Source organism: Bombina bombina, chromosome 1, assembly GCF_027579735.1.
Source record: "Bombina bombina isolate aBomBom1 chromosome 1, aBomBom1.pri, whole genome shotgun sequence".
NCBI classification, from domain to species: Eukaryota; Metazoa; Chordata; class Amphibia; order Anura; family Bombinatoridae; genus Bombina; species Bombina bombina.
In genome coordinates this window covers 1,106,596,475-1,106,884,832 of record NC_069499.1, presented here as the reverse complement: position 1 = coordinate 1,106,884,832, position 288,358 = coordinate 1,106,596,475, and positions in this window count along the sequence as shown.

Here is a 288,358-nt window from a genome sequence, read left to right as displayed (position 1 = left end):
TTATCCTTTTTCAGGACTCTCTGAATCTTCTGACACTTCTCTGCCACCTCCTAATGTGACGGAAGGCGAAGCATGACTGGGGTAATGAGGAAGTGGGTGGGATATTTAAGACTTTGGCTGGGGTGTCTTTGCCTCCTCCTGGTGGCCAGGTGTTGTATTTCTTAACAGTAAGGAATGAAGCCGTGGACTCTCCCTATCTTACGGCTAGATTACGAGTCTTGCGTTAGCCTTAAAAAGCAGCGTTGAGGGGTCCCAACGCTGCTTTTTAACGCCCGCTGGTATTATGAGTCTGGCAGGAGAGGGTCTACCGCTCACTTTTTTTCCGCTATTTTAGCTTACCGCAAATCCCCTTACGTCAATTGCGTATCCTATCTTTTTAATGGGATTTGCCTAACGCCTGTATTACAATCGTCTGAAAAAGTGAGCGGTAGACCCTCTCCTGACAAGACTCCTTCCGCTTATAAAAGTCAGTAGTTAAGAGTTTTATGGGCTAACACCGTAACATAAAACTCTTAACTAAAGTGCTAAAAAGTACACTAACAGCCATAAACTACCTATTAACCCCTAAACCGAGCCCCCCGCCACATCGCAAACACTTAACTAAAATGTTTAACGTGGAGCATCCTCTTCATCCGACGGCCGACGACTGAATGACTGGTCCTTTAAGTGACGTCATCCAAGATGGCGTCCCTTCAATTACGATTGGCTGATAGAATCCTATCAGCCAATCGGAATTAAGGTAGGAAAAATCCTATTGGCTGATGCAATCAGCCAATAGAATTGAGCTTGCATTCTATTGGCTGTTCCAATCAGCCAATAGAATGCGAGGTCAATCCTATTGGCTGATTGCATCAACCAATAGGATTTTTCCTACCTTCATTCCGATTGGCTGATAGGATTCTATCAGCCAATCGGAATTGAAGGGACGCCATATTGGATGACGTCACTTAAAGGACCAGTCATTCAGTCGTCGGCCGTCGAATGAAGAGGATGCTCCGGGTCGGATGTCTTGAAGATGGACCCGCTCCTCCCAAGAAGAATGAAGATAGAAGATGCCGCCTGGATGAAGACTTCGGCCTGTCTGGAGGTCCTCTTCTGGCCGGATAGGATGAAGACTTCGGACCCTCTGGAGGACCACTTGTGCCCGGCTGGGTGAAGACGTCTCAAGGTAGGGTGATCTTCAAGGGGGTAGTGTTAGTTTTTTTTAAGGGGGGATTGGGTGGGTTTTAGAGTAGGGTTGGGTGTGTGGGGGGTGGGTTTTAATGTTGGGGGGGTATTGTATTTTTTTTTACAGGTGAAAGAGCTGATTACTTTGGGACAATGCCCCGCAAAAGGTCCTTTTAAGGACTATTTGTAATTTAGTATAGGGTAGGGAATTTTATTATTTTGGGGGGCTTTTTTATTTTATTAGGGGGATTAGATTAGGTGTAATTAGTTTAAAATTCTTGTAATTTTAGTGTGTTTTTTCCGTAATTTTGTTTATTTAATTTAATTGTAATTAATTGTAGGTAGTTTAGGTAATTAGTTTAATTATAGTGTAGTGTTAGGTGTAATTGTAACTTAGGTTAGGGTTTATTTTACAGGTACTTTTGTACTTATTTTAGCTAGATAGTTATTAAATAGTTAATAACTATTTAATAACTATTCTACCTAGTTAAAATAAATACAAAGTTGCCTGTAAAATACATATAAATCCTAAGCTAGCTACAATGTAACTATTAGTTATATTGTAGCTAGCTTAGGGTTTATTTTATAGTTAAGTATTTAGTTTTAAATAGGAATAATTTATTTAATTGTAGTAAATTTATTTAGTTTATTTTAAATTATATTTAAGTTAGGGGGTGTTAGGGTTAGACTTAGGTTTAGGGGTTAATAACTTTATTATAGTGGCGGCGACGTTGGCGGCAGCAGATTAGGAGTTAATAAATTTAATATAGTTGCAGCGATGTTGGGGGGGGGCAGATTAGGGGTTAATAACTATAATGTAGGTGTTGGTGATGTTGGGGGCAGTAGATTAGGGGTTCATAAGTATATTGTAGGTTGCGGTGGTGTCCGGAGCGGCAGATTAGGGGTTAATAATATAATGTAGGTGTCAGCGATAGCGGGAGTGGCAGGTTAGGGGTTAATAAGTGTAAGATTAGGGGTGTTTAGACTCGGGGTTCATGTTAGGGTGTTAGGTGTAGACATAAAATTAATTTCCCCATAGGAAACAATGGGGCTGCGTTAGGAGCTTAACGCTGCTTTTTTGCACAAGCACGTTTTGCCAGCTTACCGCTACCATAAGCAGCGCTGGTATTACAGTGAGATGTGGAGCTAAATTTTGCTCAACGCTCACTTTTCTGAGGCTAACACCGGCTTCAAGAAAACTAAGAAAAAAAAGCTTGTTAGCCCTGCACAGCCATACTGACAAAAACTCGTAATCTAGGCGTTAGGAAGGAAAAGATGGGCAAGTGCTTCAGACTTGACTCAGGGGTTACCAATGGATATTGGAGTTTCTGTGACAGCTCAGACAGTGTGAAGTACATTGCATAATGTCAACAGGGCGAAGAAAAAGATCCTTGCTTGCTCTTTGGCAAAACTGCATATTAAACTTTGATAAACAGCATGAAAATAAGCTTGATAAATTTTGGGAGCACATTTTTTGGTCAGATGAGACCAATATACATTTGTTAGGCTCACATAGAGTCCAGCATATTATTATTACATTGAATGCATAGTCTCAATAGTGAAGCACTGGGGTGGAGTGTGATTATATGGGGCTGCATGAGTGCAAAAGATGTTGGGGAGATGACATTTATAGATGGTACCATGTATGCCTGTGTATATATCAAAATACTGGCTGACAAGATGTCTCCAGAAGCTTGGCAGAAGAGGATTATTCAAGCTTTAAAACGATCCAAAGCACTCTGCCAAAATCACATACGTTATCCCTATGTACCCCTAATCTGCTGCCCCTAACACCGCCGACCCCTATAATATATATTTATTAACCCCTAATCTGCCCCACACAACGTCGCCGCCAGCTACCTACAATAATTAACCCCTAATCTGCCGACCGGAGCTCACCGCTAGCATAATAAATGTATTAACCCCTAATCCGCCTCACTCCCGCCTCAATAACCCTATAATAAATAGTATTAACCCCTAATCTGCCCTCCCTAACATCGCCGACAGCTAACTTCAAGTATTAACCCCTAATCTGCCGATCGGAGCTCACCGCTACTCTAATAAATTGTTTAACCCCTTAAGCTAATTCTAACCCTAACATTAACACCCCCCTAAGTTAAATATAATTTTTATCTAACTAAATAAATTAAGTCTTATTAAATAAATTATTCCTATTTAAATCTAAATACTTACCTGTAAAATAAATCCTAATATAGCTACAATATAAATTATAATTATATCTTAGCTATTTTAGGATTAATATTTATTTTACAGGCAACTTTGTAATTATTTTAACCAGGTACAATAGCTATTAAATAGTTAATAACTATTTAATAGCTACCTAGTTAAAATAATTACAAAATTACCTGTAAAATAAATCCTAACCTAAGTTACAATTAAACCTAACACTACACTATCAATAAATAAATTAAATAAACTACCTACAATTATCTACAATTAAACCTAACACTACACTATCAATAAATAAATTAAATACAATTCCTACAAATAAATACAATTAAATAAACTAACTAAAGTACAAAAAATAAAAAAGAACTAAGTTACAAAAAATAAAAGAATATTTACAAACATTAGAAAAAAATTACAATTTTAAATTAATTACACCTACTCTAAGCCCCCTAATAAAATAACAAAGACCCCCCCCCCCAAAAAAAAATGCCCTACCCTATTCTAAATTACAAAAGTTCAAAGCTCTTTTACCTTACCAGCCCTTAAAAGGGCCCTTTGCGGGGCATGCCCCAAAGAATTCAGCTCTTTTGCCTGTAAAAAAAACATACAATACCCCCCCCCCAACATTACAACCCACCACCCACATACCCCTAATCTAACCCAAACCCCCCTTAAATAAACATAACACTAAGCCCCTGAAGATCTTCCTACCTTGTCTTCACCATGCCAGGTATCACCGATCGTTCCAGGCTCCGAAATCTTCATCCAAGCCCAAGCGGGGGCTAGACATCCATCATCCGGCTGAAGTCTTCTATCAAGCGACGGCTGAAGAAGTCCAGAAGAGGCTCCAAAGTCTTCATCCTATCCGGGAAGAAGAGTAGATCCGGACCGGCAACCATCTTCTTCCAAGCGGCATCTTCTATCTTCATCCGATGACGACCGGCTCCATCTTGAAGACCTCCACCGTGGACCCATCTTCTTCTTCCGACGACTTCCCGACGAATGACGGTTCCTTTAAGGGACGTCATCCAAGATGGTGTCCCTCGAATTCCAATTGGCTGATAGGATTCTATCAGCCAATCGGAATTAAGGTAGGAAACAGATCGGAACAGCCAATAGAATGCGAGCTCAATCTGATTGGCTGATTGAATCAGCCAATCGGATTGAACTTGATTCTGATTGGCTGATTCCATCAGCCAATCAGAATTTTCCTACCTTAATTCCGATTGGCTGATAGAATCCTATCAGCCAATCGGAATTCGAGGGACGCCATCTTGGATGACGTCCCTTAAAGGAACCGTCATTCATCGGGAAGTCGTCGGAAGAAGAAGATGGGTCCGCTGAAAGTTGCCTGTTCAGCTCAAACAGCCCCATTGTTTTCTATGGGGATATCGTGCACGAGCACGTTTTTGAAGCTGGCCGCGTCCGTAAGTACCGCTGGTATCTAGAGTTGCAGTGGCGTTAAATTATGCTCTACGCTCCCTTTTTGGAGCCTAACGCACTGAAAACCCAGCTATTCTGTGAACTCTAAATACCAGCGGTATTTAAAAGGTGCGGGAGAAAAAAAGCACGCGTAGCTAACGCACCCCTTTGGCCGCCAAACTCTAAATCTAGCCGTTAGTCTCCTGTAGGTAGAATTTTAGAGCACGCAAAACATCCAAGTTGTGCAACAGACGTTCTTTATGAGAAGAAGGATTGGGACAGAGAGAAGGAACAACAGTTTCCTGATTAATATTTCTATCCGAAACCACTTTAGGAAGAAACCCCAATTTATTACGAAGAACCGTCTTATCCGCATGAAAGATAAAGTAAGGCAAATCACACTGCAAAGCCGAGAGTTCCGAAACTCTATGAGCAGAAGAGATAGCAATAAGAAACAAAACCTTCCAAGATAGCAAATTAATAGCTATAGAATGCATTGGCTCAAACAGAGCCTGCTGCAAAACTTTAACAACAAGATTAAGGCTCCAAGGAGGAGCAACAGGTTTAAACACAGGCAAAAAGATTAAACTTCTGGCACAAAATAGAAATGCAGAAATCTGACCTTTCAGAGAACTGACTGACAACCCTTTCTCCAGAACTTCCTGGAGAAAAGACAAAATTCTAGGAATCCTAACCTTACTCCAAGAGTAGCCCTTAGATTTACACCAATAAAGGTATTTACGCCATACCTTATGGGAATTTTTTCGAGTAACAGGCTTGCGAGCCTGGATCATGGTCTCAATGGCTCACTCAGAAAATCCACGGTTAGCTAGAACTAAGCATTTAATCTCCAAGCAGTCAGCTTCAGAGAAACCAGATTTGGATGGAGGAATGGAGCCTGAGTTAGAAGGAACCTCCAAGGCGGCTGAGATGACATCTTTACTAGGTATGCATACCAGATCCTGCGAGGCCATGCAGGAGCTATTAGAATTACTGATGCTCTCTCTTGTTTGATACGAGCAAGTGGAAGGAGTGCAAATGGAAGAAACAGGAATGCTAGACCGAAATCCCAAGGAACCGCCAGAGCATCTATCAGAGCGGCCTGAGGATCTCTTGACCTTGAACTCTACCTTGGAAGCTTGGCGTTCTGCCGAGACGACATCAGATACAACTCCAGCACCCCCCATTTGAGGGTTAACCTAGAGAACACCTCCGAATGGAGAGCAAACTCCCTGTGATGAAATGTCTGTCTGCTCAGGAAATCCGCTTCCCAGTTGTCCACTCCAGGAAGTGACCATCAGATCAATTACCTCCATACATTGAGCCACTGTTGGCCGAACAGTAGACTGAAGAGAGAGGCAAGAGGAGAGAATTTTGGATTTTTTGACCTCCGTCAGAAAAATGTTCATAGATATGGAATCTTTTATGGTCCCTAAGAAAATCACCCTTGTAGCTGGTACAAGGGAAATCTTGTCCAGATTCACTTTCCAACCGTGGGAACATAGAAAAGACAACAAGATCTCTGTATGAGAGTTTTCTTATTGAAAAGATGGCGCCTGAACGAATATATCGTCCAGGTATGGCGCCACTGCAATTCCCTGAGACCGGATCACTGCCAATAGAGCCCCTAGAACCTTTGAGAAAATTCTGTGAGCTGTGGCAAGTCCAAACGGAAGAGCCACAAACGGAAAGATCTCAGATATTTGTGATGATCCCTGTGGATGGGAACATGAAGATACACGTCCTTCAGGTCTATGGTCGTCATGAACTGACCCTCTTGGACCAAAGAACAATGGGACAAATGGTTTCCATTTTGAAGGACGGTACCCTGAGAAACTTGTTGAGGCACTCTAGGTCTAAAATGGGTCGAAAAGTTCCCTCTTTTTTGAGAACCACAAACAAATTGTAATAGAATCCTAGACCCTGTTCCCTTACTGGAACTATCACTCCCAGGGAGGAAAGGTCCTGAACGCAGTTCAAGAATACCTCTCTTTTTACCTGGTCTGCAGATAATCTTGAGAGGTGGAATCTGCCCCTGGGAGGGAAAGTTTTGAATTCTATTTTGTAACCCTGAGATACTATGTCCACAGCCCAAGGATCTGGAAAATCTCGTCTCCATGTTTGACAAAGCAGGGAAAGTCTGCCCCCTACTTGATCCGATCCCGGACCGGGAGCCGACCCTTCATGCTGACATTGGGGCCTATATATTAATGTGCGAGTGGACATGATTGATATTGCGGATCATGTCCGTCGCACATCGATAAATGCCGACAGCATACGCTGTCTGCATTTATCATTGCACCAGCAGTTCTTGTGAACTGCTGGTGCAACGCCCCCTGCAGATTTGCTGCCAGCAGGGGGTGTCAATCAACCTGATTCAATCAACCTGATCGTAATGGATTGGGTTGATTTTCGGCAATGTCTGTCCACCGCATCAGAGCAGGCGGACAGGTTATGGAGCAACGGTCTTTAGAAGGGTTTCAAGCTCCATACGGAGCTTGATAAATATGCCCCTTAGACTCAGCTGAGGGTTTATTGATTGCTTCCCCTTATTCCAAGACTGATTGGGCTTCCAAGAAGACTTGGACTGCTCCTGCTTGGAAGAGGAAGACTTTTGACCTTTGAAGTTACGAAAGGAACGAAAATTACTTTGACGTCGTTTGAGTCTGTTCTTCTTGTCTTGCGGTAGAAAAGACCCTTTTCCACCCGTAATATCAGAAATTATTTCTGCCAGACCAGGTCCGAACAAGGTCTTCCCCTTGTAAGGAAGAGCCAGAAGATTGGACTTAGAGGTAACATCAGCTGACCAAGGCCTAGATTTGGAGTTTGGCGGTAGCCGTGAAAACCAGCGTTAGAGGCTCCTAACGCTGGTTTTAGGCTACCTCCGGTATTTGGAGTGACTCAAAAAAGGGTCTAACGCTCACTTTTCAGCCGCGACTTTTCCATACCGCAGATCCCCTTACGTCAATTGCGTATCCTATCTTTTCAATGGGATTTTTCTAACTCCGGTATTTAGAGTCGTGGCTGAAGTGAGCGTTAGAAATCTAACGACAAAACTCCAGCCGCAGAAAAAAGCCAGTAGTTAAGAGCTTTCTGGGCTAACGCCGGTTCATAAAGCTCTTAACTACTGTACTCTAAAGTACACTAATACCCATAAACTACCTATGTACCCCTAAACCGAGGTCCCCCCACATCGCCGCCACTCGATTAAAATTTTTTAACCCCTAATCTGCAGACCGCCACCTACGTTATACTTATGTACCCCTAATCTGCTGCCCCTAACACCGCCGACCCCTATATTATATTTTTTAACCCCTAACCTGCCCCCACAACGTCGCAGCCAGCTACCTACAATAATTAACCCCTAATCTGCTGACCGCAAAGAGCCGCCACCTACATTATAGCTATGTACCCCTAATCTGCTGCCCCTAACACCGCCGACCCCTATTTTATATTTATTAACCCCTAATCTGCCCCCCTCAACGTCGCCTCCACCTGCCTACACTTATTAACCCCTAATCTGCCGAGCGGACCTGAGCGCTACTATAATAAAGTTATTAACCCCTAATCCACCTCACTAACCCTATAATAAATAGTATTAACCCCTCCCTAACATCGCCGACACCTAACTTCAATTATTAACCCCTAATCTGCCGACTGGAGCTCACCGCTATTCTAATAAATGTATTAACCCCTAAAGCTAAGTCTAACCATAACACTAATACCCCCCTAAGTTAAATATAATTTTAATCTAACGAAATTAATTAACTCTTATTAAATAAATTATTCCTATTTAAAGATAAATACTTACCTGTAAAATAAACCCTAATATAGCTACAATATAAATTATAATTATATTATAGCTATTTTAGGATTTATATTTATTTTACAGGTAACTTTGTAATTATTTTAACCAGGTACAATAGCTATTAAATAGTTAAGAACTATTTAATAGCTAAAATAGTTAAAATAATTACAAATATACCTGTAAAATAAATCCTAACCTAAGTTACAATTAAACCTAACACTACACTATCAATAAATAAATTAAATACAATTCCTACAAATAAATACAATTAAATAAACTAACTAAAGTACAAAAAATAAAAAAGAACTAAGTTACAAAAAATAAAAAAATATTTACAAACATAAGGAAAATCTTACAACAATTTTAAACTAATTACACCTACTCTAAGCCCCCTAATAAAATAACAAAGCCCCCCAAAATAAAAAATGCCCTACCCTATTCTAAATTTCTTGCGGGGCATGCCCCAAGAAGTTCAGCTCTTTTGCCTGTAAAAAAAAACATACAATACCCCCCCCAACATTACAACCCACCACCCACATACCCCTAATCTAACCCAAACCCCCCTTAAATAAACCTAACACTAAGCCCCTGAAGATCATCCTACCTTGTCTTCACCATACCAGGTTCACCGATCCGTCCTGGCTCCAAAATCTTCATCCAACCCAAGCGGGGGCTGGCGATCCATCATCCGGTGGCTGAAGAGGTCCAGAAGAGGCTCCAAAGTCTTCATCCTATCCGGGAAGAAGAGTAGATCCGGACCGGCAACCATCATCTTCCAAGCGGCATCTTCTATCTTCATCCGATGAGGACCGGCTCCATCCTGAAGACCTCCACCGCGGACCCATCTTCATCCGGCGACGTCCAACTGAAGAATGACGGTTCCTTTAAGGGACGTCATCCAAGATGGCGTCCCTCGAATTCTGATTGGCTGATAGGATTCTATCAGCCAATCGGAATTAAGGTAGGAATATTCTGATTGGCTGATGGAATCAGCCAATCAGAATCAAGATCAATCCGATTGGCTGATCGGAACAGCCAATAGAATGCAAGCTCAATCTGATTGGCTGATTGGATCAGCCAATCGGATTGAACTTGATTCTGATTGGCTGATTCCATCAGCCAATCAGAATATTCCTACCTTAATTCCGATTGGCTGATAGAATCCTATCAGCCAATCGGAATTCGAGGGACGCCATCTTGGATGACGTCCCTTAAAGGAACCGTCATTCTTCAGTTGGACGTCGCCGGATGAAGATGGGTCCGCGGTGGAGGTCTTCAGGATGGAGCCGGTCCTCATCGGATGAAGATAGAAGATGCCGCTTGGAAGATGATGGTTGCCGGTCCGGATCTACTCTTCTTCCCGGATATGATGAAGACTTTGGAGCCTCTTCTGGACCTCTTCAGCCGCCGGATGATGGATCGCCAGCCCCCGCTTGGGTTGGATGAAGATTTTGGAGCCAGGACGGATCGGTGAACCTGGTATGGTGAAGACAAGGTAGGATGATCTTCAGGGGCTTAGTGTTAGGTTTATTTAAGGGGGGTTTGGGTTAGATTAGGGGTATGTGGGTGGTGGGTTGTAATGTTGGGGGGGGTATTGTATGTTTTTTTTTTACAGGCAAAAGAGCTGAACTTCTTGGGGCATGCCCCGCAAAGGGCCCTGTTCAGGGCTGGTAAGGTAAAAGAGCTTTGAACTTTAGTAATTTAGAATAGGGTAGGGCATTTTTTATTTTGGGGGGCTTTGTTATTTTATTAGGGGGCTTAGAGTAGGTGTAATTAGTTTAAAATTGTTGTAAGATTTTCCTTATGTTTGTAAATATTTTTTTATTTTTTTTAACTTAGTTCTTTTTTATTTTTTGTACTTTAGTTAGTTTATTTCATTGTAGTTATTTGTAGATATTGTATTTAATTAATGTATTGATAGTGTAGTGTTAGGTTTAATTGTAGGTAATTGTAGATATTTTATTTAATTAATTTAATGATAGTGTAGTGTTAGGTTTAATTGTAACTTAGGTTAGGATTTATTTTACAGGTAATTTTGTTATTATTTTAACTAGGTAACTATTAAATAGTTATTAACTATTTAATAGCTATTGTACCTGGTTAAAATAATTACAAAGTTACCTGTAAAATAAATATTAATCCTAAAATAGCTATAATATAATTATAATTTATAGTGTAGCTATATTAGGATTTATTTTACAGGTAAGTATTTAGCTTTAAATAGGAATAATTTATTTAATAAGAGATAATTAATTTCGTTAGATGTAAATTATATTTAATTTAGGGGGGTGTTAGTGTTAGGGTTAGACTTAGCTTTAGGGGTTAATACATTTATTAGAATAGCGGTGAGCTCCAGTCAGCAGATTAGGGGTTAATAATTGAAGTTAGGTGTCGGCGATGTTAGGGAGGGCAGATTAGGGGTTAATACTATTTATTATAGGGTTAGTGAGGCGGATTAGGGGTTAATAACTTTATTATAGTAGCGCTCAGGTCCGGTCGGCAGATTAGGGGTTAATAAGTGTAGGCAGGTGGAGGCGACGTTGTGGGGGGCAGATTAGGGGTTAATAAATATAATATAGGTGTCGGCGGTGTTAGGGGCAGCAGATTAGGGGTACATAGGGATAATGTAAGTAGCGGCGGTTTACGGAGCGGCAGATTAGGGGTTAAAAATAATATACAGGGGTCAGCGATAGCGGGGGCAGCAGAATAGGGGTTAATAAGTGTAAGGTTAGGGGTGTTTAGACTCGGGGTACATGTTAGAGTGTTAGGTGCAGACGTAGGAAGTGTTTCCCCATAGCAAACAATGGGGCTGCGTTAGGAGCTGAACGCGGCTTTTTTGCAGGTGTTAGGTTTTTTTTCAGCTCAAACAGCCCCATTGTTTCCTATGGGGGAATCGTGCACGAGCACGTTTTTGAGGCTGGCCGCGTCCGTAAGCAACTCTGGTATCGAGAGTTGCAGTTGCGTTAAATATGCTCTACGCTCCTTTTTTGGAGCCTAACGCAGCCTTTCTGTGGACTCTCAATACCAGAGTTATTTTTATGGTGCGGCCAGAAAAAAGCCAGCGTTAGCTACGCGGGTCCTTACCGACAAAACTCTAAATCTAGCCGCAAGATTTTAGCCACAATGAAGGCAGACATCTTGGCTCCCAGTCTAATAACTTGCATGTTAGCATCAGAAATAAAGGAATTGGTTAGTTTTAAAGCCTTAATCCTATCTTGTATCTCCTCCAAAGGAGTCTCTACTAAAATTGATTCAGACAAAGCATTGCACCAGTAAGATGCTGCACTTGCTACTGTGGCAATACAAACTGCAGGTTACCATTGAAGACCTTGATGAACATACATCTTCAAATAAGCTTCCAGCTTTGTGTCCATGTGATCCTTAAATGATCAGCTATCCTCTATAGGGATCGTAGTTCTCTTAGCCAGAGTAGAAATAGCACCTTCTACTTTAGGCACCGTGCGCCAAGAATCTTTAATGGAGTAAGCAACAGGAAACATCTTTTCACAGGAGACAGAGAGAAAGGAATCCCTGGCTTCTCCCATTCCTGTGAAATAATCTCGGTCACACAACAGTCTGGGACAGGAAAAAACTTCCACAGAGGAAGGAACATCATAGTATTTATAAAGTTTACTAGATATTCCCACTATTAATTGAATGACGTTGTGGACTCTCCATATCTTAGGAAAGAAAGACATTTTTGGGGTTTCATGTCCCTTTAACTATATACACATAGAGAGACTCAAACACATATACTTACACACTGATTACACACATATATACTTACACATATAATTACACACACACACATATAATTATACACACACATACTTACACATATAATCACACATACACACACTTACACATATAATTACACATACACATGTATACAAATAATTACACACACAGACATATACTTACACATATAATCACACACACATATAATTATACACACACATACTTACACATATAATCACACATACACACACTTATAGAAATAATTACACACACACAGACATATACTTACACATATAATTACACAAACACACATGTATACTTACACATATAATTACACACACACACACATATACTTACAGTATAAACATAATTACACATACACACACATATAATTACACACACATATACTTGCACATAAAATTACACAAACACATGTAATTAATTACACATACACATGCTTACACATAGACTTATGCATATATTTACACATAAACATGCTTACACATACACACATATACTTACACATGAACATGCTTACATATACACATATACTTACACATACTTACACACACACATTCATATTTACAACATTGGTGTTAATATCACTAGATTTTAATGTCACTTAAAAATATAACTTCCACAGATTTAAACCATACAGTGAACAAACAGGAATATTTTTCTACAGAAAAGAAGGAAGTCTGCATTAGGTAGAATGTTGAAGTATTATGTTGATTTTTAAAATTGTATTATATCTATGCATCTGTGCAAATCAGATAATATAATTATGCAGCAGCTACAACCTGAATATATTTGTTTAAGTGTAGCTTTACTTGGTTTTCCTTTGGACACTAGTATGTAGAAAAGCATACACATTAAGCAGACAATGAGCCAGGGTCAGCGGGACACAGTTTATAAAAAAGAATAAGCCAAACTTACATTTTTACAATAAGCAACCTTCTTTACTGGCAGCAGGGATCCATCACTGAGAAAAGTATGGCTGTGTGTGTGTGTAATCTGACACCGTTACTCACATGGAACAGACAGCTAAATGCAGAACCTCACTGAAAACATCACCTCTGAGCTGATCAGATGCAGGAAGAGCAAACTTACTTTTGTTGCATTGAATTTGCTGGTCCGCCTGGAAGGGGATTTGAGCGCCGCAAAATGCATTTCTCTGAAGGAGGGATTGGAAGGTGCTCTGCCTGTCTAATCTGATCAGTGGTGATCATTGCTGTCAATTTATGCTACAAACAGTCACACTGATGTATAGATTACATTTCAGCAATGTAATGAATGTAGTGTGCTATAAATGGGAGGGGCAGTAAAAATCCAGGGGGGCAGTTGCCCCATCTTGCCTCCCCTTGTGGACGCCGATGGCTGTATTAGGGACCCAGGTTGGGAGAGACCTTGACGTAATTCCTCGGCTCGACCCATTTGGCCAGATGTGGTAACTAACTCTTCCAATTTTGCTTTTAATCTTAGCTATGTGTGTTGTGAAAACTATGACCTGGTCAAGTATGTCGCCTGACTTAAATCCACCTTTGGAGTATTTTAAAGAAAAAGGTAGACTAACACAACCCCTCCAGCAAAGAGCAGCTAAAAAAATGACTGAAGAATAGCAGAACATCTCTTAAGATACAGTATTTGTGCAACACTTGTATCCTTCATGCTGAGTAGGATTGAGTCTGTCATCAAAAATAAAGGTGGACATACAAAGTATTAAAAAAATTTAAACATTTGAATCCTATTAATAAAAGGTGTACTTACTTTTGTTGCATTGAGGTTCTACTGTGAGGCCAACATTTTTAATATAGTAAATCTAAACTGTTAGTTTAAAATTTTACATAAGAGCAAATATCCTAGTGTTCAACTTAGAAGTAATGCAATTACTGTAAGGTTATACAATGTTGAATCTTTTTTACATTTAAGTTATTTTGCACAGGGGTGTACTCGCTACTGTTGTACATTGTGTGGCAATGAGTGTAATTCCCAGGAGTTATGGATCGTGGACTCTCACCACCATGAATAAAAAAAAAATGAATTTATCAAGTAAGCATAAATTATATATATATATATATATATATATATATATATATATATAATGCTTACCTGATAAATTCATTTCTTTCATTCATGGTGGTGAGAGTTGACGATCCATAACTCCTGGAAATTAAACTCATGGCCACTAGGAGGGGGGCAAGGAGCCCTTAAAACCCCTTCCACCTTACTGGAAACTAGTATGGATGTATAGCCAAGCCAGAAAAGAAGGTAAGAAAAGAAAATAATAGCAATAAAGAAGGAGCATGGAATAAAGGACGTGCATACTCAAACTGCTGCCAAAAATAAAACAAATTACAATAAAAAAATATTTGGCGGTTCTCGTGGACTCCCAGCACCATGAAAGAAATTAATTTCTCAGTTAAGCATAAATTATAGTTTCTTTCATAAAGGTGGTGAGAGTCCCCGATCCATTACTACTGGGAACTAATACCTAAGCTGTGAATTCCATGTGATTTGTTTTGTTTTTGTTTGTTTTTAATGCAGAAAAAATATAAATACTAAATATTTAAAGTGATGGTAAAATTCAGCTAATTAAATGCCATATATGTAATCTTTACCATTAAAAAGTATATATCTAGATTTTTTTAAAAGTTATTAGTGAAAAGGGTTAAATCCGTGTGTATAGTAATGCTTCTATTACAATGTTATGCCGGCCCACTGGGTTGAACTCCTTTTTTTAATGACAATTCCAATGAGCATCCATCCAATCAGTGTGTGTGTCATATGACATTCTTGAAGTCCAGCCCTTTGAAAGCCCTAAGAAAGCCTATGTAGAGAGTGGGTGGGACTGCTCTCTATGTTACAGCCAAGCCAAAAGAGGAAATGAAGGGGGGTGGATGAACAAAAGATACCATGTAAGATTATGAATCTTTTATTATAAAATATGTATACAATTTTTAAAAAAAATAATTATGCAGGGTTTGCTTGTGCACTAATATACTTTTCATTACTTTAATGCCCTGAAACACCAGTCTGAAGGACTTTCCTACCAAAAGCTGTTTCTGAAGGAGCAAAAGCATCAAAATAGTAGAATTTAGAAAAAGTATGTAAGGGAATTTTTTGCAAATTTGATTAACAGAGGCCTCATTCTTAAAGGTCCAAGAAGTACCAACTGATCTGATAGAATGGGCAGTAATCTGTTTAGGAGGAGACTGCCCCACCACCAAGAGGCTAATGAAACGGCAGTAGCCTTCTGACCCTTTCTGAAAGATTGTCTAAAATCCTTAGCTATGACCACCTCCAAATTACAGAGAAAACTCCCCTTGGAATTCTGTGGATTAGGACAAAAAGAGGGAAAGACTAAAGCCTGGACAAAATTCTGGATATCAGGAAATTTAGCAATCTTCTTGTGAAACAAGACAGAAAGAGCAGATAACTGGCCCTTTAAGAAACTAGCAGATAAACCCTTATCCAAACCATCCTGATGAAATTAAAGAATTCTAGGAATTCTAAAAGAGTGCAAACTGAACCTATTTTCCACACACCAGGAAATAAAGCCATCCAAACCTTGTGATAAATCTTCAATGTCACAGGTTTATGGCCTGAAGCACAGTTTCCTTCTAAATACAGGGAGAGTCCACAGCTGCATTCATTACTTTTGACAAATACAGAACCTGGCCACCAGGAGGAGGCAAAGACACCCCAGCCAAAGGCTTAAATACCTCCCCCACCACCCTCATCCCCCAGTCATTCTTTGCCTTTCACAGGAGGTTGGCAGAGAAGTGTGGGAAGATTACGGAGTAGTTCCTTATGGAGGGTAGTACTCTTCGAGATAGGACTGGAGTTTGAAGTAGTCTTTTCAGCCTCTCAGTGAGAGCATTGATGAAAGTTAGAGTCCGCAGATGCAGGGAGAGCCTTTCTTCGAAACTATCCCGACACATATTAACAGCTCCGGCGGAGGTGAATTTTGCTTTTTAGAATGGCTCGCCTGCGTGTACTTCTGAAAGAAGTTGGAGAATCCTAATTCTGATGTCAGCTGATTCAGTTAGCGAGCTTGTTTAGACGACTGGAGGGATGGTAATCCTATTCCTTATCGTCTCTATATTGTTATTCTTTGTTTTTGTATCAGATTCCCGGTTCGGAGCTCTTTAGGAATTGTGTCGCATGATGGGTGGGACCTGTTGGTTTCACTTTCACTTGGGCTATCTCTTGTGTGGGCTTGCCTATTTTCTTTTCTAATCCGGTTAAGATACGCTTTTATTTTTATTTTATTTTTTGAGCGTGAGATTATGTTGAAACTCTTCTTAGGAAGACTTTTCGCTCTGGAATTCTGGTATTAGCGATTTTCATGTCAAATTTGATGGAATATTCCAGTGGAAGTTCTATAAAAAAAAAAAGAAAAAAATTATAACAAAAACAAGAAGGTTGTCTCTGGTCGGGGTGACGTTCCCTCAATATGTTCGAGACTATGTTTAAGCTTCGGAGCTTATATGTTTTTTTCTGTTTATTATTCACAGTTTTCTGGCGCTGCTAGAAATTTAGAATGTTCCGTTTGATCCTTGAACAGATATGTCGTATTACTACATATCAGGCTGGTCCTGGTTGGGTATAGTTATCTCTGTTCTTTTGCGGTTTGTACAGATATGTTGTATCCTGACTAACAGGCTGGTCCTATTTGGGTACTAGTTATCTCACTTCTTTCTTCTTCTCAAGAGCTTATTTTTAGGTCCAGAGGAAGCCCTTCTTTCTTGGATGTCAGGCTTGTCCTGGTTAAATTCGTCTTGGTTTGGCATCTGATATTGGATCGTATGCCATCCAGGTGGCCTACAAGTTAATACCCTGCTTTGAAAAGCTGTTGACTTGGAGTTTGAATTCTGCTGTGAAAGTTTTCTTTAGGAACTAGGTTTTGCCTCTCTTGATGAAGGGAGGACGGGTGACATTTTTGGTGTCTTTTTCCCTGGCTCCTTTTCTCAGGGGTGTGTTTTCCCCTCTTTTGGTGCTCCATGGGGGTTCTCTCGTTCTATTTGGTTTTCTATGCTCTCTATGTAGACCTTATTTCTTCTTGGCGGTTCTGGTTTCTCCATCGCCTGAAAGGAGTTTTAAGAAATCTCTCTTGCCCTTTCCAGTTGGTTTTGAAATGGAGTTCCTGGGGTAGGCTCCAGGGTGGTTCTTGATTCTGTTTGATTTTCAGACAGGAGGTCTCCTAGGCCTTTTGAGTTAAAATACTCTATAGGCTTGCCCTTCTGTTTTCCTTCAGTCCTTTGTTGGTACTGTGGGTGGGTGATGTTAACAGTCTGATTTTTGGGCTTGGCATGTTGTGATCTATCTAGAGATTTTAATAGATTTCTGGTTAGTCCGCATTGGTCGCCAGTATGCGGTATATCTTTCCATATTCTGGGAAACTTTCTTTTTGTCAACTGGGGCAGTTTGTCTTATCACTTCCATGAAAGTGGGAGAGTGTCTTCTGGGATCCCTTCTGTTTTCTCTTAGGAATCTTTGGTCACTCTTTCTACTCTGAGGACCTGGTCTTCTGAGTTTTTACCAGTTGAGATCTTTCTGAAGTAGATCCTTTTTCTGACTCAGAGTTCAGCAGTTTTGATGTATTGTGAAAGGGTTTTTTTCTTTCTTCAGCTTGTAGCTGGTCCCTCGTTTTACTCTTTGTGTTGACGACCTTCCCCCCCTGTTTTGGTGGGGGGATGTTGGTTGTCTCTGATTTTATATTTCTTCTTGAGGTTCTCTCTGGTCCTTCTAGGGTGTCCTGGAGAAAGGGTTCTTAGATGGTTCTTGTTAGGATGGCTAGTTCTTAGCCCGAGTGCTAGCCTGGCTGTCTAACGGACGTGCGGTTATGGGTGGGCTCATCTGTCGCTTCTGCCGGATATGTGGGCTCCTAAGCAGATCTAGATATCTGTTTCTGTTCTATTTCTGAGGTCATGAACCCTTGGTGTTAATTTCCTTTTACTACAACGCAGCCGTCGGTCAGGCAGTTGCGTTCAAATTTTGTCCTTCAGGACATTAGACTTCTTGTCTAGGATTGCATCGGTTCTTTGTATCGATGCAACAGATGGTCCTTGAATTGTCTATTCATTGACCTGTTACATTTCTGGAATATCTCTCCAGGTCCTAGTATCTCTTGCAGCCGGGTAATCCGCCTTCTTGGGTCTTCTTTCTAAGGAGACTTTTTCTTCAGGTTCTGCAAGGGACTTCTCTCCCTTTTTTGTGGGATCATACCTCGGGGTACTTTCAGACCTCTTTAGCATAGTCTTTTGTTCCTGGGTTCTTCCTATGGAAGTGTACGGTGTTGGGAGTCTTGGTTGTCCTCCTTGTTGGGTTTGTGGAGGAGTGTTTCTTTGCCTGACCTCATAGTCAGCGGGACTCTCATCTCCTCAGAGGTTTGTGTGCTCTTTTTGTGACCAATGATTTTGTGTGGTCCCTGACATGGGCTCTTACAGTCCTAATTGTTGGGCAGTTACTTGGTCCTGCTACGTTTTTTGGGTCTTTTGCTTCTGTTGAAGCAGTTTTCAGAAGATGGAATTTTTTTTTCAGGCTGTGGTGCCCTCAGATTGGGCCGCCTTATTGTTACCCCCCACCGTTAGCATTCAGTGCCCATTATAGCTTGGGTATTGTTTTCTCAAAATTAATTAATGCAGCTGTGGACTCTCCCTGCATTTAGAAAGAAAACAAAAATTATGACTTACCAGATAATTTCCTTTCCTTTGATACAGGGAGAGTCCACAGTTCCCACCCGTGTTCTCCAGAGGGCGGCCCTAATTTTAAATTGCTTTCTTCTGGCACCTTTTTCACCTTGATATTTCTCCTACTGTTCCTTGTTCCCTCGGCAGAATGACTGGGGGATGAGGGAGGTGGGGGAGGTATTTAAGCCTTTGGCTGGGGTGTCTTTGCCTCCTCCTGGTTGCCAGGTTCTGTATTTCCCAAAAGTAATGAATGCAGCTGTGGACTCTCCCTGTATCGAAGGAAAGGAAATTATTTGGTAAGTCATAATTTTTGTTTTCAATGTTTTAAGACAGAGAATTTTTTTTTATTCTAATTGTTCAATCTCCAAGCCATCAATTTTAGATCCTGATGAAAGAAGGGACCTTAAGACAGAAGGTTGTAACACAGGGGAAGAGGCCACAGAGGACAACTGGACATCTGTACCAGATCTGCATACCAAGTCCTGCGAGGCCAAGCTGGAGCAATCAGGATTACTGATGATACCTCCTGCTTGATCCTAGCTATTACCCTTGTTAACAGAACAAGAGGTGGAAAAATGTAAGCCTATCAAAGCAACCAAGGAGCTACTAAAGCATCCACAAACTCAGAGATTCCTGGACCTCGCAAAATGTCTGGAGAGCTTTTTATTCAAACGAGAAGCCATCAGATCTACTTCCGGAACACCTCACAGGTCTACAATCTGACTGAAGACTTCCAGATGAAGAGACATTTCCCCTGGGCGAAGGGATTGACATCTGATAAATTATGCTTCCCAATTTGCTCACCTCTGGAATAAGTACTGCAGAAATTATACAGAAATTGCTCTCTTCCCAAGTCAGAATTCGGGAAACCTCCCTCATCACCAGGGAACTGCGAGTTCCTCCCTGATGAATGATGTAAACCACTGCTGTGAAATTGTCTGACTGGAAACAGAAATAAGTCTTAAGTAGAGGCCAAAACTGAAGGGCCCTGAAAAAGTTCTAGAACATTTATAGGCAGCTTTGTCTCCTGAAGTAACCAAACTCCCTGCGTTCTTTGAGACTACACTCCAACCCAAGAGACTTGCATCTATCAAGATCATGGTCCAATTTGGATGGAGAAAAGATGCCCCCAAAACAATGGACTGATTATTGATCCACCAAGAAAGGTATTGTCTTCTTTTGGCATCCAAAGAATCTTTTCAGCCAACTAAGAGTAATCCCTGCACTACTGACGAGGCATACAACGCTTAAGAGGTCTGAAAGCGAGCAAAAGAAATAGCATCTGAGGCTACTATCATCAGACCTAAAACTTCAATATAAAGAGCCACAGAAAGAGATGAGACTGACTAAAGATTTACACATGCTGAGAGTAACATCAGCCTTTTCTGTTCTGTCAAGGAAGGTCTCATGGATACTGAATCGATTAAAATATCCAGAAAAGTAATCCTGGACTGAGGGGACAGATAACGTTTTGGAAAATTTACTTTCCAACCATACTCTTGAAGAAAACAAAAGTCTGTTGGTGTGAGATACTGCTAACTATAAAGATGAAGTCTGAACCATGATATCATCCAGGTAAGGAACCACCAAAACACCCTGAGCTCTAATTACTGATAAGAGAGACCCCAGGACCTTCGAAAAAAATCTGGGAGCGGTAGCCAGAGCAACAAACTGAAAATGCTTGTCCAGGAATGCATGGTGATGATCCCTGTAAATAAGAATATGAAGATAAGCATCCTTCAGATCTATAGATGACATTAACTGTCCTATTTAGACAAGAGAAAGAATTGTCTGAATAGTCTCTATCTTGAAAGAAAGAACCCTGACAAACTTATTTAATGTTTTCAAATCCAGAACAGGTCTGTAAGCTCCTTCTTTATTGGGTACAATAATGAGGTTTGAATGAAATCCCTCACCTTGTTCCAATTCTGGAACTAGAACTATTACTCCCATAAATTCCAGATCTGAAACTGACTGGAAAAAGGCTCCTTCCCCTGGTCTGAAACCTATTCTGTATCCTTGGGAAAAAGGCGTAATCTGCCCCCTACCATAAAATCAGGATCGGGGGCCGCACATTCATGCAGACTTGGTAGAGGAAACAGGCTTCTTGGACTGTTTAGACTTCTTCCAATTATTGTCAGGTTTCCAGGAAAAACTTGAAGAACCCTGCTTCTAAGAAGAAGAGGCAGAGGAGGTCTTTTGGTTCTTAGATTGACAAAGGAAAGAAAACTGTTAGAAGCTCTAGAATTAACCTTTGACTACTTATCCTGAGGGCGAAAAGCTCATTACCCCCCGTCTCCATAGAAATTATTTCATCCAGACCAGACCCAAATAACACCTTCCCCTTAAAAGTAAGAGACATAAGTCTGGATTTACAAACCATGTCAGCAGACCATGATTTCAACCAAAACTGCCTTATTCTTAGCATTGATCTTAATAATATCAGCAACTGCATCAAAAATTAAAGCATTAGTTATTTTCAAGAGCTTTAATTGATTAGAAAACTCTTCACCAGCAGATTCTACAGAAAACTGCTCAGATAAACCCTCATAACAAAAAATATAATCTGTGGCTATGCTACCAACACTAATTACTGGCCTAAAAAGAAAACTTGTTTGCTGAAAAGCCTTTCTATGAAAAGACTCCAATTTTCTATCCATAGGGTCTTTAAAAGAGGTACTATCTTCCAATGGAATAGCAGTACATTAAGCAAAAGTAGAAATAGCCCCATCCACTTAAGGAATAGTTTTCTAAAGCTCGAAATTAGAAGCAGGCAAAGGAACGTCCTTTAAAATCTCCAAGCTGGATTAAAGGGCCATTATATACTCATTTTTCTTTGCATAAATGTTTTGTAGATGATCTATTTATAAAGCCCATAAAGTTTGTTTTTTTTAAAAATTTATAATATTGCTTATTTTTAAATATCATTACTCTGATTTTCAGACTCCTAACCAAGCCCCAAAGTTTTATTTGAATACCGTCAGCTACCTTCTCCAGCTTGCTCCTGTTTGTGTAAAGGGTCTTTTCATATGCAAAAGAAGGGGGAGGGGGGAGTGTCTTATTTCCCACTTGCAGTGGGCTTTCCAACTGCCTTTTCAACAGAGCTAAACTGAAAGCTTCTAAGTACGTTTTTAAACCATTTTATACTGGATTTTTATATCAGTATCTGTGCATCTTATTGTTTATAGTGTCTATTACATGCAGTTATATGAAAATGAGTGTATACTGCCCCTTTAAGAGGGATACCAGTCTTGGACCACTCTTTAGAAATTATCTCAGAGATAGCATTAGGAACTGCAAATACCTCTGGAGATTTAACAGAGGGTTTAAAAATGAATTCCAGTTGCTTAACAGAATTAGCTTCAGTAACTTTAGAATCCTGAACTCAAAGTACATAACAGTTCTTTTAAAAAAGAACAAAGGAGTTCAAGCTTCTTTATCAGAGACTGACTCTTGATCATCTGAAAAAACTTCACCCTCAGAAGAAGATGTACCTGGAACGTTCAGCTTGACAGACTTATAGTTAACAAAATCAGAAAAGCTTGTAGAGGGACCTGAAACCACCTTTTTTACACTTACATGGAGGAGGCATGGCGGCCAACATCTCAGATATAGTACAGCGTACAAAATCTTTAAATCCTGGAGCAAAATCTGAAGAACTCCTTAGTGTAGAACAAAGAGAGGGAGAACAGATACCCTAAGTAGCAAGAGCATCACTGATCAGAATGCATAAGATGATCCGTACATGATTTGCAAAGCTGAGCAGGGGGTATTATATTAACCAGTTTGCAAAAGATACACTGAATATTAGTATGGATGTGTTCAGATTATCTAGCTTCTGAGGTGCAAGTATTAACAGGAGAAGGGACAGAATCAGTATGCTCCATAATCAATTAAATAGGCAGGTAATGAAAAAATAAAAAATACAGATGATAATTTAAACATAACCTTAAAGGCATGATAAAGTAACATTACACCCAAATAAAGCAGTTCTTGGAAGCAATGAAAGTTTACCCCCTCATCAGAGGCTAAAGCAGGCTTAAGGAGTGTTAATAATCCATAGAAAATCTGATGAGCGCTAACCCGAAGACAGGCCGACCACACAGACATGCCGTAAATAGTAAGTGAGCAAAAAAGGACACGTACACGTCATCTACACGCGAAAACAAGATGCACATCAGCAAGCCATGTACAAATTGACACATGAAAAAATAAATAATTTTCACCTCAAGGCCTACATAGGGTGTAAATAAGGTACTTAAAACCCATGCCTAAAATGCCTGACATAATAGCCCCTAGGAGTAATGGATTGTGCACTCTAACCACAAATGCAAAATGCGAGAACATAACAAAAATCTAAATCAAATCTATATTTGGTATGAGCAATCTTTGCCTTCAAAACAGTATCAATTCTTCTAGGTACACTTGCACACAGGTTTTTAAGGAACTCAACAGGTAGACTATTTCAAACATATACACAAGTACACACACACATATGAATTCTGGTAAAATAACCTGTTATTAAGCACACATATTTCCGGGTGTAATATAGGGGTACAGTAATATTTGGTGAGTATTCTTGTATGTTGTGTAAGTTTTGCATAAATGTACTAAGTTACTATGCATATTGATGCAGCATTCTCTCCTTTTTTATTAAACAGGCAACCCTTTTTTTCCTGTATCTACTTTTGCCTCTGCAGACTGTGGCTCAATGCTTTCAAGGCTGGTATTTTACATCTACGTCTATGTTTGTGTGGTTGAGTCAATTCATAATTTTGTTCTATCATTTAGTGTAGTTATACCTGCATCATTATTATAAGTATGTGTTTGGATTGCTGATCTCCTTTTGTCTCTATATAGCATATGTGTGTGTTTATTTGTTTCAATAATGTGACATTTATGGCTGTAGTCCATATCTAGAATGTTCTTTATCGAATTAAGTAAATATTTTAATTTCAGTGGTCATGCCTCTAATATGGTTATGGATACTGCATGGTTTTCAGTAAAATGACATGCAAGTGTTTTGTTTCCAGATAATGATTTTTAACAATAAGCTGTGTATTTAAGGGGAAAAAATGAAAGTAGAAAATAAATCTGAATATTTTATGTCTTAATATTTTGGTATCTAACTTTTTGTAATGTTTCATTTCTATTGCTCCTCCTAATATGAATGTCTGACACTGAGCTGTGTAGGTTTTAAAAAAAAAAAAACAACTGGAATGTCGAAATTAAATGTGAATATTTTATGTCCTAATATTTGGTACATAACTTTTTTGTTAATGTTTCCTTTTTAATGCTCGATTCTAAATACTGATGTCAAACATTGGGCTGTTTAAAAAACAAAATAACTAAAATGTGGAAATAGTGAATATTTTATGTCACAATTTTTTGGTATATAACATTTTGCTAACGTTTCCTTTGTCTTTATAGTTCATATGAAGGTTAATTTGTTTGGCAATATGTTGACCCCTTTAGGGCAGACAAGAGGATAAATAACAGGCCACACACATATCTGGAAAAGTAAAATGTTTTTACTTTGGAAATGTTACCTTGATTAGATACGCTTTAAGAAATAAATTATTAATATTGGAAGAAATATATATAAAAATCCACTAGAAAAATGCCTCAACAATACCTATAAAATGAAATCATCCAGAATTATATATATCAAATAGCCATCCTGTTTATAGAGTAAGTGTGCTCTAAATGAGTCTAAAAAAAAATATTAAATAGGAATTAAGCTACTAAAAGGAGGAAGTAATTTAAAACATTGGTAACATGTATAAATAAATAAATAAAAAGGCGCGTAAATATAAAAAAAGCAATTTTTTAATTAGAGAACAAAAAGAAAACTATAAAACTTACATATAAGAAAACAATTTTGACTTAGTAATAAACTATTAAACTTTGAAGGAAAACGGCACTTAACGTTTTATTTGAGAAGTTAAATTGATAATGCATTGAAAATTAACTTATTAGAGAGAGAGAGATCAACCATGTTTTTCAACTGCTTGTAAATTTGAATTCTGGGAACCAAATTCTGTAAAATGTGGCAGTTTTGGGGGCATTCTCATTGACTGGAAATTTTGAAAACATTAAGTAAACTAAAATGGATTAGGAAATTTGGCAAACAGATTTTATTTTCTCAAAACACAACCGAATGTGCCTTTTTGTTAAGCAGGGATTGCTAAAATATAAAGCTGTTAATTTCACCTTATTCTGATATATTTGATGCAAGTTCAGTAGAAGGAAACAGATGAAAAATAAATCAAGACATGCTCAGCAGAGTTTTGGCAACAGATGTTTGTGGGAGTTGTATTTTTTGTAAGGTACATTAGGACATGCACCTATATATATATACTGTATATATATATGACAACAAAAGTGGAAATTAGACTAGACATGCACAACGGAAAGCACACATGCACCTATACATTGTTTTAACCATAAAAAAACCCCTAGGAAATGTAATAGCAAAGAAATGTTAATGCTAACAAGTAGGGAAATACTGAAAATAAATCCGCCATCACACAGAATTCCACTATATAATAATATAAGGTGTTCTTTGGTGGTGAGCGTGAATGTGTGTGTGTGGGGGGGGGAGTCGTTTTGTAATTTTAATGCTTTGCAATATTTTATTAGTAATGTATTAACTTATATTTTACTTTCATTGAATACATATGAAGGTGAACTGGATAATCCATCTATCAGATATCACAGCAAGAAACATCGTTGGAGAAATCGCAATAAAAAAACAAGTATTTCTCCATTTGCAAACCTTGCCTTACTCTGGTATTTCTATGGCTATATTTTGGAATTTTGTATTACCCAGCAAGTAGAGCATGCCAAAAATAATACCATATTTGTGAAGTCAGCTCTTTGTTGCTCAGGACCTTTATTGTGGTTGGCGTTATGTACCTAACAATTTGAAAAGACCATGTTTGTAAAGCACAGATACATTATTTTTATTTTGTTTATAGTTATCCTTACATTTTTGTAGCCCCCAGCTCTGTTACTTTCCTGTTCATAGTCCTTAGGAAACACAATTATGGATTTCCCTATAACTTTGAGTCTAGTAAAAAAATTGTATTAAGATAAACCCCCAATATAAAACACACAAACATGTAACTAACCAACATGGTAATTTAGTCAATTTAAGAATAGCAAATCTTGCGTAAGTCTTGGGCTTTTCTTCACAACATTTAAATACACAATGCAGTTATACTGTTTACTTCCGAACAGAGTAGATCAGTACATTAGGTTTACATATTAAATACTGAAGTTATAGGGTTTTTTGCTGTTATACCTTGCAAAAATTCTCTAATGTACTATGTACCATATTGTAAATGCATCCAGGTACATGTTGCTTATTTTGTATCAATCACATAGATCTTCATTTTTGATGTTATTCCATTTTACTCATTACAACAAGGCTTGACAAATACAGGTCAGAAAGATGCCCTATTGACGGCTTGGCACTCGGAGAACTTCCCTTCCTCATCTTCCCTTTTAGCTCTGGACTATTAGTGAATTGCCAGTACAGAAGTGACCTTAACTATGTGTTTAACCGGTCCGCAGGTATTAAAAACATAGATGAATGCAAAAAATAGCGCAATAATGTGTTAGAGCATTATGTTATAGCAGGTTTATATAATTTTAAGTAGTGTAAAAAAATATTGATTTCTGTTATACAAAGGTTTAGGCGGGACATGGTGGGAGGAGCTAGATCAGTTGCAGACTCAAGGGGGGCCTTTGACCTCCTCTAATCTGGGTGCCCTGGGACCTGTCAGTTCTCTTCTAATACCTAAATAATTACTATGTACAATAAAACAGCTTTCATATACACAAATATATTCTATACTTACATATATGTATGCAAATATATAGAGTCCAAGAATATAGAAGAAAAAAAGATAAAGGATTCTGCATATTACATAAAAAATATTTACAAATATTAAAAAAAACTGGTGTAGCCCATTGATAATCCCAGCAAGTATAGATAAAAAAAATTAACATATATAGTAAGATCACTTTACAACAAACATAATAATATAATAATCTAAGTACCTGAATTGTATAATAAAACAAAACTAATGAGGACTCTGTGATACAAAACCTAGCAAATTAAACCTGGTGAGAGAGGTAAAACACAGTTACCAAAAACAGGATTTAAATTGTGGTGCGGCATATAAATAACATACACTAAACAACACCAAAACCATAAAATAGAATACATACACACAACAATATAGCAAATAGATGATCTTCAGAATTAAAGTATACATAGAAATATGTAAACTGGAGAATAAATGAATAAAAAGACAATACCTACACATAATCTTTCACACTACAGAGACAAACAAGTTATTCACAAACTGTACTGCAAAGAACAAACCCCCCCCCCAAAAAACTAAATCCAAACAAGACTAAAATAAAACATGCAACCTTAAAAGACTGTAAAACCTCCTTCAAATCACTGAATATTATAGGAAAACAAACTATAGGAAAAGTAATCTGTAGAAACTGAACAAAAAGCCAGTAACACTGAATTGTTAAAAGAAAAACATTGCTAAAATTCTATGTGTTAAGAAATACAAAATGTGTATATATAATAAATCCCAAGAAACAGAGCATAAGCACTAAGGCATATATTACAATCGGCAGACTGAAGCACACTGTGCAGAGTACAAAATAACCATATTACTTGCCTGGAAAGAAGAAAGCAAAGGCTAGGAGGGTGTATAGCTAGGCAGGGAGACGGAATCTGTCTGTCTGTCCATTTGGTCAGAACAAAGATTGGAGGGATCATGGGAAAACCTCAGTTTTATGTTTGAAAATTAGATTTTGTCTGGCCCCCAATGGAGACCAAAACGTCTCATTGGCAAATACAAAGGGTGAACTGAGAAATACTGATATGTTTATGCCTATGTTATCTCACTCACCAGGTGCATGTCTAGCAGGTGATTGCCATTAATCTCCCCTGCTAGATTGTGGAGAGTGTACTCAAGGAGCTCCCCTTTCACTCAAAGGGATCATTTTCCCTAACATGCTATAATTTGTATTCACATAAAATTTAGCTATAGCAACAGATTTGTAAAAGAAAGAAAAAAAACAAAAAACATATAAGAGTTGATATTTGACTTTTATCAATAGACATCTAACAAAAAGCTCTTGTAAAGCAACTTTTCATTAAAACAAACGGTCTGGGGTAACAAACAATAACTTCCCATTTCTAAAGATTCAAAGGAAAAGCAGAACATTGATATATATGTGAATCTGGAGTACTTGTGCTTTCAAAGGGATATAAAGCTCAAATTTAAAATGCACTGACGTTAATTTAAAGATTTGCAAAACACTTCCGTTTTCAAACTCTTGTTTGCTGCTTTGTTTGTCAATAGGCATATTTCTGTCTTATTTGCTTCTGAGGACAAAACTAGCCAAGATCAATATATAAGTAAAAACTACATTGTTTGCAGTTGTTAGCTACTGATGTGAACTAAGCATATAAATGTAGCAGGGTTAACCTTGATAAGTTTGCAGTGTGCATTTCCAGTTGTGAGAATTAGAAGATCCTCAATTTTTAGAGCTAAATTACATTAAAAAAGGGGGGGGGGGGGGGGAGGGCGCGCAAATAAATAATTAAAGGCTATTACAAAGTTGCTTTCATTTGCATAATTAAGCATTTTATATTACAAACTTGTATTTACTGTCCCTTTAATGTTGCTGCATATCAATGAATATATTGGAAATTGCACTTTTAGTTTTATTATAGCAATTACAAATGATTCCAGTACTGGCCTTTGTGTCTTTATATGAGATAAAGAGTCCTTTGTGTATACTAAATGATAAGGAGTTCTTGATAACAATGGGTTAAGGTGTTTAATGGGTAAAAATAATTATTTCAAATACAAAAATAAACAAATGAACAATTTACCAAACATTTAGTACATTGTATCTGGTATATTAAGTTGTTGGAAACAAATGAAAGAGAAACTAATTTTAAGGTGTCCCTTTAAAGCAGGGGTGTCCAACCTGCGGCCCATGAGCCGCATTTGTCCCAGGACAGATTTTGATGCGGCACACCACAAGTTTGTAAGCTTTCTTAAATCATTATGAGATTTTTTGTGTGTATTCTGTACTAAGCATAGGGCCGCCACGCACCATACGCTCTCGCTATTTGAACACATGGCTTTAGTTTTACGGCGTTGTGCGGCTTCCAGTGTGTTATCTTCCAAGTGCAGACAATCAAATTGACACCATCAGACGCTACATGTGCTTGTGGTGGCTTGGCGAAAAAAAAAGCAGCGATTATCGATAATATTTCAACCTACCTTTATAAGCGATAGGCGTTTAATATTATAAGACATGTAAGTATTCTTATTTCATTATTAAACCTTGCTTTCTATTTTTCTGTCTATTCATTTTCATAAAAAAAGTAAATATAGTTGTTTATCTATTATTATTTTGTTTAACTCCAGCATGGCTTCCACAATGTCTCAAAAGAAAACAAAACCCCAAAAAAGAAAAATTACGGATGATTAAGATTGATGAACTTTTTTGTCAAGGCAAATAGTAAGGCACTCTGCTTAATTTGAAAAGGCTTGGGGGTCAATTTATTAAAGTCTGGCGGACAAGATATGCTGTAGCGTATCATATCCGTCAGACATTGCTAAATGCGGACAGCATGCGCTGTCCATATTCAGCATTGCACAAGCAGTTCTAGTGAACTGCTTGTGCAATACCGCTCCCTGCAGATTCGCGGCCAATCAGCCACTAACTAGCAGGGGGTGTCAATCAGCCCGATCGTATAGGATCCGGCGGATTGATGTACGCAGCCTTTAGAGGTGGCGTATGAGTTAAGGAGCAGTGGTCTATAGACCGCTGCTTCTTAACTCCTGTTTCCGGCGAGCCTAAAGGCTCACGGGGAAACAGGGTGAATTGGCCCAATTCGGCCAATAATAAATTGACCCCATAATATGCAAAAACATGCTACCAAAATTGGTGCGTATCAAGGAATATGTGGTAAGGACAAAATAGTGGAACTGAAAAAAAGTCTGTCTTCTCAACAATTTTTTTTTTTAAATTTACAACTAAAACAGACTCTATAGAAAAAGCTAAGTATGTGGTAGCAAATTTAATAGCAAAAAAATCAAAACCATTTACTGATGGTGAGTTTATTAAGCAATATATGGAAGGAGTGGCAGATATAATTTGCCCTGATAAAAAAGGGGATATTTCTAAAATCAGTTTGTCTCACCAGACTATATATAGCCAGGTGAATAGAATAAATTGGAAAATCTATTGAAAGAGGTTTGGAGAGTAAAGCTGTTAATTTTAAATTTTATACTTTGGCTATGGATGAAAGCACTGATGCTACAGATACGACACAACTTGCCATTTTTATTAAAGGTATTGATGACAAATATAATGTCACTGGAGAAATGGCTTCTTTAGTGCCATTAAAAGACACAACTAAATCAAGAGATTTATATGAAGCAGTAAAAAATACGTTAAAGCGATTTTCTTTGTCCATTGTGAACATATCTTTTATAGTTACTGATGATGCCCCGGCAATGGTAGGTAAAAGAGAGGGACAATGCAATTGCTGGCCGAAACTCACATTTGATGAAGTATCATTGCATGTGCATCAAGAAAATGTGAATTTCATAAGGGCCAAGGGATCGAATCATCGCCAATTCCAGAAAATCCTTAAAAGTATGGATGCCGACTATGGCGACATCATTTACTTTTCGGAAGTAAGATTGCTAAGTGGAGGCAAAAAGTTTAAAAGATTTTATGATTTGTGACATAAAATCAAGTTGTTTATGGTATCAAAAACAAAATTGTGCCAGAACTTGAGGATGAAAACTGTCTTATAGATGTAGCATTTTTAGTGGATCTGACCACTCATTTAAATAAGTTAAAAATGCGTCTTCAAGGTGAAAACCAACTTATCAATACAATGTTTCAAACCATAACAGCGTTCCAAATGAAACTGAAATTATGGAAAGCTCAAATGAAGACAAACAATTTTATGCATTTCGGCACGTAGGCTAAACACGTTCCTGTGAACAGTGAAAAATATATAGCCTTGCTTTTCGATTTGATTTAGGAATTTGAAAACAGGTTTAAAAATTTTTGAAAAAATTATTATTATTTTGGTATATTTGAGAAACTATTTTCAAGGATGAAGCACACGAAAAGTAAAATTAGAACCAAAATATCTGATGAGCACCTTGAGAACTCACTGAGAATTGCAACTACTTCCATTGAACTAGATATTGATGCATTTGTTTCTCAAAAACAATGTCAAATATCCCACTAGTTTTTTGTTGCCCTCTTTTCTTTTACTTTTATAATAAAAAAATAAAAAATTATCCTTACCTGATAAATTTCTTTCTTTCCAGATATGGAGAGTCCACAAAATCATTCAATTACTAGTGGGAATATCACTCCTGGCCAGCAGGAGGAGGCAAAGAGCATCACAGCAAAGCTGTTAAGTGTCACTACCCTACCCATAATCCCCAGTCATTCAACCGAAGGGAAATGGAAAAAGAACAACACAAAGGTATAGAGGTGCCTGAGGTTTAGTAAAAAATAACTGTCTTAATAAAGGATGGGGTCGTGGACCTCTCCATATCCCGAAAGAAAGAAATGTATCAGGTAAGCATAAATTTTGTTTTCTTTCCTAAGATATGGAAAGTCTACAACGTCATTCAATTACTAGTGTGAACCAATACCCAAGCTAGAGGACACAGAATAAACAGGGAGGGAGAACAAGACAGGCAGACCTAAACAGAAGGCACCACCGCTTAAAGGATCTTTCTCCCAAAAGAGTGCTCAGCCGAGGCAAAAGTATCAAATTTGGAAAAAGTATGCAGAGAGGACCAAATTGCAGCCTTGCAAAGCTGTTCCACAGAAGCTTCATCTTTGAAAGCCCAAGAAGAGCAGACAGCCCTAGTGGAATGAGATGTAATTCTCTCAGAAGGCTGCTGTCCATCAGTCTCATAAGTAAAATGAATCATACTTCTCAACCAGAGGGAAAGAGAAGTAGAAGTAACCTTCTGACCCTTACGCTTTCCTGAGAAACAAACAAACAGGGCAGAAGACTGGTGAAAAGTCTTAGTCGCCTGTAGGTAGAAGTTTAGAGCATGCACAACATCCAAGTTGTGCAACAGACGTTCTTTATGAGAAGGAGGATTGGGACAGAGAAAAGGAACCACAATTTCCTGATTCATTTTTTTATCCGAAACCACTTTAGGAAGAAACCCCCATTTAGTATGAAGAACCGCCTTATCCGCATGAAAGATAAAATAAGGCGAATCACACTGCAAAGCCGAGAGTTTCAAAACTCTCCGAGCAGAAGAGATAGCAATTAGAAACAAAACCTTCCAAGATAGCAACTTAATATCTATGGAATGCATTGGCTTAAACAGAGCCTGCTACAAAACTTTAAGAACACGATTAAAGCTCCAAGGAGGAGTAACAGATTTAAACACAGGCCTGATTCTGACCAGGGCCTGACAAAAATATTGAACATCTGGCACATCAGCCAGACACTTGTGTAACAAAAACAGAATTTATGTTTACCTGATAAATTGCTTTCTCCAACGGTGTGTCCGGTCCACGGCGTCATCCTTACTTGTGGGATATTCTCTTCCCCAACAGGAAATGGCAAAGAGCCCAGCAAAGCTGGTCACATGATCCCTCCTAGGCTCCGCCTACCCCAGTCATTCGACCGACGTTAAGGAGGAATATTTGCATAGGAGAAACCATATGATACCGTGGTGACTGTAGTTAAAGAAAATAAAATATCAGACCTGATTAAAAAACCAGGGCGGGCCGTGGACCGGACACACCGTTGGAGAAAGCAATTTATCAGGTAAACATAAATTCTGTTTTCTCCAACATAGGTGTGTCCGGTCCACGGCGTCATCCTTACTTGTGGGAACCAATACCAAAGCTTTAGGACACGGATGAAGGGAGGGAGCAAATCAGGTCACCTAAATGGAAGGCACCACGGCTTGCAAAACCTTTCTCCCAAAAATAGCCTCAGAAGAAGCAAAAGTATCAAACTTGTAAAATTTGGTAAAAGTGTGCAGTGAAGACCAAGTCGCTGCCCTACATATCTGATCAACAGAAGCCTCGTTCTTGAAGGCCCATGTGGAAGCCACAGCCCTAGTGGAATGAGCTGTGATTCTTTCGGGAGGCTGCCGTCCGGCAGTCTCGTAAGCCAATCTGATGATGCTTTTAATCCAAAAAGAGAGAGAGGTAGAAGTTGCTTTTTGACCTCTCCTTTTACCGGAATAAACAACAAACAAGGAAGATGTTTGTCTAAAATCCTTTGTAGCATCTAAATAGAATTTTAGAGCGCGAACAACATCCAAATTGTGAAACAAACGTTCCTTCTTCGAAACTGGTTTCGGACACAGAGAAGGTACGATAATCTCCTGGTTAATGTTTTTGTTAGAAACAACTTTTGGAAGAAAACCAGGTTTAGTACGTAAAACCACCTTATCTGCATGGAACACCAGATAAGGAGGAGAACACTGCAGAGCAGATAATTCTGAAACTCTTCGAGCAGAAGAAATTGCAACCAAAAACAAAACTTTCCAAGATAATAACTTAATATCAACGGAATGTAAGGGTTCAAACGGAACCCCCTGAAGAACTGAAAGAACTAAGTTGAGACTCCAAGGAGGAGTCAAAGGTTTGTAAACAGGCTTGATTCTGACCAGAGCCTGAACAAAGGCTTGAACATCTGGCACAGCTGCCAGCTTTTTGTGAAGTAACACAGACAAGGCAGAAATCTGTCCCTTCAGGGAACTTGCAGATAATCCTTTTTCCAATCCTTCTTGAAGGAAGGATAGAATCTTAGGAATCTTAACCTTGTCCCAAGGGAATCCTTTAGATTCACACCAACAGATATATTTTTTCCAAATTTTGTGGTAAATCTTTCTAGTTACAGGCTTTCTGGCCTGAACAAGAGTATCGATAACAGAATCTGAGAACCCTCGCTTCGATAAGATCAAGCGTTCAATCTCCAAGCAGTCAGCTGGAGTGAGACCAGATTCGGATGTTCGAACGGACCCTGAACAAGAAGGTCTCGTCTCAAAGGTAGCTTCCATGGTGGAGCCGATGACATATTCACCAGATCTGCATACCAAGTCCTGCGTGGCCACGCAGGAGCTATCAAGATCACCGACGCCCTCTCTTGATTGATCCTGGCTACCAGCCTGGGGATGAGAGGAAACGGCGGGAACACATAAGCTAGTTTGAAGGTCCAAGGTGCTACTAGTGCATCCACTAGAGCCGCCTTGGGATCCCTGGATCTGGACCCGTAGCAAGGAACTTTGAAGTTCTGACGAGAGGCCATCAGATCCATGTCTGGAATGCCCCACAGTTGAGTGACTTGGGCAAAGATTTCCGGATGGAGTTCCCACTCCCCCGGATGCAATGTCTGACGACTCAGAAAATCCGCTTCCCAATTTTCCACTCCTGGGATGTGGATAGCAGACAGGTGGCAGGAGTGAGACTCCGCCCATAGAATGATTTTGGTCACTTCTTCCATCGCTAGGGAACTCCTTGTTCCCCCCTGATGGTTGATGTACGCAACAGTTGTCATGTTGTCTGATTGAAACCGTATGAACTTGGCCCTCGCTAGCTGAGGCCAAGCTTTGAGAGCATTGAATATCGCTCTCAGTTCCAGAATATTTATCGGTAGAAGAGATTCTTCCCGAGACCAAAGACCCTGAGCTTTCAGGGATCCCCAGACCGCGCCCCAGCCCATCAGACTGGCGTCGGTCGTGACAATGACCCACTCTGGTCTGCGGAAGGTCATCCCTTGTGACAGGTTGTCCAGGGACAGCCACCAACGGAGTGAGTCTCTGGTCCTCTGATTTACTTGTATCTTCGGAGACAAGTCTGTATAGTCCCCATTCCACTGACTGAGCATGCACAGTTGTAATGGTCTTAGATGAATGCGCGCAAAAGGAACTATGTCCATTGCCGCTACCATCAAACCTATCACTTCCATGCACTGCGCTATGGAAGGAAGAGGAACGGAATGAAGTATCCGACAAGAGTCTAGAAGTTTTGTTTTTCTGGCTTCTGTCAGAAAAATCCTCATTTCTAAGGAGTCTATTATTGTTCCCAAGAAGGGAACCCTTGTTGACGGAGATAGAGAACTCTTTTCCACGTTCACTTTCCATCCGTGAGATCTGAGAAAGGCCAGGACAATGTCCGTGTGAGCCTTTGCTTGAGGAAGGGACGACGCTTGAATCAGAATGTCGTCCAAGTAAGGTACTACGGCAATGCCCCTTGGTCTTAGCACAGCTAGAAGGGACCCTAGTACCTTTGTGAAAATCCTTGGAGCAGTGGCTAATCCGAAAGGAAGCGCCACGAACTGGTAATGCTTGTCCAGGAATGCGAACCTTAGGAACCGATGATGTTCCTTGTGGATAGGAATATGTAGATACGCATCCTTTAAATCCACCTTGGTCATGAATTGACCTTCCTGGATGGAAGGAAGAATTGTTCGAATGGTTTCCATCTTGAACGATGGAACCTTGAGAAACTTGTTTAAGATCTTGAGATCTAAGATTGGTCTGAACGTTCCCTCTTTTTTGGGAACTATGAACAGATTGGAGTAGAACCCCATCCCTTGTTCTCCTAATGGAACAGGATGAATCACTCCCATTTTTAACAGGTCTTCTACACAATGTAAGAATGCCTGTCTTTTTATGTGGTCTGAAGACAACTGAGACCTGTGGAACCTCCCCCTTGGGGGAAGCCCCTTGAACTCCAGAAAATAACCTTGGGAGACTATTTCTAGCGCCCAAGGATCCAGAACATCTCTTGCCCAAGCCTGAGCGAAGAGAGAGAGTCTGCCCCCCACCAGATCCGGTCCCGGATCGGGGGCCAACATTTCATGCTGTCTTGGTAGCAGTGGCAGGTTTCTTGGCCTGCTTTCCCTTGTTCCAGCCTTGCATTGGTCTCCAAGCTGGCTTGGCTTGAGAAGTATTACCCTCTTGCTTAGAGGACGTAGCACTTTGGGCTGGTCCGTTTCTACGAAAGGGACAAAAATTAGGTTTATTTTTGGCCTTGAAAGGCCGATCCTGAGGAAGGGCGTGGCCCTTACCCCCAGTGATATCAGAGATAATCTCTTTCAAGTCAGGGCCAAACAGCGTTTTCCCCTTGAAAGGAATGTTAAGTAGCTTGTTCTTGGAAGACGCATCAGCTGACCAAGATTTCAACCAAAGCGCTCTGCGCGCCACAATAGCAAACCCAGAATTCTTAGCCGCTAACCTAGCCAATTGCAAAGTGGCGTCTAAGGTGAAAGAATTAGCCAATTTGAGAGCATTGATTCTGTCCATAATCTCCTCATAAGGAGGAGAATCACTATCGACCGCCTTTACCAGCTCATCGAACCAGAAACACGCGGCTGTAGCGACAGGGACAATGCATGAAATTGGTTGTAGAAGGTAACCCTGCTGAACAAACATCTTTTTAAGTAAACCTTCTAATTTTTTATCCATAGGATCTTTGAAAGCACAACTATCTTCTATGGGTATAGTGGTGCGTTTGTTTAAGGTGGAAACCGCTCCCTCGACCTTGGGGACTGTCTGCCATAAGTCCTTTCTGGGGTCGACCATAGGAAACAATTTTTTAAATATGGGGGGAGGGACGAAAGGAATACCGGGCCTTTCCCATTCTTTATTTACAATGTCCGCCACCCGCTTGGGTATAGGAAAAAATCTGGGAGCCCCGGGACCTCTAGGAACTTGTCCATTTACATAGTTTCTCTGGGATGACCAACTTGTCACAATCATCCAGAGTGGATAATACCTCCTTAAGCAGAATGCGGAGATGTTCCAACTTAAATTTAAACGTAATCACATCAGGTTCAGCTTGTTGAGAAATGTTCCCTGAATCAGTAATTTCTCCCTCAGACAAAACCTCCCTGGCCCCATCAGACTGGTTTAGGGGCCCTTCAGAACCATTATTATCAGCGTCGTCATGCTCTTCAGTATCTAAAACAGAGCAGTCGCGCTTACGCTGATAAGTGTTCATTTTGGCTAAAATGTTTTTGACAGAATTATCCATTACAGCCGTTAATTGTTGCATAGTAAGGAGTATTGGCGCGCTAGATGTACTAGGGGCCTCCTGAGTGGGCAAGACTTGTGTAGACGAAGGAGGGAATGATGCAGTACCATGCTTACTCCCCTCACTTGAGGAATCATCTTGGGCATCATTGTCATTGTCACATAAATCACATTTATTTAAATGAGAAGGAACTCTGGCTTCCCCACATTCAGAACACAGTCTATCTGGTAGTTCAGACATGTTAAACAGGCATAAACTTGATAACAAAGTACAAAAAACGTTTTAAAATAAAACCGTTACTGTCACTTTAAATTTTAAACTGAACACACTTTATTACTGCAATTGCGAAAAAATATGAAGGAATTGTTAAAAATTCACCAAAATTTCACCACAGTGTCTTAAAGCCTTAAAAGTATTGCACACCAAATTTGGAAGCTTTAACCCTTAAAATAACGGAACCGGAGCCGTTTTTAACTTTAACCCCTTTACAGTCCCTGGTATCTGCTTTGCTGAGACCCAACCAAGCCCAAAGGGGAATACGATACCAAATGACGCCTTCAGAAAGTCTTTTCTAGGTATCAGAGCTCCTCACACATGCGACTGCATGTCATGCCTCTCAAAAACAAGTGCGCAACACCGGCGCGAAAATGAGGCTCTGCCTATGATTTGGGAAAGCCCCTAAAGAATAAGGTGTCTAAAACAGTGCCTGCCGATATAATCTTATCAAAATACCCAGATTAAATGATTCCTCAAGGCTAAATATGTGTTAATAATGAATCAATTTAGCCCAGAAAAAGTCTACAGTCTTAATAAGCCCTTGTGAAGCCCTTATTTACTATCTTAATAAACATGGCTTACCGGATCCCATAGGGAAAATGACAGCTTCCAGCATTACATCGTCTTGTTAGAATGTGTCATACCTCAAGCAGCAAGAGACTGCTCACTGTTCCCCCAACTGAAGTTAATTGCTCTCAACAGTCCTGTGTGGAACAGCCATGGATTTTAGTAACGGTTGCTAAAATCATTTTCCTCATACAAACAGAAATCTTCATCTCTTTTCTGTTTCTGAGTAAATAGTACATACCAGCACTATTTTAAAATAACAAACTCTTGATTGAATAATAAAAACTACAGTTAAACACTAAAAAACTCTAAGCCATCTCCGTGGAGATGTTGCCTGTACAACGGCAAAGAGAATGACTGGGGTAGGCGGAGCCTAGGAGGGATCATGTGACCAGCTTTGCTGGGCTCTTTGCCATTTCCTGTTGGGGAAGAGAATATCCCACAAGTAAGGATGACGCCGTGGACCGGACACACCTATGTTGGAGAAATAGATAATGCAGAAATCTGACCTTTCAGAGAAATGACTGACAACCTTTTCTCCAGACCTTCCTGAAGAAAAGACAAAATTCTAGGAATCCTGTCCCTACTCCAAGAGTAGCCCTTAGATTTACACCAATAAAGGATATTTACGCCATACCTTATGGAAAAATTTTCAGGTAACAGGCTTGTGAGCCTGGATCATGGTCTTAATGACAGACTCAGAAAATCCACGCTTAGACAGAAATAAGCGTTCAATCTATAAGCAGTCAGCTTCAGAGAAATGAGATTTGGATGGATGAATGGACCCTGAGTTAGAAGGTCCTTCCTCAGAGGCAACCTCCAAGGCGGCCGAGAAGACATCTTCACTAGGTCTGCATACCAGATCCTGTGAGACCATGCAGGAGCTATTAGAATTACCGATGCTCTCTCTTGTTTGATACGAGCAATAACTCGTGGAAGGAGCGCAAACGGAGGAAACAAGTATGCTAGACTGAAATCCCAAGGAACCACCAGAGCATCTATCAGAGCGGCCTGAGGATCTCTTGACTTTGAACCGTACCTTGGAAACTTGGCGTTCTGCAGAGATGCCATCAGATCCAACTCTGGCACCCCCATTTGAGGGTTAACCTGGAGAACACCTCCAGATGGAGAGCCCACTCCCCGGGATAAAATGTCTGTCTGCTCAGGAAATCTGCTTCCCAGTTGTCCACTCCAGGAATGTGGATGGCAGATAGACAACAATTGTGAGCTTCTGCCCACTGAATAATCCATGCCACCTTCTTCATGGCTAAGGAACTCCGAGTTCCTCCCTGGTGGTTGATGTAAGCCACTGAGGTAATGTTGTCTGACTGAAACCTGATAAACCGGGCTAAGGACAATTGAGGCCAAGCCATCAGAGCATTGTAAATCGCTCTCAACTCCAAGATGCTTATGGGGAGAGCAGACTCCTCCCGAGTCCATAGTCCCTGCGCTTTTAATGAGTCCCAGACTGCTCCCCAGTCTGGCAGGCTGGCGTCCGTGGTCACAATCACCCAGGAAGGTATCCAGAAGCATGTGCCCTGAGACAGATGGTCCTGAGAAAGCCACCACGGGAGAGAGTCTCTTGTCTACTGGTCTAGCTCTATCTTCTGAGACAGATCCGAATGGTCTCCGTTCCATTGTCTGAGCATGCATAATTGCAGAGATCTCAAATGGAATCGAGCAAAGGGAATGATGTCCATGGAAGCGACCATCAGACCAATTACCTCCATACATTTAGCCAATGATGGCCGCACAGTAGACTGCAGAGAGAGGCAAGAGGAGAGAATTTTGGATTTTCTGAACTCTGTCAGAAAATTTTTCATAGATAGGGAATCTATTATGGTCCCTAAGAAAACCACCCTTGTAGCTGGAACAAGGGAACTCTTTTTCCAGATTAACTTTCCAACCATGGAAACGTAGAAAAGACAAAAAGATCTCTGTATGAGAGTTTGCTTGTTGAAAAGATGGTGCCAGGTATGGCGCCACTGCGATCCCCCGAGACCTATCACTGCCAAGAGAGCCCCCAGAACCTTTGAGAAAATTCTGGGAGCTGTGGCAAGGCCAAACGGAAGAGCCACAAACTGAAAGTGTTTGTATAGAAAGGCGAATCTCAGGAATTTGTGATGATCCCTGTGGATGGGAACATGAAGATACATGTCCTTCAGGTCTATGGTCGACATGAACTGACCCTCTTGGACCAAAGGAAGAATGGAACGAATGGTTTTCATTTTGAAGGACGGTACCCTGAGAAACTTGTGGAGGCACTTTAGGTCTAAAATGGGTCGAAAAGTTCCCTCTTTTTTGGGAACCACAAACAGATATGAATAGAATCCTAGACCCTGTTCCCTTACTGGAAATGGAACAATCACTCCCAGGGAGGAAAGGTCCTGAACGCAAATCTCTTTTTACCTGGTCTGCAGAGAATCTTGAGAGGTGGAATCTGCCACTGGGAGGAAAAGTTTTGAATTCTATTTTGTAACCCTGAGATACTATGTCCACAGCCCAAGGATCTGGGACATCTCGTCTCCACGCGTGACAAAACAGGGAAAGTCTGCCCCCACTTGATCCGAACCCAGACCGGGGACCGACCCTTTATGCTGACTTAGACTCAGCTGAGGGTTTCTTTGATTGCTTCCCCTTATTCCAAGACTGATTGGGCTTCCAAGAAGACTTGGACGGCTCCTGTGAGGAAGACTTTTGACCTTTGAAGTTATGAAAGGAAAGAAAATTACTTTGACATCCTTTGAGTCTGTTCTTCTTGTCTTGGGGTAGAAAAGACCCTTTGCCACCCGTAATATCAGAAATTATTTCTGCCAGACCAGGTCCGAACAAGGTCTTACCCTTGTAAGGAAGCGCCAGAAGCTTGGACTTAGGGGTAACATCAGCTGACCAAGATTTTAGCCACAATGCCCTGTGGGCTAGGACAGTGAAGTCAGACATCTTGGCTCACAGTCTAATAACTTGCATGATAGCATCAGAAATAAAGGAATTGGCTAGTTTAAGAGCCTTAATCCTATCTTATATCTCCTCCAACGGAGTCTCTACTAAAATTGATTCCGACAAGGCGTTGCGCATTTGCTACTGTGGCAATACAAACTGCAGGTTGCCATTGAAGACCTTGATGAAAATCTTAGCCAGAGTAGAAATAGCCCCTTCTACTTTAGGCACCCTGCGCCAAGAATCTTTAATGGAGTCAGCAATAGGAAACATCTTTTTAAATACGGGAGACGGGGAGAAAGGAATCTCTGGCTTCTCCCATTCCTGAGAAATAATTTCAGTCACACGGTCTGGGACAGGAAAAACTTCCACAGAGGAAGGAACATCATAGTATTTATTAAGTTTACTAGACTTCTTAGGGTTGACAACGACAGAAGTATCGGAGTCTTCCAAAGTAGCCAGTACATTCTTTAACAGTACATGAAGGTGTTCAAGCTTAAATCTGAAGTTTACTTCTTCAGTATCAGATGAAGGAATAATACTGTCTGAATCTGAGATTTCACCCTCAGAGGCTACCGACGTATCCTTCTGATCAGACTTATGAGGGAGGGCAACCTGCATAGCAGTAGGTGAAACAGAAACCTTACTATTTGAATGTCTAATTTTCCTCTTGCCTTTTCCCAGCATAGGAAAAGCAGATAATGCCGCAGATACAACAGAAGATACCTGTGCAGCAAAATCTGCAGGCAAATAAACTCCTCCAGGAGGCTGAGAGGAACTGCAGGGCACTGTATGTGAGGCCATATAGGCTTGGGACGTTTGAGGTGAAAGCTGTAGCATTGCCTGAACAGCATCATCCTGAGAGACATTGGGCTTAGAGGGCAAAAATGTATCTTTAAATTGAAGTGTTCTAGCTAAGTATGCAGCAAAGAATTGCATAGGCAAAACAATTTGTGCATCAAGGCATAACAAGCATTTGTCAAAAGACACAGAGTCTTGGTCCATGTTCATAATACTAAATAAAACATTTCCCAAATTATAGAAATTTTTTTAAATACACTGTCACTTTAAGAATTTTTAATACCACAATTTGGCTGCCAGAAGTTTTTAAAACAGTCGTATAGTAGATCGACACTGAAAAAACTGAAATTCAATGACGCCGCTCCATGATTATTCTGACAGCAGAGAGAAGTCACAGAACCAGCAAAAAGAGGAAACTACGCAGCAAGTAAGGCGCGCGTTTCCCTCTGCCTACAACATAAGATGCAAGTAGCTGCAGCTGGTTTCAAACTCAAGCAGTTTGCCTGTTCTAGCTAAGCAAGCAAATAAAACCAACTGCCAAATTTTAAGTTTATACATAAATCCCTGTATAAAACATAAGCCACACACATACTAATAAAGTATTTCAACAAAATTAGCCCAAAGAGGAAAAACATCCCAATAAAGGGAAGATTAACCCCTAGGGGCTTATTTATGAAATGTCTGTCCGACATGATCCGATCAGCGGATCATGTCCAACAGACATCGCTCAATGCGGATAGCAATACGCTCTCCGCATTCAGCATTGCAGCAGCAGCTCTTGTGAACTGCTGGTGCAATGCTGCCCCCTGCAGATTCATGGCCGCTAGCAGGAGGTGTCAATCAACCCGATCGTATGCGATCGGGTTGATTTCACGCCTCCTCAGAACAGGCGGACAGGTTATGGAGCAGCGGTCTTTAGACTGCTGCTTCATAATTGGTGTTTCTGGCCCCATACGGAGCTTGATAAATGGGCCCCCTAGTCTCAACATAAATAATGTGCCTGCCCACTGCCAAAGAAAATCCTGTATAAAGGATTTTAAAACGTCCCCATCTACTGCATATGACATATTCTTCTGAAGTGCAAGTCTCCAAGACCTAGAAGATAAAAACACTTACCTGTAGTCTAGCTGTCCGGCAGGAAGACAGCTCACAAGGCGTGAAAGGACACATACTCCTTACAGAGACCTGTAGAAAAAGAAAGAACAGAGTAACCAACTCTGGCTTTCTGTACCATGGACAGCAATGTGTTAAAAAACAAAGCAAGGATTACCTTTACAACTTCCTAACTGCTTAAAAGCCACCACTACTCTACTGAAGAGATTGACGTAGACTTAGCTAAACCCAAATCCTTGCTTACAGGGAAAAGTACCCGAAAAAGTAATTAATTTCTTCAGACACCAAACTTCACCTCCTTCATTGACAGAGGCAAAGAGAATGACTGGGGCTTATTAGTAGGGGAGTGACACTTAACAGCTTTGCTGTGGTCCTCTTTGCCTCCTTCTGCTGGCAAGGAGTGATATTCCCACTAGTAATTGAATGACGTTGTGGACTCTACATATCTTAGGAAAAAAATATATATAAGAAAAATTATGAAGTTTTTTACTTAGATATGTACATTTCCTATATCAGGGATCGCAAACTTGGGACCTGCTTGACGATTTTAAAAGACCCTCCGAACTGGGCAATGCATAATTAGGATTATTATACAAGGACTTTTTTGCTTATCTGTGGTGGCAGATATCACGAAAAATTATGCACATACCTTTTTTTAGCTCATCAGCTATCAGTGTTAGTGTATTTTATGTGTGGCCCAAGACAATTCTTCTTCTTCCAATGTGGCCCAGGGAAGCCAAAAGATTGGACACCCCTGCTTTAAAGTGTTCTCAAAAGTGGCAATTTTAAGCTGGTGAGCCAATCAGGAAAGTTGTGCCTGTCACCAGCAATCAAATTGTGCTTCTGTTATATTCAACTGTAGGTTTCCTGTTTTCAGATTTGAACTATATCTTACATTTAAATAACCATAATTAATTCCCGTACAACCATCAGTAGATCTACCAACACAGTAGCAAATATGATTTATAGCATGATCTATAATAGTCTTAAACATTAGTTAATTTTGTGGAAATGTGTCATTTTTCAACTGGTTTATTTATTTATTCAGTTTAATCTACCAAAATAAGTGAGGAAATGTCATTCTAGATCTTCCTCACATCCTTCAGTTTTGACTAAAATGGTTTCAATGCAATGAGGTTTTGAGTGTGTGCTATTATAGGCTTGACAAACCTGACATTTCAGAAAGGATCTTTGCAACCTGAAATTTTAAATAAAGTAATCAATAATAGAAGTGAATAAGGTTGGGCACAGAAATACTGCAAGCTAAGGACAGAGTTTTGAGGGCCTTTGTTGAGTCAGGATGGCCCAAGGGGAGACATTAAGAATTATAGGCGCATAGCAAGGCAGCGTAATATGCTAGCTCAATGTATTTCAATTCCAGATATCCAGGATATTTATATTACAGCACAGATTGGTTAATGTTAGTGTCTGTCCTCTGATTAGTTTGCCACATATAAATATCCTGCATAAAATCTGGCCTGTTTGTGGGTTCTAAAGATTTGTTCTAAGAACACTGTGATAGATTATGCAGGCAAAAATCACATCAAATATGACATTGTAGATGTCTTGCATTGATACCATTAGGAAACCAGTATGGCAGTCCTCATTATGATGGTGGTTAGAATTATGAAACCTCCTAAGCTTAATATGGCATTACCCACCTAGTGGTATAGTGTGAATAAAAAGCAGTCACCCATGAGCATTCATGTGGGAAAAGCTGTCAAGGAATTTCTGAGGTGGTGAGTAACCATAGTCTGTAAATAGGAGACCCTTAACACAGGTTCCGGAGATGTTTCAGTTCTGCAAGTAAAAGGCTTCATCTACCTACCCAAAAGTTAGTTTTCCTATGTTTACAAACACTGATAGTTGACCCTTTTTGTTTCTGCCTAGACAAACAGTTTTACCAACATCTTAGACTTTAAACCATCAGGGTTGTATGGGCTAAGATGGTAGTGTGCAGAGGTGGGAAAGTTTACTTAATAAAATTACCTAACTGAAGGCTTTATGTCATAAATTAAATCTGAAAATGAGTACAAGTCAGAAAAAATAAAATACATTTTAATATATACACCCTCAGGCACAAAATAGTTATAACAAAGGCCGAAACAATCGTCTAGGGTTGCCATGTTGCTTGATCAGAGGAGAATTGCCTAGTATTTTGGGGCTTGACTGACCTTGCTAGGCAATATCAGACTAATATACTTCAGGTAAATTCTCCTCTGTGAAAAGAACTAAAATAGGCTGCCCCTAGGTGGTAACTCGCCATAGAACAAGCTACTGAGCTGTTTGTTCCTGGTAGAGTGCGTCTCTTTCTGTATGCATTTAAATGATGACCCTGGGGAAGTCTCCCTGAGTGTGATGGAGGGAACCAGATGTGGACTCCTTGCCCAATGTGCTTAGGGGGATATGGCTGCACCTCACTGACGAGGCCCACAGAAGGCCAAAACGATAGTCTGTGGTTAAATTGTTCCCTGTTCAGAGGAGGATTGCCTAGTATTTCGGGAAATAGACTGACCTTGCTAGGTGGGATCAGACTGATATACCTCAGGACAGTTCTCCTCTGTGAAAAGCACAATTGGGCTAAAAGAGGCTGTTCTTAGGTGGTAACTAGCCATAGAACCGAGCTGTTCTATAGATAGAGCGCTTCTATCTCTGTATGCATAAAATTGTCATAGAAAGACATAAAAGTGCTGTGTAACCGATTGATTACTCACGAACATGACACATTCCCAGTCTGGTAAGTAAAAAATAAATAAAAAATGCAGGGTATACAAAAGGAAACACATTTGTAGGAGGCATTGTGAACTGTCTGTCTACTCAAGTTGAAAAAACAAGCTAACTTACGCTTTATAAAGGCTGTTAAAGGGACATGAAACCCAACATTTTTCTATCAAGATTTCATTTTAATTTTAAACAACTTTCCAGTTTACCTCTTATCAAATTTGCTTCATTCTCTTGATATGCTTTGTTGAAGGAGCACCAATGCACTACTGGTTTCTAACTGAACACATGGGTGAGCCAATGACAATCGGTATATATATGCAACCACCAATCAGCAGCTAGAATCTAGGTTCTTTAATGTTTCTAAGCTTTCCGAGATAAACCTTTTAGCAAAGGATAACAAGAGAAGGAAGCAAATTAAATAATATAAGTAAATTGGAAAGTTGTTTAAAATGATATGCTCTGTCAAATTATCAAGAATGTCTAATTATGACTTTACTGTCCCTTTAACGACAAGCGCCATACCCTGTACGTCGCTGCAGTCCTGAGCTTCTCTCTTTCTTAGGTAGCTGAACACAAAGGTGTTCATAGGTATATGCATGGTTTATATTGGGTTTGCATACTTCACAATAGGCAACTAATTAACTAGTCTCCCTTGTAGTTTAATATTTATTCAGAGGGTGCATTGTGATTAAATGTTGTATTTAAAGGAACATGGAACACAAGCATTTTCTTTCATGATTTAGGGAGAACATACAATTTTAAACAACTTCCAGTTTACTTCTATTATCAAATTTACTTCATACACATACTCTTGAGCTTAACTAGATAAACCCTTCAGCAAAGGATAAAAAGAGAAGAAAGCAAATTAAATAATAGACGTAAATTAGAAAGTTGTTAAAAATTGTATGCTGTCTGAATCATAAATGGCTAATTATGACTTTACTGTCCCTTTAAATATGCATCTCTGGAGCTGTGGCATTTAGAAGGAAAATGACATTTGTGTAGTGAAGTATTATAGTTCTTCACTGCCAGCAATTCTTCATCAAACTGCTATTCCTTTTAAACATTATGACATACAATACAGTATAATGCAGGGGCTAATATGGTAGACACACTCCTAAATATTTGGAATCAGTACTATGCTGTTTGCATTCTGGCTGCAGTATGTGTAAAATTTATAACAGCACTGCTACTTTCATTTAGCCAAATCCCTTACATGGCCTAGTATCAGAAGAGAACTACTAACTTTCCAGTCTATAATTCAGCCACTCAGGAATGTTTTCACCCTGTTGCACTGGTGCCAGCACCAGTGCAGAAGGGTCTGCTAAAACACGTTCCCCTTTATGTACCACTCTGGGCCTCAGGAACACACACTATCAAAAGAGAGACATACTAATTAAATCCTGTACACAACCATCCGCACCAAGCATTTCTCTCAATGCTGTGTGCCAAAAAGAATTAAAAGAACATTAAACTCCCAGCAATAACGACTAAACTCCCGTTTCCCTCTGCCAAATTGCACCACTCTGGATTATACAGATGTTTGTTAATTATGCTAATTTTTATTAAACTATTAAAAGAAAGAGTGCTGGCACAGCCAGTTTCGGATAAGCTGTGCTTAGAATCTACGGGTACATGCTTACAGCTCAGCCCGGAAATCTCTTCATGGTAATCTGCATAGGGTAACAATCTTCACTCTGGGGCCACCATATAAATGACATGGACTAGCTGGCATCTAAAGAAAGGGAACCGAACAAGGAGTGTGTGTGTATAGCAAGCATTTTATAACTCTCTAATAAAGTCTCCTCCCAGGTACCAGGCTGTCTGATATACACCCAGATGTAAGAGTATTTCACAATGGCAAGGAGGACGTAAATCTGTCTTTAGCACCAGATCAATGAGAGCTTGATAGATGTCCAGGGTGTCCCATTAATCACGGTTATAGGTTTATGATTGCTTATTGCCAGTATTAGTGTCTATCTGTCATACATTATTGTTTGAAAATGAATGAATTAGTATGTGTAGCCGCTATCTGTTCTCCTGCCATGTGCTGCCAGTAATACATCTCTCCCTGAGCTTTGCTCTAAGCCAGCAGCGAGGTTGTTTTATGTCATATGAAGGCTTGAGCCTGTTCCTTCACTAGAACTGCATGGTAGAACAGCCTACCTGACAGATGCTGCACCATATCATGCCCACTCAGTCCTGATCATAGTCTTCACTATATATATATCTATCTGGAGAAGACTAAAAAGGACAGTGCGAAGACGATCTTCAGTTCTGAACCTTGCACTTTTGATACATAATTTTGTCATCATCCCAAATGACTAGATTCTGTTAGATCACCAGCCATAACCTCACAATAGACAAGAATGGCTTTAGAATTTCTGTTACATCACTAACCAAACCTGTTGCTATTAGGCTAGATCTGAAGAGTAAGGGTGGGCAACAGACAGCCCTTGGAAGCTTCCCTGGAGCCTATGTACTTTCTGAAAAAAGAGAAAATGCCTATCCTCTATTTACCCTACAAGACACTTGTACTTAATCACAGTTTGTTTTTCCATCTTCCCTCTCTCTCCTATTCATGTGATGCATCAGGTATTAGGGTTACACATATAGTACCGCCCATACATACAGCCCTTTGATCAACTTCCCTATTTTGTGTCCCTAGCCAGTAACATCTCTATGCAACTACTAATACTACATCATCACATTACCCTGCTATATCACTAGCCAAGGCTATCACTTGCCTAAATTTATCAGGACCTAAAACTTTAAGAAAATATAACATGCTAGAACATCAAGACCCTTGTAATTCTGTGCCATTTGTCAGAAACAGCTTTTACTTACCAAATGCAATTAGATAACAGGCACTACAAAAGACACAATATTTACAGGACAATGCTCCTTGCTGACTTAACCACAAGGAAGGACATACAGCTCTGAAAGCAGAATTTAACATAAATCACAACAGAGTTGAAATATTCAGCTTGTGAGAGAAATGTATTAATCACTACTGAACCCTTATCAGTAAGAGGGATGATATCTATGTGAAAGCAATTCTGTGCTGGAGAGGGAAACAGCAGAATATGGAATGATGCTGGGTACAAAAATTAACTGAAAGCAGCCTGTGTCTAGGATTGACCCTAACCTGCTGCTAATAGGATATCTGTTTGAAAAGCAAGCATTAATACAGACTCCATAAACTGTGTGGTGCGCTGACCACACTTGCTCCCTCAGGCATCACAGCACAATTTGGAAACAATGTGAAGGAAATGTTTAATCTGCTCAGCCCATCTGTGCTGCGGATTTCTCCAGCTCTCCCTGAGAGAGAGGCGCCTCCAATCTCCACATTGCCTTTAATATTCTCCTAAATCACATCAGCCTTGTGCTGGAAGGGCTATTGCTGGCGTATCACAGGTTCATGTAAAGTGCACAGGGAGGGGGACAGAGAGATGCGGATAATTTCTATTTATTAGAGAAATATCAAAGTCTCGTCTTCTTGGCCCTTCACAGAACTGCTGCCGCGCGCACAGCTCCTGATTAAGCTTTCTCGTTACCAGATGGGTGGAAGTGAAGGGTGTCGTAATTTGTATTTTTTGTTAATTAGCTTTTCTGTGTGATCTGCTGCTACAGGGGATAGATATTGTGCTGCCTTTCATCTCGTGGTACCGGCGGGGCACTGACAGGAGGCTCCCTCTATTCTATGTGCAAAGTCACCTTGAGGTGTATGTCAGAGACTGCCCGAACCCCTCTGTGGGTCTGGATGTGGAGGGTCTGCATTCCACTATTTGAGAATAATTTATTCCTATAGATGGGGAGGGTGACAAATAGACCCTGCAAGCTGAAGCTGCAGCCTGTTGGCGTGTTACCTCATCTGCACACGTGTATCTATGGTAACTGCTTCTAGCTTCATTTCCTGCATCCCCTAGAGGGGTGTCACAGTCAGATCCACCTGCTTCTCACCCTCCCCGCTTTGGGGTCATGTTAAGGTCGGCACAATAAATGAATGTGAGTACTAATGATCTGTTTACTGGCTGTTTATGTTCTGTGTGTCAGGGGCACTCACATTTCCAGAGCTCATTATGCTTGCAATTAGACTGCGCCACTGTTAGATATTTAACTCTTTTTTTCTTTTAAATTAGCATTTTAATAACATTCTGCGAGTACTGACACAAACTGGTCATTTTTCACAGGCAAAGTTTAGGCTTTAGGTGAAACTTTCATAAAAGCTTTATTTACTCTTGGACACCAAGAACGATTGCTGGAAATGTCTAAAATGTCACAATAATGGAATTGCTGGCACTTTCCCATATGGAATGACCTCAGCCCCAAAAAGTGTCTGAAGGGGGGCTTTGCTTTTCCCACCATTTTCATGTTGGGTTTTACAAACACAAATTAAATGGTTACTCTGGTAGTGATCTAGACATCCAACTTAAGAAAACGAAGATCAGGGGGATCTTATCCCCCCCACCACAATCAAGGGAAAGTGTACTGGTAATCTCAATACCTGCAGTCATAAGCAGGAGAAAAGTACCTCTTTTTTTTTGTACACTTATATTGTACCAAACATCTAAGACAAAATTACAAAAGCAATCTCATAATACAGGTGGGCGATATGCAAAATAGGCACATAACAAGGGTTTTAATTGGTATATGAATACTGGCATGTGAGGCAAAAGAGTGACACTAATATTTATCCAACAAGGGTGACGTAGGCGACAAGAGATTTTCAGCTTTAAACACTGAAGCAGATTTAAATATGGAAGGGGAAATGAGGCAGATATTGCTACAGTAGCATTATGACAGTGTGAGGATGGGAATGAATGATGAAGGGTATTTAGCATGTGAGATTCTTAAGAAATTGAACTAGCATCTGAATACTGGGTGTCACACTATAGGGCAAGGAGTTTGGAGGGAAGAATGAACAATAATGGGGTGTGAGTTAGGCTTACCACATTTTTCCTTTGTGCTATTCAGGAACACATTTAACAACATCAAATTAAGCTTGTAGATATAGCAGAATCATAGCCACCAAAACATTTATAAGCATTTGGCCAAAGGCAATAGTGTAGAGCGGTCATTCTAAAGCCGGGTATTTGTAAAATGTTGTTTAACAGCTCAGCCAAGCCAAATTGCTCATGGCATCTTTCACCGAGCACAAAATAAATTAGCAATATTTTTAGTGACTTGCATCGTTATGCATTTTTTTCTTGATTATTATTGTATTTTTATTAATGGAGTCTTTGGCATATCACATGCTTAGAGAATATAAATTAGGGATGCTACATCAATTTCCAGTAGCACAGGATGCTTCAAGGCAAAACATTAGGGAGTCACTAATGAAGAAGCTGGTATTGGACAACACTTCTGAGTATGACTTAGGTCTAAAATGTAAATATCTTGCACATGAGCAATGCAATACCTTTGATGCTTATAGATATAGCATTATTTATACTTATGAGTAAAGATTCATAATGTGCAATAGTAATCTCATATTTTTCAACCCTGCACTAAAGCATCAATCATGGTTATTAAATGGTCATATTAGAATTAGACATATTAACAATTAGGTTTTAAATGTGGGTCAAAACATACATCTCATTAAAAAGTTGAAAAAGGAGGTCTACACTGATTTCCCAAACTTAATAACCTAAGGGGATGTTTTCATTTCCCTTATAATACTTCATGTGTGATTCAGGGACATTTAAGCACCCCTCTGTGGCCAGGGATAGCTAGTGGATTTTTGGGTCATCTGGTACCCTTAGAGCCTGCATTTTGGGCTTGTTGTAGCAGCGTTAATGCATCACTGGACAAAGGAAGAAGAGAAATGCAGGGTTCCAGGACAATGAAGACAAGGGCATGTGTGGTCTTCCTCAAAAGGGTCTGAAAACATTGCAGTCGCAATTAGAGAAAATTATCAATCTGGAAGAATAAGAATAAACAGGTTTGTGCTTTTAGGCACAAAGAGGTTCAAAAGATTGGACTTCTAGTTCATCTTAGAGATTCTCTGTGCATGAAATCTCCAAAGGATCAGAACAAAATGCGGCCTAAAACAGAGAGAAAAGCAAAAAACAAAAACTATGGTAGACACATTTTCTTTCAGTGGAATAGAACATGATAAATACAGTAAGATAATCCCTAAATTATGCTTAATGCTTTCCTTATAATTAAGTATTCGTTTTCTATCTGAAAATTCCTAACGGCGCCCAACAGTCTCTCTGGAGGAGGAAGAGCTTATTTTTGTCTTCTTTATGTTATTTATATGCACACAATGTCTTATTTTATTTGGAGGTACCTATTCGAAAAATGAAAATGATACTTTTGCTCCCTCTGATTGCACTCTTCCACATTGCATATATGGTATAGTGCTCAGCCATTACAAAGACATAGGAGAGGGGCAATGCGAGATGTACATAGCTAGACTCATAGCTTATCATCTGTATATATACTGTGCTAAAATTATGTTTTTCGTTAATGAAGTATTGATCATTTAAAGCAAAATGTTCAGGAGTAATTACAACTCCACAACTAAATCTAAAAGAATATTACCATGAACAAAACAAAGACCAAGATTCTAATGGAGCCCAATACCCAGAGCCAGGGCTGCTAAATAATAGCAACCCTGTCATAATTAAATACAGTTTGTGCGTTTCAAAAACTACCGGTAGCTGCAACCAGATATCAATAGCAAAAGCAGAAAGGGCATTTTCCGACTGCATTGCAATCCTGTTGCTATTAACCTTGGCAGCTGTTACGCTATCTTACTTCTATTGCAGCTTTTGAAATTAGGTGTAAAGTCTACACTACCACACGTTACCCTTGAAAACATGAGCTGAAAAAAGGAAAACACACATTATTAAAAGGATTTTTTTTTTTTTTCATCATGTTTAAAATTTTACACCAGGCAATTACCAAAGTGCATAAACTCACAAATTAAAAGAAATACTTGTAGATTCTATATAATTATAAGGCTATGATTATATGTTATTGCCCAAAAATTGGATCTATTTCCTGTATATAACAAAATAAAAGAAAATATCTAATCAAAGATATGTGAGCTGCAAATGTTCAGTTGCAAAATGTAAGACAGCAAAGAAGCTTTTATACTTGGTTTATTTAGGTGATTTTTCCTTTCACAATGTTATTATTGTATGTACATAACGGGATTGCTGTGGATACTAGTTTTATATACTTTATTGAGCAAAAAAAGGATTAGTTTTTTTAAAGCTATGCATTACTATTTATCTTATTAAATGTCACTCCACTAATTATGCTGGGCTATGTTTATCCATGAAACACAAACAATATGAAATATGAAAGTAAATACATTTATATGGGTAAGTATGCTTATTATGCTGTAACACGCAATGTTAAGAGATATTATTAAGTGAAATATTAAAACAAGAAACATGAATGAACTAATTTCTTGCAGGAGCCTAATCTAGACAAAACCAGCAAGGGTCGAGCGTATTTCTTAAACTGTGACGAAGAACTAGAAAAGGACAGAAGCGTAGAAGCTGTAAAAACATTCTTTCCCACACCTTTAGATCATAGCTGTATAAAATACTTTCTCCTTTTGTTCACGCTCTAATAGCAGGGACAGTTTTTTTCTTTAGGAGTGTTTGCTCAACTTTGTGAAATTAGTTGGGCATGTTTTGTCTTTTTTAGTTCAGTATTTTTGCTCTAAAAATTAAAAAAAAAAGCTTTTTAAAGATATATTTTACTTATTTTCTTAACGAAATAAATAATTAAAAAAAACGAAATAACCCAATACAGGATAACAAATCAATGACAGACAATGAAATTTAAAAGACAAACAAATACTGGAATAATTAGATATCACATATTAAATAGGTCAAACTTATCTCCTAATACTCAATATAGTACCTAAAATGCTGACCTTGATAGTAATGGAAACACAGACACAGAAAAAGAAAAAAATACCAGGGTAATAAACCTATTCCCAATAAAATGTCCTCAAGTTTGTATGAAAGATGCCGAAGAAAGAGAGGGGGGGGGGGGAAGGGAAGAAACATGGGTCTGTCTGAGTTTAATCTTTCGCTATGTAATTCTGTACATATTTGTATATTAACAAAAATACCAAAACAAAAGTGAAGGTGGGCAAAACTCCAGGCCAACCTGGCTCTAGTCGTCACATTTCCAGTTTCTTGGGCTTCATCTTCTGCCTGAAGGTAGAGTAAGATCCAGCCATGACTTCCAAACACCACTAAAAAGAATGACTAAAGACGACATACTACCCAGCCATCTTGATGTAGTTTATTATATCCAGAAACCTAGGGGCCCCCCACTTGAAGCCAAACTTATGGCTATAGCTAATTTCATTGCAATAAATAGGTACAGAACATGACATCTCTTCAGCATTGACAGGACCTATATGCCCAAAAAAATTCTTGTCCCATTAAGGGCTGATAAACCGGAGCAGGTACACCAGATATTTAATATTGTGCCGTTAACACCACAGGCACTAAATTGAGAGGAGAGGTGTGGCGCAAGCTTGAAACAATGTCTCAGCTGTAATCACTTTTTAAAGCAACCTTTCATATAAGACCCATAGTAAATTGACACCTACATGAGTCTTCTAAACACAATGGGAGGCAAAAACAACTGCTTCAACTGTCTCAACTGAGTGAACTTAGCAGAGCACAATGCCGGTAGTATGCTTCAGTTTGACTAACATTTATTTTATAATAGCTAATATTCCAAGAAAATGCATGATTACTATATCAAATAGGTGCGGGGAGAGAAGAGAGTTTTATTTTCTATATTCTTCTTACTAATTACTATTTGTATCAGGATAACTTTGTTCTATTTATTCCTTCAACAGTGATCTTGAGCTATGGTGTATGTATATATTAACCGAAACAAACTATAGATTGCTCAGTTGTTCTTCCAAACACAACATCTGCTGTTAAATATACATAACAGTACTAAGAAAATACACTGCATTTCTAATGCTTTGCTCATACTTGCCTAAGAAATTAACCCCCATCTGATGGAAAGTGCAGTAATGCAGTGGCATGAGGTTATTGTCACAGCACTGAAAAAGTCAAGAATGAGAGTTAACAAGAGGGTACAAATTATTACTGAATTTACTGAAGAAATTGTAATTTTTTTAAATGTTGAATTAATTAAGAAATGGTCAGGGTTTTAAATGTATATTTCAAAACCGTTAAATGTTGCAATGGTTCAAAAAGATGTAACCTGTTGTACTAATCTCATAACTGAATTAAATCATGCTGCAACTAATTTCAACACATCCTCTTGAAGATCAAGGAGGAAGAAGTTGGTTACTGAAAAAAGTCAGTGTAACACTGGATGCCATTAACAAGAAGCAAAGGAATAGGCATACAGTTCAGATGTACCTGGAGCTCAAACAAGTATCACAAATATGCCTCTGGTAACAGAGAATGCAACTAAACTAGTCAGAAGTCAAATAGGACAAAGCCAAAAGTGTCCAACTGAAGTCTATCCAAGTAGATGGTATAAAATGGGTGTCAAGTATTACAGCAGGTTAGCCAAGTAAACACAGTTATGCAAGATTTGGCCAGAGAGGAATAAAAAGCGTAAAGCTAAGCATATAGAGGATGCCAGGAAATGGAGGAATCAAACCAACTGAAGAGAGCAAGCAATGCTTTCCCTTAAACAGCATTAGCTGTGTTTAATGGAATACATTAACACACTGTCAAAGCACAATAAAAGCACACATCTGACCAGCATCATAGGATTAAACAGTGTTGGTGAGTATTATTGCATTCCCTGGGGCTGGGGTGCTGTCACAGTTTGTGACTCTATCACAAGTATATATTATCTGCACTTTTTGCTTCAACCTTATGAATAACTGAAGTGATCATTATTATATTTTTAAGTTAACTTTGGGCATGATGAAAGGTAAGGTAAAGTTGAGCCCACTAGTTAATGCTATCTTACATAGAATAAAAAATAAGCATAAGTTTCATTCATCGTTATTATCCTAATTGTCGTAATTACTTCTATTTCTACTTTACAAGTACTCGCCCGACACAAATCTTTCCTCCGTCCGCCATTTTGGAATAGTTGATTGACAGTGTAGATCTATATTAACGTCCAATTAGCTTTCCCCCCCCAGGGGGGGGGTTCAGCCCATCCATTCCTACGTCACTAGAATCCTGAGCGCATGCGTTTTACTAGAATCATCGTAGTTCCACCCGTGCTCGTTCGTGAGACGTGCATGCTCTGTGCAACCTGTCTTACTATTCAGCTGTGAATCTCAGAATAAGCATTGCATCGATACTTTTGATCAATGAATACTTTGTATCGTCTGCAAGTTGCGCATGCGCAGACGAAATCTACTTTGTGAACGTGCTTTCACCTGACATAGAGAGCGTGTGGGACCGCTCTCTGACATGAAACAGAGAAACACGGAAGTGGCATGGGGGGCGGAGTTGGCAAATAAACGGTAGGAAAAATAAAGATTAGATTGCATAAGTATAGCATAAAAATAAAGTTAGCGACTACATTGTTATTGACCATTAGAATGCTTAGAGGCTTTCAATACCGCTAAAGTTTACCTTTACTTGAAGGCCACAGATTTTTCCTGCTTAATTTGGTATTGCCCTGGGAGGAATACGTCTATTGACTAGTAACCTTTCAAGTTACATAGATTTTTGTTTCTGAGTCCACTGGTAACTGATTTAAAATTGTGAGTTGTCATATTTAACTAATTCACAATCTACAATACTTGGAATGGAAGAGAAGCATGCATTTAATCACCCATGATTGTATATCCATTTACAGTTATTACATGTAAATTGCAGTAAATATTGAAACTGAAAAATTAGATTTACTATTATTTTATTGGGAAGAAAGGGGTCTATATTTAGAATTAAATTAAAAAAAAAAAATACAAAAAAAAATTGGGGGGGGGGGGGGGGGGAAGAAGTGCCAATGTTAGCGGTTCGATCAGAAAAATTCCTAATGGATAATTTTTTATTAAAGGGACAGTCAACACCAGAATTTTCATTGTTTAAATAGATAGATAATCCATTTTACCCATTCCCCAGTTTTGTATTACCAACAGTTAAAATAATACACATTTTACCTCTGTAATTAACTTATATCTATGCCTCTGCAAACTGCCCTCTTTATTTTAGTTCTTCAGACTTGCATTTAGCCAATCAGTACTTCACGTGCGTGAGCTCAATGTTATCTATATGACACACATGATCTAATGCCCTCTAGTGGTGAAAAACTGTCAAAATGCATTCAGATTAGAGGAGGCCTTCAAAGTCTAAGAAATTATCATATGAGCCTACCTAGGTTTAGCTTTCAACTAAGAATACAAAGAGAACAAAGCAAAATTGGTGATACAAGTAAATTGGAGAGTTGTTTAAAATTACATGCCCTATTTAAATCATGAAAGTTTATTTTGGACTTGACTGTCCCTTTAAATAACTTGATAAAAAGTAGAGAAAATGTTTATCAGTCTTAACAAAACAGATTTATAAATATTCATCCAAATGGTGTGGCATGTGTTCCTGTACAGGTTTAAATCAACTGCAAACAGTTGAATTGCACATGACTGATCAGTTTATTACATTCAACCCATGTTATGTATGTCTATTTAATTGTGTGTTTATGTGGTCTCCAATACATAGACTATACAAAGTGACGTTGTTGTTTAGAACATATTGGCCCCAATTTATCAAAGGTCTTGCGGACCTGATCCGACACTGCGGATCAGGTCCGCAATACCTCGCTAAATGCGGAGAGCAATACGCTCTCCGCATTTAACATTGCACCAGCAGCTCACAAGAGCTGCTGGTGCAACGCCGCCCCCTGCTGACTCGCGGGCAATCGGCCACCAGCAGGGAGGTGTCAATCAACCCATCGTATTCGATCGGGTTGATTTCCGGCGATTACTGTCCGCCTGCTCAGAGCAGGCGGACAGGGTTATGGAGCAGCGGTCTTTAGACCGCTGTTTCATAACTTGTGTTTCTGGCGAGTCTGAAGACTCGCGAGAAAAACGTCCCTTCAAGCTCCGTACGAAGCTTGATAAATATAGGCCATAGTGAAGACCAAAAAAAACATAATTTATGCTTACCTGATAATTTTATTTCTCTTGTGGTGTATCCAGTCCACGGATCATCCATTACTTCTGGGATATTCTCATTCCCAACAGGAAGTTGCAAGAGGACACCCAACAGCAGAGCTGTAATATAGCTCCTCCCCTAACTGTCATAGCCAGTCATTCGACCGAAAACAAGCCGAGAAAGGAGGAACCATAGGGTGTAGTGGTTACTGTAGTTTAAATTTAAAAATGACCTGCCTTAAAATGACAGGGCGGGCCGTGAACTGGATACACCACAAGAGAAATAAATTTATCAGGTAAGCATAAATTATGTTTTCTCTTGTAAGGTGTATCCAGTCCACGGATCATCCATTACTTGTGGGATACCAATACCAAAGCTAAAGTACACGGATGAAGGGAGGGACAAGGCAGGAACTTAAATGGAAGGAACCACTGCCTGTAAAACCTTTCTCCCAAATATAGCCTCCAAAGAAGCAAAAGTATCAAATTTGTAAAATTTTGAAAAAGTATGAAGCGAAGACCAAGTCGCCGCCTTGCAAATCTGTTCAACAGAAGCCTCATTTTTAAAGGCCCAAGTGGAAGCCACAGCTCTAGTGGAATGAGCTGTAATCCTTTCAGGAGGCTGCTGTCCAGCAGTCTCATAGGCTAAGCGGATTAAGCTTCTTAGCCAAAAAGAAAAAGAGGTTGCCAAAGCCTTTTGACCTCTCCTCTGTCCAGAGTAGACAACAAACAAATCAGATGTTTGACGAAAATCTTTAGTAGCTTGTAAGTAAAACTTTAAAGCACGGACCACGTCCAGATTGTGTAACACAAGGATGGAACCACAATCTCTTGATTGATATTCTTGTTAGATACCACCTTAGGTAAGAACCCAGGTTTGGTACGCAGGACTACCTTATCCGTATGAAAAATCAGATAAGGAGAATCACATTGTAAGGCAGATAGCTCAGAGACTCAACAAGCCGAGGAAATAGCTACCAAAAAAAAAAGAACTTTCCAAGATAAAAGTTTGATATCTATGGAATGAAGAGGTTCAAACGGAACTCCTTGAAGAACCTTAAGAACCAAGTTTAAGCTCCATGGTGGAGCAACAGGTTTAAACACAGGCTTGATTCTAGCTAAAGCCTGACAAAATGCCTGAACGTCTGGAACATCTGCCAGACGCTAGTGCAAAAGAATAGACAGAGCAAAAATCTGTCCTTTTAAGAAACTAGCTGACAATCCTTTTTCCAAACCTTCTTGGAGAAAAGATAAAATCCTAGGAATCCTGACCTTACTCCATGAGTAACCCTTGGATTCACACCAATAAAGATATCTACGCCATACCTTATGGTAAATTTTCCTGTTGACAGGCTTTCGTGCCTGTATTAAGGTATCAATAACTGACTCGGAGAAGCCACGCTTTGATAAAATCAAGCGTTCAATCTCCAGGCAGTCAGCCTCAGAGAAATTAGATTTGGATGGTTGAAAGGACCCTGAAGTAGAAGGTCCTGTCTCAGAGGCAGAGACCATGGTGGAAAGGATGACATGTCCACTAGATCTGCATACCAGGTCCTGCGTGGCCACGCAGGTGCTATCAGAATCACCAATGCTCTCTCCTGCTTGATCTTGGCAATCAGTCGAGAGAGCAGAGGAAACGGTGGAAACACATAAGTCAGGTTGAAAGACCAGGGCGCTGCTAGAGTATCTATCAGTGTCGCCTTGGGATCCCTGGACCTGGATCCGTAACACGGAAGCTTGGCGTTCTGGCGAGACGCCATGAGATCCAGTTCTGGTTTGCCCCAAAGGAGAATCAGTTGTGCAAATACCTCCGGATGGAGTTCCCACTCTCCCGGATGAAAAGTCTGACGACTTAGAAAATCCGCCTCCCAGTGCTCTACACCTGGGATATGGATAGCTGATAGGTGGCAAGAGTGAATCTCTGCCCAGTGAATTATTTTTGAAACTTCTAACATCTCTAGGGAACTTCTTGTTCCCCCTTGATGGTTGATGTAAGCTACAGTCGTGATGTTGACCGACTGAAATCTGATGTACCTCAGAGTTGCTAACTGAGGCCAAACCTGAAGAGCCTTGAATATCGCTCTTAATTCCAGAATATTTATTGGAAGGAGAGACTCCTCCTGAGTCCACGATCCCTGAGCCTTCAGGGAGTTCCAGACTGCACCCCAACCTAGAAGGCTGGCATTTGTTGTTACAATAGTCCAATCTGGCCTGCGAAGGTCATACCTTTGGACAGATGGACCCGAGATAGCCACCAGGGAAGAGGATCCCTGGTCTCTTGGTCCAGATTCAGTTGAGGGGCCAAATCTGTGTAATCCCCGCTCCACTGACTGAGCATGCATAGTTGCAGCGGTCTGAGATGTAAGCGTGCAAACGGCACTATGTCCATTGCCGCTACCATTAAGCCGATTACTTCTATACACAGAGCCACCAAAGGGCGCGGAATGGAATGAAGAACCCGACAGGAATTTAGAAGCTTTGATAAACTGGACTCCGTCAAGGTAAATTTTCATTTCTACAGAATCTATTAGAGTCCCTAGAAAGGAAACTCTTGTGAGTGGGGATAGAGAACACTTTTCCTCGTTCACTTTCCACCCATGCAACCTCAGAAATGCCAGTACTACGTCCGTATGAGACTTGGCAATTTGGAAGTTTGACGCCTGTATCAGGATGTCGTCTAAATAAGGGGCTAGTGCTATGCCCCGTGGCCTTAGGACCGCCAAAAGCGACCCTAGAACCTTTGTAAAGATTCTTGGGGCTGTAGCTAATCCAAAGGGAAGAGCTACAACTGGTAATGCCTGTCTTGAAAGGCAAACCTGAGAAACCGATGATGATCTTTGTGTATCGGAATGTGAAGATAAGCATCCTTTAGATCCACTGTAGTCATATATTGACCTTCCTGGATCAGTGGTAGGATGGTACGAATAGTTTCCATCTTGAACGACGGAACTTTGAGGAATTTGTTTAAGATCTTTAGATCCAAAATCGGTCTGAAGGTTCTCTCTTTTTTGGGAACCACAAACAGATTTGAGTAAAAACCCTGTTCCTGTTCCTCCTTTGGAACTGGATGGATCACTCCCATAACTAGGAGGACTCGTACACAGTGTAAGAATGCCTCTCTCTTTATCTGGTTTGTAGATAATTGTGAAAGGTGAAATCTCCCTTTTGGGGGGGAAGCTTTGAAGTCTGTAGGATAAAACCTTGTTGAATAAATATTTTCTTAAGGTAACCTTCTAATTTTTTATCCATTGGATCTAAAAAAGCACAACTGTCCTCGACAGGGATAGTAGTACGCTTTGCTAGAGTAGAAACTGGTCCCTCCACCTTAGGGACTGTCTGCCATAAGTCCCGTGTGGTGGCGTCTATTGGAAAACATTTTTCTAAAAATAGGAGGGGAAGAGAACGGCACACCTGGTCTATCCCATTCCTTATTAATAATTTCTGTAAACCTTTTAGGTATTGGAAAAACATCAGTACACACCGGCACTGCAAAGCATTTATCCAGTCTACACAATTTCTCTGGCACTGCAATGGTATCACAGTCATTCAGAGCAGCTAAAACCTCCCTAAGCAACACGCGGAGGTGTTCAAGCTTAAATTTAAATGTAGAAATATTAGAATCAGGTATCTTTCCTGAGTCATTAACATCACCCACTGACTGAAGCTCTCCTTCCTCAGCTTCTGCATATTGTGAGGCAGTATCAGTCATGGTTCTTAAAGCGTCAGTATGCTCTGCATTTTGTCTCACCCCAGAGCTATCTTGCTAACCTCTAAGTTCAGGTAGTTTGGCTAATACCGCTGACAGTGTATTATCCATGACTGCCGCCATGTCTTGTAAAGTAAATGCTATGGGCGCCCTAGATGTACTTGGCGCCATTTGAGCGTGAGTCCCTTGGGCGGGAGTCAAAGGGTCTGACACGTGGGGAGAGTTAGTCGGCATAACTTTCCCCTCGTCAGATTCCTCTGGTGATAATTTTTTAAAAACAGAATATGATCTTTATTGCATAAAATGAAATCAGTACATTTGGTACACATTCTAAGAGGGGGTTCCACCATGGCTTTTAAACATAATGAACAAGGAGTTTCTTCTATGTCAGACATATTTATACAGACTAGCAATGAGACTAGCAAGCTTGGAAAACACTTTAAATCAAGTTAACAAGCAAATATAAAAAAACGGTACTGTGCCTTTAAGAGAAACAAATTTTGTCAGAATTTGAAAAACAGTGAAAAAATGCAGTAAATCAAACTAATTTTTTACAGTGTATGTAATAGGCTAGCAGAGCATTGCATCCACTTGCAAATGGATGATTAACCCCTTAGTTCAAAAAACGGATCAAAAAAACGAAATAGACGTTTTTTAACAGTCACAACCAACTGCCACAGCAAGCTGTGGTCCTACCTTCCCCAATAAACGACTTTGGAAAGTCTTTGAGCCCTTTAGAGATGTCCTATAGCATACATGGGACTCCTTAGGGAAGCTGGATGTCACAGTTTGTAATTTTAACTGCACCAACTGTAACTTTTATACTATAACAGTGGAAAGCCTCAGTAAAACTGTTTCTAGTCAAAATATAAGCCAGCCATGTGGAAAAAACTAGGCCCCAATAAAGTTTTATCACCAAAGCATATATAAAAACGATTAAACATGCCAGCAAACGTTTTATATTGCAATATCATAAGGGTATTACCCCTGGGAGTAAGCATGATACCAGTCGTTATTAAATCACTGTATTCAGGCTTAACTGACATTAATCCGGTATCAGCAGCATTTTCTAGTGTTTTCCATCTCTAGAAAAAATTATAACTGCACATACCTGATAGAAGAATAAACCATTCTCTCGCTGAAGTTACCTCATCTGTGTAATCCCCTCAGACATATGTGAGAACAGCAATTGATCTTAGTTACAACCTGCTAAGATCATAGAAACCTCAGGCAGATTCTTCTTCTATTTACTGCCTGAGATAAAATAGCACAACTACGGTACTATTTAAAAATAACAAACTTTTGATTGAAGAAAATAAACTAGCTATTTAACCACTCTCTCCTACAACGACCTAGCTTGTTGAGAGTTGCAAGAGAATGACTGGGTATGACAGTTAGGGGAGGAGCTATATTACAGCTCTGCTGTTGGGTGTCCTCTTGCAACTTCCTGTTGGGAATGAGAATATCCCACAAGTAATGGATGATCCGTGGACTGGATACAACTTACAAGAGAAAGGTTAAACAACATATTGTTTCCAGACTTTTATAAAAAAACACAACTTAACAATGGCCCAAGAGCATTAACAGAGGGACAAAAGTGGTAACTAGGATTGAATAGATTATTAATCCTGTACAATTGAGAAGGGGTTGAATATTAATATAGATGTTGCACCATTTTTTGTTTTTTGTTTTTTTAATATATTGAAAAAAGTACAGAAGCCTGAAAGGGCTATACAATTAAAAATATGACAATTATTAAACATAGATGCAATGAAACTGCTTTTAAGGCAATCCAACCATGACAATGTAGAAAAAAAAGGAAAGTTAAAGTTTCATTGCGATACCCAAGCACTTTTTAAATAATTAAAACAAAAACAAACAAAATACAACAAAACACTGAACCAAAAAAATAAAATAATGGAGCTAGAATAGACAAATGAGCATACCCGCAGAACGCCAACCTTCCACCGGAGATAAGGAAAGGTCCTTACAGAAAGCAGGATACATTAAGCCAACTTCATCAAGGAACTGGTAAACATCTGCTATGCAAGTGCTCATTGAGTATCAATGTAGAGTGTTTAAAAGGATGTAATATTCTATTTATTTTTTATTGTTCAGGGATTAATAATAAAACGGGTTCCCTTTTGTGAATAAATGTCTTTATCCTCATTTCTAAATTCCCCTGAACGTCTGCCTGTTCGATTAAAAAATGAGAATGTAAGGCATTAAAGGGACACTCAAGTCAAAATTAAACTTTCATGATTCAGATAGAGCATGCAATTTAAAATAACTGTAAAATAACTTTCCAATTTGCTTCCATTAATAAAATGTGCAGTCTTTTATATTTACACTTTTTGAGTCACAAGCTCCAACTGAGCATGTGCAATAATTCATAGAACATTCGTATATGCATTTGTGATTGGCTGATGGCTGTCAAATGATACAGGAGGAGTGGAAATATACATAACTTTGAAATTTGGCAGAAAAAAATCTACTACTCATTTGAAATTGTGAAAAGTGCTACTGCATTGTCTTTTTATCATGCATTTGTTGATTATGCAAATCTAATGTATTTACTGGTCCTTTAATTAGTTTTTTAAAGGATGGTGCTCTGCTCTTGATCCAATGTTGAAGTCTATGTTTCCTAGTCATGAGCATGACCATGTTTAAGAGCCTTTGGTATTGGGCTTACTGCTGCCTCCTTGTAAAAAGAGAATATTTTCCGCTGACAGCATTATCTTATCCTTAAGTACATTCGAAAGCCAATATGATACTTTACCCAGAACCTTTTCAGCTTGGAACAATCCCACATCAAAATGTAGTAAAACTGGAGAGGGAGCTAAACACTTATTACAAATATTGTATGCCCCAGGTACTCATTTGGAGCATATTTAGGACATTTATCTATTTTTTCTCAGTTCTACTGTATTGAATTCAAAAGGTAGCAGATTTGGTAATAAATGCTATATAGTATTTTTAAGAAACCTGATTTTTTAAGTTTACACATATAAATGTGCAAAAGGAAAACTGTTGTGAAGGAGTTATATAATAAAATAAAATATTAATTTAATTGTGCAGCTTTACTCTAGTGGAGTATCAATTATTTTGTATTATCAGGATATAAAAAATGTTTTTGTTATTTATAGCATTACATGATGGCTATATAAAGTAAAAAGCACATATTGAGCTAGTAGAGTGGTAATTTATCACGAAATGTGCCCGCTTGCGGGCCCGCGATAAATAACCAGCCATTACAAGTGGCTGGTTAATTGCTACCGCAAGCTTGGGGTAGCAATTAGTGCTCCAAAAATTAGCCAGAGGTCAGACCTCTGGTTCATTTTCTAAAAAGGCCCCATAATTTTAAGTGTTAGTGCAGTTTTTTTTTTTTTAAATGCTACATTTAAAAAAATAAAATAAAAAAAAAGGAAACTAAGGGCTAAAGTTGTCGGCTGTGGCACTGAAATGGCACTGAAAAGTGCCTTTATATTGCGGTCTATGGGAACTGTGTGTTCCCTGTAAATATATGCTTATATGCATATATATTTATGTGCTAATATGGTTATATAAGCATATATATATATTTACATTTGCTGCGCAAATTAACCCCTTAGCTGCACTAGTTCTCATGCCGCATCTCACTGCATGAGAACGAAGCTCCCATTGGAGCCTAGGGAAGCGCTCTCATGAACGCAATGCTTCCAAGCAATGTGAACGCAACGTTTCGTTCTCATTGCACCTAACTTGTAATACCAGCGCACATTTGCGTGCAGTGGTATTACAAAGTGGAGCACAAATATTGCTTTAGTGAAATCGATATTTTGCGCTCCATAGTCAGTAAGAATGGTAAAATGCATAATATTCACTTTGAGACTGCTGGCACATGTAGGTATAGAGAAATAAATTCCACAGATAACACTATAGTCCATTGTTCAGCTCTCACAAGATAATGTCATTAGTAGAGACACAGATATGGAGATGTCACATGCCTTGTCGCTGCTTAAGGAGCAACCTATTATAAAATGAATGAGCTATTAAAGAAGTGATAGATTTGTGAGCACTTGTAAGGCATAATTATTAAAACTTTAAAGTGGGACCTATTATACCTTAGCACTTCTATAATCTACTCTACAGTATGACTACCATTTGCAAAAAATTGACAGGAATATCCTGTATGCTTGCAAGTATGAGATGGCATTAATGAAGAACTATACTGTTCATCATACACAGCTTACAGGTATTTACAAAGATATTGTGTAAGTTATTTTAAGCACAAATCTATTTGTCCTTAAAAATGTGCACAAAATGAAATGTGAATCTGTAAGTTTATGTCATTTTAATCTGAATTCTGTTACTTTACAAATAAAAAGAAAAGAAAAACTTCTGGGTAACCTAAAACTGTAAGATTCAGCTCTTGTGATATTTGGATACACTGCAAGTTTTCAATTGTATAATGATATCAAATAGATAATTAGACTCTAGGTTCAACATAGATGCAGATGATGTAGATTAACAAATGAGCTATCAATTTCAGCAGAGATTTGTTTGTGCTTAAATCATGCACAATCAATTTTAAACATACAATTGTAAAGGGACATGATTCAGATAGTACATGCAGCTTAAAAAAAAAGAGTTACATTTTTACTTCCATTATTAAAATGTACACAATATTTTATGGACCCTTTCAGCTCCTACTAAGCATGTGCAAGAGTTTATAGTACAGTATATATGCATTTTGCGATTGGTTGAAGGCTGTCACATGATACACGGGCAGGTAAAATGGTAGTATCTTTGAAATTTGTTAAAAAAAATCTACTACTCATTTAATATTCAGACTAAAGGGCCTATTTAAGAACGTGTGAGCGGACATGATCCGATATTGCGGATCATGTTCGCTGCACATCGATAAATGCAGCCAGCATACGCTCTTCTTGTGAACTGCTGGTGCAATACCGCCCCCTGCAGATTCGTGGCCAATCGGCGGCTAGCAGGGGGTGTCAATCAACCTGATCGTATTGGATTGGGTTGATTTCCGGTGATGTCTGTCCGCCGCCACAGAGCAGGTGGACAGGTTATAGGGCAGCGGTCTTAAGACCACTGCTTCATAACTTGTGTTTCTGGCGAGCCTTCACGGGGCATCAAGCTCCATACGGAGCTTGATAAATAGGCAGCTAAAAGCCAAATGATCACAAACTCATCGGCATGGAGAGAAATCACGCTATATAAATATATATATATTTTTTTATGGATCTCGCAGTACTGATGAGACTTCTTACATAATCTCTCCAGAGCAGAGATGTTTAGATCATCTGGCACTAAGTGTTACTGCAGTCTTTTTACAATACATTTGTTGATTATGCAATTCTGCTACAGTTAATGGTCCATTAATTCTCCAAACAGCTCTTTTAATTCTCAAACGTCTACGTTCTCTCTTTTGGAGTAAATGTTTTTATTAGTGTTAAAATGCTGCAGACTCTCTCTAGTATACATAAATTGACTTTTAGGGGCCATAAATAAAATCTAGGATGATTTGAAATTGAGTGGGAAAATAAGTCTGTCTTGTCTTGTACAGCCAGGCCAGAACCCAAAACAATGCATTTCTATTAAATAAAAACAGAAATAAAAACAGAAACATGGTATCACAATAACATCCAATATCAATAAACTCCAGATTAACATCATTTGCAAATGTATTATAAATGTAATCTCGATTTGGTAATGAAAGGATCTGCATATAATTATTTTGTTTTTCTACCTTACATACATGATCACATAACTAAATGCCACTTTAAAGCTTTATAACTCCATATCAACTGCTCCTTTTCACAGCATTATTATGAGATATATGAACACGCAAACTTTCATGCAGATAGATAGTTACATTGCTTTTTAATGTGTCAATTTAAACTCTTGTATGGTCATGTTGCAAATAGATCAAATTTTCACATCTCGCTCAAAAAGTAATACATTAATTTGCTTTTGACTTTCAGAGCTTGTACTAATTCCCAATATCGACTAACGTGGATCAATTAATACATTTCGAGCAAGCTCATGTAACAACTGTACTGTATTGTAGCAGTCTCTTATTAGAGATTAACAAAAATCCTAATTTGGTGCCTAAACAGATCAGTATAATACACTGGTTTTCAAACCTGTCCTCTGGCCTCCCTAACAGGCCACATTTTTAGGATCTCTGAACTTTAGCACAGGTGAAATAATCAGCTCATTAGTAAACGTGGTTATTTTACCTGCTCTCACCCAAGGTAATCCTAAAAGCCTGGCCTGTTGGAAAAGGTCTGAGGACAGGTTTGAAAACCAGTGGTATAACAGAAGCAAATAAGTACAACTAAGAAAACGTTGAAAAGGTCAGAAATGTTTATCTTTAAGGAGTCAGGCAAAAGTCTAACAATGTATATATAAACACCAGTCATACACCTGATCATTAGGTTTTTAAAAACAAATAAAATATGAATGTGTCAGTATTAAAGTAGACAATAGCTTCACCAGTCACAACTAATCATAGTAATACTTTGGGCCAATAAGCGGAATCTCTTGTTAATTTGTGGTTTAAAAGAAGTAGGAAAATCCAGGCGTCAAACACACAGGCACGATCAAAGTAATATGAGGTTATAGCAATTTATTAGCATTAATCTCACATTCTTCTTGGTAACTTGGGACCAGCATTATTGAACAAGTGTAACATGTTCCAGCATAGGATATGGTGAGCCTTCCTTGTCAGCTGACTAGTGGTAACAAACTGTTTGACAGTACCCATACAGCAATTTGCATTACATCCAAGGCCATATGCATTTAAAAGGACCGAAAACCATTCAGAATTAGTTGGTTGTGAATTATTATTATACTTTATTTATGAAGCGCCAATATATTCTGCAGCGCTGTCCATGGGTACAATTCATTTAAAGGAACACTCAAGTCAAAATTAAACTTCATGATTCAGATAGAGCAGCAATTTTAAACAACTTTCCAATTTACTTACATTAACAAAATGTGCAGTGTCTTTTTATATTTACACTTTTTGAGTCACCAGCTCCTACTGAGTATGTGCAAGAATTCACAGCACATACGTATATGCATTTGTGATTGGCTGATGACTGTCACATGATACAGGGGAAGTGGAAATAGACATAACTTTGCCATTTATTTTAAAAAAATCTACTACTCATTTGAAGTTCAGACTAAGTGCTATTGCATTGTCTTCTTATCGTGCATTTGTTAATTATTCAAATCTACTGTATTGACTGGTCCTTTAAATAAAACAATGATATAAAACTTGTAAGAGACAGGACAACATTTACAAACACATACAGGAGGAATTGAGGGCCCTATCCCATGGGAACTTACATTCTAGAAGGGTAGGAGGTTGAGAGACAGTAGGTGAGGACTGCCGAAGTGAGAGAGAAGTTAATACAGAGATAGATTAGGGAAATAATGGGTAAGTGGAATTAATTTATTATTGAGTTGGGTGGTAGGCTTCTCTGAACAAAAAAGTCTTCAGGGAGCATTTAAAAGAAGAAAGATTAGGGGAAAGCCTGACAGCATGGGGAGAGTGTTCCAGAGGTTAGGTGCTGCATGACAGAAGTCCTGCAGTCTAGCATCGGAATAAGTGATAGTAAAAGATGCAAGAAGGGGGGTGAAGGATAGATCTGAGTCACGTGTAACTCTGAGGCAGCAGACTTGGGGTGATGAGAATATGGTGACGCCGTCAACAGGGATAGAAAAGTCAGAAGTCGGCGTAGAGCTATTGGGAGGGATTAGAAGGAGCTCAGTCTTGGACAAGTTAATGTTTAGGTGGTGAGAGGCCATCCAGGAAGAAATGCCAGATAAGCAGTCGCTAACATGAGAAAGGACAGAGGGAGAGAGAGCAGAGGTGGAGATGTAGATCTAGGTGTCATCAGCATAGAGGTGATATTTGAAGCCATAATTGTTAATAAGTTTACCCAGTGAAGAAGTATAAATGGAGAAGAGTAGAGAACCCAGAACAGATCCTTGAGGAACTCCAACAGACAGAGGCATTGGAGAGGAGGAGTCACCAGCAAATGTCACAGAAAAATACCTGTGAGAAAGATAAGAGTGAATCCAAGAAAGAGCAGTGTCACAAAGGCAAAGAGAGCTAAGGGTCTGCAGGAGGAGGGGGTGGTCAACTGCGTTGAAGGCAGCTGAGAGGTCAAGTAAGATAAGTATAGTAGTGGCTATTACTTTTAGCAGAAAGAAGATTGTTAGTAGCCTTGGTAAGTGCAGTCTGAGTTGAGTGTTTGGGGCGGAACTATAGAGAGTTGCAGAAATGCTCCTGTCAATTAGTTGGAAGCCATCACACCCGGGTCACTTAAAATTTGAGCAGGTTAAGCAATGTGACTTTATATGAAAAGCAAGGTAGATAAAAATCAATCCAGAGTATCAAAAAGAAATTATACTTCACAATTAATTAATTTCCACTGTTGTTAAACCATACTATTTATCAGTATTTTTATGAAGGGATTGCACTGTCACTTAAATGCTTATGAAGCAGGAAAGGCTCAATAACTTAAATATGTATAGCTTAGTGGAGAGAAGGGAAAGAGGTGTTATCATAGAAACTTTCAAGTATAATAAAGAGCTTAAAATAAATCTGAGGCTATAAGTATTTTTACAATAAGAGCAATTCCAGACCAAGGGGTCATGATCTGAAAAGGAAGCGTAGTAGGTTCACAAGTAATTTGCAGAAGCATTTCTTCACAGAAAGAGTGGTTAATTTGTGGAATAAACTTCAATTAGAGGTGGTAAGGACAAGCAATGTAGGGGATTTTAAGAATGCGTGGGATAACCATAAGCTTCCACTTTTAAGACATTTTGGGCAGACATGTTTTAACTATGGTTCTAAGTATATCTTGTCAGAATGCTAGGCTATACACAATAATGCCCAATGTTCTCCACAGAGATAAATTACAAGTGGCAGAAGCAACTCTTTATGTGCCAATACATGCCAAAAATTGTGTACAGTGGCATATTAAAAATATTTAAAATAGATTTTTTTAAGTGGATATAAAGTATTGATAACAGCAGATGTGCAAATGTTATATTGTGAAGTTTTTGAGTAAATAGAAAAAAATAAAATTAAGTCTGAAAAAAGAAAAAGGACAATGACATTAATCAATATTCCCATTCCCATGCAAAACTGTATAGCGGTTTGGGTGATTTTTGGCTTTATGCTGAAAGTTATTTCAACCCATAATAAATTATGTTGTTTATTGATTTTACCAAATCAAAAGGGGTAACAACACAATCTAGTTAAATGCAAGAAAAAACTACCAGCGACATCAGAGGCTTTAAAACTGAGGCTTTAAAACTGAGTTTTTGCAAGGATTTTCACAGACCTTTCATCATGTGTGTAATAAATAATTAATACACAGCCAGATTACTAGTTTTGCATTATGGCTGCTCGCTATTACAGGTTTGCAAAAAACATGGTTTGTGTGGGCGATATGGTTGCGTTGAGCTCCATACCGCACCCAAATACAAGCAATGTTTTGACGTGCTCGTGCACGATTTCCCTATAGACATCAATGGGGAGAGCAGGCTAAAAAAAAAGTCCAACTCCTGCAATCGCGAAGCGTAAAGCTCCTTAACGCAGCCCCATTGATGTCTATTGGGGGAAAAAAAAAGTATGTTTAAACCTAACACCCTAACATAAACCCTGAGTCTTAACACCCCTAATCTGCCACCCCTGACATCGCTGACACCTACATTACACTTATTAACCCCTAATCTGCGGCCCCAATGTCGCCGCCACCTACATAAGTTTATTAACCCCTAATCTGCCGCCCCCAATGTCACTGCCACCACTATATTAAAGTTATTAACCCCTGAACCTCTGGCCTCACACATCATTAACACTAAATAAATATATTAACCCCTAACGTAACCCTAAGTCTAACCCTAACCCGTACGTAACCCTAACACCCCCTAACTTTAATATAATTAAAATAATTCTAAATAAAACTTACTATTAATAACTAAATAATTCCTATTCAAAACTAAATACTTACCTGTAAAATAAACCCTAAGCTAGCTACAATATAACTAATAGTTACATTGTAGCTATCTTAGGTTTTATTTTTATTTCACAGCTAAGTTTGTATTTATTTTAACTAGGTAGACTAGTTAGTAAATAGTTATTAACTATTTACTAACTACCTAGTTAAAATAAATACAAAGTTACCTGTAAAATAAAACCTAACCTGAGTTACACTAACACCTAACATTACAATAAAATTAAATATATTAAATTAACAAAATACATTTATCTAAATTACAAAAAAATTAACATTAAATTACACAAAATAAAAAAAGAAATTATCAAAAATAAAAACGAATTACTCCTAATCTAATAGCCCTATCAAAATAAAAAAGCCCCCCCAAAAATAAAAAAAAACCCTAGCTTAAAAGGGCCTTTTGTGGGGCATTCCCCAAAGAAATCACAACCAAACCCCCCAAATAAAATCCTATCTAAATAAACCTAAGTTAACCATTGCCCTGAAAAGGGCATTTGGATGGGCAATGCCCTTAAAAGGACATTTAGCTCTTTTACTGCCCAAAGTCCCTAAGCTAAAAAAATTAAACCCACCCAATAAACCCTTAAAAACCTAACACTAACCCCTGATGATCCACTTACAGTTTTTTAAGACCGGACATCCATCCTCATCCAAGTGGCAGAAGTCTTCATCCAAGCGGGCCGAAGTCCTCATCGCAGCTGGCAGAAGTCTTCATCCAGACGTCATCTTCTATCTTCACCCTTTTCTTCTGATGTCTGTTGAAGAATGAAGTTTCCCTTTAAATGATGTCATCCAAGATGGCGTCCCTTACATTCCGATTGGCTGATAGAATTCTATCAGCCAATAGGAATTAAGAGGGACAAAATCCTATTGGCTATTGCAATCAGCCAATAGGATTGAGCTTTCATCCTTTTCGCTGATCCAATCAGCCAATAGGTATGAGCTTGCATTCTTTTGGCTGATTAGATCAGCCAATAGGATGAAAGCTCAATCCTATTGGCTGATTGTAACCGCCAATAGGATTTTTTCCCCCTTAATTCCTATTGGCTATCCGCTTGGATAAGGATGGATGTCCGGTCTTCAAAAACTGTAAGTGGATCGTCGGGGGTTATGTTTTTTTAAGGGTTTATTGGGTGGGTTTTATTTTTAGCTTAGGGACTTTGGGCAGTAAAAGAGCTAAATGCCCTTTTAAGGGCAATGCCCATCCAAATGCCCTTTTCAGGGCAATGGTTAGTTTAGGTTTATTTAGATAGGATTTTATTTGGGGGGTTTGGTTGTGTGGGTGGTGTGTTTTACTGTTGGGGGGTTGTTTGTATTTTTTTTACATGTAAAAGAGCTGATTTCTTTGGGGCAATGCCCCGCAAAAGGCCCTTTTTTAAGGGCCATTGGGAGTTTAGTGTAGGCTAGGTTTTTTTTTATTGGGGGGGGGGGGGGCTTTTTTATTTTGATAGGGCTATTAGATTGTGTAATTTAGTGTTTATTTTTTTGTAATTTAGATAAATGTATTTTGTTAATTTAATTAATTTAATTTAATTTTAATGTTAGCTGTTAGTGTAACTCAGGTTAGGTTTTATTTTACAGGTAACTTTGTATTTATTTTAACTAGGTAGCTAGTAAATAGTTAATGACTATTTACTAACTAGTCTACCTAGTTAAAATAAATACAAACTTAGCTGTGAAATAAAAATAAAACCTAAGATAGCTACAATGTAACTATTAGTTATATTGTAGCTAGCTTAGGGTTTATTTTACAGGTAAGTTTGTATTTTTAAATAGGAATTAGTTAGTTATTAAAAGTAGGTTTTATTTAGATTTATTTTAATTATATTTCAGTTATGGGGTGTTAGAATTAGGTTTAGGGGTTAATAGGTTTATTATAGTGGCAACGATGTCGGGGAGCAGCAGAATAGGGGTTAATACATTTTTAAAGTGACGGCGATGTCCGGAGCAGTAAATTAGGGATTAATAATTTTATTTTATTATTTGCGATGCGGGAGGGCCTCGGTTTAGGGGTTAATAGTTAGTTTATGGGTGTTAGTGTACTTTTTAACACTTTAGTTATGAATTTTATGCTACGGCTTTGTAACGTAAAACTCATAACTACTGACTTTAGATGGCGGTACGAATCTTGTCGGTATAAGGTGTACCGCTCACTTTTTGGCCTCCCAGGCAAAACTCGTAATACCGGCGCTATGGGAGTCCCATTGAAAAAAGTTTATACAGTGCTGGTGTCACATTTTCAAGATTGCTACGTTGGGGTGATTGCAGCTGCCCTATACACCGTGCACTTACATATACTGTGGTTCTGTGAACCATTGAACTGTTTGCTTTTTCACTCATAACGCCAAACTCGTAATCTAGCCGACAGTTTTTATTAAAAAGAAAAGGCTTTTTTGGATGGGTAGGATGGGTAAAATTTAAAAGAAATGTGCACTGCAATAACATCCAGCCCTTTTCAATCTTGTAGTGCTCATCAGTATAACACTTCTTGCTCTGACTTCCACGAATCTAAATATTTAAGATATGATCAAATCTAAGTGTCAAAAACATTTCTCTACATAATGCAAATACTATGATAAAGTGACAAAAACTGTCATGATGTCACCTTTTTAAAGCACAAAAAACAAACAACCCCCCCCCCCCCCCCCAACAAAACAAAAAAACATTGCTGCTACTATTTGTTACTATGGCTCTGCACCCTTATTACATTATATATTAAAATGCTATTTGCAAGAAGGTTATTGGTGTGCTGTCCTTTTCTTTGGGACTTTTATATAATTTGTGAACTGAATCAAGATCCATTATCCTACATTAGGAAGAAGGTAGTGTTCACTTATAAATTATATCTATATAGTTGTTTTACTCATCATAAACTATTTTATGCATAATATTTCTTAATTGCTATAATAGTCCATAGGTTTTATCTAGTACTGCACAAGCATAAGGTAAATGCTTTATGTTTTTTGTAACATTTTATTCAATAATAACTTTACAAACAGCAAGTGGAAAGCGAGTACACTACATCTCCCATCTTGTGATATATTCTAGTTTCCTGAAGGATTTCTTGAGTCAGGCGGGAGGATTTGAAGAGCTTTTCACAATTACAGGTAAAACCTAAAGCAATTGAATTATCAAAATACCTAAAAAAAACAAAAAAAATCACCATAAATAAAAATAGAAGGTAAGATACCGAGAGTTCTGAGATTTCGCTATTGAGTTGGAAATAAGGACTATCTTTCACTAATGTAGATGTGTCTTAAGTGTTTGAATTCCCTTTTAAAATCCAGTAGAACCAAATTTTGTCAACTAGATCTTTTATGTCTAGAATCCAGGCTGCCGATTCATACATTGTGTATGTAAAAGAAATCTTATTTCGAATCTCTGCTCACGTGGGTGCATTTTCCCCCCAGTATTTTGCTATGCAAGTTCTGGTTACTGTGCATACTATTCTTATAAAGGCATTAACGTGTTTGTTTTATTTGCGTATTGGTTCATGTAAGAGAGCTTGGGAGATAGACAGCTGTATATGGTCATCTAATATATTGATGAGCAGGGAAATTAGGTTTTCTCAAATTGGTTTAATCACAATCCCACCACATATGGCGATATGAACCTACATCTTTACATCCTCTATAGCAGTGCTTTCCAAACTGTGTGTCGGGACACACTAGTGTGTCGGCAGCAGTGTGTAGGTGTGTCCCTGCTTCAGCACAGATTTTTTTTAAATTTAATTTTTTTTTTAAATTGTTTTTTGGTTTCTGACTTTCCACCTGCCTGCTACGAATATCACATGGTTGACACGTGATTGATACCTAGTGGGTCACAGGTCATCTTAACCAATTGGCACAGCTCAGTGGGAACTGAAACTATTACCATTGGTGGATTTGGCGGCACATTGGCTCCTGACTGCACGTGTAGTCTCCTTAATTGGCTCGTGACTGCAAGTGTAGCCAGTGAGAGGGACAGCAGTGTGTTTGCAGCGCAGGCAGTAGTCAGTCGGACTCAAAGAGCTCTGAGGGTGGCAGCTTAAACGCTGAGCTGAAGTCAGTGGGTTTTTTTTTGCAACTAGCTCCCAGTAATTGCTGCTCCTGATATGTGGATAGGAAGTGGAAGCTTAAAAATGCTTGATGATGTAATGTGAGTGTCTTTATCTAATATTACACCAAATATTCAGAAACTGTGTTCATCCCATCAACCTCATACATCCCATTAAAATAGTAAGTAGCTATTGCTGTTATTAAACCTTTTTTTAATTCTTGCAAATACATACTGATACTTGTAAATACATTTAGTTATTATATAATTTATGTATGTGTCCGTATCTTTTAAAACAAGTTAGATTAACATCCTTTTTCTAGTACAACTGAATTAATGTGTCGCGAAATGATGTAGGTCTACAAAGTGTGTCACCAACATGAAAAGTTTGGAAAGCTCTGCTCTATAGCATAGTCTATTATTAGCTGGGGACATATGTGAGGTTTTAAGTACCATCTGAACATGGTTTTGATTGTGTTTTCTCTTAAGTCAGTACTCAAAAGTCCCTTACATGCCAAGTTAAATATGTCGTCCCATATTTTGTTCTCCCTTGTGATATCTAAATCTTTTTTTCCATTTAAAAATTATTGAAGATTTTGTGATGTTAGATGTTGATTGAATTGCTGTGTATAATCTGGAAATGGTCTGTTTGGGTCTCTGTGGTGTTTTCCATAGATTCTCTATAATTGTGGAATCTGAGTGTTGTGGTACTCTTAGTGTTGAATATCTGAGGTAACCTGAAGGTACTGGTACCAGTATAATTTCAGGGGGTTCAGGATATTCTGGATTTGGATAAAAGTAATTGGTTTCCTATATTCTACGATGTCCGCCACTCTATATAGACCCTTGTTCTCCCATTTATCTATTATTTTCCGTGTGTCCGCAGGGAGTAGGTAATTAAGAGGTGTCATCAACGAATGTGTTGGCAGTAAGTTCATTAATTTGGTCATAGAAGACCATATATGTATGGTGGTTTCTGAGGTGGGAGGTTTGTATTGATTTAAATTTCTATTTTGGAGTGGTTTATCCCATAGAATCTCATCCGGGTGAGTGAAACCGTTTAAATTAGCTTCCAGGGACGGCCAAAGGATATCACTGGATTTTCCCCCTAATAGAGTTGTTTGTGCCTGTCACGCCAGCCCGATCCGTCCTTCCGGCGTGTCTGCGTTGCCTAGCAATGTCACACACTGTAGCCGCTTCCCTCTGATGACGAAAGGTCCGTTCTCCTGGTGCCCATTTGTTCTTTTCGTGGCTATAGTGAGTACTCAAACATTAAATCCTTATCTTTCCCTGTTTTCCTGTTGCCGAACCTTGCTAATCTGACTACGATACTGCTTAACCCTGAACTGCCTGAATACAAGTTGCCAAACCTTGCTGTACTGACCAAGCTATTGTTTAACCCTGAACTACCTGAATACAAGTTGCCAAACCTTACTGTACTGACCATGCTATTGTTTAACCCTGAACTGCCTGAATACAAGTTGCCAAACCTTGCTGCACTAACCACGCTTTTGCTTAACCCTGAACTGCTTGAATACAAGTTGCCAAACCTTGCTGTACTGACCACACTATTACTTAACCCTGAACTGCATGAATACAAGTTGCCAAACCTTGCTGTACTGACCATGCTATTGTTTAACCCTGAACTGCCTGAATACAAGTTGCCAAACCTTGCTGTACTGACCACGTTATTGCTTAACCCAAACTCTGCTACTCTGACTACGAACTTGCTTAACCCTGTATTGCCTGATTTCAAGTTGCTGACGACTGCTTCACGGATTACTCTTTTGTCTAAATCCTAAACTGCCTGATCTTCTGTTGCCGACTACTGCTGGTCTGACTACGCCTTGGCCTGACCCCACACTATCTACCATCAAGACATCTGGTACCCTTTTCTGAACCTCAAGTGATCCATACTTTCTGTGTGAGTACTTTGTTTTATAGAAGTTGTCGTGGGGTCACGTCCTGGGTTTTACTCAGTGTGCTGAGTGTTATTTAAATTCAATCTGCAATTGGGTCTGATTCTGAATGTAACCTAACTTGACAGTGCCAGTCTGAATGCTTTATAAAGTTTTAAGTCTCGTTATGATTGAGGATGGGATCCTCACCATTTTTTTCCCTCTGATAAATGCCACTAGTTCTGATTGCAGGGACGCTAAGTCTGGAATTGGGAATGGGAAGAGCTCTAAACAAGTATAGCAAACGAGGTAAAATATAAATTTTTACTGCTGATAGTCTGCCTAGCCATGAAAATGTATATGTACTCCATTTATGGATGTCCCTTTTAATTTCTTTGTATATAGATAAGTAGTTATATTTATAAAGCTGATTACAGTGTGTTGTGATGTGGATCCCCAGATATTTGAGAGAATGTTTATCCCAATTTAGGTCAAAATTAGTTTCTATTAACTTCCTAGTGTGTTGTGGTAAGTTTATTGGAAGCGCTTCATATTTGTCAAGGTTGACTTTGTTTCCTGATATTTCGGAGAATTTGTTTAATAAATCATAGAAATTAGGTAGATAAATTAGGGGCTTAGTCAGAGTAAGCAGTATGTCATCGGCGAAAAGTGTCAGCTTATAGTCATGGTCAATTATTCTTGCACCCGTGATATCGGGAGAGTTTCTAATTCTGGCCGCTAAAGGCTCAATGCATAGAGCAAAGATAAGGGGGCAGCCCTGTTTCGTACCATTTAGTATGGGGACATTTTTGGATTTGTATCCTGAGGCTGAAACTTGAGCTGTTGGTGTCAAGTAAATCATTCTTATTGCTTTAACAAAAGTACCCTCAAATCCCATATGATCCAGAACTGCCTTCATATAATCCCAATCTATCCTATCGAATGCTTTCTCCGCATCCAGAGAAAGAAGCAGAGAAGGCATTCGAGACTCACCCAGGTAATCTATTATGTTAATCATCCTAATATTATCGGGCATTTCTCTATCTTTGATAAAACCCACTTGATCTGGGTGTATTAGTGAGGGGAGTATAAATTTTAGTCTATTGGCCAGTATTTTAGTTAAAATTTTTAGGTCTTGGTTTATAAGTGAGAAGGGACGGTAATTGGAGCATAATTTTGATTTTTTTCCAGGCTTTGGAATGACTACTATTTTTGCTTGTAGTAACTCAGGGGGGATTGTCTGACCCTCTAGAATGTGGTTACAGAAGTCTGTGAGGTGGGACGCCAATATATCCAGCTTTTCCAAACTTAAGATCTTTTATAACTGCTAAGACTTCAGCCTTTGTGATAGGGGCATTGTGGGTTTCCCTATCCTGTCTGGAAATGGATTTAAAATTTGCTTCTTCTAAGAAGGTTTTGTTTTTTGAGCTTAAAATTAGGAAAGGTGTTACCTTTTTACCGTCGTACAAAATCCTGTAAAAGTTTGCAAACAAATCTACTATTTGTTGTGGGTGGGTGGTCAAGGTGCCGTTTGGGAGCAATATAGAGGGGGTATTTGATGCTTTGCATCATTCTCTTAATTTGTGCGCTAGGAATTTATCTGGTTTATTTGCAAAAATGTAATATTGTGTTTTTTAACTATTGGATAGCATGTGGATTGTGCATTCAGTAAAGCCGCTAGTGAATGTCTTATTTTCCAAGGAGGTGAGGATACCTGGTCTCTGGGTAAGTCTGTGTTGGGTTTCCCCTTTAGGTTTTGCCCTTAAGGCTCTGTGTGCCCTTTCTATATCATAGTCAGTATCTTCCACGTCACCTGTATTTGATTGAAGAGTTGTTGAAGATATGATTTAAACTTCAGTGTTAGTGGTCGATTCCAGGGTTCCTTTGAGTCTGATGTTATTTCTTTGACTCCTATTCTCCAGGTCGTCTACTTTATCTTGCAATTCTATAAGAGACTGTTGTTGCAGTGATAAGTTCTGAGAGACCATGGTCAATTCATCAGTAACAGCTTCTTTATGTTCTTCCAATATTTCCAATCTGCCTTCTAACGGCTAGATTTAGAGTTTTGTCGGTAACGACCCGCGTAGCTAACGCTGGCTTTTTTCTGGCCGCACCTTTTAAATAACTCTGGTATTGAGAGTCCACAGAATGGCTGCGTTAGGCTCCAAAAAAGGAGCGTAGAGCATATTTAATGCAACTTCAACTCTCGATACCAGAGTTGCTTACGGACGCGGCCAGCCTCAAAAACGTGCTCGTGCACGATTCCCCCATAGGAAACAATGGGGCTGTTTGAGCTGAAAAAAAAACACCTGCAAAAAAGCTGCGTTCAGCTCCTAACGCAGCCCCATTGTTTGCTATGGGGAAACACTTCCTACGTCTGCACCTAACACTCTAACATGTACCCCGAGTCTAAACACCCCTAACCTTACACTTATTAACCCCTATTCTGCCGCCCCCGCTATCGCTGACCCCTGCATATTATTATTAACCTATAATCTGCTGCTCCGTAAACCGCCGCTACTTACATTATCCCTATGTACCCCTAATCTGCTGTCCCTAACAGCGCCGACCCCTATATTATATTTATTAACCCCTAATCTGCCGCCCACAACGTCGCCTCCACCTGCCTACACTTATTAACCACTAATCCGCCTCACTAACCCTATAATAAATAGTATTAACCCTTAATCTGCCCTCCCTAACATCGCCGCCACCTAACTTCAAACATTAACCCCTAATCTGCCGACTGGAGCTCACCGCTATTCTAATAAATGTATTAACCCCTAAAGCTAAGTCTAACCCTAACACTAACACCCCCCTAACTTAAATATAATTTAAATCTAACGAAATTAATTAACTCTTATTAAATAAATGATTCCTATTTAAAGCTAAATACTTACCTGTAAAATAAATCCTAATATAGCTACAATATAAATTATAATTATATTATAGCTATTTTAGGATTTATATTTATTTTACAGGTAACTTTGTATTTATTTTAACCAGGTACAATAGCTATTAAATAGTTAAGAACTATTTAATAGCTAAAATAGTTAAAATAATTACAAAATTACCTGTAAAATAAATCCTAACCTAAGTTACAATTAAACCTAACACTACACTATCAATAAATAAATTAAATAAAATACCTACAATTATCTACAATTAAACCTAACACTACACTATCAATAAATTAATTAAATACAATACCTACAAATAACTACAATGAAATAAACTAACTAAAGTACAAAAAATAAAAAAGAACTAAGTTACAAAAAATAAAAAAATATTTACAAACATAAGAAAAATATTACAACAATTTTAAACTAATTACACCTACTCTAAGCCCCCTAATAAAATAACAAAGCCCCCCCAAAATAAAAAATGCCCTACCCTATTCTAAATTACAAAAGTTCAAAGCTCTTTTACCTTTCCAGCCCTGAACAGGGCCCTTTGCGGGGCATGCCCCAAGAAGTTCAGCTCTTTTTCCTGTAAAAAAACACATACAATATATAGTGTCACAGTACTTATTAGAAGAAAATCATATATTCCCTTGCCTGCTGATAGTGATTAGCCAGGAAAAACACCTTGTTTGTCCCCTAAAATCCTTGCTCCTTAATGTTACTCACAGATTCATTGTACTGCTGATATAGGATCTAAAAGTATAGTCCCTTATAAAATTGCTGCCTGCTCATGTTATTGTTAGGGTATGTTCCTCATATATAATTTTAGGTATATTAAGGTGATCTTTCAGGTATTAAAAAACCAACTCTGTACCAGTCCCTTCAAATAAAGGTCCTCAGACCTGAAGCTAAATTTGGTGCCATTATATGGGCCTCCACGAAGTGTGTATGTATTTATGCGGCCTTCTGAGGTATGCAGGCTACCGGAATGAGCTGGTCTCAGTCATGCTAGCGCTCAATATCCACAGCACTTATGAAGTCATTTGCGGCTCCACTATTGTTCCGACAGGGCTCTGTGTCGCAGATCTTGATCTGTTTGGTGCGCTTCTGCTCCGTTGCCAGTTTGCGAGCACCTAGTGTGGTTTTAACCCTGATTTTTATCAGTTTGCAGCGAGGAGCTCAGAGATCAGGCGTCCATCTCTGAGCTCGATCAGGCTCCGCCCCCCAGGTATATGGTTTAAAGGAACATTAAAACTGCTGTACAAAACAACAAATAATATTAACTACTCACTATGGTATTGCATTGCATTCTGTTCCTGCAGCTCTTTCTCATGTTTTAATAGCTTAAAGGTGTTAGATGCTGAAGCCCTGCCTCTTCATACTGGGCACCACAATTCTCACAGCCTGTGACAGAAGCAGTTTGCATTTACAAATAAATGAGGTTGGCAACTTTTTGACAACTCTAAAGTGCTTCAGGTTAGGGTGCATGAGGCAGAGCAGTAGCTGTACATTTTTGCAGCTGATGCATTGCCCTATATTTTTGTTGAGTGTTTTTTTTTATATATATATATTTTGTGTAACTTTAAAACTGTGTAAAAAATGCAATGATACAGCTGTAAAAAAGCAGCCATTATTACTGATCTGTGAGTCTGCACTGTTCCTGTCACAGACTGTGAGAATACTTCAGCTCCAAGATGGCAGCGCCCAGGACAAAGAGGTGGAGCTTCAGCATCTGACACCTTTAAGCTATTAGAACAGGAAAACTGATTTGAAAAGATCTGCAGGAACAAGATGGAATGCAATGGCATTGTGAGTAGTTACTATTCTTTTGTAGTTGTGCACAGAAGTTTAATGTCTCTTTAAAGGGACATGAAACCCAACATTTTTCTTTCATGATTTAGATAGAGAATACATTTTTAAACAACTTTCCAATTTATTTCTATTTTTTTAATTTGCTTCCTTCTCTTGTTATCTTTGCTGAAAGGTTTATCTAGGTAAGCTCAGGAGCAGCAAAGAACCAAGGTTCTAGCTGCTGATTGGTGGCTGCATATATATACAGATTGTCATCGGCTCACCCATGTGTTCAGTTAGAAATCAGTAGTGCATTAGTGCATTGCTGCTCATTCAACACATGATACCAATAGAATGGAACAAAATAAATAATAGAAGTAAATTAGAAAGTTTTTTAAAATTGTATTCTCTATCTGAATCATGAAAGAAAAATTTTGAGTTTCATGTTCCTTTAAGTATGTTTATAAGCTAAAACATGAGATATTTAGAATTTAATGTCACTTTGAAATTCCCTTGTTTTCGAAAGAAAAGCAGATTTTTTTGTCCATTAAAATAACATCAAATTGTTCAGAAGTGTAGACATTGCTAAACGGCTTATTTTTAATGGAATATCTACATAGGTGTACAGAGGACCATTATCAGCAACCACCTCTCCTGTGTTCCAAAGGCACGTTGTGTTTGCTAATCCATGTTTATCATTTAAAATTGATCATTAGAAACCCCTTTTGCAATTATGTTAGCACAGCTTACAACGGTTGTGCTGATTAAAGAAGCAATACAACTATCATTCATTAGACTAGTTGAGAGTATCTGGAGCATTAGCAATTGTGGCTCCAGAAAGCCAGAAACAAAGAACTTTCTTCTGAATCTCGTCAGTCTATTCTTGATCTGAGAAATGAAGGCTATTTTGTGCTAGAAATTACCAAGAAACTGAAGATCTTGTACAACGCTGTGTACTACTTCTTTCACATAAAAGCGCAAACTGGCTCTAACCAGAATAGAAAGAGGAGTGGGAGGCCCCAGTGCACAACTGAGCAAAAGGACAAATACTTTAGAGTAGTTTGAGAAACAGACGCCTCACAGGTCCTCAACTGTCAGCTTCATTAAATAGTACCCGCAAAACGCCAGTCATGGGGGCCTATTTATTATGGTGCGAGTGGACATGATCCGATATAGCGTATTATGTCCGGTGCACATTGATAAACACCGACAGGATACCCTGTCGACATTTATCATTGCACCAGCAGTTCTTGTGAACTGCTGGTGTAATGCCGCCCCAATCGGCCAATCGGCTACTAGCAGGGGTGTCAATCAACCTGATCGTAATCAATCAGGTTGATTTCTGTCCACCGCCTCAGAGCAGACGGACAGGTTATGAAGCAGTGGTCTTTTCGACCACTGCTTCATAACTTCTGTTTCCAGCTCGCCGGAAACGCGGGCATTAAGCTCCGTACGCAGCTTGATAAATATGCCCCTTAATGTCAACAGTGAAGAGGCGATTCCGGGATGCTGGCCTTCTAGGCAGAGTTGCAATGAAATATGATATAGCTCAGAGTGGCTAATAAAAAGAAAATATCAAGATGGGCAAAAGAACACAGATACTGGACAGAGGAAGATTGGAAAAAAAGTGTTATGGACAGACAAATCTAAGTTTGATATGTTCGGATCACAAAGAAGAACATTTGTGAGACACAGACCAAATGAAAAGATGCTGGAGTAGTGTTTGAAGCCATCTGTCAAGCAGGATGGAGGCAATGTGATGGTCTGGGGGTACTTTGGTGGTGGTAAAGTGGGAGATTTATATAAGGAAAAAGGTAGTCTGCAATTTCTAAGTTGTCCAGGACTAGTGGACAACTAGAGATTTCAAGCCCTGCATATACAGTATATATATATATATATATATATATATATATATATATTTATAAATATATATACACACATATATATATATCTAAATGCACACATATATATATATATATATATATATGCACACACACACGCAGCATAAAGTTATATATAAATGTACAAATTTTAAGCAAATCCTATGTAAACAAGCAAATTAAATTGTTATAGAAAACAAAGTAACTTCATGTCCCCATCATGACAGCAGTGGAGATAAAGATTTTTGTGAGCGGGGTGTGTTGAGTTGCCATGGGGAATACACTACCCCAGAAAGATGCAGCAACATTGGCTTGGCGGTTCCTAATAAGGGATTTTGTTTGCGCCCTATATCTAATATAATGAGAAACCCAGGGACCAGGTGGCAGCTCCTGCTTTGTGGGTAGTAGAATCAGGAGAACCATTATCATCACTCCCTGACTAGAAGACAGCATGGATCGTCCCCACCAGTGATGTGCGGTGACTTCAGAGGCTGGTGAGGCAGTGGCTAGGAATCGGATACGCCTTCATTCTTTAGATATCCTTTGTTGAAGAAATAGCAATGTACATGGGCGAGCCAATCGCATGAGGTATCTATATGCAGCCACCAATCAGTATCTACTGAGCATATTTAGATATGATTTTCAACAAAGGGTATCTGATTTTCATCATTCTTTTGATATCCTTTGTTGAAAATCATATCTAAATATGCTCATTTGCTACTTCTGAGCATATTTAGATATGATTTTCAACAAAGGATATCAAAAGAATGAAGAAAATCAGATACCCTTTGTTGAAAATCATATCTAGATATGCTCAGTAGCTACTGAGCATATTTTGATATGATTTTCAACAAAGGATATAAAAAGAATGAAGAAAATCATATCTCCTTTGTTGAAAATCATATCTAAATATGTTCAGTAGCAACTGAGCATATTTAGATATGATTTTCAACAAAGGAGATATGATTTTCTTCATTCTTTTGATATCCTTTGTTGAAAATCCTATCTAAATATGCTCAGTTGCTACTGGGCATATTTAGATATGATTTTCAACAAAGGATATCTGATTTTCTTCATTCTTTTGATACCCTTTGTTGAAAATCATATCTAAATATGTTCAGTTGCTACTGGGCATATTTAGATATGATTTCAACAAAGGATATATGATTTTCTTCATTCTTTTGATACCCTTTGTTGAAAATCATATCTAAATATGCTCAGTAGTAGCAACATGCTGCTGCCTGCCAAGTTTCCCAACAATTATCTGCCATTCTGCCAACAGTGCCAATCCAATGCCTAAACATTTCCTTCCAATAAGCATAACACAATTCCTGTGTTATACATAACACAATTTGAATTCCAATCCTCAATCCAAAAATATAAATATGTAATAGCAACAGCACCGCCCCAGCCACCTACCTAAGAATATGCACCATTAACCAATAACACAATTCCGGAATTTCCTGTGTTATACATTAACAACAAATATTTGAATAAAATGTACTATATTATCCTCCAAAAATATAACTAGGTAATAGCAGCAGCCCCGGGTGACCTATCTAAGAATATGCGCCATTAACCAAACATAACACAATTCCTGAAGGCTGAAACACTTTGATGCTGTCTGAGTGAAATTTTATGATGATGATGATATAGTATATTTATTTAATAAATATACTATATCATCATAAAATTTCACTCAACAAGCATCGAAGTGTTTCAGCCTTCAGGAATTGTGTTATGGTTGGTTAATGGAGCATATTCTTTAGGTAGGTGGCGGTGCTAATTATTACTGTATTATTTTTTACATGATAATAAATATTATTTATTATCATGTAAAAAATAATACAGTAATAATTATCACCGCCACCCTACCTACCTAAAGAATATGCACCATTAACCATAAGCATAACACAATTCCTGAAGGGCCAGGCTGAAGGGCTGGCTCAGCTGAGTGAAATTTATTGAGGACTCGCTCTGCGTAATTATGTATTAATTAGCACCGCCACCTACCTAAGAATTATATGCGCTAACAGTGCTAAAGACTTAGTCTTCTTTCTACTGCGTGCTCAACTGCTCAGTGCTACTGCTTTCTTTGAAGTTCACCCGTCCGTCACGACACGACCACACTCACTGACTGATGCCTCTGAGACTGATGACGGCTACCGCACGTGACAGACGCTGACGCGCGCCTCAATTTCTTCCCGCCCGGCACTCAGCACAACATAGACTCAGACTTGCTGTCGTCTGATTGGCTGAGAGGCGGTAACGGCTCCCGAGGCTTTCAGAGTCAAGCCTCCAGTGGGAGCTGTATGGGCCGCAAGAGAGCACTGCAATGGCATTTATTCTCCTCCTGGTGGCAGTGTCTCAGCGGTGTCTCAGCGGTCCATAGACTTCCACAATACCTTGCATTCATATTGCGCAATAGAAGGATAGCTGGCAGGACTCTAGTTGCGCAATATGAATGTCAATGTATTCTATTACGTTTTTTTTTTACAGTAACACATCAAAATAATAAAGTACTGATTTTGGTGGAGTGGTGGGGGGGTCACCTTTTATAAAAAAAAAAAAATGAAAAAAAAAAAAGATTTATGTTTTTATTTTTATATAAAAAAAGTCTGTAATACCTAGATTGGCCAGGGGAGGCACTGCCTATGAGTGCATGTGACTGGTCCCCACTAGGACCTCATGTATGGTTGCATAATAAAGGTATATATAAAATGACAGTTTGGAATCTAAAATAAATAGCACCCCTTCTCATTTGATCAATTTCTATACACACACATGCATCGTTATATAATCTCTGTCTGTAAACAAAAGTCCAATCGAAAATTGTATTATTTATCTCTCCTAACCCCCTAATGGGAGTGTAATTTCTATAGCCAATACTTAAAGGAATAGTCAGTCAAAATTAAACTTTCGTTGGGGGGCGGAGTCTGCAGCGCATGAGTATGGTCGCATATTTTTAGAGCTCCAGCGATTACTGTTTTAGAATTGATTTAAGATGCTTCTCAAAGCAAATTATACCCTCTGAGCATAGAGGGATACATGACTGACATCTACTCTACACTCGACAAATGTTATAATACGGCACTGCTATAGCTACTTCAAGTTGGACCAACCTGCATATTCCTGAACGAACTGAGACTTTCCTATTTAATAGTATGCGCTATTATCTGCACCTTTTACATCTATGATGGAGGGCGACTATCAGTTCCTTGCCGAAATAAGCAAACTCCTGGAGTCGAATAAGCCTATTTTTGCTGCAGCTTTGAACGGAACCCCACGATCCTGCGGTTAACAGTGGACTACAGAAGGAGGCCTACCTAAGCCCAGCTGATAAAAATAGCAACGGTGGTGATGCTTTAAGGCCCCAGCATCTACTGCAAACTTTCGAAACTTCAACGAAGATGGCTGGGTATATGAAATCCCAAGGGATGGAGTGGCCGGTTCAAGAGATATTGTCAAAGGTCGCTACTGCAGAGAGTCATCTCGGAGTCTACACTCCCCAAAATCTCCACTCAGGAGGGCTTGGAGGCATGGGTCCTCAAATATCCCCAGAGTCCATGGATGTTACTGTCGCTAACAGCGGGTCACTCGATCAGCGCAGGTCCCGTGCAGTTGTGGCTGAAAATCTGGTTCTTGAGCTCAGTGCCTTCTCACACAGCCTCCTTCTTACTCACTCTGCATTATCTGTGAGGTTTCCGATGTTCATGGCTCTCATATATGAGCTGATGCCAGTTAGCACGTATGCTTTGCACCTAGGACACCACTGGATGACGGCTATGTATCGCTCTCCTCCTGATCAGACAGCCAGTTCTTTCTGCCGTGCGCAACCTTTGATTTGGAAATGGGACCCTGGAGGCAGACGTTTGGTGGTAGCTCTAAAATGACTGGCCGGTCGTTCTGACAATTGGACTAGGGCAATACCACTTACTTGGACTAAAGAGATTGATTCTAACTAGACTCAGAAGTTTTAAGCTCATAACTGTATTGGGGACCTAATGTCTAAGATGATGTTTATCTTTAGTGTTTATCTTCTCTACTCTGTTAACCTGTCTGAAGCTGATAGTGTGGTTTACATTACATTGCTTTATTTAATTCTCTCTCTCACCCCACTTATAGCAATCATATTATAGTTATAGTAGCACTGTTTGCTACTCATATTTGTTCTGCACTTTACGATGTTTGAGATGGGTCAATTCGCATGCATGCTCTACATTCTTCTTTGGATTATATATCTATTTTATGCCCCTACTTCCTATGGATCAGTAGCAAGCACTGTAGCCAGAACGGAAGTTTACCTTTCTACAGAGTACAATACGATATATTATATGATATATACCCTCTTTGGAAATGCTGCATTATACGGAAGACACAAGTAAAAAAATGTATTATATTGTGCAGTGGCTTCTCTTGTTGGGTGGTGTAAGATCAGCCTAAATTCTGCAGCTTATCATAACACTAGATAACTGTTATCTTACTGGAATATAACCATCCCTGTGTATAGCTCAACCCTGTAAGTAACACATTTTATACCTCCCACTTAACTGTTCCGTGTGACCGCACTGCCAGCGGCCGAGGCGGTGCGCCACACTTATCACACATAACTTTATTTTACTATTTGAAGTTAGCCCTTCCATCTATAGACCACAAGCTGTGCCTGCTATGGTTTCTTATGATGTGGCCGCTCAGACCTAACGGAGGGACATCAAGAATGAACAATATAGCCCAACCAAAAGTTCCATATTATCGCTTTATCCCTGACAGCGCTCTGTTATACTCTTATACGCTGTTATACTATTTATGTTACTACCCCTCACCTATTAATATGCTTATTTCTACATACAACAAACAATCAAACTTTTAGCAAATAATAAAGCGGCAAAATACTTATTGATTAAATAACTCCAACCTTAACTTTATTGTTGAATAAATTCTGGTCAGGCCAACTCAAATCATTAGAAGATTTCAATGAATCTACAATTATTATAATTCCCAAACTGGGGAAAAATCCTAATTTAATTGACTCATATAGACCAATATCACTCCTGAAAATTGACTACAAAATTATAACAAGTATACTGGCAAAAAGAATCCAAACCTCTTTAGATACTATTATACATCCTGATCAAACAGGATTTATGAAGGGATGCTCCTCGAATATCAACTTGAGTAAAGTTTATTTAAACAATTGTAGATCAATGGTATAATAAGAAATACTTAAAAAATGAGTAAAAGAAGATCTATAATATCCCTTGATGTCAGTAAGGCCTTTGACTCAGTCACCTGGGATCACCTTTTGTTTTCTCATAGGCCTAGATTTGGAGTTTGGCGTTAGCAGTTAAAACCAGCGTTAGAGGCTCCTAACGCTGGTTTTAGGCTAACTCCGGTATTTGGAGTCACTCAAAATAGGGTCTAACGCTCACTTTTCAGCCGCGACTTTTCCATACCGCAGATCCCCTTACGTAAATTGCGTATCCTATCTTTTCAATGGGATCTTTCTAACTCCGGTATTTAGAGTCGTGTCTGAAGTGAGCGTTAGACATCTAACGACAAAACTCCAGCCGCAGGAAAAAAGTCAGTAGTTAAGAGCTTTCTGGGCTAACGCCGGTTTATAAAGCTCTTAACTACTGTGCTCTAAAGTACACTAACACCCATAAACTACCTATGTACCCCTAAACCGAGGTCCCCCCACATCGCCGCAACTCGATTAAATTTTTTTAACCCCTAATCTGCCGACCGCCACCTACGTTATACTTATGTACCCCTAATCTGCTGCCCCTAACACCACCGACCCCTGTATTATATTTATTAACCCCTAACCTGCCCCCCACAACGTCGCCTCCACCTACCTACACTTATTAACCCCTAATCTGCCGACCGCAAAGCGCCGCCACCTACGTTATCCTTATGTACCCCTAATCTGCTGCCCCTAACACCGCCGACCCCTATATATTTATTAACCCCTAATCTGCCCCCTACAACGTCGCAGCCAGCTACCTACAATAATTAACCCCTAATCTGCCGACCGCAAAGCGCCGCCACCTACGTTATCCTTATGTACCCCTAATCTGCTGCCCCTAACACCGCCAACCCCTATATTATATTTATTAACCCCTAATCTGCCCCCCACAACGTCGCCTCCACCTGCCTACACTTATTAACCCCTAATCTGCCGACCGGAGCTCACCGCTATTCTAATAAATGTATTAACCCCTAAAGCTAAGTCTAACCCTAACACTAACACCCCCCTAAATTAAATATAATTTTAATCTAACGAAATTAATTAACTCTTATTAAATAAATTATTCCTATTTAAAGATAAATACTTACCTGTAAAATAAATCCTAATATAGCTACAATATAAATTATAATTATATTATAGCTATTTTAGGATTTATATTTATTTTACAGGTAACTTTGTATTTATTTTAACCAGGTACAATAGCTATTAAATAGTTAAGAACTATTTAATAGCTAAAATAGTTAAAATAATTACAAAATTACCTGTAAAATAAATCCTAACCTAAGTTACAATTAAACCTAACACTACACTATCAATAAATTAATTAAATAAACTACCTACAATTACCTACAATTAACCTAACACTACACTATCAATAAATTAATTAAATAAACTACCTACAATTACCTACAATTAACCTAACACTACACTATCAATAAATTAATTAAATACAATTCCTACAAATAAATACAATTAAATAAACTAACTAAAGAACAAAAAATAAAAAAGAACTAAGTTACAAAAAATAAAAAAATATTTACAAACATAAGAAAAATATTACAACAATTTTAAACTAATTACACCTACTCTAAGCCCCCTAATAAAATAACAAAGCTTCCTACCTTATCTTCACCATACCAGGTTCACCGATCCGTCCTGAAGAGCTCCTCCAATGTCCTGATCCAAGCCCAAGCGGGGGGCTGAAGAGGTCCATGATCCGGCTGAAGTCTTCATCCAAGCGGGAGCTGAAGAGGTCCATGATCCGGCTGAAGTCTTCATCCAAGCGGGAGCTGAAGAGGTCCATGATCCGGATGAAGTCTTTCTATCAACGGCATCTTCAATCTTCTTTCTTCGGGAGCCATCATCTTCCATCCGACGCGGAACATCCTCTAATCCTCTAATCCCGACGCCTACTAGCCGAATGACGGTTCCTTTAAGGGACGTCATCCAAGATCGGAATTAAGGTAGGAATATTCTGATTGGCTGATGGAATCAGCCAATCAGAATCAAGTTCAATCCGATTGGCTGATCCAATCAGCCAATCAGATTGAGCTCGCATTCTATTGGCTGATCAGAACTTCTGGCTATGTCCAAAGATACATAAATTCTGGAAAATTATAAATTTCTGGATTAATAAGATCTACGGATCTCAAATAATTTTGCAGGCAGAACAGATTTTTTTCTTCCAATATGAAGGGAGGCATCTTCAATGGAGGAAATTCATAACAATGTTAGTATTAATTGGTAGGAATCTTATTTTGAAAGGATAGAAAAGTGCCCTTAAACAGAGCGCTCAAACAATTTCTCATAGAACAGCAAGATACTTGTTTTAATATTGAAGTTAATATTGAACTTTTTTTTTGATAAATGGGGGAAGTGGTTAAAACACTAGACTATGAAGATCAAAATGAGTAATCAAAACCTTTGAAAATACAATGTATATGGAAAATTGTAGATTGAGGGGTGAATGGCTATTCGACTCGAATGAGGGTGGTGGAGAGAGGGGGTAATGGCCTGGGGGGGAACAGAGAGAATTTTTTTTCTTCCCCCATGCAAATATTTACAATGGAGGGGACTCACCCTCATCCTTCCATGCTAAGAAAATGTGTTCAATATCAGGTTTTTAATAATTTTGTTAAAATTGGGATGTATCAGTTGAGAATTGGGATTTCTGTCACACCGGAGGGATTGTCTATTAAACAATATTTGTGTTAGGTATATTTATGAATATATTTGTATTGATAAATGGAATGACTATTCAAGGAAATAATTGGTTTTTGGTCTGCGTACTCTTCCATTTTCTTCTCTTGTGTTATTTTCCAATTGTATTGGATATTGTTAAAAACAACATTTGCTATTTGCAATAGCGCATATGATAAATGTATGATTTGAGATATTATTATACAATTATGAAACTGAATAAAAATAAAAAATATGCTTATCTCTACTTTCCCCCCAAGCAACACATATACTACGCTACCTACTATATATAAATGACCACCCCTCCACCACACAATATGCCTCCTAGATTGGGAGGACTACCTACGCGGTTTGTCTCGCCTATACCGCAATCCCTATAGTATCTCTTAAAAATTTTCATAGCTATCCAACCAGCAAGCGCTACCCAGGTGCTGAACTAAAAAGGGGTCGTCTATTATGCTTACATTCTTGACTTTTCAAATATAGATACCAAAAGAACAAAGAAAAATGTATAATAGGAGTAAATTAGAAAGTTGCTTAAAATTGTCTGCTCTATCTGAATCATGAAAGTTTAATTTTGCTAGACTATTCCTTTAAGTATAGAAACTTACTACATGCAGAATCAGATTTTTCAAATGCTGAAATAAAAGTAAACAAGCTATTTTATAGGATTAAATACACTCCAGCAGGTAAAGTGGATAAAAGGGAAAACATAATTTTTTATTATTATTATCGGTTATTTGTAGAGCACAAACAGATTCCACAGCGCTATAAACATAGGCGGTATTCAAGGTAGCAATTATAAGGATCAAATGGGTAGAGGACCCTGCCTAGAGTCGCACTGTTGCAATCAGCTCTTATGAAGGTGATCTGCAAGCAGTTGGGCTCTTAGGCTTAGAATCTAAGGGGGTTCATGGCAGATAGCTATGGAGGAGAGGAGCTGGTATTAGCAAAGGTTTGTGTAGGTTGTAGGCATCCCAAAACAGAAGAGTCTTTAGGGAGTGCTTGAAGCTTTCAAAACTAGGGGAGAGTCTTGTGGAGCGAGGCAGAGAGTTCCACAATATGGGAGCCAGTCTGGAGAAGTCCTGTAAATGGGAATGTGAGGCGGTAACAAGAGGAGGAGAGTAGGAAGTCGTGAGTAGAGGGAAGGGGACGGGAGGGAGAGTATCTGGAGATAAGGTCTGAGATATAGAGGGGAGCAGTGCAGTTGAGGGCTTTATATGTCAGAGTCCGAATTTTGTGTTTAATCCTGGAGGCAAGAGGAAGCCAGTGAAGGGATTGGCAGAGAGGTGCAGCATATGAAAAGCGACGTGTAAGGAAGATGAGCCTGGCAGAGGCATTCATTATAGATTGTAAAGGAGCTAGACGGCAGCTAGGAAGACCAGAGAGGACGGAGTTGCAGTAGTCAATGCGGGAAAGGATGAGAGAGTGGATTAAAAATCATTTAAAAATCATTAAAGGGACAGTACACTGTAAAATTGTTTTTCCATAAATGTATTTTAAATGACTTGTTATACCAACTGCAGAGTATAAAATATTTGAGAAATTGCATTTTCGGGTTTATTTGTGTATCTGAAGTAGCTGGTTTTGTGCTTTGAAACCACAGCCTATTACAATGGGTTGAGCTTCAGGTAATATCAGATCTCATTATGTTATCACTTTTATGTACACAGACTTGCTTCCTTATCTTATATTTGTCTGGAACACCAAAGCTCAATACATAGAGAGAACAATGGAAAATTATCATTTTATTACTTAACTATCATGCCCTCCACTGAGGGTGTTATCTCTTCTGCTGGCTGTATTTACTTAGGCTTGTCAATAGCGTATACGCTAGTATCAAAACTTTCAGTATAGGTTGGGAAACCACAAGCTAAATCAGCTATTTCAAATGCTGAAATATGAGTAAAGGAGCTACTTGCAACCAATTTAATACACTCTAGCAGGTAAAAAGGATCATTTGGAATAATTTAAAGGGGAGAAAGTTTTTGGGTGAACTGTCCCTTTAAGTTATCAATTGAAGGGAACCCAAAATTTCCGCCTGGCTTGAACTCGGCCATTTTTGATAACTGGTCTCAACTTGGACTCAAAAGAGTCCAACAACTTGTCAAGATGGAATCAAATAGTATTAAAACATTTGAAGAACTGAAAAACGAATTTCAACTACCTAATAAGGAGTTCTTTGCATACCTGCAAATTAGACATTATGTTACAGATCTGGCCAGGAACACAGGCTTATCCTGGACACTTGGAAAACTGGTTAATACTGATTAAAAATGGCCATATGTCAATAACTCCATGTTATTCATTTCTTAGCACTAGTAAAGAAATTCCCCTGCTGGAACAAATGGCGCTAGATTGGAACAGACTGATTGTCTCTGATTTAATAGACCCTAAATTTATTCAAAAATCCATTAGCAAAGTGAATCAGGCCACCTTATCTGCCCCCTGGAGAGAAGCGCATGTTAAAGTTTTGCATAGAGCATATTTCACCCCAAGAAAGGCCATAAAAAACACAATTTGAACTATAGTAAATGTCCAAAATGCTCCCTTGAAGCGGCAAATCTGATACATATGATTTGGAACTGCCTGAAAATTAGGCAATTTTGGTACAAACTAGAATTTTGGCTTAACAGCAACTTGGTGGCTGCCCCTCTTACTCTTACACTAATACAGATTATCTTCTGTATAACACAAAGTGGAAAACAGCATCATCAGGAGAAACTAATCATTCTTACAATCCTAGCAGCTAGATATGTGTTATTTAAGACAAAAAATCCCTACAATCTTAGAAGTTAGAAATCACCTAAAGAAACAATGTATGATAGAGCAGAGAGATACTAATAGTAACAATGAAGAAGATATTCAAAAAAAAATTCTAAATGGTCTGCTTTTATCAAAGGATATTCAACAACTGAAATAGAGCTGATGATCTTCCCATTTAGGAACTCAGAATTAGTACTGCTTGACGCATGGTAGAGGGGGAGAGAGGATATAACCCTTTTTTCCCTTCCCCCTCCCCTCTTCTTTCCCTCCCCCCCCTTTTTTTTTCTCTTTCTGTTTTGCTAGATTAATTATTATTGATGATGGACTCTGGGTGTACAACAATAAAAAAAAAATTTCAGCAATTTGACATAGGAAGACAGAACTTTGCTATTTAACTTAAGAGTAGAATCGGTTATATGTGTTTTCAAGCTCTGTGATTTTCTTTTGTGTCTTATGTGAACTATTACTGTTAATAAAAAATTACTTTAAAAAAAATAAATCATTAAGGGTAAACTGTTCCTTTAACAGCTGGAGGCATAATAGCTGACACTTTATTAATAGCAAAGTGAATATTGAATTTTGGAGAAAGTTCAGATGAACCCTTCTGGGGAAAACTCTGAAAAGGCAAACACCTATAAAACCCTGCTTGGAGTTAGAAATATACTCAGCAATGTACATAGCTGAGAAGGGGGACATACCTGACAATCCCTGCAAAGCAAACACAAACTGAAAGGGGTTAGAGTAACACTGGATCTCCCTTCTAACGGATCAGCTGACAGACCAGAGGCCAGAACTGCACTACAAAAAATAAAACTATATGTTGTAAGCTCATGTCTCACTAGTTTGCTCCATAGTAATAGTAGGAAATTCACTTTGTAGAAATTAGGAGGGTGGCAAAGATTCCCCAAAACTTTCAAGAGCACTTCATCCTTCTCACCTCACTGGTACGTATAGCCAAGCAGGAGACATAGTAAAGAAAGGTATGAATGGATTGAATTGGATCCAACAATTTTAAATATTAATGAGATTGGGTGGGGCTCATGAACTCCCACCACCATGAAAGAAATTAATTTATCAGGTTAGCCTAAATTTTGTTTTCTTTTATTAGGTGGCGAGTGTTCATGATCCATTACGCATGGGAGCTAATACCCAAGCTGTGGAGTCCACAAGTAATGATGGGCACTATTTTCCAGACACAGCTTCCTAGAGAACTTTCCTACCCAAGGCCACTTTGGAAGAAGCAAAAACATCAAAATCGTAGAATTTAGTGAAAGTATGTAAGGATGACCATGTTGCTGCCTTGCAAATTTGTTCAATTGAAGCCTCATTTTTGAAAGCCCAGGTGGTAGAAACAGATCTGGGCTGTAATATGTTTTGGAGGAGATTTGCTTGGAGCGGCAGGATTTGTCTCTGTGAAGCTCCTGTTTATATTCTACTAAATTTGTCTTTTTAGATATAAATAAGTAAAGCTAATTTAATATAACTTCCATATCTGGGAACAGAAGTAACCTACACACTTTGTCAGACTTTAGGAGCAGATATAACGACAAGCTTGACCTATGTTCTTCAAGTAAGCCACACACAACTTTTACTAACTAGGCCTTAACCGATTCATTGATAGAGAACCTTGTGGCTGAAGCTGCCGCATACACCCCCCAGGTTTCTGGGTTAAGAAGTACACAGGTACTCTTATACATCAGATCAATCAGCTAATTGTGCAGGAGAACTGCTTGTCTGAGACCCCTGAGGATACTAGTACTGGAAAATCGTGACTAGAAGAATCGTAGGATTTACTTTTTCATGCCTAAAATGGCTGCAATGCAAAGCTGTGAAGTATAATTGCTGGAGGGAATTAATAACCACTTACAGATATTTGAACAGAGCCTATACTTAACTCTCTCAGAGGTTTTTGACACTCCGTCATGACCGCTAGACTGGCAAAATATACAACCGGAGGAAATCATCAATAAACCCTTATTCAAGAAAATGGTAGTTAAGACTGCTGAGATCCAACCACATCTTGATGTGAAAACGACCAGTAACGAATTATATGAGGCCTTGCAAACCAGTGCCAAATAAGGCACCTTTGATGGAGGCAGCCATTAATCAAGTAGCCCAGCAAGCCACAACAACTGAAGATGTCTTAACAACACTGGATGGGGCTATGGACCCGGAGCGACGGCTCTATTTCCCTAGACTAAGATTGCTTGAACTGAGCATGGAGGTGGGTTACATGCCGAGTAGGCGCCCTCGGCGTGGGACTCACCTAATAAGGTCCACAATCTATTGGGATGACTTCAGGAATGATGCTGTGGATCCGGTTAACACAGGCCCAATTGGTCCGATGCTCCTTAACAAGCCATCACAACCTACCCCTGCCTCCTGGATGTCGCAGGTCAGTCGGTTCTCAGGATGCCGGTCCGGAGAGGGTACAGTTTTTTTTTTGGGACAGCCATTTTTTTAAATCTGATATTTCATCACTATGGCTGTCTGGTATCAGATGAATCCTCCAGAAACTCGTACATTGCTTGACATGATTGTCCAGCACCTTTAGCTAATATTCGTTGACTATGACGTGAGACTTGGACAGGTCATTTAGTTCGAGTTAACATAGTTCTATATATCATTGTAATTGCTTGTTGCATATTTAAGGTATGTTCTTAAGTCTATGTTGAAGCTTCTCTGCTTATTTAATATAACATGTTTTGTTTTTTTAATATACATATTATATAATTTTACTATACCCTCTATCGGACTAACTTGTGAGAGATGTATATTACAGTAGCCTTACGATCAATTAATAGATAAAAATGTTTAACATATACGATGCCAGGGCTTTCTCTCTTTACTACAGTTTCATTGATGAGGGTTTATGCTCCTAGTCTCTTACAACTGCTAGCCGGTTAAGCTAATATAGAACCATTAATGCACCCTTTGAGGTACCATATGGACAACTTAATGGAGATTTATAGCCACACAATTTAATGTCTTACATTTAAGCATATGAGAAGCATATGAGAAGCAGGAATGTCTATTGATATGTTTCCCTTAAAAGTTACTAGAGTCAGTCTCATGCTCCTACATATTTATTTTTGGTCATTCTTTGATATACAGTTACTTGGATATGCTTTCTCTGCAAAGGATTCATTAGGAAATGAATGATAGTTTTTATCTTATATAAGGAGACTTATGTCAGTTACATTTAATATTTTAATGTCTATATGTTGTATGATTATCTAGTTCGATATAACTTTCTGAGCTGCCTGCGGCCAGGGCAGCAGAACATATACATTTTATACCTCAATCTACTTAATATTTGGAGAAAAACTTACCTTTATTCCCTAAATCTTGATATACTTAGTGGTAGATATTTATACTGTTGACTCAATATTTTTGAATTCCCTATATACTTTATTCCCTCCATGAGACCACCTCAGTTCTGAATTTCTCCCAGGGAAGAGCAAGCTATTTTATAAACTCTTTGACACTGGCTTATTTACCCTACGTATTTCATATAGAGGCTTGCTAGTTGAAGTATAGAGCATAAGTTATAGGTTCTGCGAGAAGTACTCGACAAAAAGTCCTCAAAGATTTTACACAAAGTAAATTCAGGGTTCGATACATATTAGACAAGATCTCCTGATAGTGTAACTCAAAGGTTGATGTTATATGTTCATACCTATAATAATGTTTTCATATGTACTAGATTATAAGTATGTAACTTGTATACAATATATATATATTTTTTACTTTGTATGTTTGTTTAAGAACCTCAATAAAATAAAATAAAAACGTTAAAGCTCTTACTACATCTAAATTATGAACAACTTTTTCCTTTGCATTTTGAGAATTAGGACAAAGAGAAGGGAATACAATCTCTTGATTACTATTAGCAGAAGAGACAAAATCAGCTTTAGCTTGGTGAAAAATAAGATAAGGATAACTCAGACACACTTCTAGCTGATAAAATTGCTAGTAGAAACAAAACCTTTCAAGAAAGAGACTTAATGTCTAGATAATGCATTGGTTTGAAGGGAAAATTTGCAAGATTCTAAGTACCAAATTTAGATTCCAAGGAGACAAAATAGGATTATTCGCTGGATAGATCCTGACTAAAGCCTGAACAAAATTCTGAATGTAAGGTAGTTTTGAAATTTTCTTGTGAAATAGCACAGACAAAGTTGAAATTTGGCCTTTTAAAGAGCTTGCAGATAAAACTGTAGCCAAACCCTTTTGTAATAATTAAAGAATCCTAGGAATTCTAAAAGAATACCACTGGAAGCCATTCTTCTCACACCAAAACAGAAAAACTTTCCAAATCTTGTAATATATTTTTCTAGTAACCGGCTTTCTAGCTTGAATGAAGGTTTCTACAACTTTATCTGAGAAACTCCTTTGTTTCAGAATTAGGCATTTAATCTCCAAGCCTTTTATGTTGAGAGACTCGAGATCCTGATGATAGAAAGGACCTTGAGAGAAAAGGCTGCATCTTTGAGGAAGAGGCCACAGTGGACAGATGGACATCAGAATCAGATACGTGAACCAAGTTCTGTTTGGCCAAGCTGGAGTCCTTGTAGCACTGATGTAGCTTGCATAACTGGAGGTCTCATGTGAAACCGAGCAAATGGAATAGCATCTCATGCAGCAATCATCAGACCTAGAACTTCCATGCATAAAGCTATAGAAGGTTCACACATGTTGACTGCAATTTTGTTCTTCTTTGTAATCGAGTCTATAATGACTCCTAGAAAGGAGACTCTGGTCTAAGGAGATAGAGAGCTCTTCGGAACATTGATTTTCTAGCCACGATTGTGAAGAAACAACAAAAGTACTGCAAAAGGTAAAAATGGAGCCTGTACCAAGAGATCCTCCAGTAAGGAGCCACTGAAATATATTGGGCTCAAATTACAGACAATAGAGTTTTCAGTACTTTTCTAAAAATTCTGGGAGCAGTAGCCAGATCAAATGAAAATGTTTGTCCCCGAAGGAACTGATGATATTTGTGAATAGGGATATGAAGGTAAGCATCCTTCAAATCTATTGTAGACATAAATTGCCCTTGATGGACAAGGGGACAAGGGAAAGACTAGTTCAAATTGTCTCCATTTTACAGGTAGGAAAGCTGAGAGATTTGTTTAGAGTTTTTAAATTTAGAATTGGTCTGAAAGTTCCTTGGCCTTGCTCTGGAATTGGGAACTAGAACTATTACTCCCATTAATTCTAGCTCCTGAACGCAATGAAAAAAGGCCTGAGCCTTCACAGGGTTCTTTGTAACATGGGGCAGAAGAAACCTTCCCCTGGGAGGCCTTGATCTGAAACCCATTTTGTATCCTTGAGAATTTTTTTTAGTACCCAAGAATCCTGCATAGATTGAGACCAGGCTTTCTGAAAAAAGGTTTAATCTGCCACCTACCCGAGTGGAATCTGGGGGGGGGGGGAGGGGGTGCTCCTTCATGCTGATGTAGAAGATACTTTTTAGAAGAGGCTTATCAATGTCTGGCGGATATGATCCGCTGCAGCGGGTCATGTCCGCCAGACATCACTGAATGCCAACAGCATACGCTCAACCAAAAAGACAAAGAAGTTGCAGAGGCCCTTTGCCCCTTGCGCTTCCCAGAATACACCACAAAAAGAGATGTAGACTGTCTGAAATCCTTTGTAGCCTGAAGATAGAACTTCAAGGCACAAACCACATCCAGGTTATGAAGTAACCTCTCCTTTGAAGAAGGGTTAGGACACAAAGAAGGAACAACTATTTCCTGATTGATGTTACAGTTAGACACCACCTTGGGGAGAAATCCTAACCCAGTGCGAAGTACAGCCTTATCCTCATGAAACACCAGATAAGGAGGATCACATTGCAAGGCAGCTAGTTCAGATACTCTGTGTGCCGATGCAATAGCCAACAGGAAGAGAACCTTACAGGACAGAATCTTAATGTCAATGGAATGCATAGGTTCAAACGGAACCCTCTGCAAAACCTTAAGGACTAAGTTTAAGCTCCAAGGTGGAGCCAACTGTCTACAGACAGGCCTGATTCTAGACAGAGCCTGAACAAAAGATTGAATGTCAGGGAGCTCAGCGAGTCTCCTATGCAACAAAACTGATAATGCCCAAATCTGTCCCTTTAAGGAACTGGCGGCAAGGCCCTTCTCCACACCATCTTGGAGAAAGGACAGAATCCTGGATACCTTCACCTTATGCCAAGGATATCCATGCTTCTCACACCAGGACAAGTCCTCCACACCTTATGGTAGATGGGACGAGTGACTGGCTTCCTTGTCTGAATGAGAGTATCAATCACACTTTCTGAAAAGCCTCTATTGGCTAAGATTAGGTGTTCAATCTCCACACAGTCAGCCCCAGAGAATCTAGATTTCGATGTTGAAAGGGGCCCTGTGACAGCAGATCCCTGCGACAGGATAACCTCCATGGCGGAAGGATGACATCCCCACCAGATCCTCAAACCACATACTCCGCGGCCACGAAGGAGCAATCAGAATGGCCGGGGTCCACTCCTGTTTAATGCATGCCACTACGCGAGGTAGAAATTTTCAGCTCTGCCTGGGGATTCCTGGACCTCGACCCGTATCGAGGTAGCTTGCAATTGAGTCTGGACGCCATGAGATCTATCACCGTCGCTCCCCATCTATGACAAATCTCTGCAAACACCTCGGCGTGAAGAGACCATTACCCCGGATGGAAGGATTGTCTGCTGAGAAAGTCCGCTTCCCAGTTGTCCACACCTGAAATGTGAATCGCTGAGAGCGAGCAGTCGTTGGACTCCACCCACTCCAGAATCCAAGACACCTCTCTCATCGCGAAGAAGCTCCTTGTACCCCCCCTGATGATTGATCTAAGCTACTAAGGTAATGTTGTCGGTCTGGAATCTGATGAAACTGACCGACTCCAAAGAAGGCCATGCCTTCAGAGCATTGTAAATTGCTCGTAGTTCTAGGATGTTGATCGGAAGGAGAGATTCGTACCTGGACCACTTTCCTTGTGCCATCCTGGCACCCCAAACAGCTCCCCATTCTGTCAAACTGGCGTCCATGGTCACAATCTCCCAGGACGGTCGCAAGAAGGATGTCCTTATGGACAGTTGCTCCGGACGAATCCACCAAGAGAGGCAGATCCGAGTCCGAGCATCCATGGATATCAGCTGTGATAGATCTGAATGATCCGCGTTCCACTGTCTCAACATGCACAATTGAAGAGGTCTGAGATGGAACCTGGCGAATAAGATGACATCTATGCTTGATACCATGAGACTTATCACCTCCATACATTGAGCCACCGACTGGCTCGTGGAGGACTGAAAAGCCAGACAGGAGGACGCAAGTTTCCTGTGCCGCTGGTCTGTGAGATAGACATAGAGTCTATCATCGTGCCCAGGAACTCCACCCTGTTGCTGGGAACCAGGGAACTCCTTCCTGAGTTGATCTTTCAACCGTGAGATTGAAGCAGAAGAAGAAGAACCCTCGAATGATCCTCTGCGAGGCTGAGCGACGGCGCCTGAACTAGGATGTCGTCCAGGTAAGGAGCCATCACAATGCCCCTGGATCTGGCCACTGCAAGCAGCGCCCCCAGAACCTTCGCCAGACCAAAAGGAAGGGCAACAAACTGGAAGTGTTGGTCCAGAAATGCAAATCTTAGGAACTTGAAGTGGTCCCTGTGAATTGGCACATGAAGGTAAGCATCCTTCAAGTCTATAGTCGTCATGAACTGTCCCTCTTGAACTAGGGGTATAATAGATCTGATCGATGGAACACTTAGAAACTTGTTTAAACATTTTAGGTCCAGAATCGGGCGGAACATGCCCTCTTTCTTTGGAACCAAAAAAGGTTGGAATAGTACCCTAGACCCCTGTCTGCTAGTGGTACTGGTACGATAACCTCAAGAGAGACGAGATCTTTTACACACTATAGAAAGGCCTCCCCTTTCTATGGTCTTGAAGATAGGTTTGACAGGAGGAATCTGCCCTCAGGCGGAAGGGATCTGAACCCTATCCTGTAACCCTGGGAGACCACTTCTAGAACCCAAGGGTCCTGAATGTCCTGCAACCATGCTTCTGAGAATAGAGATAATATGCCCCCTACATGATCCGGAGACCGGTCGGGAGCCGCCCCTTCATGTCGATTTCGTCTCGGCGGGCTTCTTGCTCTGCTTGGACTTACTCCAAGATTGAGCTTGTTTCCAAGAACCCTTGGACTGGTCTGCTTTCACGGAAGGTTGCTGGCGCTGGGCCTTGTTCGCACGAAAGGGACGAAAAGTAGATCCCTTAGGCTAAGCCTTCTTATCCTGCAGTAGGAAAGCTCCCTTGCCTCCCGTAACTGTGGATATAATCTAATCCAATCCTGGACCAAACAGGATCTTTCCTTGAAAAGGCAGGGACAACAGCCTCGCCTTAGAGGTCATGTCTGCAGACCAAGATTTTAGCCACAGAAAAACCTTACACCTTAGCATTCAGGAGAATATTTTGCATATTGGCATCACAGATGAAAGAATTGGCGCTCTTCAGCGCTTTATCTTCTCCTGTATCTCGTCGATGGAAGCTTCCCCCTCAACCATTTCACACAGGGATTCACACCAGCTCCAGCTGCAACCGCCGCTGCTGGTTGAAAAACAAACACTGTGTGCTGAAACATCTTTCTCACCATGTTTTCCAGCTTTTTATCCATGGGCTCTTTAAACGACGAACTATCCTCGAGGGGAATAGTCGTCCGCTTTGCGAGTGTAGAAACGGCCCCATCCACCTTAGGAATGGTCCCCCACAGCTCAAGCTGAGAGTCCGGAAGGTGGAACAGTGTTTTAAAAGAAGGTGAAAAGGACGACCCTAATCGCTCCCATTCATTCTTAATACTGTAATATTTGCCATCTTAATGGAGTCAGGAAAGACTGAGGCATTACCCTGTCCTCGTATACCTTGTCAAGCTTAGGAATCACAGGTTCCTCCGGTATCTTAGGTACCGGAACCTCCAGAGTAGCAAGCAAATTCTCCATCCTAAACCTATAACCAGGCTCCTCCGCAGCCGGAGGTTTAAATGACGTGGACTCCGACCCAAAAGGGGCCTCCTCCGAAGAGTCAGAGTGGGCCTCGTCATCATATAGAGCCTCTGAATCAGCCATCGGCATGAACAAACCCTGGGCCGGGCCGCTATAATAAACCCTATGCTTGAGCTTAGCAGAACGTGGTAAGGCATGGATCACCTTCGAAGCCGCCGATTCCACTTGGTACGCAAAGTCTGACGGCCAATGAATCTCTCCCAAAGGAGTAACGGTTAGACCCCAGTGTGCTGCGTGTGCAATCGGAGATGAATGCAGGGAATGCACCTCCCAGGACGAAGAGCCCTCAGAGGTGGACGGCTCAGTAGTACTAGACATCCGCTTACATTTAGATGTTGTAACTTTATCAAGGCATGTGGAACATAGTTGAGCAGGCTGATGTACCTGAACCTCCTCACAATAAACACAGGAATGAGACTTTATTAAGGAAGGAGAGCCTTCCAACGCGTCAGAGTCCTCCATCGCTTGCGCGTTTGGTTAGACTAACTTTATTTATTAAAAAGGCACCGTTATGCCACCAATGGCCGGGGCACTCACCACCTCCTAGGACCTGGACTACAGAAACCGCTACGTCTCCTGCGCCACAGATGAACAGGAAGGATAGCCACACCCAGTCACATGGAATGCCTGGCAGGACTGCCCCTGCACTAAGGAAAAACGCACCAAAAAATGGCCGCATAAATTTTCAACAAGTAACCTTAAAGTTCCACACATTGCCAGAGCCTCATCTCGCACATAACGCAGCAATGACACAATAAACAATATCATGTATAGCCCCCCCTGTTCAATAATCCCCCTTCCAGGAATATTAACCCTTGATTCTGTAAAGATAAAAAGGGGCCACACTGTGACCCTGTCTTCTATGTTATTATTATTAATAAAAAATTAAACGATCTTACTAGAATCTACGCCATGGAACAGAAACATGGCCCTTCAAGTGTGACAGGTTAGTAGCCTCACTCCTGACATGGACTTGAGTGAAGAAATCAGGCAGCGAAACTCGTCAACGCTGATTGCTTATGGAGCTGTTAATATGAGTCGGGATGGTTTCACAGAAAGACTCTCCCTGCATATCCGGACTCTAACTTTCGCCCAGGCTCTCACTGAGAGGCTGACAGGACTACTTAAAACTCCAGTCCCACTGCAAAGAGTACTACCCTCCATAAGAGACTACTCCGAAACTCCAGCACTCCTCTGCCATCCTCCTGTGACGAAAGGCAAAGAATGACTGGGGGGTGAGGGAAGTGGGGGAGGTATTTAAGCCTTTGGCTGGGGTGTCTTTGCCTCCTCCTGGTGGCCAGGATCTTAATTCCCAATAGTAATGTATGAAGCCTCCCCTTTAGATGGAAAGGACCTTTAATCCACCATGAAAGAGATTGTTTAACTTAGGAATCTAGAACAATCTTCAGATAATTCTATGCCCATTGCCTGAGCATAGACAGATGGAGAGGTCATAAGTGGAGGCCGGCAAACGGAACTGCATCTGAGGCTAACTGCCATAAGAACTACTACCTCCATACATAGAGCACAGTTAGAGAACATTGCAGAAGATGACATGCCTTCTGAAGCCTGAGTCTGTGAGATTCTGTCAAGAAAAAACGCACTGATACTGAGTCTATGCTGACTCCCAGAAAATACACCTTTATAGCTGGAGATAAAGAGCTCTTTAAAACATTGCTCCTCCAACCGTGATCCTGAAGGAAGGATAAGAGCTTTTGCATATATGCTATCGCTAGGGACAGAGAAGGAGCCTGAGTTCTAATAACAACCAATAACACTCCCAACACCTTTGTGAAGTTACATGAAGAACACTCCCAACACCTTTGTGAAGTTTTTTTGTTGATATCCCTATCCACGACCCTTGTGGATAGGGATATGGAGTTAATGCATCTGTGGTGTATGGCAGACCTGAATTGACCCTGTTGGATTAAGGGTAAAAAAAAGGGTGCAAATTGATTCCATCCTGAATGTAGGTACCCTTAAGAGTTCTCTAGATCTGAAAACATTGAAAAAAGGCATTCGCCTTCACAGGATTCTTGGGGACATGAGACAGATGGAATCAACCTTTGGAGGTCAGGATCGAAAACCAAATCTTTAACCTTGGGAAAATATGCTTTAAACCCAAGTGTCCTGGACTGAATGAAACCAGGCCTTCTGAAAAAAAAACTTCATCTGTCCCTTATGACATAGAATTCACAAATTAGACTATGTCTGAAAAGAAAACATGGTCTGTTTACATATGGTCAGAAAACACATAGGCTTATGCCAATATTCTCCTTCATACCTAAAGAAAAAGGAAGACGTATGCTAATCTGAACTGTATCTGCATATATACACCAATGCACAATGATACAGTAGTACTCTGCTGAAGCATAACAAATTATGTTGAAGCAAAGGAGAATTTATATACACAGACACTATGCATATATATAATGCCTACAGAATTATATCTGGATATTTATATATAATACACTGAAATAAGTGCACTCCCATGAACAGTAAGTTTCAATTCTGCCATGGTGCTATATAAAGTTAAAATATCCAAGTTATAACATAAGCACTCACTGGACTTGATACAGGTGAAATAAAAAGTGTTTTATTCTATATAAACAAGTGACGTTTCGGGGGTGTTCACCCCATCATCAGACCAACAATTGAACAGAGTGAATCAAACATTTTTTGCCCATTGAAACCCCACCCACTGTGGGGAAAAAAAACGCCCAACTGTTGCCATAGCAACCATAGAAAAAACATTGTGAATGCTCATAGTTACTAATCCTGTGTTAATATTATACAGTGCAATAATAAACATATAGTGCAGCAATACTGGGACCCTTTGCAGAACATCACTGAGTATAGACAAGCCTTGTTAGTGATAAAAACAAATTCTCTATTTAATATTATCACAAACCTCAGTTGTAATTCCTGCACTGAGAAAATGGCCTCTTAAGCCCCGTCCTCAAACTAAGTGTAACAACAACAAGGGAATGTAGCAATGTGTATCCTAAATGTATCAAAAACTTTTTTACATAACGGTATCAAAATCAACTTATAGATGTGTATAAAGATACAAATGTCTAGTGTAATCACTTCCATCTCCTATACGTGTACCTATAGTACTGTATTGGACCTAGGAATGGAGATAACAAGTCTATATACCAGCTATTGTCTAAGATATTGCTCCAAATGTATCCATAGAGCTACCTACATGTAGACAAACTGATGAAAGTAATTTCAAAAAAATAATAAAACCTAAAAATGCAATCCAAAAGTCTAGTTAAACATATAGAATTAAACACATAGATAAAGCTAGCATACATACATTTTCACTATGTGTATGGTACATCTATATACATCACTTAAGTGTCTCATTTTAGTTACATCATGGGGAAAGTACACTAAGCAATTATATACGAATCAGATTATCAAAATAGAATTAAACACATAGATAAAGCTAGCAGCAGGGAGCATTTGTAAATTTACACTATGTGTATAGTACATCCATATATATATATATATATATATATATATATATATATATATATCTTAAATGTCTCATTTCAGTTATAGCATGGGGGAAATTAAACTAAGCAATTATATATGGATCAGATTAATAGGATCAATAAATCAAAGTCTATCTACAAGAAGCAGTGCCACATTTGTGTTAAGGCCCTGGGTTGTACCATATCAAGCCTTTAGATCCATCGTGCTTCTAGTTGTAAAAGGTGCTAGTCCCTATTCCTACCCCTCTTCAGAGGGGGAACATGATCTATCAGTTGGAAGAGTAGTTCCTTGAGAGTGTGGCCCTTCTCCGCAAAGTGCCTGGCTACAGGCTGATCGCTGTTACCCTTGTATATGGCAGCCCGAATGGCACGCCTATGATTGGCCATACGTTTCTTTATATCGTCTGTCTTTTTCACGATGTAAAACAGACCACAAGTGCAGCTGAGCATATATATTACACATTTCGTCGTGCAGGTCAAATAATGTTTAATCCTAAACCTCTGATTGGTATGTGGGTGTCTAAAGTCACTCCCTTGTATCATGACATGTCGTGCAACTAGGGCACCTAAATGATCCAAGTTTTTTTGGTTTTAACCAAGTTTCTGTTTTGCAACAATGTTGGGGGTCAGTATGCATCAAAAGATCCCTGAGGCTTTTACCTTGCTTAAACCCCGTCCTTGGTGGTGCATATGTATCAAAAGGTAAAGAAGCATCACTATTAATAATTTGCCAATCCTTCTTAAGTGTCTTAGACATCGTCCTCAATACATTTAGGATGCACATTGCTACATTCCCTTGTTGTTGTTACACTTAGTTTGAGTGCGGGGCTTAAGAGGCCATTTTCTCAGTGCAGGAATTACAACTGAGGTTTGTGATAATATTGAATAGAGAATTTTTTTTTATCTCTAACAAGGATTGTCTATACTCAGTGATGTTATGCAAATGGTGCCACTATTACTACACTATGGGGCCTATTTAACAAAGGTCTGTCGGACAGTGCAGATCAGGTCCAACAGACCTCGCTGAATGCGGAGAGCAATACGCTCTCCGTATTCAGCATTGCACCAGCAGCTCTTGTGAGGGTGCAACGCCACCCCCTGCAGATTTGCGGCCAATCGGCCGCCAGCAGGGGGGTGTCAATCAACCCGATCGTACTCGATCGGGTTGAATTGCGGCAATGTCTGTCCGCCTGCTCAGAGCAGGTGGACAGGTTATGGAGCAGCAGCCTTTAGACCGCTGCTTCATAGGACGGGACTTCAAGCTCCATACGGAGCTTGATAGATATGCCCCTATATGTTTATTATTGGACTGTATAATATTAAAACAGGATTAGTAACTATGAGCATTCACAATGTATTTGATTTTTCTATGGTTGCTATGGCAACAGTTGTGTGTTTTTTTGCACAGTGGGTGGGGTTTCAATGGGTATAAAATGTTTGATTCACTCTGTACAATTGTTGGTCTGATGAAGGAGTGAACACCCCGAAACGTCACTTGTTTATATGGAATAAAACACTTTTTATTTCACCTGTATCAAGTCCAGTGAGTGCTTATGTTATAACTTGGATATATATATATATATATACACATACATATATATATATATATATAAATAAATGTATATCTCTGAGCATATGATATAACCTGTTGTGCACATATGTAAATAAACATGAACTGTTTTATAGCTTTAGTCTATACTCTATACAAAAATGTCTGATATGGATAAAAATAATCCTTGTTTGCAAACACTGAATAATGTAAATGTCCCAAGTAAGATCATAACATGTTATAGAGGGGACTAGAACATGAAGACATGAATACAAATATCATTATGCATTAACAGAGCAACGTCACCATTATGCAAAAGTTAATTACATAAGGATCTGTAAAATAACTAAAACACAATAGGGTTTACATGAAAAGGTTTTTAAAGCATGGGAATTTATCTCAGCCATACACTCCCAAGCTCAAAACTACCCCCAAACTATAATAATATCAGAAAAGTATGGGGACCTTCTTTCAGAAAAAGTTAAAAGGCAATGCCCCAATAATTAGGTTAAAATCATAAAATAAGTGTCCACATTGTGAGAGAGGAACACAGAGAATAAAGAATAAGGTTCTGCTACTTATTAGGGAGAAGGACAGGAAGGGCCAGAAAAGGAGCAGTGCTAGCCAAATGCATCTTCCGGCCGTCATTAAAGAACAACACTCAAAAAGGGAGCATTAATTAAAAACATATAAGAGAGATAAAAACATGGTGGTAGGATAAGGATTAAAAGAACGCTTATAAAAACAAAAGCATGAACCTGAGACTCCACCATAGAAAATTTACTTCAGAAACAGCAGCGCGTGGACAGTACTGCTGGAACCTCGGCTATCAGGATCATGCTACATAGGAAAGAAAAATACTAAAATGTTCCCTAAGATTGATTTAAATGAGTTGGAGCAGTGAGTCTTAACAAATATTTACTCTCCCTGAGAGCCTGAAAGAAAGTTCCCATTTAAGGGCTTGATTACAAATGGAGCGCTAATTTATGGTGTGCCCACAGACAGGCAAATATAATTTTGTGCTCCACTAGTAATCTGGCCCTAAATGAGCTTTAGTGAAATGACCCAACAGCAAGATGAGAGCTAAGCCTCATTTAAAGTAGTATAAAATGTTTTAACCCTACTATGCATAAATAAGGTGAACTATTTTAAAGTTAACTGTTAGTCCCCTGGCTTTGCTGTACAACTAAAATGTACCTACAAATAACCATATGAGCTATGTGAGTGCTTTTCTGCACTTACATTAATGGCATCCCCTCTACTGAAGCTTATTCAGCTGCAGAAAAAAAATGTATCCAGTAGAGAGTCCATCCAGTGCTGTACAGCTTGAATAAGAGTACCAATGACACTCTCAGAGAAACCTCTCTTGGCTAAGACTAAGCATTCAATCTCCACGCAGTCAGCATCAGAGAATCTAGATTTTGATGAACAAATGGACCTTGTATCAGCAGGTCTCTGCGACAAGCTAACTTCCACGGAGGAGATGAGGACATCCCCACTAAATCCGCGAACCACGTCCTTCACGGCCATGATGGAGCAATCAGGATTACTGATACCCGCTTCTGCTTGATGCGGGCCACCAGTCGAGGAAGAAGCGGTAATGAAGGAAAAAGATATACGAGTTTGAACTGCTAGTGCATCTATTAGATCCGCTTGTGGATCCTTCGACCTAGACCCGTACCTGGGTAGCTTGGTATTAAGACGGGACGCCATGAGATCTATCTCCGGCGTCCCTCACTTGCTGCATATCTCTGCAAACACCGCGGGATGGAGAGACCATTCCCCTTGATGGAAGGATTGCCTGCTGAGAAAATCCGCTTTCCAGTTGTCCACACCCAGAATGTGGATAGCTGACAGCGAACAGCTGTGGGCCTTTGCCCACTCCAGAATCTGAGATACTTCCTTTATCGCCAAGGAACTTCTCTTTCCCCCCTGATGGTTGATGTAAGCCGAGGTTATATTGTTTAATTGGAATCTGATAAACTGGGATGAACCCAGAAGTGGCCAAGCCTTCAAGGCCTTGAAGATTGCTTGTAGTTCCAAAATATTGCTCGGGAGGGAGGACTCATCCTGAGTCCACAACCCCTGTGTCTTCCTGGCACCCCAAACAGTTCCCTATCCGGATAGGCTTGCGTCCATAGTCACAATCTCCCAGGATGGTCTTAAGAAGCATGTCCCTCGGGACAGATGATCTGGACAGAGCCACCAAGAGAGCAATTCTCTCGACCGGCTGTCTAATAGAATCTGTTGAGACAGATCAAAATGATCGCCGTTCCCCTGCCCTGCAATCACCTCCATACACTGAGCCACAGAGGGACTCAAGGAGGTCCGGAGGGCAAGACATGCCGAAGCTAGCTTGCAACGTCTCTGGTCTGTTAGAATTATCCTCATGGATATGGAGTCTATTATAGTACCCAGGAATTCCACCCAGGTACTTGGGATTAGAGAACTAATTTCCAAGTTTATCTTCCATCCATGTGATCAAAGAAGACTGAGAAGGGACTCCGAGAATTCTTCCGCAAGACAAAAGGATGGTGTTTGCACCAGAATATCGTCCAAGTATGGGGCTACTGCAATACCCTGAGTTCTAGCAACGGCTATAAGAGCCCCCAGAACCTTCATAAAGGTTCTTGGAGCAGTAGCTAGGCCAAACGGAAGGGCAATGAACTGAAAGTGCTGGTCCAGGAATGCAAACCTCAGGAACTGAAAGTGTTCCCTGTGGATTGGAACATGAAGGTAAATGTCCAGTCATAAACTGTCCATCCTGAATCAAAGGAAGGATGGACCTTATCGTCTCCATCTTGAAGGAAGGGACAGTGAGAAATTTGTTTAAGCACTTTAGGTCCAGAATTGGGAGGAAAATTCCCTCCTTCTTTGGGACCACGAAAAGGTTTGAATAAAACCCCAAACCTCTTTCTTCGATAGGCACCGGAGCAACAACTCCTTAGGAGGATAGATCCCGAACACACCCTAAAAAGGCATTCCTCTTTTCTGGTCTGTTATACAGATTCGAGAGAAGGAATCTGCCCCTTGGCGGATGAGATTTAAAGCCTATCTTGTATCCCTGAGATACCACCTCCAGGACCCACGAATCCTGTACGTCCATGAACCAGGCGTCTGAAAAAAGAGACAGTATGCCCCCTACACGATCCAATCCCGAATCAGGGGCCGCCCCTTCATGACGATTTGTTTTCGGCGGGCTTCTTATTCTGCTTGGATTTATTCCAGAACTGAGCTGGCTTCCAAGTACTCTTGGGTTGCTCGGGCTTGGAGGAAGATTGTTGTCGTTGGGATTTGTCAGAACGAAAGGAATGAAAATGAGAAGATTGTCATCCCTTAGACTTGTTCTTCTTATCTTGCACTAGGAAGGCACCCTAGCCTCCGGTAACCGTCGAAATAACGGAGTCCAGGCCTGGACCAAATAAAATCTTTCCCTTTTATCGAGGGGGGACTCCACCTCAATGAGTTCCGACAAAGAGTCACACCAGTAGGTAGCCGCTCTGGCAACCGCAACTGCAGCCGCAGGTTGAAACAAAAATCCCATATGTTGAAACATCTTTCTCAGAAAGGTTTCCATTTTCTTATCCATCGTCTCTCTGAACGAAGAACTATCCTCAAGAGGTATAGTAGTACATTTAGCAAGTGTAGAGATAGCACCATACACCTTAGGAATGGAGCCCCACAAATCCAGTTGAGAGTCCAGGACCGGGAAGAACTTTTTAAAAGTAGACGAGGGGGAAAAGGAAGAACCAATTCTTTCCCACTCGTTCTTAATAATGTTCGCCATCTTAACCGGCACAGGAAAAGTCAAAGGAACATTCCTGTCTTCGTAAACTCTGTCTAATTTAGGTATCATAGGTTCTTCAGGCAGCACGGCCTCTGGAATCTCTAACGTAGACAGAACCTCCTTTAATAAAAAATGCAAGTGCTCAATTTGAAAATCTAAAGGACGGTTCCTCCGCAGCAGGAGTCTTAGACGCTAAAGACTCCAACCCAGAAAGTTCACCCTCTGAAGCTACAGAGGTTAACTCATCATCGGATAACTGGGACATAATAGCTAAATTTGATAAATATTTAAATGACTCCGGGTCAGGAGAGCTATGTTTAACCTTTCTCTTGTGTTTGTTAGAGTGAGGTAATGCACTGAGGGCCGCAGACACCGCTGTTTGTAACTGCGCGGTAAAGTCCACAGGAAGAAGGTCCCCTCCAGATGGAGGATTAGATATGCTATGGGGAACTGCATGTGGAGTGGATAATGTAGCAAGGGTAGTAATCTCACGGGACGCTGAGTCCTGAGAGGTAGACGGCTCAGAGGGACTAAGAGCCTTAGCAGGCTTGTCTCCCTTCTTAGACTTTATAACAATGTTAAGGCATGTGGAACATAATTAAGTGGGCTGGAAAACCATGGCCTCCTCACAATATAGACAGGTATGATTTAGTACAGAAGGAGTACCTTCTTACATGTCAGAGTCCTCCATAACTCAGGTTATATCCACAGAAGGACACAAATAAAAAAGTTTTTTTTTTATTATAGAAAACTGCACCTTTATGCTCCTAATGGCTGGGGCACTCACCACCTCCTAGACCCAGACAGTTAACAGAGGAAACGCTCTCCTCAGGTTCACTCCACTTGTAATACAGCCCTAAAATTGTTAACACTTGGCATGCTTGTGTTACCGGTAAGCACAAAAGCCAAGACACCCAAAGGAAATGGGAAGATCTTGGCACAGGTGAAAGAAAATGACTGTGTATAATTCAACAGTAACAGAGTGAGTTAAAGCCATCCTTGATCATTTTAAAGAGACAGTAACCTTAAAAAAAATTATTAAAAGTGCTACAAAATTCTAATATAAGGTGTATGGAGTACAAATATTTTTTCCCAGTCTGTGAATCATGTGTACATGTTCATACTAATAGCCAGTGAGCTATGAAGGTGCAAAATACTTACCTGGTGCAAAGTACTTACCTGTCAGCACCTTGGTCCGCTGTGCCTGCAAAAACTTGCTTTCAGTAGATGAGCCCCTCCTAGGCAGTGCAAACAAGATGCTGAGGTCTGTAACAGGGGATTGGTAGATTAATTTACATTCCATTCCACCTAGGGAGGGCTGTAGATCCCATAAGGAGCAGCTCACTATAGACCAGAGGACTGGTGGACATATCATATAACCTCCCTTTAAAAACTGTATCCCTTTTTGGCACTGTCCCAATTGATGTGACTACTACAAGAAAAAGATTAACAATCATATATACTCTAACATCTGTGCCTCCTTATTCAAAGCCATCTGTACTACGCTTCTCACTATCATTTTTCTGTATCTTCCTATACATACACTTACTATACTTAGCCTTCCATCTTCAGATTCATTCTAATTTAAATTTGACTGAGAGATAGAACTTTTAGTCAGAATGTGTCTTTTCAAGAAATGCTAGCTTTTTGTCTGCAAAGCCAATACACGTTTTTGATCAGATTATTGTATTTCTAGAATATATATAGAAAAAATAAAACATTTTTAATGTGTGTTTGTATAATAGATATCTTATGCACAAACTATTATGTTCACTTTTATGAAATCAAGTTTAGAGGTTCTACTCAGGTATATTTAAAGGGACTTGACAAGGAGTTTGGCTGCATTAGCTAGGAAAATGCACACAAGGAGGATGCAAAATAACCTTTGGAAATGTTTTCAGAACATCTGCAGGTAAACACTATGATTTCAGTACTCCAACTATAAGCTTTACTGGTCCCTGTAAAAGCAGGGAAATGTTGGGACATTGTACACTAGATTTTTCTTTGCATAAATGCTTTGTATATTATCCATTTATATATCCAACCTGGGAGTGTTTTTGTAAAAAATTTATAGTTTTGCTTATTTTTTAATAACATTGTGCTGATTTTCAGACTCCTAACCAAGCCCCAAAGTTTGAGATGTATACTGATGTCTACAGATTCTTGCGGCTCCTGTTGGTATAATCTGTCATTTCATTTGCAGGGAAGGGGAAGTGTCTGCTGTTTCTGTTTTCCCAGCCCCTCTCACTGGGTGTCCCAGTATAACCTCATCAACAGTGCTAAACTGGGAACTTCTAAATAAGTTTTAAAAAAATTGTATACTACATTTTTAGATCAGTATCTGTGCATATTATTCTTTATAGTAGTGTCTATTACATGCAGTTATATGAAAACCGGTGTATACTGCCCCTTTAAAGGTACAATCAACACCTTGTTCATATACTTTATTTATTTGCCCCCTTTTATGTACTTTAGCTCTGAAAATGGTTGAGATTCTAATTCTCAGAGCTGGAAATATACCCTCTGATGACTTTCTCAAGGTCAACCGTTCTAGATATCTTTCCCTAAATGGCTTTAACTGCAAAATATTACTAACATTATGACCATGACTAGCCTTGTTGTTGCAGACTAATGCACAGATTGGCTCCTCCAAATAAGGCAAATGGTGGGTGGAGTTTGGCTATTGAAAAACAATTGTACTAAACAAGATGTTAGTTTTTATTAAAAAAAAAACAGTTTACACTAGAATTATATGTTATTCTATAACCAGACTTCTAGATTGTAAGTTCCCATGGGAATAGGGCCCTTAATTCCTCCTGTATGTGTTTGTAAAACGTTGTCTCTTACAAGTTTTTATATCATTGTTTTATTTAAATGAATTTTACCCATAGACAGCGCTGCAGAATATGTTGGCGCATTATAAATAAAGTATAATAATAACAAGACAACAGTATAATAATAACAAGACAACAGAAATATCCTCTGATTAATGGAATCAAAATTTTTAATTTAAAGGACCAGTAAATACAGTATATTTGCATAATCAATAAATGCACAATAAAAGACACTGCAATAGCACTTAGTCTGAACTTCAAATGAGTAGTAGATGTTTTACTGACAAATTTCAAAGTTATGTCTATTTCCACTCTCCCTGTACCATGTGACAGCCACCAGCCAATCACAAATGCATATACGTATATGCTGTGAATTCTTGCACATGCTCAGTAGGAGCTGGTGACTCAAAAAATATAAATATAAAAAGATTGTGCACATTTTATTAATAGAAGTAAATTAGAAAGTTGTTTAAAATTGCTGATCTATCTCAATCATGAACGTTTAATTTTCACTTGAGTGTTCCTTTAAACTTTGCACCATCATAATATTTTTTTGTTAAAATAAAATGTTAGACTGCTTTGTGTTATAGCCTATGTACAGGCGCACCTCAGAGGTATTTTGCGGGTTTAGTTTCAGACAACCGCAATAAAGCAAATATAGCAATAAAGCGAGTCACACACATTTTTTTTGTTTTAAAGTGCACATAAAAGTTATATTTACACTATACTGTAGTAAAAAAAAAAACCTCACAATATACATACCTTAATTAAAAAAAACTTTATTGCTTAAAAATGCTAATCATCATCAAAGATCACTGATCTCAGATCAGCCTAACAAATATAATAATGATGAAAAAGTTTGAAATATTGCGAGAATTACCAAAATGTGACGCATATACATGAATTGAGCAAATGCTGTTGGAAAAATGGCGCCAATAGACTTGCTTGACACAGGGTTGCCACAAACCTTCAATTTGTTAAAAAAAAAAAAAGGAATATCTGCAAAGCGCAATAAAACGAGATATGCCTGTATTGTGCATTCTGTGGTGTTCTGTGTTGATGTCACAAAGTTTAATGGAGCATTAAACACATCTTGCTTTTGTATAAAAATCATGCTCGTCCAATGCTCCCTAGAGGGGACAAAAAGCAAATCCTGTAACCTAGATTTTTTTTTTGTTTCAAAATACTGTTACGGTTCAGGCAATTTGCAACATTTTGAATAAAACCCAAGTTACATAATTCAACTTTTGACCACTCTAGGGAGTGTAGGACAAGCACTATTTTTTACACAAAAGCAAGAAGTGTTCAATGTGCCTTTAATTATTAAAATCCCTTTAATAAAAAAACGAGTTAAACTTACTAATTTTACTGCTTCTTTACTTTCATTCTAGAAAAGTTAACTCTATAATTAACATACATTGTTTTACCACATTTGAATTCTATACAATCTATCTATCTAGATACACAAACACAATTCAGACTTTAAAAAGTGCTGCATTGCAGAAAAATTGTGAATTGTGGTGGGTCACTTATCTATTCACTATTAAGACTTATTTCATTACAATAGATTATTTGTGAAATAATTGGAATGACCAGCTTTAATTGCTGATTTATATACTTTATCGCTGACAGTAACCAGAGCTGGAGGGAGTTTAGTAACATATTTTCTTTAATAAAAGCAGATGATTTCTTGCCTGAAATGTCTCCCACAGGGGGATTTAACACATGGATATAGTATTCTATATTATTTTAGGGTTGTCTTGGGATGCGTCCTGGTAATATCTTAGTCAGTACTAAAGAAATTACATTTAGAGTTTTCTCCAAAGCCATCAGAACCAAGAAACACAAAGTAAATACTTATGAGTATTTTTTGCACGCATTCTGTTTAATAAATTGTATGCAATATAGAATGTATTTTTTAAGCTTCCAACATGATAACTAAACAGTAGTACATTTTGCAATGTTCACCTAATCTGTGTTAACTGTATAAACCTACATATGATCTATTCAGAATTAATTTGTGTAGTGGCCAAATCCCACTCCTAGTACAGAAACCTGAGTTACAGCAAAAGTTAATGACATTACGACGAAGAATATGGTAAAGCTCATCACAACAAACTTATCAAGGTTTTGACCCAAGGGAGATTATATATTAAAGGGACACTAAACCCAAAAAACAACATTTCACAATTCAGATAGACAATACAATTTTAAACAACATTACAATAGCAGAAAGAAACAGCAATGCACATGGGTGAGCCAGTCACACGTGGCAGCTATGTGTAGCTACCAATCAGCAGCTACTAAGCCTATCTAGATATGCTTTTCAGCAAATATAATCAAGAGAATGAAGCAAAATAGATAATAGAAGTAAAATAGAAAGTTGTTTAAAATTGCATGCTCTTTCTAAATCATGAATGAAAAAATTTGTGTTTCATGTCCCTTTAAGTTTCAGTGTTTGGTACTGCACTCAAAATCAGTTGCACGAATATGGTAATATTGGTTCAGGGGAAGAGAAGGAGACTTGTAAAATATATTATGCACAAAATGGTTAAATATGTTTAAATTATTAATGCAAGAATTGTTAGTATACAAGTAAGACTGCTATAGTCATACCTATTATGACAATGCTTGCTGTATAGGGTGACAAGAACAAGCCTAAAAAAAAAAAGGAACCAAAAAAAATATACAGTAATATTTGCACTATAAAGAAATCATATAGGGGAGAATGTATTTTTAGGGCTACCAATGAATGCCAAGAAGGCTAAAAATCTTACTAGCTTTAAAATATAGCATATACAATGTTATAGAATGGGTTCCTGCAGATAAATTTTAAAGGAACATACATGGCTCTCGTCTTCCTCTAACAAATAAATACACATTTTACCCGTTTGTGCATTTATATACAGAGAGCTAATATTTCTTCCAAGCTTGCCCCGGTGCTGTTGCTTGCAAGTAGTCAATCAAAATATTGACACAAAAGTGAAGTGCAAACACTTTCTCTTTTGTTAGTACTCTGGGACAACCATGTGGTTTTACAGACCATACACAGAGGGTAAAGCTAGTGGACTGTGCTTTATTCTATGTTGGGAGCTTGATTGACAGCTTCCACTAGAACTGGAAATATGTATACGTGCAAAAAGGTACAATTTAAATGCATATATATGGTGATTTAAATATATATATATAAGATTATTCAGAATTTTTCATTTTTAAGATAAACATACATTATAAGGAAATGAGTTGCAATGTCAAAAATAGGAGAATTATAAACCAAAATAATGTGGGTAAAATAAATATAGTCACTGCTTTCTATAAAAACTGTAAATTGTGCCTATTTTTTTATTTGTGCACTGTGTTTATTTCACAATTATAATTTTTTCACATTTATAAAATCGCTGAACTGTCAACACATGGGATGTGTGAGTAAAGTTATTAGAAGCAAAAATACACAGTACTGTAATTTTAGACAAAGTGCCATCTCTGAACAGAAAAGTTATACTTTAACAAGCGATACTTCTATTATTATATGGATTGCAACAGAACAGATTTCTTCACTATTTTAAGTGGGAGAATAATTATATTTTCAGACAATTAGGTTAAGAGATCAGACAGCAAGTGATTTACTAGTTTATGTTTAATTACTATACTCAGAAAATATATGCGTTAATTTAACCTGTGACTACGTGTTTAAATACAGGTATTTTTTTTATCCAAAAGTATATATATATATATATATATATATATATATATATACAAACATATATATATATATATACACACATATACATATATATATATATATATATATATATCACATACAGTATGCTGTAATTAGGAGCGCTCACTTACAGACAAACAATACGTCTTTCGTCTTCTGTACGGCGGCACAATGGAGCGTGGGCGGGGACACCCCTCCTTACCTAAACCAATGCAGAGGTTGCTACTACGGGCGGAACTGCCACTCACGCCCCAAACAGAAGTTCAACAAAGTATCCAAAACGAAGTAGCGCACTGAGTACAGATGACAAGTAAAGGTAGAACAGATCACATTTGAATCCATAAAACTTCAGAAATGTATTTAGAAAATTAAGAACATAGCGACAGACTAGTCAGCACGAAAATAAAACCATCAGGTGAGGGATGGACAGGTTCACACGCAGACGCATTTCGTGCGCATGCGCAATTGATCACTGCTATATATTTATAAGGGGAGATGTAAATTCTTCATTTAAGAACATTTACAAGAGTATATTTTAAAAATTACATTTTCTGTATTCCAGATTAGTGCTGTGAAGTCTAGAAATATTATACATCAACATGCAGTTCACAGATGTACCCTCTTTGTGAGGTGTTATGTACAATGTTCTTCATCAAATTAGGAAGTAGAAAGCTAAACATTTGGCATGAAAGAGCAGTTCTGCTTATAGTCTTGACAATGGGAACATTTTTAAAAAATAAGTGCAGGTTAACAAAGGACAAGAAGAAGAAGCAGAAGTGTTGCAAGATCAAGTGTCACAAGAAAATAGTGCAAAATAGTGATTGTGAGGTTGCAGAAGCAGAGGGGGAAAATGCACAAAAAGCAGTGACATATTACTTAATTGTAAGTTGTCTATGTTTAGGTCTTTGCACATCATGAACTCATGATATGTTTGTATACAGAACATGTCTTCTAAATGTAAAGCACATTTCTCCGGCTCACAATAGTTTCCACTTGCTGATTTTGCTTGGTGTCCATTCATTTATAAGAATTACCTGGCAGAAATCAGGCTGCCAGGACTTGTTCTAGATGATTGCTTTCTGTCTCAGAAAAGGAATGACCTGCACAATGTGACCGCGGAGTGACCGCTGCCTTCCAGCTGACCCTAAGTTCTCTTAACTCAATAGCACCTCACGAGGCTAATAAATGGGGTCAAATGTCTCAGCTTTGGCTTCTGAGTCACCACACAAGCAGTCTCTGAGAGTGAAAGCACTGTGGGGGAGCCATGTGTCAAACCCTGCGCAGCTTCTGTAACACAAATTAACCTTCATACAAACCATAATTAAGGCCACAAAATTATTTGAAAAACGGGGAACTGCTGTGAAAGCAAGAGGCCGCAAGAGGGCAGCAGATATCTTCTGCACCCCAATGCACAAATATATTTCATTTATAGTAACTGAGGAAATGAACATTTCTATTTTCATAAAGATACTGCCCCATCCAGCTAAACATGATTACAACAGGGAATGCTGTATAATTCAAGTCAGTAATAAAGACAATTTAATACATTAGGGGGTTAAAGCAGCTTCGTAATATAACGCAGCCATCGTCTTAGGACCCCAATACATATACTCAGGAGACCCTTACTCAAAGCCTAACTTTAACCCCTTCTGCACAAATAAAACAGTGATATGTCTCCTCCATGGCAGATATAATATAGTTTAAATCTGTAATATGCCATTAAACAGCTTGTAAAATGAATTGGTACAAAAGAGTGGCATTTCTACATACTGCCACCCCTCGCATTATTGAGCTAACAGTCACCTAGATTACGAGTTTTGCGTTAGAGGCTGTGTGGTGCTAACAAGCAGTTTATGCTCACCGCTCACTTACAGACAGCGCTGGTATTACGAGTTTTTACAAACCAGACAAGAAGTGAGCTTTGAGCAAATTTTTTCTCATTACCGCACTCCAATACCAGTGCTGCTTACGTTAGCGGTGAGCTGGTGTAACGTGCTCGTGCACGATTTCCCCATAGGAATCAAAGGGGAGAGCCGGCTGAAAAAAGTCTAACACCTGCAAAAAAGCAGCGTAAAACTCCTTAACGCAGCCCCATTGATTCCTATGGGGAAATAAAATGTATGTCTACACCTAACACCCTAACATGAACCCCGAGTCTAAATACCCCTAATCTTACACTTATTAACCCCTAATCTGCCGCCTCCGACATCGCCGACACCTACATTATATTATTAACCCCAATCTGCCGCTCCAGACACCGCCGCCACCTACATTATACTTATGAACCCCCTAATCTGCTGCCCCCAACATTGCCGACACCTACATTATATTTATTAACCCCTACTCTGCCGCCCCCAATGTCGCCGCCACCTACCTACACTTATTGGCCCCTTATTTTCCGCCCCCAGCGTTGCCGCCACTATAATAAACATATTAACCCCTAAACAGCCGCACTCCCGCATTGCAAACATTAGTTAAATATTATTAACCCCTAATCTGCCCTCCCTAACATCGCCGACACCTTCCTACATTTATTAACCCCTAATCTGCCGCCCCCAACGTAGCCGTCACTATACTAAAGTTATTAACCCCTAAACCTAAGTCTAACCCTAACCCCCCCTAATTTAAATATAATTTAAATAAGTCTAAATAAAATTCCTATCATTAACTAAATTATTCCTATTTAAAACTAAATACTTACCTGTAAAATAAACCCTAAGCTAGCTACAATATAACTAATAGTTACATTGTAGCTATCTTAGGATTTATTTTTATTTTACAGGCAAGTTTGTATTTATTTTAACAAGGTAGAATAGTTACTAAATAGTTATTAACTATTTAATAACTACCTAGCTAAAATAAATACAAAAGTACCTGTAAAATAAAACATAACCTAAGTTACAATTAAACCTAACACTACACTATAATTAAATTAATTCCCTAAATTAAATACAATTAAATACAATTAAATAAAATTAGCTAAAGTACAAACCCCCCCCACTAAATTACAGAAAATAATAAACAAATTACAAGATTTTTAAACTAATTCCACCTAATCTAATCCCACTAACAAAATAAAAATGCCCCCCCAAAATAAACAAATCCCTACCCTACACTAAATTATAAATAGCCCTTAAAAGGGCCTTTTGCGGGGCATTGCCCCAAAGTAATCAGCTCTTTTACCTGTAAAAAAAAATTACAAATCCCCCCAACATTAAAACCCACCACCCACACAACCAACCCTACTCTAAAACCCACCCAATACACCCTTAAAAAAACCTAACACTAACCCCTTGAAGATCACCTTACTGGGAGAAGTCTTCATCCAACCGGGCCGAAGTCCTCAATGAAGCCGGGAGAAGTCTTCATCCAAGCTGGGCAAAGTGGTCCTCCAGTCGGGCACAAGTCTTCATCCAGACGGCATCTTCTATCTTCATCCATCCGGAGCGAAGCGGGTCCATCTTCAAGACATCCGACGGGAGCATCCTTTTCTGACAACGGCTAACACTGAATGAAGGTTCATTTAAATGACGTCATCCAAGATGGCGTCCCTTCAATTCTGAATTCTATCAGCCAATCGGAATTAAGGTAGAAAATCAGGCAATCAGCCAATAGGATTGAGCTGGCATTCTATTTTTTCTACCTTAATTCCGATTGGCTGATAGAATGCTATCAGCCAATTAGAATTAAAGGGACGCCATCTTGGATGACGTCATTTAAATGAACCTTCATTCAGTGTTAGCCGTTGTCAGAAGAGGATGCTCCGTGTCGGATGTCTTGAAGATGGACCCGCTCCGCGCCGGATGGATGAAGATAGAAGATGCCATCTGGATGAAAACTTCTGTCCGTCTGGAGGACCACTTCGCCTGGCTTGGATGAAGACTTCTCCCGGCTTCGTTGAGGACTTCGGCCCGGTTGGATGAAGACTTTTCCCGGTAAGGTGATTTTCAAGGGGTTAGTGTTTTTAAGGGGGTATTGGGTGGGTTTTAGAGTAGGGTTGGTTGTGTGGGTGGTGGGTTTTAATGTTGGGGGGGATTTGTAATTTTTTTGCAGGTAAAAGAGCTGATTACTTTGGGGCAATGCCCCGCAAAAGGCCCTTTTAAGGGCTATTTGTAATTTAGTGTAGGGTAGGGCTTTTTTATTTTGTTAGTGGGATTAGATTAGGTGGAATTAGTTTAAAAATCTTGTAATTTGTTTATTATTTTCTGTAATTTAGTGTTTGTTTGTTTTTTTGTACTTTAGCTAATTTTATTTAATTGTATTTAATTTAGGGAATTGATTTAATTGTAGTGTAGTGTTAGGTGCTAGTGTAACTTAGGTTAGGTTTTATTTTACAGGTACTTTTGTATTTATTTTAGCTAGGTAGTTATTAAATAGTTAATAACTATTTAATAACTATTCTACCTAGTTAAAATAAATACAAACTTGCCTGTAAAATAAAAATAAACCTTAAGCTAGCTACAATGTAACTATTAGTTATATTGTGGCTATCTTAGGGTTTATTTTACAGGTAAGTATTTAGTTTTAAATAGGAATAATTTAGTTAATGATAGGAATATTTATTTCGATTTCTTTTAATTATATTTAAATTTGGGGGGGGGTGGTTAGGTTTAGACTTAGGTTTAGGGGTTAATAACTTTAATATGGGGGCGGCAGATTAGGGGTTAATAAATGTAGGTAGGTGGCGGCGATGTTAGGGCCGGCAGATTAGGGGTTAATAATATTTAACTAATGTTTGCGATGCGGGACTGTGGCGGTTTAGGGGTTAATATGTTTATTATAGTGGTGACGACGTTGGGGGTGGCAGATTAGGGGTTAATAAGTGTAGGTAGGTGGCAGCGACATTGGGGGCGGCATATTAGGGTTAATAAATATAATGTAGGTGTCGGCGATGTTGGGGGCAGCAGATTAGGGGTTCATAAGTATAATGTAGGTGGCGGCAGTGTCTGGTTCGGCAGATTAGGGGTTAAATTGTTTTTTTTGTGTGTTTGCGATGCGGGAGGGCCTCGGTTTAGGTGTTAATAGGTAGTTTATGGGTGTTAGTGTACTTTTTAGCACTTTAGTTAAGAGTTTTATGCTACGGCGTTGTAGTGTAAAACTCTTAACTACTGACTTTAAAATGCGTTACCAGTCTTGACAGGAGAGGGTGTACCGCACACTTTTTGGCAGACTCGTAATACCGGTGCTATGCAAGTCTCATTGAAAAAAGAGGATACGCAATTTACTTAAGTGGCTTTGCGGTATTTCCAAGTCTGGCCAAAAAAGTGAGCGGTGAGCCTTTACCTTTAAGACTCGTAATACCAGCGGGCGTTAAAAAGCAGCGTTAGGACCTCTTAACGCTGCTTTTTAAGCCTAACGCACAACTCGTACTCTAGCCGAGTGTTTCCTTCACATTACCCTTATTCTCCCAGCTGATTAAATCAAGATTATCTGCAAGTTTTTTCACACTCAGGGCTGGGTAAATACTTATTTCTTTCATTCTATCTTTTTTTCCAGAATTTTTATAACAGACTTTAGTTTCAAAGTCAGAGCAAAGAAAATAAGCACGTTCAACGGTGTATCTGTGTACTATGACGTTGAGTAAAGGGACCATTTCTGTAGCCATTTTAAGAGATGTAAAGCAATCACCTTCCATATAATGAAATACAAGGCCTTTCTTAAATCTGTTTAATTCTAAATGCAAAGCCACTTTAAAGTATCTTGTCTCTGCACATCACAGGTTACTGATGTAAAACTACCCACAAACCACTAGAGAGAAGCACCAAATTGAGGCATGAAGATCTAATCATAAATTTAGCATCTGACTGCAGAGAAACAGCTAAGAAGATGCTAAGTAACAAAATAAGAGGATGTTGAAAACGGTAAAGATGAAAGGGAGAGAAAAAGAGAGGGACTGAAAAAGTACTAGAATAAGAAATGAGGAGCATAGAAACTCCTGTAGACAAGATAAGGGGGGGACGTGGATAAACTGTGATTAGACATGTGAGAATAGAAAAAGACAGAATGAAACAGAGTGTCTAACCTACAGCTAGTTGTACCCATATTCACACTTGTCTAGGTTAATCCTTAATTTACCTTGCTCAAGATGTGGATAAGGTCCCCTCGTTCAAACGACAGCTCATCATCATTGTCACTCTTGCAGTTCCAGAGTCCCTGGTAATAACTGTCATAATTATACATTACTCCCCCTGAGGAGAAATAGACCATATGAGAAATCTTTTCACATGTAAGGTAAGCAGGCTTCATAGGAATGTGGATACGCTAAAAAAACTCTTTTCACTGACAAATGAAATTCCCAAAAGTGTATTTATTGGTCTTTAAGTTATATTCAGAGCATCAAATACAAATAAGTCTTCAATTTCTTAATGGGTATTTTAAAAGAGTTTTCCAGTGGCTGATATTAGAATTCATATTTTCACAATTCTTAAAGGGATATGAAACCCCAAAAATTAGCTTTTGTGATTTTGACAGACCATACAATTTAAAAATAAATAAATCCAATTTACTATCATTATTATTATCAAATTTGCTTTGTTCCTATGATTTCTGTGTTGAAGAGATACCTAGGTATTTAAGGCACTATAAGGCAGGAAACGTGCTGCCATCTAGTGCTCTTGCAAATGAATAACATTCTTGCAAAACTGCTGCCACATAGTGCCCCAGACATGGGCTGACTCCTCAGCTTATGTCCCTGCTCTTTAACAAATGATAACAAGAAAACAAAGACAAATTGATAACAGAAATAAATAAGAAAGTTGTTTAAAATCACATGCTCTATCTGAATCATGAAAGAACATTTTTGGGCTTCATATCATAAGGCTATTTTCAATAGATTCTGAGATATAATTCCCTTCTCCATTTCATGTCATTGATATTCCTGCTACTAAGGGGAAGACGCACTTTGCTGCCCCCCCTAAAAAAATGAAATTCCCTACCATCACTGTTTCTTAACAAAACATTCCAGTGATGTGTTAAGCAGCTATGACTATTTAATCTATAATAAGAGAGAACATTTCTGTTATCACATTAAATTCTTGGCTGTAAATCTGATTTATTAAAACTATAAAAGCTATAATGGGTCATTTCTGCATGGCATAACATACTAAAGTGGTGGCTCTGCACAACATAGTAAATCAGTAGTGGTTCTGCATAATAAATCAAACAGTGGTGACAATGTATAAAACACACAAACCTGGCAGAACAACTTATTTTCTTTTTCACCATTATAACATTAGAAAATTTGCCAAGCTGCAGGCAGACAAGTTCTCAAGCAGAGAACCTGTCCACCTGCAATTACCACTAGGCAAAATTTAAGACTGCAGAAGAGCTCTGTTGTTCAGACCATCCCACTGCTCTTGGGCAACCAAATGTGTAAGAGCAGGGCCTGTCAATCACCTCAAAAAAGTCAGTTTAAGGTGATTTATCTCTGACATCTAAGAAGTACAGTCTGCTTCTTAAAGGAACAGTCAATACAGTAGATTTGCATAATCAACAGATGCATGATAAGAAGACAATGCAATAGCACTTAGTCTGAACTTCAAATGAGAAGTAGATTTTTTTAAATAAATTGCAAAGGTATGTCTATTTCCACTCACCCTGTATCATGTGACAGCCATCAACCAATCACAAATGTATATACGTACATGCTCAGTAGGAGCTGGTGACTCAAAAAGTGTAAATATTAAAAGGCTGTGCACATTTTGTTAATGGAAGTAACTTGGAAAGTTGTTTAAAATTGCTGCTCTATCTGCTCTATCTGCTCTATCTGAATCATGAAGTTTAATTTTGACTTGAGTGTCCCTTTAATTTTGTAGTTATAGACTCACTCTTGCAAGCCTGAACTGCAAGTTCTCAGGAGCTGTGAATGCATCTTAACACATGTTTAAGCCCTTCAATAGATCACATTAACTTGCAGTGGATTACTGGCAAGTTTCGGCCAGGGGACCAGTACATTTTGTCAGGTGTTACTGTACAGTTATGATAATGAACATTTATAGACAAATAAACACAACACTCTGCACAATATAATAATGCAAGGCATCTATACACTTGTCATACAGACCTGTTCCTAGGGCTGGGTCTTTTTATACCCCTCTCATACGTTCCTTCTCTGCAGCTCACTTTTTTACATTTAAAGCCTTCTCCACTATTAATGATTCCATCTCTAATAAAGCTTATTTGTAGCTTTGTTATCTTATTGTTATTAATGTTACTTATCCTATGTCTGGCAATCTTTCATATAAGGCTTATTTTTCTTTGTAGTAGTTGTAACTATTCCTCTTGTCTTTCTGACTTTTGTGGCTTTCCTCCTCCCTGGTACCTCTTATATTTCCGTGCCATCAGGATGCAGAGGTCCTGAAATGATTCAACGCTATATGTCTTAGCTGAGAACTATACTCATTTCCCAGCGGCTCTTTTCCTGAACAGGGATGGAAAGTACAAGGAGGTGGTTAGGAGGTGGTCACTAAGCTGGGGCTTGGCCAGGAAACATATGGATGCCTGTAGCCAGATAGTGCGGAGAGCAGGAAGTCTGCCTGTGCTCTGCCTATGACACACTGTATAAAAGTTAATACATATGTTAACACAAGCCAACTCTTTGAGACATCTGGATAACTGATCTATTTATCTTTTTCACTGGCTCTTACAAATTCTGTTTAATCTGTATGTCTAAGTGCCCTCTAAGTTTCAAATATATTTATCAATCCCTGAAATGAACAGACATTTAATTGGATGCATGAGTATACCTGATGCAATTTGACAATCTGCTCCTTCCAGATCTTCAAAAGTTTTATCCGGTTCTTCTTCTATAAGGAAAATACAATTAGCAAACAGAATCCGGCATCTGTAACCATCTGTTCCCTGCTGTGCTTGGGTCATACCTTGTACCTGGACCAGACTCCTTCACTGAAGTTTCTATAACTAGGTAACGGTTTTCCAGATACCAGGACCTCACAGCCGCAATGCACATAATAACATTCACATTTGATCAATAGGAAATTACCCCAGCACCTTGCCTAACAAACCATACTCACTTCAGGTATGAGGGATCATACCACATATTTATAATGATACACACATTTTTTGTAACCTTATTACTTTTATGCAAACATCTTATGCTTTTTACATTTAAAAGGGCAGTCTACTCAGAATTTTGATTGTTTAAAAAGATAGATAATCCCTTTATTACCTATTCCCCATTTTTGCATAACCAGTACGGTTATATTAAAATACTTTTTACCTCTGTGATTACCTTGTATCTAAGCTTCTGCAGACTGCCCCCTTATTTCAGTTCTTTTGACAGACTTGCATTTGAGCCAATCAGTGCTGACGCCTATGTAACTCCACGGGCGTGAGCACAATGTTATCTATATGGCACACATGAACTAATGTCCTCTAGCTGTGAAAAACTGTCAAATGCATTCATATAAGAGGCGGCCTTCAAGGGCTTAGAAATTAGCATATGCGCCTACCTAGGTTTAGCTTTCAACTAAGAATACCAAGAGAACAAAGAAAATTTGATGATAAAAGTAAATTGGAAAGTTTTTTTAAATTGCATGCCCTATTTGAATCATGAAAGTTTAATAAAATATTTTTTTATATTCCCATTGCGACCCAAAGGTTTTGACAATCCCAGTAACAGATAAACTAAATACTGCATTGTTTTCTGTAAAGAAATCCTGCATCTTATTTTCAAGATGTATTACAGTTTTTACGTTACACGTTCTATAATATTACAGTGCCTCATGATAAAAATATGCATAGAAAAATAGTCCATAATGTATGTCACTAAAACATTTCAACATTAAAAGGACATGCAACCCAAAACATTTAATGGTTCAGATAAAGCATACAATTTTAAAAAACGTTCCAATTTATTTCTAGATTTGCTTCATTCTCTTGGTATCCTTTGCTGAAGGAACAACAATGCATTACTGGGAACTAGCTGAATACACCTGGGTAAGCCAATTAAAAGTGGCATTTATGTGCAGTGACCAATAAGCAGCTATCTCCCAGTATCGCATTTCTGATCGTAAGACTACCTAGGTATGCTTTTCAAAAGAGGATACCAAAAGGAGACAAATAATAGAAGTAAATTGGAAAGTTATTTAAAAATGTTCTTTATGAATCATGAAAGACAAATTTGCGGTCTCATGTCTAAGAAGTTTTATACATAATGGGCCAGATTACGAGTGAAGCGCAAATTAACGCTTCCGCTTACTTAAACTGTTTTCGCTCTTGCGCTAACCTGACAAGTGCAAAAACTAAAGTTAGAATATTGCGTGTATCTTAACGTATTCCCCCATAGAAGTCAATGGAGAAAAAAAGTGTTGAAAAAAACCTCACCCCACTCTCATTGAAACCCGATCGCATATTCTCATTTGTACTAACCTGACATGAAAATATGAATATTTCACATTCCAGTGTTCTTCAAATAACATAATACGCTATTTATTTATAAATACATATTTCTACATATATCTGATGTCTTTTGGTACAACATATATCTATACCTATATATATATATATATACATGATTATATATAGGTATAGATATATACATATATATAGGAATATCTATTTATAAATACAAATAACATTCTGCTAGGTGCAGAACATTGGAATGTGAAAAATGTACAGTAAATACATAGTTAAAACCTTTATTAAAAATGAATATCAGATAAATATGCTTTATCATGTTTCCATCTACTTAACTGTAAAGGGCTCCAATTATGCACTTGTATATATGTCTATATATGTGTACATATGTATTTATGTGTTTATATATATTTATATATATATATATATATATATATATATATATGTCTGTAAATTCATATATACACATATAAACACACACACACACACACACACATATATCCTATCATATAAAAGGCCAAGTGTTGTTTGTCCGAAGCTGTCATGCGCAGTAGTGACAGCACGAGGAAAAACACACCTGGCCTTACCTGACATGTTGTTGCTGGGAAAGTGGGCGTGGCCAGGCGGAACATGGGCCTGGTCGGGGGAAGAGAGAGAAAAAGAGAAGGGGAAGAGAGAGAAAAAGAGAGGGGGGAGAGAGAGAAAAAGAGAGGGGGGATAGAGAGAGAAAAAGAGAGGGGGAGAGAGAGAAAAAAAAGAGAGGGGAGTGAGAAAAAGAGAGGGGGAGAGAGAACAATAGAGAGGGGGAGAGAGAGAAAAAGAGAGGGGGGAGAGAGAAAAAGAGAGGCGGGAGAGAGAGCAATAGAGAGGGGGAGAGAGAGCAATAAAGAGGGGGAGAGAGAGAGCAAAAACGAGGGGGAGAGAGAGAGAGCAAAAGAGAGGGGGAGAGAGAGCGCGCAAAAGAGAGGGGGAGACAGAGAGCACAAAAGAGAGAACGCAAAAGAGAGGGGGGGAGGGAGCGTAAAAGAGGGGGGGGGGGGGAGAGAGCGTGCAAAAGAGAGGGGGGGGAGAGCGCAAAAGAGAGGGGGGGGAGAGAGCAAAAGAGAGGGGGAGAGAGCAAAAGAGAGGGGGAGAGAGCAAAAACAGAATTTATGTTTACCTGATAAATTACTTTCTCCAACGGTGTGTCCGGTCCACGGCGTCATCCTTACTTGTGGGATATTCTCTTCCCCAACAGGAAATGGCAAAGAGCCCAGCAAAGCTGGTCACATGATCCCTCCTAGGCTCCGCCTACCCCAGTCATTCGACCGACGTTAAGGAGGAATATTTGCATAGGAGAAACCATATGGTACCGTGGTGACTGTAGTTAAAGAAAATAAAATATCAGACCTGATTAAAAAAACCAGGGCGGGCCGTGGACCCGACACACCGTTGGAGAAAGTAATTTATCAGGTAAACATAAATTCTGTTTTCTCCAACATAGGTGTGTCCGGTCCACGGCGTCATCCTTACTTGTGGGAACCAATACCAAAGCTTTAGGACACGGATGAAGGGAGGGAGCAAATCAGGTCACCTAAATGGAAGGCACCACGGCTTGCAAAACCTTTCTCCCAAAAATAGCCTCAGAAGAAGCAAAAGTATCAAACTTGTAAAATTTGGTAAAAGTGTGCAGTGAAGACCAAGTCGCTGCCCTACATATCTGATCAACAGAAGCCTCGTTCTTGAAGGCCCATGTGGAAGCCACAGCCCTAGTGGAATGAGCTGTGATTCTTTCGGGAGGCTGCCGTCCGGCAGTCTCGTAAGCCAATCTGATGATGCTTTTAATCCAAAAAGAGAGAGAGGTAGAAGTTGCTTTTTGACCTCTCCTTTTACCGGAATAAACAACAAACAAGGAAGATGTTTGTCTAAAATCCTTTGTAGCATCTAAATAGAATTTTAGAGCGCGAACAACATCCAAATTGTGCAACAAACGTTCCTTCTTTGAAACTGGTTTCGGACACAGAGAAGGTACGATAATCTCCTGGTTAATGTTTTTGTTAGAAACAACTTTCGGAAGAAAACCAGGTTTAGTACGCAAAACCACCTTATCTGCATGGAACACCAGATAAGGAGGAGAACACTGCAGAGCAGATAATTCTGAAACTCTTCTAGCAGAAGAAATTGCAACCAAAAACAAAACTTTCCAAGATAATAATTTAATATCAACGGAATGCAGGGGTTCAAACGGAACCCCCTGAAGAACTGAAAGAACTAAATTGAGACTCCAAGGAGGAGTCAAAGGTTTGTAAACAGGCTTGATTCTAACCAGAGCCTGAACAAAGGCTTGAATATCTGGCACAGCTGCCAGCTTTTTGTGAAGTAACACCGACAAGGCGGAAATCTGTCCCTTCAGGGAACTTGCAGATAATCCTTTTTCCAATCCTTCTTGAAGGAAGGATAGAATCCTAGGAATCTTAACCTTGTCCCAAGGGAATCCTTTAGATTCACACCAACAGATATATTTTTTCCAAATCTTGTGGTAAATCTTTCTAGTTACAGGCTTTCTGGCCTGAACAAGAGTATCGATAACAGAATCTGAGAATCCTCGCTTCGATAAAATCAAGCGTTCAATCTCCAAGCAGTCAGCTGGAGTGAAACCAGATTCGGATGTTCGAACGGACCCTGAACAAGAAGGTCTCGTCTCAAAGGTAGCTTCCAAGGTGGAGCCGATGACATATTCACCAGATCTGCATACCAAGTCCTGCGTGGCCACGCAGGAGCTATCAAGATCACCGACGCCCTCTCCTGATTGATCCTGGCTACCAGCCTGGGGATGAGAGGAAACGGCGGGAACACATAAGCTAGTTTGAAGGTCCAAGGTGCTACTAGTGCATCCACTAGAGCCGCCTTGGGATCCCTGGATCTGGACCCGTAGCAAGGAACTTTGAAGTTCTGACGAGAGGCCATTAGATCCATGTCTGGAATGCCCCACAGCTGAGTGACTTGGGCAAAGATTTCCGGATGGAGTTCCCACTCCCCCGGATGCAATGTCTGACGACTCAGAAAATCCGCTTCCCAATTTTCCACTCCTGGGATGTGGATAGCAGACAGGTGGCAGGAGTGAGACTCCGCCCATAGAATGATTTTGGTCACTTCTTCCATCGCTAGGGAACTCCTTGTTCCCCCCTGATGGTTGATGTACGCAACAGTCGTCATGTTGTCTGATTGAAACCGTATGAACTTGGTCCTCGCTAGCTGAGGCCAAGCCTTGAGAGCATTGAATATCGCTCTCAGTTCCAGAATATTTATCGGTAGAAGAGATTCTTCCCGAGACCAAAGACCCTGAGCTTTCAGGGATCCCCAGACCGCGCCCCAGCCCATCAGACTGGCGTCGGTCGTGACAATGACCCACTCTGGTCTGCGGAATGTCATCCCTTGTGACAGGTTGTCCAGGGACAGCCACCAACGGAGTGAGTCTCTGGACCTCTGATTTACTTGTATCTTTGGAGACAAGTCTGTATAGTCCCCATTCCACTGACTGAGCATGCACAGTTGTAATGGTCTTAGATGAATGCGCGCAAAAGGAACTATGTCCATTGCCGCTACCATCAACCCGATCACTTCCATGCACTGAGCTATGGAAGGAAGAGGAACGGAATGAAGTATCCGACAAGAGTCTAGAAGTTTTGTTTTTCTGGCCTCTGTTAGAAAAATCCTCATTTCTAAGGAGTCTATAATTGTTCCCAAGAAGGGAACCCTTGTTGACGGGGATAGAGAACTCTTTTCCACGTTCACTTTCCAGCCGTGAGATCTGAGAAAGGCCAGGACGATGTCCGTGTGAGCCTTTGCTTGAGGAAGGGACGACGCTTGAATCAGAATGTCGTCCAGGTAAGGTACTACTGCAATGCCCCTTGGTCTTAGCACCGCTAGAAGGGACCCTAGTACCTTTGTGAAAATCCTTGGAGCAGTGGCTAATCCGAAAGGAAGCGCCACGAACTGGTAATGTTTGTCCAGGAATGCGAACCTTAGGAACCGATGATGTTCCTTGTGGATAGGAATATGTAGATACGCATCCTTTAAATCCACCGTGGTCATGAATTGACCTTCCTGGATGGAAGGAAGAATAGTTCGAATGGTTTCCATCTTGAACGATGGAACCTTGAGAAACTTGTTTAAGATCTTGAGATCTAAGATTGGTCTGAACGTTCCCTCTTTTTTGGGAACTATGAACAGATTGGAGTAGAACCCCATCCCTTGTTCTCTTAATGGAACAGGATGAATCACTCCCATTTTTAACAGGTCTTCTACACAATGTAAGAACGCCTGTCTTTTTATGTGGTCTGAAGACAACTGAGACCTGTGGAACCTCCCCCTTGGGGGAAGTCCCTTGAATTCCAGAAGATAACCCTGGGAGACTATTTCTAGCGCCCAAGGATCCAGAACATCTCTTGCCCAAGCCTGAGCGAAGAGAGAGAGTCTGCCCCCCACCAGATCCGGTCCCGGATCGGGGGCCAATATTTCATGCTGTCTTGGTAGCAGTGGCAGGTTTCTTGGCCTGCTTTCCCTTGTTCCAGCCTTGCATTGGTCTCCAAGCTGGCTTGGCTTGAGAAGTATTACCCTCTTGCTTAGAGAACGTAGCACTTTGGGCTGGTCCGTTTTTACGAAAGGGACGAAAATTAGGTCTATTTTTTGCCTTGAAAGGCCGATCCTGAGGAAGGGCGTGGCCCTTACCCCCAGTGATATCAGAGATAATCTCTTTCAAGTCAGGGCCAAACAGCGTTTTCCCCTTGAAAGGAATGTTTAGTAGCTTGTTCTTGGAAGACGCATCAGCCGACCAAGATTTCAACCAAAGCGCTCTGCGCGCCACAATAGCAAACCCAGAATTCTTAGCCGCTAACCTAGCCAATTGCAAAGTGGCGTCTAGGGTGAAAGAATTAGCCAATTTGAGAGCATTGATTCTGTCCATAATCTCCTCATAAGGAGGAGAATCACTATCGAGCGCCTTTATCAGTTCATCAAACCAGAAACATGCGGCTGTAGTGACAGGGACAATGCATGAAATTGGTTGTAGAAGGTAACCCTGCTGAACAAACATCTTTTTAAGCAAACCTTCTAATTTTTTATCCATAGGATCTTTGAAAGCACAACTATCCTCTATGGGTATAGTGGTGCGTTTGTTTAAAGTAGAAACCGCTCCCTCGACCTTGGGGACTGTCTGCCATAAGTCCTTTCTGGGGTCGATCATAGGAAACAATTTTTTAAATATGGGGGGAGGGACGAAAGGAATACCGGGCCTTTCCCATTCTTTATTAACAATGTCCGCTACCCGCTTGGGTATAGGAAAAGCTTCTGGGAGCCCCGGCACCTCTAGGAACTTGTCCATTTTACATAGTTTCTCTGGGATGACCAACTTTTCACAATCATCCAGAGTGGATAATACCTCCTTAAGCAAAATGCGGAGATGTTCCAACTTAAATTTAAATGCAATCACATCAGGTTCAGCCTGTTGAGAAATGTTCCCTGAATCAGTAATTTCTCCCTCAGACAAAACCTCCCTGGCCCCCTCAGATTGGGTTAGGGGCCCTTCAGAGATATTAATATCAGCGTCGTCATGCTCTTCAGTAACTAAAACAGAGCAGCCACGCTTACGCTGACAAGGGTTCATTTTGGCTAAAATGTTTTTGACAGAATTATCCATTACAGCCGTTAATTGTTGCATAGTAAGGAGTATTGGCGCGCTAGATGTACTAGGGGCCTCCTGAGTGGGCAAGACTCGTGTAGACGAAGGAGGGAATGATGCAGTACCATGCTTACTCCCCTCACTTGAGGAATCATCTTGGGCATCATTGTCATTATCACATAAATCACATTTATTTAAATGAATAGGAATTCTGGCTTCCCCACATTCAGAACACAGTCTATCTGGTAGTTCAGACATGTTAAACAGGCATAAACTTGATAAGAAAGTACAAAAAACGTTTTAAAATAAAACCGTTACTGTCACTTTAAATTTTAAACTGAACACACTTTATTACTGCAATTGCGAAAAAACATGAAGGAATTGTTCAAAATTCACCAAATTTTCACCACAGTGTCTTAAAGCCTTAAAAGTATTGCACACCAAATTTGGAAGCTTTAACCCTTAAAATAACGGAACCGGAGCCGTTTAAAAAACTTTAACCCCTTTACAGTCCCTGGTATCTGCTTTGCTGAGACCCAACCAAACCCAAAGGGGAATACGATACCAAATGACGCCTTCAGAAAGTCTTTTCTAAGTATCAGAGCTCCTCTCACATGCGACTGCATGCCATGCCTCTCAAAAACAAGTGCGCCACACCGGCGCGAAAATGAGGCTCTGCTTATGCTTTGGGAAAGCCCCTAAGAAATAAGGTGTCTAATACAGTGCCTGCCGATATTATTATATCAAAATACCCAGATAAAATGATTCCTCAAGGCTAAATATGTGTTAATAATGAATCGATTTAGCCCAGAAAAGTCTAAAGTCTTAATAAGCCCTTGTGAAGCCCTTATTTACAATCGTAATAAACATGGCTTACCGGATCCCATAGGGAAAATGACAGCTTCCAGCATTACATCGTCTTGTTAGAATGTGTCATACCTCAAGCAGCAAGAGACTGCACACTGTTCCCCCAACTGAAGTTAATTGCTCTCAACAGTCCTGTGTGGAACAGCCATGGATTTTAGTTACGGTTGCTAAAATCATTTTCCTCATACAAACAGAAATCTTCATCTCTTTTCTGTTTCTGAGTAAATAGTACATACCAGCACTATTTCAAAATAACAAACTCTTGATTGAATAATAAAAACTACAGTTAAACACTAAAAAACTCTAAGCCATCTCCGTGGAGATGTTGCCTGTACAACGGCAAAGAGAATGACTGGGGTAGGCGGAGCCTAGGAGGGATCATGTGACCAGCTTTGCTGGGCTCTTTGCCATTTCCTGTTGGGGAAGAGAATATCCCACAAGTAAGGATGACGCCGTGGACCGGACACACCTATGTTGGAGAAAGAGAGGGAGGAGAGGGATCAAAAGAGAGGGGGGTGAGAGAGATCAAAAGAGAGGTGGAGTAAGAGAGAGCGCAAAAGAGAGGGGGAGAGAGCGCAAAAGAGAGGGGGAGAGAGGGATCAAAAGAGAGGGGGGTGAGAGAGATCAAAAGAGAGGTGGAGTAAGAGAGAGCGCAAAAGAGAGGGGGAGAGAGCGCAAAATAGAGGGGGAGAGAGCGCAAAAGAGAGGGGGAGAGAGCGCAAAAGAGAGGGGGGAGAGAGCGCAAAAGAGAGGGGGAGAGAGCGCAAAAGAGAGGGGGAGAGAGCACAAAAGAGAGTAGGAGAGAGCACAAAAGAGAGGGCGGAGAGAGCAAAAGAGAGGGGGAGAGAGAGAGCAAAAGAGAGGTGGAGCAAGAGAGAGCGCAAAAGAGAGGGGGAGAGAGCACAAAAGAGAGGGGGAGAGAGGGGTGGGACCGCTATACTGCAAGAAAATGGCCCATGTGAACGGGCTTTAGGACTAATATATATATATATATACACACATATATATATATATATATATATATATATATATATATATATATATATACATACATACATACACACATATATTTAGACATTTTAGACATGTATTTTTCTAACACCTGAGATCTCATATCTTTGATCCTTTATAAATTTTGTGTGCAATATTTTTGGTTTGAATAATTTTTTTTAGAAGGTGTTATTATGAGTGTAACTGTACTTTGTAATGTATTTCTTATGTGTTTTATGTAACTTTTATGTTAATCATTCTAGCATAAATAGTGATCTTGTTTACTTTCAACTTAAAATTGGTAAGTCCAATGAGCGCAAACCACTTATCACTCGGGCGCAAACGATTGCGCTTCACTCTTAATCTTGCCCAAGGTATTTACCATTTTTACCATTAGCATTAAGTTTGTGTGGCACCCTATATTTTCTAGGTTCTAATAACACAAGGTACTCGGGCACCCTGGGTGAGAACCAGTTTTCCACGCTACACTTACGCTTCTAGCATCCAAAAACATAGGAACCCCAAATAATGAACCCATAGATGATACCTACCTGGAAAATATTGGTAAACCTCTTCTGTCAAAACCAGGCTCCTTCCCAGCTACCATAACATAACTTTGTCACATCACATGGAAAGACCACGTCCAGTTTCCTCTCTTTCATAACCAGACACTTGCACTTCACATACTACAATTTTCTCATCTACCGGCATGACTAGTTCCCTGGAGATGCACCTGTGCTAGTTTACATAGAGCACTGTGTGTTTGAAAAATATACAGTGGACTGTGGGTTTATGGAATGATTCAGGAAGAATTCTGTACTCTGTTGGACGATAGTCCATTTTAACACTAATGTATGTGTTTCTGCTGTCTCTGCAACTAAATGGAAATCAATGTGAATTAGGTAAGCTTTCTGAGAGTTACAAATTTGGTCCCAAGCTGGAAGGTCAGTGAATCTGTGGTTCTGCCCCCATTAGAGCTGAATCTCTTCCCTAAATAAATCAGACTTGATTGTGGAGCTTTGTGTCTGGCAGACAAAAACTCATTCCCATTGATTTGAAGATAAATTATCGAGAGTGGCTTTACTAGCTTTTTGCATTTGTTTTAAAAAAAACACACAAAAAAAAAAAAAAAAAAAAAAAAAAAAAAAGAATGCAAATATATTGGCAATGCTGATAAGGTAAGCACATAAAATACTACTGTGTATTAAGGCTTTGCTAAAAAAAATTATGTGTCTGGATATCCTGAATAAATATATATTGCTTCTCATACTAGGATTACTAGCTACCTGAATGGTTGCCTCTTCTGACGCTGCCTTAAAAAAAAACAAAACAAAAAAAAACGCTTTCAGCAGGTTATAGCAAACTAATCTTACATAGAGTAGGTGTGTATTAATATATGCAACCAACAGTCCCTGCTATAATTATATTAATTACATACACATACTGGATGCAGAAGTAATTCCTGAAGGACTGTTGACAAGCAGAGCAGTTTATAACACATAATTCTCATGCAGAGGATCTAATAAAGAATTCTGCAACGCCTCTTCTAAATGAATGTCTGCTTGTTTTCCTGGTCTAAAGTAATGACCAGTTCCCAGTGCTCTTTTATCAACATAAACATCCGTTATTGTACCAGTCTGTCTGCAACATAATCCTTAGCTGCTGTAAGAGCTTTCTCCAAAGTCACATGGTGACATGATTGCATGGCAAGCTACAAAGGAGCACCAAGGCTGGGTCAACCTCTTTCAACACTACTCAAGTTAGGTAACTCATTTCAGAAGCTTCCCATCTCAGTTTTTTTTTTTTTTTATCTGTTGAATTGCTTCAGGAAATGTAGTCAAATTTTTTTTTTTTTTTGCAGGTCTGTTTGCTGGTTCTTCGATATAGGCCCTAAATACTCATTTGTATGCCTCTATCAAAGCTTTACCAGGCTTGTCCCCACAAGAGACTAGACACTTTTGCAAGGATTACTGATTCCAGTGAAATATCAATGCAGCAATTCACCCCAGAATGTATTCCTGTAGCAGTCCTTACAGAAGATATCCCAAAATATTGTAAAACATGTTTAATAAAAACTGCTCAAAGCTGCATTCAAAACTTTTCAGACCTTTCCAGTTCCTCTTCTCAAAAGAATGACATTCTAGCAGTGCTGCTAAGAGTGACTGACTCAGACAGCCTTCCTCATACAATTAAAGGTTTTCAAAGATTGCTTGTTGGTTTTGGTTGGACAAAAGCACTCAGTCAGTACCTTAAACCTGTTCTCTTCTCCTACTCCTGAAGAAGAACCAACCTGATGAGTGTTACTTTTTAGATGTATGTCAACCACTGAGATGAAAATGCAGAAAGCTAGTCCCTATTGACTAGCCCCTATATGTAGCAGTTTTCTCTACAACCCTGATGCTATATTAACAGACTTATCACTCCAATACATCTGATGCACGCAGGCCCAACTTACAGAACCCACATGTTCAGCTGTCCCACAATGACACTTCCCTTTACTTATGTCAGCAAGAGGTCATATGGGTCCACATGCCTCCCCAGTATAGTAGTCTCAAAAGGATTTGTGGTTAGAGGAGTTATCATACTGATCTGTCATAAAAGTTCAAATGTGCTGAAAAATCTGTCACTGGTGCAGCAGAGCAGATAGATATTACAGCATTTCAACATCAGAGAGACTATAAAGTAATGAAAGTCCCACCAACACACCTGAGCTTCAGTGACTGCAGTCTTGCTCTTTAGACACAGATTATTCTGGAAGGTCTACATCATTTTAACAGTAATTCCATCAGCAAGCATCACCAGACTGCGCTAATTATCATAACACAATCTAAAACGCACACCCCACAGTAGTTATAAAGGAGATATACTGTATATAGAACACTGATATTTTTTAACACAGGGAATAGGAAAAAACAGTACAACAATTGTTTTACTTTTAAATGTCTAATATGCAAGATCCTTACAGCAGCCACCTGCTTCTTCCCCAGTGCTGAGTAAATATTCATACAGAGGAGTGTCTTCCTGGCACTGAGCTAAGGGATATTGCATCGTCCACATTGAGAAGGCAAGTAAGAGTATCCCAAGCCCTGCTGTGCAACTCCCATAGGACTTCAGAGTGATCTGTCTCACTTTCTTGCTGTCTTACGGGAAGTCTCTCCAGAGAGAAGATACTTTTCCTGCTGTAAACGCAGACAGTCTCTGTTCTCATCTTCATTTATTGCCATTAATTGCCTCACAGTCTTCTAGCCGTATTGCAACTAATCTCCAAGACGACAGGAGGGCTAGAGAGGTCTTGAGTACTGAAAGGTCAGGCCGTAATATTTAGTGTAAAAAGGAATCAGTCTCCAATTAAACCTGTGTCTGTCTGAAAGAACTGTAATCACAGTAGAAGAGAGATAATCAACATAGCTTTACATATATGTTTGTGGGCTTATCAGTAGTTTATGTTAGCTGATTTGTGAGCAAGCTCTCAGAATGTAATTAGTCAAGAATGTATAATTTGGATATGGTCCCAGCTCTAACATATTTCCAATAAATATAGTGTTATAACTTCACAAATAAATCCACTCCATACTCTACTACTTGTTCACAAGGCAGTACCCAACTCTTGTGTACTAACCAGTCCTAACAATCACCAGCTACTTGTTATGCCATCACTAACATTATTTCACCAGCCACTTCATTATACATATTCACGAGCCATTTCCCTTCACACATACATCAGCTGCTAGAATAAGGCGTCGCTCAGCACTTCCTAACACATGATCATGCTATTTAATAGTAATCCTGTATTAATACAAATGCATACAAAGAGAGAAGCACTCTACCTGCTCTCATTTCATATTTTATCACTGGAACTCATTTTTAATCATTCTTATAGACTGTATTTGCAATAACTAGCCAGCCCATGGCACACAGTAAAGCTAACTGGCAAATATATAAAGTTATTAAGAGGGGAGTCCCAAATATCTATTCAATGCCAAATCCTTAACACTCATTACTGAAAAAAGCCAATAATAAGTATTCGCATACTAGTGCACAAGAGACATTGCTGCCCTATCCAGTTACACTCCAGTTTAGTGTAAATGGTCAATATTTAAACACCAGTGATTGGCCACCTTCTTAAACCCATGCAGTCCAACCAGAGCCCAATTCCTCTTTATTGTTTAGAGTTGTAATAATTCATACTTAAGAGATTTAATACCCATTCCCAGGTAAAATCTGTTCACTGTTAAATTACTTATTTGCCAACTATCTATTACATATTATTCATATCCAAAAGACATTTATAGTTAGGATCATACACTAATAGTAATGTTTTTTTTATGGATGCTGCTAACAGAAGTCACTATAAAAGAACTATTTCCTGGCTATTTCAGCATCCACTGTTTTTTTTTTTAGATATTGCCAAAGCAAGCAGGGAATCCTGTCTGATTTAGTTATGACAATATGAAATAAAGCGTAAGTCATTTAAGAGCTGCATATTTGTGTTCCAGTGTTCCTCGTCTCTTTTCTTCTCCACTGCTTCCAACAGAATAGTTAGAAGCAGTAGAAAAAGCAGGAGCTAGTTGTGGGCAGAAGGACCAACAGTGCAGAAAAAAGAAGCCTGCAGCACAGCTGTGAACGGACTCTGAACAGTGACAAAGTGGACGGCACTACAGAAAATCTCGCAGGAGTTGGGTTTTAATGTAGCAATTTGATTCAATTTTCCACTCTATAAAATTACCCATCACCGCTCCTTGCTGTCTAACAGACACCTTCACTCTTAATTTAACAATCTGATCCAATTCTGCCAGGGAAATTGGAAAAATTTATCACCTGTGAAATTTTATTTTTCCTCGGTTGTGTCTGTTTTTGTAAAACTTCATTAACAACGATGACTTGCTGAGGAAATAATGTTTTTTTTTTGTGTTGCTTGGGACACGAGCTGCTTTAGCAGAGACTGTCTTCAAATTAGCATAAAAAAAAGAGGGTGTGAAGTAAGCAAGTCTCAGAAACAGTAAAGCATACATATACTGTATATGTGAAAGACATAGGCCTTTGGTTAATAAGTGCAAGCTCTCACCTGGAAGCTCCTCATAGATGTCATCACCCTGGGGACTGCTTGCCACCTGTGGTACAAGATGCCGTGGTAGCAGTGGAGAAGAGTTTGGACTATCAATATCATCATATGGCTCTTCATCATCTTCAAATGGTATAGTGGGTGACATGATATCTGACAAAGACCAAGAGATGGAGGTGACAAGGAAGGAATGAAAATAATAAAGGCTAAGTGAAAGCAAGATGCCCTTGAAACCGCACAGATATATCTTTCTGCATAAATACAAAAACCCCTTGAAAAAACAGATACAACTGCACACTACTTTTGCTACTCCTCAGTAGGTACAGACTAGCAACTCAGATACAATCTTGTGAAACTACAGGATGCAGATTATATTTAATTTCCATGACTTTTTATATTCTTGCATTTATATATAATAATATTTTTAGTTGTGCTCACCCCTTTCCAGAAATAGAATATGCTCCACCCATTCTTTGGCTTCCATTGGACTGGCAGCTGTAAACTGTGGGATAATGAGTAATGGCAGCTTTAGTACTAAATTGTCTCAACCTTAAAAACAGTGTTTAGGGTAGATTTCCATTACCTGGTAGCTGCGCCTTTGTGGTGACACAAGCTCAAAGCAAGAATCCCTTTTGGAGTCCTTGCGAATGTGAGGGCCCAAACGAGCACTATACTCCCCTATTAGAATCCCCCCTTTGGGATGTTTTCCTGCAATAGATTAGTCTGTAAGTTACTTTAAATTGACAATTGTAACACACAAGAGTAAGAACAATGTGGATATAACTCCCCGTGAAATTTACCTTTCTCACTTGAGTAGTAACAGAAGGTTCTCTTAGTAAGCACACACCATCTCTTTTGCCACTCAGTGCCAAAGAAGCTATGATCTAAAACAAACAAACAACAATTTCCATTAACAGACAAAAACAAAACAAACGTTCCATTAACAGAAAATAAATACATATACACCTCTGATTTGGGCCAAATACATCTGTTTCCGCACAAGCCTTCAGGCTTGCTGAAAACAGGAGTTAAGAAGCAGCGGTCTTAAGACCGCTGCTCCTTAACTCATACACCTCCTCTGAGGCTGCGGACATCAATCCGCCCAATCGTGTACAATTGGGTTGATTGACACCCCCTGCTAGCAGTCGATTGGCCGCAAATCTGCAGGGGCGGCATTGCACAAGCAGTTCATCAGAACTGCTTGTGCAATGTTTAATGCAGACAGCGTATGCTACAGCGCATCATGTCCGCCAGACATTGATAAATCGGCTCCTACATCTGAACATACATTACAGAGCAATTTGTTTTTTTAACATACATTCTCAAGTAATGTGCAATAAGGAAAAAGAAAAAGCAGTAAAAGTGAAATGCAAATTTGCCAAAGCCATCACATAATAAAATATCAACACATTATTCTGAGCAAATATGACAGACAGGAAACAAAGGATGCAATATTGTTTTGCTATGGATGCATATGCAACAAATATATAGCAGAATGTAACATTGCAACATGCTATACAGAGCTATGCAACGGAAAGACAGAGCAAAACATAAAAGTAAATATGTAACAAAGACCCACATACATATGACTAAAAATACATCAGAAGACATACAATCTAAACATGTGACAAAGTGACATATAAAAACAGACAGCATGATGTTGTACATGTGACTGAAACTTACTGTAGAAAAATGTAAATACACACAAAGTGTACATGATTAGATAGGTACCATACAGAACATACTATATGTAATCACTCACAGTATCAACAGACAGTAGGTGAGACAGTGTAAACATTCCACGGCGTCACATATACATGTGATGTGGTTAGAAAAAATACAATCTATCATGTTATGCATTGCTTCATGTAAAGTGTATAGAAGGAATGAGGTACATAGTAAACATGTAACGTGTTAATATGCCGCACACTGCCATGTGTAAGAGGCATATAAAAAAACAAAACAGGAAATGTGTAAAAATGACGAAGTGTCATGTGACAGGACAATGTAAACATGTTTGCTAGGTTTTAATAGACAGCAGGAGACAGGCCACACACAGCCAGTTTTGACATGAATAAACTGTGGACAAGACAATGTAATTGTGTCACACAAAGCCATGGCAGGAAACCAAATGCAACCCATCATAGAGATCTTCATTTGTCGTGAACAGACTGTATATGAGACTAGATAGAAAGGAGACCACGTAGACAGGACAGCAGATTACACAGTATAAAGAGGCCACATAGCCATGTAAATGATACAACGAATGACAACTTGATGAAGAACCAAATGTGATATGAAATACTGCAAAGCAGACAATGTAAAGACGCAACACACAGCCACATGCAATATGAAGATATCACAAGTAGCATGACAAGGTGCCTTGCAGACATAGGAAATACACCAGACATTGTGCAGAGCAGATTATGTGATGACTTTAGGCAAGAAACAATCTAACCTTTCTGCACAAGCTTTTCTTGTTTGAAGATCTACTGAGCACATTTTAGAACTAGAGCTAATAGAATCAAGACGATATATAACTGTGCATATAAACACTATTTAAATGAGCAGTGCTTTATTTGGGTCTATGCTATTGATTTTGTTTGTACAAATGTCATTACCTGTTGGTGGACATTATGCATTGATCAGACCCAAACAGATCCGTATACAGCAGGGCCTGCCCTAGTACACATATGCTGATTAAAGAGACATAAAACCGAAAAAAAATCCTTTCATGATTCAGACAGAGTTTACTGCTATTATCAAATTTTCTTCTTTTTCTTGTTATCCTTTGTTGAAAATCAGGAACATAAGTTCAGGAGTGTGCACGTGTCTGAAGCACTATATGGAAGCAGTTTCGCGACAATGTTATACATTAGTAAGAGCACTAGATGGCAGCACTATTTCCTGTCATGTAGCGCTCCAGACCTGTGCACTCTAATTATCTAGCTATCTCTCCAACAAAGAATAACATGAGAATGACTCAAATTTGATAATAGAAGTAAATTGGAAATTTTTTAAAATTGTATTCTCTATCTGAATCATGAAAGAAACAATTTGGATTTCATGTCCCTTTAAGGAGCAATATTGCTATTATCAGATCAGCATACAGAATAATTCCTCCCTGGTTCAGTCATATACAGTATTCAGCTCTTAGAAGTGGAGGACCTCAAACACTGCACGGTTGCATTGGATGGGCAAGCCTGAGGAATGAGATTGCATACAATTGCACTAGACAGTAAACACACCAGAGAGAGAGACAACCTTTCTGTTTCATGCAAGTCCCATCCCCAGATTGTGATTACTTTTTATAGCATCAACACTAATGGTAGAACACAGGAGTCTATTGATTAAACAAGAATAATGAATGAGGTAGATCATTTACATCTATACTTATTTTATAGACATTTAGTTTTATAATTATATACTTTTTTATGATACTAGTAGACGTTTAGTTCTGAAGATGAAGTGAGAAATTAAAAAAAAAAAAAAAAAGCTAAGGTTTGTAGCTAAGTCTTTTATTGACTAAACTACATACATAAAATACTTATAATATCCATATAATAATGTTCAGTTTTTTTTTATCACTGAATTCAATCTACAGATAATTGTGACAAGTTGTAACTCACAGTAATATGGATAATATTGTTCAATATCTAGGATCCAGCTCACAAATTTAGAAACCAGAAATTGTTACTTTTTTTTGCTTATATGTGAATATATATAATTAAATATTAACCAACCAAAAGTTAAATAACTTCTTTAATACACACACAGTAGAACAACAGAAAAATAACACTTGACTTTCTGAGCTATCAAGGAATTTAATTACTGTTCCATAACAAACTAACAACAGTGTTTTAACTCTTTGCCTTACCAGAACTCAGTGATTTAAACCTTAATTTTTTTTTATTTTTCTCAGTGCCATGAGAGTGGTGGTGAAAAGAAGGGGAGAGTCTGTGTGCTAAGTCTGTATGTTGCATGTAGATTTAGCAGCACAGCTGTATTGACCTGTGGCTGAGCCAGATGTGCATACTGTGTAGAGAAGAGGTGTGCCTGTGAGCCCTGGCCATCTTCCATACCAAGGAGCACCACTTGATTTTGTATATTTTTGTGTAAAAATTGTGCTTTGTCCCAAACTCCATAGAGAAGTAACAAAAAAACAAACAAAATGTATGTTTACCTGATAAAACAGAATTTATGCTTACCTGATAAATTACTTTCTCCAACGGTGTGTCCGGTCCACGGCGTCATCCTTACTTGTGGGATATTCTCTTCCCCAACAGGAAATGGCAAAGAGTCCCAGCAAAGCTGGTCACATGATCCCTCCTAGGCTCCGCCCACCCCAGTCATTCGACCGACGGACAGGAGGAAATATATATAGGAGAAACCATATGATACCGTGGTGACTGTAGTTAGAGAAAATAATTCATCAGACCTGATTAAAAAACCAGGGCGGGCCGTGGACCGGACACACCGTTGGAGAAAGTAATTTATCAGGTAAGCATAAATTCTGTTTTCTCCAACATTGGTGTGTCCGGTCCACGGCGTCATCCTTACTTGTGGGAACCAATACCAAAGCTTTAGGACACGGATGAAGGGAGGGAGCAAATCAGGTCACCTAAATGGAAGGCACCACGGCTTGCAAAACCTTTCTCCCAAAAATAGCCTCCGAAGAAGCAAAAGTATCAAATTTGTAAAATTTGGCAAAAGTGTGCAGTGAAGACCAAGTCGCTGCCTTACATATCTGGTCAACAGAAGCCTCGTTCTTGAAGGCCCATGTGGAAGCCACAGCCCTAGTGGAGTGAGCTGTGATTCTTTCAGGAGGCTGCCGTCCGGCAGTCTCATAAGCCAATCGGATAATGCTTTTAAGCCAAAAGGAAAGAGAGGTAGAAGTCGCTTTTTGACCTCTCCTTTTACCAGAATAAACAACAAACAAGGAAGATGTTTGTCTGAAATCTTTAGTAGCCTCTAAATAGAATTTTAGAGCACGGACTACGTCCAAATTGTGTAACAAACATTCCTTCTTTGAAACTGGATTCGGACACAAAGAAGGTACAACTATCTCCTGGTTAATATTTTTGTTGGAAACAACTTTCGGAAGAAAACCAGGCTTAGTACGCAAAACCACCTTATCTGCATGGAACACCAGATAGGGCGGAGAACACTGCAGAGCAGATAACTCTGAAACTCTTCTAGCAGAAGAAATTGCAACCAAAAACAAAACTTTCCAAGATAATAACTTAATATCTACGGAATGTAAGGGTTCAAACGGAACCCCTTGAAGAACTGAAAGAACTAGATTTAGACTCCAGGGAGGAGTCAAAGGTCTGTAAACAGGCTTGATCCTAACCAGAGCCTGAACAAATGCTTGAAACACACACAGCTGCCAGTCTTTTGTGAAGTAAAACAGATAAAGCAGAGATCTGTCCCTTCAGAGAACTTGCAGATAATCCTTTCTCCAAACCTTCTTGTAGAAAGGATAGAATCTTAGGAATTTTTATCTTGTTCCATGGGAATCCTTTAGATTCACACCAACAGATATATTTTTTTCCATATTTTATGGTAAATTTTTCTAGTTACAGGCTTTCTAGCCTGAATCAGAGTATCTATTACAGAATCTGAAAACCCACGCTTTGATAAAATCAAGCGTTCAATCTCCAAGCCGTCAGTTGGAGGGAAACCAGATTCGGATGTTCGAATGGACCCTGAACAAGAAGGTCCTGTCTCAAAGGTAGCTTCCATGGTGGAGCCGATGACATATTCACCAGGTCTGCATACCAAGTCCTGCGTGGCCACGCAGGAGCTATCAAGATCACGAGGCCCTCTCCTGATTGATCCTGGCTACCAGCCTGGGGATGAGAGGAAACGGTGGGAATACATAAGCTAGGTTGAAGGTCCAAGGTGCTACTAGTGCATCTACTAGGGTCGCCTTGGGATCCCTGGATCTGGACCCGTAGCAAGGAACCTTGAAGTTCTGACGAGACGCCATCAGATCCATGTCTGGAATGCCCCATAATTGAGTTATTTGGGCAAAGATTTCCGGATGGAGTTCCCACTCCCCCGGATGGAATGTCTGACGACTCAGAAAATCCGCTTCCCAATTTTCCACTCCTGGGATGTGGATCGCAGACAAGTGGCAGGAGTGATCCTCCGCCCATTGAATTATCTTGGTCACTTCTTTCATCGCCAGGGAAGTCCTTGTTCCCCCCTGATGATTGATATATGCAACGGTCATCATGATGTCTGACTGAAACCTTATGAATTTGGCCTTTGCTAGTTGAGGCCAAGCTCTGAGAGCATTGAATATCGCTCTCAGTTCCAGAATGTTTATCGGGAGAAGAGACTCTTCCCGAGACCATAGACCCTGAGCTTTCAGGGATTCCCAGACCGCGCCCCAGCCCACTAGGCTGGCGTCGGTCGTGACAATGACCCACTCTGGTCTGCGGAAGCTCATTCCCTGTGACAGATTGTCCAGGGTCAGCCACCAACGGAGTGAATCTCTGGTCTTTTGATCTACTTGAATCGTCGGAGACAAGTCTGTATAATCCCCATTCCACTGTCTGAGCATGCACAGTTGTAATGGTCTTAGATGAATTCGTGCAAAAGGAACTATGTCCATTGTTGCAACCATCAATCCTATTACTTCCATGCACTGCGCTATGGAAGGACGAGGAACAGAATGAAGTACTTGACAAGAGCTTAGAAGTTTTGATTTTCTGACCTCTGTCAGAAAAATCCTCATTTCTAAGGAATCTATTATTGTTCCCAAGAAGGGAACTCTTGTTGACGGGGACAGAGAACTTTTTTCTTTGTTCACCTTCCATCCGTGAGATCTGAGAAAGGCTAGGACGATGTCCGTATGAGCCTTTGCTTTTGACAGGGACGACGCTTGAATCAGGATGTCGTCCAAGTAAGGTACTACTGCAATGCCCCTTGGTCTTAGAACCGCTAGAAGGGACCCTAGTACCTTTGTGAAAATCCTTGGAGCAGTGGCTAATCCAAATGGAAGTGCCATAAACTGGTAATGCTTGTCCAGAAAAGCGAACCTTAGGAACTGATGATGTTCCTTGTGGATAGGAATATGTAGGTACGCATCCTTTAAATCCACGGTAGTCATAAATTGATTTTCCTGGATAGTAGGTAGGATCGTTCGAATAGTTTCCATTTTGAACGATGGTACCCTGAGAAATTTGTTTAGGATCTTTAGATCCAAAATTGGTCTGAATGTTCCCTCTTTTTTGGGAACTATGAACAGATTGGAATAAAATCCCATTCCTTGTTCTCTTATTGGAACTGGATGTATCACTCCCATCTTTAACAGGTCTTCTACACAATGTAAGAATGCCTGTCTCTTTATTTGGTTTGAAGATAATTGAGACCTGTGGAACCTTCCCCTTGGGGGTAGTTCCTTGAATTCCAGGAGATAACCTTGAGAAACTATTTCTAGCGCCCAAGGATCCTGAACATCTCTTGCCCAAGCCTGAGCAAAGAGAGAAAGTCTGCCCCCCACTAGATCCGGTCCCAGATCGGGGGCTATCCCTTCATGCTGTTTTGGTAGCAGTGGTAGGCTTCTTGGCCTGCTTACCCTTGTTCCAGCCTTGCATTGGTTTCCAGGCTGGTTTGGGTTGTGAAGTATTACCCTCTTGCTTAGAGGATACAGAATTAGAGACTGGTCCGTTTCTGCGAAAGGGACGAAAATTAGGCTTATTATTAGCCTTAAAAGACCTATCCTGTGGGAGGGCGTGGCCCTTTCCCCCAGTGATGTCTGAAATAATCTCTTTCAAATCAGGTCCAAATAATGTTTTACCTTTGAAAGGAATGTTAAGCAATTTTGTCTTGGAAGACACATCCGCTGACCAAGACTTTAGCCAAAGCACTCTGCGCGCCACGACAGCAAACCCTGAATTTTTCGCCGCTAATCTAGCTAATTGCAAAGCGGCATCTAAAACAAAAGAGTTAGCCAATTTAAGTGCTTGAACTCTGTCCATAACCTCCTCATACGAAGATTCTTTACTGAGCGATTTTTCTAGTTCCTCGAACCAGAAACACGCTGCCGTAGTGACAGGAACAATGCATGAAATTGGTTGTAGAAGGTAACCTTGCTGTACAAAAATCTTTTTAAGCAAACCCTCTAATTTCTTATCCATAGGATCTTTGAAAGCACAACTATCTTCGATAGGAATAGTAGTGCGTTTGTTTAGAGTAGAAACCGCCCCCCTCGACCTTGGGGACTGTCTGCCATAAGTCCTTTCTGGGGTCGACTATAGGAAATAATTTCTTAAATATAGGGGGGGGGGGGGAAACAAAAGGTATGCCGGGCCTTTCCCACTCTTTATTTACTATGTCCGCCACCCGCTTAGGTATAGGAAAAGCGTCGGGGGGCACCGGAACCTCTAGGAACTTGTCCATCTTACATAATTTCTCTGGAATGACCAAATTGTCACAATCATCCAGAGTAGATAACACCTCCTTAAGCAGTGCGCGGAGATGTTCTAATTTAAATTTAAATGTCACAACATCAGGTTCAGCTTGATGAGAAATTTTTCCTGAATCTGAAATTTCTCCATCAGACAAAACCTCCCTCATGGCCCCTTGAGATTGGTGTGAGGGTATGTCAGAACAGTTATCATCAGCGTCCTCTTGCTCTTCAGTGTTTAAAACAGAGCAATCGCGCTTTCTCTGATAAGTAGGCATTTTGGATAAAAGATTTGCTATGGAGTTATCCATTACAGCCGTTAATTGTTGCATGGTAATAAGTATTGGCGCACTAGATGTACTAGGGGCCTCCTGTGTGGGCATAACTGGTGTAGACACAGTAGGGGATGATGTAGTATCATGTTTACTCCCCTCATTTGAGGAATCATCTTGGGCAATATCATTATCTGTTGCATTACTGTCCTTACTTTGTTTGGACACTATGGCACAATTATCACATAAATTTAAATGGGGAGACACATTGGCTTTCATACATATAGAACATAGCTTATCTGATGGTACAGACATGTTAAACAGGCTTAAACTTGTCAACAAAGCACAAAAAACGTTTTAAAATAAAACCGTTACTGTCACTTTAAATTTCAAACTGAAAACACTTTATTACTGAATATGTGAAAAAGTATGAAGGAATTGTTCAAAATTCACCAAAATTTCACCACAGTGTCTTAAAGCATTAAAAGTATTGCACACCAAATTTGAGAGCTTTAACCCTTAAATTAACGAAACCGGAGCCGTTTTTACATTTAACCCCTATACAGTCCCAGAATGAGGCTCTGTCTATAACTAGAAAGGCCCCCATCTGAAAAAGGTGTCCAACACAGTGCCTGCCGTTTTTCTAAACGTTCCCCAAGATTATAATACCAATAATTAGTTAGAATCTGCATAATATGCCTAGTAAAGCAATTGTTTTAGCCCAGAAAAATGTCTACCAGTTTTTAAGCCCTTTTTGAAGCCCTTTATTCTTTTATGTTTAACTAAGAAAATGGCTTACCGGTCCCCATGAGGGGAAATGACAGCCTTCCAGCATTACATGGTCTTGTTAGAAATATGGCTAGTCATACCTTAAGCAGAAAAGACTGCTAACTGTTTCCCCCAACTGAAGTTACTTCATCTCAACAGTCCTGTGTGGAAACAGCAATCGATTTTAGTTACTGTCTGCTAAAAATCATCTTCCTCTTACAAACAGAAATCTTCATCCTTTTCTGTTTCAGAGTAAATAGTACATACCAGCACTATTTTAAAATAACAAACACTTGATAGAAGAATAAAACTACAAAAAACTCTTAACCATCTCCGTGGAGATGTTGCCTGTGCAACGGCAAAGAGAATGACTGGGGTGGGCGGAGCCTAGGAGGGATCATGTGACCAGCTTTGCTGGGACTCTTTGCCATTTCCTGTTGGGGAAGAGAATATCCCACAAGTAAGGATGACGCCGTGGACCGGACACACCAATGTTGGAGAAATGAATTTCTTTCATGGTGGTGAGAGTCCACAATCCATTACGAATGGGATTTTCTTTCTAGACACTAAGAGGAGCCAAAGCTTCCCAAAACTCACCACCATGAAAAAAATTAATTTATCAGGTAAGCATACATTTTGTTTTCTTTTATAAGGTGGTGGGACTCCACGATCCATTATGCATGGGAACTTATACTAAAGCTGTGGAGTCCACAAATAATGATGGGCAGGATAAAAATGGAATGAACAATAAAAAAGGGCAGGAATCAATTTTTCAAACACTGCTACCAGGTGGACTTTTCTACCAAAGGCAGCTTCAGAAGAAACAAAAACTTCAACATGGTATAATTTAGAAAAAGTATGTAAGGATGACCATGTTGTTGCCTTGCAAATTTGCTCAACCAAAGCCTAATCTTTAAAAGCCCAATAAGTAGAAACAGATCTAGCAAAATGAGCTGTAATATGTTTTGTTGGAGATTTACCTGACTCCAAGTAAATCTTGAGAATCTAAAGCTTAAAGGGACAGTATACACTCATTTTCATATAACTGCATGTAATAGACACTACTATAAAAAATAAGATGCACAGATACAGATATAAAAATCCAGTATAAAACTGTTTAAAAACTTACTTAGAAGTTCTAAGTATAGCTCTGTTGAAAGGGTGGCTGGAAAGCCCGCTGCAAGTGGGAAATATCAGACACTCCCCCTCCCCCTTCTTTTGCATATGAAAAGACCCTTTACACAAACAGGAGCAAGCTGGAGAAGGTAGCTGACAGTATTCACATAAAACTTTGGGGCTTGGTTAGGAGTCTGAAAATCAGAGCAATGTTACTTAAAAATAAGCAAAACTATACATTTAAAAAAAAAAAAACTTTATGTGCTTTATAAATAGATCATCTACAAAACATTTATGCAAAGAAAAAATGAGTGTATAATGGCCCTTTAAGCTAAGCAGTTTTAAGAAACAGCTGGGACCCTTAGACCTGACAAAAGATTGAAAAGACAAAGATTTTCTGAAATCTTTTGTAACATGTAAGAAGAAATTTATAGCCCTAACCACATTCAAAATATGAAGAAGCATTTCCATCGAATTTTGAGGATTAGCGCAAAGAGAAGGAACTTCAATCTCTTGATTTATGTTATTCACAGGGATAAGTATTGGTAAGAAATCAAACTAAGTTCTCAAAATAGCGTTATCTTGGTAAAAAATAAGATGGGGGTTCACAAGAAAGAGCTGACAATTCAAATACTATTCTAGCAGATTAAATTACTAGTGAAATCAAAACTTTTCAAGAAAGATATTTGATGTTCAAGGAATGCATTGATTCAAAAGAAGGAACCTGTAAAATTCTAAGAACCAAATTAAAATTCCATGGAGGAAGAATTGGTTTGATAACTGGATGAAGTTTAGCTAAAGTCTGAACAAAATTTTGAATATCAGGTAGTTTTGTAATCTTTTTGTGATACAACACAAAGTTGAAATCAAACGTTTTAGAGAGCTGACAGATAAACCTTTAACCAAACCCTTTTGTAAAATTGAAGAATCCTAGGAATTCTAAAGGAATGCCAACTGAAGATATTCTTTTCACACCAGAATAGAAAAACTGTCCAAATCTTGTGATACATTATTCTACTAACAGGATTTCTGTCATGGATTTTCTTCTTCAAAATCAGGCGTTCAAAAGCCAAGCCAACTTGAAAATGCCAGACGAAAAATACCATGGAGCTGCTAGAGCATCCATTATTTACGCTTGAGGATCCCTGGATCTTGCAAAATATCTGTAAAGTTTGTTGTTCAAACAACAAGCTATTAGTATATTGATGGGGTCTTCCAGAGATAAACCTATCTGGATGCATAGACCATTCTTCTGGCTGAAGATATTGATGACTCAGATAATCTGTTTGCCAATTTCTCAACCCTGGAATATAGCTTGCTGATATTGTGCAAAGATTATTTTCTGCCCAAGACAAAAGACAAAATACCAGAGCCTTCTTTCATTGCTAGAGAACTGCAAGTTCCCCCTTGGTGGTTGATGTATGCCACTACTGTGGCATTGCCTGATTGAAAGAAAAGGAAAGACTCTTCTTTAAGGAGAGGCCAGCTCTGAAGAGCACAGAAGATAGCACAGAGTTCTAATATGTTTATTGGTATCCTCACCTTCTGAGGAGACCAAACTCCCTGTGCTCTCCTGGGCCCCCATACTGCACCACAACCCAAGGGACTCATGTCTGATGTGATGATTGTCCAAGATGGACGAACAAAAGACGCTCTAAGAGGAATGGACTGAGTCTCTATCTACCAAGATAGAGAATATTTTGTAGGTGTATCCAATTTGATCCTTTGAGAAAGCTGAGTGTAGTCCTTGCACCACTGGTAAAGCATACATAACTGAAGAAGTCTCATATTAAACCTACAAAACAATTGGCAAGAGACTAAAGTTTCACACTTGTGGATTGTAGTTTGGATCTTCTTTGATCTGTTAAACTACCTTAATTCCTTGGGCACGCATTAGATAGGAGAGATCCCAAAACTTTTGTAAAGATCCCAAGAGCAGTAACCAGACCAAATGGGAGAGCAACAAACTGAAAATGTTGAAGGCAAAACAAAGAAACTGATGATTATCTTTGTGGATAGGAATATGAAGGAAGCATCCCTCAAATCTATTGTTTACATAAATTTACCTTTTTGAACAAGGGGAAGGATAGATTGAATTGTTTCCATCTTGAATGAAGGAGCTCTGAGAAATTTGTTTATGGTCTTTAAATTTAGAATTGATCTGAAAGTTCCCACTTGATGAACACATTGAATAAAACCATTTCCTTTATCTGACAATGCAATTGGAACTATGGCCCCCATGAGTACAAGTTCCTGAACACAATGAAGAAAAGCTTGAGCTTTTGCAGAATTCTTTGACACATGCGACAAAAGTAACCTTATCTTGGAAGGCCTTGAACTGAAACCCATCAGGTATCCTTGAGAAACTATGTTGAGCACCCAAGGATCCTGTACAGTTTGAAACCAGCCTTCTGAAAAAGGCTTAATCTGCCCCTACCTGAAAATTATCTGGGTCTGGGGCCATACCTTCATTGAGAATTGGGAATAGAGGAAGATTTTTTGGACTGTTTAGACTTGTTCTTGGAAGGAATAGCTTTCCATGAAAGTTATGAAAGGGTCTTGTTTCTGATTAGGACTAAAAGTGTTGGTACCTTATTTGATAAAAAAAAAACGAAAACAATTTGAAGATTTACCTTTTCCATTTGTCTACTTGTCTAGATGGAAAAAAGTTCCCTTACCATCAGAAACAGTAGAAATTATGCGTCTAAATCAGGTCCAAATAAAATATTTCCTTTAAAAGGAAGAGTTAGAAGTCTAGACTTTGAAAAACATGTCAGCTGACCAAGTTTTGAGTCAAAAGGCTCCCCTTGTCAATACCGACAAAGCCATGTTTTTAGCAATCAATTTGATGATGTCAACAATAGCATCACAAATAAAGGCATTTGCAGAACAAATATGTTTCAAGCGAGATTGAAGATCTTCATCAACGTAATTGTCCAAAATCTGCTCAGATAAGTTGTCTCACCAAACTGTTAAAGCAGCTGCCACACAAGCAATACTAATTGCTGGTTTGAATAAATATCCTGCTTGAATAAAAGCTCCTTTGTCGAAACTGTCCATAGGGCATTTAAAAGATTTATATCATCTAGAAGAATAGCAGTCTAGAAATTGCACTGTCTACTTAAAGATTTGTCTCCCAACAGGTAAGAGAACATTTTTTTGAATGCTGAAGTTGGATTGAAAAATAGAACTGGCCTGGACTATTCCTTACTAATGATTTCAGTTACAGCTTCAGGAACAGAAAAACCTCTTGAGACTTAACAGACGGCTTGAAAATCAAATCAAACTGTTTAACTGACTGTGGTAACAGTGAACACCTTGTCAAAAAAATAGTGCTTTTGATTCTGTATTGCACAATGGGACCTATCTAATCTATATAATAAACCACAAAAGCCTATATGCCCCCCTTTCACATGTGGCTACCCTTGATGACAATTTAGTAAGGTGATCACAGTAATAGCAGGGGTAAGTGAGCCATTTTCAATATTATTTACAAAAATCATACTTTGTTTTTTTACAGTTTTTGTCACAGCTTTCTAACATGCCATAAACTATAAATATAATAATAGCATATTGTGAATCTGCTGGGCCTGCTGAAAAAAAACCCCAATATATATTTTGTGTGGGTCACTCACTGTAATTTGACTACAATAGGGTTTAAATGTAAGTAGCAAAAAAGTTAAAAATTGTCTCAGCACTGGGTGACAAAAAGGCTTAGCATTGAAAAGGGTTAATATTGTAGACAGCTCCAGTATGCTTCATGAGTAATGATATAGTAGACAATAAAATAAACTACAAAAAACAAATTATGCTTACCTGATAATTTAATTTCCATTTGTGGGAGGAGAGTCCTTGGCGTCATTCATTACTTGTGGAAATTAAGAACCTGGCCACCAGGAGGAGGCAAAGACACCCCAGGCAAAGGCTTAAATACCTCCCCCACTTCCCTCATCCCCCAGTCATTCTACCATGGGAACAAGGAACAGTTGGAGATATATCAGGGTATAAATGGTGCCAAAAGAACAAAATAAAATTTAGGTCCGCCCACCGGAGAAACGGGCGGGAGCTGTGGACTCTCCTCCCACAGATGGAAATGAAATTATCAGGTAAGCATAATTTATGTTTTCCATCTTAATGGAAGGAGAGTCCATGGCTTCATTCATTACTTGTGGGAAACAACTACCCAAGCTCCAGAGACAACTGAATGAAAAAAACGGGAGGGCAAAAGGAGGCGGACCCTAAACTGAGGGCATCACAGCCTGCAAAACCTTTCTCCCAAAAGCTGCTTCCGCCGAAGCAGACATCAAATTTGTAAAATTTAGCAAAAGTATGTAAGGAGGACCAAGTAGCTGCCTTACAAATCTGCTTTATAGAGGCCTCATTCTTAAAGGTCTATGAAGAAGCCACAGCCCTAGTTGAGTGAGCCGTAATCCTCTGAGGAGGCTTATGTCCCACTGTCTCATAAGCCAAACGAATAATGCTCCTTAACCAAAAGGATAGGGAAGTGGAAGAGGCCCTCTGCCACCTGCGCTTCAGTCAGCCTCAGAGAATCGAGATTTTGATGTAAGGGACCCTGAACCAGCAGATCTCTGCGACAAGGTAACCTCCATGGTGGAGACGATGACATTTCCACCAGATCCGCAAACCACATCCTCCTCGGCCACGACGGAGAAATTAGAATAGCTGTAGCTTGCTCCTGCTTGATGCGGGCCACTACTCGAGGTAGAAGTGGTAATGGTGGAAATATGTAGACTAGGTTGGACTCCCAAGGCACCGCTAAGGCATCTATCAGCTCTGCCTGGGGATCCCTGAACCGTGACCCGTATCTGGGTAGCTTGAAGTTGAGTCTGGACACCATGAGATCTATCTCTGACGTCCCCCATCTGATGCAGATCTCCACAAACACCTTGGGATGGAGAAACCATTCTCCCGGATGAAACGATTGTTTGCTGAGAAAATCCGCTTCCCAGTTGTGGGTCTCTGCCCACTCCAAAATCCGAGATACTTCACTCATGGCTAGGGGACTTCTTGTTCCCCTATGATGGTTGATGTAAGCCACCGAAGTAATGTTGTCCGACTGGAATCTGATAAATCGGGACGACCCCAGAAGGGGCCAAGCCCTCAGAGCATTGAAGATCGCTTGAAGTTCCAGAATATTGATCGGGAGAAGCGACTCCTCTCGAGTCCACCTGCTTTGTGCCTTCCTGGCACCCCAAACAGCTCCCCATCCTGACAGTCTTGCGTCCGTGGTCACAATCACCCTGGATGTTCTCAAGAAGGATGTCCCCTAGGACAGTTGGTGCGGACAGATTCACCAAGAGAGGGATTCCCTCGTTCGGTTGTGCAGAGAGATCTGTTGGGATAGATCCGAGTGATCGCTGTTCCATTGTCTCAACATGCACAACTGAAGAGGACGGAGATGGAACCTGGCGTATGGAATGACATCTATGCTGGATACCATGAGCCCAACCACCTCCATACACTGGGCCACAGATGGCCTTGAGAAGGTCTGAAGGGCAAGACAGCTGGACGCAATCTTGCAATGTCTCTGATCTGTCAGAAAAATCTTCATGGATATGGAATCTATTATCGTGCCCAGAAATTCCACTCTGTTGCTGGGAACCAGGGAACTTTTTCCTACGTTTATCTTCCATCCATGAGAGCGAAGGAGAAGAAGAAGAGCCCTCGTATGATCCTCTGCAAGACGGAGCCTGGACCAGGATGTCGTCCAGATAAGGTGCCACTGCAATACCGCTGGCTCTCGCCACCACGAGCAACACTCCCAGAACCTTTGTAAAGACTCTTGGGGCAGTCGCCAGGCAAAACGGTAGGGCCACAAACTGGAAGTCTTGGTCCAGAAAGGCAAATCTAAGGAACCTGAAGTGATCCTTGTGGATTGGCACGTGAAGGTAAACATCCTTCAAATCTATTGTAGTCATGAACTGTCCCTCTTACACTAGGGGCAGAATAGACCTGATCATCTCCATCTTGAATGATGGGACCAACAGAAACTTGTTTAGGCACTTTATGTCTAGAATCAAACGAAACATGCCCTCCTTCTTTGGGAACACAGAAAGGTTTGAATAGTACCCCAGACCTCTTTCTGCTAGAGGTACTGGTATGATTACCCCGAGAGAGGAGAGATCCCTTATGCACTCCTGAAAGGCGTCTCTCTTCTGTAGTCTTGATGATAGGTTTGCCAAGAGGAATCTGCCCCTGGGCGGATGAGTCTTGAACCCTATCCTGTAGCCCTGGGTGCTGACCTCCAGAACCCAAGGGTCCTGAACGTCTCTCATCCAGGCCTCTGCAAAAAGAGATAGTCTGCCCCCTACTCGATCCATAGACGGATCAGGGGCTGCCCCTTCATGCTGATTTTGTCTCGGCAGGCTCGATTTTGTCTCGGCAGGCTTCTTGCTCTGCTTGGCCTTGTTCCAATATTGAGCTGGTTTCCAAGATCCATTGGACTGCTCAGTTTTCGCGGCAGGTTGCTGGCGTTGGGACTTATTCGAACGAATGGGACAAAAATTAGACCCCTTAGCTTTATTCTTCTTATCCTGCGGTAGGAAAGCACCCTTGCCTCCCGTGACCGTAGATATAATAGAGTCCAGGCCCAGACCAAAAAGATCTTTTCCCTGAAAGGGGAGGGAAATTAACCTAGACTTGGAAGTCATGTCAGCAGACCACGACTTTAACCACAGAGCCCTACCAGCTAGAACAGAAAAAACTGATGTCTTGGCATTCAGGCGAATAATCTGCATATTTGCATCACAGATTAATAAATTAGCTACCCTTACGGCCTTAATTTGTTCCTGTATCTCCTCGAGGGGAGTCTCCTCCTCGACCATAGCCGATAGAGCATCACACCAGAAGGATAGCAGCCCTAGCTACCGCAGTGACCGCCACTGCCGGTTGAAAAATGAACCCAGTGAGCTGAAACATCTTTCTCAACATGGACTCTAATTTTTTATCCATGGGCTCCTTGAACAAAGAGCTATCTTCGAGCAGGATAGTTGTGTGCTTAGCGAGCGTGGAGATAGCACCATTCACCTTAGGGATGGCCCCCCCATAGCTCAAGCTGAGAGTCTGGAATGGGGAACAGTTTTTTAAAAGAAGTAGAGGGAGAAAAGGATGAGCCAAGTTTCTCCCATTCGTTCTTAATAATAATAGCCATCTTAACGGGGACCGGGAAGGTCTGAGGCACCACTCTGTCTTCGTAAACCCTATCTAACTTAGGGATTGAAGGTTTCTCCGGTAGTTTCGGTTCCGGAACCTCTAAAGTAGCAAGCACCTCTTTCAACAGAAAGCGCAAATGCTCCATCTTAAACTTAAAGTCTGGCTCCTCCGCAGCCAGAGGTCTAAATGTCGCTGATTCTGACCCAGAAAGAGCGTCCTCCGAAGAGTCGAAGTAGTCCTCATCAGCTGATAATATATCAGAGACATCCAATGGAGTAGACAACCCCTGGGACGGATAGCTATGTTTCACCTTTCGCTTGCGCTTAGCAGGGCGTGGTAAGTCATTGAAGGCAGCAGAAACTGCCGTTTGTAACTGCTCAGCGAAATCTGGCAGCCAAAGGGCACCTCCCGCAGAAGGATTAGTGCCCTGAGGAGCTGCATGTGTAATCGGAGATGAATGTAGGGAACGCAACTCGCGGGACAAAGAACCCTCAGAGGTGGACGGCTCAGTTGTACTAAATATCTTATTCTTTTTAGATATTGCAATATTATCAAAACATGTGGAACATAATTGAGCAGGTGGATCCACCGGAACCTCCTCACAATAAACACAGGAATTAGATTTGGTTAAAGAGGGAGTACCTTCTAACATATCAGAGTCCTCCATAGCTTGCGCCTTTATTACGTACTAGAAAGAAATTAAAAGGCACCTTAATACCCCAATGGCTGGGTCACTCACCACCTCCTATAACCATGACCACAGAGAAAACGTTTTGTCTCCTGCAACCGCCGGTCAAGAAAGATGAAGTTAAAGAGGCCACACCCGGTCACATGGAGTGCCATGCCTGACCGTCCCTGCATTAACGAGAAAACGCGGCACCGCATCAATATCTCTCTAAGGAAACATGACTGTTCACACATTGACAGAGCCTCATCTCACACATGTCGCAGCATTAAACACAATAAAGAATATTATGCATAAATCCCCTCTGTTTAATAATCCCCTTCCCGAGGATGTTAACCCTTGATTCTATACAGATAAAAGGAGACACACTGTGACCCTATCTTCTTGCGTTATCAAATATGTATAAATGAAACAAGCTTACTAGAATCTATGCCGTGGAACAGGAACACGGCCTTTCAAGTGTGACAGGGTAGTAGCATCACTGCTGACATGGACTTGAGTGCAGAAAAGCAGGCAGCGAAACTCGTCAACGCTGATTGCTTATGGAGCTATTAATCTGAGTGGGGATGGGTTCGCAGAAAGACTCTCCCTGCATCTCCGGATTCTAACTTTCATCCAGGCTCTCACTGAGAGGCTGACAGGACTACTTAAAACTCCAGTCCCATTCCGAAGATTACTACCCTCCATAAGAGACTACTCCGAATCTTCAGACACTTCTCTGCCAACCTCCTGTGACGAAAGGCAAAGAATGACTGGGGGATGAGGGAAGTGGGGGAGGTATTTAAGCCTTTGGCTGGGGTATCTTTGCCTACTCCTGGTGGCCAGGTTCTTAATTCCCACAAGTAATGAATGAAGCCGTGCACTCTCCTCCCATTAAGATGGAAAAAGCTCACAATAAAGCCTAATTGGAGACAGAAATAACAAAGACTTAAATTATAAGTTTGAGGAATAAAGGGTACAACCTAACAAGGCATCCAATAAGGAACACTGCAATATAAATGAACACAAAATTAGTAGAAGGCCCTAGATTTTTTTTAAATATTAGGTGCTCTGTGAAGAGCACTGTTGAATAACTATAGCGCAAAAACAGTAACGCATAGATGCCAGAGAGCGCAAATAAAGATGAGCAAAATACATTAAAGGCAGGGGAGCATGCTAAAAAACTAGCATCAAGACAATAATAACCCGGAGGAATGCTATAGTAAATGAAGAGTGTAAAGTAAGGTATGTACCAAAAGAATAAACAGAAAATTATGAAACAGTGTTCCTTACAGTCCCCTTAATCTTCATAACACATAGGCCCATAAAACATAAAATCAAATAATATGTCTGAGGATAACTAATGTGTCAGTAAGAATGTCTGCTAAGTTCCTTGGCTATGAAGTACCATGATCTCATGTACCTACTAATGAGTGCCTATGAATTTTGCACTTACCTGACTAGCAATCCTACCACTGTGCTCACCGCTGCAGAGTGATTGCTGTCAGTGGGTAGCACATTACAGCAGAGAATATAAATCTAGGAGTATATCGATGAACCAACAGGAGGAGGTTAGGGACCTGTCCCTGCAACACCTGTGGCAAATATGTAATTTCCTTCCATACAGAGTAATTGTGTCACTACCGCATACTCCAGTCTACCCTATGTTTTTCAGTAGCAGATCACTGAGGGGGAAATCCGGGCCTAAACTCAGTCTGAGAACGCCTCTCTAAAGAAAATATGAAAAGCACCTGAATTCTTCAATAACCTCCTGGGAGGCAAAGTTTAAAACTGGCATACCAGTGAGGTGGGAAGGATGAAGTGCACTTGGCAGTTTTGGAAAACCTTGCCTCCTTCTAGCGGCTAGGAAGTGAATCCCTTGCGTAGTGGTTCATGGACTCTCACCACCTTATAAAAGAAAGCAAAATCTATATTCTAGGTTTTCAAAAGTTGCAAAATGTTTTAACTAGCTATCTGATGTGCAACATTTCCAGGTTACATTTTGCTCTCTATGGAATTTGGGACAAAGCAAAGCTTAAAGGCACACTAAACCCAATTTTTTTCTTTCGTGATTTAGATAGAGCATGCAATTTTAAGCAACTTTCTAATTTACTCCTATTATCATTTTTTCTTCGTTCTCTTGCTATCTTTATTTAAAAAGAAGGAATGTGATGCATAGGAGCCGGCCCATTTTTGGTTGAGAACCTGGGTTATGCTTGCTTATTGGTGGGTAAATGTAAGCCTCCAATAAGCAAGCGCTATCCATGGTGCTGAACCTAAAATGGACTGGCTGCTAAGATTTACATTCCTGCTTTTAAAGATAGCAAGAGAATGAAGAAAAATTGATAATAGGAGTAAATTAGAAAGTTGCTTAAAATTGCCTGCTCTATCTGAATCAAAGAAAAAAATGTGGGTTCCGTGTCCCTTTAAACACTAAAGCAATAGGGGTTTTAAGGGTCATAATAGTAAGTAAAGTACATGCTCTAATCCGTAGAGCATGCAATTTTAAGACTACCGACCCTACACTATTGTGTGGTTAAACACACAGTAGATGTACTGTAGTTCCCGAACAGAAACCACCACTGATCCAATCAGCAGTGCTATTACAAAGCTGAGCCGTGTGACTAGCGTTACTAATTGATCAGCGACATTTTCTGATCTAGATGAGAAGTGCTCTGCTGGTCCCAAGCCCTACTTTTACTGCGTGTTAAACCCATTTGCGGGGGGGGGGGGGGGTGTTAAACATACAGTAGTGTAAGGGTAATAATCTTAAAATTACATCATCCAATATTTTTTTAAAATTTTTTTTACTATAAAGGCACTTAATCCCCTTTTTATAAACAATGTAATGGTTTGGGGTAGTCACATAAATATCATAGAACACTAGATAGAGATCACATGGCAGGGAACAACAGTGTCATCATACAATGAGAAGATATATGATAACATTACCTCTATTTCTCTTCTCCAGATAACCTTGTTTTAAAATCTTCTCTGGATCCTGTCTATCTTCAGAATCTTTAAAAAAAAGAAATACACTTAAGTAAGTTGACATTTATCAAATACATTACAATTTGAAATATTGTTAGATAGAAATATGTGTTTTACACTAATGATGTCAGGAAATATGAGAGAAGGAAGGGCATTGATACAAGACATTGCAACACACTTCATAGCAAGTAAACAGTTAATAAAAAACATATTCATGGAAATAAAACCACAAGGCTGGTTATTTAAGCATATTTATATATTTAGCATTCTGCTCTGTGGTGTGCACAACATGTGAGAAAATATGAATATTACATTAGTGTCCCCAAACAAGCATATAGACTCTGCTGGCAGCAGCATAACAAATTCTGCAGTAAAACTTTTATTTAGATGTTAAGTCTCCCGCCCGCAGCAGGATTACAGAGCCTGTGCAGCACACTCCCATCACTGTGCACTTAGGAATTGAATTACCCAGGGGGGAGACAATGGTGATGAGCTTTGCTTCGCTTATTTAATTTCATTTACTTTCAGTCCATTAGCAGCATGTGGCTTTCTATATCCCCACCAGAATGTCACAGTCATGAAAATGGTGTATAAATGACAAGAATATAAACCCCAAATTCAAAGATAGATGTAGACAGGAGTTGGGCTCATCAAACTGTTTTTTCTTCCCTCAAAACCTTTACAGTATATGAGCATTACCTGTTCAGATTTTCCTTAATAATTTGTGTCACGTGTTCAAATAATTTGAATCTATGTTCTAGATAATGTATACCATTATGTTCTGTTACAGTAATTCACCGCTCAAAAATAATAATATATACTACTGTCATATGTGTAGCAAACAGCACCATCTAGAAGCAAAGGGATAAAGGCAGCCACCCTCTACAAATACCCAGAGACTCCAAATTCCATCTACTTGTTCCTCTTCCTTTGCTCTCCCTACCATATTTTCCAATAGAGAAAGCTAAGATGGGTTCCTTTATCCCTGCAAAAGGACTCTAAACCACCCAGCTGTGCTAATCCTTAATACTAGCAGTAAGCAGAGTAAGGCCCATTGGATTTGGGAGATGTGATGAAGCCTGGAGCTTTGCACAGACTTTAAAATGCAGCCACCATACAGTGACTAAGGTAAGGCAGTCAGGGGACATACAGTGGCCATAGGTTCCTAGTACTGTTTGTTACTTGCTTTTGAGGGGGTAATCACTCTTCTCTGTTACTGGCTGCCAAATGGTTAAACACTCATCTTTTGGTTACCATGTTCCAATCAGCCAATAGAATGCGAGCTCAATCCTATTGGCTAATTGGATCAGCCAATAGGATTGAACTTCAATCCTATTGGCTTATTGCATCAGCCAATAGTATTTTTTCTACCTTAATTCCGATTGGCTGATAGAATTCTATTAGCCAATCAGAATCTAAGGGACGCCATCTTGGATGACGTCACTTAAAGGTACCTTCATTCAGTAAGAAGACTTCGGATGAAGAGGATGCTCCGCGTCTGATGTCTTGAAGATGGACCCACTCCGCGTCCGATGGATGAAGATAGAAGATGCCGTCTGGATGAAGACTTCTGCCCGTCCTGAGGACCACTTCGCCCGGCTTGGATGAAGACTTCTCCCGGCTTCGTTGAGGACTTTGGCCCGATTGGATGAAGACTTCTGCCGCTTCCTTGAGGATGGATGTCCGGTCTTCAGAAAAGTAAGTCGATCTTGTGTTAGGATTTTTTAAGGGTGTATTGGGTGGGTTTTATTTTTAGGTTAGGGTTTGGGCCTGCATTAGAGCTAACTGCCCTATTAAGGGCAATGCCCATCCAAATGCCCTTTTCAGGGCAATGGGGAGCTTAGGTTTTTTTAGTTAGTATTTTATTTGAGGGGTTGGTTGTGTGGGTGGTGGGTTTTACTGTTGTGGGGGTTGTTTGAATTTTTTTTACAGGTAAAAGAGCTGATTACTTTGGGGGCAATGCCCCGCAAAAGGCCCTTTTAAAGGCTATTGATAGTTTAGTTTAGGCTAGGGTTTTTTTATTTTGTTTTTTTTTTTAATTTTGATAGGGCTATTAGATTAGGTGTAATTAGTTTAAATATCTGTAATTTGTTTTTTATTTTCTGTAATTTAGTGTTTTTTTGTGATTTAGCCAATTTAATTTATTTAATTGTTTTTAATTTAGTTAATTTATTTAATTGTAGTGTAGTGTTAGGTGTTAGTGTAACTTAGGTTAGGTTTTATTTTACAGGTACTTTTGTATTTATTTTAGTTAGGTAGTTATTAAATAGTTAATAACTATATAGTAACTATTCTACCTAGTTAAAATAAATACAAACTTGCCTGTAAAATAAAAATAAACCCTAAGCTAGCTACAATGTAACTATTAGTTATATTATAGCTAGCTTAGGGTTTATTTTACAGGTAAGTATTTAGTTTTAAATAGGAATTATTTAGGTAATAATATTAATTTTTATTTAGATTTATTGTAATTATATTTAAGTTTGGGGGTGTTAGGGTTAGCATTAGGTTTAGGGGTTAATACATTTAGTATAGTGGCGGCGACGTTGGGGACAGCAGATTAGGGGTTAATAAATGTAGGTAGGTGGCGGCGATGTTAGGGACGGCAGATTAGGGGTTAATAATATTTAATTAATGTTTGTGAGGCGGGAGAGCGGCAGTTTAGGGGTTAATATGTTTATTATAGTGGCGGCGATGTCTGGAGCGGTAGATTAGGGGTTAAAAAATATAATGTAGGTGGCGACGATGTCGGGGGCGGCAGATTAAGGGTTAATAAGTGTAAGATTAGGGGTGTTTAGACTCGGGGTTCATGTTAGGGTGTTAGGTGTGAACATAACTTTAGTTTCCCCATAGGAATCAATAGGGCTGCGTTATTGAGTTTTACGCTGCTTTTTTGCAGGTGTTAGACTTTTTCTCAGCCGGCTCTCCCCATTGATGTCTATGGGGAAATCGTGCACAAGCACGTACGACCAGCTCACTGCTGACAAGCGGTAATAAGCACAATTTTGCTCAACGCTCACTTCTTGCCTTTTAACGCCGGGTTTGTAAAAACCCGTAATACCAGCACTGCAGGTAAGTGAGCGGTGAGAAAAAACTGCTTGTTAGCACCGTGCAGCCTCTAACGCAAAACTCATAATCTGGCCGTATGTTTTTCAACAAAGAATACCAAGAGTGAACTTGATAATTGAAGTACATTTAAACTTCTCTTAAATGTCATGCTCTATCCGAATCATGAAAGTTTAATAAGTTAATAAGTTTTAATAAGCTGTTTTACAAATTTAAGGTAATGTTCTATATAGTTAGTGCTGAAACAAGGGATTTACATTTTTTGTTAAAGGGACAGTCTACACCAGAATATTTATTGTTTTAAAAGATAGATAATTCCTTTATTACCCATTCCCTAGTTTTGCATAACCAACACAGTTATATAAATACACTTTTTACCTCTGTGATTATCTTGTATCTAAGCCTCTGCAAACTGCCCCTTATTTCAGTTCTTTTGACAGACTCGCATTTTAGTCAATCAGTCCTGGCTCCCAGGAACTCCACGTGCGTGAGCACAGTTATCTATATGAAACAGATGAACTAAAACCCTCTAGTGGTGAAAAACTGTCAAAATGCCCTGAGCCAAGAGGCAGCCTTCAAGGGCTTAAAAAATAGCATATGAACCTCCTAGAATTAGCTTTCAACTAAGAATACCAAGAAAACAAAGCAAAATTAGTGATAGAAATAAATTGGAAAATTGTTTAAAATTACATGTCCTATCAGGGTACTGGGTCTGCCAGTGCCCAGTTTACAATAAAATGTGTTTTTCTTTTCCATTTTTTCCCCTATTTTTCTGTAGTGTAGCTTCCCCCACTCAAAAACCAACCCCTCCCAGATCCCTTAGATCCCTATTCCCTCCCTCCTCTCTCCCACTTTATTTGGGCAAATGTTCCATAGTGTAGCGGTTCCCACCCGCTCCCGCCCAATGCACGCACCTGCCCCCGGTGCGTGCTCCCGGTGACTCCGCCCTCGATCCCACCCCCCTCTGACAAATTCGTCACACTGATGGCAACCCACCCGCCTCCCACATTGGCTCCCACCCATCAACGATCGTGGCCATCGATGTCCGATGCAGAGAGGGCCACAGAGTGGCTCTCTCTCTGCATCGGATGGCTAAAAACTGTTATTGCAATATGCCTCAATATCGAGGCATCACTGCAATAACAGGAAAGCGGCTGGAAGCTATCAGGATCGCTTCCACCGCTTGAAGGAATCAACGACTTACAGGGTACGTCCTTGGTCGTTAACTACATTTTTTTGTAGGACGTACCCTGTATGTCGTTGGTCCTTAAGGGGTTAAGTGAGAACTTGAAGGGACAGTATACTAAATTTTCTTTCATGATTCGGACAGAACATACTATTTCGAACAACTTACTTCTATGATCAAATTTGCTTCACTCTCTTGTTATACGTTGCTGAAGGAACAGAACTGCACTACTGGCAGCTAGCTGAACACATGTAGATAGCCAATCACAAGTGTGTGCAGGCACCAATCAGCAGTTATCTCCCACTAGTGTAGGATATGTGCGGATTCTTTTTCAACAAGAGATACAAAAAGAACAAAGCAAATGTATAAATAGAAGTTAATGTAAAAGTGTCTTAAAATTACATGCTCTATCTGAATCATGCACGTTTAATTTGATTTGATTTTCCTATCCCTTTAATCACTGCTATAATGTAATTTTTTTGCCATTTAATAAACATTTTTCTAATAAACTAGCTGTACATTATATGTATATATTTTTTATTTGTGATGAACATTTATGGGCGTAGAACATCACTAGTTAGATTTTAAGACTGTAGAAACCAATTCACCAGGTGAAACCTAAAATCTAGCAATGGGATGATTATATTCACAACAGCTGAGCACTGGATCTATATCAGTGGGTAAGGTATTCAGAAGATTAACAGACCGTTACTGGTTTACTGTCCTCAGGTGCATTCATGAATGACTGAACTGTAAATAGGAAAGCTTGCCAAGACACTAAGGTTAGCAGAGTGAAAAGCATACCCTGTTCAGTGATATATAGCCTTACTGTGTGTTTTCATAACCAGGATGTCAGGATACCTTGTAATGCTAAGGCAGTCAAAAGGTTAAAAAAAGAAAAAACAAACCAAGTGGTTCATCTTTAGACAGAAATAAGTACAGTTTACTATGTATTAACAATATTATGAGTAATGATCATTATAATGAGCACATTTAACTAAATTAACTAAACAGAATATGTCATTAAGAGATCAAATGTATAAGGAAGCATTCAATTATATGTAAATGTATAAGTACATTATTATATTTACCATTAATGTGTGAAGGAATAACATTGCAAAACAAGAAGCTTCATATTAAGTGTAACATTTTTAACTGTAAATCTTAGCAGCATGAATGGAATTAAAAAAATTCCTACTTTTTGCAGCCAAACAAAAATCTATTAACCTTACCCGTTAAAGAAAGTCTTTGATGTCACACATTTCCTATTGTTAATGGTTTTCTCCATATTCAAGTTTTTTTGTTTTGTTTTTTAATACTAATTTTAAGTGTCTTTTCGCATTTTAGCGGAAACCTTTCTTAAAGCCCTGATCTCCCTTGTGTTGTTATCAATCTATAGCCCAAATTCAAGCTGCTGCTAATCTCTAAGGGCCAAATCTCCTTTTACTTTCTCCCCAGGTGTGCATGTGTACTGGTCTTCTTAGTATCAACTTTACAAAACATATGTGTGTGCCACATGCCTCTTATACATGATGGTAGCCATCTTTAAAAAGCTTTATCAACTACATGCATCTTTGATCACATCACTCTAGTCATTCCAAATTTAAACCAGGCTCATGCATCAAGTGCTTATAAACCTGGTCAGTTTGCTTTGGGGATAATGCCTTAGCCCACTTTTTGTCTCACACTTCTGATTTGTAAAATCACTCCAAGTCTACTTAGAGCACAGATGATGTCCCAGCTAACTTTTCCTTAACATTGAGGAACTTAAATTGACAATTATCTTTAGCTGGGCTTGCTTGCCTCCTGGCCCCTACCAAATACTCCAAAAGAGAGTAATTAATTTTCAGAAAGTAGACCTCTCAGGAGGATGTCAGACTCAAAGCTTTTGCTAAATATCTTCTCACCATCACACTTTAAAACTGATATCTAAAGGCCAAGAGACCTCTCAAAAACCATCTCATCCCGAGGTGAGTAGACTAAATAGGTAGCTGGATTCTCAACCCTTGAGGTTTAATATCAGAGATCCTAACATAGTACTCTTTGGGGAGTATGAGGCATTAAACTGCTCTAACAGCCATTCCCCATGTCATATTCTAAATTCCATAGGGCATTAGTGTTTGACCAATCCATGAACAGGATCTTATGAGGTCAGGAAAAGACCCCCAAAAGGTGTTTCATTGTTCCCTATGAATATGTGAAGGTTAAAGTACAGAGGCACTACGGATTAACTACATTGTAAAAAAAACTTCCTAGCATAATTAAGTTCTGTTGCCAAATGTACAGTAAAAGAAGAAGATGCAACCTCTCAACATCATGAAATAAATAATCTGTTAAACATACATTTTGTTTTCTTTCATAAGATGTTTAGAGTCCATAAGTTAATTACACATGGATTATAGCAAAGCGCACATGACCACCAAAAAAATGAGGGAAAATACAGTTAAGGAAGGTATGTTGCTGATCAGGCACTGCAGCCCCCGTACTGGTAAAATCAGCCTCTGAAGAGGCATACACAAAGTCCAGAAGCTGCCTTACATAAAATAGTCTATGGAACCTTCATTACAGAAGGCCCATGAAGTGGAAACCACGCTAGTGGAATGAGCAGTAATGCTTTCAAGGGGAGTCTTCTCTGCAACCCGGTATGCCTTACTGGCATACTGGAAATTAGGACCTTAAGCAAAGGGGGGAAAAGTAACTGCCGTTGCAAGGGAAGGAGAAAGTCTAAACTATTTTGTGGCTTCAACATAGAATTTTAAAATCCTCACTATATCAACGTTGTAAAGATGTCTCTCCATAGAATTTTTAGGAGCCTGGTATAAAGAAGGAAGCACAATTTCTTGGTTGATAGAATCTGTAGATACTACTTTAGGAAGAAATGAATAGTTTGTTGGAAGAGCAGCCTTGTCCTGATGAAAAATCATGAAAGGAGGTTTGCAAGTTAAAGCTCAGAAACTCTTCAGGTCAAAGAAATGCCTAAGAGAAGAACCTTCTAGGATAAAAGTTGAAGGTCTAAACCAGGGCTTGACAAACCCAGGAGCCAGGGAGCCACTGGCTCCTAGAATTCAAACCCTGGCTCCTAAGTTTTTGGGTTAATCTCCATATGTCTAAATACAAATACCACTGTCTGTCTCCTAAATATTCTTATTGGCTCCTAACTTTTAAACAGATTTGTCGAGCACTGGCACCATTTAGGGGCTTGAAGAACTCTCAAGACCAGATTAAGTTTCCAAGGAGGAGTAGCTGGTTGAATTCTTGGTCTGATTCTGATCAAGGCCTGAAAAAAGGACATTGGCAAATTTCTTGTGACATGGGACTTTTAAGGCAGAAATGTTATCCTTAAGAGAATTGGCTGATAAGCCATTCTCCAAATCGTCCTGCAGAAACTCAAAAGCTCTAGAAATTCAATACGTTTCTATGGTATCCTTTGTTAGCGCCCAGGACAAAAAACTCTCCATACCTCATGAAAGATATGCCTGGTGACAAGCTTTCTGGCCTCAATCAAGGTATCAATAACGTTAAAAGATAAATATCTTTGAGATAGCACTAGGCATTCAATCACCAGGCCGTTATATTCAGAGTTTTGATGAAAGAAAGGCCATTGAGAAAGAAGGTTATTTCTGAGAGGAAATAGTCAAGGAAGGCCTGAGTATATTTGAATGAGGTCTGTATACCAAGTCCTGTAAGGTCAGGCTGGAGAAATCAGAATTGTTCTTGTTTGATTCTGGCTATCACCCTGGATAGCACCACAAAGAGGAAATACATACAACAGATTGAATGACTAGAAACCACAAGTGCATCTACTAAATCTGCCTGAGGATCTCGAGACCAGGCACAATAGTGGGGGTGCTTGTGAGTCAAGCAAGATGCCATGATGTCTATGTTTGGCAGACTCTAACATCTAACTATCTGGGTGAAGACACTGGCAACTGAGAAATTCCGACATTCACTCCTGGGATGTGAATGGCAGAAATTGTGCAAATGTTGATGTTCCACCCATCATATTATGCGGGGCACTTCCTTCATCACAAACTAACGGCGAGTTTGGTGATTTTTATAAGCTACTGCTGTAATACTGTCTGGCTGGAATACGAAGAAAGATTGCTGCCTGAGGTTTGGCCAACTCTGAGGAAAGCACTTTCCCTGTGCTCTATGGGACCCCTAGACTGTTCTTTAAGCTTTAAACGTCTGTGGTGACCTCTTCCAAAATGACAGAAGAAGGAAGGCCCCCTGAACAAGGTATTGCTGATTTTGCCACCACGCTAATGACTGTCTAGTCTTGTGATCTAATATGATCTTCTGAGGCATGTCCTCATAATCTCTGTTCCACTGTTGAAGCTTTGCCAACTGTAGAGCCCAAAGATGAAACTTTATCTGATACAGCTACCATGAGGCCCAAAACCTCCATGCATTATGCCACAGAAGGAAGGGAATTTAGCTGAAGTTGAGCACAAGCCTGTTGCAGTTTGAGCCTGTGTTGTTCTGTTAGAGACAAACACATACTCACTAACACAATGATTGATCATAGGAAAGACACGAGTCTGAGGAGTTAAGGAGCTCTCTGGTAGGCTGATTCTCCAACCGTGAATGTGAACAGTTTGTGTGTCATTGGTAGTTGAAGCAAGGGTGCCAACAACAGAATATCATCTAGTAAGGAAGCCGCAGTGATTCCCTGAGTTTGCACCTCTCCCAACAAAGCTTCTAGAACCTTGGTATATAAACTAGGTGCTGTGGCCTGACCAAATGGAAACTCCACTAACTGATAATGCCTGTTTAGGAAGTGAAAAACTGAACATGATATTTGTGAATGGGGAAATGTAAAAAGGTGTCTTTAAGTCAATTGTCGACATATGCTGACCCTTCTGAACTAAAGGAAGTATAGTGTGAATTGTCTCCATCTTAAAAGTTGCCAGGTTCAGAAATTTGTTAAAATTTTTAAAATCCAAGATAGGCTAAATAGTACCTTCTTTCGTTGGTACTATGTAGAGATTGAAATAAAATCCTTGACTCAGCTCTGGAGCTGAAACTGGAGAAATCGCTTTGGCCTCTAAGAAAGCTCTAGGAACTGAAGAAAGAAGGAATCTTCCCCAAAGGAGTTTTTGATCAAAAGCTTATTTGATACCCCTGAGAAATGATTTCTAACAACCAAGGACTTTTCCCAAGCCTCCCAAAAGAAATTCAATCTGCCTCCTACCAGAAACTGGCCTGAAATGGGGAAGTTGACTTCTTGGTCTGCTTGGCTTTAGACAAGAAAGAACTTGTTTTTTTGGCTTTTGGGCTGCCGAAAGGAACAAAAATGTCCTGAGCCCCTATGTTTGCCCTTAGATTTTTTAATCTTAGGCCAAGAAAGCTCCGTTCTCATCCAGTCCCAGGCCAAACAGGACTTTATCTTGAAATTAAGGGATAATAGTCTGATTTTAGAAACCATGTCTGCCGACTAAAGTATAAGGCATGAAGCTTTCCTTGCCCAAACAGCCTTAGCGGTGCTCTCTGCTTTAACTGTTGCATCACACAAAGCAGTTTGCTTTCCTTGGGAGTTTTAAGCAACCACCAGAAATGAGCTCTGAAAGGTTGTCACACCAGACCACAGTAACTGTAAACTACATAAGGTACATTGACAGCTGGTCTAAACATAAAACCTGACAGCTGAAAAAATCTTATGTGAAAGCCTTCAAGCTTTCTGTTCTTGGGATCACTAAAAGAGTTCCTATCCTCTAAAGGAATTGCAATCCACCTAGCAAGCAAAGAAAGCACTCTATTCACCTTAGGAATAGTTTCTCATACCCCTAGCTTTGCAGAAAGAGGAAACATAGAAAATTTGAACTTGTTGGACGTAATAAAGTGAACACAAGGATTTTTCAATTCCTTAGTAACTAGATCATAAACGTAGTTAGGCACAGGAAAGTTAGAAGGCTATTTGGGGTCCACCTTAAAAAATGTATCAATCCTTTTAACAGTTTGCTTATTTGAAGTGGGAGAATCTTCCACTTCTAAGGCAATTAAAACCGTATGTATTATAGTCTGAAAATACTGAAGCCTGAAATTTCCTCTGCCACTGCTTTAGGGGGATGGTCCTGAGTCTCTGAAAATCCATCCTCAGAAGTGGTATCTACAGACTGAAATGTATTTGAATGGATTTAAATGGATTTGAGCAGGGTTGTTCCTAAGGGATGTTCCTGATGAGCTAAAGGCCCGTAAACTATCACCTTCCACCCTTGCATACATCTGTGTTTGACTACTGGAGGCATAACAGCCATAAACTCAGTATTAACCAGGTGGATATGCTCTTTATATTTAGGAGAAAGTTCTTGAGGTATAGCCTTGAGAAGCCGCAGAACCCTGAATATTCTAACTGCAAGACCTTACTCACTGACTCACATAAGATACATAGCTAAGTAGGGGACACATTGGAATATACTTATAAGGTAAACAAAATAAAAATATGGAAGGGGTTAAGGCACAGTAAGGGCACACAGAACAGATGTAACAGAGGGTAACAAAGTCAGAAATAGTTGATAAGGCATAGTGTAACATGGAGTAACCCTTGTTGGGGTATACAGTGGGGTATATTGGTGTATAAGCAGATAGAACATACAATTTTTTTTTTTTTTTTTTTATTAATTTTTTTATTAAGGTTCACCAAACAGTACAAAAAGATTGGAACAAACAGCAATACACAACAGTGACACATTAGTTCCATTGACAGTGGTTGGTACATAGCGTAAAAGATGTTGTAAAACTAGGAGTTATAACCATCCAACTATACAATAATGAGAGTTAATCTTCAGCCCTTTATAGTCACATGTCATTTTAGGAAGATAACTAAAAATGAGTGGTCCCTTATCGGACCCTAGCTGAGAGGTGGAACCTAATTTTCCTTTTTTTACCTTTCAAGACAAATGTATAACATTATATGTGCAGATAAGTATGCTGGCCAGAAGATTCCGGCGAAGAAAAGAGATAAAGTAGGAAGATGAAAAAGAATGAAGAGGGGGAGGAGAAAAAAAAAAAATGATGGGGGGAGGGGGGTAGGGCGATACCATGAGGCAGGGTTTGCTCTCAGGGGGAAAAACTTTATCCCCCAGATGAGTGGCCAACAGCGCTATATGGTTTTGTTCCAGTATGCTACTAAAAGTTCATGGATGTCTAATTTGTGAAGATTGTGGTATCTCTCGAGCAGCAACAGGTCTTCCACCTGATTCCGCCATTCTTGTTCTGTGGGGCTTGTTTGTGTTTTCCAGTATTTTTGAATGTTTTTTTTGGCCGCGGTCAGCATCAACAGAAACAGTGCTTGCCTGCCCCTTGCTGTAAATTGGGGTATGGAACAGAATAATAATGTCTCAGGCACCAGTGGAACTGTTGTGCCTAATAAATCCGACATAGCCTGGAATACCGCCGTCCAGTAACAAGTCAAGCGGGGGCAGCTCCACCAAATATGGAGGAGAGAGCCCACCTCCCCACATCCTCGCCAACAGATGCTGGTCGTGCCGGGGAACATCTTACTCAGTCTCAGTGGTGTCAGGTACCAGCGGCTAGTAAGCTTAAGGTGAATTTCTTGTACTTTTGCCGAAACTGAGGAGCATTTGATGAGCTTAAATGCTCTTAACCAAATCTCAGGGTCAATGTTTTGGTTCAGTTCCCGCTGCCATGAATTTGTGTATGAGGGGAGAGAGGCCGTGGGGGGAGCAACAATGAGTTTATACAATTTGGAAATCAGGTGTCTAGGGTGACTAGTTTGTGTACAAAGCTTCTCAAAGTGTGTGAGGGCTCTCCCAAAGTCTGGTCTGTGTTTGTGATGTGAGATATAATGGATCAGTTGGTTATAGTGGAGCCATGAGGAGAAAATTCCCCCATGGGACTCCGCTAGAGTCTGTTGCGTTTTCAGCTTACCCCCCTCCGAGATGCAGATAGAGCCGGTCCTAAGAGGATATGGGATCAAGATTTTGTTTTTCAGCCTATGATAGGGGAGATGTACGTTTTCTAGCAACGGAGAGAGCGGGCCAATTCTGGAAGTGATATGTGTTGTGGTAGACAGTGTTTTGTCCCACTCCGATAGGATATGCACTGTAATGAGGTATTGTTGTACATGTTTGGGTCTCTGTTGTGCAGGCGTCCATGCTAGTGTTGCTACGTTATTTACCTTAAGGATATCCCTATCTAATTGAATCCAGGTTCTCAGTATTGTGAGCCCATTCTACTACATGGCAGAGTACTATCGCTTGCTTATAAGCTAGGAGGTTCGGGATCCCCAACCCCCCGCTATCCCTGGGAAGGTATTGTGTTTTCCTTGGGACTCTGGGGCTGGTACCAGCCCATATAAACTGGTCTATTATCTTTTGCAGATGAGAAAGATAGTTGTCTGGGAGCTGTATGGGCAGCACTTGCATTAGATATAAGATACGGGGAAGGATGTTCATTTTTATTACCCCTATCCTGCCTAGCCAGGACAGGGGTTTGTTTCTCCAGGAGGACAAGTCTCGTGCTATATCATTTTTCAGGGGGCAGTAATTAAATTTGAAGAGATCTTGAGTATTGGATGTCAGTTGAACGCCCAGATACTTCAGTGTACATGGGGCCCAAGGGACTCCATAGGTGTCTTTAATGTCCTGTAGGACTTTATGGGAGGTATTGATGTTCAGTATTTCTGATTTTGATATATTAAGCTTAAAGTTAGACACATTGCCGTAAGCCTCCAACTCCAACGGCAACTCAGGTATGAAGCTCTCCGTCTCCGTCAGGGAAAACAAAATGTCATCAGCGTATAACGCTTGTTTATGTTCCAAATGCCCTATTTTGAGGCCTTTAATATTAATGTTATTCCTAACCTTCTGGGCCAGAATTTCGATGGAGATGGCAAAAAGCAAGGGGGATAATGGGCAGCCCTGCCTGGTGCCATTGTTTATGAGGAAAGGTTCTGACAAGGTGTTGTTCACTCTTATTCTCGCGTTGGGGTTGGAGTACAAGGCAAAGGACATATGTAGGAAGGATTCCGGTATTCCCATCTCAATCATAGCCCGACGCAGAAAAGACCAACGAACCCTGTCGAAGGCCTTCTCCGCGTCGGACGAAATGAGAACCAGGGGTGTGCCCGAGGCCTTGGCGAAATTAATAAGATGAATGGTTTTGATGACATCTCTGGCTTCCCGACCCGGAATAAATCCGGATTGGTCGCAGGATATCAGACTAGGGAGATATTTGTTTAATCTAGTGGACAAGATTTTAGCTAGGATTTTCATGTCCGTGTTGATGAGAGAGATGGGTCGGAAATTTTCAGGACGAGTCGCAGGTTTGCCTGGCTTAGGGAGAACAGTGATATGAGCCTCTAAAAGGTTCTTAGATAGAGATGGGTTATTTCTTAAGTCATTAAATAGTTTTAAGAGGTGAGGGGATAGAACTTCTGATAATTTCTTGTAGTATCCCATTGTGTAACCATCTGGGCCTGGGCTTTTCCCTGATGGGGAGTCTTTGATTGCTTGCTTTACTTCTTCGAGTGTGATAGGTGATTCTAAGTGTGCTTTCCCTTCGTCATTTAGGGTGTGTAAGTCTAGCCCTTGGAAGTAACTGTAAAGTTGTTCTGTATGCTCTGAGGAGGGAGCTTCTCCCTGTGCCTGAACCCCGGGCTGCTGAATGTTGTATAGTTTGTTGTAGTAGTGTCTAAAGGTGGATGCTATGTTTTTATTGCTTTTTATTAAATGACCCTCCGAGGATTGGAGATTATGAATGTAGGAGGATAACTGTTTTCTCCGCAAGCATCTAGCCAAAACCCTGCCTGGTTTGTCCCCTCCCTCATAATAGTGTTGCCTCAGGTGAAGAGCATTACGTTGGTGTATCGTTGTCAGATGTGCCTTGAGATCTGCTCTAGCTTTAAAAAGATCGTCTCTCAGAGTGTCATTAGATGTATTGTGTTTATGAGCCGTTTCCAGAGTCCCTACTCTGTTCAAAAGATTTGTGTGCTTCTCTCTAGCTTGCCTGAGAATCCTAGCTTTTCGCTTGATGAATATACCACGCACAACAGATTTATGGGCTTCCCATTCGCACTGTAGCGAAGCCGTCGAGTTGCCGTTCAGCAAAAAATACTCTGCGATATCCCTTTCCAGATCTGCAAGCGCAATGGGGTCCTCTAGAAGGGAATCGTCCAGCCTCCAGATTTTAGATGTAATAGGAAGATCAGGCCACTGAACCGAGCAGGTTACTGGTGCATGATCAGTCCAGGTTATCTGGCCAATCTCACAATGGGTAGTCAATGATAAACCGTCCGCGTCAGTGAAGATATGATCTATCTTAGTGTAGCAATTGTGAGGGGGTGAGTAGTAAGAATAGTCTTTAGTCTGTGGGTGTAAGGTCCTCCATATGTCATGTAGATGAAGGTTGTGAAATAAATGCTTTATTGTTTTCAATTTGGACCTAGGGATGGACGAGATTCCTCTAGAGGAATCCAGCCCGGATCAAAGGCCAAGTTAAAGTCCCCTGCTAGGAACAAAGTCCCCTTGACCCGGTCCAAGATTAGGTTTGAGATTTTTTTAAAAAAGGTGGTGTGGGCCTGGTTTGGGGCATAGACGTTCAGCAATGAGAGTTGCTGACCAAATAGTTGTCCCGTCATGAGAATATAGCGTCCCTCAGGGTCTTTGTCAATTTGTGTAACCTGGAAGGGGAGAGATCTATGGATCAGAACCCCCACCCCACCCTTCTTATGGGGTCCTGAAGCAAAACTGGTAATGGGAAATTGTGGGGTATTCCATTTAGGTTCCTTGCCCTTCTGAAAGTGTGTTTCCTGGACCATAAGGATCTGGCTCCCTAGTCTGGAGAATTCCATGCATGCTATAGATCTTTTGCCAGGACTGTTAAGGCCTTTGACGTTTATAGTAGTGATTAACAGATTATGCTCTTGAAATCTGCTCAGTTTACCCGCCATGATCAATGTCAGCGTAGAGGAAGAGAGGAAAGAGAAAAAAAAAAAAAAAAAAGGGAAGGGTGAAGGTAGTAAGAGGAATCTAGGTAGGTGGAGAAGAGAGAGATTTAGTTAAGACAAAGCTCTCAGAGTTAACGAGAGAGTAGAAGGGCTAAAGGATGAGAAAAGAGTGAAAAAGAAGAACTCCTGACTAGAGTATGAGTAAGAAAGTAGAAAGAGGAGACACCTGGGGGGAGGTATCTCCCTATCCGGCTTATAAAGGTGTAGAATTGATTAAGTATTGATTCTACAAGGCATGTCACTTGTTGTGATAAGGGAGGGGGGGGGAGAGTAAAATTAGAGGGAGAATGGGGCGGGGTGGGGAAAGGGAGTAAGGGTAGAGGGTATGGCAGGAAGGAGAAGAAGAATGGAAGGAAAAGGGTAAGAGTGGTGTAGAGGGAGGGAGGAGAGGAGGAGGGAAGGACAAGGATTGGCATTCTCATCTGTCTCTTATAAGCAAAATGATACCTATCCCCCCGCCCCACCCCGATGTGAAGCAGAGTGGACCACAGAGGGGTCTGGATGGCCCTTAACATACCAAACAGGTTAAGCATGTATACAAAAACAACATTTCAGCTGTCTTAAAAAAAAGTGCAAAAGTTTAGGTTTCTGCTAAACAACATTTTCAAAGCATTTCAAACAGTTAAGTTCAATATAGGGTTCCAGATTTAGTAGATTTCTTGTCTAGAGTCAAGGGGAGGTGGATAGGAGAGAGAAGGAGAGAGGGATGGAGAGGATGAAAGGAAGAGTGAAGAGAGTGGGAGGGGGAGGGAAAAGAGGGTGGAGGGGAAGGGAAAGGGAGGAGAAAAGGGAGGGGGAGTAGGGAGAAGCGTATTTAACTACCCATTCTTACCAAAAATAGCTTGCATCCTACCTCTTAACCCCAGTGTGGGACACTATAGGCCTCAAAGAGGTCTAAAGAACTCTTAATATATATAACAGGTTAAACATATGTAAAGAACAAGCATAAAGAACAACATCATCAACACTGCTGTTGAAGTAGCAGAAACGGGGACATATTATATATATATAACAAAAAGACATGGTGGACCAGCAATCAGTCCTTAGTGCAAAAAGGATACATTTTCCTGTAAGGGAAGGGCCCCGCGGCCACCTGTGAAGATGTCCGAAACATAAACCATGAGGCCCATCCTTCACGGACAGGCAAAAGCATGGAGACAAGTTCAGTTTCTTTAAACTTTATTATTTCTTTATTTCTCCAGTTTTCTCTTTTTTCCTTCCTCTGTTTTCCCTGTCCCTGTTCTCTTCCGATATCACTTGGTAGCAAAGTCTTGTGTAGAGGGGGTCAGTAGTGAGAGGGGATTTGTCACAGAGTTCAAAAGGACCTCCTAGCTTGACGTTGTCTCATTTAGGGGGGTTTGAAGAGATCTGTGGTTTTCTGGCAGACGGGAGGCTGTACCGTTGACCTCTTTTAGAACAAAGGGGAATGAGAGGTCGTTGCAGAAGGATTCAGGGTCGTCCCCAGGTCTAAAGATGGCTGATTTGTTGTTGTAGGAAACTATGAGGGATACAGGAAAGCCCCACCTGTACTGAATTTTGTGTCTCCTTAATGCAGTGGTTAGGGGGGCCATTTCTCTCCTTTTTTGCAGAGTAGATTGGGAGAGGTCAGCGAATAGAGAGATTTCCTCGCCTGCATGATAAATTGGGTGTTTGGCCCTTGCGCAACGGAGAAGATCCTCCTTGTCTTTGTACCGCAAGAATTTGACTATGATGTCCCTTGGCGGTGCTTTTGGGGGCGGTTTAGGTCTGATGGCTCTGTGAGCTCTTTCAATAGGGATGTCATCCGCAGCCGGGTCATCTTTTATGATTTTAAATAGAGCTTGTAAGTAACCTTCTATGGCAGGGGGGAAAACAGTCTCTGAGACCCCCCGTATTCGCAAATTATTGCGGCGGCACCTGTTTTCTAGGTCTTCTAGCTTGTCAGCTAGGGCGTTGATCTTATGAGAATGTTCAGTTAATTGTATGGTGTTTGCCTGAACATTTTTTTCTGTAGATGCTTGCTTTTCCTCCAAAGTGACTACCCTCTGGTCAAGTGCCCCTATGTCCCTGCGAAGGTCCCCAAACAGGCTCCTCATCTCTTGCATAACTTCCTTGATGTCCTCTTTTGAGGAAAGATGCGTAATATCCCTTTTAGTTAAGTACATGTCTGTGGGATTCTCCTCTGGTTGCATCTGGATGGGCCCAGGTGTTAGAGAAGTTGGTATGTCTGCTGTGCCTGTCGGTGTAGGGGTCTCCACAGGTTTGAGGTAGTGGTTTAGAGTTTTATTAACAGTGGGTTTGTCAGATTTATTATTCTTTTTGCAAGGCATCACATTGGTAACAGGATGCAATCAGCGTAGACATAAAACAAATCAGTGTCCTTTTGTGCAAAAGCAGATGGTGCTGCAGCAGACCCCTGTTTTATATCTTAACTGCAATAGTGTGAAAAGCTGTGGACAATCTCGCTCCAGGTTTGCTATGGGGGAGCTGGGAGAATATCTGGTGGTGCTTTATATTGTGCAGATAAGGATAGTGCCCCTAGTCTGGAGTTATGGGCTTGCGGTAGTGAGGGAAATTAAGTCACCTAGGCTGCTGGAGTTATATATGTCCCCAAGGTTAATCTGTTTTCATCAAATTTGCGTCCGAGGATCCCCCTGTCCCAAAGTGCAGGCCTCCCTCTATATTATACTGTGCAAAGGATTGCTGTTCTGGGGATTTGTGTCCCCGGTCTGATGATGCAGGCCCCCAGTACTATATAAAGGCAAGGTACTCACTGTTGCGTCTCAGGTTTTCGCCGGGTTATTCTTGACCCGATCTGTCCTGCGGCCAGATTAAGGAGAAGTGGTAGCGGGCGGCCACGTGGAGGCAAGATGGCGGCCGGGAGAGCCGCGATGAGCCCAGCGTGCACTGAGCTTAAGTAAGTGATCCGCCGCCAGTCACTAAGGTCTTTTCCCGGTGTTGGATTGATCCAGGTTGATAGTGGGCTCCAGGTATGTGCGGTTGGGAGGATCCGGTAAATGTGGCAGAGAGTGACGTACAGGAGCTGCCCGTTGCTGATCCCTCAGAGATCCGCCGCTGACAAAAACTCTCTGTCACATATGTAGAGCCAGGCAGTAGTGCAGAAAAGATTGGGGGAGCTTCAAGGGTTCCAAGGGAAGGATAAGGGGAGAAATGAAAGTCTATTACATGCTTTTAGAGCTATATTTGCCGGGAAGGGAGATAGGAGCTCTAGAAAAATGCAGCCATCGTCCAGCGTGGCTAAGCTCCGCCCCAGAACATACAATTTTAAACAACTTTCCAATTTAATTCTATTACCAATTTTGCTTCATTCTTTTGGTATCCTTTGTTGAGGAAGATAAATCAATGACAAGAAGTATATATGTTCAGCCACCAATCACCAGCTAGGTCAAAGCTCCAGAGCCTACCTAGGTATCCTTTTCAGTAAAAGTATACCAAGATAACAAAGGAAATAAGATAATTGAAGTAAAATGGAAAGTTGCTTACAATTGTATGCTGTATCTGAATCGGTTGTCTGCTACCGTATTTCTTCATCTTGTGAAACAAAGGATCAAATCCTTTCTGTGATTGTGGCCAACATCAAAAGTATATGCCTTCCTTCTATTTCTTAGAATACTCAGTACTCTCTTTGAAGTCTGATGGTCAGCTATAAGGAATGCAACTTCTTTTGGCTATCCCATGCCTGGTTTCCTTCCCTTGTAAAAATACCAGTCCTTTCATCCATGCTGCTTCTGAGCCTCAAGTATCTCTACCTAGATCCCCAGCTTCTTACCTGTGCATATGCTCAGGCCTTTTTCTCACAGGCTTTATTCCTAATGAAACATAGGTCCCTGGTATCTGATGCTGGAATCAAATAGATTGGAATACATGGAGTTGCTGCTATATGAAACAGCATTTGGATCCCAATTCAGTCCCTTATGTAGAAGTTGTTTACTATAACTCCGGGAAATTTGTCCGTTTTTTTTTTATACATTTTTTTTATTATTGACCAACAGTGGATACAATTATATAAATCACACGACAATGCCCCACACAGTGGACCATGTCATGTTGTACAGTGGATAAATACTTATACAGTAAACACAATCATGTAAATAACATAAATATATAGTCTATGCTGATACAGTGCTTTTTATACTTTTAGATAGCTCACGTTTTTGCTTTCAAACAATACAATGTGTACACCCTGTTGGTTTTTTTTCTTTCAAAAAGTTTGGAAAACAGCACACCTTTTTTTTTTTCTTTGTAGGGCACGGAATAAAAGGACCTGCCAAGTCCCAATGTACAATCCAAAAGCAAGAAATATTCCAGCCTCCAAAATTCTTTGAAAGAACCTTTATTTTCACATAGGGTCCTCAGAAACAAACATACAACGTTTCAAGCCTATTGAAGGCATGACTAAGAGCCTTCAAAAGGCTTGAAACGTTGTATGTTTGTTTCTGAGGACCCCATGTGGAAATAAAGGTTCTTTTAAAGAATTTTGGAGGCTGGAATATTTCTTGCTTTTGGTTTTTTTCTTTCTATATTCTTTTTTCCTTTAAATTAAAATACCAAATTTAACACAAAAACCAAAGAAAAACACACCATCTCCATTGGTGTGAACAGCACACGGTATCAGCAGACGGTAACACACAGTTTTTTCTACTGCAACTGTCACATATACTAGAAAATTACATACTAAAAAACTAGAAAAATTATGAAAACAAAATGAAGCAGCAAAAACTAACCTCCAAGTAAGGGATGGGATAGAGAAATAACTCGGCTCATCTGAGACTCTTCTTTTTCTTTACTTTCCTATTTCCATCCCCTCACCTTTCTCTCTTTTTTTCTTTCTCCTTTTTCTTTCCTCGCATCCTTACTCGTACAGGTCATGACTTAATCTTACCTCATTAACCTACAGGAGTCATATTCTCTTTACTCATAAACAAACCTTATATTATCTTCCCCTTTCCTTTTCTTCTTTCCTCCCCTTTCCTTCTCTTTCTTTTTTCCAATTTCTTTCTTTCTTTAATTCAGATATATATATATATATACATACAACCTTTGTTTAGTTCCCCCTAATCTGAGAAAATAGAGGTGATCTAACTTGGCAACATATGGAGACTCAATCTCATACTACCAAGATCGGGAAGCAGCGTATAAACAAAAACAAAAAGCAAAACAGATAAACAAACAAATCATGGGAAAATAAAATTGGGAACATTCTCTTCTCCTCTCTTGCTCCCACCCCTCAGTCTCCCCAGGATTGTGGAAAATTGCCAAATATTAAGGCTATACTGAAATAATCAGATTTTTTTGAAGGGATATATTATTTGTTTTTGAAGCCTCTCTGGAAGTGTCAATAATATCTTTAGCCACTTCTGAAAAAAAGAGAGCTACCCTCTTCTCCTGTGTTATATTTGTATTAAATTGTTCCATGTTCATCTGTATCAATATTTTACTATTAAATTCTTTCATTGTTGGGCTAAATTTTGATTTCCAAAATCTCAGTATAACATTTCGCCCAATTAATATGGATGTGTTAATTAATTCTACATTTGCTCTATATTTAGCGTTCCTTGGATTTGGATATAGAAAGAATATATGTTTTTATATACATGTTGCCAGGACCTCGATATGCGAAGAACACTTTGTATGTATATAGCATTCACCTGAATAATCATCCAGGCTCCCATTACTCTTCCCTGTAGGCCGTCTCTGCAGTCTTATATCCATTCTTCCAAATCACTCCATTAACTTACACCAAATGTCTGTAAAGCTTACTATGCTCCATTTAACTGTAAGGTCATGGATGGTTAGTGATGTGAGTCAGGAGTATGCAGATGATGTCCTGAAAAGGTGGATTTTGATGGTGTGTTTAAAATTTAAATTTGATGGAATTGGAATATGTTTAGAATGCTGTTTTAGGTTATGTTGAGCTACATAAAAAAACAATAGTATAATTAGGTATCATGCTGTCAAACTATTCTCTGCTCTTTGTTTCAATTCCATATTTGTAACCTGAAGATCATTGCTAGAAATCACCCATTTCTCAATCAGGCAACAATTAAAGGTTTGATCCACTAGTCTCTCTACATTAACTTATTTCTACTTGTCCTGCCTTCTCATTAGCCTATCCCTTTTCTAAATACCTCAACCAAACTTGTCTACTTCCCACATTGCTCATCATCCCCTATTGTTATTCATCCCACACTACTGTGAGACCTTCCATTGGCTTCTAGATCAATGTAATATTTTCAGCCAACCTACAAAGCCCAGAACAACAATATAGCTCAATTACATTTCTCACCTCATCTTCAAGTACTCTCTCAGTCATCTTTTAACATGTATTTGACCCTTGCCTCCCCATCCTTGTTATAGCCAAAGCCCACTCCCACCTAAAGAACTTCTTTTGTACTTTAATTCTCCTGCAAAATCTACATAATATTAGGATGCTCAAAACATCCTCTCTCGGTTTTTGTAACCATGTTTTTAACATGTTTTTTTTTTTTATTCATTGCATCACCTACATATTGCTTAGAATATATAATAGCACATTACAAATAAGAAATAATAGTGCATTTAATTTTTAATTAGAAACATTTTTGCAGTATGCTTGGTTTTGTAAAAATGCCTTACAGAGTGTGCATAGAACCCACTAAGCATACACTGTCATATATAGGTCACATGCCCCACCATTTTACCGACAGATACAAATTTCATTGTGCCAGAGCCTGCCAGTATATATTCAACCTCAAGTACTAAGTAGAGTAACTTGGCTCCTTTCATTTTAAACTTCAGTACAAACTTTATTCTGAATAAGAAGATTATTTTGTCTGGAGCAAAGGCTCCACTCTCCTGATTTCTACTATTAAATATAAGAAATGATGATACGCACAGGCATATCACTAAATATACTAAATTTAATTCAGTAGCTTTTTATAGTTGTGTTGTAATCACAGTTTCAGCAAACTCTTGGAAAGTTGACAAGATTCATTATTTTTCATGGTACACTAGATAAACTCTACTACTGAAACAAAAAGACTTGTCCAACCCTTAGGGGCCTAGTAAAGCTATTTAAACATAGACTGTAGTATAAACCTACAAATATAATGATATGCCGACATGATTAACAGCTGAATATTCATTACTTTTAATAATCTTGGTTCAAGTTAACAAGCAAAAACGTCAGTAGCAGAATTATAGTGTTCAGAAAGGAAACAGCAAAAGACATCATATGAGGCATAACTTCAGCCTCTAGAGGCTAACATGAGACTGATAAAGCATCATTTTTAAAGAAAGTCTTCTTATCACATATGTATCTATCCACACGCCCACACAAATTAATTCCCCAAATCAAAAATCATAAAAGCATCATCACACCTGCACAATATAACCTCGATTCTAGCACAACATTGAACTCTGAGTAATTATTTAAGTGAGGGAGCCACAATGATTAATTTCACACCTTAATTAATGCAAACAAAGCAAACGATGGAATGCTGCCAGATGCAGCTTGATATCTGATTAAAGACTGGCTTTTCATGCGAGGATTGCAGCATAACAACATGTAAATTTCATCAACTTCACATCACAACCTATACAAGTATTTTCATTTTTGTGGCCCTGCTGATGAACCTTTGATAATCAGGACCTATGTGCTGCTAAATTCAACTGCAGCACAGAGAGAGCAGGAGATATCAAGTGAAACAGGAAGATGGAAGAAAGAATGAAAGACAAGAGAGACCAAAGTCAGGAGAAAATGCAAAGCCAGGGAAAAGCTTTTAATCAATACAGAGGGGAGAATACAAAAGCAAAAACATGTCGTGTGTAGACTGTATTGATTTGTAATAGAAAAATGATAAACAGAAATAAATCCAGACAAGGCCATCAGCAAACAAGAGCACAGTAACATGGTGCAAAAAAAAAAAAAAAAAGGAGAAAGAAGAGTAGGGAAGGGAAAGAGAACATACAGTAGAGACCACAATGGGGTACTAATTCAAAATCAAGTGAACCGTGTGGCTCCTGTCAAAACATGTTTGAAATTCAATATCAAGGGAAGTGTTTCTTGTGATGTTTGTAACCCCAGGTGTGTGATTCATTGCATAAAAACAGAAAAACATGCTGTCATTTTACAAGCCATTAAATGCATTTTTAAAGTATAATGTGTGAATTTGGTATTTAAAAAAACACCTTATAAGTACCACACGTGCTTTGCTGTTGAACTGTATTGCCAACAAAGTGGCAGATTCAAACGAAGAGAGCAGACCACAGAGAAAAGTATTTTCATGCGTTGGTTTTTCTTTTAGAGTTATCTTCATTTGAGCACCCTACAACAATTACATCACTTGAAGCATCAATTTCACATAGTTACAAAAACATTTTTTAAAACAAATCTAATTAAATGACAAAATACAAACTGTCATGTGGTTTATAATAAAGGCTATAAAGGATTTTTGCTTCAACCCAGAACATTGTATAAGCTGCAAATGCTATACAGTTAAGTCTCTTTTTAAGTTTTGCTCATTTCTGTATGAGCTCAAAAACATTTCTATTAAAAGAAGAAAATATGTAATGGTTATATGAGCTCACCTGCACTCATCAAGGCAAACTCCTTAGGAAAAAGTGCATCATATACATCATTATTTGGCTGTGTTTGCAACCTACATAGAACTACCAATGTGTCTGAATATGTGATTTTTAAATCTGTTATACTGTACAGATGCATTAAAGTAGGACTCATCTAAGGGGTTTGCCTTGAATGAGCCTTGATGTTTTGGCAAAAAATATGGCACTATCCCCCCTCCTTTTTCATATAGGTTTGAAGATGGTACACACAGATAGTTAATTTTTATTGTCTTTATAACCCTTTCGCTGCTAAGCTGGTTTTGAGCTTTTTGTTGCAGTTCACATTTAAACACTTTTAAAAGTAAAGTTTGTTTGAATAAACTATGCAAACTATATATTGTTTTTTTTCAGCAGACACAGTAGATTCAAAATATATATTTTTTTTACTCCTGACTCAATAAAGAATAGTATGTAATTTTATTTTTCTAAGCTCTATCATCAAAACCTGTGTGGATAAATATTTGTAGTAGGTAACCTGTCTGAAATAAGCAGAAAACAGAATTTATGTTTACCTGATAAATTTCTTTCTCCAACGGTGTGTCCGGTCCACGGCGTCATCCTTACTTGTGGGATATTCTCTTCCCCAACAGGAAATGGCAAAGAGCCCAGCAAAGCTGGTCACATGATCCCTCCTAGGCTCCGCCTACCCCAGTCATTCGACCGACGTTAAGGAGGAATATTTGCATAGGAGAAACCATATGGTACCGTGGTGACTGTAGTTAAAGAAAATAAAATATCAGACCTGATTAAAAAAACCAGGGCGGGCCGTGGACCGGACACACCGTTGGAGAAAGAAATTTATCAGGTAAACATAAATTCTGTTTTCTCCAACATAGGTGTGTCCGGTCCACGGCGTCATCCTTACTTGTGGGAACCAATACCAAAGCTTTAGGACACGGATGAAGGGAGGGAGCAAATCAGGTCACCTAAATGGAAGGCACCACGGCTTGCAAAACCTTTCTCCCAAAAATAGCCTCAGAAGAAGCAAAAGTATCAAACTTGTAAAATTTGGTAAAAGTGTGCAGTGAAGACCAAGTCGCTGCCCTACATATCTGATCAACAGAAGCCTCGTTCTTGAAGGCCCATGTGGAAGCCACAGCCCTAGTGGAATGAGCTGTGATTCTTTCGGGAGGCTGCCGTCCGGCAGTCTCGTAAGCCAATCTGATGATGCTTTTAATCCAAAAAGAGAGAGAGGTAGAAGTTGCTTTTTGACCTCTCCTTTTACCTGAATAAACAACAAACAAGGAAGATGTTTGTCTAAAATCCTTTGTAGCATCTAAATAGAATTTTAGAGCGCGAACAACATCCAAATTGTGCAACAAACGTTCCTTCTTTGAAACTGGTTTTGGACACAGAGAAGGTACGATAATCTCCTGGTTAATGTTTTTGTTAGAAACAACTTTTGGAAGAAAACCAGGTTTAGTACGTAAAACCACCTTATCTGCATGGAACACCAGATAAGGAGGAGAACACTGCAGAGCAGATAATTCTGAGACTCTTCTAGCAGAAGAAATCGCAACTAAAAACAAAACTTTCCAAGATAATAACTTAATATCAACGGAATGTAAGGGTTCAAACGGAACCCCCTGAAGAACTGAAAGAACTAAATTGAGACTCCAAGGAGGAGTCAAAGGTTTGTAAACAGGCTTGATTCTAACCAGAGCCTGAACAAAGGCTTGAACATCTGGCACAGCTGCCAGCTTTTTGTGAAGTAATACCGACAAGGCAGAAATCTGTCCCTTCAGGGAACTTGCAGATAATCCTTTTTCCAATCCTTCTTGAAGGAAGGATAGAATCCTAGGAATCTTAACCTTGTCCCAAGGGAATCCTTTAGATTCACACCAACAGATATATTTTTTCCAAATTTTGTGGTAAATCTTTCTAGTCACAGGCTTTCTGGCCTGAACAAGAGTATCGATAACAGAATCTGAGAATCCTCGCTTCGATAAAATCAAGCGTTCAATCTCCAAGCAGTCAGCTGGAGTGAAACCAGATTCGGATGTTCGAACGGACCCTGAACAAGAAGGTCTCGTCTCAAAGGTAGCTTCCAAGGTGGAGCCGATGACATATTCACCAGATCTGCATACCAAGTCCTGCGTGGCCACGCAGGAGCTATCAAGATCACCGACGCCCTCTCCTGCTTGATCCTGGCTATCAGCCTGGGGATGAGAGGAAATGGCGGGAACACATAAGCTAGTTTGAAGGTCCAAGGTGCTACTAGTGCATCCACTAGAGCCGCCTTGGGATCCCTGGATCTGGCCCCGTAGCAAGGAACTTTGAAGTTCTGACGAGAGGCCATCAGATCCATGTCTGGAATGCCCCACAGGTGAGTGACTTGGGCAAAGATTTCCGGATGGAGTTCCCACTCCCCCGGATGCAATGTCTGCCGACTCAGAAAATCCGCTTCCCAATTTTCCACTCCTGGGATGTGGATAGCAGACAGGTGGCAGGAGTGAGACTCCGCCCAAAGAATAATTTTGGTTACTTCTTCCATCGCTAGGGAACTCCTTGTTCCCCCCTGATGGTTGATGTACGCAACAGTCGTCATGTTGTCTGATTGAAACCGTATGAACCTGGTCCTCGCAAGCTGGGGCCAGGCCTGGAGAGCATTGAATATCGCTCTCAGTTCCAGAATATTTATCGGTAGAAGAGATTCTTCCCGAGACCAAAGACCCTGAGCTTTCAGGGATCCCCAGACCGCGCCCCAGCCTATCAGACTGGCGTCGGTCGTGACAATGACCCACTCTGGTCTGTGGAACATCATCCCTTGAGACAGATTGTCCAGGGACAGCCACCAACGGAGTGAGTCTCTGGTCCTCTGATTTACTTGTATCTTCGGAGACAAGTCTGTATAGTCCCCATTCCACTGACTGAGCATGCACAGTTGTAATGGTCTTAGATGAATGCGCGCAAAAGGAACTATGTCCATCGCCGCCACCATCAACCCGATCACTTCCATGCACTGAGCTATGGAAGGAAGAGGAACGGAATGAAGTATCCGACAAGAGTCCAGAAGCTTTGTTTTTCTGGCCTCTGTTAGAAAGATCCTCATTTCTAAGGAGTCTATAATTGTTCCCAAGAAGGGAACCCTTGTTGACGGGGATAGAGAACTCTTTTCCACGTTCACTTTCCAGCCGTGAGATCTGAGAAAGGCCAGGACAATGTCCGTGTGAGCCTTTGCTTGAGGAAGGGACGACGCTTGAATCAGAATGTCGTCCAGGTAAGGTACTACTGCAATGCCCCTTGGTCTTAGCACCGCTAGAAGGGACCCTAGTACCTTTGTGAAAATCCTTGGAGCAGTGGCTAATCCGAAAGGAAGCGCCACGAACTGGTAATGTTTGTCCAGGAATGCAAACCTTAGGAACCGATGATGTTCCTTGTGGATAGGAATATGTAGATACGCATCCTTTAAATCCACCGTGGTCATGAATTGACCTTCCTGGATGGAAGGAAGGATAGTTCGAATGGTTTCCATCTTGAACGATGGGACCTTGAGAAATTTGTTTAAGATCTTGAGATCTAGGATTGGTCTGAACGTTCCCTCTTTTTTGGGAACTATGAACAGATTGGAGTAGAACCCCATCCCTTGTTCTCTTAATGGAACAGGATGAATCACTCCCATTTTTAACAGGTCTTCTACACAATGTAAGAACGCCTGTCTTTTTATGTGGTCTGAAGACAACTGCGACCTGTGGAACCTCCCCCTTGGGGGAAGTCCCTTGAATTCCAGAAGATAACCCTGGGAGACTATTTCTAGCGCCCAAGGATCCAGAACATCTCTTGCCCAAGCCTGAGCGAAGAGAGAGAGTCTGCCCCCCCACCAGATCCGGTCCCGGATCGGGGGCCAATATTTCATGCTGTCTTGGTAGCAGTGGCAGGTTTCTTGGCCTGCTTTCCCTTGTTCCAGCCTTGCATTGGTCTCCAAGCTGGCTTGGCCTGAGAAGTATTACCCTCTTGCTTAGAGGACGTAGCACCTTGGGCTGGTCCGTTTTTACGAAAGGGACGAAAATTAGGTCTATTTTTTGCCTTGAAAGGCCGATCCTGAGGAAGGGCGTGGCCCTTACCCCCAGTGATATCAGAGATAATCTCTTTCAAGTCAGGACCAAACAGCGTTTTCCCCTTGAAAGGAATGTTTAGTAGCTTGTTCTTGGAAGACGCATCAGCCGACCAAGATTTCAACCAAAGCGCTCTGCGCGCCACAATAGCAAACCCAGAGTTCTTAGCCGCTAACTTAGCTAATTGCAAAGAGGCGTCTAGAGTGAAAGAATTAGCCAATTTGAGAGCATTGATTCTGTCCATAATCTCCTCATAAGGAGGAGAGTCACTATCGAGCACCTTAAGCAGTTCATCAAACCAGAAATATGCGGCTGTAGTGACAGGGACAATGCATGAAATGGGTTGTAGAAGGTAACCCTGCTGAACAAACATCTTTTTAAGCAAACCTTCTAATTTTTTATCCATAGGATCTTTGAAAGCACAACTATCCTCTATGGGAATAGTGGTGCGTTTGTTTAAAGTAGAAACCGCTCCCTCGACCTTGGGGACTGACTGCCATAAGTCCTTTCTGGGGTCGACCATAGGAAACAATTTTTTAAATATGGGGGGAGGGACGAAAGGAATACCGGGCCTTTCCCATTCTTTATTAACAATGTCCGCCACCCGCTTGGGTATAGGAAAAGCTTCTGGGAGCCCCGGCACCTCTAGGAACTTGTCCATTTTACATAGTTTCTCTGGGATGACTAAATTTTCACAATCATCCAGAGTGGATAATACCTCCTTAAGCAAAATGCGGAGATGTTCCAATTTAAATTTAAATGTAATCACATCAGATTCAGCCTGCTGAGAAATGTTCCCTAAATCAGTAATTTCTCCCTCAGACAAAACCTCCCTGGCCCCCTCAGATTGGGTTAGGGGCCCTTCAGAGATATTAATATCAGCGTCGTCATGCTCTTCAGTAACTAAAACAGAGCAGCCACGCTTACGCTGACAAGGGTTCATTTTGGCTAAAATGTTTTTGACAGAATTATCCATTACAGCCGTTAATTGTTGCATAGTAAGGAGTATTGGCGCGCTAGATGTACTAGGGGCCTCCTGAGTGGGCAAGACTCGTGTAGACGAAGGAGGGAATGATGCAGTACCATGCTTACTCCCCTCACTTGAGGAATCATCTTGGGCATCATTGTCATTATCACATAAAACACATTTATTTAAATGAATAGGAATTCTGGCTTCCCCACATTCAGAACACAGTCTATCTGGTAGTTCAGACATGTTAAACAGGCATAAACTTGATCAGAAAGTACAAAAAACGTTTTAAAATAAAACCGTTACTGTCACTTTAAATTTTAAACTGAACACACTTTATTACTGCAATTGCGAAAAAACATGAAGGAATTGTTCAAAATTCACCAAATTTTCACCACAGCGTCTTAAAGCCTTGAAAATATTGCACACCAATTTTGGAAGCTTTAACCCTTAAAATAACGGAACCGGAGCCGTTTTAAGCTTTAAACCCCTTTACAGTCCCTGGTATCTGCTTTGCTGAGACCCAACCAAACCCAAAGGGGAATACGATACCAAATGACGCCTTCAGAAGTCTTTTATAAGTATCAGAGCTCCTCTCACATGCGACTGCATGCCATGCCTCTCAAAAACAAGTGCGCAACACCGGCGCGAAAATGAGACTCTGCCTATGCTTTGGGAAAGCCCCTAAAGAATAAGGTGTCTAAAACAGTGCCTGCCGATATTATTAAATCAAAATACCCAGAATAAATGATTCCTCAAGGCTAAATAAGTGTTAATATCAATCGATTTAGCCCAAAAAAAAGTCTACAGTTTAAATAAGCCCTTGTGAAGCCCTTATTTACAATCGTAATAAACATGGCTTACCGGATCCCATAGGGAAAATGACAGCTTCCAGCATTACATCGTCTTGTTAGAATGTGTCATACCTCAAGCAGCAAGGGACTGCAAACTGTTCCCCCAACTGAAGTTAATTGCTCTCAACAGTCCTGTGTGGAACAGCCATGGATTTTAGTTACGGTTGCTAAAATCATTTTCCTCATACAAACAGAATTCTTCATCTCTTTTCTGTTTCTGAGTAAATAGTACGTACCAGCACTATTTGAAAATAACAAACTCTTGATTGAATAATGAAAAACTACAGTTAAACACTAAAAAACTCTAAGCCATCTCCGTGGAGATGTTGCCTGTACAACGGCAAAGAGAATGACTGGGGTAGGCGGAGCCTAGGAGGGATCATGTGACCAGCTTTGCTGGGCTCTTTGCCATTTCCTGTTGGGGAAGAGAATATCCCACAAGTAAGGATGACGCCGTGGACCGGACACACCTATGTTGGAGAAATTAAGAACATTTCTTGCAGGCATGTCAATTTGATAATTTTTCAAAAACAGCATCTTAGAATTTACTGTACTGTTTTCAGCAATTAAACAGTTCTAGTCACCTGATAAATTAAACTGGGGTACACACAGCACACATTTGCAGAAAGTACACCCATTGGTGCATCAAATGAGGGGCTACAAGTATTTCTAGCATGACTTTGGGGTGCACAGCAATTAATGGAATAAGTTGCATTGTTTAAAAAAAATAAAAAATTCTAAGCAAAGAGCCATATTCCACTTATTATTACACTGTCTATTTTTGTACTAGTGATACATGTAGCCCCCAATTTAATGCACCAAAGGGTGTACTTTCCAAAAATGTATACTTTATTTAATGTATCTTAGTTTCCCAGGTGGCTACAGCTGTCTGATTGCAGACATAAACCGGTAAAGTTGAGACTATTTTTTTTTTTTTTTTTAATTTTTATTATTCTCTTTACAAAATAGATATTTTTAAAGGCATTGTCGCTAGAAAATATATAATTTTTATTGCAAAAAATAAGCTTCTTTGCAAAAAAATACAGAAGTTTTGAAAGATGGAGAGAGCTGCGTAAAGAGGGTGTTTTACTCATCTACCACGCACGCTAAAAGACTGATTACAAAATTATTATTATTTTTTTAAAATAACATTCCTCTACCATTTATTAATTTGTAACCACAAACGGGGGAAGCCGTGATTGGAAGATGACCTATCCATCATTTCTGACATCATAAATGGCTTGCAATGACCGGAGGAAGCTGGAGCTGCTGTTAAGTTTAAAAGGTATTTCTTCACAACTAGTGAAATGTAAATTTTGATGAATTAAAGTGCCCCTGTTTTAATCAAATTTTTAAAAACCGGGCACTTTAGCATCAGAATTGACATTCACTTTATAGACTTATACCATTGAAAGGGGTAGCCCCCATCTCCCTATAACTGACAATTGTCAGTTTTAAATAAAGTTGCACAGTGACGTCATTGCACGTGACGTCACTGAGCAAAATGTGAATCCCCGACGATGCCTGTCCCTATACAGGCCAGATCACCGGGGTAGAAGTGGATGGAGGTCCCCAGAACTTTTTAAATGATGAATAATGACTATTGTAATGATTTCTATTAAAAAGTTATGAAACCCCCAAAAACATAATTTATGCTTACCTAATAAATGAATTTATTTTATCGTTAGAGTACACAATCCATTACTGCTGGGAATTACACTTTTCTACCACTAGGAGGAAGAAAAGATTTCCAAACCCCAAAAGCCCTATAAACCCCCTCACACCTCACTTATACCTCAGTCTAACATATAGTCCAGCAAAGTGAGATAAGAAAAAGGAATATGAGACATAAAAGGAGCAGGAAAAAAAAGATGTGCTTAAGAAAAAACTAACCCCCCCCCAAAAAAAATAGTGTGGGGGGTCTCGTGGACTCTCATAACCATGAAAAAATTAATTTATCAGGTAAGCAAAAATTATGTTTTCTTTCAAACCGGTGGTGAATTCACAATTCATTACTCCTTGGAACTAATACCCAAGCTGTGAAGTTAATAACATAGGGAGGGATTTAAAAACATAGGGAGGGATTTAAAAACACCTTTTCTCACTGAGAAATTAAATCCCCAACCCCAATTATTATACATTTTTTGAATGCACTTAAAGTAAATCAAACAGGCAAAACATCAAACTGAGACAGCTGCTTGAAGAACCTTTCCACCAAACACTGCTTCAGAGGACGCAAAAACATAAAAATGGTAGAATTTTATAAAAGTATGCAAAAAAGATCAAGTAGCTGCCTTGTAAATCTAATCAACTTTCAAGAATGAAGGCTGTGACACACTGCAAGCGGAGAGGCACGAGGCGAAGCATCGCTTCTGAAGTTCAAATATTTCATCTCTGAGCACTCAGCTACGCGACCTGACACAGCAGAGTGCTCAGAGATAAAAAGGTAGGACACAGGAAACAGATAGATCCCAATTTTTGTTCATACCCTTAGGATCAAGGGTCCCTAGCTCATAGATCCAAAAGGTATCTTTTTGCTTAAGCATCAATTCCTTATCACCTCCTCTACAGGGCTTCTCAATATGATCTATGATCTGAAACTGGAGCTGACTTATTGTATGGTCAGCTTTAAGAAAATGATTAGCAAGGGAGGCTTTCATAATTTTTAGTGCAAATATTGCTTTTATGCTCAATAATGAGGTTTCTAGCACCTCTAGTCGACTTACCAATGCAAACCCTCCCCAAAGGACACTTAACCATGTAAATAATACATTTATTTTTTACCTGTGTGAAGATGATAAAACAAGGACCCTTTAGTCATGTTGCTGCAACATGAACATCCTAGGCAAGGATAACAGCCTAGATTTTTAGTAGTTATAAATCTCAAACCTGACTTATTAGTCCCTACATCTGCTGTAACTAATTTTTCTTGGATGTTCATACCCTTTTTATATATGAAATTCCTTTATAGTGGGATTACAATTGGATAATATACTCCAATGTTTCCTAATGATACGCTGTATATCTTTACTTTGAGCATTAAACTCAGAAACAAAAATTACTTTAGGGTCTTGCTTATTTTTATTGGAATTGACGATTTTATTAGATTTTAATAGATTGGCTCTAGGGATAGATTTGACTTCTTCTATTCCATTTTTAATCATGGTTTCAGGGTAGCCCCTTTCTATAAATCTCTCCCCCATTTCTGTAAGTCTTTTGTCAACTAAATTCTCATCAGAGACAATCTTACGCACTAGCAAAAAATTGACTATGAGGAAGAGATTTAATCAGAGAAGGGGGTGGGCACTATCATACCTCAATAGGCTATTGCTCTCAGTTGCTTTCTGAAATAAGTCAGTTACAAAATAATTACCTGCCTTAATAATCCTCACATCGAGAAAAACATAATTTATGCTTACCTCATAAATTCCTTTCTCCTGTAGTGTAGTCAGTCCACGGGTCATCCATTACTTATGGGATTATATCTCCTCCCTAACAGGAAGTGCAAGAGGATCACCCAAGCAGAGCTGCTATATAGCTCCTCCCCTCTACGTCATACCCAGTCATTCGACCGAAACCAAACGAGAAAGGAGAAACTATAGGGTGCAGTGGTGACTGGAGTTTAAGTTAAATTTTTTTAGACCTGCCGTAAACAACAGGGCGGGCCGTGGACTGACTACACTACAGGAGAAAGGAATTTATCAGGTAAGCATAAATTATGTTTTCTCCTGTTAAGTGTAGTCAGTCCACGGGTCATCCATTACTTATGGGATACCAATACCAAAGCTAAAAGTACACGGATGACGGGAGGGAAAGGCAGGATCTTTACACGGAAGGAACCACTGCCTGTAGAACCTTTCTCCCAAAAACAGCCTCCGAAGAAGCAAAAGTGTCAAATTTGTAAAATTTTGAAAAAGTATGAAGTGAAGACCAAGTTGCAGCCTTGCAAATCTGTTCAACAGAGGCCCCATTCTTAAAGGCCCAAGTGGAAGCCACAGCTCTAGTAGAATGAGCTGTAATCCTTTCAGGAGGCTGCTGTCCAGCAGTCTCATATGCTAAACGTATTATGCTACGAAGCCAAAAAGAGAGAGAGGTAGCCGAAGCTTTTTGACCTCTCCTCTGTCCAGAATAAACGACAAACAGGGAAGAAGTTTGACGAAAATTCTTAGTTGCCTGCAAATAAAATTTCAGGGCACGGACGACGTCCAGATTGTGCAGAAGTCGTTCCTTCTTTGAAGAAGGGTTAGGGCACAATGATGGAACAACAATCTCTTGATTGATATTCCTGTTAGTGACTACCTTAGGTAAGAACCCAGGTTTAGTACGCAGAACTACCTTGTCTGAATGAAAAATCAGATAAGGAGAATCACAATGTAAGGCCGATAACTCAGAGACTCTTCGAGCCGAGGAAATAGCCATTAAAAACAGAACTTTCCAAGATAACAGCTTGATATCAATGGAATGAAGGGGTTCAAACGGAACACCTTGCAGAACGTTAAGAACTAAGTTTAAGCTCCATGGCGGAGCAACAGTCTTAAACACAGGCTTAATCCTAGCCAAAGCCTGACAAAAAGCCTGAACGTCTGGAACTTCTGACAGACGTTTGTGTAAAAGGATAGACAGAGCTGAGATCTGTCCCTTTAACGAACTAGCAGATAAACCCTTTTCTAAACCTTCTTGTAGAAAAGACAATATCCTAGGAATCCTAACCTTAAATCCATGAGTAACTCTTGGATTCGCACCAATATAAGTATTTACGCCATATTTTATGGTAAATTTTCCTGGTAACAGGTTTCCTAGCCTGTATTAAGGTGTCAATCACTGACTCCGAGAATCCCCGCTTTGATAGAATCAAGTGTTCAATCTCCATGCAGTCAGCCTCAGAGAAATTAGATTTGGATGTTTGAAAGGACCCTGAATCAGAAGGTCCTGTCTCAGAGGCAGAGACCATGGTGGACAGGACGACATGTCCACTAGATCTGCATACCAGGTCCTGCGTGGCCACGCAGGCGCTATTAGAATCATCAATGCTCTCTCCTGTTTGATCCTGGCAATCAATCGAGGAAGCATCGGGAAGGGTGGAAACACATAAGCCATGTTGAAAACCCAAGGTGCTGTCAGAGCATCTATCAGTACTGCTCCCGGGTCCCTGGGCCTGGATCCGTAACAAGGAAGCTTGGCGTTCTGGCGAGACGCCATGAGATCCAGATCTGGTTTGCCCCAATGCTGAAGCAGTTGGGCAAACACCTCCGGATGAAGTTCCCACTCCCCCGGATGAAAAGTCTGGCGACTTAGGAAATCCGCCTCCCAGTTCTCCATGCCTGGGATGTGGATCGCTGACAGGTGGCAAGAGTGAGACTCTGCCCAGCGAATTATCTTTGAGACTTCCATCATCGCTAGGGAACTCCTTGTCCCTCCCTGATGGTTGATGTAAGCCACAGTCGTGATGTTGTCCGACTGAAACCTGATGAACCTCAGAGTTGCTAACTGAGGCCAAGCCAGAAGGGCATTGAAAACTGCTCTTAATTCCAAAATGTTTATTGGAAGGAGTCTCTCCTCCTGAGTCCATGATCCCTGAGCCTTCAGGGAATTCCAGACAGCGCCCCAACCTAGCAGGCTGGCGTCTGTTGTTACAATCGTCCAATCTGGCCTGCTGAAGGGCATCCCCCTGGACAGATGTGGCCGAGAAAGCCACCATAGAAGAGAATCTCTGGTCTCTTGATCCAGATTTAGCATAGGGGACAAATCTGAGTAATCCCCATTCCACTGACTTAGCATGCACAATTGCAGCGGTCTGAGATGCAGGCGTGCAAAAGGTACTATGTCCATTGCCGCTACCATTAAGCCGATTACCTCCATGCATTGAGCCACTGACGGGTGTTGAATGGAATGAAGGACACGGCAAGCATTTAGAAGTGTTGATAACCTGTCCTCTGTCAGGTAAATTTTCATTTCTACAGAATCTATAAGAGTCCCCAAGAAGGGAACTCTTGTGAGTGGCAATAGAGAACTCTTTTCTACGTTCACCTTCCACCCATGCGACCTTAGAAATGCCAGAACTAACTCTGTATGAGACTTGGCAGTTTGGAAACTTGACGCTTGTATCAGAATGTCGTCTAGGTACGGAGCTACCGCTATTCCTTGCGGTCTTAGTACCGCCAGAAGAGAGCCCAGAACCTTTGTAAAGATTCTTGGAGCTGTAGCTAACCCGAAGGGAAGAGCTACAAACTGGTAATGCCTGTTTAGGAAGGCAAACCTTAGATACCGGTAATGATCCTTGTGAATCGGTATGTGAAGGTAGGCATCCTTTAAATCCACTGTGGTCATGTACTGACCCTTTTGGATCATAGGTAAGATGGTCCGAATAGTTTCCATTTTGAACGATGGAACTCTTAGGAATTTGTTTAGGATCTTTAAGTCCAAGATAGGTCTGAAGGTTCCCTCTTTTTTGGGAACCACAAACAGATTTGAGTAAAACCCTTGTCCGTGTTCCGACCGCGGAACTGGGTGGATCACTCCCATTAGTAAAAGGTCTTGTACACAGCGTAGAAACGCCTCTTTCTTTATCTGGTTTGCTGACAACCTTGAAAGATGAAATCTCCCTTTTGGAGGAGAAGCTTTGAAGTCCAGAAGATATCCCTGAGATATGATCTCTAACGCCCAGGGATCCTGGACATCTCTTGCCCAAGCCTGGGTGAAGAGAGAAAGTCTGCCCCCCACTAGATCCGTTTCCGGATCGGGGGCCCTCACTTCATGCTGTCTTAGGGGCAGCAGCAGGTTTTCTGGCCTGCTTGCCCTTGTTCCAGGACTGGTTAGGTTTCCAGCCCTGTCTGTAGCGAGCAACAGTTCCTTCCTGTCTTGGAGCGGAGGAAGTTGATGCTGCTCCTGCCTTGAAGTTACGAAAGGCACGAAAATTAGACTGTTTAGCCCTTGGTTTGGCCCTGTCTTGAGGCAGGGCATGGCCCTTACCTCCAGTAATGTCAGCGATAATTTCTTTCAAACCGGGCCCTCTGCCCTTTGAAAGGGATGTTAAGCAATTTAGATTTAGAAGTCACATCGGCTGACCAGGATTTAAGTCACAGCGCTCTACGCGCTTGAATGGCGAATCCGGAGTTCTTAGCCGTAAGTTTAGTTAAGTGTACTACGGCATCAGAAATAAATGAATTAGCTAGCTTAAGGACTTTAAGCTTGTATATAATCTCATCCAATGGAGCTGTGCTAAGGGTCTCTTCCAGAGACTCAAACCAGAATGCCGCCGCAGCCGTGACAGGCGCAATGCATGCAAGGGGTTGTAATATAAAACCTTGCTGAACAAACATTTTCTTAAGGTAACCCTCTAACTTTTTATCCATTGGATCTGAAAAAGCACAGCTATCCTCCACCGGGATAGTGGTGCGCTTAGCCAGAGTAGAAACTGCTCCCTCCACCTTAGGGACCGTCTGCCATAAGTCCCGTGTGGAGGCGTCTATTGGAAACATTTTTCTAAATATAGGAGGGGGTGAAAAAGGCACACCTGGTCTATCCCACTCCTTGTTAACAATTTCTGTAAGCCTTTTAGGTATAGGAAAAACGTCAGTACACGCCGGTACCGCAAAATATTTATCCAGCCTACATATTTTCTCTGGAATTGCAACCGTGTTACAATCATTCAGAGCCGCTAAAACCTCCCCTAGTAATACACGGAGGTTCTCAAGCTTAAATTTAAAATTTGAAATGTCTGAGTCCAGTTTACTTGGATCAGATCCGTCACCCACAGAATGAAGCTCTCCGTCCTCATGTTCTGCAAATTGTGACGCAGTATCAGACATGGCTCTATTATTATCAGCACACTCTGTTCTTACCCCAGAGTGATCGCGTTTACCCCTAAATTCTGGCAATTTAGATAGTACTTCAGTCATAACATTAGCCATGTCTTGCAAAGTGATTTGTATGGGCCGCCCTGATGTACTTGGCGCCACAATATCACGCACCTCCTGAGCGGGAGGCGAAGGTACTGACACGTAAGGAGAGTTAGTCGGCATAACTTCCCCCTCGTTGTCTGGTGAAATTTTCTTTACATGTACAGATTGGCTTTTATTTAAAGTAGCATCAATGCAATTAGTACACAAATTTCTATTGGGCTCCACATTGGCCTTTAAACATATTGAACAAAGAGATTCATCTGTGTCAGACATGTTTAAACAGACTAGCAATGAGACTAGCAAGCTTGGAAAATACTTTTGAAATAAATTTACAAGCAATATAAAAAACGCTACTGTGCCTTTAAGAAGCACAAAAAACTGTCACAGTTGAAATAACAATGAACCAAATTAGTTATAGCAACCAAATTTTCACAGTAAATGCATTAAGTTAGCAAAGGATTGCACCCACCAGCAAATGGATGATTAACCCCTTAGTACCCAAAAACGGATAACAATTTAATATTAACGTTTTTATCACAGTCAAAACACACTCTCACAGGTCTGCTGTGAGTGATTACCTCCCTCAAAACTAGTTTTGGAGACCCCTGGGCTCTGTAGAGACGTCCTGGATCATGGAGGAAGAAATAGGAAGACTGTGACTGAATTTTTACTGCGCAATAAAGCGCTAAAATAGGCCCCTCCCACTCATATTACAACAGTGGGGAAGCTCAGTAAACTGATTTTATTCAGAAACAAACGACAGCCATGTGGTAAAAATCATGCCCATAAAGTTTTATCACCAAGTACCTCAGAAAAAAACGATTAACATGCCAGTAAACGTTTTAAAAATAAAATTATGAAATGTTATTAATAAGCCTGCTGCTAGTCGCTTTCACTGCAGTGGAGGCTCAAATATTACTTAAATATATACAGTATTTTCTTAGTGAAGTTCCATTCCCCAGAAATACCTCAGTGTAAACATACATACATATCAGCCTGATACCAGTCGCTACTACTGCATTTAAGGCTGCACTTACATTACATGGGTATTAGCAGTATTTTCTCAGTCAATTCCATTCCTTAGAAAATAATATACTGCAACATACCTCCTTGCAGGTGAACCCTGCCTGCTATCCCCTGTTCTGAAGTTACCTCACTCCTCAGAATGGCCGAGAACAGCAAGTGGATCTTAGTTACGACCGCTAAGATCATACACAAACTCAGGTAGATTCTTCTTCTAATGCTGCCTGAGAAGAAACAACACACTCCGGTGCTGTTTAAAATAACAAACTTTTGATTGAAGAAATAAAAACTAAGTTTAACAACCACAGTCCTCTCACACGTCCTATCTATTAGTTAGGTGCAAGAGAATGACTGGGTATGCCGTAGAGGGGAGGAGCTATATAGCAGCTCTGCTTGGGTGATCCTCTTGCACTTCCTGTTAGGGAGGAGATATAATCCCATAAGTAATGGATGACCCGTGGACTGACTACACTTAACAGGAGAAATCTAAATATTCTTCACTAAAGGTTAATTTGAATTGAATGTGATTAGTAGCTGAATTCAGTCCATTTACAAATTCTTCCAGGGTTCCAACGTCGCCCAACCATATTCCAAAAATGTCGTCGATATATCGCCACCAACATTTCATCGGAATAAATAATTTTTTCCTCATACACATTCATAAAAATATTTGTGTAGTTTGGTGCGACGATGGAACCCATGGCAGCACCCTGAAGTTGAAGAAAATAATCGTCCTGAAATAAAAAATAATTTCCATACAATATAATAGTCAGAAAAAGGGTGTGTGTCCTTCTACGTGAAGATCACTGCAGGATTCTGCATACCATTTGCAGCAAGTGTTTGAGCGCTTCCCGGTTGTTGTTCTCAATATAATAGTCAGCAGTTGCAAGAAAAAAATCAATTTGTGCATCATTAACTTTCAATCAATACAGAATAAACTGGCTCAATCCTACTTGTATGTGTAATTGATGTATAAAGGCTTTCTAGTTTTTTCAAAAAGTCCCCAGTATTTCTAATGAATCAACTGGACAATTCAACATAGCGACAGAAGATTATGTCCAAAAAAATTAAAATATTAGTAAATACAGAGTTCGTACTAGCAACTATTGGGCGACCTGGGGGGTGGTCAGGTTTTTCTCGCATGCTGAAGGTAAAAGGGAAACGGACATCCCAAAAGGTAAGTCAAGTCATTTATCACTTACTAAACAGCATAATGAGGAGGACCCTGGTATGGACTTTAATGACTGTACAAATAATGTGATTAATATTTTGAAACATCTATTGACAAATGATGAACTTGAGCTTCTCAACAAATATTTTTCCTTCTGTCCTAAGAGAAATTGTAATTTTTTTCAGCTGCAGGTGGATTTTTTTTAGATTGTTTAGAAGCTTAAAATTTAAAACAATGTGTTTTGAACAGAAATCCATTTCTAAACCTGAGAGTCCTGCATTTGTACCGTCATTAAAGTCCATACCAGGGTCCCCCTCATTATGCTGTTTAGTAAGTGATAAATGACTTGACTTACCTTTTGGGATGTCTGTTTCCCTTTAACCTTCAGCATGCAAGAAAAACCTGACCACCCCCCAGGTTGCCCAATAGTTGCTAGTACCAACTCTGTATTTACTAATATTTACATTTTTTTGGACAAAATCCTTCGTCCCTATGTTGAATTGTCCAGTTGATTCATTAGAAATACTGGGGACTTTTTGAATAAACTAGATTCCCTTGAGCTTCCGACAAATAAATTTATTCTTTTTAGTTTAGACGTTGAAAGCCTTTATACATCGATTACACATACAAGTGGGATTGAGTCAGTTCATTCTGTATTAATATCTGATAAGAAATATAAAATTGCACAAATTTATTTTTTCTTGCAACTGCTGACTATTATATTGTATGGAAATTATTTTTTATTTCAGGACAATTATTTTTTTCAACTTCAGGGTACTGCCATGGGTTCCAACGTTGCACAAAACTACGCAAATATTTTTATGAATGTGCATGAGGAGAATCTTTTTTCCAATGAAATGTTTATTCAATATGGCACCACTTTTGGAATATGATCGGGCAACATTTGAACTCTGGAAGAATTTGTAAATGGACTGAATTCAGTTACTAATCACATTAAATTCAAATTAACCTTTAGTGAAGAATATTTAGATTTTCTTGATGTGAGGATTATTAAAGCAGGTAATTCTTTTGTAACTGACTTATTTAAGAAAGCAACTGACCGCAATAGCATATAGAGGTATGATAGTGCCCACCCCCTTCTCTGATTAAATCTCTTCCACATAGTCAATTTTTGCGAGTGTGTAAGATTGTCTCTGCTGAGAATTTAGTTGACAAAAGACTTACAGAAATGGGGGAAAGATTCATCGAAAGGGGCTTCCCTGAAACCATGATTAAAAATGGAATGGAACTAGTCAAATGTATCCCTAGAGCCAATCTATTAAAATCTAATAAAATTGGCAATTCCAATAAAAAGAAGCAAGACCCTAAAGTAATTTTTGTTTCTGAGTTTAATGCTCAAAGTAAAGATATCCAAGCGTATCATTAGGAATTATTAAAGTATATTATCCAATTGTAATCCAACTATAAAGGAATTTCAAAAATATCCAATGCCAGCATATAAAAAGGGTATAAACATCCAAAAAAAATTAGTTAAAGCAGATGTAGGGACTAAAATTAAGTCATATTTGGGAATTATAACTACTACAAAACTAGGCTGTTATCCTTGCCTAAGATGTTCATGTTGCAGCAACATGACTAAAGGGTCCGTGTTTTATCATCCTCACACAGGTAAAAAATACAACAAAAGGTTTTTTCACATGTCTTACTACGTTTATTATTTACATGGTTAAGTGTCCTTGTGGGAGGGTTTACATTGATAAGTCGACTAGAGTTGCTAAAGACCGCATTATTGAGCATAAAAGCAATATTCGCACTAAAAATATCAAAGCCCCCCTTGCTAATCATTTTCTTAAAGCTGGCCATACAATAAGTCAGCTCCGGTTTCAGATCATAGATCATATTGAGAAGCCCCGTAGAGGAGGTGATGGGGGATTGATGCTTAAGCAAAAAGAATCCTTTTGGATCTGAGCTAGGGACCCTTGATCCTAAGGGTATGAACAAAGATTGGGATCTATCTGTTTTCCTGTAAACTGTACTAGGCCATTTGGCTATTTTGATATTTTGGATAGTATGTATAAGTTTTTCTGTTTTTTTTCTGCATTTGAGTCTCATGATGAGATTTAATAATATAGAATATGTTATATACCACTAGGTATATGCTTCTGTATTAAAATTGTAAAACAATTAAGATGATGTTTGTTTTGTAAATAAGGAGTTAATTACTCCACAGCGCCACCTAGTGTTTTAAGGGTATATAAGTTTAACATGTTTGTTTGGCAGGACATGAGTAAGGGATCGTCTACCGAAACGTTGCCTGTTCTTTTGTCTAGTTAACTTTGAAATAAACTATTTTTGCTGTCACCTGCTTGTGTAATGCTCGTGGGATATTCCACTATCAGACCAAACTTGGCCAGTAGTCTTCTTATCCCGGCGTCAAGTGGAATGATAGGAAATATTCCAGAGCAGAGAGAGAATTTGTAAAATGAGGTAAGCAGTACTCACAGCAGGCAGGGCAGTACTCAGAGGCAACAGGAATGTAATCCAGAAGTACGGCAGTTCAGGGGCAAACCAATAGAAGGACTGGGAACAGGCAGGAGTCAGCAACAAAAAGCTATCCAGCAGTATAGCAGTTCAGGGGTAAACCAATAGAAAGTCAGACTGGCAGAGTTCAGCTACAAAGTAGCAATCCAGTAGTTCAGGGGTTAAGCAAGCAGAGTAGTCAAACAAGCAGAGTTCAGTATCAGTATAGCAATCCAGTAGTTCAGGGGTTAAGGCAAGCAGAGTAGTTAAACAGGCAGAGTTAATCAACAGAGTATCAATACAGCAATCCAGTTAACAGAAATACAGCACCCAGGAAAACACAAAGTAACACCTATACTTGAGCACAGGTGAGAGAGACTGAGGCACTTACATAGGGAAGACAGGGCGGGCGGTGATGAAGTCATCACCGTGCTGCAGTTACACTGCCACATCTCTAGCAACAGGAGGTCTGCCTGCGTCCGTGGCAATGCTCACAGGGCTGGGGGTGATGTCATCACCATGCTGCAGTTACACTGCCGCATCCTTAGCAACAGGAGGACTGCCTGCGTCCGTGGCAATGGCCACAGCAGAGCGGAGGAGCAGCGTGACAGCTTGCCTATTTTTGGTGATTGACTGGGGCCTTGGCAGTGGTCCTGAGGTGATGTGCAACTTACCCGAGTGCTGGAATTCTTGTATTATATGCCTCCAAATAAGCCCCGTGAATCAAAAGTTTCAACCAAGAGGCCAAAAAAATTGCAGATGATTTCTGACCCTTCCTAGGACCAGAAAGAAAGAATGAACAATTTAGAAGTTTGTCTAAAGTCCTTGTTACCATCAATGTTATATTTTAATGCCCTAACAACATCCAAAGAATGCAAAGAAAACTCTGAAGCATTCTTAGTATTAGGACACAAAGTAGAAATAATAATCTCTCTGTTAAAATTTTCTGAATAAACAACCTTAGGCAAAAAATCAAATAAAATCCATAAAAAAACCTTATACTGATGAAAAATTAGATGAGGATCACAAGAAAGAGCAGATAACTCAGAAACTCTTCTAGCAGAAGGAATAGCCAAAAGAAATAACACTTTCTAAGTGAGTAGTTCAATATCCATCTGATGCATAAGTTAAAAATGAGGAGCCTGCAAAAACCCTTAACACAAAGTTAAGATTCCATGGAGGAGAAATTTGGTTGATTACAGGTTTAATATGGATCAGAGCCTGAACAAAACTGTGAATATCAGGAATATTAGCAATCTTTCTGCGGAACAAAACTGAAAAAGTAGAAATCTGCCCCTTGAAATAACTGGCAGATAGGCCCTTATCCAGATCATCCTTTAATAACTGCAAAATTCAGGGAATTCTGAAAGAATGCCAGGAAAAAACATGATCTACTACAAGAAATAAAGGCCTTCCAGACCTTGTGATAGATTCTCCTACATTATAGGTTTAGGACCCTGAATCAAGGTTTTGATCACAGAATCATAGAAACCCCTATGTCTAAAGACTAAATGTTAAATTCCCATGCCATTAAGTTCAGAGACTTGAGATCCAGAAGGAAAAACGGACCGTGAGACAGAAAGTCTGACCGCAGGGGCCAAGGAGAGAAGCTGGACATCTGAAACAGATCTGCATATCAAATAATGCGAGGTCATTCTGGGACAATCAGTATTACTGACAACTTCTCTAGGATTATCTTGGAAATTACTATTGGAGGAAACAGATAAGCAAGCTGAAAAAAACAAGGAACTATTAGAGGATCCCTGTACATTGCAAAGTACTTGGGAAGTTTGTTGTTCAAACGAGAGGCCATCAGATCTATCGCTGGAAGACCCCAAACATTCACAATCTGATTGAACACATCATGGTGAAGAGACCACTTCCCTGTATGTAGAGATTGACTACTGAGAAAATCTGCCTCTTAGTTGTTCACCCCTGGAATATGAATCACAGAGACTAGACAAGAATTGGTTTCTGCCAATGAGAGAAATCGAGACACCTCTATTATTGCTAGGGAACTGTGAATTTCCCCTTATGGTTGACATAAGCTACTGCTGTGACATTGTCTGGAAACGGAGATTAGACTCCCTTGTCTCCCTCGAAATTGCAAAAAATTCTAGAACATTGATTGGTAACCTCATCTCCCGAGAATCCAAAACTCCCTGTGCTGTCAGAGACTCCCAAACAGCCCCCTGAATAATAAAATGATGTAATCCAGGTATGGAAACACTTCAATACCGGAGACCTGCTAATAGACAAAAGGACACGCAGGACCGTTGTTAATAATCTTGAAGCTGTAGCCAGACCAAATATTAGAGCAACTGAAACTGCCTGTTCAGAAAGACAAACCTTGGAAACTAGAAATGTTCTTTGTGAACAGGAACCTGAAGGTAAGCATCCTTTAAAGCTATTGTGGACTTAAACTGACCTTGCTGAACAAAAGGCAGAATATTGTGAATAGTTTCCATTTTGAAAGATGGAATCCTTACAAACTTGTTCAGGGCTTTCAGATTGAGAACTGGTCTGAAAGTACCTTCCTTCTTTGGAAAAATGAAGAGATTTTAAGAAAATCCTATCCCCGGTTCCTGCATACTCCTATAGCTTCCAGATCTGAGACAGACTTGAAAAAAACTTGAGCTTTTAGAAGATTCCTTGGAACATTGGAAAGAAAAAAACTTTCCTCTAGGAGGCATTGTTCTGAATCCTATTTGATGTCCCTGAAAAACTACATTCAGACCCCAGGAATCTGTAATAGACTAAAACAGAGCCCCCTGAAAGAGGCTTAATCTGCCTTCTACCAGGACCTCTGGATCAGGGGCTGCACCTTCATGCAGTTTTGGTAGAAGGGATAGATTTCTTACCCTGCTTTGACTTGTTCCATTAAGCACTAGGTCTCCAGACTGAACCAGAGGTGCCTTGCTTTTGAGCAGAGGAGACAACCTTTTGTGACCTATTCTGATGAACAGAACTAAAAGGATTAGAAGCTTTAGAGTTCCCTCTAGATTTCCTGTCCTGAGGAAAAAAAACATAAAATTATGCTTACCTGATAATTTAATTTCCATCTGTGGGAGGACAGTCCACTGCTCAATTCATTACTTGAGGGAATTAAGAACCTGGCCACCAGGAGGAGGTAAAGACACCTCAGCCAAAGGCTTAAATACCTCCCCCACTCCCCTCATCCCCCAGTCATTTTGCCAAGGTAACAAGGAACAGTAGGAGAATATCAGGGCATAAATGGTGCCAGAAGAATAAAAATAAATGTAGGTCCGCCCACCGGAGCAAACGGGCCGGAGCAGTGGACTCTCCTCCCACAGATGGAAATGAAATTATCAGGTAAGCATAATTTATGTTTTCCATCTTAATGGGAGGAGAGTCCACTGCATCATTCATTACTTGTGGCAACAAATAACCAAGCTCTAGAGGACACTGAATGAAAAAAAATGGGAGGGCAAAAGTAGGCGGACCCTATACTGAGGGCACCACAGCCGGTAGAACCTTACTCCCAAAAACAGCTTCCGCTGAAGCAAAAACATCAAATTTGTAAAACTTTGCAAAAGTATGTAAGAAAGACCAAGTAGCCGCCTTACAAATCTGCTCCACAGAGGCCTCATTCTTAAAGGCTCAAGAAGAGGCCACAGCCCTAGTTGAGTGAGCCATAATCCTCTGAGGAGGCTTATGTTCCGCTGTCTCATAGGCCAAACGGATGATGCACCTCAACCAAAAGGACAGCAAAGTGAAAGAGGCCCTCTGCCCCCTACGCTTCCCCGAATACACCACAAAGACGAAGTCTGTCTTCAAGGCTCGAACCACATCCAAGTTATGAAGTAAACTCTCCTTGGGCGAAGAAGGGTTAGAACACAAAGAAGGAACTACTATCTCCTGATTGATGTTACGATCTGACATCACCTTGGGAAGAAAACCCAACCCAGTGCGAAGCACAGCCTTATCAGCATGAAAAACCAGGTAAGGGGGTTCATATTGCAAGGCCGCTAACTCAGAGACTCTGCGAGCCGATGCAATAGCCAGAAGAAACAGAACCTTCTAGGACAGAATCTTAATGTCAAGCGCATGCATAGGCTCAAACGGAGCCCTCTGAAAAACCTTAAGAACCAAGTTCCAGATCCAAGGAGGAGCAGAAGGTCTAAATACCGGTCTGATTCTGGACAGAGCCTGAACAAAGGATTGAATATCAGGAAGCTCCGCTAGCTTCCTGTGTAACAGCATCAATAAGGCTGAAATCTGTCCCTTTAAGGAACTAGCCCTTATCCAAACCGTCTTGAAGAAAAGCCAGAATCCTGGATACCCTAATCTTGTGCCAGGGATATCCACGTACCTCACAGCAGAATAAATAGGTCCTCCACACCTTATGATAGATGCAACGAGTGACCGGTTTCCTGGCCTGAATGAGAGTATCGATCCCTCTCTCCGAGAACCCTCTCTTGGCCAAGACTAGGCGTTTAATCTCCACGCAGTCAGCCTCAGAGAATCGAGATTTTGGTGAAGAAAGGGGCCCTGAACTAGCAGATCTCTGCGAGAGGGTAACCTCCATGGAGGAGAAAACAACATTCCCACCAGATCCACAAAACCACGTCCTCCGTGGCCACAACAGAGCAATCAGAATGGTCGAGACTTGCTCCTGTTTGATGCGGAAGTTTCGGTTTCGGAAACCTCCAACGTAGCAAGCACATCTTTTAGTAAAAAGCGCAAATGCTCCATCTTAAACTTAAAATCAGGCTCCTCCGTAGTCTGAGGTTTAGAAGATGCCGATTCTGTCCCAGAGAGAGCGCCCTCTGACGAGTTGCAGGTGTCATCATCAGATAATTATTTAGAGACCTTCAACAGAGTAGATGACCCCTGGGATGGAAGGCTATGTATTTCCCTTCGCTAGCACTTCACAGGGCATGGTAGGCCGCAGAAACCTCTTCTTGCAACTGGGCAGCGAAATCTGGCGGCTACGAGGTCCCTCCAGAGGGAGGATCAGTAGGGCATTGGGGAGCTACATGTGTAATCGGAGATAAATGCAGGGAACGCACCTTGCGGGATGGGGAACCCTCAGAGGTGGACGGCTCAGTAGTACTAAATATTTTGTTCTTTTTAGATATTGCAATTTTATCAAAGCATGTGGAACACAGTTGAGCAGGCGGATCAACATGAACCTTCTCACAATAAACACAGATATGAGCTTTAATTAAGAGGGAGTATCCTCTAACATATCAGAGTCCTCCATAGCTTGCACTTTAATATGGACTAGATAGAATAAATGGCACCTTTATACACCAATGACCCGGGGCACTCACCACCTCCTATGACCCGGACACATGGAAACCGCTATGTCTCCCGCATTTGCCGATCAGGACAAGAGGAAGTTGAAGAAGCCACACCCAGTCACATGGAGTGCCATGCAGGACCGCCCCTGCACTATAAAGAAAATGTTCCAAAAGAGAACACGTCACCCTTCACCTGACTGTTCACACATTGCTAGAGCCTCATCTCACACATGATGTAGCATCCAACACAATAAAGATATTATGCATAAATCCCCCCTGTTCAATAATCCCCATTCCAGGGATATTAACCCTTGATTCTATACAGATAAAAGGAGACACACTGTGACCCTGTCTTCTTGCGTTATCATAAGTACAAAAATGAAACGATCTTACCAGAATCTATGCCGTGGAACAGGAACACGGCCCTTCAAGTCTGACAGGTTAGTAGCCTCGCTCCTGACCTGGAGTTGAGTGAAGAAAGCAGGCATCAAATTCCCACTGGAATAGGGCCCTCAATTCCTCCTGTATGTGTTTGTAAATTTTGTCCTGTCTCTTACAAGTTTTATATTATTGTTTTATTTAAATGAACTGTATCCATGGACAGCGCTGCGAAATATGATGGCGCTTCATAAATAAAGTATAATAAATAATAAGAATATAACTATCTGATGTATGCTTCCATACAATTCTACTTATAATATCTTAAGAGATGTGCTTAAGAGTCATGTTTCCATATTCCATACATACCTGCACTTAGAATTCTGTTGGAACTAATATCACTATAGATAAATATATATTTGTATTATTTCATTTAATAGGAATATATTGTATATCTGAGGATATCACTTTAATATTGAGTGCACAAAACTATATGATACCATTCATAGCACAAATTACATAGGCATTTATGAACCAGTCATATTTGGAACCTCCTTGGTTTATCAGATGTTTATAATGAACTGCAATTCATCCTGAAATAATTTGTTAAACATCTTAAATATCAATACAGATATGTATTCATTTCACTTCATATTTAAAGGTAATGCACAACATAGTTGAGACATGAGATATCCCTCAAAATCCATATATTATATAATATATATATAGTGGATATTAAAAGTCTACATACCCCTGTTAAAATGTCAGGTTTCTGTGATGTAAAAAAATAAGACAAAGCAAAGATAACTCATTTCAGAACTTTTTCCACCTTTAAAGGGACATTAAACACTAAATACATGCTAGATAGAATGATGCATTCAAAGAAAAGATTAGTCCATGACTAACATGTAGATGTATTTTTTAAAGTTTCATTAGTTGTTTAAAAAGTGACAAAATAAGTGTAAAGTTTTAGTGTCTATAAAATACTGGGAGCTGCCATGTTGTAACTTGTGTTACCTTCTCTGCTGTGGCCAATTAGGGTCAGTTATAAATAGGTCACTAGAGTGTGCAGCCAATGGTTGTGCTGGATTTAACAGTGTTCTGCACTTCCATTTCTAACAGGAACTGAAAAGCTCACAATTTCAGAATGGAATTACAGGCAAAGAGGACAAAATAAATAATGAAAGTATAATGCATTGTTTTATTATATACAATTTATCATTTTATATTACCATCTCAAACTGTTTAATGTCCCTTTAATGTGACTTATAAACTGTACAACTCAATTGAAAAACAAACTGAAATCTTTTAGGTAAAGGGAAATAAAACTAAAAAAACTAAAATAATATGGTTGCATAAGTGTGAACACCCTTTTATAACTGGGGATGTAGCTGTGTTCAGAATTAAGCAATCACATTCAAAATCATGTTAAATAGGAGTCAGTACACGCCTGTCATTATTTTATAAGTGCCTCTGATTAACCCCAAATAAAGTTCAGCTGTTCTAGTAGGTCTTTCCTGACATTTTGTTAGTCGCATCCTACAGCAAAAGCCATGGTCCGCAGAGAGCTTCTAAAGCATCAGAGGGATCTCATTGTTAAAAGGTATCGGTCAGGAAAGGGTACAAAAGAATTTCCAAGGCATTAGATATACCATGAAACACAGTCATCATTAAGTGAAGAAAATATGGTGCAACAGTGACATTACCAAGAACTGGATGTCCCTCCAAAATTGATGAAAAGACGAGAAGAAAACTGGTATGGGAGGCTGCCAAGAGGCCTACAGCAACATTAAAGGAGCTGCAGGAATATCTGGCAAGTACTGGCTGTGTAGTACATGTATATATATATTACTGAGGTACAAATTAAATATTTGAAAATTTATAATATAGGTTATTTCAAATCTTAATTTGTTTTGACATGCCTGTAAGTGTCCTCTCCAGACATTATATTGTGTATTGGGACTTGAAAAGGGAATTATTTGTCCGACTATTTGCCTGTGTTAAATCAATTACCCTCCTGAGATGTTGCTAGATTCAAAGGTCAGTTTAGACCGAAGGTCTGCTGTCCTCACAGGGGGTGTAGTAATTTGATAGGAATACATCTCTTAAACAGTGGTTCAAAGGACCCTTTGTAGTTTTGTGACATTCTGTCTGTGAGGTGTATCTTACTCAGTATGACAATCTGAAATGTATGCTAAATCAATAAGGGGGTTTTGTGTCAATTTCTGACATCAGAACTGCGGATACAAATAAATGCATCTAGCAATGGTCAAAGCATATCCAAGTTTAATATTTAATATATAAATGAATTCTTTATCTATGTAATGCATATATATATATATATATATATATATATATATATATATATATATATATCTTATATAATGTCACTCAGCAATACCCTGACAGTGTTACGCAGCACCTATCCACTAGCTTCCCAGGCATGTCAATGTTAATGCAGCTGCAGCAGTATCCAGTAGAGAGCTCATCCCATGGAGGTATCGAGTACTGCTAAGGATTGAGGCTAGGGACAAGTCCCAGCGACGCCTGAGGGTAGTTATGGCTGAAGTCCCGTTAGGGAAATGTTGTGCACATAACAGGGTATTGCTGTGTCCCTGTATCATTCAGCTGCTGTGAAGAGTCTTTTCTGTCTTTTTTGTAAATGATACTACACACGGACTCTGGGTCTCAAATATGTCTTAGCTCCCAATTTGTAATCCATAAGCAAGTAGCTGGAACAACCTCTATTCTCAACCATCTCCTACAAGGCCAAGAAGAAAACTAAGCCGCCGCATGCAAAAACAGTAAAGGAATGGTGTTAAGGATTCTGTCCCAGGGCTAAATCTATTTGCAAATATATATACAAATTTAATGTGCCCATAACATAGCTATAGAGTGTTCTTTGTAAATGATACTGCCCACGGACTCTGGGTCTCAAATATGGCTGAGCTCCCAATTTGTAATCCATAAGCAAGTAGCTGGAACAACCTCTATTCCCAACCATCTCCTACAAGGCCAAGAAGAAAACTAAGCCGCCTCATGCAAAAACAGTAAGAGAATGGTGTTAAGGATACTGTCCATGGGCCAAATCGATTTGCAAATATATATACAAATTTAATAATTGCCCATAACATAGCTATAGAGTGTTTAAAATGTATAATAAATTATACTTACCAACAGACACTCGTCCCCCAGCAAATAAGAAGCAGACAGCCAAACCAGTCCTGATACATATCAGTAGAGGTTTAAGGAATAGGAGTATATTATATATCCATAAAGGAAGGCAAAAATACAAGTCCCTGCGACCAATTAAGGAACGTTAATGAAAAATTTCCCAAGCGTCAGTCTGCCACCTACATGATCCAGTGCCGGATCGGAGGCCGTCCCTTCATGCCGAATTGTTATCGGCGGGCTTCTTGCTTTGCTTGGATTTATTCCAGGATTGAGCCTGCTTCCAAGTGCTCTTGGTTTGCTTGGGCTCAGAGGAGGACTGCTGACGTTGGTACTTTTCAGAACGAAAGGAACAAAAATTAGATCCTTGTCCCTTAGATTTGTTCTTTTTATCCTGCGGTAGGAAGGCACCCTTGCCCCTGTAACCATGGAGATAATGGAGTCCAGGCCTGGACCAAATAAAATATTTCCCTTAAAGGGGAGGGAAAGTAATCTAGACTTAGAAGTTATGTCCGCAGACCAGGACTTCAGCTAGAGCGCCCGACGGGTCTGTACTGAGAAACCAGAAATCTTAGCATTCAGGCGAATAATATTCATGTTTGCATCACAGATAAGAGAATTAGCAATTCTCAAAGCTTTAATTCTTTCTTGGATAACATCAAGGGGACCCTCCACCTCTATCAAATCCGCTGAGGAGTCACACCAGTAGGCCGCAGCTCCAGCAACCGAGGCAACAGCCGCTGCCGGTTGAAATAAAGATCCTGTATGCTGAAACATTTTCCTGAGAAAAGTTTCCATCTTCTTATCCATCGGCTCTCTGAAAGACGAGGGATAAGTAGTACGCTTAACTAACATGGAAATAGCGCCATCCACCTTAGGGACGGAACTCCACAATTCCAGCTGAGAGTCCGGGACCGGGAATAATTTTTTAAAGGCAGACGAGAGGGAAAAGGAAGATCCAATTCTATCCCACTCGTTTTTTAATAATGTTTGCCATTTTTACAGGTACAGGAAAAGTTAGCAGCGCTACCCTGTTCTCGTACACTCGGTCTAATTTAGGGATCAACGGTTCATCAGGCAACTTGGCCTCTGGAACTTGTAATGTTGACAGAACCTCCTTTAGAAGAAAACTAAGTGTTCAATTTTAAATCTAATGGCTGGCTCCTCTGCAGCCAGAGGCCTAGAGGTAGCAGACTCCGATTCAGAAATTTCATCCTCTGAAGACACAGAGTGTGACCCATCCTGGGATACTTGAAAAGCAGACAAATCTAATAAATCACTGGATGTCCCCTGGACCGGAGAGCTATGTTTAACCTTTCCCTTTAACTACGCGGTAAAGTTCTATGGTAAAAGGCTCCCTCCAGGTGGAGGATCAGGCTTGCTACGGGAAGCTGCATGTGATAATGGAGATGACTGATTGGTATGCACCTCATGGGACGTCGAGTCCTCAGAGGTGGAAGGCTCAGTAGTACTAAAGGGGTTAACCTTGTTATACATAATAACCTTGTAGATGCATATGGAACATAGTTGAGAGGGTGGGCACACCAAGGCCTCCTCACAATATAGACAGGTATTACTACTAGGAATAAAGGGAGTACCCTCAAGCATATCAAAATCCTCCATAGCTTGCGCTAACAACAGAAGGATACAGAATAAAGTAACTTTTTATTTCTCACAAAATGGCACCTTTATACTCCCAATGACTGGGGCACTCACCATCTCCTAAACCCAGGCAAACAGAGAAACAAGCGACTTCTCTCAACAGCTAGCTCGGTCAGGAAAGAGAAAACGAAAGTGTGATCACACCCAGTCACGTGGTGCGCAAGACAGGACTGCCCCTGCTATGAGAAAAAGCGTGCCAAGCTACAAGCTGCGCAGCGTTCAAAGAGAAAGTAAAAACCTGTATGTTCCGTTACCGCATAACAACAGTCTATAAGCCCAAAAAATAGATCTCACACATAAAGCAGCATAAAATCAAAGTATCACATTTGATTAATCCACACTGTTCAATAAGCACCCTCAGGAGATATTAACTCATGATTCTATTAAGATAAAAGGAGCCACACTGTGACCCTGTCTTCAGCGTTTTCAACATAAGTAAAATCAGAATCCGTGCTGTGGAACAGAAACACAGCTTCTCAAGTGTGACAGTCTTGTAGCATCGCTCCTGACATGGATTTGAGTGAAGAAAAGCAGACAGTGAAAATCATCAACACTGGTTGCTTAAGGAGCTGTTAGCAGGCAGTCTAGATGGGTTCGCAGGAAGACTCTCCCTGCATCTCAAGACTCTAACTTTCGTCAATGCTCTCACTGAGAGGCTGACAAGACAACTTAGAACTCCAGTTCCATATCGAAAAGCATATACCCCTCCTGAGGAACAACTCCGAAATCTTTTGACACTTCTTTGCCATCCTCCTGTGATGAAAGACAAAGAGTAACTGGGGGATAGGGGAAGTGGGAGAGGTATTTAAGTCTTAGGCTGGGGTGTCTTTGCCTCCTCCTGGTGGCCAGGTTCAGTATTTCCCAACAGTAAGGAATGAAGCCGTGGATTCTCCTTATATTAAGAAGAACATTTTCCTCAGAGGTAGAGATTCTGGATTCCATTGTACCTCTCTTTTCTGCAGGGTACTAGGATGAGTTGATCCTGAGGAAACTCCTTGATGAGCCTGGGAGGTTGGTAGCATCTCATGCCAAACACTGCCTGGCTGAAACGCCTGTCTACCCCTCTGCCCACGTAAGATTTCTGAAAGGAAAAATGGGTCTCAGATCAGTTAGAGAACCCTTTTCAACAATGTGTATATCAATACTTTAGAATTGAGCAATTCTGGGAAAGTGGGAGGGATTAAAAGCTCTGCTTTGTTGGGTGTTTTTACCTCCTTCTAGTGGACTGGAGTTTAATCGCACATGTGATGGCTTGTGGACTCTCACCATCTTATGAAATGACATAAATTTTGCTTACCTGATAATTTTCTTTTCTTCTGATAGAAAGAGTCAACAGCTGCCTTCATTACTTTTGGGAAGCAAGAACCTGGACATCACGAGGAGGCAAATACACCCCAGCCAAAGGCTTAAATACTCCTCCCACTTCCCTCATCCCTCAGTCATTCTGCTGAGGAACAAGGAACAGTAGAAGAAATATCAGGGTGAAAGGTGCCAGAAGAATAAAATAAGGACGCCCCACATAAATTATGGGTGCGGAGCTGTGGACTCTTTCCATCAGAAGAAAAGAAAATGATCAGGTAAGCATAATTTATGTTTTTCTTCTTAAATGGAAAGAGTCCACAGCTGCATTCACTACTTTTGGGAAAACAATACCCAAGCTATAGAGGACACTGAATGCCAAAATGGGAGGGTACAATAGGCGGCCCATTCTGAGGGCACCCAGCCAAAAAAACACAAACCATTCCAAACCCCGCTTCTTCAGAGCCGGGCAGAAAATTAAGAGTGAAAAAGGTCCCAGAGGACACAGACTCAAAGACAGTCCGAAAGTCCAACCAGAGATCCCAAGCAGACTCACTGAGCAAACACTTCACCAAAAGGACCGTCGCCCCATAGGCAGTCCCACCTCCCTGTACTAGTACAAGTACCCAAATCCCACAAAAAGAAAAGGATAAGGGAAGCAAATAGTATACTCAAAAGGAATAAAGATCCTCTAAAGGAACCATCTCCTGTAGATAATAAGATCCCAAGGATCGTACAGAAGCATCAAAAGTGACAGCTGAAAACCAAGTCCTCAACATCGGAACTTCAGAAAACAGTAATGAAGTAATGAAGATACGGTAGGAACCCAGTAAACAATGCCTGAGTCCGGAAATGCATCGTCCTTGGTACAATTCCGAAACATTCACAATGAAAACTACCAACAGGGCAAATATCAAATTGCCCACCCTCCCACACAGAGGGCACCCACCAGACAAACTAAGGCGCCGGCCTAGCCAAAAGCCCACTGGCCCAAGACCTGCAAACAAAAAAACGATCTCAGATCATACCCCAAGCCGGACCAGCCAAAGCAATGCAGATCTGAGCAGGGAAACAAGGTCCCCGAGGACCGACACACGAAAGAGAAAGAGTAGACACAGCAACTCCATCTAGAGACACTCGAGAAGGCACGAGATCCAAAGAAAACTCGTGAGCCAACCAACTAAAGTCTCAACGTCAGCCAAGAGCCCAGTTAGGAAAGAACAACAGAAGTTGACCATTGTCCGAACCAAAAGAAAAAAAAACCTGCTTCAACCTCCCACCCACCAGAGAGCTCCCACAAAAACAGAATTTATGTTTACCTGATAAATTACTTTCTCCAACGGTGTGTCCGGTCCACGGCGTCATCCTTACTTGTGGGATATTCTCCTCCCCAACAGGAAATGGCAAAGAGCCCAGCAAAGCTGGTCACATGATCCCTCCTAGGCTCCGCCTTCCCCAGTCATTCGACCGATGTAAAGGAGGAATATTTGCATAGGAGAAATCATATGATACCGTGGTGACTGTAGTTAAAGAAAATAAATGATCAGACCTGATTAAAAAACCAGGGCGGGCCGTGGACCGGACACACCGTTGGAGAAAGTAATTTATCAGGTAAACATAAATTCTGTTTTCTCCAACATAGGTGTGTCCGGTCCACGGCGTCATCCTTACTTGTGGGAACCAATACCAAAGCTTTAGGACACGGATGAAGGGAGGGAGACCTAGATGGAAGGCACCACGGCTTGCAAAACCTTTCTCCCAAAAATAGCCTCAGAAGAAGCAAAAGTATCAAATTTGTAAAATTTAGTAAAAGTGTGCAGTGAAGACCAAGTCGCTGCCTTACATATCTGATCAACAGAAGCCTCGTTCTTGAAGGCCCATGTGGAAGCCACAGCCCTAGTGGAATGAGCTGTGATTCTTTCAGGAGGCTGCCGTCCGGCAGTCTCGTAAGCCAATCTGATGATGCTTTTAATCCAAAAAGAGAGAGAGGTAGAAGTTGCTTTTTGACCTCTCCTTTTACCAGAATAAACAACAAACAAAGAAGATGTTTGTCTAAAATCCTTTGTAGCATCTAAATAGAATTTTAGAGCACGAACTACATCCAAATTGTGCAACAAACGTTCCTTCTTTGAAACTGGATTCGGACACAAAGAAGGCACTACTATCTCCTGGTTAATGTTTTTGTTAGAAACAACTTTCGGAAGAAAACCAGGTTTAGTACGTAAAACCACCTTATCTGCATGGAACACCAGATAAGGGGGAGAACACTGCAGAGCAGATAATTCTGAAACTCTTCTAGCAGAAGAAATTGCAACCAGAAACAAAACTTTCCAAGATAATAACTTAATATCAACGGAATGCAAGGGTTCAAACGGAACCCCCTGAAGAACTGAAAGAACTAAATTGAGACTCCAAGGAGGAGTCAAAGGTTTGTAAACAGGCTTGATTCTAACCAGAGCCTGAACAAAGGCTTGAACATCTGGCACAGCTGCCAGCTTTTTGTGAAGTAACACAGACAAGGCAGAAATCTGTTCCTTCAAAGAACTTGCAGATAATCCTTTCTCCAAACCTTCTTGAAGAAAGGATAGAATCTTAGGAATTTTTACCTTGTCCCAAGGGAATCCTTTAGATTCACACCAACAGATATATTTTTTCCATATTTTGTGGTAGATTTTTCTAGTTACAGGCTTTCTGGCCTGAACAAGAGTATCAATGACAGAATCTGAGAACCCTCGCTTTGATAAGATCAAGCGTTCAATCTCCAAGCAGTCAGTTGGAGTGAGACCAGATTCGGATGTTCGAACGGACCTTGAACAAGAAGGTCTCGTCTCAAAGGTAGCTTCCATGGTGGAGCCGATGACATATTCACCAGGTCTGCATACCAAGTCCTGCGTGGCCACGCAGGAGCTATCAAGATCACCGATGCCCTCTCCTGATTGATCCTGGCTACCAGCCTGGGGATGAGAGGAAACGGCGGGAATACATAAGCTAGTTTGAAGGTCCAAGGTGCTACTAGTGCATCTACTAGAGTCGCCTTGGGATCCCTGGATCTGGACCCGTAGCAGGGAACCTTGAAGTTCTGACGAGAGGCCATCAGATCCATGTCTGGAATGCCCCACAATTGAGTAATTTGGGCAAAGATTTCCGGATGGAGTTCCCACTCCCCCGGATGAAATGTCTGACGACTCAGAAAATCCGCTTCCCAATTTTCCACTCCTGGGATGTGGATTGCAGACAAGTGGCAGGAGTGAGTCTCCGCCCATTGGATGATTTTGGTCACTTCTTCCATCGCCAGGGAACTCCTTGTTCCCCCCTGATGGTTGATGTACGCAACAGTCGTCATGTTGTCTGATTGAAACCGTATGAACTTGGCCTTTGCTAGCTGAGGCCAAGCCTTGAGAGCATTGAATATCGCTCTCAGTTCCAGAATATTTATCGGGAGAAGAGATTCTTCCCGAGACCAAAGACCCTGAGCTTTCAGGGGTCCCCAGACCGCGCCCCAGCCCACCAGACTGGCGTCGGTCGTGACAATGACCCACTCTGGTCTGCGGAAGCTCATCCCCTGTGACAGGTTGTCCAGGGACAGCCACCAACGGAGTGAATCTCTGGTCCTCTGATCTACTTGTATCGTCGGAGACAAGTCTGTATAGTCCCCATTCCACTGACTGAGCATGCACAGTTGTAATGGTCTTAGATGAATTCGCGCAAAAGGAACTATGTCCATTGCCGCTACCATCAAACCTATTACTTCCATGCACTGCGCTATGGAAGGAAGAGGAACAGAATGAAGTATTTGACAAGAGGTTAGAAGTTTTGATTTTCTGGCCTCTGTCAGAAAAATCCTCATTTCTAAGGAGTCTATTATTGTTCCCAAGAAGGGAACCCTTGTTGACGGAGATAGCAAACTTTTTTCTACGTTCACTTTCCACCCGTGAGATCTGAGAAAGGCCAGGACAATGTCCGTGTGAGCCTTTGCTTGTGGAAGGGACGACGCTTGAATCAGAATGTCGTCCAAGTAAGGTACTACTGCAATGCCCCTTGGTCTTAGCACCGCTAGAAGGGACCCTAGTACCTTTGTGAAAATTCTTGGAGCAGTGGCTAATCCGAACGGAAGTGCCACAAACTGGTAATGCTTGTCCAGGAATGCGAACCTTAGGAACCGATGATGTTCCTTGTGGATAGGAATATGTAGATACGCATCCTTTAAATCCACCGTGGTCATGAATTGACCTTCCTGGATGGAAGGAAGTATTGTTCGAATGGTTTCCATTTTGAACGATGGAACCTTGAGAAACTTGTTTAGGATCTTGAGATCTAAGATTGCTCTGAATGTTCCCTCTTTTTTGGGAACTACGAACAGATTGGAGTAGAACCCCATCCCTTGTTCTCCTAATGGAACAGGATGAATCACTCCCATTTTTAACAGGTCTTCTACACAATGTAAGAATGCCTGTTTTTTTATGTGGTCTGAAGACAATTGAGACCTGTGGAACCTCCCCCTTGGGGGAAGCCCCTTGAATTCCAGAAGATAACCTTGGGAGACTATTTCTAGTGCCCAAGGATCCAGAACATCTCTTGCCCAAGCCTGAGCGAAGAGAGAGAGTCTGCCCCCCACCAGATCCGGTCCCGGATCGGGGGCCAACATCTCATGCTGTCTTGGTAGCAGTGGCAGGTTTCTTGGCCTGCTTTCCTTTGTTCCAGCCTTGCATTGGCCTCCAGGCTGGCTTGGCTTGAGAAGTATTACCCTCTTGCTTAGAGGACGTAGCACTTGGGGCTGGTCCGTTTCTGCGAAAGGGACGAAAATTAGGTTTATTTTTGGCTTTGAAAGACCTATCCTGAGGAAGGGCGTGGCCCTTGCCCCCAGTGATATCAGAGATAATCTCTTTCAAGTCAGGGCCAAACAGCGTTTTCCCCTTGAAAGGAATGTTAAGCAATTTGTTCTTGGAAGACGCATCCGCTGACCAAGATTTTAGCCAAAGCGCTCTGCGCGCCACAATAGCAAAACCAGAATTTTTCGCCGCTAACCTAGCCAATTGCAAAGTGGCGTCTAGGGTGAAAGAATTAGCCAATTTGAGAGCATGAATTCTGTCCATAATCTCCTCATAAGAAGAAGAATTATTATTGAGCGCCTTTTCTAGTTCATCGAACCAGAAACACGCTGCTGTAGTGACAGGAACAATGCATGAAATTGGTTGTAGAAGGTAACCTTGCTGAACAAACATCTTTTTAAGCAAACCTTCTAATTTTTTATCCATAGGATCTTTGAAAGCACAACTATCTTCTATGGGTATAGTGGTGCGTTTGTTTAGAGTAGAAACCGCCCCCTCGACCTTGGGGACTGTCTGCCATAAGTCCTTTCTGGGGTCGACCATAGGAAACAATTTTTTAAATATGGGGGGAGGGACGAAAGGTATACCGGGCCTTTCCCATTCTTTATTTACAATGTCCGCCACCCGCTTGGGTATAGGAAAAGCTTCGGGGGGCCCCGGGACCTCTAGGAACTTGTCCATTTTACATAATTTCTCTGGAATGATCAAATTCTCACAATCATCCAGAGTAGATAACACCTCCTTAAGCAGAGCGCGGAGATGTTCCAATTTAAATTTAAATGTAATCACATCAGGTTCAGCTTGTTGAGAAATTTTCCCTGAATCTGAAATTTCTCCCTCAGACAAAACCTCCCTGGCCCCCTCAGACTGGTGTAGGGGCACTTCAGAACCAATATCATCAGCGTCCTCATGCTCTTCAGTATTTTCTAAAACAGAGCAGTCGCGCTTTCGCTGATAAGTGGGCATTTTGGCTAAAATGTTTTTGATAGAATTATCCATTACAGCCGTTAATTGTTGCATAGTAAGGAGTATTGGCGCACTAGATGTACTAGGGGCCTCCTGTGTGGGCAAGACTGGCGTAGACGAAGGAGGGGATGATGCAGTACCATGCTTACTCCCCTCACTTGAGGAATCATCTTGGGCATCATTTTCTCTAAATTTTGTGTCACATAAATCACATCTATTTAAATGAGAAGGAACCTTGGCTTCCCCACATACAGAACACAGTCTATCTGGTAGTTCAGACATGTTAAACAGGCATAAACTTGATAACAAAGTACAAAAAACGTTTTAAAATAAAACCGTTACTGTCACTTTAAATTTTAAACTGAACACACTTTATTACTGCAAATGTGAAAAAGTATGAAGGAATTGTTCAAAATTCACCAACATTTCACCACAGTGTCTTAAAGCCTTAAGAGTATTGCACACCAAATTTGGAAACTTTAACCCTTAAAATAACGGAACCGGAGCCGTTTTTATATTTAACCCCTTTACAGTCCCTGGTATCTGCTTTGCTGAGACCCAACCAAGCCCAAAGGGGAATACGATACCAAATGACGCCTTCAGAAAGTCTTTTCTATGTATCAGAGCTCCTCACACATGCATCTGCATGTCATGCTTCTCAAAAACAAGTGCGCAATAGAGGCGCGAAAATGAGACTCTGCCTATGATTAGGGAAAGCCCCTATTAAAATAATTCCTCAAGGCTATGGGGTATAAAATATGCTTATATATAAATCGTTTTAGCCCAGAAAATGTCTACAGTCTTAAAAGCCCTTGTGAAGCCCTTTTTTTTTTTTTTCTTCATGTAATAAAAAATGGCTTACCGGATCCCATAGGGAAAATGACAGCTTCCAGCATTACATCGTCTTGTTAGAAATGTGTCATACCTCAAGCAGCAAAAGTCTGCTCACTGTTTCCCCCAACTGAAGTTAATTCCTCTCAACAGTCCTGTGTGGAAACAGCCATCGATTTTAGTAACGGTTGCTAAAATCATTTTCCTCTTACAAACAGAAATCTTCATCTCTTTTCTGTTTCAGAGTAAATAGTACATACCAGCACTATTTTAAAATAACAAACTCTTGATTGAATAATAAAAACTACAGTTAAACACTAAAAAACTCTAAGCCATCTCCGTGGAGATGTTGCCTGTACAACGGCAAAGAGAATGACTGGGGAAGGCGGAGCCTAGGAGGGATCATGTGACCAGCTTTGCTGGGCTCTTTGCCATTTCCTGTTGGGGAGGAGAATATCCCACAAGTAAGGATGACGCCGTGGACCGGATACACCTATGTTGGAGAAAGAACTACACCTCAGAAGAGAGGAGAGAAAGACATCGGGAACCCCCAGAAACGAGAAACACCTGCCCAAGGAAACGGAATGTCAAGGAAGAGACCGGGAGAAAACAAGGTCACTCCACTGTATCACAGAAGAGTCCCTCAGTGACAACCCCATCGAGTCAGCGCGCCTATCAGGCACGGAAATAAAAACCTTGCCCTTGCAACCGTCCCCCGTGAAGCCGGAACTGCCACCGAAAAGTGACAAAAGGCAGCTGACCCCAGGGAACCACAGCTACCCAGCTCCTAGGCAAGCTGGCCCAAAGAAAAAAGCCAGAACAAGGACGAAGGCTGAGGAACCCAAAACGCTGAACTCCCAGGTGTGACCTAGGACCTTACATCTGGTAACATCCCACGGCGGGATGCAAAAGAAGGAGCCGAGAACAACTCCTCGACAACCGGAAAGATCAGGATAAGTCCCATGTGTCCGAAAAAGGTTAAACTAAACTATCATGCAGGAACAGGAATCCCTGGTCCGAGAGACCGATAGACCTCCCAAGGGACATCCGGACAAAGCCGGAGAACAAGAGCTCTGCAAGTCCCAATCCAAAGGGAAGAGACCCCCACACAGAAGGCCAATATACTAAAAGTAGCAAGGACTCTCAAGGACGTATAAAAACGCTCGATAATTAGTCAACCAAGTGACATGAACATGAATGTGCTTGACCAGCGCGGCTAATCCACTACCAGGGATCAAGTGCCACCTTGTAAAACTACCCAAAGGAGGGAAGGCTGAACACACCGCACCTTGGATCTAAACTGTAACCCATCAGGTTACCACAATGCCGAGCACCTTCAGAGGATAGCATTCTGATCAAGCCTTAAAGCTAGTCACAAACCCTAGAAAAAAGGGGACAGTGAGGACAAGCTACCCGCAGAACACTGCATGACTCTATACCCCTCAGGATAAACCATAGGGCAGAAATACGTGGTTGCAGGTGCCACTTAAGCAGCAATCCATAAACCACATGAGAAAGGTCATTAGGACCTAGAGATTGCCCGACTACACTGTCAGAGGTCCTTAAGAGGAACAAAATAACTCACGAAGGGAAACCAGATCCCCGAAGGTGACCCGTCCCCAAGGAGAATCAGAGATAGTCCAGAAGGTCGCAAAACCAGAGACCCCCCGATGGAACAAGTCCTAAAAGGACAAATTCCAAAGCCTCCAAAAGGCTAAAACCCACCCTGACGAGCGGACAAAAAGGTGCTACGGCCTCTATCCTTTGCACAACATGGAAGGAATACTCCAGCTTCCCGAAAAGCGGGAACAATGGAGAGAGACGCAGTATTTTCGCTGACCGGTCCTACGAGGCAGAAAATATTTAACAGATTAACATGGAACTAATGTGTTCCTAACAACTTCAATAGAAGCAAATCCACGAGCATTGATCCCAGAAAAAGAAGTTCCCACAAGAACTATTATAAGGAAAACCAAAAAATCATCCTACCAGACAAAATTAAAACAACCGGCAACCCGAAGTTTAACGGCCAAAAAATTAACAGAAGACCCGCAGGACCTGCCTAACGGAAAACCTGTTCTACAAAACTGGGAAGGATCTCGATAACAAGACGTAGAGGAGATTATACCCCCACCATGTCTAACAAGGTTGTGTCATTTGAAGAAAAAGCTACCGAGTCTCATAACCCATAAGGGTAGGGTCCCCCAGTAACCCGAAAACGTGTCTGAGGAAGACACTAAGGCGAGCCCATCTGTAACGAAAAACACAGCACTCTGGAAAGGTTACTCCCTCAGGGAGCTGCATATGTCCTCCCAGGGCCGAGAGACCCGGGACAATCGGGCAGGAGCACAATACATCCGGACTCGAGCCAGCATCAAAAGGATGTAGAAAAGAAAATGCGCCACAACCTCCGGGGGGAACAGAATCCCATCCGAGGAGGGAAAGACATAACTTGGGTTACCCGCATGTGTAGTATTAGAAGGGAGCAGTAGGGAACTCTCCTCCAGGAGGACAGGGCCCACCCGAGGTGGAAGGCTCAGCAGTCTCTTGAATCCCCGAGCTCGAGCAACAAGGAGCTCTAGAACGGCCTGAGGAACATAACTGATGGACCTGTGTCCAAGGGTCCGATTCACACTCATCACAGGACGAGGAGTCCGACCCAGAAAGTTGATCCCGATTCAACATCAGTTTCCTCCATAGTTGGATACTTAAAGTGGAAAATAAAAACGGCACCAGACGCCCCCAATGAATGGGGCACTCACCACCTCCTGATAACCAGACCGCAGCAGACTATTACTCAGACGCCACACAGACAGGAATGCAGAAATGGGAGACACGGACGTAAAACGCCCGGTCACCAGGTGAACCGTACAGTCCAAAATATAAAGCGTGCCCAACCGTAAGGTCGAGTCGCTTTGAAAGCCTATATGTTCCAAGCCAAGAGCCCGAAAAAAACACTACACATAAGAAGATTAAATTACATAATAAAAACATGATTAACCCCCCTATTCAATAATCCCCTTGATTAACCCCTTGATTAACTTTTGATTCCAAGATACTAAAGGAGTCCCCTTGAGACCCTGAATTTTACCTAACAAATGCGTTACAGTGCAATCAGAGAAGGTAAATGAAACGATCTTACCGGAATCCACGCAGTGGAACAGGAACACGGCCCTTCAAGTGTGACGAATAGTAGCATTGCCTCCGCCATGGACTTGAGAGAGGACAGCAGGTAGCGAAGCGAAGTTCGACAACGCCAAGTGCTGAAAGGGAGCTGTGAATACGAGTCGCAGGATGGTGTCGCAGGGGAAGCTCCCACTGCATCTCCGGACTCTCACTTTCACCCAAGCCATCACACGAGAGACTGTGAGGACTACTTAAAACTCGGATTTCTTGTCGAAGAGTAGCACCCTCCATAAGAAACATTAATATAGAAAAAACATAATTTATGTAAGAACTTACCTGATAAATTAATTTCTTTCATGAGTCCATGAGCTAGTGACGTATGGGATATACATTCCTACCATGAGGGGCAAAGTTTCCCAAACCTCAAAATGCCTATAAATACACCCCTCACCACACCCACAATTCAGTTTAACGAATAGCCAAGAAGTGGGGTGATAAGAAAGGAGCGAAAGCATAAAAAATAAGGAATTGGAATAATTATGCTTTATACAAAAAAATCATAACCACCATAAAAAGGGTGGGCCTCATGGACTCTTGCTAATATGAAAGAAATTAATTTATCAGGTAAGTTCTTACATAAATTATGTTTTCATTCATGTAATTAGCAAGAGTCCATGAGCTAGTGACGTATGGGATAGCAGATACCCAAGATGTGGAACTTCCACGCAAGAGTCACTAGAGAGGGAGGGATAAAATAAAGACAGTCAATTCCGCTGAAAAATAATCCACAACCCAAATCAAAAGTTTTAATCTTAATAATGAAAAAAACTGAAATTATAAGCAGAAGAATCAAACTGAAACAGCTGCCTGAAGTACTTTTCTACCAAAAACTGCTTCAGAAGAAGAAAAAACATCAAAATGGTAGAATTTAATAAAAGTATGCAAAGAAGACCAAGTTGCTGCTTTGCAAATCTGATCAACAGAAGCTTCATTCCTAAAAGCCCAGGAAGTAGAAACTGACCTAGTAGAATGAGCCGTAATCCTTTGAGGCGGGGATTTACCCGACTCCACATAAGCATGATGAATCAAAGACTTTAACCAAGACGCCAAAGAAATGGCAGAAGCTTTCTGACCTTTCCTGGAACCAGAAAAGATAACAAATAGACTAGAAGTCTTTCTAAAATCTTTAGTAGCTTCAACATAATATTTCAAAGCTCTTACAGCATCCAAAGAATGTAAAGATTTCTCCAGAAAATTCTTAGGATTTGGACACAACGAAGGGACAACAATTTATCTACTAATGTTGTTAGAATTCACAACCTTAGGTAAAAATTGAAATGAAGTCCGCAACACCGCCTTATCCTGATGAAAAATCAGAAAAGGAGATTCACAAGAAAGAGCAGATAACTCATAAACTCTTCTAGCAGAAGAGATGGCCAAAAGGAACAAAATTTTCCAAGAAAGTAATTTAATATCCAGAGAATGCATAGGTTCAAACGGAGGAACTTGTAAAGCCCTCAGAACCAAATTAAGACTCCAAGGAGGAGAGATTGACTTAATGACAGGTATGATACGAACCAAAGCCTGTACAAAACAATGAATATCAGGAAGATTAGCAATCTTTCTGTGAAAAAGAACAGAAAGAGCAGAGATTTGTCCTTTCAAGGAACTTGCAGACAAACCTTTATCCAAACCATCCTGAAGAAACTGTAAAATTCTAGGAATTCTAAAAGAATGCCAGGAGAATTTATGAGAAGAACACCAAGAAATGTAAGTCTTCCAGACTCGATAATATATCTTCCTAGACACAGATTTACGAGCCTGTAACATAGTATTAATTACTGAGTCAGAGAAACCTCTATGACTAAGAATCAAGCGTTCAATTTCCATACCTTCAAATTTAATGATTTGAGATCCTGATGGAAAAATGGGCCTTGAGATAGAAGGTCTGGTCTTAACGGAAGTGTCCAAGGTTGGCAACTGGCCATCCGAATGAGATCCGCATACCAAAACCTGTGAGGCCATGCTGGAGCAACCAGCAGTACAAACGAACGTTCCAATAGAATTTTGGAAATCACCTTTGGAAGAAGAACTAGAGGCGGAAAGATATAGGCAGGATGATAATTCCAAGGAAGTGACAACGCGTCCACTGCTTCCGCCTGAGGATCCCTGGATCTGGACAGATACCTGGGAAGTTTCTTGTTTGGATGAGAGGCCATCAGATCTATTTCTGGAAGTCCCCAGATTTGAACAATCTGAAGAAATACCTCTGGGTGAAGAGACTATTCGCTCGGATGTAACGTCTGGTGACTGAGATAATCCGCTTCCCAATTGTCTACACCTGGGATGTGAACCGCAGAGATTAGACAGGAGCTGGATTCCGCCCCCAAAAAAATCCGAGATACTTCTTTCATAGCTAGAAGACTGTGAGTCCCACCTTGATGATTGACATACGCCACGGTTGTGACATTGTCTGTCTGAAAACAAATAAACTATTCTCTATTCAGAATAGGCCAGAACTGAAGAGCTCTGAAAATCGCACGGAGTTCCAAAATGTTGATTGGTAATCTCGCCTCCTGAGATTCCCAAACCCCCTGTGCTGTCAGAGATCCCCATACAGCTCCCCAACCTGAAAGACTCGCATCTGTTGAGATCACAGTCCAGGTTGGAAGAACAAAAGTTTGTGATATCTTTGTATAATCCCTGCACCACTGGTTCAGCATACAAAGCTGAAGAGGTCTCATGTGAAAACGAGCAAAGGGGATCGCGTCCGATGCAGCAGTCATGAGACCTAGAATTTCCATGCAAAAAACTACCGAAGGGAACGATTGAGACTGAAGGTTTCGACAGGCTGAAACCAACTTCAGACGTCTCTTTTCTGTTAGAGACAAAGTTATGGACACTGAATCTATTTGAAAGCCCAAAAAAGTTACCTTTGTCTGAGGAATCAAAGACCTCTTTGGTAAATTGATCCTCCAACCATGTCTTTGAAGAAACGACACAAGTTGATTCGTATGAGATTCTGCAGAATGTAAAGACTGAGCAAGTACCAAGATATCGTCCAAATAATAATAATAATACCGCAATACCCTGTTCTCTGATTACAGAGAGAAGGGCACCGAGAACCTTTGAAAAGATCCTTGGAGCTGTTGCTAGGCCAAACGGAAGGGCAACAAACTGGTAATGCTTGTCTAGAAAAGAGAATCTCAGAAACTGATAGTGATCTGGATGAATTGGAATATGAAGGTATGCATCCTGTAAATCTATTGTGGACATATAATGCCCTTGCTGAACAAAAGGCAGAATAGTCCTTATAGTCACCATTTTGAATGTTGGTATCCTTACATAACGATTCAATATTTTTAGATCCAGAACTGGTCTGAAGGAATTCTCCTTCTTTGGTACAATGAATAGATTTGAGTAAAACCCCAGACCCCGTTCAAAAACTGGAACTGGCACAATTACCCCAGCCAACTCTAGATCTGAAACAAATTTCAGAAACGCCTGAGCCTTCACTGGGTTTACTGGAATGCGTGAGAGAAAAAATCTTCTCCCAGGCGGCCTTACCTTGAAACCTATTCTGTACCCTTGTGAAACAATGTTCTGAATCCAAAGACTGTGAATCGAATTGATCCAAATATCTTTGAAAAATCGTAACCTGCCCCCTACCAGCTGTGCTGGAATGAGGGCCGCACCTTCATGCGGATTTGGGAGCTGGTTTTGACTTTCTAAAAGGCTTGGATTTATTCCAGACTGGAGAAGGTTTCCAAACGGAAACCGTTCCTTTAGGGGAAGGGTCAGGCTTCTGTTCCTTATTCTGACCAAAGGAACGAAAACGATTAGCAGCCCTGTATTTACCTTTAGATTTTTTGTCCTGAGGCAAAAAGGTTCCTTTCCCCCCAGTAACAGTTGAAATAATAGAATCCAACTGTGAACCAAATAATTTATTACCTTGGAAAGAAAGAGAAAGCAAAGTTGACTTAGAAGTCATATCTGCATTCCAAGATTTAAGCCATAAAGCTCTTCTAGCTAAAATAGCTAAAGACATATACCTGACATCAATTCTAATGATATAAAAAATGGCATCACAAATAAAGTTATTAGCATGTTGAAGAAGTTTAACAATGCTATGAGCATTATGGTCTGACACTTGTTGCGCTAAAGCCTCCAACCAGAAAGTGGAAGCGGCAGCAACATCAGCCAAAGAAATAGCAGGTCTAAGAAGATTACCTGAACATAAATAAGCTCTCCTTAGAAAGGATTGAAGCTTCCTATCTAAAGGATCCTTAAAGGAAGTACTATCCGCCGAAGGAATAGTAGTACGTTTAGCAAGGGTAGAGATAGCCCCATCAACTTTAGGGATTTTGTCCCAAAACTCTAATCTATCAGATGGCACAGGGTACAATTTCTTAAACCTTTGAGAAGGAGTAAATGAAGTACCCAGACTATTCCATTCCCTAGAAATTACTTCTAAAATAGCATCAGGAACTGGAAAAACTTCTGGAATAACTACATGAGGTTTGAAAACCGAATTTAAACGCTTAGTAGATTTAGTATCAAGAGGACTAGACTCCTCCATATCTAATGCAATTAACACTTCTTTAAGTAAAGAACGAATAAACTCCATCTTAAATAAATATGAAGATTTATCAGTGTCAATATCTGAGGCAGAATCTTCTGAACAAGATAGATTCTCATCAGAAACAGACAAGTCAGAATGATGGCGGTCACTTAAAAATTCATCTGAAATATGAGAAGTTTTAAAAGACCTTTTACGTTTACTGGAAGGAGGAATAACAGACAGAGCCTTCCTAATAGATTTAGAAACAAATTATTTTACATTAACAGGGACATCCTGAACATTAGATGTTGAAGGAACAACAACAGGTAATGGATTATTACTAATGGAAATACAATCTGCATTAGAAAGTTTATCATGACAGTTATCACAAACTACAGCCGGAGGAACAGTTACCAAAAGTTTACAACAAATGCACTTAACTTTGGTAGAACCAGCATCAGGCAGCGTCTTTCCAGAAGTAGATTCTGATCCAGGGTCAAGTTGAGACATCTTGCAATATGTAATAGAAAAAACAACATATAAAGCAAAATTATCAAATTCCTTAAATGACAGTTTCAGGAATGGGAAAAAATGCCAAATGAACAAGCCTCTAGCAACCAGAAGCAATGAAAAATGAGACTGAAATAATGTGAAAAAAGGTGGAGACAAGAATGACGCCCACATTTTTTGGCGCCAAGAATGACGCCCACATTATTGGCGCTAAGTACAACGCCTATATTTTATGGCGCCAAGTATGACGCCACATCCTGTGACGCCGAAAAAAACGACGCCCACATTTTTGGCACAAAAAAAACATCTGAACACATATACGTCAAAAAAATTACGCAACCACGAACAAACTTCCGGCGTCAATTAGGGCGCCGGAAATGACAACATTTTTGAGCCAAAAAAGTCCGCGCCAAGAATGACGAAATAAATTGTAGCATTTTCAGCCCCCGCGAGCCTAACAGCCCACAGGGAAAAAAGTCAATTGAAAATTTTTAAGGTAAGAAAAAAATAATTATTCATATGCATTATCCCAAATAATGAAACTGACTGTCTGAAATAAGGAATACTGAATACCCTGAATCATGGCAAATATAAGTTTAAACACATATATTTAGAACTTTATAAATAAAGTGCCCAACCATAGCTTTAGAGTGTCATAATAAAAAAAGACTTACTTACCCTAAGACACTCATCTACATATAGTAGATAGCCAAACCAGTACTGAAAGAGAATCAGTAGAGGTAATGGTATATTAGAGTATATCGTCGATCTAAAAAGGGAGGTAGGAGAAGAAATCTCTACGACCTATAACAGAGAACCTATGAAATAGATCCCCTAGAGGAAGACCATTGTATTCAAATAGGCAATACTCTCTCCACATCCCTCTGACATTCACTGCACTCTGAGAGGAAAACCGGGCTCCAGCCTGCTGCGAAGCGCATATCAACAAAGAATCTAGCACAAACTTACTTCACCACCTCCACGGGAGGCAAAGTTTGTAAAACTGAATTGTGGGTGTGGTGAGGGGTGTATTTATAGGCATTTGGCTGGGGCGTCTTTGCCTCCTCCTGGTAGCCAGGTTCTTATTTCCCAAAAGTAATGAATGCAGCTGTGGACTCTTTCCATTTAAGAAGAAAAAATATATTTTTTAAACTGCTATACTGTAATGTACATGTCTCTCCTTTGCACACCTTTGCATACCCATAAGCGAATCATGTGAAGGACCTTATAGCACTTGATGAATCTTGCCTGACTAGTAAGCTGTAGAGAATCCAGCACCTAATATATGTAACAACATGTAAGATATCTCAATACACTAGGTGACAAATCACAAGTAAAAAAGAAAAGTGAGTAAAGAAAGAATATATACATTGTAGAAAGATGAAAAAGCAAGTTGTTTTGGCAATGAGACAGTAAGCAGTATGGACTTCTAATACAGGACGTTATGAACTGAAGTAAAGAGAATTAGCACATGAATCAGTGGCATCAGCAGAGTGGGCATACATGAAAGGCAGAGATGATGGAAAAAAAGTAGAAATAAATTGTGTCCCAGAAGTCTATTTATGTGCCCAATTCAAAAGGATTGATACATTCCATCCTCGTCAAGACGGTTTCAGGAGATAAACGTTATTGACTCTCTCCCCTCCATCCACAAGGGAGCAGTATAAGATCATCCTTTCAGATATACACATCTAGCATTCTACATCTCCCTTCCCCCTGCCTGATTTCAAAGAACTTGATGTTGGTGTTAAACAAAATAAGTTTGCCTTTTCCCTGTCCCCTATTTGGCCACTAAGTTATTGTAGGTAACGTTTTTCTAATTCCTTTGCACATATTCTCTTGGTCTCTTTACTAAGTATTGCAATTTAATAATTTCCTTACAGAATCTGAATGAAGGGGAAATTATGTCACATTGAAAACTTCAAGTACAAAAAAACAATGATCAAAGGATATAACAGTTAGAGCATTTGCCAGAAAATCCTAGGCTTGCTGCAAATAATATGGACAGTGCTACTGCATAGCAACAACCTTATCACTATTAACTATGGCTTGCAAACAGATAAAAAATACTAGTTAGCAATTAATAATCCAACAGCTACAAAGAGACAGCTCCTAAGCAATAGCAGTGATTATTATTTTCTATGGAAGCCACTATACAATAGTGATAGCATCATATGTACAGTATATCGCTATTTTATGCTGCCGGTCACAATATGCATGCAACTTTCTTTTTCATTAGAATGTCTTGAATTGTCATAACTTACTTACATCAGCTTCAAGGAAGCCTAAACCTCCTTATGGACTGATACAAAATAACTCTGCCATCAGAAGTACTCTATGATAAGCCTCAGTTAACCTACTGATATAAAGTGTAGTATCATGAAGATTCTATGATAACTTCCAGATTCCATATGGATATAAAGTATAGCTGCAATGCTTGCTAACTGCAATTAATCTTAGCTAATACTATTAACCACAATTAACCCTAACCACAAAAACGTGACTCCCACTGCAATTAACCCTATCTGTAATTCCACCACAACAATAAATGCTACCCAAACACTCTAGCCTTCCTAAAATAAAGAGCTCCTCAACATACAAAGGACCCTCCTACATGAACCCAACAATATCCTTAAAACCAAAAAGACCCCCGACATGACTCACCATCATTTAACTACAAATAATAATAACCCTATATCATGCAAAGGCATGCATTTTTATAATTTTCTCTCAGCTGCTAAAGGGTTAATACAATTCAGGATACAGTGTCCTGCAAAAGCAGGATTTTGTTCCTTTTTGTTCCACTAGCTACTAAGGGGTTAACATAGAGAGCTTGTTACAAGAGGGGTAACCAAATGGTGTAACTTTTGATCAGCCGTATCACAATAAGAGATCTGGCTTCAAAGCTATAACCTGGACTGCATGTCTCTGAATGTAACACTAGTAGTTTTTATGGCCTAACACAGCTGGGGGGGGGGGGTCAGAGTTAGTTGTGATTCTCCCAGCCAACCTCCGACCTGAAGCCAGTAATCTATCCATAATATTCAGTAATAAGAATTATTGCCCATAACTCCTCTCAGAAAACATATCCAGTATTCACGTGGATATATTTTAGAAACTGGTGAAACAGGGATTAAAGTCCTAACACGGCAGTATACGGATAAGTGGCAAAGGCAGTGGCGTAGCGTGGGGGGGGCCCACAGGGGCGGTTGCCCCGGGCGCAAAATTCTGAGGGGCGCAAAATGCTTGGCTCCCAGCCTCCCCAGTCCCCACCATCTCAAGATAGTAGACATTCACAGTCCCACTCCAAGCGGCGGTACAGGGAGGCTAAAAATCTGACAGGCGCCTGCGCCCAGACGTTCTGTCTCTCAAGTGAATTGTCTACTACTCTGAAGTCAAGACGTGCTGTGTAATGATTTAATTATCATAATTTTATGAGTGTAATCCTATCCGACCGTTACCTGCTGCTAGACTAGTGTTTACGCCACTAGTTAGCACGGTCCACTCCCACTCACAGCGCACATGTCAGGAGGGAGGAAGAAGTCAGAGCAGCAGAGCCAGAGTGGAGTCAGACTGACTAGCACGCCGCGCCCGCAATGATAAGGTAAGTAGTGTCAACAGAAATTACCAAACTCATCACCGGGTCCGTATCAGAACCAGACCACCAGTGCCACTGCCAGCCAGAATTATAATTAAATTATTATAGCCCCTGTTTTTGCCTGGGCCCTGGGGAATAGGGATTGGAAATGGCAACGCACGCAAAATGCAGCTTAGCCTCTACCGTTACCCAGGTGACGTCGCAGGGCCAGCCAGCCAGCCAGCCAAGTTTTAAAGGACCCAGAGTCACTCTGAGCCAGCCAGCCAAATTCCAACTTCCAAAGGACCCACAGTCTGAGCCAGCCAGCATGCCAGAGTGTGAGAATGATCTATGCTGCTTTAAAGTGAAAGCTGTTTATTTTATTTCAAATTCATTTTTAACCTGGGTAAAATAAAACATACAAGATGTAGATGATCTACATCTTGTATGTTTTACCCAGGTTAAAAATGAATTTAAAAAAAATAACTGGCTTTCACTTTAAAGCAGCATAGATCACTCTCACACTCTGGCATGCTGGCTCAGATGTATTTTAAAAATGAAATCCCATGTTTAAATATTAAACCATAAAAAATGTAATTGTTAAGTTATATAATGTACTTAATGTATATAATAAAGTAATGGCTGCCTGCAACCATATTGAATCCTAATTTTTAAGGATGAATGTAGAGTTTAGAATTATATATATATATATATATATATATATATATATATAGTATATATTTTTTGTTGTTAAAATAAAGCTTTGTTTGTTTTAAAACAAAAACCTGTCTCCTAAGTTGTTGAGCTGTCTCCTAGATTCAAAGCAAATTTGCCAATCCCTACTGTACTGGTGGAAGAGACTCAGTCAGTGCTAATGGATTAGGGGGGCGCAATTCTTGCCTTGCCCTGGGCGCTGAGAAGCCACGCTACGCCACTGGGCAAAGGGGTACCTGGGAAATGCATGCCACTTAAACTGAGGTATGGGACATTTAATGTCTGGTTATTGGTAATTTAGTCTGTAAAATATGCCATCATTTTACATGCAGGGGGCACGTGAAAAGGCCCCAGTGGGCTTACATATTTCCCTAGGTCCAATATCTGTCATTCACCCAGCAAACAGGCTCAGTGTAACTTGAGCAGTAGGTAATTACCCCCTGGGAGTAAGGTCAGGTGACCTGGGATGTGTATAAAAACATAATTTATGCTTACCTGATAAATTCCTTTCTTCTGTTGTGTGATCAGTCCACGGGTCATCATTACTTCTGGGATATAACTCCTCCCCAACAGGAAATGCAAGAGGATTCACCCAGCAGAGCTGCATATAGCTCCTCCCCTCTACGTCAGTCCCAGTCATTCGACCAAGAATCAACGAGAAAGGAGTAACCAAGGGTGAAGTGGTGACTGGAGTATAATTTAAAAGATATTTACCTGCCTTAAAACAGGGCGGGCCGTGGACTGATCACACAACAGAAGAAAGGAATTTATCAGGTAAGCATAAATTATGTTTTCTTCTGTTATGTGTGATCAGTCCACGGGTCATCATTACTTCTGGGATACCAATACCAAAGCAAAAGTACACGGATGACGGGAGGGATAGGCAGGCTCATTATACAGAAGGAACCACTGCCTGAAGAACCTTTCTCCCAAAAATAGCCTCCGAAGAAGCAAAAGTGTCAAATTTGTAAAATTTGGAAAAAGTATGAAGCGAAGACCAAGTTGCAGCCTTGCAAATCTGTTCAACAGAGGCCTCATTCTTAAAGGCCCAAGTGGAAGCCACAGCTCTAGTGGAGTGAGCTGTAATTCTTTCAGGAGGCTGCTGTCCAGCAGTCTCATAGGCTAAACGTATTATGCTACGAAGCCAAAGAGATAGAGAGGTAGCAGAAGCTTTTTGACCTCTCCTCTGTCCAGAGTAAACGACAAACAAGGAAGAAGTTTGGCGAAAATCTTTAGTTGCCTGCAAGTAGAACTTGAGGGCACGAACTACATCCAGATTGTGTAAAAGACGTTCCTTCTTTGAAGAAGGATTTGGACACAAGGATGGGACAACAATCTCTTGATTGATGTTCCTGTTAGTGACTACCTTAGGTAAGAACCCAGGTTTAGTACGCAGAACTACCTTGTCTGAGTGAAAAATCAGATAAGGGGAATCACAATGTAAGGCTGATAACTCAGAGACTCTTCGAGCCGAGGAAATAGCCATTAAAAACAGAACTTTCCAAGATAACATTTTTATATCAATGGAATGAAGGGGTTCAAACGGAACACCCTGTAAAACGTTAAGAACTAAGTTTAAACTCCATGGTGGAGCAACAGCTTTAAACACAGGCTTGATCCTAGCTAAAGCCTGACAAAAGGACTGGACGTCTGGATTTTCTGACAGACGTCTATGAAACAAGATGGACAGAGCTGAAATCTGTCCCTTTAATGAACTAGCTGATAAACCCTTTTCTAAACCTTCTTGTAGAAAAGACAATATCCTAGCGATCCTAACCTTACTCCAGGAGTAACCTTTGGATTCGCACCAGTATAGGTATTTCCGCCATATTTTATGGTAAATCCTTCTGGTAACAGGCTTCCTAGCCTGAATCAGGGTATCAATAACCGACTCAGAAAAACCACGTTTTGATAAAATCAAGCGTTCAATTTCCAAGCAGTCAGCTTCAGAGAAGTTAGATTTTGATGTTTGAATGGACCCTGTATCAGAAGGTCCTGTCTTAGAGGTAGAGACCAAGGCGGACAGAATGACATGTCCACTAGATCTGCATACCAAGTCCTGCGTGGCCAAGCAGGTGCTATTAGAATTACTGATGCTCTCTCCTGTTTGATTTTGGCAATCAATCGAGGAAGCAGCGGGAAGGGTGGAAACACATAAGCCATCCTGAAGTTCCAAGGTGCTGTCAAAGCATCTATCAGAACTGCTCCCGGATCCCTGGATCTGGACCCGTAGCGAGGAAGTTTGGCGTTCTGGCGAGACGCCATGAGATCTATCTCTGGTTTGCCCCAACGTCGAAGTATTTGGGCAAAGACCTCCGGATGAAGTTCCCACTCCCCCGGATGAAGAGTCTGGCGACTCAAGAAATCCGCCTCCCAGTTCTCCACTCCCGGGATGTGGATTGCTGACAGGTGGCAAGAGTGAGACTCTGCCCAGCGAATTATCTTTGATACTTCCATCATTGCTAGGGAGCTTCTTGTCCCTCCCTGATGGTTGATGTAAGCTACAGTCGTGATGTTGTCCGACTGAAACCTGATGAACCCCCGAGTTATTAACTGGGGCCAAGCCAGAAGGGCATTGAGAACTGCTCTCAATTCCAGAATGTTTATTGGAAGGAGACTCTCCTCCTGATTCCATAGTCCCTGAGCCTTCAGAGAATTCCAGACAGCGCCCCAACCTAGTAGGCTGGCGTCTGTTGTTACAATTGTCCAGTCTGGCCTGCTGAATGGCATCCCCCTGGACAGGTGTGGCCGATGAAGCCACCATAGAAGAGAATTTCTGGTCTCTTGATTCAGATTCAGAGTAGGGGACAAATCTGAGTAATCCCCATTCCACTGACTTAGCATGCATAATTGCAGCGGTCTGAGGTGTAGGCGTGCAAAAGGTACTATGTCCATTGCCGCTACCATTAAGCCGATCACCTCCATGCATTGAGCTACTGACGGGTGTTGAATGGAATGAAGGACGCGGCATGCATTTTGAAGTTTTGTTAACCTGTCTTCTGTCAGGTAAATCTTCATTTCTACAGAATCTATAAGAGTCCCCAAGAATGGAACTCTTGTGAGAGGAAAGAGAGAACTCTTCTTTTCGTTCACTTTCCATCCATGCGACCTTAGAAATGCCAGAACTAACTCTGTATGAGACTTGGCAGTTTGAAAGCTTGAAGCTTGTATTAGAATGTCGTCTAGGTACGGAGCTACCGAAATCCCTCGCGGTCTTAGTACCGCTAGAAGGGCACCCAGAACCTTTGTGAAGATTCTTGGAGCCGTAGCCAATCCGAATGGAAGAGCTACAAACTGGTAGTGCCTGTCTAAGAAGGCAAACCTTAGATACCGGTGATGATCTTTGTGGATCGGTATGTGAAGGTAAGCATCCTTTAAATCCACTGTGGTCATGTACTGACCCTCTTGGATCATGGGTAAGATTGTCCGAATAGTTTCCATTTTGAACGATGGAACTCTTAGGAATTTGTTTAGAGTCTTTAAATCTAAGATTGGCCTGAAAGTTCCCTCTTTTTTGGGAACCACAAACAGGTTTGAGTAGAACCCTTGTCCTTGTTCCGACCACGGAACCGGATGGATCACTCCCATTGTTAACAGATCTTGTACGCAGCGTAGAAACGCTTCTTTCTTTATCTGGTTTGTTGACAACCTTGACAGATGAAATCTCCCTCTTGGGGGAGATAATTTGAAGTCTAGAAGGTATCCCTGAGATATGATCTCTAGTGCCCAGGGATCCTGAACATCTCTTGCCCAGGCCTGGGCGAAAAGAGAGAGTCTGCCCCCTACTAGATCCGGTCCCGGATCGGGGGCTCTCGGTTCATGCTGTCTTTGGGGCAGCAGCAGGTTTCCTGGCCTGCTTGCTTTTGTTCCAGGACTGGTTAGGCTTCCAGCCTTGCCTGTAACGAGCAACAGCTCCTTCCTGTTTTGGTGCAGTGGAGGTTGATGCTGCTCCTGTTTTGAAATTCCGAAAGGGACGAAAATTAGACTGTCTAGCCTTAGCTTTGGCCTTGTCTTGAGGTAGGGCGTGGCCCTTACCTCCCGTAATGTCAGCGATAATTTCTTTCAAACCGGGCCCGAATAAGGACTGCCCCTTGAAAGGTATATTAAGTAATTTGGACTTAGAAGTAACATCAGCTGACCAGGATTTTAGCCACAGTGCTCTGCGTGCCTGTATGGCGAATCCTGAGTTCTTAGCCGTAAGTTTGGTTAAATGTACTACGGCCTCCGAAATGAAAGAATTAGCTAGTTTAAGGACTCTAAGCCTGTCCGTAATGTCGTCTAGCGTAGAGGAACTAAGGTTCTCTTCAAGCGACTCAATCCAAAATGCTGCCGCAGCCGTAATCGGCGCGATACATGCAAGGGGTTGTAATATAAAACCTTGTTGAACAAACATTTTCTTAAGGTAACCCTCTAATTTTTTATCCATTGGATCTGAGAAAGCACAGCTATCCTCCACCGGGATAGTGGTACGCTTAGCTAAAGTAGAAACTGCTCCCTCCACCTTGGGGACCGTTTGCCATAAGTCCCGAGTGGTGGCGTCTATTGGAAACATCTTTCTAAATATTGGAGGGGGTGAGAACGGCACACCGGGTCTATCCCACTCCTTAGTAACAATTTCAGTTAGTCTCTTAGGTATAGGAAAAACGTCAGTACTCGCCGGTACCGCAAAGTATTTATCCAACCTACACAGTTTCTCTGGTATTGCAACGGTGTTACAATCGTTGAGAGCTGCTAAGACCTCCCCTAGTAATACGCGGAGGTTCTCCAATTTAAATTTAAAATTTGAAATATCTGAGTCCAATCTGTTTGGATCAGAACCGTCACCCACAGAATGAAGCTCTCCGTCCTCATGCTCTGCGAGCTGTGACGCAGTATCAGACATGGCCCTAGCATTGTCAGCGCACTCTGTTCTCACCCCAGAGTGATCACGCTTGCCTCTTAGTTCAGGTAATTTAGACAAAACTTCAGTCATAACAGTAGCCATATCTTGTAATGTTATCTGTAATGGCCGCCCAGATGTACTAGGCGCCAAAATATCACGCACCTCCCGGGCGGGAGATGCAGGTACTGTCGCGTGAGGCGAGTTAGTCGGCATAACTCTCCCCTCGCTGTTTGGTGAAATTTGTTCACATTGTACAGATTGACTTTTATTTAAAGTAGCATCAATACAGTTAGTACATAAATTTCTATTGGGCTCCACCTTGGCATTGGAACAAATGACACAGATATCTTCCTCTGAGTCAGACATGTTTAACACACTAGCAAAAAAACTTACAACTTGGTTATAATCTTTTTTAGCAAAAAAACGCACTGAGCCTCAAAGAGGTACTAACGATTAAATGACAGTTGAAATAATGAACTGAAAAACAGTTATTGCATCAAACTTTAAAACAACACAACTTTTAGCAAAGGTTTGTTCCCATTAGTAAAAAACAACACTAATTAAATTTGTACATAAGAAAACAAAACAACGTTTTTTATACACAGTCACTATAAGAATTCTCACAGCTCTGCTGAGAGAATTTACCTCCCTTCAAAGAAGTTTGAAGACCCCTGAGATCTGTCAGAGATGAACCGGATCATGCAGGAAATATAAAAGTAGCTGACTGGAATTTTTTGATGCGTAGCAAAGAGCGCCAAAAACGGCCCCTCCCTCTCCCACACAGCAGTGAAGAGAAACGAAACTGTCACAATTAAAGCAAAAAAACTGCCAAGTGGAAAATAATGCCCAAATATTTATTCACACAGTACCTCAGCAATGTAAACGATTCTACATTCCAGCAAAAACGTTTAACATGAGAATAGTTATTAAAAGGATTAGTGACCTTTAACACAGTAGTTCCGGTGAAATACCATCCCCAGAATACTGAAGTGTATACATACATGTCATTTTAACGGTATGGCAGGCTTTTCTCATCAATTCCATTCAGAAAATAAAAACTGCCACATACCTCAATGCAGATTCATCTGCCCGCTGTCCCCTGATCTGAAGCCTTTACCTCCCTCAGATGGTCGAGAACAGCAATATGATCTTAACGACTCCGGTTAAAATCATAGTAAAAAATCTCTGTCAGATTCTTCCTCAAACTCTGCCAGAGAAGTAATAACACGCTCCGGTGCTATTTTAAAATAACAAACTTTTGATTGAAGTCATAAAAACTAAGTATAATCACCATAGTCCTCTCACACATCCTATCTAGTCGTTGGGTGCAAGAGAATGACTGGGACTGACGTAGAGGGGAGGAGCTATATGCAGCTCTGCTGGGTGAATCCTCTTGCATTTCCTGTTGGGGAGGAGTTATATCCCAGAAGTAATGATGACCCGTGGACTGATCACACATAACAGAAGAAAGTGTGTGTAACTGTAACACATTCAGACTTCCTTTACTTTTACAACAAGGGCTATAACGTCAGAAAGGATTATTGAAGAAGTCTCCACAGAATTCAGGTTAAAAGTTTTAGGTCTTCTGTGTATTTAATCCTTTTATTTTGTATAATAACTGTTGGCAATGTGTTTCTATTATTTTTATTGTCTATTGTTTAATTATCATTTAAATATCACATTTGATTTTATGTATTTCTTGCACTGTGACCCCCTTTTGTCAGATGAAACTATAAAATTAATCAGTTTTTGTACTCTAGGCTAGGAACTGAATTCACGGCTTCCGTGAGCTTGGGAACATTACCGAAATACTATTTCTATACATTTGTACTTCTTTAGTTGTTACTATAACCTCAATTTAGGGGCACCCCAAAGGACCTGAATCATAATTTTTGGGGCTGTGGCAGCTGATGTTGGTGTTAGGAGTTTGGGGGTTTAATAAGGGTAACGGGAATTGGGTTCTTGTAGCCAGCCAGCTGGAAATCCTGTGAGGTTAACCCTTTAATTCCCACACTCTCCCTGTTGTCACAGTTTGGCAAGTAGCTCTGCTTGTGACAAGAGGTAGATATTTGAACATTGAGTTTTGGTTTGGTGTAGGTAAAATTTGGGAGTTAACTTGGGTACGTCATAGGCCATTTAATGCACACACTATCCCTGTTGTCACAGCTGGACAAGTAGTTATGTGTGTGTGACAGAATTGAAGGCAGGGGCTGGTGTTTAACCTTGTCTAGAGTAAATAGATTGTTAATTTTAGTTAACCCTTTGTTGTATATTAGTTTTACTGGTTATAGTGATAGTGCTTTGGGAATTAAAAGTACACATTTTTTGATATCTAGGGGATAGTGGGCTGAAGTGAATAGGGGTGAAAGTAGTTAACCCCTAGTTACCCTTGTCCCCTAGAGTGTCACGCCAGAGATGGTACTGGTGTAGTGAGTGTGCTACTACAATCCATGACACCCTACTACAAACAGGCTCACTGTTAAAATTAGAAGACTATGGGGCCTGTAAATGTAATAGACTTACATTTTAGCCGAATGGAGCTAGAAACAGCAGTTATGAAGCAGCGGTCACAAAGACCGCTGCTCCATAACCTGTCCGCCTGCTCTGAGCAGGCAGACAGACATTGCCGGATCGGGTTGATTCACCCCCCCTGCTGGCGGCTCATTGGCCGCGAGTCTGCAGGGGGCGGCGTTGCACCAGCAGCTCTTGTGAGCTGCTGGTGCAATGCTGAATACGGCGAGCGTATTGCTCGCCGTATTTAGCGAGGTCTGGCGGACCTGATCCGCACTGTCGGATCAGGTCCGCCAGACCTTGATAAATAGAGGCCTCAAACACTTTCTTCTCAACAGCATATATTCTTTGCTTGGTATTGTGGTGTTTACGTTTTACTGCACTCTTTGTTGCATCTAAAAGTGGGCATTGCATTTTTTTTTTATTATAAAAATGGATATTCCTGCCCCCCAAAAAAACAACAAATGTTCACCTATAAACCAGTAGAAGAACAGATTATCAGCCAGTAAGCAATCAGACCTCAAAGTGATGGTAAATCCTAGCGTTTGTGAAATCCTAGGATTTACCATTGGAACAAAAAAGGGGACTTTCATTTATGAACTATAAAATACTTCATGATGAAAGCTCCTTTATTTGTTCCAAGCGATTGCCGCACTGAGCTGCATAGGCAGCCCACTGGCAGAACACTATTTTTGCTATTTGGCTGAGAGGTGACGTTTCCAATAGCCGTGAGGAAAATCCAGCTTGGCGCCACCTCTCAGTCAAATTGCGAAAATAGCGTTCTGCCGGTGGGCTGCCTTAGCAGCTCAGTGCAGCAAGCGCTTAGAAAAAATAAGAGCGTTCAGCATGAAGTATTTTATACGTCATGAATGGAAGTCCCCTTTATTTGTTCCAATGGTAAATCCTAGAGTTGATGGATTTATCATCATTTTAAGATCCATGAGCGCTTCCTTTTTTTCATGCAACATGAGTTTTCTTTATATATAATATTTGAAGCACTGCTTAAAACCTTTCCTGATACAAATACATACATCAGGGTCAGTTAAACTGCATGCGGTGCATTGGAATGCCATATTATGAATATTATGGACATACAGCATAAATAAAACTAATTTTAGCATTAAGAAAATAAATGAGATTCAGTCTTTAATGTACAATGACTGACAAAGTAAAATAATAATTTCTCATTTTTAAAACAAACAATCAATAAACACCTTCATTATGTACAATGTAGTTAAGCATTTTACATCTTCAGTTTGATAAACAAAATCTGAGGTTTAGAAAAAATATCACAAGAAAAACCCTGGCTGTGTTTAAATCTTGCAAAAAATCCAAGCCAATCCTGCTTCACATCATCTTTACTGATTGGATTAAAAGCCAGCAATCAAAAAAATAAATAAAAATAAAATAGATATGTAGCTATAAAATGCTACCAGTAATAATAAAATGCAAAGCGATAAGGTAAATAAAACTTGGGTTATTTCCTATACGAACAAATTAACTTCTGCTTTTCTTTGCTGACTTTTTTGTCTTGCAAACATATTGCTGAATATTCGATGTCTGGCCTTGGCATAGGTTTCCTGAGTAACAAGCTAAAATAACACGTTAATCTGTCCTGTTTCTTTATACATCTGTGTGAAGGTTAGATGCTAGCGCTCTGTTTTGTTTCTCAAACTGCAAAAATATAGAGGTTGTTTTTAAGTGACAAGCCCAGACAAGTCACTTTCTAATAAATACAACTGATAGTCCCTAATAATGAACTATAAGCGCCTTCTAATTACAAAATGTTTATGAAACAAATATGCTTATCTTTTACTGCAATTATTTTTTAACAGCCAAACTCCACACACTATTTGCCTTATTTGGTAGAAGCTAATCTGGTTTGCAGAAAACACGGCTAGCCATGGTCATAATGTTAGTATAAAGAGCATTGTTGTTCATTTGTTATCAGTTAAAGCCAATTAGGAAAAGATAAGAAGTCAGCAGGTGCATTTCAAGTTCAGAGAATGAAAACATCCTCAATTGGAGAACACTTCCAGTGACAGCTATGATGGTCGATAATATTGGTGGCTGAGAAGTCTAGTTTCCCAATCCACTCCGCATTGCCAGATTAACTGATCATCTTCACTTCTAGCAATTGTCAGCTGTTAGAGAATTGTCTGCTAAATAGATTGAGCTAAGTATTTTACAGAACCACAGCCCTAACAACCGGAACGATGAGGCTATTAGTGGCGGCCCTGATGTGGTGAAAAGCGTCTGCCTAACCCCCCCCAAGTGATCTGGGTTAAGCAGCTTATTTACTCTGTCCTTCTCTCCATAAACTGACCACAAGCACTAACAGTGGAGAACTTTAATATGGAGCAATGCAAGATCATCTTAGTTACAAAGATGGAGAGCTTGCTAAATGCTCACTTCTAGAGCTTTATCAATGGGTTTACGTTTTCTCACACTCTGTGACAGAAGCAGTGCACACTCACAGTTCAGTGATATAGTGGTCTTTCTGACAAGTCTTTTTTTGCACTTCCGTTTAAAGGGACAGTCAACTCAAAAATTGGTATTGTTTTAAAAGACAGATAATCACATTATTCCCCATTCCCCAGTTTTGCACCAAAAACATGGTTATATTAATACACTTTTTACCTCTGTGATTACCTTATTTCTAAGCATCTCCTGAGGACCCACTAATCACATGACTATATCTATTGACTTGAATTTAAGCCAATTAGTGCTGTGTTGTTAGAATCCACGGGCATGGGCACAATGTTATCTATATGGCTCACATGAACTAGCTTCCCCTGATGTGAAAAGCAAATACAAAAGCATGTGATCATGGGGCTGTCTTTAGGGACTTAGAAACAGACAGAAATTTAGAGTTTTGAAGGATATTAAAGGGACATTATACACTCATTTTTTCTTTGCATAAATGTTTTGTAGATTATCTATTTATAAAGCCCATAAAGTTTTAGTTTTTTCAAAATGTATAGTTTTGCTTATTTATAAATAACATCTGCTTTTCAGACTCCTAACAAGCCCAAAGTTTTATGAGAATACCGTCAGCTACCTTCTCCAGCTTGCTCCTGTTTGTGTAAAGGGTCTTTTCATATGCAAAAGAAGGGGGAGGAGGGAGTGTAGCTTTCCAGCTACCTTTTCAACAGAGCTAAACTAAGAGCTTCTAAGTAAGTTTTTAAACAGTTTTCTACTGGATTTTTATATCAGTGTCTGAGCATCTTATTCTTTATAGTAGTGTCTAATACATGCAGTAATGAAAATGAGTGTATACTGTCCCTTTAAGTATGTTAATATAACATGTTGGTCGTGCAAATCTGGGGAATGGGTAGTAAAAGCATTATCTATCTTTTTAAACAATAACAATTTTTGTGTTGACTGTCCCTTTAAATTGTAGAATACAGAGCAAGAGCTGCTGTTTTTAAAGTCGATAGTAACTGTGCAAGAGTCATATAAGACACATTTAGTAATTATTTAACTGTTCAAAATCAGTTCCCAAATCTCTTGTTTCATGCCTCTTAGAAGGGGTCTTAAATTGCCATGATCAGAGATCTGGAGTTGATATATTTGATTGGAGCATAGTTGTACTACTGCATCAATAAATCAAACTTTATAAAAACTTAAATTGTGCTTACCTGATAATTTTCTTTTCTTCAGTTGGAGATTTGAAGGATATTATTTCTTCATAAGGATTAAAAATATTTCTTCATAAATGGAAAGAGTCCACAGCTGTATTCATTACTTTTGGGAAAACAATACCCAAGATACAGAGGACACTGAATGCGAAAACGGGAGGGTACAATAGGAGGCCCATTCTGAGGACACCAGGCCTGAAAAAAACCCAACCCAACCAAACAAACCCCGCTTCGACCGAAGCCAGGAAAAATACTAGAAAGGGAAAGGCCCCAAGAACACTGACACGCAGAAATCCAAAGGCCTAACTAGAAACCGCAAAGCAGACTCACTGAGCCAACACTCCTCCAGGAGAGACCGTCGCCCAGCAGTCGATCCCCACACAACCCTTACTAGCACCAGTAGTAACAGCCAAAGTCCCAAAAAGGGAGAGGACAAGGAGGAACCACAGAGAGACCCTTTAAAAGGAGGCCAAGCCCACTGAGAACAAGGTGAGACGACACCCAGACCAAGCAGAACCACAAGATGCAAAATCAGGCAACAGCAAGGAGAAGAAAACATCTCCCAAACATCGTGCAACAGCACCGAAAATGATAGCTGAAGACGAAGTCCTCAAACCGTCATAACTGAAAAAACTGAGCAAACAGAAAATATATGTGTAGCAAACACAGAAAGGTAAACATCTGAGTCCAGTAACACTCTGCCATCCGTACGAAGACACAGAAAAAAATACTATCCGCAAGGAAAGAGCGACTGAACAAAATATCAGATTGCCAAACCTCCAAGACAGAGGGCACACTCCAGGCAATCCAAGCCGCCCGACCTACTCACAGATCCCAAAGAGGGGAGAAGCACAGAACCTCAAAAAAGGCCCACTGACATCCCCAAGACCTGAGGATGAGCAACAGATCTCGAATCCTACACCTAGCCGGACCAGCCAAAGCGATGGCAGATCTGAAAGCAGGGGAACAAAAGAGACCCCAAGACCAGCCCCCAAGAGGGTGGAAGAATGGACACAGCCACTCCAACAGAGCTCGGGTGCCAACCCAGAAACTCCTCCTTAGAGACAGTTGAATAGGTTTTAGACCCTATGAAATCTAGCAAAACCACTAACTAAACTAAAGTCTCAACGCAGATCCAGAAGCTCCCAAGATGGAAAGGAACAACTCAAAGAGCAGACCGTTCCCCGAACCAGATAAAACATTGGTTCAAACCTCCCGTACACAGGAGAGACCCTAAAATAGGAACCATACCTCCTAAAGGAGGACAACTAACCCCCCGAAAAGAGAGCATCGATAAGCACTTGCCCATAAGACAGGAAGCCGGAGGCTGAACCGAGAGAACTCAAGGCCACGCCACTGACGAACATGGAAAGAACCCATTAAAAAAAAAAAAATTGTGAACACACATGCAAGGCGCAATAGCTACAGCTGAACAACTGCAAACCGTCCGCTTGCTTGGCAACAAAGTCCACCATCAGTTTATACCAGTTGGCTGTCCCAAGGGAACCGTATCGTCCAGCACAAGACGAGCCCCAAAGAGCCCCGGCTCTCAGGAAATCTGGCCAAGTTGTAAAACAGAACAGCCAGAACAAAGGCTAAGCGCAAGTACCCTGGAAACTGGAGCACCCCGAAACAGCCCTAGAATCATAAAGGTCCGGTAACAACCCACAGCGGGATCCACATGTGAAAACGCTGAGTGAAACACTCGACAACCGGAAGAACCAAAACAGAGGCCCGAGCCCCACAAATGTTTATAATAAATAACATTCCAGGAACTTAAATACCCCGTGTGATATAGAAAACAGCCACAGGGGAAATTCCAGATTATCCCGGATAACAAGCTCAAGAATCCATTGCAAGTCCCGACCCAAAGGGAAGAGACCACCCCTTGCAGAAGCCCATTCAAGGCCCTATAAAGGAGTCTAACAGGTGTCCAAACAACACTACAAACTCCAAGAACAAGGGGATCAGTGAGGACAAGTCACCCGAACAGAGTACAGCAAGTCTCCACATCACCTCAGATACAAAATCAGAGGACAGAAAAACATGGGTAGAGATGCCACAATAGATAATACCTGAACCATAAGAGTGGAAAAGCCACTAGGACCTCTTCTACCCAAGAAGGAGATGCAAAGCATTCCCAACTCCGGGAAGGGACCCCTAAACGAAGCCCAGAGACATCACACTGTCTAATGTCCCTAAAAGGGAATAACCAACTCCCGAAGGGAAATCCAAGTCACCAGAAGGTGACCCGATCCACAAGGAGAAACGGACATAGTCCAAAAAGGTCTCAATGAGAATTCCCGGAGCCTCCGATAGGCTAAACCGCCCAGACCGGCGGAAAAAAGGCGCTAAACCCTCCGTCTTCCAATCACGTGGGAAGGAATACTCTAGGTCCCGAGGACACCGGAAGCAACAGAGTGACGCAGCGAAAAATTCACTGACCCAGTCACCAGATAGATGGCTATGAAGGACTGAAACAATCCCATGAGCCACACGGACCCGCAAGTTCAAAAAAGCATAGCTAAAACTTGTAACATAAAATAAATAAATAATATTGTGAGCACTCGGCGCCTCAACCTGACCAGCCAGGTAGCACAGGCGCCACGTGTCTGAATACACAGCGAGACAGAAGATCTGAACCTAAGCAGGACCAGCCTGCAACCAGGGTCATAACTGTCAGACTGCCTAAATCAACCCTCAGAGAGGAAGGAAGAAAAAACAGACACACATGGGACGAACGTTTCCCAAACAGACATCCACAGAAGTAAACAGCGAATATCGATCCCTGAGTAAGTTCACGAAGGAAACATAAAAGTAAAGAATAAAATTCATCCTAATGGAATAAAATTAAATGAGAGGCAACCCGAAGGTTAACGCTTAAGAAGAACAGAAATACCCACAGGACCAGCCTAACTGAAACCCTGTTCTTCCAACAAAACTGGGAAGGATCTCGATAACAAGACTAAAAGGTGATTACGGCATCCCCTCATGTCTAATGAGGTGAGCCATTCGAAGTAGAAGACTGAAGAGTCCCGTAGCCGTTAAGGGTAGGGTCCCCTAACAACTCAAAAACGTGTCTGAGCAGAACACAAAGGTGAGCCATTCTGTAACGAAAGGCACAACGTTCAGGAACTGTTATACCCACAGGGAACTGCACATGCTCTTCTATGGCCGGGAGACACGGGACAATAGGGCACGAGCACAATCGCAAATAAACATCTGGACTTTGTAGACGTGCAATCGCCAAAAGTATGTGAAAGCCAAAACGTGCAACAACCTCCGGGGGGGATAAAGATAACCGGGGTTACCCGCATGTGTAGTAGTAGGGAGCAGTAGGAAACCCGCCTCTCGGAGGACAGGGTCCCCCGAGGCGGATGGCTCAGCAGTCCCTTGAATCCCCGAGCCCGAGGAACAAGGCACTCTAGTATGGCCTACAGAACATAACTGAGTCAATGGGGCCAATTCGCATTCTTCACAGGGCGAAGAATCTGAGTCAGAAAGACGACCAATCTGAACATCAAAATCCTCCATAACTGAATAAAGGATACCAAAAGATGGACTATATAGAAAACAATTTAAACTGAACCTGACCCCCACAATGGCTGTGGCACTCACCACTTCCTATGAACTAGACACCAGTGGACTACATTTCTCCGTCACCACACAGTCAGGAATGCAGAAATGAGAGACCAGAACGTAAACACACCTGGTCACAAGGTGAACCGTACAGTCCAAAAAAAGCGAGCCCAACCTAAGGTCGCGTCACTTCCAAAGGCCGTTATGTTCCAAAAGCCATGAGCCCAGTTAACACTACACATAAGCAGATTGAATCACATAACAAACATGATTAAACCCCCCCCCCCGTTCAATAATCCCCCTCAGGAGATATTAACCCTCGATTCCAAGATACTAAAGGAGTCTCACTGAGCACTGAGACCCTGTATTTTTCATGTAAGCTTGCAGGAACAAATGAGTTACAGTACATTCATGAAGAAGTAAAATGAAACGATCTTACCGGCTGACAGGATTACTTAAAACTCCCGTCCCATGTCGAAGAGTACTACCTTCCATAAGAGACAAAAAAACAACTTCTGACACTTCTCTGCCAACCTCCTGGGACGAAAGGCAAAGAATGACTGGGGGATGAGGGGAGTGGGAGGAGTATTTAAGCCTTTGGCTTGGGTATCTTTGCCTCCTACTGGTGGCCAGGTTCTTATTTCCCAAAAGTAATGAATGCAGCTGTGGACTCTTTCCATTTATGAAGAAAACGTGTATTCTACTTACCAAAGTGTTATGTAGTGCTCCACCCGATTATTTCTGATGACAGAAGACTTAAAAACCTTAGATGTTTGACTGTGTACAAAGCTACTCAGACAATCACAACAGGCCTTAGCAGCAACACAATGATTCTAAACTTTGCAGTTAATGTCAATAATCCATGTTGATGCACAGAGCTAGCCTACAGTACAAGTGGCTGCAATTTATCCTAGTGAGGGAAAGTGTAAGTTTCTGATAAACCTGAACAATTATAGAAGAAAACGCCTTGACGAAGTCTTGGCAAAGAGCAGTAAAACTTCAAAGGCAAAGCAAGAAAGTTGTTTTTCGCATCTAGTATAGCCCAATAAACTCTGAGGCCCATTTATCAAGCTCCGAATGGAGCTTGAGGGCCCGTGTTTCTGGCGAGTCTTCAGACCCACCAGAATCAGCAGTTATGAAGCAGCGGTCTAAAGACCGCTGCTCCATAACCCTGTCCTCCTGCTCTGATGAGGCGGACAGAGATCGCCACAATTCAACCCGATCGAGTACGATCGGGTTGATTGACACCCCCCTGCTGGCCGCGAGTTTGCAGGGGGCAGCGTTGCACCAGCAGCTCACAAGAGCTGCTGGTGCAATGCTGAATACGGAGAGCGTATTGCTTGCTGCATTCAGCGAGATCTGTCGGACCTGATCCGCACTGTCGGATCAGGTCTGACAGACATTTGATAAATAGGCCTCTATAAATGTCCCCTATGGTAATTCCAGTGCCCCTCTCAGTAATCCCCACTTTGTGAACCACTGCTGTAAGCTACTCCTGAGGGCTTTTTTACATATTTGTTATGTAACTTTTAAACTATGTTCAAAATGCTGCAAATATGTAAAGCTACTGCTTTTTGTTGTGCATGCTAAACCAAAGTCCAAGGTATAGCTGTCAAAAAGTCAGTAACAACACTGATCTGTGAAAACACACTGCTTCTATTACAGGATGCAGTAATACGCACGCTACAAGATGGCAGCGCCCAGTATGAAGATGCAGAGCTTTACTAACTGGTTTCTGTAAAAGGTTTAAATAATAGAACATTTTCAAAAAGAGCTGCAAGCACAGGAGGAAAAACAATAGGATGACGAGTAGTAACCATGTTACTGTAGTTGTAGCCAGCAGGTTAAAGGGCCAGTAAACCTAGGAAATAATGTTATATAATTCTGCACATAGTGCAGAATTATATAACATTAGCTTAGCACCAGATTACTAAAGTGAAGGGTTAAATAGAGACCACGCAAAGAAAACGCCGCTCTTGGCTCTACTGAGTGGGTCTGTTTTCTTCTGCTAAGCACATCATGGGCACGCTGTCTATTCACAGCACGCCCGATCTTGCTATTAAAATCAATGTAGCTCGCTCCTGCTCTGGTCTGGTAGCCGGAGCGAGTTACATTGATTTTAATAGCGCGATCGGGCGTGCTGTGATTAGACAGCGTGCCCAGATGTGCTTAAGAGAAGAAAACAGACCCGCTCAGTAGAGCCAGGAGCAGCGTTTTCTTTGCGTGATATCTATTTAACCCTTCACTTTAGAAATCTGGAGCTGAGCTAATGTTATATAATTCTGCACTATGTGCAGAATTATATAAAATGATTTCCTAGGTTTACTAGCCCTTTAATGTCCCTTTAAAGGGACATGAAACCCCAAATTTTTCTTTCATGATTTAGGTAGAACATACAATTTTAAACAACTATCCAGTTTACTTCTATTATCAAATTTGCTTCATTCTCTTGGTATCATTTGTTGAAGGAGCAGCAATGCAACACTAGTTTCTAACTGAACACAGGGGTGAGTCAATGACAATCGGTTTATATATGCAGCCACCAAACAGCAGCTAGAACCTAGGTTATTTGCTGCTCCTGAGCTAACCTAGACAAACCTTTCAGCAAAGGATAACAAGAGAAAGAAGCAAATTAAATAATAGATGTAAATTGGAGAGTTGACTAAAATTGTATGCTCTGTGTAAATAATGAATGTCACATTAGGAAATTACTATTCCTTTAAGGCTAATAGTAACTTCATAGTACTGATGCACTGGCAATACAGTATTCCAGTATAACAAGTAGGCATGAACATTAGTTCATTATTTAGCATTCATTTCACACAACACACAAATATCTGTGCAAATCCAAATATGTGTGTAAATGCTGCTGTTTGTAACCGTATTTGGCATTTGTTTCATAAACCAATGCCGAATAACAAACAAATGCACAATAAGTATATATATCAATAAATCATACTGTTGTTATTGCACCTGTTTGTTTGCCCCCCTTTCTTATTGTGCTTATATCATAATCCATGTTTAAGTCACACAACAACTGGCAATTTATATTCAACATAACTAGATGTGCATAAATAAATTTACAGGGCCAGATTACAAGTGGAATGCAAAATATTGCTTTGCGCTCCACTTTGTAATACCAGCGCACGCAAATGTATTACAAGTTTGGTGCAATGCGAACACGACCTCTCGTTTGCATTGCGCTCACGAGAGCACGCTTCCATAGGCTCCAATGGGAGCTTTGTTCTCATGCTGTGACACACGTCATAAGAACTAGCACAGCAAAGGGGCTAAGTCGCGTAGCGATGGGCAGCAAACATAAATATATATGAATATAAGCAAATATATTTATAGAGAACACACAGTAACCATAGACTGCAAAGTAAATTTCAGTGCAATTTTTTTTTCTTACACCCCACACCCGACAAATGTAGCAAAAACTGCTTAGTGCAGTTTATTTTTTATATGTTACATTTAAAAAAGAAAAAAAAAAGAAAACACTAAATTTTGGGGGACATTTAGAAAATTAACCAAAATTCTGGAGCGTTTCTGAGCCAATTGTAATGGCTGGTTATTTATCGCGCACCTGCAAAAGGGCAAATTTGTCCTTTTGCAGGTACGTGAGAAATTAGCGCTCCACTTGTAATCTAGCTCATAGTGTACTATATTAAAAATGGACTCAATATGTTGTACATTACTAAAATGCTGTATTTTTGTGTATATACCATGGAATAACATTAAGACATTCACAGAGCTTCATGTAAACAGGAAAAAAAATAATATATACAACAGCCTATGCAGAATGGCAACAAATTAACCATATTACAATAAAACTATTGATCTCTTTAAGCTGCTAGTTAAAGGACCAATTATTTGATAATGGAAGTAAATTTGAAAGTCAATAAATACTGCAAGATCTATCTAAATCATAAAAGTTTAATATTGACTTTAGTGTACCTTTAACATTAAATCATAAAATCGTAATATCCATGGCCCTTACACATTAGCTAGTAAAACTGGCTACATACATTAATTTACTATAAACAAAGTACAGTGTTACAGTAAAAAAAAAATAGAAATAGATGGCAAATTCAGAAACTTCATATTTTCTATTACCTTCTTTACTATGAAAACGAACAAGAATAACCCTCATATAACAAACAGTAAAACGTAAATAGGAAACCACTGATCCACAGTGATTCCAGTATCATTAGAGCTCCAGTCCAACTTGCAAAAATATTATGCCCGAAAAGTTCAGTTTGAATATGGACGGAGGTTAAACAACAGTTTGAGCTCTCACCTCAGGATGTGGCTTACCCTGCAACCTTGACTTCCCCTTTAAAAGCATACCTCCTATGGTGAGGGTTAGATCTATGATTACAGCCAAGGGACGAAATGCGTAAGACCATGCTGTTCTTACTCCACTGATGTTTCTGGCACATCATCAGATTTTAATGTATATCAAATAAAGGATTTTTCTTTCTAACAACAAACAGGAGTCGATATCCGTCTGTTTTTTCATAACAAATAGTACTTTCCCACAAAAGAAAAAAGGGCTGACTGTCACTCACCAGTCATGTGTGTAAAGTCTTCCTTCATTGCAGCAAGCAGTCTGAAAACAATTAATGGAACATGATACCCAAATGTTGAAACAATTGAAAGAGATGCAGCATAGCTGTAAAAAGCCGACTAGAAAATATCACCTTAACATCTCTATGTTAACCCGTTGAGTGCTAACGACGGCTCAGAGCAGTCACTAGCGCTCCCCTACCTTCGTGGAGTTCTGGGGACCTCCATCCACTCCCACCTCGGCCATCTGGCCTGTATAGTGACAGGCATCACCGGGGCTTCATGTTTTGCGCAGTGACATCACACACAATGACGTCACTGCACAACTTAATGTAAAACTGACAATTGTCAGTAATATGTAGATGGGGCATGCTGCTTAGATGTCTGTATCTCAGGCATCTAAGCAGCTACAGACCCCCAAGTCCCACTATTGGAAAGGTAATCGTCTGTAATGGACTTTAATGTGTAGAGTAAAAAAAAAAAAAAATGTAAAAAAAAAAAAAGAAGAAGGATATGGGGGTTTCTAAAGGTACATAAATAAAAATAAAAATTGCCTAGAGAACCCCAAAATACGTATTCTAAAAATAAAGTTGTTTATTTTTAAAAAATAAATATCGGTTTCAGTATTATAGCTAAATGATTACCGTGGTAACTCGCGTTACCTCGGTGATCACCTAGCTAAGAAATGTCACATTCCCTTTTACAATACGGACCCATATAATATTTGTAATCCCACGATCACCTGGATAATGTGGTTACAGATTAATAAATGGTAGTGAAATGCTATAAAAAAAATAAATAATATTTTTATAATCAGCCTTTTAGAGTGCGTGGAAGATGAGTAAAACACCCTCTTTACGCAGCTTTTTCCATCTTTCAAAAATTCTGTATTTTTTGCAAAGAAGCTTATTTTTTTGCAATAAAAATTACATATTTTCTAGAGACATAATTTCGATAAAAATATCTATTTTATAAAATAGTCTTTCAACTTTACGGAGTTATATCTGCAATCAGACAGCTGTAGGCACCTGAGAAATTAAGATACATTAAATAAAGTACAATAGACAGTGTAATAAGAAGTGGAAAATTGCTCTTTGATAAAAATATATATTTTTTTATGCAAAGACCCATATTCCATTAATTGGTGCGCATCTCAATTATGTGCTAGACATACATGTAGCCCCTCATTTGATGCGCCAATGGGTGTACTTTCTACAAATGTGTGCTTTGTGTACCATATTTTAATTTTCCAAGTGGCTAGAACTGTTTATTTGCAGACATGGCAATCTTGAAATCGTCTAAAAATCAGACAGCTGTAGAAACCTGGGAAAGTGAGATACATTAAATAAAGTACACATTTTTGGAAAGTACACCCCTTGACGCATCAAATGAGGGGCTACATGTATTGATAGCACAAAAATAGACAGTGTAATAATAAGTGGAATATGGCTCTTTGCTTAGATTTTTTTTTAAGCAATGCAACTTATTCCATTAAATGCTGCGCACCCCAAATTCATGCTAGAAATACTTGTAGCCCCTCATTTGATGCACCAAGGGGTGTACTTTCTGCAAATGTGTGCTGTGTGTGCCCCATTTTAATTTGTCAGGTGGCTAGAACTGTTTAATTGCTGAAAACAGTACAGTAAATTCTAAGATGCTGTTTTTGATAATTTATCAAATTGACATGCCTGCAATAAAACAGTGGAAAAAAACAGTGAAATGTTCTTAATTTCTGATTATTTCAAACAGGTTACCTACTACAAATATTTATCCACAGAGGTTTTGATGATAGAGCTTAGGAAAATAAAATGACATACTATTATTTATTGAGTCAGGAGTAAACCCCCCCACTTTTTTCACATTTTACATGCTATTCTTTAAACCTGATGATACATATACAGGTAGCCCTCAGTTTACGCTGGGGTTAGGTTCCAGAAGGAATGGTTGTAAATCGAAACCGTTGTAAATTGAAACCCAGTTTATAATGTAAGTCAATGGGAAGTGAGGGAGTTAGGTTCCAGGCCTATCTCAAAATTGTCATAAGTAACACCTAATACATTATTTTTAAAGCTTTGAAATGACTTTAAATGCTAAACAGCATTATAAACCTAATAAAATAATCACACAACACAGACTTCACTTGCATTTTTCTGCAAACAGTTCTTTCTATGCATTCCAATCTGGACTGATTTATATTTGTTCCTTTGAAATCTGCTCGATAGCTCAGGTCTGGTTAAACTGATTAATTTCTGCTTACTTGGCTTTGCTGCAACACAAGCGGACAGCTCCACCTACTGGCTTTTTTAATAAATGCACTGTTTCTCAATGCTTTTCAATAGCAGTCACATGACTGGAAAAAAAGGTTGTTATTCTGAAACGGTGTAAATTGAACCGTTGTAAAACGAGGGCTACCTGTACATATAATAATGGTATTTTGAATATATAGTTTGTATAGTTTATTCACACAAACTTTACTTCTAAAAGTGTTTAAACGTGAACTGCAACAAAAAGCTCAAAACCAGCTTAGCACACAGGTGGGAAATGGCTTAGCAGCCAAATGGTTAAAAAGGAAGATATTTTACATACAATTTTGTAAGTATTCATACCTAGGGATGGGTGAATGTGTAAATTTCCGAATTTGAATGTTAGAACGAATGTTATTACCGAAATTCGAATTACAAATCCGAATGTTGATATGAACGAATATTCTTAAAAATTCTATCATTGAAAGCTATTTACAGTTTTCGAATGTCACTTTCGAATTCGAACGTTTATAATTAGATCGAATATCCACATTCAAAATTTCAAATTTAACATTCGATTTAACAAATACTATTCAGAAGTTCGATAGTTCATGTGGTAGGGAATTTAGTATATTGATACATAATAGATACAAATATATCAATTCAAATGTTTCAATTTTGATCGAATATTGCATAACTCGAAAATTACATTTAAAGAAAGCATTAGAAATACTATTACAAATATATAAATTTGAATTTTTTGAATTCGAATATTGCATAATTTGAATATTACATTTAATATAATACAAAGCAAAACATTCTATCATTCAAACAAATATTTTCGAATGTAATTGTAAAATTCGAAACCGAACATTCGAAAATCGAATGTTAGAATGTTATGTAAACATTCAAAATTGAATTCGAACAAACGTGTTAAAATTCGTTTCATTTTATAAAAGTTGCAAAACATTCGCCCATCCCTATTCACATCCCACTGTAAAGATACTTTAGCCCCAGGCACAGTCATATTATTTTCCTATTCAGTTTAAAGGGACACGAAACCCAATTTTTTTTCTTTCATGAATCAGGTAGTGCTTGTGATTTTAAACACTTTCCCAATTTACTTCTATTATCTAATTTGTTTTGTTCTCTTTGCATCCTTTGTTTAAAATGATACGTAGGTAGGCTCAAGAGCTGCTGATTGGATGCTGGACATATATGCTTCATGTTATTCTCTCACCCAGAGCGTTAATTAGCTGCCAGTAGTGCATTGCTGCTTCCTCAACAAAGGATACCAATAGAATTAAACAAATTAGATAATAGAAGTAAATTGTAAAATTGTTTAGACTTATATTCTCTATCTGAATGCTGAAAGAAAAATGTTTTTTCCCCCATCTTGCAGTTTTACAGCAACTCTAACTGTTCACAGAACACTTACTTTGGTGAGCTGAAGAAATTTTGAGGTAAAATATTGTCCCTTTTTACATAGAGATGATCAGGAGATATTTTCATGTCAGCTTTTTACAGTTATACTGCTTCACTTTCAAGTACTTTAGCATATGAGTATTATGTCCCTTAAGTAAAGTTGCTCCTGTTCGTTCTTTTTACTTCCAACCATATTTATGATCATGATTTATTTATACACTACCTTAGATTTTTTAGATTTATTTGTATAGACATGATATGATATTTTACTGTGTTGGTTATTATATAGTCTGTAATTATATATTAATTATATTATATTATATATAAGTAAATTTATGCTTACCTGATAAATTAATTTCTTCTATGATACGAGTCCACAGATTCATCCATTACTTGTGGGATATTATCCTCCTGCTAACAGGAAGTGGCAAAGAGCACCACAGCAGAGCTGTCTATATAGCTCCTCCCTTAGCTCCACCCTCCAGTCATTCGACCGAAGGTACAGGAAGAAAAAGGAGAAACTAAAAGGTGCAGAGGTGACTGAAGTTTTGAATAAAAAAATATAATCTGTCTAAAATTGACAGGGCGGGCCGTGGACTCGTATCATAGAAGAAATTAATTTATCAGGTAAGCATAAATTTACTTTTCTTAAGATACGTCAAGTCCACAGATTCATCCTTTACTTGTGGGATACAATACCAAAGCTACAGGACACTGATGAACGGGAGGGACAAGACAGATGGCTAAACAGCAGGAACCACTGCTTGAAGAACTTTTCTCCCAAAAATAGCCTCCGAAGAAGCAAAAGTATCAAATTTGTAAAATTTGTAAAAAGTATGAAGTGAAGATCAAATCGCAGTCTTAAAATCTGTTCAACAGAAGCATCATTTTTAAAAGCCCATGTGGAAGTCACCGCTCTAGTAGAGTGAGCTGTAATTATTTCAGGAGGCTGCTGTCCAGCAGTCTCGTATGCCAAACGGATTATGCTTTTCAGCCAAAAAGAAAGAGAGGTAGCCGTAGCTTTTTGACCTCTACATTTTCCAGAATAGACAACAAACAGAGAAGATGTTTGACGGAAATCTTTAGTTGCTTGCAAGTAAAACTTCAAGGCACGAACCACGTCCAAATTGTGCAAAAGACGCTCCTTCTTAGAGGAAGGATTAGGACACAGGGAAGGAACAACAATTTACTGATTAATATTCTTATTAGTAACAACCTTAGGAAGGAATCCAGGTTTGGTACGCAAAACCACCTTATCAGCATGAAAAACAAGATAAGGAGAGTCGCATTGCAATGCAGATAGTTCAGAAACTCTTCGAGACGAACAAATAGCAACTAAAAACAGAACTTTCCAAGATAAAAGCTTAATATCTATGGAATGCATAGGTTCAAATGGAACCCATTGAAGAACTTTAAGAACTAAATTCAAACTCCATGGCGGAGCAACAGGTTTAAACACAGGCTTGATTCTAACTAAAGCCTGACAGAACGACTGAACGTCTGGAACATCTGCCAGATGCTTGTGCAGTAAAATTGACAAAGCAGATATCTGTCCCCTTAAGGAACTAGCTGATAACCCGTTCTCCAATCCTTCTTGAAGAAAGGACAAAATCCTAGGAATCCTGATCTTACTCCATGAGTATCCTTTGGATTCGCACCAATAAAGATATTTACGCCATATCTTATGATAAATTTTCCTAGTGACAGGCTTTCGAGCCTGAATCGAGGAATCTATGACCGACACCGAGAATCCCCGCTTGGATAAAATCAAGCGTTCAATCTCCAGGCAGTCAGCCGCAGAGAAACTAGATTTGGATGTTAGAACGGACCCTGAATCAGAAGGTCCTGTCTCAGTGGCAGAGTCCACGGTGGCAGAGATGACATGTCCACCTGATCTGCATACCAAGTCCTGCGTGGCCACGCAGGTGCTATCAAAATCACAGAAGCTCTCTCCTGTTTGATTCTGGCGAACAGACGAGGAAGGAGAGGAAATGGTGGAAACACATAAGCCAGGTTGAATGACCAAGGTACTGCTAGAGCATCTATCAGTACTGCTTGAGGATCCCTTGATCTGGACCCGTAACAAGGAAGTTTGGCATTCTGACGAGATGCCATCAGATCCAATTCTGGTGTGCCTCATTGATGAATCAATTGTGCAAACACCTCCAGATGAAGTTCCCACTCCCCCGGATGAAAAGTCTGACGACTTAGAAAATCCGCTTCCCAGTTCTCCACTCCTGGGATATAGATTGCTGATAGATGGCAAGAGTAAGCCTCTGCCCATCAAATTATTTTGGAACCTCTATCATCGCTAGAGAACTCTTTGTTCCCCCTGATGATTGATATATGCTACATTCGTGATATTGTCTGACTGGAATCTTAAGAATCTGGCCAAAGCCAGCTGAGGCCACGCCTGAAGCACATTGAATATCGTTCTCAGTTCTAGAATATTTATCGGGAGGAGAGCCTCCTCCTGAGTCCACATACCCTGTGCTTTCAGGGAATTCCAGACTGCACCCCAGCCCAATAGGCTGGCGTCCGTCGTCACTAGGACCCATGCTGTCCTGCGGAAACACATTCCCTTGGACAGATGATCCTGTGACAACCACCAAAGAAGAGAGTCTCTGGTCTCTTGATCCAGATTTATCTGAGGAGATAAATTTGCATAATCTTCATTCCACTGATTGAGCATGCATAGTTGCAGTGGTCTGAGATGCAAGCGAGCAAACGGAACTATGTCCATTGCCACTACCATTAGTCCGATTACCTCCATACACTGAGCCATAGACGGTCGAGCAATGGAATGAAGAGTTCGGCAGGTGGTTAAAACCTCCGTCAGAAAAATTTTCATGTCTACCGAATCTATCAGAGTTCCCAGGAATAGAACCCTTGTGAGGGGGATAAGTGAACTCTATTTTACGTTCACCTTCCACCTGTGAGATCTTAGTAAAGCCAACAGGATGTCCGTGTGAGATTTGGCTAGTTGGTAAGTTGACGCCTAGATTAAGATATTGTCTAGATAAGGCGCCACTGCTATGCCCCGCGGCCTTAGAACCGCCAGAAGGGACCCTAGCACCTTTGTGAAAATTCTGGGAGCTGTAGCCAACCCGAAGGGAAGAGCCACAAACTGGTAATGCTTGTCCAGAAAAGCAAACCTGAGGAACTGGTGATGATCTTTGTGGATAGGGATGTGCAGATACGCATCCTTTAAATTCACGGTGGTCATATATTGACCCTTCTGGATCATTGGTAAAATAGTCCGAATGGTCTCCATCTTGAAGGATGGGACTCTGAGGAATTTGTTTAGGATCTTGAGATCTAAAATTGGTCTGAATGTTCCCTCTTTTTTGGGAACCACAAACAGATTGGAATAAAAACAGAATTTATGCTTACCTGATAAATTACTTTCTCCAACGGTGTGTCCGGTCCACGGCGTCATTCTTACTTGTGGGATATTCTCCTCCCCAACAGGAAATGGCAAAAAGCCCAGCAAAGCTGGCCATATAGTCCCTCCCAGGCTCCGCCTACCCCAGTCATTCGACCGACGGACAGGAGGAAATATATATAGGAGAAACCATATGGTAACGTGGTGACTGTAGTTAGAGAAAATAATTCCTCAGACCTGATTAAAAAACCAGGGCGGGCCGTGGACCGGACACACCGTTGGAGAAAGTAATTTATCAGGTAAGCATAAATTCTGTTTTCTCCAACATAGGTGTGTCCGGTCCACGGCGTCATCCTTACTTGTGGGAACCAATACCAAAGCTTTAGGACACGGATGAAGGGAGGGAGCAAATCAGGTCACCTAAACGGAAGGCACCACGGCTTGCAAAACCTTTCTCCCAAAAATAGCCTCCGAAGAAGCAAAAGTATAAAATTTGTAAAATTTGGCCAAAGAGTGCAGTGAAGACCAAGTCGCTGCCTTACATATCTGGTCAACAGGAGCCTCGTTCTTGAAGGCCCATGTGGAAGCCACAGCCCTAGTGGAGTGAGCTGTGATACTTTCAGGAGGCTGCCGTCCGGCAGTCTCAAAAGCCAATCTGATAATGCTTTTAAGCCAAAAGGAAAGAGAGGTAGAAGTTGCTTTTTTACCTCTCCTTTTACCAGAATAAACAACAAACAAGGAAGATGTTTGTCTGAAATCTTTTGTAGCCTCTAAATAGAATTTTAGAGCACGGACTACGTCCAAATTGTGTAACAAACGTTCCTTCTTTGAAACTGGATTCGGTCATAAAGAAGGTACAACTATCTCCTGGTTAATATTTTTGTTGGAAACAACCTTCGGAAGAAAACCAGGCTCAGTACGCAAAACCACCTTATCTGCATGGACCAGATAGGGCGGAGAACACTGCAGAGCAGATAACTCAGAAACTCTTCTAGCAGAAGAAATTGCAACCAAAAACAAAACTTTCCACGATAATAACTTAATATCTACGGAATGTAAGGGTTCAAACGGAACCCCTTGAAGAACTGAAAGAACTAGATTAAGACTCCAGGGAGGAGTCAAAGGTCTGTAAACAGGCTTGATTCTAACCAGAGCCTGAACAAACGCTTAAACGTCTGGCACAGCTGCCAGCCTTTTGTGAAGTAAAACAGATAAAGCAGAGATCTGTCCCTTCAGAGAACTTGCAGAAAATCCTTTCTCCAAACCTTCTTGTAGAAAGGAAAGAATCTTAGGAATTTTTATCTTGTTCCATGGGAATCCTTTAGATTCACACCAACAGATATATATTTTCCATATTTTATGGTAAATTTTTCTAGTTACAGGCTTTCTAGCCTGAATAAGAGTATCTATTACAGAATCTGAAAACCCACGCTTTGAAAGAATCAAGCGTTCAATCTCCAAGCAGTCAGTTGGAGGGAAACCAGATTCGGATGTACGAATGGACCCTGAACAAGAAGGTCCTGTCTCAAAGGTAGCTTCCATGGTGGAGCCGATGACATATTCACCAGGTCTGCATACCAAGTCCTGCGTGGCCACGCAGGAACTATCAAGATCACCGAAGCCCTCTCCTGATTGATCCTGGCTACCAGCCTGGGAATGAGAGGAAACGGTGGGAATACATAAGCTAGGTTGAAGATCCAAGGTGCTACTATTGTATCCACTAGAGTCGCCTTGGGATCCCTGGATTTGGACCCGTAACAAGGGACCTTGAAGTTCTGACGAGAGGCCATCAGATCCATGTCTGGAATGCCCCATAATTGAGTTATTTGGGCAAAGATTTCCGGATGGAGTTCCCACTCCCCCGGATGCTCCTCCATCACCAGGGAACTCCTTGTTCCCCCCTGATGGTTGATATATGCAACAGTCGTCATGTTGTCTGATTGACACCTTATGAATTTGGCCTTTGCTAGTCGAGGCCAAGCCTTGAGAGCATTGAATATCGCTCTCAGTTCCAGAATGTTTATCGGGAGAAGAGATTCTTCCCGAGACCATAGACCCTGAGCTTTCAGGGGTTCCCAGACCGCGCCCCAGCCCACCAGACTGGCGTCGGTCGTGACAATGACCCACTCTGGTCTGCGGAAGCTCATTCCCTGTGACAGGTTGTCCAGGGTCAGCCACCAACGGAGTGAATCTCTGGTCCTATGATCTACTTGGATCGTCGGAGACAAGTCTGTATAATCCCCATTCCACTGTCTGAGCATGCACAGTTGTAATGGTCTTAGATGAATTCGTGCAAAAGGAACTATGTCCATTGCCGCAACCATCAAACCTATTACTTCCATGCACTGCACTATGGAAGGAAGAAGAACAGAATGAAGTACCTGACAAGAGCTTAGAAGTTTGATTTTCTGGCCTCTGTCAGAAAAATCTTCATTTCTAAGGAAACTATTATTGTTCCCAAGAAGGGAACTCTTGTTGACGGGGACAGAGAACTCTTTTCTATGTTCACTTTCCACCTGTGAGATCTGAGAAAGGCTAGGACAATGTCCGTATGAGCCCTTGCTTTTGACAGAGACGACACTTGAATCAGGATGTCGTCCAAGTAAGGTACTACTGCAATGCCCCTTGGTCTTAGCACCGCTAGAAGGGACCCTAGTACCTTTGTGAAAATCCTTGGAGCAGTGGCTAATCCGAATGGAAGTGCCACAAACTGGTAATGCTTGTCCAGAAAGGCGAACCTTAGGAACCGAAGATGTTCCTTGTGGATAGGAATATGTAGGTACGCATCCTTTAAATCCACCGTGGTCATGAATTGACCTTCCTGGATGGTAGGAAGGATCGTTCGAATGGTTTCCATTTTGAACGATGAAACCCTTAGAAACTTGTTTAGAATCTTGAGATCTAAAATTGGTCTGAATGTTCCCTCTTTTTTGGGAACTATGAACAGGTTGGAGTAAAACCCCATCCCTTGTTCTCCTAATGGAACAGGATGAATCACTCCCATTCTTGACAGGTCTTCTACACAATGTAAGAATGCCTGTCCTTTTATTTGGTTCGAAGATAATTGAGACCTGTGGAACCTTCCCCTTGGGGGTAGTTCCCTGAATTCCAGGAGATAACCTTGAGAAACTATTTCTAGCGCCCAAGGATCCTGAATATCTCTTGCCCAAGCCTGAGCAAAGAGAGAAAGTCTGCCCCCCTCCAGATCCGGTCCCTGATCGGGGGCCAACACTTCATGCTGTTTTGGTAGCAGTGGCAGGTTTCTTGGCCGGCTTACCCTTGTTCCAGCCTTGCATCGGTCTCCAGGCTGGCTTGGTTTAAGAAGTATTACCCTCTTACTTAGAGGATGTAGAATTTGAGGCTGGTCCGTTTCTGCGAAAGGGACGAAAATTTGGCTTATTTTTAGCCTTAAAAGACCTATCCTGAGGAAGGGCGTGGCCCTTTCCCCCAGTGATGTCTGAAATAATCTCTTTCAAGTCAGGGCCAAACAGTGTTTTACCCTTGAAAGAGATGTTAAGCAATTTGGTCTTGGAGGACACATCCGCTGACCAAGACTTTAGCCAAAGCGCTCTGCGCGCCACGATAGCAAACCCTGAATTATTCGCCGCTAATCTAGCTAATTGCAAAGCGGCATCTAAAATAAAAGAGTTAGCCAAATTAAGTGCTTGAACTCTGTCCATAACCTCCTCATACGAAGATTCTTTATTGAGCGACTTTTCTAGTTCTTCGAACCAGAAACACGCAGCTGTAGTGACAGGAACAATGCATGAAATTGGTTGTAGAAGGTAACCTTGCTGAACAAACATCTTTTTAAGCAAACCCTCTAACTTTTTATCCATAGGATCTTGAAAACACAACTATCTTCTATAGGAATAGTAGTGCGTTTGTTTAGAGTAGAAACCGCCCCCTCGACCTTGGGGACTGTCTGCCATAAGTCCTTTCTGGGGTCGACTATAGGAAATAATTTCTTAAATATAGGGGGAGGAACAAAAGGTATGCCGGGCCTTTCCCACTCCTTATTTACTATGTCCGCCACCCGCTTGGGTATAGGAAAAGCATCAGGGGACACCGGAACCTCTAGGATGTCCATCTCCTTAAGTAGTGCGTGGAGATGTTCTAATTTAAATTTAAATGTTACAACATCAGGTTCAGCTTGTTGAGAAATTTTCCCTGAATCTGAAATTTCTCCCTCAGACAAAACCTCCCTCCTGGCCCCTTCAGATTGGTGTGAGGGCATGTCAGAACAGTTATCATCAGCGTCCTCTTGCTCTTCAGTGTTTAAAACAGAGCAATCGCGCTTTCTCTGATAAGTAGGCATTTTGGATAAAATGTTTGCAATAGAATTATCCATTACAGCCGTTAATTGTTGCATGGTAATAAGTATTGGCGCACTAGATGTACTAGGGGCCTCTTGTGTGGGCAAAACTGGTGTAGACACAGAAGGGGATGATGCAGTACCATGCTTACTCCCCTCATTTGAGGAATCATCATGGGCAATATCATTATCTATGGCATTATGGTCCCTACTTTGTTTGGACACTATGACACAATTATCACATATATTTAAATGGGGAGAAACCTTGGCTTTCATACATATAGAACATCGTTATCTGATGGTTCAGACATGTTAAACAGGCTTAAACTTGTCAACAAAGCACAAAAAACGTTTTACAATAAAACCGTTACTGTCACTTTAAATTTTAAACTGGACACACTTTATTACTGAATATGTGAAAAAGTATGAAGGAATTGTTCAAAATTCACCAAAATTTCACCACAGTATCTTAAAGCCTTAAAAGTATTGCACACCAAATTTGAAAGCTTTAACCCTTAAAATAACGGAACCGGAGCTGTTTTTACATTTAACCCCTATACAGTCCTAGGTATCTGCTTTGCTGAGACCCAACCAAGCCCAGAGGGGAATACGATACCAAATGATGCCTTCTATAAGCTTTTTCAGTGGTTCTTAGCTCCTCACACATGCATCTGCATGCCTTGCTTTCCAAAAACAACTGCGCATTAGTGGCGCGAAAATGAGGCTCTGCCTATGACTAGAAAAGGCCCCCAGTGAAAAAGGTGTCCAATACAGTGCCTGCCGTTTTTTTAAAACAATCCCCAAGATTATAATAACTATTAATAGTTATAATCTGCCAAATATGCTTAGTAAAGTAATCGTTTTAGCCCAGAAAAATGTCTACCAGTTTTTTAAGCCCTAATGAAGCCCTTTATTCTTATACTAAACTAAGAAAATGGCTTACCGGTTCCCATAGGGAAAATGACAGCTTCCAGCATTACCAAGTCTTGTTAGAAATGTGTCATACCTCAAGCAGCAAAAGTCTGCTCACTGTTTCCCCCAACTGAAGTTAATTCATCTCAACAGTCCTGTGTGGAAACAGCCATCGATTTTAGTAACGGTTGCTAAAATCATTTTCCTCTTACAAACAGAAATCTTCATCTCTTTTCTGTTTCAGAGTAAATAGTACATACCAGCACTATTTTAAAATAACAAACTCTTGACTGAAGAATAAAACTACATTTAAACACCAAAAAAAAAACAAAACTCTTAGCCATCTCCGTGGAGATGTTGCCTGTGCAACGGCAAAGAGAATGACTGGGGTAGGCGGAGCCTGGGAGGGACTATATGGCCAGCTTTGCTGGGCTCTTTGCCATTTCCTGTTGGGGAGGAGAATATCCCACAAGTAAGGATGACGCCGTGGACCGGACACACCTATGTTGGAGAAACCCCCGCCCCTGTTCTGTTTTTGGAACTAGGCAGATTACTCCCATGGTATGTAGGTCTTCTACACAGCGTAAGAACGCCTCTCTTTTTGTCTGGTTTACAGACAATCGAGAAAGATGGAATCTCCCCCTTGGAGGAGAATCCTTGAAATCTAGAAGATACCCCTGGGTCACGATTTCTAAAGCCCAGGAGTCCTGAACGTCTCTTGCCCAAGCCTGAGCAAAGAAAGAAAGTCTGCCCCCTACTAGATCCGGTCCCGGATCGGGGGCTGCACCTTCATGCTGTCTTGGTGGCAGCAGCGGGCTTCTTGACCTGTTTACCCTTGTTCCAAGTTTGGTTAGGTCTCCAGACTGACTTGGATTGAGCAAAATTCCCCTCCTGCTTTGCGGCAGGGGAAGAGGTAGAGGGACCACCTTTGAAGTTTCGAAAGGAACGAAAATTATTTTGTTTGGTCCTCATCTTATTGGTCTTATCCTGAGGAAGAGCATGGCCTTTTCCTCCAGTGATGTCTGAAATTATCTCTTTCAGTTCAGGCCCAAATAGGGTCTTACCCTTGAAAGGGATGGCTAAAAGCTTAGATTTTGATGATTCGTCAGCAGACCAGGACTTAAGCCATAACGCTCTATGCGCTAAAATGGCAAAACCTGAATTCTTTGCTGCTAATTTAGCCAGTTGAAAAGCGGCATCTGTAATGAAAGAATTAGCTAGCTTAAGAGCCCTAATTCTATCCAGAATATCATCTAATGGGGTCTCAACCTGAAGAGCCTCCTCTAGAGCTTCGAACCAAAACGCAGCTGCAGTAGTTACAGGAACAATGCACGTTATAGGTTGCAGAAGAAAACCCTGATGAATAAATATTTTCTTTAGAAGACCCTCTAATTTTGTATCCATAGGATCTTTGAAAGCACAACTGTCCTCAATAGGTATAGTTGTACGCTTAGCCAGGGTAGAAAACATAATTTATGCTTACCTGATAAATTCCTTTCTTCTGTAGTGTGATCAGTCCACGGGTCATCATTACTTCTGGGATATTACTCCTCCCCAACAGGAAGTGCAAGAGGATTCACCCAGCAGAGCTGCATATAGCTCCTCCCCTCTACGTCACTCCCAGTCATTCGACCAAGGACCAACGAGAAAGGAAAAGCCAAGGGTGAAGTGGTGACTGGAGTATAAATTAAAAAATATTTACCTGCCTTAAAAACAGGGCGGGCCGTGGACTGATCACACTACAGAAGAAAGGAATTTATCAGGTAAGCATAAATTATGTTTTCTTCTGTTAAGTGTGATCAGTCCACGGGTCATCATTACTTCTGGGATACCAATACCAAAGCAAAAGTACACGGATGACGGGAGGGATAGGCAGGCTCTTTATACAGAAGGAACCACTGCCTGAAGAACCTTTCTCCCAAAAATAGCCTCCGAAGAAGCAAAAGTGTCAAATTTGTAAAATTTGGAAAAAGTATGAAGCGAAGACCAAGTTGCAGCCTTGCAAATCTGTTCAACAGAGGCCTCATTCTTGAAGGCCCAAGTGGAAGCCACAGCTCTAGTAGAATGAGCTGTAATTCTTTCAGGAGGCTGCTGTCCAGCAGTCTCATAAGCTAAACGAATTATGCTACGAAGCCAAAAAGAAAGAGAGGTAGCGGAAGCTTTTTGACCTCTCCTCTGCCCAGAGTAAATGACAAACAGAGAAGACGTTTGTCGAAATTCCTTAGTTGCCTGTAAGTAAAATTTTAGAGCACGGACTACATCCAGGTTGTGCAGTAGACGTTCCTTCTTTGAAGAAGGATTTGGGCATAAAGAAGGAACAACAATCTCTTGATTGATATTCCTGTTAGTAACTACCTTAGGTAAGAACCCAGGTTTAGTACGCAGGACTACCTTATCCGAATGAAAAATCAAATAAGGAGAATCACAATGTAAGGCTGATAATTCAGAGACTCTTCGAGCCGAGGAAATAGCCATTAAAAATAGAACTTTCCAAGATAACAACTTTATATCAATGGAATGAAGGGGTTCAAACGGAACGCCCTGTAAAACATTAAGAACAAGGTTTAAACTCCATGGTGGAGCAACAGTTTTAAACACAGGCTTAATTCTGGCCAAAGCCTGACAAAAAGCCTGGACGTCAGGAACTTCTGACAGACGTTTGTGTAACAGAATGGACAGAGCTGAGATCTGTCCCTTTAATGAACTAGCAGATAAACCCTTTTCTAAACCTTCTTGTAGAAAAGACAATATCCTAGGAATCCTAACCTTACTCCAAGAGTAACCTTTGGATTCACACCAATATAGGTATTTACGCCATATCTTATGGTAAATCTTTCTGGTAACAGGTTTTATCAATAACTGACTCAGAAAATCCACGTCTTGATAAAATCAAGCGTTCAATTTCCAAGCAGTCAGCTTCAGAGAAGTTAGATTTTGATGTTTGAAGGGACCCTGTATCAGAAGGTCCTGTTTCAGAGGTAGAGACCAAGGTGGACAGGATGACATGTCCACCAGGTCTGCATACCAAGTCCTGCGTGGCCACGCAGGTGCTATTAGAATCACTGATGCTCTCTCTTGTTTGATTCTGGCAATCAATCGAGGAAGCAACGGGGAGGGTGGAAACACGTAAGCCATCCTGAAGTCCCAAGGTGCTGTCAGAGCATCTATCAGGACTGCTCCTGTATCCCTGGATCTGGACCCGTAACGAGGAAGCTTGGCGTTCTGTCGAGACGCCATGAGATCTATCTCTGGTTTGCCCCAACGTCGAAGTATTTGGGCAAAGACCTCCGGATGAAGTTCCCACTCCCCCGGATGAAAAGTCTGACGACTTAAGAAATCCGCCTCCCAGTTCTCCACTCCCGGGATGTGGATTGCTGACAGGTGGCAAGAGTGAGACTCTGCCCAGCAAATTATCTTTGATACTTCCATCATAGCTAGGGAGCTTCTTGTCCCTCCCTGATGGTTGATGTAAGCTACAGTCGTGATGTTGTCCGACTGAAACCTGATGAACCCCCGAGTTGTCAACTGGGGCCAAGCCAGGAGGGCATTGAGAACTGCTCTCAATTCCAGAATGTTTATTGGCAGGAGACTCTCCTCCTGACTCCATTGTCCCTGAGCCTTCAGAGAATTCCAGACGGCACCCCAACCTAGAAGGCTGGCGTCTGTTGTTACAATTGTCCAGTCTGGTCTGCTGAATGGCATCCCCCTGGACAGATGTGGCCGAGAAAGCCACCATAGAAGAGAATTTCTGGTCTCTTGATCCAGATTCAGAGAAGGGGATAAGTCTGAGTAATCCCCATTCCACTGACTTAGCATGCACAGTTGCAGTGGTCTGAGGTGTAAGCGTGCAAAGGGTACTATGTCCATTGCCGCTACCATTAAGCCGATTACCTCCATGCATTGAGCCACTGACGGGTGTTGAATGGAATGAAGGGTGCGGCAAGCACTTTGAAGTCTTGTTAGCCTGTCCTCTGTCAGGTAAATCTTCATTTCTACAGAATCTATAAGAGTCCCCAGGAAGGGAACTCTTGTGAGTGGAACGAGTGAACTTTTCTTTTCGTTCACCTTCCATCCATGTGACCTTAGAAATGCCAGCACTAACTTTGTATGAGACTTGGCAGTTTGAAAGCTTGAAGCTTGTATCAGAATGTCGTCTAGGTATGGAGCTACCGAGATTCCCCGCGGTCTTAGTACCGCCAGAAGAGCACCCAGAACCTTTGTGAAGATTCTTGGAGCTGTAGCCAATCCGAATGGAAGAGTCACAAACTGGTAATGCCTGTCTAGGAAGGCAAACCTTAGGTACCGATAATGATCTTTGTGAATCGGTATGTGAAGGTAAGCATCTTTTAAATCTACAGTGGTCATGTATTGACCCTCTTGGATCATAGGTAAAATTGTCCGAATAGTCTCCATCTTGAACGATGGAACTCTTAGGAATTTGTTTAGGATCTTTAAGTCCAGGATTGGTCTGAAAGTTCCCTCTTTTTTGGGAACCACAAACAGATTTGAGTAAAACCCCTGTCCCTGTTCCGATCGTGGAACTGGATGGATTACTCCCATTAAGAAGAGCTCTTGTACGCAGCGTAGAAACGCCTCTTTCTTTGTCTGGATTGTTGACAATCTTGACAGATGAAATCTCTCTCTTGGAGGAGAGTATTTGAAGTCCAGAAGGTATCCCTGAGATATTATCTCTAGCGCCCAGGGATCCTGAACATCTCTTGCCCAAGCCTGGGCGAAGAGAGAAAGTCTGCCCCCCACTAGATCCGATCCCGGATCGGGGGCCCTCAATTCATGCTGTTTTAGGGGAACGAAAATTAGACTGTCTAGTCTTGGCTTTGGCTTTGTCCTGAGGCAGGGCATGGCCTTTACCTCCTGTAATGTCAGCGATAATCTCTTTCAACCCGGGCCCGAATAAGGTCTGCCCTTTGAAAGGTATATTAAGCAATTTAGACTTAGAAGTAACATCAGCTGACCAGGATTTTAGCCACAGCGCCCTGCGTGCCTGAATGGCGAATCCTGAATTCTTCGCCGTAAGTTTAGTAAGATGTACTACGGCCTCCGAAATGAATGAATTAGCTAGTTTAAGGACTCTAAGCCTGTCCGTAATGTCGTCCAGAGTAGCTGAACCAATGTTCTCTTCCAGAGACTCAATCCAGAATGCCGCTGCAGCCGTGATCGGCGCAATGCATGCAAGGGGTTGCAATATAAAACCTTGTTGAACAAACATTTTCTTAAGGTAACCCTCTAACTTTTTATCCATTGGATCTGAAAAAGCACAGCTATCCTCCACCGGGATAGTGGTACGCTTAGCTAAGGTAGAAACTGCTCCCTCCACCTTAGGGACCGTTTGCCATAAGTCCCTTGTGGTGGCGTCTATTGGAAACATTTTTCTAAATATCGGAGGGGGTGAGAACGGCACACCGGGTCTATCCCACTCCTTAGTAACAATTTCAGTAAGTCTCTTAGGTATAGGAAAAACCTCAGTACTCGTCGGTACCGCAAAATATTTATCCAACCTACACATTTTCTCTGGTATTGCAACTGTGTTACAATCATTCAGAGCCGCTAACACCTCCCCTAGTAATACACGGAGGTTTTCCAGTTTAAATTTAAAATTTGAGATATCTGAATCCAGTCTGTTTGGATCAGAACCGTCACCCACAGAATGAAGTTCTCCGTCCTCATGTTCTGCCACCTGTGACGCAGTGTCTGACATGGCCCTAATATTATCAGCGCACTCTGTTCTCACCCCAGAGTGATCACGCTTACCTCTTAGTTCTGGTAATTTAGCCAAAACCTCAGTCATAACAGTAGCCATATCCTGTAATGTGATTTGTAATGGCCGCCCAGATGTACTCGGCGCTACAATATCACGCACCTTCCTCTGAGCGGGAGATGTAGGTACTGACACGTGAGGCGAGTTAGTCGGCATAACTCTCCCCTCGTTGTTTGGTGAAATTTGTTCAATTTGTACAGATTGACTTTTATTTAAAGTAGCATCAATACAGTTAGTACATAAATTTCTATTGGGCTCCACTTTGGCATTGCAACAAATGACACAGGTATCATCCTCTGAATCAGACATGTTTAACACACTAGCAAATAAACTTGCAACTTGGAAATACAATTCAATTAGAATAATATTAAAATGTACTGTGCCTTTAAGAAGCACAGAAGATCTATGACAGTTGAAAATTAATAAATTGAAACAGTTATAGCCTCAATCCTTGTAAACAACACAACTTTAGCAAAGGTTTAATCCCATTAGCAAAGATAACAAATTCTGAAAGCAGGAAACAAATTACAGAATAAATGTTTTTTATCTCAGTCAAACTATAATTCTCACAGCTCTGCTGAGAGAAATTACCTCCCTCAAAATAAGTTTGAAGACCCCTGAGCTCTGTAGAGATGAACCGGATCATGCAGGGAATACAATGAGTTGCTGACTGAAATATTTGATGCATAGAAAAAGCGCCAAAAAACGGCCCCTCCCCCCCACACACAGCAGTGAGGGAGAACAGAAACTGTCAGAAAAACAGATTAAGCAACTGCCAAGTGGAAAAATAGTGCCCAAACATTTATTCACACAGTACCTCAGCAAATGAAAACGATTTTACGTTCCAGCAAAAACGTTAAACATAATCTCTAGTTATTAAACAGCTTTATGTATTTCTTACAGTGTAATTCTAGTGAAGTACCATTCCCCAGAATACTGAAGTGTAAAGTATACATACATGACATTATATCGGTATGGCAGGATTTTCTCATCAATTCCATTGTCAGAAAATAAAAACTGCTACATACCTCTATGCAGATTCATCTGCCCGCTGTCCCCTGATCTGAAGTTTACCTTACTCCTCAGATGGCCGAGAACAGCAATATGATCTTAACTACTCCGGCTAAAATCATAGCAAAACTCTGGTAGATTCTTCTTCAAACTCTGCCAGAGAGGTAATAACACACTCCGGTGCTATTTTAAAATAACAAACTTTTGATTGAAGATATAAAACTAAGTATAATCACCATAGTCCTCTCACACATCCTATCTAGTCGTTGGGTGCAAGAGAATGACTGGGAGTGACGTAGAGGGGAGGAGCTATATGCAGCTCTGCTGGGTGAATCCTCTTGCACTTCCTGTTGGGGAGGAGTAATATCCCAGAAGTAATGATGACCCGTGGACTGATCACACTTAACAGAAGAAATAGCTCCCTCAATCTTAGGGACCGTCTGCCACGAATCCCGAATGGTGTCTGATATGGGAAACATTTTTTTAAAAGTAGGAGGGGGAGAAAAGGGTCTCCTGGTCTATCCCACTCCTTTGTAACAATGTCCAAAATCCTCTTAGGGACCGGAAAAACATTAGTGTAAGTAAGAACCTCTAGATATCTATCCATTTTACACAATTTCTCTGGTGGAACTACAATAGGGTCACAATCATCCAGAGTCGCTAAAACCTCCCTAAGCAACAGGCGGAGGTGCTCTAGCTTAAATTTAAAAGCCGTCATATCTGAATCTGTCTGAGGGAACATCTTTCCTGAATCAGAAATCTCTCCCTCAGACAGCAAATCCCTCACCCCCAACTCAGAACATTGTGAGGGTACATCGGAGATGGCTAATAAAGCGTCAGAGGGCTCAGCATTTACTCTCACACCGGACCTACTACCCTTCCCCTGCAACCCAGGCAGCTTAGATAATACCTCTGTGAGGGTAGTATTCATAACTGCGGCCATATTTTGCAGGGTGAAAGAATTAGACGCACTAGAAGTACTTGGCATCGCTTGTGCGGGCGTTAATGGTTGTGACACTTGGGGAGAATTAGATGGCATAACCTGATTCCCTTCTGACTGAGAATCATCCTGCGACATACTTTTATCAGCTAAAATATGTTCTTTGCAATTAATTGCCCTTTCAGTGCATGAGGGACACATTTTAAGTGGGGGTTCCATAATGGCTTCCAAACACATTGAACATTGGCTTTCCTCAATGTCAGACATGTTAAACAGGCTAGTAATGACACAAACAGGCTTGAAAACACTTTATTTAGTGAAACAATAACAATCTTAAAAAATGGTACTGCGCCTTTAAGAGAAAAAAAGCGTTCTGCAAAACAGCTTAAAAATAATCAAATCGTTTAAATTTTTTGCATGAATATTCAAAATATGCAGCTAAGATTGCCCCACAAGGAAAGGAACAGTTAACCCTTTACAGTGAAAAACCGGATAATTAACAAGGCCTAAATCCGGAAAAAACACCCCCTGCACCTCGCCACAGCCCTGCTGTGGCGCCTACCTGCCCTCAGGGATTGTAAAAACGGGGTTAAAGCTTCGATTTGGCCCAACACTTCCACAAGGGCCCACCGGAGTTGGAGCTTGCTGCTTGCTCTGCAAATACAAGTGCTCAACTGAGGCGCAAAATAGGCTCCGCCCATTTCACTCAATGTTTTGCAGCCCAAATGAACCGCACCAGAGCGGTCTGAAACTAGCCATGTGGGTTCTTTAACCCAAAAAAGAAGCCAAGTGTACCCTCCAATAAAGCCTCAAAAACATTACTACCAAAAACGTTATCAGTACACCCAGTTCAATAAATGTTTGCCCACAAACAATCAAATTCAGTGTCAACCATTTTTTATGAGCCCCTATATGCAAGCTTAGTAATACCCCTCTTCTCTTAGGATTACTGCTTACCCTTACCCTCATGGGATACTGTCAGCCATTCTGAACTACCACAGACTCTCCAGAAAAAATGACTGAACATACCTCACTGCTATATAGCATGAAAACGTTCCTCACACTGAAGTTTCTTGAACTCCTCAGCCATTCTGTGGGAACTGCACTGGATCTTAGTGACAAATGCTAAGATAATCAGCCTTCAGGCAGAAGTCTTCATCCATCTGCTGCCTGAGAGTAAATAGTACACACCGGTACCATTTAAAATAAAAAATTCTTGCTTGAAGAAAATAAAAACTTACATTTTATCACCTCTTTCACTTTACCCTTCCTAGTACTTAGAGTAGGCAAAAAGAATGACTGGGGTGTGGAGCTAAGGGAGGAGCTATATAGACAGCTCTGCTGTGGTGCTCTTTGCCACTTCCTGTTAGCAGGAGGATAATATCCCACAAGTAAAGGATGAATCCGTGGACTCGTCATATCTTATAGAAGAAATACTGTTTATTTATTTATCGCTAATATATTTTACAGACTGTGTTTCATATATGCCAAAAAGGTATTTGCTATTTACAATGACTAAGCTGAGATTTTTTGCAACAGTAAAACAGACAGTACTATTTAAACAGATTGCTTATCCAGGTTAAGAATTATAATAAATGAAGTAATATCACTTTAAGAGCTTAATCGTTTAAAAGGCAGGCCTATGCAGGTGCACAGGTAAGCAGTGACCAAGTGCGCATGTGCACGAAACGCGTCTGCTCTGTGCACCTGCAACTTTACATGGATTTTACAATTGTCCATTACAGGACTATATTTTGTTTTTAAATGTCCCAATAAACTTTTGATTTTTTTACTCTTTGGCTAAGAGCGCTTTTTCTACCTTTGGATCTTTATTGCAATCAGCGTGTGGAACAGACACGCCAGGATAAGCTGCCGTAGCCAATTGTCCAACAGGATTTGGATTCCGCCCACTCTCATTAGAGCCGTGTACAGCATATCCGGTGGATCTTCTTAGCGCGCTCCGTTGTGCAGGTTCGTGGATTATATATATATATAAATATATATATATATATATATACACACACACATACTGTACATAAGTAGTATAACCATAGCTAAGTTTACATTATGTATATATTTACACATTTTTAAGAATTATTTTTTGGAATTAACTAACTGAATGACAACTGACAGCATACTTCCAAATGACAGATAAAGGGTGAGTGCCAACTTTTGAGCTGGAAACAAAGAGGCAGAAGGTGGGGAAAAAAATAATTATATTTAAAAGGACCACAAGTCTTCCAAGTTACCTCCCCAGTTAGGAATTATTCAAAACTACTTATGATCAAGGACAGACATTGGAGTCATAAATTAAGTTTATATCAGAAAGCTCTGAATATGTATGTGAGCTAACCATGACTGATGTTACTGGCAATTACTATAATACTAGTGGGATATGACTGATCAACTGGATGGCAATTACTGGAATTCAGGTGGCTTTGTACGTGGGAAAATTATTCAAAGGCTTTGTGTGCGGAAAAATTATTAGAATAAAAAATAATTAATATCTAATAAAAAATAAAAAAAGAAGATGGAGGGGAGGAAGACAAACAGTGATGTAAGTCCATGTGAGGGAATTAGGAAAACTACTACAAAGAGACAGGTAGGAAGGGAAGAAAATAAATGAAATATAAGAGAGAATTTTTTTTTTAAGATTTTCTTTTTATATACATACTTTAATTCCACTATTTCAAGCCAAGACTATACCAACCTCTGCTGGCTTTAGAATGGAAGCATCTTCCTCTGAGCAGCGCGCCGGGCGGGAGGAGTTAAAAATACAATCTAGCTACCCAAGTTGCGCAGTACTACGCAAAGTGCATAGGGAGATTGTAATTTAACTCCTCCGTCGGTTTTCACTGATGTCCAGTCAGGCACTGTAGGGAGTTGTTGCGCGACGGGGGGGACACACCATCAGAGGAGATTAATTCCTGCTTGATGGTGTCAAGGACCACCATCATCTTCTCGTGGTCCACGGACCAATGATTGGCGACCGCTGGTATAGAGGACACTCGGATATGTAACTTTTCAAATGATTGTTAAATGACATGTTTAGAGAGGCATTAAGCATTTGTCAAGACTCTAATTTGTATGTGTGTGTTTTGCCACAGAAGGTCTAGCTCAGGATAGCAAAAGCCTCTCTTTGAGGGAAACAAAAACAGTTCGGAAAGAATCCTGTTTTACTGTTGAAGAGGAACTTTTAGAATGGCTTTCAGTCTGAGAAACCATAAAACATATTAATGAAGGATTGATTGCTGTAAGGGATCTGTGAGGACTAGGGACGTGGCAAAGTAATTTCACCAAGAAACATTTTTTTAATTCTGTCAGACACCAATTTCAAGAGTGAAAGGAATGTTTGAATACAGAATATCTTAAAGAAGTATGGCTGCGGAATTTTTTGGCGCTCTACAAATAACGGATAATAATAATGTTAATAATAATAATGAGCTTCTGTTGATAATATTTCCGAGCAATTGGCAATTCAGGCAATTCCTGGTAATACTGATACTGAGACTTTTAAGCCTAATGTCCACTACAGTGTCACATAGAAAACAAACTCTAAAAATAAGAAGGCCTCTTAAATGGGAGACCAGAACTCTCAGATGTTAATAACAGTGGGCATAGCAAACAGGGGATGATAACCTACACCAGTGTTTCCCAACCGCGGTCCTCAAGTATCCCCAAACAGGCCTGGTTTTCATTATAGCTGAACCAGTGCACAGGTGAAGTAATCAGCTGATCTGTAACCAATCTGCTCTCATCCATCAAATGATTATTTCACCTGTGCTCTAGTTCAGCTATAATGAAAACCAGGACTGTTGGGGGTACTTGAGGACCGCGGATGGGAAACACTGACCTACAACCCTAAAACGCTCTTTTGAGTGTAATGAAGCAATCAACCTTAGATGGGTGATACATATAGTGCTAGATTATGAGTGGAGCGCAAAATTGTGATTTTGCAAGCGTGATATTTGCGTTCCACTCATAATACCAGTGCATGCAATTGTGCACTGGTATTAAAAGTGATCCACAATGAGAACGCGATGGGCAGCAAATTAAAAATATGTATGAATATATACATACATATTTATGTGTTTATGTGTGTATATACACATATTAACACATAAATAGATATTCATATGAGCATATACAAATATATTTATAGAGAACACACAGTTCCCATGTAAAGGAACTTTTAAGTGCCGTTTTTTTCTAACACCCCACACCCGCTCACTTTAACCCCTTATAACTGCTGTTATTTTTTTTTAATTAAATAAAGCTGTTTTTAATTTTTTATTAACCCTTTGAGTATTAGACACTTTCCCAAGTGGGTGCTAAGCTGTTTTTTTTTCAACTTTATTTTCTTCTTTCAGATCCCCAAGACTTACACTGTTGGAAAGGTTAGGCGATTTACTTTTCCAACAATGGGTCTTGGGGGGTCTGTAGCTGCTTAGATGCCTGAGATACAGGCTTCTAATCAGCATGCCCCCTGCTCCTATACGTAACATTGTTAATTTTAAATAAAGTTGCACGGTGACGTCACCATGCATAACGTGAAGCCCTGGCGATGCCTGTCATTATGCAGGCCCGATTGCCGGGGTAGGAGCGGGTGGGAGCCCCCAGATCTCCCTCAAGGTGGGAGAGTGCTAGCGACGGCTCTGAGCCGTCATTAGCACCACAGTGGGAAACTCTGCGACGGCTCAGAGCCGTCGTTAGCACTCAAGGGGTTAAAGAACACTACACTTAAAGGGACATGAAACCCAAATTATTTCTTGATTCTGATAGATAATTCAATTTTAAACAACTTTCCAATTTACTTGTATTATTTAATTTGCTTTCTGCTCATTATCCTTTGCTGAAAGGTTTATCTATGAAAGATCAGGAGCAGCAAAGAACCTAGGTTCTACATGCTGATTGGTGGATGCATATATATACCAATTGTCATTGGCTCACGCATGTGTTCAGTCAACAACCGAAGTGCATTGCTACTCATTCAACAAAGCATACCAAGAGAACGGAGAAAAATTGTTAATAGGAGTAAATTAGAAAGTTGCTTAAAATTCCCTGCTCTATCTGAATCATGAAAGAAAAATTTTGGGTTTCATATCCCTTTAATTTAATAGGGGGACATTTTGAAAATTAACCAGAGATCTGATCTCTGGTTAATTTTCAGGGGGAAACACTTGTAATGGCTGGTTATTTATTGCACGCCCGTAAATGGGCGAATTTGCCCTTTAACGGGCGCGCAATAAATTAGCACTCCACTTGTAATCTAGCCCACAGTCAGAAAATTACTGTGTTAGCTTATCAGCAATGAGCAAATCATTATAATTATTTATTTTTTGCAGTAGAACAGTTCTTTTCAGATGCACATGTATAACAAGCATAAGCAGAGAAAGAAGGAGCAAGCTTATGAATATGGAGAGTACAACACGTGGAACAGCATGAATAAAATTCAGAAGCAAATCCAAGGAAATGGGGTCTTTCGGAATGGTTGCACCTGCAGGATCAACTTTTTTTTACCTCCTCTTGCTTAAAGGTGAAAGCCACAAAAAATATTTTATCTGTTAATTTTCAATTACTTTTTTCATTAGTAAATATAGGTTTCAAATTCTAAATCATGGTGTTTTGGAAAGGTGGTATAGAACCATCAATTGTTTGACACAAATAATATCTGTCAAACTAAGTCATTTTCTAAAATGCAAGATCTGGTTAAAACAACAAAACAAAACAGTGTACATGTGCACAACTCACAAAACAATAACAATTATTTATTTTTTTATTTTTATAAATGTAATGAGAAGAAAGGTAGGTAGAGAACATATATACTTAGCAGTGGATAGGACATTATAAATCTATTTCAGTTCAGCTAAAATAATCCATTGATTGCTTTCTTTTTCAGTAACTTGCTCAGGGATTGATTTCACTTATGCCACAAAAAGAAGTATATGAGTAATATGGTGTGCGACCAGGCTCAGCACTGCTGATCATACCAGACAGTGCACAATTAGAAGCAGTCCTACTGGGACTATTAAATTAGAGAAGTACAATTTGTCTGGGTCTCTACAGAGATGCAATATAAGCTTTACAGTCATGTTTATACTTGTGGCTTATTCCAAAGGTAAGTGCAGTACCAGAGAAAAAGAATATGAGTAATAATGGTTTGACCAGTAGGCCACACAGACACGAGCACTTACTTTGTTGAGTGTTTGTATTTAAAGGGTTCATATCTGTCATCTGGTCTGCAATCCCCCCCCCACACACACTTTTCTGTGTACAATTAATATGTCAGTTACAGCTAAAAATCTACAGCAACAACACACATATATTTTAAAATCACTTTATGAAGGACAAATAGACAATAAGGAACATAATCACCCATAGATTGTAAAGGACGTTGGTCACTTTATAAATAAATTAGTAAACAAAAGTTAAATGACAGTAAACATAAAAAAAAATCGACTGTGTTAAAAAAAACAGCAAACAACATATTTTCTTGCAAAACAACCACTGTAGCCACTGTATAGAAGTAAGGGAGCTACCATTATAGAACTAACATTCTACTGTTGTTTGTAGCAAAAATCCTCTACTGAGCTTCGGGCAAGAAACTTATTTCCTGTTGCTACTGCACACATCTGTTAGTGCACGTGCCTGCTAGTGCACATGTATCCTGTATTTTCCATTGTTCTTTACCACATCTAATAGCCAGTTCAAGGTAATGACTACCACTGTAAATTATAAACATAAAATATGGACAATCATTTTTCAGTAGTACATACTTTGAATTGCCTTTAAGAAGAGGTAGTATTTGTACATAAGATAAGACATTTTCCCAACTCTTCTGAAAGGCAGTTCAAGGTAAAAATCAGAATACTAATAAAAAAATGAACAAGCATCTTTAGTATTATATATTTTGAATAGTTTTTCTGAAGAGGTGGTATTTTTGCCTAGCTTTTAACACCTCTTCTGATAGGCAGTTAGAGGTAATGACTACTGTAAATCATGGTAGCGAGAATTAGAAAACTGGAATATAAAAAAAGGACAATAATTGGATCTTTTCCAGATAAGCCCCGCCACTAATGTAAAAAGTGCACGCGCGAAAAGTTAAGCCCTGCCACTTTTGCCAGCTACAATTTAATGCACGCACTACGTTAGGACATAAGGATCTTTTACCTGTAACTAAACATTTTATTTTAACATTTCAAGTTTACTGTCCCTTTTTATATTTTCTTGGATGAAAAAAAGTTAAAAAAAAAAAAAAGGCTTTTCCATGACACGGATACACCCGCGGTGGGGGGCACGGATACCCTGATCCGCCATCAGCTGGGGGCACGGACACCGGGAGACACGTATTGCGGGACTTATGTGCGAGAATCACTTCGAGATGCTGCCTGTTCTGGTCGCGATCCTGGTATTGGCGCCGGCGAGAGCTCTGTAATTTATATATCGGTAACGGAAAGCTAAAGAATGCTGTGTGTACCCGGGCAAGTCTCCTGTTACACACATGTAAGGCAGGATGTGCGGGGCTCCTGGTCAGACATGTACCCAGGGCTGAACTCGCTGCAGATGGTGTACTCCGTGCTCATACTAATGAGGTATTCCATCATCCTGTTATGGATAAGTTGTACGGTCTGCACAGTCTTACTAACAAGATATACTTCACGGTCAGAAGACAGCGATAAATGATAATTTGGTGGTGATTTATATGTCATTTTGGGTGGCGGGGGTTAACTTTTTGGCGGGGCTTATCTGGAAAAGATCCCAATAATTTTCTGTAGTAGTAGTACATATTTTGAATTGTCTTTTGGAAGAGGTGGTATTTGTACAGTTTTTTTCATCCTGTCACATGATTTTTGCAGCAAAAGTCCTCTACTGAGCATGGGCAAGAAACTGACAGGAGGTAATACACGCGTCTCTCAGCAAACAGAAGTTCCTCCTTTGTCTTCTGCTAGAGATCACAGAGCTGTGAGAGGAAGTAACAGACTCTGCACAAATTAAGTAATGAAAAGGAAAAATAAAAATAAATAAAAGATAAAAATCCTTTTAAAATATAAAATCATTAATAATACATATTCTAATTATTTATATTAGGTATAACCCACTGTTAAGTGCTTTTTATTACAATAAATCAGACTGTTTTATATCCCTAATTTATTAAGTTTAAATAGTGTTTTGTACATCAAGTCCATGCCAAAGTTGACATATATGAAAGAGATGTGTGGGCCAAGTGCATGACTAAGTAAAAAAAAAGATTTAGAAAGAAAATTTACAAAAGATGCCAGACACTCAAGCCAAAATAAACTTTTGGGATTCAGATAGAGCAGCAGTTTTAAGACACTTTCCAATTTACTTCCATTATCAAATTTTGCACAGTCTTTTTAGATTCACACTTTGTGGGGAACAAGAACCTAAGCATGTGCACAAGCTCACAGGGGATACGTATACTAGTCTGAAAATGCCAAACAGCTGTGTTATTAACAGGTCAGTCTCAGTACTCTTCATTCTTGACGGTGCACTATTTTGTGAAATACACATGAATTAGTGACCTTGATTCAACAGTACTAGGTCGTCAACGCAGTGGCCTTAATATTGTAGACCGAGGATGGAATGTATCAAGCATCTCTATGAGGATCTGTTCCCTTGCAGTGTCACTCTTCACTGCATTCCAAAAGAAATGATAGCCAATGCTGCAGGGGCTCTCCAAACTCACCCCAAAAAGTCATTCACAATTTTTAAACATAAAGCTGCATCTTTAGCTCAGATGAGGAGAGCCCATATGTTTAAAAAAAACCTCACTTTTTATACAAAGTTAAAATACATTAAAGGTACATGAAACCCACATTTTTTCTATCATGATTTAGAAAGAGCATCCAATTTCAACAGCTTTCTAATTTACTTCTATTATCTAATTTGCTTCATTCACTTTCTATCCTTGGCTGAAAAACATATCTAGATGCTGATTGGTGGCTGCACATAGATGCCTTGTGTGATTGGCTCACTCATATGCATTGCTATTTCTTCAACAAAGGATATCTATCTAAAGAATAAGGAAATTAGATAATAAAAGTGAATTGGAATGTTGTTTAAAATTGTATTCTCTATCTATCTGAATCATGAAAGAAAACTTTTGGGTTTAGTGTCCCTTTAAGGGTACAGCTAGCACAACTTACAGCTGACACATTTCCTGCCTCAGCAGCACTTCATCAGGCTAACCAGAAAATTTGGCCAAAGTGAAAAATAAATGTGTGGGTAAAGTAGTGACTAAACCTCTTGATTGCCATAGATACAATTAATTGACAAAATCACTGTTGCATAAAACGCTAGCAGCTGTGATATAACACCATGATTGCTATAAATACACAAAAAACTAAAATAAATAAATAAATAAAATTAAACAAATGCTAAAAAAGTAAAACAAAAAAACAAAATGTATGCTTACCTGATAAATTACTTTCTTTCGGAATGATGATAGTCCATAGGTCCTCATGACATGTCAAATATACTTCCCGCCACTAGGAGGAAGCCAAGAACCCACACAAGAACTTTAATCCCTCCCACCTCCTATCTCCTCTGTTAACGTATACCCGAACAGAGAAATCAAGAGAAAGGTAGGAAAGACAAGGAAGGGTATACAGAGGTACAATTGACTGCACCCTAATCATTTTGTAATGGGCGTGGCCTATAGACTATCATCATCCAGAAAGAAAATAATTTATCAGGTAAACATACATTTTGTTATCTTTTGTATGCTGATAATAGTCCATACTGGGGTTGTTGACATGTGGAATTAATACCCAAGCCAATAGCTCATGTTATGAAAGGGTGGGCCATTTTTGAGGCAGTTCCTACTTGTTAGACACTGCAACCTGAAGGACTTTAATTATATATAAAAGGTATAATAGTGCCCCAAGGCTCAAGATATCATACACCTCATAAAAAACAATTCCTTCTGATTGTTTAGCTAAAATGGTTATTAAATCTGTGTTTAGTGAGGGCACTATACAGCTAAAGATATCATAAAACTGCTTAATTGTAAAATAGGGACATCTTCCTTTAATATGTCTTGTATACAATATAAAGTGTACAATGTTAAAATACAGATCAAAAGTAACAAGTTGGAATAAATCTATAAGTGGAGATCCGATACACTTAATATGTTTCTTTCTAGTTATGCCACCAATATCTTAAGGTCTTAAACCAGCTACTGCCCATCCGATTAAGAGGTGGATAACGTATATTCCAATCTTAACAGATATACTGTGATTCCTCCTTAGAGATTGTTGAATCCTGCCCTTAGTGCAATGTGCATGCAGGAAAAAGGGAGAAAGAGTGTTAAAAAATCAAAGCAAATATAAAGTTAACCTGGGTTAAAAGTCCAATATTTGATACTTGAAAAAAAATAGTGATTAACACAAGATATGCCACTGCTTTTGACGCGTTTTGCCCAAGCTTTGAAAAAGCCCTTGATAGGGCAAATCGCATCGGTCACGTGGAGTGAACTCGCATTGGGAGCAATTTGCTAGAGGAGCAACACGGTTGCAAACATCCTCCTACCACTCCAGATTTCAAAGGCTTGTGCAGGTACCGAATGTAACACACAAAAGGCTGTGAAATTATTATCTGATCACACTTTTGAGAAGAATTTCAATGTATTAAGGATCATTTAAGGATCATTTACTTCTGTTGCTACACTACTTGTGCCAGGACGGAATTGTTCTGAGCCGTATGTCAATAGATTGTTGATTACAAAACCTGATCTCTTAATTGGATGGACAGTAGCTGTTTTAAGACCTTAAGACATTAGTTGTATAACTATAAAGAAACATTATGAGGCCGAATTATCAAGCCGTCAACTATGCTGCATTCGACGGCACCAATACGCTCGCCTAACATCGCGTCCGCGGACCTAAATACGCTCTCGTTATTTATAAAAAAAAGCTGTCAAAAAGCCACGCAACAAGTATAGGGCGATGAGCAGCGGACTGTTAACTAACAGTCATCGATTTCGCTGCTATTCGGCTTCTTCCCAACTTTATTTATACCCTGTCACTAAACACCGCCACTATACTAAAATGTTTAACCCCTATCCCGCCGCTCCCGGACCCCGCCACAACTAAATAAAGTTATTAACCCCCATCCCGCTGCTTTCGGATCCCACCGCAACTCTAATAAAGTTATTAACCCCTATCCCTTCGCTCCCGGAGCCCACCGCAACTCTAATAAAGCTATTAATCCCTATCCCCCCGCTCCCGGACCCCTCCGCAACTAAATAAATTTATTAACCCCTAAACCCCTGGCATCCCACATCACTAACACTTACTAAACCTATTAACCCCTAAACCGCCAGCCCCCCACATCGCCATAAACTAAATTAAGCTATTAACCCCTAAACCTAACAACCCGCTAACTTTACATTAAATATTAACTCATCCCTATCTTATAATACATTTAAAAACTTATCTTTTGAATTAAAATAAACTATATTAAACTATTAATTAATATACCCTAACTATTATACTAAAATTACATTAAACTAACAATTACATTAACTATATTACATATTTAAAAACCTAACCCTACTCAAATTATTTAAATCTACATTGAAAAATTACTAAGTTACAAAAAAATACAAAATAAAAAATAAATTATCAAATATTTTAACTAATTATACCTAATCTAATAGCCCTATCAAAATAATAAAGCCCCCCACAAAAAAAACAAAACAACCTAGCCTACAATAAACTACCAATGGCCCTTAAAAGGGCCTTTTGCAGTGCATTGCCCCAAAGAAATCATCTATTTTACCTGTAAAATAAAATACAAACACCCCCCCCCACATTAAAACCCACCACCCACACAACCACACCCCCCAAATAAAAACCTATCTAAAAAACCTAAGCTCCCCATTGCCCTGAAAAGGGCATTTGTATGGGCATTGTCCTTAAAAGGGCATTTAGCTCTTTTTCAGCCCAAAGTCCCTAACCTAAAATTAGAACCCACCCAATAAACCCTTAAAAAAACCTAACACTAACCCCCGAAGATCCACTTACAGTTTTCGAAGACCGGACATCCATCCTCATCCAAGCGGCAGAAGTTCTCAGCGAAGCCGGCAGAAGTCTTCTTCCAAGCGGGCAGAAGTCTTCATCCAGACGGCATCTTCTATCTTCATCCATCTGGCGTGTAGCGGCTCCATCTTCAAGACATCCAGCGCGGAGCATCCTCTTCTTCCGACGTCTGTTGCAGAATAAAATTTCCCTTTAAATGACGTCATATAAGATGGCATCCCTTACATTCTGATTGGCTGATAGAATTCTATCAGCCAATCGGAATTAAAGGGGAAAAAATCCTATTGGCTGATCCAATCAGCCAATAGGATGGAGCTTGCATTCTATTGGCTATTCCAATCAGCCAATAAAATGCGAGCTCAATCCTATTGGGTGATTGGATCAGCCAAGGGGATGAAAGCTCAATCATATTGGCTGATTGCAATAGCCAATAGGATTATTTCCCCTTTAATTCCGATTGGCTGATAGAATTATATCAGCAAATCGGAATGTAAGAGACGCCATCTTGGATGACGTC